Source organism: Ochlerotatus camptorhynchus, unplaced genomic scaffold (assembly GCF_037179485.1).
Source record: "Ochlerotatus camptorhynchus isolate MF236.1 unplaced genomic scaffold, CSIRO-AGI_Acam_v1.1 ptg000403l, whole genome shotgun sequence".
Classification (NCBI taxonomy): Eukaryota; Metazoa; Arthropoda; class Insecta; order Diptera; family Culicidae; genus Ochlerotatus; species Ochlerotatus camptorhynchus.
In genome coordinates, this window is record NW_027040889.1 from 882260 (window position 1) to 1125855 (window position 243596).

The 243596-nt window shown below is 39.7% G+C and overlaps 3 protein-coding genes across 3 annotated transcripts; 2 read left to right on the top strand and 1 right to left on the bottom strand.

The window, feature by feature from the left end:
• Window positions 1-27844: 27844 nt before the first annotated feature.
• LOC135710824 (uncharacterized) lies at window positions 27845-191984 on the bottom strand. The gene is made up of 4 exons (XM_065233518.1): window positions 191515-191984; window positions 68833-69161; window positions 47805-47953; window positions 27845-32977 (listed from the first exon to the last, which is right to left on the bottom strand). Exons 1-4 carry the CDS (start codon window positions 191854-191856, stop codon window positions 32277-32279), a joined length of 1521 nt encoding a protein of 506 aa, XP_065089590.1. The 5' UTR covers window positions 191857-191984; the 3' UTR covers window positions 27845-32276.
• Window positions 191985-206605: 14621 nt separating this feature from the next.
• On the top strand, window positions 206606-212203 carry LOC135710815 (uncharacterized). The gene is made up of 2 exons (XM_065233502.1): window positions 206606-206667; window positions 211282-212203. Exons 1-2 carry the CDS (start codon window positions 206606-206608, stop codon window positions 212201-212203), a joined length of 984 nt encoding a protein of 327 aa, XP_065089574.1.
• Window positions 212204-212298: 95 nt separating this feature from the next.
• LOC135710816 (circumsporozoite protein-like) lies at window positions 212299-212874 on the top strand. Its single transcript, XM_065233503.1, has one exon. It carries the CDS (start codon window positions 212299-212301, stop codon window positions 212872-212874), a length of 576 nt encoding a protein of 191 aa, XP_065089575.1.
• The last annotated feature ends 30722 nt before the right edge of the window (window positions 212875-243596 follow it).

The following is a 243596-nucleotide window of genomic DNA, read 5'->3' on the forward strand; positions in this document are numbered from 1 at the left end:
CAGCCTGCACATATTTTGGAGCTAGCTTAGAGCAGACTCCTTTCCCTTTGTCCGATAGTTCCATGTTTTTCTTAAGGACTTTTTCTCCAACTGAATATGTTGGACAGTTGGAATTTGATCGCAGATTGTAGTATGTCGCATGCTTTTTATAAGCCGCTTCTAGATTGCATCTGACTTCTTCGTACAGTTGCTTCCTTTTTTCGTCGCTAAGGGTACCATTCGTCGTGCCTGGAGAATCCCTTAAGTGACGATATTCCGCACCATCTGAGACCATATTTCTCCCGAACATCAAAAAGTACGGTGTGTATCGGGTGGCCTCGTGTACTGAATTCCTTACAGCACATGCTATTTGTTGTAATGAATTGGACCATTCTTTGTGTTCCTTCTTTATGGTAGCTCGGATGGCCGTGGTTATCACACGATTTACTCGTTCTGAGTCATTGACTTGAGGATGATAGTTGGGAGTTCTCCAATGCGTTACCTTGTACCTCTCCAACAGGTTTTGGAACAATGAGGAAGTGAACTGAGTTCCGTTATCCGACAGAATCACTTCAGGGACACCAAAAAGCAGGAAGATAATGTTTTCCACAAATTGGACTAAGGATTCCGCTGTGGCCTGCCGGAAAGGTTGTACCAGTACAAATTTGCTGAACAGGTCTGTAACTACAAGTAAACACGTACTGCGGTTCCTTCCGGATGCTGGAAGCGGACCAACGTAATCCATGGCCAAAAATTGCCATGGATACTGTGCTATCTTTTTCTGTTCTGCCATAGGAGGTGTCGTGTTCTGGTTTGTGGCCTTGCTGGTCTGACACGTGAGGCACTTTTGGCAAAATTTCTTTACCTCGCTGCTCATCTGTGGCCAAAAATAGCGCTCCTTAACCGCCGCTAGAGTCTTTTCTGGTCCCAAATGTGCCTGACTGTGGATTCCATCGATTATACCATTTCGTTCAGCCTTTGGAGGGTATCTTTTCCAGTTGAACCGGGAGTCTTCAACTTTTCCCTCGACCTTCACGTACTTCAAAATTTGTCCATCGACCACCCGGAAATCCGGATACCGAGCTGGACTTTTTCGAATCGTTGCTGCCAACTCTTGGTAGTCGTCGTCCACGGAAATGGCGTAAAGCGTTTCCACCGATCTCGACAGACAATCGGCTACGATATTATTCCGTCCCTTTCTGTATTCTAGTTCGATATCATACGATTGTATCTTCAAAGCCCACCGTAATAGCTTCGCATTACCTGACTCTACACCAATGGTAAAGAGCCACAATAGACTACGGGCATCGGTTACCACTTTAAACCGCGTTCCTTCAACGTAGTGTCGGAAATTCTGTATTGCCAACAAGACTCCCAGGCATTCTTTCTCTACGCTGGCATATTTGCGTTGGGTACTACTTAGTTTCTTACTAAAATATGCTATCACCTTTGATTGACCTTCGACATGTTGGATTAGGGCTGCTCCCACTGCGTTGTCCGATGCATCCGACTCTATCGTAAACGGCTGGCTGAAGTCCGGATTCCCAAGAATCGGTGCCGATACGAGCGCAGCCTTCAGGTCTCCGAAGGCCTTCTCCGCTTCCTCATTCCAGCTAAACTTCTTTTTCGCCTTCTTCAGTAAATCCGAGATCGGAGCGACAATTCGGCTATACTCTCGTATAAAACGTTGATAAAAACCGCCTAAGCCAAGCAGCCGTCGGATGTCTTTTACGTTCTTTGGCCGTGCGTAGTTCAGGATTGGTTCAATCCGGGAGTTATCTATCGATACCCCGTCTTCCGTTAACAAATACCCTAGGTACGAGACTCGCTTTCTACAAAACCTACTTTTGTCCAGGGAAATAGTTAAATTCGCGTTCGCTAACCGCTGTGCTACGATCTTCAGCAGCCGTACATGCTCGCTGAACGTCCGGGTCGCAATAACTATATCGTCTAAATAGACGAACACGTTCGGTTCTAAATCGAAACCGATTACACGATCCATTAGCCGACACATGGTGAACGGTGCGTTAGTTAGACCGAAGGGGCAGACTTTGAACCGAAACAAACCCTGGGGTGTTCGAAATGCCGTATAATCCCTGGATTCCTCTTTCAGAGGAATCTGAAAATACGCATCCTTTAAATCCACCACCGAATAGAATTTCGCCTTCCCCAAGCGATGAAAGATCTCCCCCATGTTCCTCATCGGGTAGGAGTCCTTTTTGGTCCAGGCGTTGATCTTGCGAGAGTCTAGGCAAACACGTAGCTTTCCGTTAGATTTCCTAACTGGAACAAGTGCGCTAGCCCACTCGCTCGAACATTCCTCGATAGCGTCCATCTGCTTGTACCGCTCAATCTCAGCTTCCATTTCTGCTTGTATAGCTGGAGAGCATCTATACAATGGTTGCCTTCTCGGTTTGGCTTCCTCATTCAACACTATTTCATGCTCAATTAACGTGGTCCTGCCCAAACGGTTTTCCGTAATACATGGAAACATTTTGACTGCTGCCACTAGCTCTACACGCTCTTCAGGTAATAATTCATGCTCCGTCTCTACCGTTTCGGGGGTCGTCTTGGATGGTTCTGGCAATTCGAGTGCTGGAATATCCAAAGTGTCGTCCGGTTCTGTTCTTTTGATTTCTGGTAGCGTCTGTATTGGTAGTAATGCAAAGTCGATGATTTCTACCTCTGCATGCTCGACATTCACCATGGCTACCTGCTCGAAGCCATTCTCCCCTAGCATCATTGGCTGGATTCCAAACGCCTTCCAGAAGTTGTACCCCAGAATCATTTTCCGACAAATCTGTGGAACAACTAAAACCGGAATAACTTTCGTGATCCCGTTAAACTCGATCGGTAGCTGAACGAATCCCAGACACTCATGGACCGTCTTGTCCGCAGTAACTATTCGAAGTGGACTCTTTCGCATAGTCAGACCGTTCTTCGTAGCTATGTCGCTGATGCTGGTTACGCTGACACTTGCTCCGGAATCCAGTAAAGCGTCGTAGTCCGTTTCAAAGATGCGAACCATCACGTGAGGACACCTCTCCGTGTTCACGCTTATCTCGCAAATTCTCTCATCAGAATTTTCATGTTGATTGGGACTGGGAACCTCCTTCTCTTGTGGAATGTTGTTGTTCCCTTCCCCACATTCCACGTCTAGTTTTCCGATGTGCCCTGACGATCTGCCCTGGGGTGATTTTGGCACGTTACGGATGTTTTTCCCGGTGAGCCACACAAGTAACAGAACAGCTTTTTGGGTTCCCTACAATCCCTCCACAAGTGCCCCGTTTTATTACAGTTCCAGCAAAGAGATGTAAAACTGTTCCTAGGGTCTTTTTGGTCAGTGTTAATCTGCCTTGAAGGTGGTTTCTGGCCATCTCTAGACCTTCTGTCCCTACCGAACTTATTGTCAACCGCATTCACCTCTTCTGAGTCCGAATACGAAGACAACGATCCCTGATTATCGTCGTCTGCCTCGATGTTGAGTATATTCGTCGATTTCGCCGTACCTTCTCTATGGTGTCTCAATGTCGGATCATTCGCATCTATACGATAAGCGTAATACTCGAGCATGCGTAGGTTCTCTACATCTCTGCACGCCAGCCTAGACCTGTAATGAGGCCGCATATTGTCCCACACTATCTCAAATAGTCTCTCTTGATCCAGAGGACAGCTTAGCAGCTTATTCAGACGCTCTACTTCCATCTTAAACGTTAAGAACGTCTCATTTCTGAGTTGTTTCCTCTCATAGATTTTCTGCCTGTTTCCTTGGTGTTTGTTGGAATTCCCGTACATATATCGGATTTTTCGCTCAAAATCCGCCCAACACGAGAACTCATCCGCATAACATAGGTACCAATCGTACGCCTCACCACGCAAGATGGTATGGATTCGTTGAAGAAGGATGTCGCCCGAAATTCGATCCATCGTAGCTAACCTGCGAATTTTATGTAGGAAATCTTCCAACGACCTCTGACGTGAATCTCCACTGAACGTTAAGTGCCATTTTTCCATTCGTCTATCTGCATTTATAATGTCCGTTTCGGCTATCCGATGTGGAGGTCGATCTGGCTGATAACCTCGCCTGTTTCTGCCTCCGTAGTCGTCTAACCTATCGATTGGATCAGGCCGATGACCCGGCGGTGGGTAATCTTCTCGGTTCCTGTCTCTGCCATCGTCTAATCGATTACTCGATCTGTTGCCAAAGCTGTCCAATCTATCGAACGAGTCAAGTTGATAGTCAGCTGGTGGATACATTTCTTCCTGCCTGTCTCCGCTATCTCTTAATTTATTATAAGGACGATGGGATGCCTGGTTAACGTGATCTCTGAACCTACTACCCCTTTGTTCACGTTGTCGATAATCAGTCTGGTACATTTCGTCTACTTTACAACCTCTGTCCTCTAACTGTTTCCATAAGTGTTTTCTCGAGTCTGGAGAACGATCGTCATGCCATCTGTTGCCTTCGTCATAACCGCTTCCCGCCTTGTCAACCCAGCAGTGTTTGTAGCTCCCTGGACCTGGGCCGATCATGCATTTTGTTTCCTTGGGCTGCCTCAGTGGCTCCGAACGACGGTTGTCTTTCATCGGTTGTTGAAAAGCGGCTAACCCTTTTGGAGTGGCTTCTACCCTATTTTGCTGACAACCACCCCTGGGATCCATTGATTGCTCTCGCTGATTTTCGAGTTTCTTGTCCAAATTTTCTTCTGCTATCTTACAGACACGATACAACTCTCTCTCCAGCTGAACGATTCTCTTCCTCAGTTTTTCTGTTTCCTCCTCTTTTTCGGTCAGCGTGGTCTTTGGGATAACTCCTAAATTCTTCTTCACTTGTTTTTGCTGTTTTTCATGTTCCTCTTCTTGTGAACTCTCCCCTCCTACTGCTCCAGTTTCATCTTCTACCTCATTTTCTTGTTCTTCATGTTCCTTCTCATTTTCATCATCTGTCTTTGTCTGTCTTTCCTCTGATCCTCGCTTACTACCAAATCTGTTCAATAACTTCCTTATTTCTCCTCCAAGTCTATTACGCAATTGCTCTCCCCGTGGGTTTCGAGAAATACTGCGCTCGACCCTAAGAGCGTAATGCTTTAACCGTGACATGCATCTCTCATCATGTCCGCCTTCCAATTGCTCCGCTATATTCTCAATTTTGTTTGTAATATAATCAAATTCTTGATCGATTGTGCATTTTCCTCTATAAGTTTTCTCCTCCCTTACATATTCATAAAAAAGTTTCCTCAGCAACCTCTGCTTTACATCCAAACCATCCTTAATATCTTCTTCCCTGCCCCTAATCATCAGCTCGTAATCAACCTCCTCATTTGTCAGGTAATCAGGACGCGGAAATTTGTAAGCCATCTCTAATAAAGTTATCTCACACTCTAAGTAACAAATACCAATAAATAGATTCTGAATTATCTGCAGAAAAGTTGAATATTTTTAATCAATCCGAAACCACAGCACCTCAAAAACGTAACACCACAAAACCTCAAAACTTCATCAAGAAACGGACTCCAAAGAACACATTAATCATTAACAATTTCCAGATCGATTTTTTTTTTTTACATTCAGCTACACGACAAATAAGAACACAATTTTAAATATTTGCTCCATACATAACTAAATCTACATAAGACCTTTTAGTTGGGCGCCAATTTGTAGCCGACACTGGCCGATCTAGGTTAAGCCTGCGGCTTAAGCGCCACTCCGGTAAAGGAGACCGCAGGCCACGTTGAGTTTGCCCGGATGAGACTGCCTCAGGGCGAGTCCAATTGAAAATCTTCATAGAAAGAAGAGATCGAGCCAGCTTGACTACTACCGAATTTGATCGAGTAGAAACCCCTATTGCGATACAGCATAATCTCTCACAACATCGAAATACTTCTAAAAAGCACCCGGTAAGAGAATACACAAACCCTAAACGACGTTCCACGTCAAGTTCTCCTCATCGGTAGCTTCACTTAAATTCCGCCAGAGGCGCAGCCGCAGCAAAAGAGGTACGCAACATAAAAGTCAAATTCCGACCACGCGGAAGACAACAACATAATTATACGGGCCCGAAACAACGTAAAAATACTTTCTTCCTCTCATTCTAATATTTGATAGGACTGATCAACAACATAACATCGATTTCAAATCAAAACATTTATTTACAACGGAAAACGGTAAGTTGATTTTTATTGTATTTAAACTAAAGCATGCTTTTGCGGATTTGTTGTGATTGTTTGTATTTCTACTCCTCTTTATTCTACTTCTCTATACTTCTAGCCCTATACTTGTGTGCGTTCGGTACAACTACCTCCTATCTGTGCTGTGCTCTTTTCTGTCTTCTCAGTTAATCCCACGACGATGCAGCAAGCGGGAAACGACGAAGCTTGGCACCCGGGTGTCTATTATTAATGGGTTGGGTGGGCGTCCATATCTGACGATACGTGCGCACGATTTATTTGCCTACACCCAACCATTAAATCATTGGACTTGTCCACATATTAGCAAAATATGCTCTTCGACCTTATGGTCGGCAAAAAAGGTCCTCCGTGGCGCCCTCGCCGGACGCCACACTCAACAAAGAAATTGGAACGGACTCACCAGTTGGTTTTCGCTGCTGTTGTTTGCTGCGCTGCTGTTATCGGCAGCGACGATGATGTTCGACCGTTGGACGGCCAACGTTTTCCACGTGGGTGGACGGTGATCTCACCAACAATGGCAGTTGGTATCCACCAAGCCCCGATACGCGATGAGAAATTTGATCGCTTTCCACCGGACAAGGTGACGGTTGCCGGGATCTTTCGCCCCGGGAAAGCAGGTGATGTCGTCGGAAGTTGGATGTAGTCGTCGGCTGTTGAAATTAATATTAAGCACAAAGCACAAATGTTGTTCGACGAGCACATTACCTGGCCTAGTTTGTTTTTCAATGCACACAAAATCTAACCTATGCCGCACACTACATTTAGTTTGATTTGCTATAACTAAACAATCAACGATAAATTAGAATTTTAAGTACAAGTAAAACCACGTTGTTTTCACTCACTGTACAAAACTATACATTAACGCGAACAAAACGACACACTTCCACTGTAAACTGCGGTTCGGACGAAAGTGAAGCGAAACCGTGACCCTCAGATTAGGGAAGGTGACCTCGGCCGAACTTAACGGAAGTTCGATTTTCCCGCGAACTTCTTCGAATGAGATCGGTAATGCGAGAGATTATTCTGATCGTTGGCCACTCGTTCAAAGTCGGGTGTAGCCACACTCTCTCTTTCCCCAACTTTCCCGAAGGTTTCCCTGGACTCGGCCTTGGGAGAAACTACACAAGGTCGAGTGGTGTTACTCGCGAGGCATTCCAATTTTAACGTAAATCAGCTAGTGTCGTTTCGCTACTGGCATAGATTTTGGCGTATGGATTTGATATATTTCGTGCTAATTTTATTCATGTCTAATTAAATATTTACAGCATGGAGCAAAGGCTACAATTTTCAGGCGCAAAGGAGCAACAGGATCGAGCTGATAACGTTTTCTTAATTCCAAAATCTGAAGACTATTTTGAAAAACATGTTTAGATAATGAGCAGCAACAACGGACAGATAAACTACTTACCGTATGCGTGATAATGTTTTCACCATTGAGCAATGTCAAAATTAAAAAAATTCTCAAAAATTTCGTTTGCGAGTTTTTTTTTATTTATTCAAAGGGGGATGTTTCTCAAAATCTTAAACTATGTTAATTATCGATCGAGTTTACACTTGCTGCAATTACGACCTCCACACGCTTCCGGAATGTACGGCAGGTTCTACTTATGTAGTCTGGATCCATTTCTCTCCAGGTACGGGTCAACTCGGGTGGCGTTTAGAACAGGCCTTGGCCTTTATGACGCGCCATATTGAGTAAGCCAGCGGATTAAAATCGGGGCTGGATGGCGGCCACATATCCTTCGCCCAGAACGGAAGATGTTCCTGCAACCACTTCTGAGTGCGGTTCGAGGTGTGGCACGGAGACCCATCTAGTTGAAATACAACATTTGGCTTCGGACCGTACTGTTCTTTGATCCACGGAAGAACATACTTACTTAAAATCCCGATGTAGACCTCCGTGTTGACCTTGTCGCCTTCTGGAATGAACACCAGGTCCATTTTTTTTGCCATCGGAAGCCACCAATCAAAACACCATAACGCTAGCAGGATGCTTGGTCAGATACACTTTCTTGTGCTCGTCGGCCACGTCTTTTACAGGAAGAGAACTAATATACCGGTCGGTTCAAGAATTTGATACGGGATCGACGGTAAACATGCTCTCGTCGGTGAACAGGATTACCGGATTTTTCCGCTTAAAGAAGTTCAAGATTTTCTTGCATCGTTCGACTCGTTGCTCCCGGATGCGATTGGTAATCATGTGAGTTTTTTTTTTCGTGCCCTCGACTTCGCCCCGCAATCTTCCTTTACGATCTTCCGTGCCATAAAGTCACTGATCCTATGTCCCTTTGCCATTTTCCTTATTGAACGCACTGGATCCACCCGAATCTTCCTTTTGATAGCAGCGATAACCCTCGGAACCCGAGCTGATCTCGGACGACCTGTGGCCACCTTCCCGGATAGTTGTCCTTTCTTTTCTCGGTCTAAAACCCTTTTGACGGATGCTTTTTTCTAGCGTCCTGCAGGAAACCTTACCTTAATTCGAAGTGTTTTTGGTGTTTCGGTCATAGCGAGAATCTGTATCTACAACTTCAATACTTTTTCATATTTTACCACAAACGTTTGGTTGCTGGTAACATTACCAAAGAGCTTTGGGGGTGATGTAGCTGGCAGCAAGGCGAGGAAACGTTCAATGAAAATTTACTCTTAAACAACAATAGTTTATGGTGGTCCTGAAAAGAACAGATTTGTCGTGATGGTTAAGTAATTTTTTTTTATTTTATTTGTTTTGGACTTAACGTGTCTAAATGAAGCCTGATAGGGAAAAGCCTAGAAAAGGCGTAAAAACCCCATATCTTTTCGAAATACATGAATCACAATAATACAATACAATTACAACGAACATTAATCAAGTCTATAGCATAAAAAAAGTTATCCTCCTATGGCATAGAGTTGTCCGTGAATCAGGTAGAAGTCCTCGTCATGCAGTTGAACCGGAAACAAAAAATAAACAGGTAGCACAATCCTTCACGTGTACATTAAATGGACAGCTACTCACCTTCTCAGGAGTCTGCGTTGAATACGGTGACGAAAGGTTTCCGCTGCGCAGTTAAAGTCGAAAAACTCGTAAAACTCGTTGAAACGCCCAGACATGAACCGTATTGGGTCATGCAAGCTGTAGTTCGCAGCATGAGGTCCAAGATGCAGGAAACTCCTCGACCGAAGAACTCGTTCTGGTGCGTGGATTTCGAATTCAGCCAAGATTCCTGGAGAGTCGATATCACCAATAAGTACTTTCGCTGCGAACACGGCCTGACAAATCGTCCGACTATGTTCTAGTGTTTCAAGACCCAGGAGTTGACAACGATCTTCGTACGGCGGAAGGTTCACAGGGTCATTCCAAGGAAGGTGACGAAAGGCATACCGAACAAATTTCCTTTGAACAGATTCAATCCTCGCTATCCAAACTGCTTGATACGGGTACCATACTACCGAGCTGAATTCCAAGATCGATCGCACTAGAGAGCAGTATAGAGCTTTTAGACAGGCAGGATCGCAAAACTCGTCAGCGATCTTGAAAATGAAACCGAGTTGCCTGTTAGCTTTCGCAACGATGCCCAAGTAATGAAGCTTGAATGTTAAGGCGCAGTTCAGCGTGCTTCCTAGGTCACGAACATTATCCACACGTTGCAAAAGTTGGTGATTTATCGTATTGTTGAATGCCACTGGTTTCAGCTTGCGATGAAATGAGATAATATTACATTTTTGTACATTCAACGTGAGATAGTTTCTTGAGCACCACTCTTCGAAAGTATAGTTTAGGTGCTGAAGCCGCAAGCAATCGGCGAAGCTACGAATAATCACATAGATCTTCACATCATCCGCGTAGAACGATCGGCAACAAGTTGGGAGGATCAGTCCGGCCTCATTCACAAAAATCGAGAATAGCAATGGTTCCAAGTTGCTGCCTTGAGGAAAACCGGAGCTGTTTGTAAAATATGTAGTCCGATTGCTCTGATCCAATTCTAACACAAAGTTCCCGATTGGTCAGATAGGACTTGAACCAACGAGTTAAACCCGAGGATACACCGAGTTTTTCAACTTTAGCTAGCAGTATGGAGTGGTCAACCCGGTCGAATGCAGTCTTAAGATCTGTATATACAACGTCCACCTGCGCTCCAGCTTCCATACTCCCAAGACATAAAGAAATGAACGGAGCTAGATTTGTTGAAACTGATCTCTTGGGATAAAAACCGTGTTGGTCAGGAGAAATGTAATTTCTGCAGCTAGAGAATCATGCGTCGTTGATGATGATTTCGAAAACTTTAGAGAAGGCACTGAGTGATGTGATCCCTCGGTAATTTTCGACGTTTCTCTTGTCTCCTTTCTTGTAGATCGGGAACATGAATGACGATTTCCAACGCGTAGGGAACTCCCCCTGCTGTAATGAAATATTGAACAGCTTCGAAAGCGGTGTTGTAAGCTCTGAACAGCATCGCTTCAGGATGCTTGAGGGGATCCCGTCAGGGCCAGCAGCATTAGAAAATTTCAGCTTCTTGATGGCGGATTCGACGAGGTCTACTGTAACCGAGGTAATCGAAAAATTGAAAGCATCACTGGGAGTGTCCCTAACCGCTTCAGCAACTTGGGACAACGAAGCCGTAGTGTCATTGAAAATGATTTTGAAATGTTCTGCCAGAAGATTACTTTTCTCAAGGGAATTGCTGGCGATTCTATCACCCAGGTGAATTTCGACTGGTAGCCCCTCCTCGTTTCGTTTGGTATTCACGAATGACCAGAACTGCTTTGGATTAAGCCGTAAATTAGCCTGCACACGCCTTGTGTAGCTCTTGTAAAGAATGCGGCTATATGTGCGATATTCATTGCTCGCTGTTGAAAATAATCGTTTGGTGAATGGGTTACGAGTACGACAGTATTTACGGAGGGCCTTCGATCTCAGACGCTTCAAATTTCGTAGTCGAGCATTGGACCATGCAGGTTTGGGAGAGGGACTCCTCAATGGGACAGAATCAGTTATTGCCCGGCCAACGACCTCAGCGAAGTAGTTGACGGCTTCATCAATAGATGAACACGTTTCAAGGAACTGCCAATCTGCCTGGGCAAGCGAGTGACTCAGCACGACGAAATCTGCTCTACGAAAGTCGAGCTCATGTACATCAACAGGGGGTTATCGTAGCGAACAGGAACAGATAGGTTGATGGAAACTTCCAACGTAGGATGATTGGTGTCGATGCCAATCAAAGGCTCCGGGGCTTCTAGGATAGAACATTTCAATCCTGCAGCTTCGTTCGCCAGAACGAAATCAAGCAGCCGAGAGTTGCTATTCATTATCGAGTTGATTTGCGTTGAGCCATGCAGGTTGAAACCATCAAGGAGATCACAGCAGTATGCGGGCATGTTAGAGCGAAGAACATCAATGCTAGGAAGATCGTTTGCAGGAACGTTCCATGAGAGCCCAGACTGATTGTAGTCACCAAATACCAGAGCTAGGTCGTTTTGTTCTAGTCGAGAGAACGCGGTACCAATCGAACTGATGTGGATTGCAATGCTGCTCGAATCAGATTTCCGGTCTGGAGGTAGATACATAGCGCCAATACTTATTGATCTACGAGGCGTCGTTATTTTGACCCACAGCTGCTCTAGAGAAGTGCAAACTGGAGCAGGATCAATGCAGGAGCTTAGGCGTTTGGATACCGCAATCAAGACGTACCCACGCGTACTATTCTGGTGGTTGCGGTCGTTTTGAAATACCGTGAATAGACTGCCAAATAATTGAGATGAATTAATGCGGTCATCGAGCCAGGTTTCCGTAAGAACTATGACATCGTAGTCAGAGTCAACGGCAGTCAGGAAAAAATCATCAATCTTTGTTCGCAGGCCACGAACGTTCTGGTAATACACCAACAGGCGGTCGAACGAAGTCGGTTGGAGGTCTGCAGAATGATCGATCAGCCGAAACGAGCATGGTGGTACTCTGGAACACAGAGACGGATCAGGAGAAGAACTGTTTTCAACAAACGCAAACTTGTCTGATGTAGAAGGTTGGAAGACCCCTTCACCATTCTCAACCACAGAAGTAAGGACTATCCAACGCTTATGTAATCACAAAAGCACAAGAATGAGGGTCGGCTTATCTTTTTTTTTTTTACTTTAAATGATCTTTATTTTTTCTTGAATTTGTGTGGTTTGCATGTACAACTTATCAAGTGACACAGATGCGTCTTTTCAACTTAAGTTCTTTTGAATTTCAATTATTATTAATTACAGTTCCTAGTCCTATCAGGCCTGTTGGTGGGATTGGTTTGTTTAAAATTTGAAAAAGGAGACTACTTATAACTACTATTTACAACTACAACTAACCTACATATACTATATACACCTAATCTACTGAGCATGAGAATGAGCATGATTGACCGCCCACGGTTGCTACTCTGTTATTGCCAGACCAGCTTTAATTACACAGAGAACCAATAGATAATGCTTGGGACTAGCAATCATCCTCAATGTGTAAAAACTAGTGATCTCGAATTAGGCAATACCAGCGCCAGCCGCGCCTGAACGCAGGTCAAGAAAGGAATGGGTAGGAATGTGTTGACGTGTCACTCGCTTTGATGGAAGCCGAGAACACCTCTGCACTTCCACGAGGAATCACAGGGATGTTGAGTCAGAGGGTTGGGTTTGCTGCAGGGTTCGTTTTGGTAAACGATAAGCTGAATTGATGTCCTAACGATCGTATAACGCGAAGGAGCTTGGGATTGAACCCACGGTCTTCTGCTCAGTAAGCAAAAACTTTGCCACTAGGTAGATGAGCTCCTGTTTAATCATCGAGTTGCTGTTATTACCATGTAGTCATGTTAACAAATAAAACGATTGACGAATCTTGAATGTGGATGGGCTTGAAATTAGACTCATGATGTTCTGCTCAGTAAGCAAAACCGGTTGCTCTAAGGCCACCGAGCCCCTCATATCACATTATAGCGCTACTCAAGTTTTTATAACTATTCAAATCCGGCACCGACGACAACGAAAAGTTTTACAACATACACGATAAACAAGCGATCTTACCATACATTTTTAATATGAAAGGACCTGGGAACGCGTTTTTCTGCTCAGTAAGTAAGCCACTGCAACCGACGATCTTTGAAATCCTAAAACTAAAAGCTACGAAAGAGTACGTAGGCCTTCATTAAGATCCACTTTCACGCGACGTTCAATGTTTCGATTTTCTCTTTACACATGGTTCAGGCAATCATAACAAGCTATGACCGATGTGACGATTGTTTAGGACCTGCTTGAACAAGCTATTCAAATGAAATTACGTTCTCGAATTTCACTTGGCATGTAATGAACAACAGAAATACGCGATAATTTATATTTTCAGCGGTTGATGGTTAATTTTAAATATACTAACGGTACTGCCTACGACTACGACGGCGATTTCGACAGCGACTACGACGGCGCCTACGACAACGACAACAGCGAATTTGTAACTTACCATTTGTCTAGGATAAACACCTTTGCCCGGCACCTCCACTGGTCCTTCATGTCCGCTATCTGTCACTGTTTGCAAAATATCTAATAGCAATTACCTTTGTTGTAATACTTCCTGTATTGCCATGTTCATCTGGGAGGAGGGTCGCATCTAGTGCTTTCCCCAGGAACCGTTCACGGCCACCAGTTTCTGCCCGTCCAGTCTTGGGCGTATCCAGCGAGACATCCTTCAGCTTACTCACAATCTCCGACACTCAATGCGAATTGCAGGCACACTTACGCTAGTTATAAAAAATTAAAAAATTAACACACACACCCGTGCAAAGAAATGGATCCAATAAACGTCACTCTCGTGAAATCACACCCGTCGTCATTGTTTACAACTTGCTCGGTTGCGTGGAATGATATATTAGTTTACGTGAATGAATGTTTACATCACTATTAAAATTCAGAATTTTTATCTGTGTACGCATCGTCGTCTGTCGAGTGGAAAGCAAATAACCCGGCTGTTTGCCGATGAACAACACGCACTATATCGTGACGCCACTTATTACAGGTTCGTATTCTACTGTACGCGGCAGGTTTGATGCACATTACCGGGTTATTCGATCTTTGTCGTGGTTGGAGAATTCTGAGACCTCCACGGACACGGTGAGCTAGTTTGAACTTGGGTGAGCTACGACATGACTATAACGTGCTTGATGACGGTGGCCCACAATGCTTTCTCGCGATGAGCAACTGTACCAAAACAGTGACAGTGTGGCTTCATCACTGTTAGCTTTGGCAGCAAGCAGCTTGTGGAGCCTTTCGAACACGTCTGAAGTTCGAAAGGAAATGCGGCAACGGCTTGATTCGTTTGGGACCAACTATTTGATGTTTTTGTTAGGAAATACACCTTATGGTGTAAGCAAATGTATGGGAAATTTTGATGCTACAAATTAAAGTTAAATTTTTAAGTTGTTTAACAATTTGCACTATTTGTACTATATGCCACAACATTGCTGGAATAAGCCCCTGTCGAATGGCATATTGCATGACATATTTTACACTAATGCTTTGGAGATATATGCGTTCAAAACCTGACCCTTTCGTTACATGCTCATTTTTCGTACTCGCAAAGTGTACTCTCATATAGAAAACAAAGACGTAGTCCTACGTCAAAAAATCTTATTAGTACTAAACGGAAAATGGGCACGGACCAATTATTTCACTTCGGAAGAAATTCACGGATGTCATAATAATATCGGGAATTTTAAATAACGTTCGTTCAAAATAGTTAACATATGTGAGCGTAGTCCTACGTCAACTGTTCGTACAACCCCTTTGGGCTGTCCCTTGTATTTTTTCCCACCTTAATAAATATGTGCAAGACAACAACGCAAATTTCATCACAATAACAACAGACTTGTTGACCATTGTCATGACAACCACGTAATGATTTGTTTCAACGTAGGGAACATTTTCAATCAAAGAAAAAGCAATGTAATTAAAAACCAATAATTTCTCATACGAATTCTTCGAAATTTCCATACAACATTCAAATCGTTGGCGTGACCTCTATACTATCATGAATCTTCACAATTTTTGCACAGGCTCATATTTTGGTATTATGAATCGAACTGGAGGGTAGCCTATCAGAAGTTCATCTTTTTTTTTTTACTTAGCACCCAACTAAACACGTTTGAATTTTGTGTAAAGCCCCCATTTTTAATTGAATTTTATATTGCCATTAAAACTACTTCGGTCGGTATTCCACTCAAAGCGCTTCACTAGATTTTTAAGCAATGCTAAAACATGTACTCTGGAAGAGTGATCGGTGACTGCAATCATACATGTACAAGAGACGTGAATATAAGTACAACGGTACAGCCAAACAAAACCATCCAAATCGCAGCAAAACACTCTCACCCGTTAGTCAACTCCAACTGCGAATCCCGCAAGCATCACAAAGCAGTCCGAGCAACAACACATGCGGAAAAACCGGACGCCCCTCAGTATCATTTTCCTGGCAAAGTGAAACATAAAATCCAGCAAAAAACCAACAAACAAAGCCGCTCAGTTTCGGATATTTACATCTAGGGTAAACGCTCCTATAGTCGCGGTACGTTATAAGCGTTAGGTTCCTATAGTTGTGTATTGAGTTTCCATACACAACTATAGGAACCTAACGCTTCTAACGTACCGCGACTATAGGAGCGTTTCCCCTACTGCTTTCGTTTTTCCCTGCCCCGATGAATCATTCCAATCTCCCTGTGAAGTTCTCTTGTTTCTCTAGCAATAATAAACAAATCGTTATTATTTTTCTCTCATGTTATTCTCTTTAATCATAGTTTTTTCACTTCACTTCCACTGTTTCACTGTTTTTTTTTTTCTTACTGTTGGTTGGCATTGTTGTTGATTACCTTCCTAAATATGAACAGCATTGTTTAAAAGTATACAGAAGCGGTGAAATTATATACAAATTAGCCTCAATTCGACGAAAAAACAAAGATCTTACTTTTTATTTCTTCATCCTCTGTGTCGTGTTTTTTCTTCATCTTCTTACTCTTCTTTTGTTTCATTTAGTTTCTCATTAGGTGTTTGATCTTCTTGTTCCTTACTCCTTTTTGGGGTGGATCGGTCTCTCTAACAGTAGTTCGTATTTTCATTCCTCTCCATATTTTTCTTCTTCCTGCCACCGTCACATTTGTTTCTTCCGTTTCTCTTCTATTTACTTGTTAAATTTCCTAGTTTTTTTTTTCTTCTGCCAGATTAATGCTTAGATATAGATTTTTTTCTTGTTTTTTTTTTTATTCTTTTAAGTATGTGTGGGTGAGTTTCTCTCATTTTATTTTGTTTCCTATTTGTTTAATATTAATCTACTCTTCCGTGGATCCGATTTGCAACAATTTTCAATCAGAGTAAATTCCTACTAATACATCGTATATATACTTTTTTTTATTTTCTTCCTCTTATTCACTGAAACATAGGTAACAAACAGTTCTACAAACTAAAAAGTTCAGGACTTACTGTGATTTTCTTCATGTTTTTTTTTGCTCTTGAACTCGATTATTTATTTTTTCACTTTTTTGTTGTTTTTTGCTGTTAAATGGTAATTCGTTTCGCCTTAACATTCTACGTTGTTATTAAATGTGTAGTACTGGTTACCAACTTAGGTTGCTGTTGATTTGTTGTTGTTGTTGTTTTTGTTGTTGTTGTTGTTAATGATTCGGCTTACGAGAACGTCTGTGTTTGCGTGTGTTCGAATGTATAACTGTACGGTGTGTTTGTGTGTGTGTGTGTGTGTGATTATGTCAGTGTTAGTGTGTTTGTGTGTGAGAGTGTGTTTTCCTTTTACATTGTTTTCTTATTATTTTAGTTGTAATGTGCGTGCCTGTCGATAGGCTTCGAGATTTTTCTGCACCCTCTGTACGATCGGTTGATTCCAGTTGTATTTTTTTTTTTTACATTCGCGACAGCCGGAACTCACTTCACGAAAGTGGGTGCTCTGCTTGAACTATTTTTTCTTACTATTTTATTCTGTAATTTTCGTTACATATTTTTTTTTTTCTTATTCGATTCTGTGGCGGGGGCGATTGCTATTAAATGTTCATCCATTTTTGTTTGTTTCCTATAATTCTCTCGACTTGTTTTTTTACTTCTCTTAGGTGTGTAAGTATGTGTTTGACGCTTAATCATGTATGTCTGTTTTCTTTTTCTCTTATTACCCTCGTTTTCTGGTTAACGCTTAGTAAAACCCAGTGAAAACTCAACGGAAAGTCAACTAAATACACCCATACTTGGTGATTCGGTGAACTCTGTTCATGCCTAGCCTTCTTTTATTATTATTTTTTAATGCTTTGCTGTAGAATTAGATAACTGTACTTAACAATTTTTTCTCATTTTTTTCATTTTTTATAACTTTTTTTTTTTGGTTTCAGCTACGATACGATTTCCAGTTTTTTTGTTTTAGTTTTTGGCTTTTCTTGTGTTTTTTTATTTTATGTAAATTTTTTATCTATTTTCACTTTCTTCTATAAAACACATTTAAGTTTCTTTTTTCTGGTTTTGTTCTTTTTATTTATCTAATATATTTTTTTCTGTTATCTTGTTATGTTTCTTTCACTATTTTTGGTTTTCTAATTTCCGTTTGCTCATTCCGTCGTCTGTTGGAGGTTCTACTTAGGAGAAGTCAGTTCCTCCGTGTCGGTCGTCAGTTGTAAAGTTGAACGGTTTTATTGAGTTTTGGGACGGTGCTCACCAGGTTAGCTGGATGTTCAAAAGTGTCAGGATTGTTTGTTGGTCGGATTTGGGATAATTAATTGAAAGCTTGTATATAATAATATTGACATTCATCGTTTGCAAAATACGATATAAATTGCACTACCAAAGTTCAGTTAATCTGCAAAGTTCTGCAAAGTAAATAAGGATGCTATGTAAAACTTGTTTGACAGAAACTTTTTAGACCAAAATTGGCTTAACTAAGGATCTCTGCTAACATTTGCAAAAAAGTTCACCAGGGCTTTTTTTTTGAGTGTCTAGTTGGCTAATGAGCTATGGAGCAGAAGCTTATGATATGAAATAAACTATATCAATGGTTTCTTATTTTGGGAAAGGTTGTCAGATCAACGTGACAAATGATGCTTGTCAAAATGAATACTATTTTTCAATGATTTCCTATTTAATGCAACTTCCCAATGTGTCCCTTTCAGTTCAATAATGACTCACTAGTATTGCTAGTACAAAGATCATCATTGTTGTGCGTTATATATTGGGAAGCTGACCATAAAAAAATCTACTTATTCAGCTTATTTTGATTTGTACAGCTAATCACTAGAGTAAAGCTTGTCTTATAATAGCCAACTCACTCACCTAGAAGATTTTCAGCTCTGTAAAAAAAAATCCCGAAGAGATTATTTTAGTTCATCAGTGTGCCTAATTCAGGTCAATCATTACAATTTTGCAATTAATTTGTTTGTTTATTATTTCGGGATATTTTTAAAGTTGCAGAGTAGTAGAGTGCTAAACTAACGAAAAAAAGAATGAAAGTCTAATATGTTTAGATTTTTATATAAGCTTCAAGATCATTAAATTTGGTCCATATTTGGGATTTATTAAGCCTTTTCTGAGACCACGTTCTCAAGATACTTTAAAGTCAAGTGAAAATATCAACAATGTCCCAGAATATTCGAAAAATTCCCATCTTAAAATGTGGAAAATATTGCAAAGTTTCAGATTTTTTAAAGTTCTCCACTAAAACAAATATATCGTTTTAAAATTTCACTGCTCAAGAATATGATAAATTGCTAAGATGTCCAATCACAGATCACGCTCAAAGCTCCTCAATTATCCGGCATGGATTGGAAAAAATATGTTTCCATTTTCCGACCATTTCGGACGACTCGGGAATCGGAAAACAGCTGATGGCTCTTTCCGGGGATTCCTCAGAATCTGAAAATTTGTTTAATCAATGACTTGGCATAATTTTTCATAATTATTTATTAGAATTGGAATGCCTGCCGGTCGAATAATTACGCATAAAACATACTTCATAATATTTTAAAATTTTGATTGCACCCGGAAGACTTGCACTTAACCTCCACGGATGTTCTTTCCTGTGCAGTAATTACAGTAATTTTGGATAATATAAACATCCAGTGTTGCCAGATTGATTTGTTTTTAGCAGAATCAAATGTTTAATAAAAAATAATCAATATTTCTTCGGTATGTACTATTATAATTAATTTAATATTTTTGTCGTTTTTGAAAATTCAAGCTTTTGTTGACAAAGAACAGAAAACTCACTTTCCAGGAGAAGTCGGAAGAAATGTTTGGATTAATTTCTGAAGGAAAACGGAAAAACTTCCAGAGAAAGAGAATCAATAAGCTCTTCTGGAAGAAGTTTGAAGAACATTCTAAGAAAAGTCCGAAAAACATCCGAGGAACTTAAAAAATATATATTGAGGAACCTCTAGTGACAATTTTTAGAAACTTAAAAAAAAAATTAGGCAATACTGAGGAAGCCAGAAAAGTTTCGGAAATTGTAAGCAAGTTCCAGGAGCAGCCATTTCCAAGAGAAGTTTGTAGAAATCTTTCCAATATAAGTCGAAAAAAAACCAGAATTTAGAGAATGGCCGGTAGAAGTTTAATGGAGCTTCCTGGATAAGATGGAAAAAACATCCTGGAGACACTGGAAGAAATTTTCTAAGATAGATTGGAATAAAAAATGCTGGAGAAAATCGGATCTTCCTTGAGAAGACGGTATTAACTTTCTAGAGACCGAACGCTATTCATCCCCAGGCTGAAAGCCTCCCTTTTTAAAACAATCCTAACCTAACCTTTTTGGAGACGCTGGAAGAAACTTCTGGAGAAAGCCAGAAGCCAAAAGTCTTCTGGAACCGTCGAAAGAAACTCCAATGAGAAGTTGAACATAGGGGAAATGGATGTAAATTCGGCCTAAATGCCCCTTATTTGGGCCCATACATAAATTCAGCAATATACTAAATTTTCAATAGCGATTAAAAATATCCATAAGTACCGTCCCAATGACGCGTTCATCTAGACAAAATGGAGCAGCACATTTTTAGCGATGGGCCCAATCTTAGATCCATGGGCCAACATTAGAGCAATTTCCCCTACATTCCGCAAGAAAGAGATTTCTGGAGGATGTTAAAACAATGTTCCCTGAAGATCCTTACCTGTATTGATCCAATTTTTGCTGATATTCATTAAACATCCCTAAAGTCCCCGCAATGTATCTGAAGTTTTGAGAACATTTCTGAAATGCACTTCTGAATATCCCATAATCCCTCTACCGAGAATAGATCCGACCGCCTTCTTCTTCTTCTTCTTCTTCTTCTTCTTCTTCTTCTTTGCATTTCAAGCTTATTGCATATTGCATATTAGCTTATTGCGTACTCTCAACTTAGTGTTCTAGATGCACTTCCACAGTTATTAATTGAGAGCTTTCGATGCCTGTACCATTTTTGCATTGGTATAATTGTGTTGCAAGTCCAATCATACTTCTATGCCCAGGGAAATCGAGAAATTTTCCAACCCGAAAAATTCGTAGACCGGACCGGGAATTGAACCCAGCCACCTCCAGCACGGTCTTGCTTTGTAGCTGTGCCTTTACCGACTGAGCTAAGGGAGGCCCCGGCCGCCTCTGGCATGCTAATCCAAAGCAAAATTATCGGAGGCCCCAAAAATGTCTTCATAACGACGACATATATTCAATTACGGTATAACGTTTTTTTATGATTTATTTCTGTAGCTTGGAACTCCTTTACAAATGGGGGTGCAACAATCTCCAAGAAAAAGTTCCAATGCGATCGACAATTTATTCCGTATGCGACACAAACTCCTTTACGTGTGATAACCGTTTTCGAAGCGTAGAACACGGTCAACGATACCAAACCGAAATACTATGCGGATTTTGCTGTTGTTGAAGGTGCCAAAAAATCATTGTTGAGCAAAGTGACTGCAGAGTATTTAAAAATACTCAAAGTTGGGCTTGATGTCCAAAACATTGAAATGGCAAAGGATCCGTTTCCAAAATTTCCAAGCATACAGGTAAAGCTTTCGATTGATAAATCAGTACCTCCGAGAACGATAGTGTAATGGCGTGTTCCGGATCCGATGAAAGAAAAGGTTGATGAGAAAATTCTTGAAATGTTGAGAACGGACGCAAATGGACCGGCGGAGTGTATATCACCTATGGTTGTCGTACCAAAAGAGAAAGGCAATATTCGACTTTGTATAAACATGCGCTATCCAAATCAAGCTATCCATCGTGAGCATTATCCCCTTCCAGTTATTGAAACTTTGTTGAACAAGTTGAGAGGTGCAACCTATTTTTCAAAACTGGATATCACTTCAGCCTATCATCACATTGAACTGCATCCGGATTCTCGCAGCATAACTACTTTTATGACTGAAAGAGGATTGATGCGTTTCAAACGGTTGATGTTTGGAATCAACTGTGCGCCGAAAATCTTCCAGCGAGTCATGACTGAGGTACTTGCTGGAGTGGATGGTGTCATTGTTTAAATTGATGACATCGTTATCGCAGCGAGGAATCTTGATGATCAACGATAGAAAATGTCTCTACGGAGTGAGGGAGCTCGAGATTCTGGGATTTAAGATCAGTGCCCTTCAGACGACAAAGTGGCAGCAGTAGAAAACTTCAAAGTCCCGGAAAGTAAAGAAGAAGTCCGAAGTTTCTTGGGTGCGTTGTGAATTTTGTAGGGCATTTTATTCCACGTTTGTCGATGAGATCTGAACCTCTTCAACAGTACCTTCGTGGAGATGTCCTTGATTTTGGAAACAAACAGAAGGAAGCATTCGATGATTTGTGGAATGAATTGTCGGACCGTGTGCGAAAACTAGGATATTTTGACTCAAAGGATGTCACGGAGCTCTACATTGATGCTTCTTCGGTGGGCTTAGAAGCTGTCCTTGTACAACGAAACCAATTCAATGTACCAAGAATCATTTGTTTTGCATCGAAAGGATTAACTCCGACAGAGCGTGAAGCCCTTGCTGTAGTTTGGGCAGTTGAAAAGTTTTATTTATACTTATTTGGGCTTCACTTCACGATTTTTACCGGAATACATCTTTGGAGGTTAGCACCAAGAAGGACGTCAAGTAACTACCAGGGCAGAAGGATGGGCGCTACGGCTTCAGCCGTATGATTTCGATATAAAGCATATAGCTGGAGCTTCCAATATTTCGAACATATTATCACGGCTGAACTCAAATTCTGACCCACCGTTTGATGACAATGCGGAGCACTACCTTTGTTCGATTCGTGAGGGAGCATCTGCTATAACCCTGGATGACATCAGAGATGAAATAGTGAGAGATGAAATATTGACTGCTTGACACAACACCTCATCCGATATCAAGCCTTTGCGAAAGAGTTAGGTGTCACCAGTAGTATTCTAGTACGAGATGAAAGGATTGTTTTGCCGTCTAAATTGAGGACAAACCCGAGTAGCACACTTTCATCACAATAAGTTACAGCAACTTGTTTATGACTGAAATAAGTCGTATATAAGTTTCTACGCGTGCTACTAGAGAAGGCATTAGATGTTGTACATTGGGGTCACCCTGGTGTTGTCACTATGCGAAGAGCACTTCGAGAGAAAGTTTGGTGGCCCGGCATGGATGACGACGTGGTCGAGAGAATTCAGGAATGTGCCGGTTGTTTATGTCAGCGTTGTTGGATCGCCAGAACCACTTCATAGAAAGGAGATGCCTGAGCGTGCCCCAAGTAACCAAAAGTTCTGATAAAAGGCTATTTGTGGCGTAAGCAGCTTGGTTGAAGGTGGTCTATAGAATTCTAAGCAGCCTCATTTTTAAGTCGTTATAAGAACTTGAAAGTTCCGGTACCCTAATTGAAGAGCATTCTAAGCAGCTTCTGGCGGAACTTGAACGGAACTTCTAGAAAATAAATAAAAAAAGGTTTTTGTCCTCTATACCAATTATATAATTAGTTTGCACTTTTATGAAAGTTATTTCTAAATGAAAGTATTAATGTGTATTGACAATGCTGATATTAGCAGTAGAATTGGAGCTGTTTGAAGAACTTTATTCGATTTTTATGGAACTTGAAAGTTCTGCCGGGACTTTATTTGTACTTTATGGAACTTGAAGGTTCGGTCGGAACTTTATCTGAACTTTACTATTGAACTATTCGCAGGGACAATGGGCCAGTGAAGAGTTTGCGATATTTTGTTCTAGTAAGAATGTCCGGTTGATTAGGACTATTCCGTACTGGCCCCAGATGAATGGGCTGTTAGAGCGTCAGAACCAGGGAATACTGCGAACACTAAAAATAGCAAAAGCAACCAAGTCTGACTGGCGAAAGGCAATTAAGGAATATGTTTATACGCATAATACGACGCCTCACACGGTGACCAGAACAGCGCCCATGGAGTTACTAACTGGGCGATCAGTGAAAGATTTTTTGCCGTCATTGCGAACTGATCCTCAATGGCATCGGAAATAAGGAGTACGGGAAAGAGATGTGATTGAGAAGCTAACAGGCCTACGCCAACATGCAAAGCCCTCAGAAATAAGTGAAGTAGATGCAGTTGTTCTTAAAAGCTATGAACACGGTAAGCCTGAACCGAAATTTAAGCTGGAGACGTTCAAAGTTATAAGTCGTTCAGGTAATAATCGTCAGGAAGAATGAAGGAGTAACATTACGACGATGTGTCACACATCTAAAAAAATGGCCGGGATCAAGCAAATCAGTCAACAACCAACTTGAATCTCAATAACCAGGATCAGCATCATCCCCATCATCATTGCCTAAAGTAACAGGGGGAAGTAACTCTAGTACGCAGCAGTACTCGCTAAAGAGAACCAGAGAGAATTCACCGGAGTCAATTTCAGATCGTCCAGTTATAAATAGAAAAGTTCCTCGACGATGCGTACAATCTGTAATTAAATTGAAGTTATGTTCGGACTAGGGGAAAGATGTAGAGATGAGCTCAAGAGTATAACGATACGTAGGATACGGGAAAGAGTGAGGCCGAGCGAGATTGCATACTGTGAGTCAGAGGCCAGTTGATTGTGAGTGACGCTGCGAAGCAGATGGATAAGTCGTGCGGTTTAAGTAAATAAATGGAGTGAAATATAAGTGCTTTGAGTATTCATCAGTAATAATAAAAAGTAAGATTTAACAGAAATCTTCTGAAGTTCTCTGATGTGTACCACATAATCCAACCATCTCAATCAACTTTATTTGATTTTATCCGAAGACAACCTACCAAGGAGACTGGCAACTCTTCCATTTTCTCATACGACCGCTATGTGACAGGCACAATCGTGTTTTCTGCCGCTCAAAGGTAAATGTTTCGATTGAATTTGATAGCAAAGATTACAATCTCAGAAGAAAGGTTTTGTATTTGCTCCTATTTCTATGCCCTGTTTCCATCATCACCCAAGTGCAGCGCTACTTTATCCAGTGATGCAAAATCTCTATAATACAGAACGAAATCCAAAATCGTCACTCATTTGAGCTAACAGCAGTGCTGAGATTTATCATTGTCATTGACAGACTTTCGCGCGATATTGACAAAATTGTTCGTCACATAGTCACTGACAGACTTGATCCTCAAAAAAACCTTCGTCAAAATCTCATTCATTTTTTCGTCAATGACAAAGATTCACCTGGTAACAAAAAGTGTAATTTAGTTCATTCTGTGTCGCATTATTGTTATCCAAGTAGCTCAGAACGTAGATACTTGTTCCTTAAAATGGATCCATGTAATTGTTTTGGTCAAGTCATTTAATTTCGTTACAAATTTAGCTAATAAACAAATCTGCACATGTTCGTCACTGACACCATTGTCATTGACAATTGACATGGTTTGCCTTGACTATGACTGTTAGCTGGCTAACAGTCATCGTCAAGGCAAACCATGTCAATTTTCAGTTACAATGCTGTCAGTGACGAACATGTGCAGATTGTTTCACTAGCTAGATTTGTAGCGACATTAAATGACTTGAGCAAAGCAATTACAAGGAGCCGTTAAAGTGAACAATCATCTTCGTTCTGAACTGCTTGTTAAACAATAATGTGACACAAAATGCACGAAATTAAACATTTTGTTGCCAGGTGAACCTTTGTCATTGATGATAAATTGAATGAGTATTTGTCAATGTTTTTTTTTTGAGGATCAAGTTCATCAGTGACTACGTGATAAACAATTTTGTCAATATCGCACGAAAGTCTGTCAATGATAATGGCAAATCTCAGCACTGACTGTATTTGTAGCTTGGATTCTGACACTGTTGACAGTATTTTTGATATGATGTCTTCGTTTTAAAGCAAGGGGTAGAGCAATAATGTTTCGCTTCGAGAGCGTCGAATGAAAATGTGCATCCAAAAATTCCTTTATGCCTTTGGAAAGTAAGATACCTGTCTTCACAGGAACACATGAGCAGTCGTAAGTTGACCCAAATAAAATCAAACTATTTACTATTTTTTGCCTGATGGGCACCCGATATCTATTTTAAATTAGATGAATGCAGAACATTGATAAAGCACATTTGAAAGTGAAATATTTTTCAAACGTATTTCTTGAATTGGTAAAATTTTAATTCCACATTAAAGAGCGCTGATTCGACATGGATGAAGACAAAATAAATATTTGCAGTGCAATTTCACCCACAGTTTTTTTTTTATATTATCACTCACAGGTTTTATAAGGAAAGCGCATGAAGATCGTGATTTCTGCGCCCTGTGAGTTTTGATTACATAAACAAACAAATCAGGTTTCGGAGCTGGATAATCATGAAGCACCCATGAGTAACCATCGTGACAGGCCTGGATATACCTATGGCTTGGTGAGATGAACCGTCACATGAAGTCAAAAAATAACTACACCGAAAACGAACCTTTCTCAGAGAGAGAGAATCACTTTCAACACTTACTCATGTGACCTACGCTTTTAGAAATTTGTCCATACGAATGAGTAAAAGTTACTCTCAACTGTGTAAAAAATTACTCATTAGAATCATGCAATTTGAATTGATCCTACATGACCGTTGAGTCTGATTCATATTTGAGTTACATCAAATATATCATATTAACAATATGATCCATTCATGCCTTTTCCAAATATTGCAATGGTGACCCGCAAAATATTGCTTCACGCACCATCTATCGTTGAAAAAGGTCAACAACAATCATTCAATTACAATCGAGGGGTGCGAATATAGCACTTATTACAAAAGTAAGAGCTACATTGCTTTCATTAATTACATTGTGTATTTTACTTTAAAATTTGTCTGACATGTCACTGTTGTCATCAAATAAAATAAAATGCTGAAATACATTCATTTGAAATATTAAACTAATTTTCATTTGGTTTACCCCTCGTGACGATAAACAAATACATTGGTAGCCTTTTTGGCCACAGAGGTGCTTTCATCGCTGAAAATTTGGTTCGCCAGCTAAGCGAAAGAGTGGATCATATTGTTAATATAATATATTTGGTTACATTCACTCAATTCGAAAAACATGTAGCTAACTCATAGACTACTCAAATGTAAGTAAATGTCACTCACATTTGGCATCGCATTTACTCAGTCTTTGAGTGACCTAATTTTTGGCGAATTTGAGTAAATGAAACTTAAACATAAGTCAGATTCAACAGCCGTGTAGTATTTGAATTGTGAAAATTCGACAGAGAGCATGCATAAGGGTGTAACAGCGATGATCGATTCTCTTCGTCAATTTTCTCTTTTTTTTAATAACTCGCTTGGATTAACATTTCTCGGTGTGTTTGTTGCTGCTTTTGATAGCCAATACAAACTGTTACAGCACTGTATTGGAAAAAATTCAGAAAATTGCTTTCCTTAGCTGTAGCAATTTAAGGAGAATATCGATGAAGAGAATCAATCATTACAGTTAGGCCCTTAGGCATGCTCGCTGTCGAATTGTTGTTGTTTATTTACTTCTAAATTTGAAGGATTTATGTTAACTATCTCTATCAGATGCCTTCTTTCGCTCAGTCGGTAAAGGAACAGCTATAAAGCAAGACCATGCTGGAGTCGACTGGGTTCCATCCCCGGTCTGCACTAGGATTTTTACGGAATGGAAAATTTCTCGGCTTCCGTTGGCATAGATTATGACCTATGACTAAGACTATGACCCAATGTCACAATAGGGGAAATGGCACTAATGTTTGCCTATGGATCAACTAAGCACTTAAATTTTTCTAAGAGCAATGCGTCTTCTGGACAATACAAATGGATATTTTTGGATGCTGGTGAAAATTTCAAAAAAATATTCGTTCCATGATGAAATGAAAATTGGTAGAGGCTTAAAAAGCTCTCAACTGTGGAAGTGCATACGTTAACGAAAATTCGATCATGATCGCAGAGATAATCTACAGGCGCATTAAAATACTTTTACGAACTTTTGCGTGCCCTATGTACTGTTTACACTAATGCTAGTTAACTAGCTCCACCATATCAACTAACTAGCACTAATTTCCGTTGCTCCTGAAATCTCATGCTGGTAGATGCTGACGCCCTGTTTACATTATGCTGACTGCTTTTTAGTACAATTCTACCCAACAAACATTGAAAGCTGAATAAGAGCTTATTCAGGCAAAAATATGCTTCTTCAGCTAAAAACTAGCTTATTCAACTATTAATCAACTCAAATTGTTTGTTGGGTAGTACACTAGCGCTAGCAAACCAGCACAGATGTAAACACCACATTAAGGTGACACGGTCTGCATACCACTCCGTATCTTCTGAAGTATAAATATCAGCTAAAGAAAACATACAATAGGAAAACTGCTTCCCTATGTTTGCTGCGATGAAGTAAATATGGAGAAGCAACTTTCTTGCTTGAATTCGCATTATCGTCCGATGCTTACTCCATAGAAAATTTGAAGTGGCAGCCAGCCATCCTGCATTGCATCACCTTAAAATCATCCAACCTTCCCGTGAACACAGCGTCCTTTGTCCTTTGTCCCACTAGTTACGTTCCGAAAATTGCCCTGTAAAACTTGCCTTCTGCATTCCGACAATGCCCGATCGAACAACGGTCCTGTTCGTGTGTTGATTTGGTGTGTACATTTATTCGTAGTCGTCATCGTCCAGTCAGTCCCCTATCCAAGTTCATTTACGCTTACGGGTTTAACAATTGTTCGCTTGTTCTTCTCCATTTTAATTGTTTTTTTTTTGTTTGTTTCCTGCACTAACTGCACCTAACTGTTGTTTAGAGTACGGTAGAAAAGAACTAACCGAATGTGAATTGCGATTTTGTTTCTGTGTTGTCGTTTGCTTTGTCTTCTCAGAATAGGAAAGTAACCAACAAATGGGAAAGAACGGAAAATTGCAGTAGAAGTAAGTGAACAGTATACAGTTAGTAATGTGACGGTTTTACACGAAAGCGGTAAAAGATTTGTGCTGTCTGGTTTCTCGAGTTTTGCTTCGGTCTATGGTTCAAAAGCTATTTAACATCTGATTTGTGTGTGTGAGTGTGTTTGTGTTCGAGTGTTTGAGTGTGAGTTTTCTGCGAAGCTACATGCGTCTTTTTTTCCGTTTCCATTTCTTCTTTTCACAGCGTATCAAGTGTTTATGTGTTTGTGTGTGTGTGTGTGTTTTTTTTATCTCGTCTTCTTAGTGATTAGTTATAGAGTGTGTTCTTAGATAGAGATATACTTGTTTTTTTTTTGCTTCTTTATAATTAATAGATTTGATTTCCTTTTTTTGCGTTTTTCGTCTCTTGCGTAAGTGTGTTGCACCATTCCTTCTTTGTTCTTTGTTTTTGTTTGTTTATCGTCTCTAGTGGAATAATTGCAATCAATTATTTTGTTTTGTTTTGCTTAATGAGTTATAACTTTCGCGCTGTGGAAGAACGATTTCCATGGCTTTCCTCCAATTTATTATTTAGTTCTAAGTAGTAGTTGTTGTCTGTTTCGTGTGTATTTGTTTCGGGGGCAAAAACTGAAACAGCGGGCGAGCTCGAAACAGTTGACAGTTTCTTTTTAATATCTTCTACTGTACAAATATGGCGAATCGACTTCGAACATGCTCTCGTGTTCGCTACTTGCTTCTGGCATCGATTTGCTGTACGTGTGTCTGTGTGTGATAAGAGAAAGAGATAGATAGTGTCGGTTGTTTTGTGTTTCTGTGTGTATGTCTGTGCTGTTGTTTTTTTTTATTGTTTACTCCTAAAAATTAGTACAAATTCAATCTATACACTCTACGTTTTCTTGTTTTGTTTTAGTGTGGACTTAATCCTCCTGTGTGTGTGTGTTTTTTTTTTGTTTCACTAGTAGTTCTTATATTAACATTTTTTTTTCCTTTTGTTTATACCCCTCTTTCTCCTTGTGCCGATTCGTTTCGGTTTTCAGATGGATATTTTTAATTTTTCTCTGATGTCAAGACTTCGTTCTACTAATTATACCACTGTTGTGTTTCTTTTTTTGCAATCTCTATAAAAATAAATTTTCGAAAATATATCTGATAAATAGATAAAAATTAAAACTCAACATCACCACGCTTCCGGCACTACCAGTGTGAACTAAGGGTTTTTCGAAAAAACTTTGGGTGGGTTCTCTCTGCTTCACTTGTGTTTTTATTTGTTTACCATTTTTGACCTACACGATTAACATTACAACTTGATGACGTCTCTAGGATTATTTTTCACTGTGTGTGTGTTTTTTTTTTTGTTAAGTTTTTTATCTACTCGTTTCGATCGTAGATTAAAGTTAAACGATTTCTTTTATTGTTTGTTTTTGCCTCTTGCTCTTCCTTGCTTTCCTTTAGTTCAATAAACCTTTGTGTCTGTATTTGTGTTTTCCCTTCTCCTCTTCTGCCTCCGCATTTAAATCTCACATTTATGTAACAAATATTGATTATAATTTCATTTGTTTTTAATTACTATTTAAATGCTAAAAATATGGCTTTTCGAACGTTAACAATTTTGTTTTATTATTATTCTTTTAGGTTTATTCTGGTTTTCATTTGTGCTTCGGCCAAGGTTCGCAGCCGTTGCCGGGTTTTGCTGTTGTTGTTGTTCTGTTATGTCGGGTTGTCTGTGTTTGAAGGTCGTCGAACCGAATGTTGTTGTTTTGTACACTGGTTTCGACCATTGGCAATAGCGTTCGTGTTTGTGTTTGTTTGTTTTCAGCGGATAGTGAGGAACCAATCGAAGGTCCCATCCCTACCGTTAGTAGACCTCCCGCACCCGGCTTGATTACCAGTGGAGCCGGTCCATGCTCAGGACTCAAACGCGACAATTTACGATACAGTTTTCTTCAAACATGATGACCGATTACTCTAATTTCACTTTGGTTGATCTAAGTTTTACAATTTTACGATAGGGTTCTAGGGGTGTGTGTGTGTGTGTGTTTGTATTAGAGTTGTTTGCAATAGTTTCTTCTTGTTCGGTTTCACCCCAAAGCCTTTGGTACTCGCTCACGTAAGCACCGGATGAACGGATACGTGTACGCGTGAGGGGGGCATTCGTGTACGGGAACGTGTAAGTGTTTGTGTCTGCTGCGAAAAACAAAAACAATCCTATCGTCTTGATTTTGCCTTGCTCTTCAACAACGAGTATAAAAGTTAAGAAACTGTATTCATTATTTTTTGTTTATTTTCGCTAATAATTCCCACTAGTGCATTTACCTTTGACGATTAAATAAGTAGAGTTTGTTGGTGGTTTTTGCTTGATTTGTTCACTAGGCTTCCCAAGTCCTTCGCGAGAGGATCCGTTCCTCTCTCTCTCTCTCAGCTATCGATTTATGTTGCCTTGTTAAGAGCTCTTTCCCCATAAAGTGCACACACACATGTTCCTGGTATGATCAGCTAACAACGATTGTTGTGAAAATTGACGGACTAATTATAATAGTAGCGACTTAGGCGTACTCAAGAACCGTGTGTCTGCTCCACCATCTTCTGAACCCACAATCAACACCGTCTCGCTTTTGTTCCTGTGAATCTATGTATCTTTTCCTATCTCTCTGCTGGCCAAATCCTAATCCTTCATCATCGTGTTCTCCGAACGGCAGCGATAGAATTACCAAGAAAATGTCCAAACCCGAACCAGCCCTCCGGATTCATCGTCTACTTTTGGTTTCGGTCTGGCTGTTTGCTCCACTAAAACGCTCGAAAATAGCTTGAAACTTAACAACGGAAAAAATCGAACTCGAAAAATACTTGCTTGCTTACACGTGTTGGTTTTTCTTTGCATCTTGTAAAAACTGTTTAATGTTTGTTTATCTGTTGAACCTTTTCTTGCCTTATCTTCTTCTACTGTTAGCTTTCGTTTACGTCTATTAGTTTTCTCACTTTACTTAACAATTAATAATTTCTTTATTATTTCACCTAAAATTGTCCATTTCCCATTTATTATTCGCTCGCTCCCCCCTCCTTTCCACTTGTATCGGCACCGCGATCGATCGCCCTCCATCGGCAACCCACTTTCCCAAACACAGCCAATTCCCTTCGAAAAAAAAAGAAGAAGAAGAAAGTAATGAAAACACATCACTCGCACTCGCGATAGCACGCACACGTCAACCGTATTTTGCACCGAGATTTTCTCCCCATATTTGTTTATTTTCCATCCCGTAAGCGTAGCGGCAGATGCCAGATCACTGGTCCGGGTTGATCCACTACTGGCCCTGGGGCCTGACCGGTGGAGGAACGATCGACGGGTGGCACCCGCGAAGCCCGGCCGAGGAGAGGAGGAGCTCAGTATTAAATTTTTGTGCTTCAATCTGTTAATCATCGGCTGTTGTTTGTTGTTGCTGTTGTTGCTATTTTCCGCAAATTGAAATACCTCACGGAGCTGTTTCGGTCGGATTCGCACTGCGAATCGGACGTTCGGCCGTCTTCTTCTTCTTGCTCAATCACTGGTTTGTTCTTGATACATTCCATTTGTTTGCGTTTATTTGTTTGTTTGATGTTACAATTCGGGGTTTTCTGTTGTTTTCGTTTTACACTGACTTGATTTTTGTTTGTTTTGCTTTGTTTGTCGAGTAGTTTCCTTTGTTGGGCGAACTTCGGTTGACGCATAAGCACGTCTGGCGTCTTTTGTGTATGCATTTGTGTGTGTGTATCCGAGTGTGTTATGTATGAGTGTGTGTGTGTATTGTTTTCATTCGACCTAACCGGTTAGCGCCCAATGTTTCTCCTTAACTATAACCCGACTAGTTGGAGCAGGATTTTCGTCCATGCGACAAATTCGTCTAGACACCGCAACCTCATCGACCACGAGTTATTAAAGTAAACGTTATAAATCGACTTTATACTAGTTAGTTTAATAATTGATGACGATGATGCTAGCGATGGGGCTGATGATGATGCCGCCGTCGCCGCGGTCGTCGTCACTGCGGTCGCCGTCAATGCCGATGACGACGACCTCGATGGAAGGGTATCAGTACTGAGGGTGTTTTTGGTGGTGATCGTTCTGGATTGTTGGCGTTGAAGTAAAAGCTGCTGCGATGATTTGCAATGTTCCGATGGTGATGACGGGGTTGTTGCGCTTGTTATGCTCGGACACGTGGCTAATCGGGGCGGCAGCTCGCTACTAAACCGTAGCTCAGCGAGGAGGTTCCGTCTACTGCTACTGCTGCTGGGAGTGCTGATGGTATTACTGATGCTACTGCTGTTGCTGGCATGCGTGCTATTTGCGAATCCACTTTTCCCGGTATTGGGACTTTCCTTTCGCATGTTTGTCTCCGCCTGAACCTCCTCGGGGTCGTCGTCCTCGTACAGCAGTGGGTCACACCTCGAGCAGACACCAGCTTGAGGATTTGACCCACAGTAGTCGTAGCAGCACTCAGCCGGACCACTGTTGGACTTTAGCAATTGTTCGTACGTTTCTTCGATGTTCAGATCTGGAACGAAGGAAATAAATGTTGTAGGTAAGTCTAACTTTACATTTTGTGTTACAGAATTAGCAGCTGAGCTGCATACAAATTCAAATTAATTCGGAATTCAGTAAGCGATATTTCGAGGAAAGGAAAGTGAGACAACTAGGATAGGATTTTGAAGGCAAACATACTTTTGAATATAAAAACCAATAAATGATCCATAAAATATTGGAAAACGTTCCATAAAAAAACATCAGAGAAAATCCTTAAAAAAGTGTGAATGATCCATAAAAAATATCAATATGATCCATATTTTATGTGAAATTTAGCAACACAATTTTAAAACTGTACCGCTAAATTTCTAAAAACTGAGCATTGAAATTGTACAAATTACTCATAAACATATTGCAATTGATCCATAACACATTCAGCAGTGAACCTTAAACTAAAGAAAGTGATCCATAGAAAATCAAATTTTCGCACTTAAAAATATAGTCATGTTCGGATTAATAAAAGCAACTTCCTCAGAGCAGCCTCGTTTTGGACAGCTTGAAACTGAAATAGGTTTATTAAACTAATATAAAATCCATACCAATCTTAATGCTTATAATAAAACCTATTTCAGCTTCAAGCTGTCCAAAACGAGACTGCTCTGAGGAAGTTGCTCTCATTAATCCGAACATTCTTGGAGAACAACATCGGATATAACCTCAAAATGTCAAAGGGATCAACACCACCGTTGAGTGAAGAACAGAACAGCGATCGAAACTGTACGTTTTGTGAAGGCCATGACCACGTAGATAATATAATTATGCTGGTAAAACAACAGCGGTAAAGGAGGTTCCGTAGACGTGCTCGAAGTGCACAAATATCCTGAAGGTGCCAAAAGGAACCAAAGAAACCAGCTAGTAGAAAGATTAGTGCAAGGAGTGCTGGATCCGAATCTGGAAAAGGAATTACCAATGAGGTCAGCCTGGTGGAATCCCTAGACCAGTTGCAGAAAGAAAAGCGATAGGAGGCTGAGCAGGAGATTTTACAAACCAAGAGTTATCTTCCGTCACTCTTTCAACAAAGATTTTGCTAGATTTAGGATTTAGGGATTCAATTATTATTTAAGTTAGGAACGCCAATGATGTAGAATGAGCTCCATACTAGTTACTTAGCGTAAATCAAGAATATAGCGTTTAGGAACAAATTGTAGGTTACCAGATTGTAGGATCAATGTGTAGTATCTAGATTAAGCAAATATAGGGTTATTAAATTCAATATTTTCACGAATTTCACCTCCAACTAACCTACTTCAGTAGCTAGTTCACTACAATTTAATTAAACGATAGGTATAGTAACAAATTTAGGCAATTAACTTTATTTAGCTGTAAAACTTGTGCTAGATGGTACTACCTTCTTTTCCTCTTTTTTTTCTCGTTCTTACTCTGACCTATCTAAACTCACAGTTCCGTTAAAGCAAGCCCGACGTCTGTCATTTCTGACAGCGACTGTTTCCATAGCTCTCCGAATCTCCCACAGGGTTGTCGCTGGGCTTGGCGGTACAGGGTTATCCCAATATCCCGAAAAGGCATGATCCATAAATTAGACGTATATTATTCATGTTTTGGGCACTTTATTATTAATTTTGATCCATAAATCGTGAAAAATTGCTCCATTACTGCGTAGCTACTTAGATTTAATGTCCTGTCGTGTTTTTTTAAGTAGAGGTGCAGAGCGATGGTCAAGCGCCTAGAATTAGCTTCCAAAACAAGCTTCGATAATAATCTTCTTAAGAAAATGTGGAAAATAAATGTTAATTTTATGGATCATACCTAGGGTAGGTGTTACAGTTATTGGTAAACGTTCCTATAATTTTGTGTTCCAATTATAGTCTATAGGATATACGTATGTGTTTCATGTTTTGGACCTTTTTTTTTAATTTGATCCATAAACCTTGGAAAATTACTACATTACTGCGTAGCTACTCAGGTTTACTGTTCTGCCCGTGTTTTTTTTTTTTTTTTGTCAGAAGAGCAGAACGATGAGCGACCGTCTAGAATAAGCTTTTTAAAGAAGTTTCTAAATGAAGCTTCCATAGGAAGCTTCTTAAGAATATTATTATAGAATCTTCTTTTGGAAGCTAATTCTAGACGCTTGCCCGTCGCTTCGCACCTCTACCTAAAATACACGGGCAGGGCAGCAAAACTAAGTAGATATGCAGTGGAGCAATTTTCCATAACTAATGGATCAAAATTTAAAAAAAAATAGTGTCCTAAACATGAATAATATGCGACTAATTTGTGGATTATGCCTATAGTTTTATGCGCGCAAACATGATTTTTTATGGATCACTTTCTTTTGTTTAAGGTTCATTGCTGAATGTTTTATAGACCAATTGCAATATGTTTATGGGTAATTCGTACAAATTCAATGTTCTTTCTCTAGAAATTTAGCGGTACATTTTTATAATTGTTTTGCTAAATTTTACATAAAATGTTGATAAAAATTATATTTTTTATGGATCATCCACACTTTTCTAGTGATTTTCTCGGATGTTTTATGGATCATTTGGATGTTTTTTTGGGAACGTTTTTCAATATGTTATGGATCGTTTTATCAATACTAAAGGTGCATACTTAGGGCTGCCGATTTTGGAGATGGGCAAATCAGATCACTTAGGTGAACGACTTTGAACTCCATTCATTCATATAGGTGATCCGGATCTTTTCAACGGTTCATCGAATCACTTTAACTTCGAACAGTTTGGAAATTTGCGAAGGTTCTCTCTTCAGCGCAGAACAATTTATAAGCAACCTATTCTCATCAAATATGTATTGACAAGGACAAGGGTTCTGACACCGTGAAACTAATAGTTCTTTTCGGCATCGTAGTGAAGGGTGGTGAAAACGGCCTCGACCAACGGCAACAAGTCATTTTTAATAATTTGTTCGGATACCTGAATGTTTTCGATCTGAGCACTCCAAGAAAATGTTATTGATTTGATTTTTATAAAAAATGAGCCATGGATTATTTACTCTCCATACTAATCCGGACCTTTTGAACTGGTACGGATCTGATTGCCCATATCTAGTACTAAAGATGAGAGTCCTTTACATTATCTGAGCTTGTTCAGCTTTTGAAAATAATTAATTAGATGAAACGGATGTCACAGAGATCTACAGGTGTTTTTGTCAATATCAGCATCAAAGAGTTCTAATCGGCAGCCCCTATTTTTCACTAATATATACAAATAAATGCACCCTAAACTATCAATAATTGACCCATTAAAAACAGACAGATGTGCTAATATCTGCTAACCTGCAAGATACACCCCCCCCTAAATATAGTGTTGAAAGTTCTAAATATGGATGTATTAGAAAGTGATTTGATTTTTGCAGCAAAAATGTGCATTTTTAGAGTATTTAAAACTTTCTACAACATTATTCTTCTAAATGCATTAGGGTCTTTTTGGACCCGGCGTCACTTTCATGGTTCCCGCAGGGTTCAATCCACAGCTGAAAAATTTGAAGAATAAAAAACAGAAAGCTCATAAACTATACAAAAACGAAAAAAAACTGAAACCAATTTGCGAAACTATCACAACTCATGCAACCAATTCAATACAGCCATCAACTCTGCATTTGAGGACTTTAACCGCAAAGTCGAAAATGAAATCAAGTCATGTCCTAAGAACTTTTTTAATTATTTAAACACGAAATTAAAAAGTAGCAATTTTCCATCTCGAATGAATTTGGATGCAAATGTAGGTGAGAAGTCTTCTGAAATTTGCAAACTCTTTGCAAATTTTTTCCAAGAAGTATACACCACATTTTCCCAAGAAGATCGTGACCACGATTTCTTTGCATTCATTCCTGAAATTTCTAAAAACATCTCTGTCAACCAACTTTCTCAACATGAAGTCCTCAATGCACTAAAAAACTTAAACGCGTCGAAAGGGTCTGGACCTGACGGCATCGCACCCATATTTATGAAAAACCTTTCTGAAGAACTCGCATTTCCTCTAGAGCGTCTTTTCAACATGTCTCTGAAAAATGGAAAATTCCCTGAAATTTGGAAATCATCTTATTTGGTACCTATTTTCAAATCAGGTGCAAAATCAGACATTCGAAATTATCGTGGAATTGCTATTATTTCTTGCATTCCAAAACTTTTTGAATCAATCGTAAACGGCAATATTTTTCAGCAGGTGAAAAATCTAATTACAAGTAAACAGCACGGCTTTTTTAAAGGTCGCTCAACTACCTCTAATCTTCTAGAATATGTATCTTTCATTATTAAAGCGTTGGACAGTGGCAAGCACGTTGAAGCGCTATACACCGACTTCAGTAAAGCATTTGACCGCATCGACATACCATTTAGGCCCACTTATTTTTATTTTGTACATAAACGACATCTCCTACATACTTGAAAAAATAAATAAAACTGCTTGTATATGCAGACGACATGAAGCTCTTTATGGGAATAAGTAATTCTAGCGATGCAGAAAAATTCTAGAATGAAATCAATATATTCCACACCTGGTGTGGTAAAAGTCTACTTCAACTGAACGTAAAAAATGTACCGCAATAGCATTTAGCAGAAAAATTGAAATACCGCATATTGCAATATCATTAGGCAACCAAATAGTAGAAAAAAGCAAAATTGTAAGAGATCTAGGTGTAATCCTAGACTCCAAACTAACTTTTATAGAACATTATTATACTATCATTAGTAAAGCAAACAGAATGCTAGGCTTCATTAAAAGGTTCAGTCATAATTTCGAAGACCCGTACACTATTAAGCTATTATATACCAAATATGTAAGGCCAATTCTGGAATACTGCCACCTATTATGGAATCCATACATTTCCATACACGAAGAACGCATAGAATCTGTCCAAAAACAATTCCTTTTATATGCTTTGCGTAATTTTTTTTTTCCTTTGGTTTGTTTTTTCCGTCAATCTTGTTTTCCGTGCTGAGCACCAATGCTACCGACATGCCAGGAAGGCAGCTCCCACACCTCCCTACCTATCGACCCATCAACTCATGAACTGGGGACCAATGGCTTTACTTCCCATCCGAAGGAAGGCGTGATCAGAGATGTTATACCTCAGAACATCCCGGCGGCGTCGACTGGTACTGAACCCAGGCCTGCTGGGGTGAGAGGTAATCACGCTTACCACTACACCACCGGCGCCGTTGATACGTAAATTTAATTGGACTGCATTTCCATTACCATCTTATGAAGCGCGCTGCATGCTCATCAGTAAACAAACACTTAAGGAGCGCCGCCAATTTTCAATGCTTTTCTTCATCAACGACATTATTTCAATGCGCATAGACTCGGCAGAAATTCTCGCACAATTACATTTTTACACACCTTGTTATAAAACAGTAGCTAAAACAGTAGCTAAAACAGAATAGAATTAATGCATAGTATGTAAGTAAAAATTGTAATAATCATTGAATGTAGTCAACACTGGCTTGACGAAATAAATAAATAAAATTATTTAGGAAAAAAAAGCTGTAGCTACGTAACAAAATATGATAGAGACCTAAAATTTCCTGACATTTCCTAACTTTCGGAAACCAAATTTTTGCTGTGAAAGAAGCTTTCAGCGACCTTTAGAAGTGGCGCTACAAAAAAGTAACACATTGTGCAACAGACTGGAACTCGCTCCCAAAAATGCATTTTTGAATCGATTCTTGATCTAGCAATTATTATACCAATCCGCAAACCCGGTAAAGATCCAATATTTTCTTCAACCTACGGACCAATTAGCCTTCTTTCAGCGCTGAGCAAATTGTTCGAGAAACTCATTCTCAATCGTTTGTCCAAGTTTGTCGAGGAAACAGTTCGGTTTCAGGATGGGGCACTCGACCAATCACCAGCCTAGTACGGGTATTGAATAACATCCGAAGTAACAAAGCTGTATACAAGCTTTGTAACTTCAACTTTCCTTTACATCTTGTTAAAATCTCCCGTAACTACCTCCAGCAAAGGTCGTTTAAGGTATCATTGAATGGTTGTCTTTCAGACACGTTTTCCATCTCAGCAGGAGTCCCGCAAGGTAGTCTGCTAGGCCCTTTGCTTTACAGCATCTACACTTCCGACATTACTTCCCTCGGAGACAGTTGCGTGATTTTCCTGTTCGCAGATGATACGGTCAAATTCATCATCGGAGATCTTAACACTCAGGTCGGCCAGGGGGAGGAATTCAGACCGGTTATAGGAAAGTTCAGCGCTCACCAGCTAACGAACGCCAACGGCCTTAGACTCATCGATTTCGCCGCCTCTAAGAACATGGCCATACGTAGTACCTACTTTCAACATAGCCTCCCATCTCGGTACACCTGGAGATCACCGCAGCAGACAGAATCGCAAATCAACCACGTTTTGATCGACGGAAGGCACTTCCCGGACATTATCGACGTCAGGACCTATCGCGGCGCAAATATCAATTCGGACCACTACCTTCTAATTGCCAAGGTGCGCCAAAAACTTTCCGTTGCCAACAACATTCGGTACCGACACCCACCACGGTACAATCTGGAGCGACTGAAGCTGCTCGAAGTCGCAACTGAGTACGTGCAATGCCTCGACGCAGCGTTGCCGGATGAAGGAGAGCTCACCGAAGCCTCTCTTGAGGACTGCTGTAGCAACGTGAAAGCAGCCATTAACAGTGCTGCTGAAGGCTCCGTTGGGTTCATGGATCGGAATCGACGGAACGATTGGTTCGATGAAGAGTGTCAGACGTGGGCGGCGATGCTGCAGCAAGGAACCCGTCATAATGTGGAGCGATATAAACGGAAGCGAAGACAGCAAACCCATCTTTTCCGGGATAAGAAGCGCCGCCTGGAAGAGCTGGAGTGCGAAGAAATGGAGCAGCTGTATCGTTTGTGCCGCGAGCCGAAATGTGTCGGGATAAGGAAGAAGGTATCTTAACGGACGAACGTGAGGTGATTGAAAGGTGGAAGCAGCACTACGATGAACATCTGAACGGCACAGAGGCGGATGACCAAGGCGGCAGAAGGAATGGCTTCGTCGGTATAGTGGATGAGGGGGACATGCCAGCTCCCACGATAGGTGAAGTTAAGGATGTTATCAGCTTAAGAACAACAAAGCAGCTGGGAAAGATGGTATCGGAGCGGAACTTATCAAAATGGGCCCGGATAAGTTGGTCACTTGTCTGCACCGACTGATAGTCAGGACCAGGGATACACATCAGCTACCCGAGGAGTGGAAAGAGGGAGTATATAAAAAAGGCGACAAACTAGAATTTGAGAACTATCGAGCGATCACTATTCTTAACGCGGCCTACAAAGTGCTTCCCCAGATCATCTTTCGCCGTTTATCGCCACTAGCAAGCAGATTTGTGGGAAGTTATCAAGCCAGTTTTGTGGACGGGCGATCAACAACAAGAGGCTCCGGATGACTTTTTTGTTCTAGGCATGAAGCTCAGAGTGAGAGTAAAGCTGGGTTTCGACAGGGCAAGTCAATTGATCAAGTCAGTCTAAACCCAGCTTAAGAGCGTGTGAAAGAAAACATAAAAATGAATGGCAAAGAACTTCACTCTCGTTTTATCCCCTTTCGCTTACAAACTGTGAGGCTCGGTAGAATGACTTGTGAGTAGCAATTCTACTCCTCATAAAAAGGCTTCCCTTGGCTCATTTCAGACTCGCGAGTGAGGCTCCATCAAGCCTGCGTGCGCGACAGTATGTTTGTATTTGTACTCTCATACTCTACCACCATCTCTCTTATTCAACACAAACGATAGAACAACGTTCGAGCAAAAAGAAAATTATCAAATAACTATCATGTGCGATTTCATTCTAATTCCTCAATTTGGTGAAAATTAAACCATTTCTGATCAGAAATGTTATTACTAGGACACCGTTGCTTGCTGTTTTCAGAATTCTCACAAATACAACATCAGCAGCTCTTGTTGGGAAAATCGGCTGGAGTTGTTAATGATTTTTTTTCTCTGTTCGGGACCAGTAATTTGATCTATTGTAGTATATCCCGTGTCCTTAGCTTAGTGCATGTCGTATTACTCCATCACTATTGAGAAATGATGAAGTATTTTTTTTACAGTTGTCATTCTTGCATTTATCGCAAGGATCCGACTCTAATTGAAAGGTCAGGTGGTGGAGTTCTTATAGCTCTTTCGGCCAATTTTAACTCAGAAATTATCTTTACACCAAAATTTACAGAATTTGAGCATATTTGGGTGAAATCACACATAGCCGGTGAAACGCACGTGTTCGCCTCAGTGTATTTTCCACCAGACCATGCTCATAAAAGCACTTATGAAGCCTTCTTCCAAAGTGCTGAACAAATTCTATCTGACCTTCCTCCTGAGGTTAAAGTTCACATCTATGGAGACTTTAATCAACGCCATGCTGACTTCATTCTGGACTCTGAAAATGAATGTATCTTACTCCCAGTCGTTGGGGATAATGAAACATTGCAGTTCATTTTTGACAAAACTGCTAATTTAGGACTGAACCAAATTAACCACATCAAAAACCAACAAAATTGCTATTTGGACTTTTTACTAACGAATATTTATGAAGATTTCTGTGTGACCGAATCATTAAATCCACTGTGGAAAAATGAAGCGTTTCACACAGCAATCGAATATTCTTTATTTATGCATGAAAACCAAAGACCCAACGACTGCGAATACAAAGTAGTCTTTGAATACAAATTAGCAGACTACGAAAAAATAAAATTTAAATTAAACAGTGTCAATTGGCAATTAATTTTAAGGAATGTAGGAAATGTCGAAATTGGTATAGACGTGTTCTACACAATTTTAACAGAAATAATTTCGGAAGAAATACCTTTGAAGAAAAAAAGACGTAACAGAAACACACAAAATCCAGTCTGGTTTAACAGACAAATAAAAAACTTGAAAAATCGGAAGCAAAAAGCACATAAAATTTATAAAAAACACAATAGTAGTAATAATTTATTAATTTATTTGGATCTATGCGATCAACTGAATTTAGCTATCAGTACTGCATTTGAAGAATATAATGCAAGAACTGAACGTGAAATAAAGTCCTGTCCGAAGAACTTCTTCAATTACGTAAAAACGAAATTAAAATCTGACAATTTTCCTTCAATAATGCATCTAGACGAAAATGTCGGTGATAGTTCGGAAAAAAAACTGGAATCTATTCGCAAAATTTTTTCAAGAAATTTATACGACATATTCTGAAGAAGATCGTGACCGCGATTATTTTGCATTTTATCCAGAATTTTCAAGGGACATTGGCCTCAATCAACTTCAAGTGCAGGACATTTTGCAGGCTTTAAAAAATTTAGATGCCTCAAAAGGTCCTGGACCTGACGGAATTCCTCCAGTATTTATTAAATGTCTAGCAATGGAACTCACTGCTCCATTGTTTTGGCTTTTTAATATGTCCCTGGAATCCGGAACCTTCCCTAAAATTTGGAAAAGCTCATTTCTAGTACCTATCTTTAAATCTGGTCGAAAATCTGACGTACGTAATTATCGTGGTATAGCCATTATCTCTTGCATTCCTAAGCTTTTCGAGTCAATTATCAACGAAAAATTATTTCTCCAAATCAAAAATAGAATTACTGACATGCAACACGGCTTTTTCAAGGGTCGTTCGACCTCGACCAACTTACTTGAATTTATAGACTATTCATTGAATGCAATGGATAATGGAAACCACGTAGAAGCTCTCTATACAGACTTTAGCAAGGCATTTGACCGCATTGACATACCAATGTTACTCTTTAAACTGCAAAAAATTGGAATTAAGTCAGGGCTCCTGAAATGGCTTGAATCATATTTAACTAACCGCCAACAAATAATTAAATTCAACGGAAAGAAATCGAGCCCAATTCAAGTCACTTCAGGCGTCCCCCAAGGCTCTCATTTAGGACCTCTTCTTTTTATTCTATACGTAAACGACATTTCTTTCATTCTCAAAAAACTTAAATTGCTTATTTATGCCGACGACATGAAGCTCTTTTTGGAAATAAGAAATGAAGAAGACATCAATATATTCCGGAATGAAATACACATATTCTACATATGGTGCAAAAAAAGTCTACTAGAATTGAATGTAAAAAAATGTAACTTAATATCATTTAGTAGAAAAAGAACAACTTCAAATATTTCAATTGCATTACCCAAGCAACACACTTCCATCAAAATAGGTTGCTGCAACTTGATTGTGACTGGAATAAGTTGCAATCAAGTTGCCACGACTTTTAAGTGACAAGTGTGCTGCTAGGGTAGGAAATCAAACTGTAGACAAATGTGAAAGAGTTAGGGATTTAGGAATTATCTTAGACTCTAAGCTATCTTTCATAGACCATTACAATACAATTATTCACAGGGCAAATAACATGCTGGGCTTTATCAAGCGCTTTTGCTATAACTTTCAGGACCCTTACACAATTAAAACACTATATATTGCCTATGTGAGGTCAATACTGGAATATTGCAGTATTGTATGGTCTCCATTTTCAATCACGCACGAAGAAAGATTAGAATCAGTACAAAAACAATTTCTATTATACGCTCTTCGTAAATTAGGTTGGACTTCATTTCCTCTTCCATCATATGAAGCACGCTGCATGCTTATAAACATGCAAACATTAAAAGAGCGTCGTGAATATGCAATGGTTTCATTTGTAAATGATATCGTTTCGCAGCGAATTGACTCAACAGAACTTTTATCAAAATTAAATTTCCATGCACCCACTCGGCAACTCCGAAATCTAAATTTATTTGCCATAAAACATCATCGCACAAATTATGCAAAATATGGGCCATTAAACCGCATGATGGCCTCTTACAATAAACACTGCGAAACCATTGACTTCACAATGTCTCGGCATAAACTAAAGCAATATTTTTATTCCATAAGAAATCACAACTCATAAAAGAAAAGACAAGAAAGCTGACACTACTTTTTTTATATAAATATATATTTAAGAAAACAAAACTGTATTAATTGTACTAGTCTACGTTGGTTGACGAAATAAATAAATAAATAAATAAATAAATAAATAAATAAATAAATAAATAAATAATTTATACCCTTCGGAGTGTTGAAACACCTTCCAAAGGCACGCCCCTTTGTCAGTCAAAATTGGATTCCTTAGCAACAAAATTAAGGAATGACACCGATAATGACCATGCATCAGAACCCTAGTTTTAACCACTTCAAACTAGGGAACAACGAATGGAAGATTAGGAGTCACATAGATGAAGACTAACTAACTCCTTTTTTCCTTGTTTCAAGATCATCCTCGGTGGACAAAGCCGAGTCTTGTTACTATCCACAAGGCATAAAAAGTAACAAGAACTAAGATGTGTTCCTTTGATTACTGAAAAATCCTGTTTTCCTAGTTTGAAGTAGTCAAGACTAGGAATCGTTGGTAGATCTTAAACCCCGTAACGTACCGCGAAAAGGTGATCTACCCACTAGAGTGATGCAAAATTTGAAATTTTCGCTCCACAATACTTAAACGATTCCAAATCGGATCCTGACTAACCTATCAAAATTTGTACCCATTTGGTGAGAAACTGAGATGGCACAAACCATTTGAGGTTTGTATGGGAATTACTATGGTAAAACCAAGATTTTTGTTCATATCTATCTAATATTTCACCATATCAGTCTGCTTCAAAAGCTTTCAATTGTACGTGTAGGAAATTTTTCCAGCTACTGCTTTGCTCAAAACCACTTTTTGATTAAATGCAAGGATCGAAAGTTATCAATGGTTCAATGCGCTGATGTCTTATGATCATGCTCAATCAACTGCTCAGCAGGCAACATTGGTGTTTCTGGGGCGTTGAATAGGACATAAAAATTATGGCTACTATGTCACACTGCAAAATACAGTGTTGCCTACATAGCAGCTGCTTGATCATGTCATAAGTTTACCAATCTCTTAAATAATTAATAACTTTTTCCTGTCTCGTTTTACATAGAAACAATCTTGAGAAAAGTTGTAGCTGAGACAATTTTCTATAAGAATGGCTATCGAACTGTTTCGCAGTTCAATATGGAAAAAGACTAGAAGGCAATGAACAAAAAGTTAAGATTTCCCATAGTAATTTACATGTAAACTTCAAATGGCTTGTGCGAAGTCTGTTTCTTACCAAATGAGTTGTAACTTTGGGAGGCTAATCAGGACCCGATTTGAAACCATTTAAGCACTGTGGAGCGAAAAAGTCAAATTTTGCATCAGTCTACTACCCACGTTACGGGGTATAACGTTGATAATGTTAATGCTAGAGTTATTCAAGATTGCTTTCATGTCATTGGCCACATCTTGTTGGACCTTCTTAATGAATTATTGCAAACTGGACATGTGCCACAAATTTGGAAGGATGCCTTAGTGGTCCCTATTCAAAAAGTTGCTGGAACGATTAAAACCGAAGAGTTTCGTTCCATCAACATGTTGCACACATTAGAGAAAATTTTAGAACTTGTTGTTAAATGCCAGCTGTTGGAGTATTTAAATAGTAACAGTTGGTTGATACCAGAACAATCGGGATATCGGGAAGGTCATTCTTGTGAAACCGTAATAACAATTTGTAGGCCCTTATTGTTAAGATCAATCAAGCGCTTTGGAATTACGCGTACTGCATATAAATGGTTTGAAAGCTATTTGTCTGACAGAACTCAAAGGACTGTTTTTAATGATTCTGTTTCCAGTACCGTGGGGAATAAGCTTGAAGTGCCCCAGAGAAGTGTATTAGGGCCCCTGTTATTTATTATGCATATTAATGACTCGCGACGTGTTTAACGATTTTGCGACATTAATCTTTTTGCAGATGATACTGTGTTATTCATTGCAGCTATGGATTTAGATGATGCCGTTTTACATTTGATATGAAGATAATGATAATGATAATGAAGATATGCGTTCTTTAAGTAGATGGTTGAAGCATAAGCAGTTGAAATTGAATACAAGTAAAACTAAATTTATGGTAATTTCGTGGAATCGAGTAATTGAGAACATCTCTGTTGTAATTGATGATGGCTCTATAGATCACGTTCGGGAGATTAAATATCTTGGCGTGATTATTGATGAGAAACTTAAGTTCAACTCTCATATTGACAATGTCATCAAGAAAATTGCCATGAAGTATGGAATTCTATGTCGACTGAAGAACGATTTAACTATTGCCAGTAAAATACAGCTTTACAAATGAATGATCTTTCCTCATCTAGACTTTTGCCCTTCCATTTTATTTCTGGCCAATGCAACACAAATATCGACATTACAGCGCTTGCAGAATAAAATAATGCGTTTGATATTAAGATGTAATAGATTCACTTCCTCAACTTTGATGCTAGACGCCTTACAATGGTTGTTAGTGAAGCAAAGAATTGCATATTTGACTATTTATGGTGTTTATTTTAAGGTAGTTAAAGATTTGCTGCCACGATATTTGTGTGATAGAATTGAAAGAGGAAGTGACTTTCTTAGATATATTACTAGAAACGCGGTTGAAATAAGAGCACCACACTTCTTGACTTGTGCTTCACAAAATTCATTTTATTTTAAAGGAATAAATTATTTTAATTAGATGCCTAGACATATCAAACGTTCAGCAACACTTACAGAATTTAAAACAAACTGCATTTCTCACGTTAAAACTGTCTTTTGAACAGTTATCCAGTGATTTTTTTTATGACTTGGCAAATAATGTATCTTGACGAAGTTATCTCTAACGGATTATTTTATATGGATAGCTGTCATAACGACTTTTTAATAATTATTGTAGCACTGCAAAAACTATTTCTGTTCGCCACGATGGTGATGATGGATTTTTAATATTTGATTTAATAGTAGATTAATTTAAAAAAAAGTAGTCTACACAGATTTGAGCCTCGCATGCGTATTACGGAGCTAGAGGACTGAATTTAACATTTGATAAAGAAAAGCAATTTTGAAGCTTATTTGGAAGATACCATGAGTTAGTAGTAAGTTTTCTCTTAAATGTGGGGGGTTTTCATGAGCATTCCTGGCATTGTTGAAAATTATGATAGCATCAGATTGCGGCGTTGCTAGTGTAATAGGATGCTTTGTTGATTTTTCATTAACTCTTGATTGCTTGTAATACTTATGAATATTTTAGGTGGACAAAAAGGCGAACCAAGAGTTGGACGCCTGAGCTTTTCCACATTTATATCGCTGTGAAGCAATTGTAAATTCTAGAGGGAATTTATATCTGTAACTGTAACCAGTTCGATTTTGTTTGCTAACCTGGTTAAATTGTCATATTTAATTATCTTAAAGGTAAATCGTCCAGCTCAAACCTTTGTAGGGGTATCATCATCATCATTTATTATGAGAAAAACTAAAATACATACATTCGTGACGGTCTTCGGTGACAATGTCGTATGACAGAGCCTGTCATATGACATTTTAGTTTTAAACTGTAATTTGATAGCTTATTTTGTGTCGAGAGCAAAGGAAGTCGATTATTACAGAAAATGGTCGAATACGGTGATCGCTTAAAAGACTGGCCGCAATAACCATCAACGGAAGGATGCCTCGCAAAATAACGAACAAACCGCAAAAATGTCTTAACGTCTTTTCTGATTATACAAACACATGAAAAATGAAAATCAATGCCTCCAAAACTCAAGCAATCAGGGCTGAGTGATCTGCCGAAGTATCCAATCTCGGGATATTGTTGGACCAAAAGCTTCTTTCTGTTCGCATGTAGAGAAACCCATAGTCAAGTGTTCTGCCTTAGTTAGGTGACTGTATCGCTGATTTTCCGCAGATCCAGTTATAAAGCAGTAATTTTCGGATAAATAGCTATTCACCAACATTTGTACTCACCTCGACAAAGAAACGTCGGCTCACCGGCGTACTGCGTGGGTAACGCAGGTGCCCGGTCACCCGGCAGCATGTACGGACATTTTTGCTCTACGGTTTGACATACATCTAGACACGGTCGTATTCGTACTCGTTGCGTTTTTCGGCGTGAACTGGAATGAATCAAGTAAAAAAAAGGTTAACCTCTGTGAACTTGGTTAGTAGCGGTTGCAGGAAATACTACAAAACTGTTCAATTGGCTGCCATACAGTCATTTACTACGTAGGGTAAACGCTCCTATAGTTGCGGTACGTTAAAAGCGTTAAATTCCCGATGGAGTCTCCTTCCGCAACTACAGGAGTTTTCACCCTACTATGCAAACGATAAGAGGACATGATTACGAATGATAATGACTACCAGTAAAACTTGGCCCATTCGAAAGCTTGCCTTTCCCTCATTCTCGACTGGAAGTATTATGTCTTGATAATGTGTCCCAAGCAGCTGAAAGGAAATTTAATTCGACGCCGTAAAAAAAAAAGCGGCAGATCATTATTCAGTTTTATTGCGAAACTTGCTCTTGGCTCTTTTGGGCACCCGCCACTACCGGTTGATGGCAGCTTCCGTTCGCTGCAGCACATACAGCCGTATTTCTTTCAAGAAAGCTTCACTTGACAAAACTAGTGAAACGTTCTACATATCTTTTGAATAATTTATTGTTCGCCAACCAGGGAAAGTAGCCATCCCCAAGCTTAGTGGTAAATTGACGAGCCTCAGTCTTTCCTTTATTCTAATTGATTCGTTAGAAAAGCCAGGCATACCACTCAATAAACACTCCATTTGTTCCACAATGTGCAACAACCAAAGGGCTGCGTCCTTCTGGGCTGTTGACTGGGTAGAAACGGACCTGTCGGTGGGCGTAGTAAGAAGCTTCATTTATTAGCCAGTTCAAATCAGCTTTACTGGCAACGTCTATGCCACCATGAGAACACACAATCAGAAACTATACAAGAACCGGTTGTGGACAACGCTCTAATTTATTCATTCGTGTGAAATTGACAGGAAAAATGACTCGATCCACATACCACAGCCAGTAGGTTCAAGAGCCCATAACCAAGACATCATCCAATAGGGGAGGGTGGTGATCTGTTTGTTAGCAAATCCAGAAGTCCAATTCGGTTTCGGTCGGCTTCGTCTTGAGGGAGCTTCGACTTGAGTGCTTATTAATTTGCCCTGATCTATTATTTATCAGTCTCAGTCTGTGTGTATTGGTACGTAGTTCGTCTGTCCAGAACGGGTGATGTGTTTGCATAGGGACAAACCGGGAGTGCTCACAGAGCCACAAACACATATCCATTTATCTAATCAATTAGGCTTCCAGTTTCTTGAGTAATTTTGCAAGTCTGGAAAGCGATAACAACGGACAACAATGATGATGGAGCAAGGATGAGACCAAGGAGGGGGGTTGCTTGGCCTAGCACCGTGGGGAAGGGAACAGCATAACGCACAAAGTTGATGGTGCGATAAGGGAAAGATTTCTGGAACTGAGGGCTAAATGGGCTACGGTGGAAGCTAGTTGGTCCCAGGAGACTCACAATGGTGCTTTAAATGATGCTACTTCGAAAATGAACAAAGCATGAGGAGAATCTTCTATAAAGTTAGTGATGTGGTTCAGTTTAAATGTTTGCATGAACACGAGTCAAACTTTTGACAATGTAACAACTTCTGTTCTCAACAATATTATAATAACTTAACAACAATAACAATATTATTCTGTTCAATATTAAAACAATTTTACGAAACGCATGAACATTTTCAGTGGTCTTGTTGCACCAAAGTATGGAATTTGGGTTATGTAAACTTATTGAAAAATCAAAGAGAGAATAAATGCTTATGTAAGTGAGTAATATAATTTTGAATTAGTAAAATGTTGTTGTTTCATGCAGTTTACAACGTACTTGAACATTGTAGGATTGCGATGTTACTTCGATGAGCCAAAAACAAACGGATCCGATAGTGTCATTTTGACTGAAACGCATCTGACACCAGATTGCAACCTTGATCAAATTGAGAATCCGAATCACAAATACTCAGCATTTTTTGTCAAAATTGGCTCATTACAGGGATAAAGCCTAATGGGTAACAACACTACAGTTGGCGATAACTGCCTCCTGGCAGTTGAGGGGAAAAGTTCGTTTTTTGAAAGGAATTTATGAAGATGTTTATCATTGACCTACTTGCAGCCATATAGGTAGGTTTTAACGAAAGTTTCGATGACATGTACATATGTTTATGGATGAACGAATGTTATTGTTGGCAATTCCAACATGAGATGGAACGAGCTTGGGTATGCACGTGAGCTCAAAAACGTGGTGGAGGCGCTAGGAATGAAATAACATGTTTTTGAACCAACACGTGTTGGGCATAGTAGCAGCACTATCATTGATCTAGTATTGTCTAGCTTGGAGGGCTATGATGCTAGTATAATCGTGGAGGAGATGAACATTTATGAGCATCTGTATTCAGGATGAAGGCATCTGTCAGAACGAAAAAAAATCAAATGTAGCCCTTTACTCTTGTCTACAGAAGACCAAATTACCTTAAAATTAAAATACCAATCTATGAAAAGGGGTATTTCCATGCACAAAAAAAAACACATTTTGTCGAAATTATTTTCAAAACATCCTGAAACAGCTACATTTTGGAAGTTGCTCACCAAGAACATTTTCATTCCTGTACCCTACTTAACCATTTCGAGCGAGTAAAATCGGCAGATAGCGAGAGCGAGGAATAGGGTATATGTGTATTCATTAAATACAGTCAACTCTCCACAATTCTACATTCTATAACCCGATATTTTCTAAAACTAGATGGATTCTGCAGTCCCTTCATATTCATATTTATCGTACTACTCTTCATAAGTCGATGCATCTTTTGATCGAAGTTCCATGTAGTGTTATTTTGATAGCATAACTCGATATATCAAAGGTAGAACTTCGGAGACCATATTCAGTACCCAGAACCATGAGATATATCAAACAGGTTGTATTGAATGCTGGGTTATTATACTGAATGTAAGTAGGACAAACGGTTATTAGAACGAATTCCAGAAAATTAGTACTAAACACTTGCGAAGAAAATTTGAAAAAGAAAATAACCAGAATAGAAGGATAAATAAGACTATTCCATATATAAGACTATTCCATATAGGACAATTATTCCGTTTCATATCAGGAAGCAGAAGAAACAGCTATAGCAATTCAAGGTGTTTACTACCGTAAAAAAAAAACCTGTAAAACCGGGAATCATTAGCGACTTTTTTCCTGGAAAAATCTGGAATTTAAAAATTTTCTAACTAATTTTGACGTAGGACTACGTCTTTGATTTCTGTGTGAAAACCGAACATAGAACATGTAACACATTAAAAAAGATTTTGAACGTTAATAACTCAGCTGCCCCTGGTCCAATTTCAATAATTTTATCACCAATCGATGAGAAATATGGCTACGCATCGATAACAATGCTTCCGAATGTTGATTTTCAACAAGAAACTATTGAAAAACTGGTTAATGTCCAGCATGGTCCAAAAGCGTCGAATTAACTAACAAATCCACCAATTACCTACATGTATATGCTGCTTCCCCAGCACAGTCGTCAGAGAGTAGTAAGTAGACGAAACAAGTCGAAGTGGCATTCGCCTCCGATCCTCGGGCGCGTGCGAATAGGGAGGATGGAATTGCGTAATATTTTGCACACTCATCGCCATATTCAGAACCAAACGCAAATTCTTCGAGATAACGACCGTCGTCTGGCTCGCCGTGGCGGTGTCTGACGTATTTCCGGTCTGATTTACGAGGTTTGCTGAAGGTGTTCCTGAAAAATGAGATCCGTGATGCTGTTACCTACACTAAACACGGCAAGCTTAAGCGGCCATGGATGTCATCTACGTTTTGAAGTGACAGAGACGCACTCTGTTTGGTTTCAGAGGTTAAATCATCACCAACTTTGGCAACAAAACGGCTCTTTTCAGGGCCACCAAGCTTATTACAGTAAAGAGTAGGAATAGAATTCATCTGCCTGTTTGTCCATATTCAGAACCAACGACCATACAAAATGCTCATGTAATCAAACTGGAAGCAGGGATACAAATTATTTTGATCAACCTTGATCAACTTTGAATCGCCACGGCCGGATATTTTCGATGGAAGAAGCAACAATCTAGCATCCGATTCGACGAAGATGGCAGGAAACATTTGTGAAGCCGAGTTTTTTTACGAAAGAGAGTGTCGATGAAGAGAATCGATCAATGTAGATAGGACCTATTGAAAAGTGACGCGAGATTTGTTTTCCGTACTGAGTTCCAATGCTACCGACGCCACACCTGGACCCTACCAATCGACCCATCAACTCAACCGGGGACCAACGGCTTTACTTCCCGAAGGAAGGCGTGATCAGAGATGTTATGCCTTAGAACATGCCGGTGGCGCCGACTGAGATTGGACCCAGGCCTGCAGGGGTGAGAGGTAATCACGCTAACCACCGGCGCCGATATCTTTCAAGGTGATATCACGGCGAATGAGAACGACCCAAATTTGAGTTTAGTTATCTCAGAAATAAGAAATAAAGTGCAGGAACTCAGCGATGAGTAAATTTGCCTCATGTTTTCCCAGGATTTTCCAGGGAAAAATTTCCGAATTTGAGAAAAGTAAAGATTTGATTCACTCAGTCTATTGGTACTACTCTGAGACTGAATAATTTTTTTGTCAATTTCCTCATTTTCTGGCAGATTTTTTAGATTTTCCACAGGAAACCATGAGACAAATTTACTCATCACTGAGTTCCTGCACTTTTGGCAATTATGAGTGAACTAAACTCAAATTTGGGTCGTTCTCATTCGCCGTGTACGCAAAAGGAAAAGAGCCAGTGTCGCTACTTGATAGCAAACTACTCATAATGGGAGGAGTCTTTGTAGCTTTTATACCACTTGGTTGCACATCATTCTACTTTAACCTGAAAAGATATAAAATAGCGCTGCTGTATGGCATTAGCTCATTTCCGCTTCGGACGGCGTGGTGAACAGCAATAGCAGCAGTAGGAAGCTGGTGGCTAGTCCACTCCTTCACACCTAACATTTGACTGGTCGTGGCAAAGGAAGAAAAGGTCTGATAAAGGAGGCGCCAAGCGTCATCGCCAAGTTCTTCGAGATAACCGCCATCGGTCGTCTAGCTCGCCGTGGTGGTGTCAAACGTATCTCCGATCTGATATACGAGGTGTGCTGAAGGTGTTCCTGGAAAATGAGGTCCGTGATGCTGTCACCTACACTAAACACGCCAAGCGTAAGTGGCCATGGATTCCTCTTCAATAAAACGGCCCTTTTCAGGGCCATCAAGCTTAGCTAATAAAGAGTTGGAATAGAATTTATCTGTGCTTGTTTGTCCATATACAGAACCACAAGCCCCCAATGTCCACACAAAATGCTCTCCAGAGTTGTAATCTTTTAACTAACCTTGGAAGCAGGGGTGCAAGTGATTTTGATAGATTCTCTTAATAAACTTTCTCTTTTAAAAAAAAATATTACAAATTTGGTACGCCTACAATTCAAAAACGGAAAGAGTTTAGATAATAGATAATTGATCAATTAAAAGAACTAAATGCTCTTCACATTTATTCAGTCCACTAGCGGTCCTACGTCAAGCTTCCGTTCGTGCCCCTAGGCACAGACCCTTCTACTTTTTTTAAGATTCATGCAAACCAAAATTTTTTTACAGTGAATGTTAGCTACGTTTTCTATCATCCTCTGATCACGAACATCACAGTGAATGTGAGAAGTTGACCTTGAAGACGATGCAGTGGTTTTAACACTCCGAATACGATGCCTCTGAAAAATGTGTAACGGCAAGTTTGCAATGGCATAGCTTAGTCATTTCTCGATAAATTTCAAAAATTAAGGCATTTCAAAAATTCCTAAGGTCTGCAGATTATTTTGATTGTAGAAACATTGCAAATAGAGTCGTCTTCTTTTTCCAAATGCGAAAAGAGTCGTTACACTTTTTTAAAGTGTGTTTATGGGTTTTGCAAATGGCTTAATGGGTTCAAATGTCCATAATTAGTTAGAATAACCTCATGGTTCCTATACAAGGATCCTGGAGACACAGGAATGGTCCTCTGACAGATCCGGAACATCTGTAAAAGTGGTCAATCCCTGAATCTGTGCCTAGAGTTCCGCATTTTTTTAACATTAGGAACTGTGATATAAGAAAGAATTTGTGGTCGTGACAAAAAACATGGACCTGGATGGCCATAGGACTGTCCTCTGGGAGATACGGAAAATCCGTAAAAGGGGTCCAGTGGTTTCTTATATTACAGTTTCAAGTGTTAAAAAAAAAACTGCAGAGCTCTAAGATCTGTTTCACAGATTGACAAATTTACGGATGTTCCGGATCTTTTGGAGGACAGTCCCATGGCCGTCCGGATCCATGTTTATGTCACGACCCTAAATCCTATCTTAAATCAAAATTCCAAGAGTCTTCGAAAAAAACCTCGGTTTTTTCACAGTTTCATGGATTGACCACTTTTACGGATGTTCGGGATCTTCTGGAGGACGGTCCCATGGACATCCACGTCCATGTTTATGTCACAACTCCAAATTATTTCTATCATCACAGTTCCTAATGTTTAAAAAAAAAACGCGGAGCTCTAAGATCAGGATCATGAATTTACCACTTTTACGGATGTTCTACAAGTCTGAATCGTGGTCTACAGTTCCCTCATAAAACCAAAATTGTTACTTGGGCTAGGATCAGTTTTGTGGATTGTCCACTTTTACCGATGTTCCGAATCTTCCGGAGGACAGTCCCATGGCCATTAGAGTGATTTTTGTGAGTGAGTGAAATTTTCGCTCCACAATACTTAAACGATTCGAAATCGGATCCTGACTAACCTCTCAAAATTTTAACCCATTTGGTGAGAAACTGAGATGGCACAAACCATTTGAAGTTTGTATGGGAATTACTATGGTAAAACCAAGATTTTTGTTCATGTCTATCTAATAATTCACCATATTGGTCTGCTTCAAAAACTTTCAACTGTACTTGTACTCCCAGCTACAACTTTGCTGAAGACCACATTTTGATTAAATGCAAGGATCGAAAGTTATCAATGGTTCAATGTGCTGATGTCTTATGATCATGCTCAATCAACTGCTCAGCAGGCAACATTGGTGTTTGTGGGGCGTTGAATAGGACACAAAAATCATGTCTACTATGTCACACTGCAAAATACAGTGTTGCCTACAGAGCAGCTGCTTGATCATTTCATAAGTTTACCAATCTCTTAAATAATTAATAACTTTTTCCTGTCGCGTTTTACATAGAAACGATTTTGAGCAAAGTTTTAGCTGAGAAAATTTTCCATAAGAATGGCTATCAAACTGTTTCGCAGCTCAATATGGAAAAAAGACTAAATGACAATGAACAAAAAGTTGAGATTTCCCATAGTAATCTACACGCAAACTTCAAATGGCTTGTGCGAAGTCTGTTTCTAACCAAATGAGTTGTAACTTTGGGAGGCTAATCAGGACCCGATTTTAAACCATTTAAGCACTGTGGAGCGAAAAAGTCAAAATTTGCATCAGTCTAATGGCCATCCAGGTTCATGTGTATGTCACGATCCCAAATACTTTCTAATATCACAGTTCTTTATGTTTTGATTTTTATGATAACATAGTAGAACGACGCTCACACTCGCCTCTATTCTCTCCAGCAGAAAAAGCAAACGGAAGCAAGGGAATGAGCGCTTCTTGTTTGCTTTGATCCTATCAAGCATGGAGAGAGCAGTAGAAAAAGCACAGGTCTAATTGTCGGCATGTTCGTGGTTTTAGTCCTCCAGTCGGCAACCTTTTTTTATCTTCTGTAACTAAATATATTTCAAAATGCAAGGCTCGATTGAACTTTTGAAAAAAAAAATCTGAAATTCTGGACTCTTAAAAATAAATTTACTTGGAGAAGGACATTGAGTGTTTTCCTTTTTATGATTCAGGTTCACAGGTTTTTAAAACATCAAGATTAAGGTAGGATGAAATTTTTTCTTGATTTTTTTCCCGTCGATCTTGTTTTCCGTGTTGAATACCAATGCTACCGACGCCAGGGCGGCAGCTCCCACACTTGGAACTTACATATCGACCCATCAAACTCATGAACCGGAAACCAACGGCTTTACTTATGCTTCAGAAAATCCCTGCGGCGCCGACTGGGATTGAACACAGGCCTTTTGGGGTGAGAGGTAATCACACTTACCACTACACCACCAGCGCCACTAAGGTGGTATGGATGACCGTTAGAACGATTAATATACCAAAAACAACAAAATAGATCTAGATAAGAACTTTTTATCATTTTCAAGGCTCATGAAATTTAATGATAATTTCAAAGCGATAAAATTGAACTACGAGGAAAACATAAAGTACAATATGCTTTCAAGGTAGTCCTGAGGAGCTCCAGATTCTGTGTGAATAGAATTCCAAGTAAAGCCTGAACTGGACTCGATAGAAATTGTAAACAAAGTCCATTGGGATTTCTGAAGCTAATTCCTAAGGAATTCTGAAGCGGTCTTCAAGGAATTTCAAAGAAGAATTCCAATTCTGGGGTAAATTTTAGGACGTTTCAGAAATAAAAATAATATGGAGCTTAGAAAAAGAATTCTAGAAGGGTTCTGACCTGAATGCCAAATAATTTTTAATGAGAAATATATTGAGTTTGCTTCAAAATGAGTAGATTTCTAAGGGAAGGTGTAATATTCTAAGGGCATCTGAAATGAATTCATTGGAAATTTTAAGAAGTAGGAAGTGAGGAGTATTTCAAGGCAATTCCGTGGAAAATTCCAAGGGAATTGAATTACGGAGGATGATTCCAATGAGATTTAAAGGGAATAATTTTGAGAAAACTCAAAGCCAAGGTTGCAAAGACTCATTTCAGCTAAAATAATGTTTTTCGTAATAATAAAACCAAAAGATGGTATGAGGTTACAAAGTATGCGTTGGAAACATAAAACCTGTAAATTTTGCTTTCTATGAGTCACAATCAGCGATTTGCTGATCGCTGAGTGAGTGAGTGAGTGAGTGAGTGAGTTTGTGAAAAATCGCTGATTGTGACTCTCATGAAGTGAAATAAACAGGTTTAATATGTCAAACACATTCTTTGCAACCTCTTCTTGTATCCTACCAATTCAAAATTTGATCATGGCATCTAATTATTTCATAATTTAGAAAAACATTGTTTTAGCTGAAATGAGTCTTTGCAACCTTGCTCAAAGCAAAGTTCCAAGGGAATTCTGAGGAGCATTAAAAAAAATGTATGGAAGTCCTGAGCAGGAGTTCCAAAAGGAATTCCAAGAATAAATCCATAGGAATTTCTGGATAGTGGTGTAGAGGTGTGGCATGGTGTTCCGTCTTGCTGAAAGAACACATTCGGCTCCGGTCTATATTGCTCAGTAATCCACGGAAGGACACAGAGTAAACTACCCCCGGCCTATTAAGCACAACCCGCACTTAGTCTTTCTTAATCTAGCGCAGTTTAGCACCAAACGGAATGTTATTATCACGGATGGCTTCCAAACTTATTTACCTTTCCGTACGTACCGTAAGATTAAATAAAGAGAAACCAATCGTTGAGATATTGTAAAAAGTCTAACACTGCTTCTTGACGCCAAACTTGGCCTACGGATTCTAAACTCGGCCTAACGCATTGAAACGCCATTGAAACGCCAAAGAATTTACTTCGGCCTATCAGATGAAGATAAAAATTGATTCGGTCGGAGCGCTTCTTTTGTTGTTGGGAATAATGGTTGCAAACTTTCATAACACGCGTTCTCATTGAGTTCGTCCGGCAGCATTTGAACTAAAGTATCATACCAAACGCATAATTGACTTGTTAACTCTGAAATCATGGATTTATTTGAAGTTTTCTGCTCGATAGGCCTAAAATGGGCGATTAGGCCGAAGTAGTTCTCTACCCTACTTACTAGGAATGCCAATATACACCTCCGTGTTTACTTTATCCCATTCAGGAATGATGCAAACATTACCACGCATAAGGTAGTTGGTCGAGCACTTGAGATTGAATTTATTGTGAAGTGTTCGGTTGACTTTCAAGACTATTATGTGGCAAATTACAAGAAAATTCCAGAAAGAGGTCTAGAATACTGATTAAATTCTGTTGATTTAAATAGGTATCAGGATGATTCCAACATAGATTTTTTTCGGGACATTGGATCCAGGCTTTGTTAAATTTTAATAAATGAAAAAAATTAAGGATTTAATGTTTATAAAATGTTATGAGCCTTAACGGCGTGAAGTTGGTATGTCTTTAAAAAGTTTTCGGCAATCAAGTTACTGTTTTACCAAAAATTACTTATGTTTTAAGAAATTAAAAAAAAAAGAGATTTCTCATAAACCTGACAATTTTCCGTAAAAGTTATGGTTATGTTAACCCTGGAAAACCAAGGGAACTTTATTTAGCCAAATGAGTTGAAAGCCTGAAATTTAAAGCCAAATTTAACTATCAGTCAGTCAAATACCCAAGTAACAATTTTGATTTTATATGGGTTCTGCATACCATGATTTAAACATTTAGAATGCTTGAAATCCTCGGAATCCATCTTTGACATAAAGGATGAGAGGTAAACAAACATTTCAACATTCAAGTGCTCCGAGACAGAAAATTTCGAACCTACGTTTGATTGAACTGAATTTCGCGTATTTCTTCTTTTTTTTGTAATTACTTTATTTGTACAGGCTGAATCGAATAAACTTTACAGAGCCTAGTTACCCTTTTGCGTTATACATTATTAGTGTCTTATATTTAAAGTTAAAGGAACTGGACCGAGTACTCGCGGTCGTCTCGAGGTTAGTGGAGATTTACAATTTTTTGGATGGGAAAAGGGAAGAAGAAGGTTTTAAATGTGGTTTACGATACAACTATTTAATTAATCCTAACGCATGAAATTATTTCTATTCATCTTGAAAACAAACATTGAAAAAAAAAACCCCAGACGTACAAAACACCTTAATTTCACGTATATTATGATTCAATTTTATGTCAAAATAGAAGCTCGTATATATCACTCTCAAAGCACCTAAATTTACATCAATTTTTCTAAGTGTGAAGGAAAAATCTTTAAAAATGAAACATTTTGATTTCTTACCAAATTTCCAGTGACCAATATAAAATTTTAATTCTTAAAAGACCTAATTAGGGTGAGAAAACAATCAGCAGCTTTTAAAAGAAGGAAAATAAATGTGATGGTATATTTTAGTTGCTATGCCAAAATTTCAGGGGATACTTGAAATTTCATCCAGTGTTGGGAAAATATCAATCAATCAAATCTCACCAATGTCCAAGATCATGGTTGATCTGAAATCAACAATCAAGCAACTGCAGATGATACGGATATCAAGCTAACAAAAGTCTAACCAAACCGTGCTTAGTTTCAATTTAATGATTTCTGCTTTACATCCGAACGCGACCCGAAACTACCGTCACTGCAGTGTCGGCTAATTTTTCACCTCCATTACATGTTGTGAACAATCTCGCAATATCAAAGGGGCTTGTAAAATCAATATCGAGCATGATGTTTTGTTGCAATATCACGCGTGTATTGAGAGGAAAATATCATTTGATTGATGACTTTACCAACACTGATTTCTTCTATTCCGGAAAAGAAACCAAAATTAGCAGTCAGAGATATCTTTAAAAAATATACAAGTTCAAATAGTCTGAACAAATATCTAATTGTTTAAAATCTTAAAATCAGAACTGTGTAAGGAAGCTCGTCAAAATGTATATATGTCTAGGATAATGGTCCTCAGGGCGATAGTGTCACATCCAGAAATCACCAGAACATTTGATATCTTAACAAATTAAATTTCATGAACTGGCAGCCCTATTGCGTGTTTCATGCATATTGGCTCAATACTATAAATTAACTACTCGGATCTTCTATAATAGGATCCTTTAACCATTTCTCAAATTCATATGATTATTTACTCATTCCTGGCGAGATATTACAGCAAATAGAGTATTTCGGCATTATTTTTAAAATAATAGACAATCACAAACAATATTGTATCCATTCTATAAGTCGATAATTCTAAAACTCGATGGTCCCTTCAATATCAACTTATGGAGAGGACTGTTTATAGTATATAATGAAAACCCGCTCTCACACCAGCTTATTGTAGCCCAATCCCACCAACAACGCATGAAGTTGGGCGTTCGAAACAGAAGCAAAATGTGAACAAGGGGTTGGTGGAAATGAGCGTAGGTCAAGTGGGGAGCTACCGTGCCAGCACCATATTTGACGCGTCCCTAATGATGACGCACTCGTCTATTTTTTATCGCATCTCGATTTTGACAAGATATGTTTTAAAACTTTGTTACACCATCATCTCTAGAGCACACGAACTAATATTTGCAGAAGTAACGTTTCAATGATTGAAAATAGTCGAACATTATTGAGTGCGTCGATTTAGGAACCGCTTGGTCCTGGGTTTGACTGAATATAAGCTTCTTTTTTACTTCAGTATCTCGCCCAATACGATGTTATAAACGAGTTCTAGAACTTTGGTCATTATATCAGTTGTAGTTAAATGAAAATACCCAACAAATACCGGAAAATACCGCCAAATGCGGAGTCAGATAGGACCCAATTAAACCAAGTAGTGAAATTCCCAGCCGTAATACCATTACGGACTAAAAAGTCATTGATAACGTACTGAAGACCGGTGTGACATCCGGCGTGCCACGCCGCGACAACCGTCGATCACCGGCATTCACTGAGAACCTATCATTCATCCACCACCGAGAAACCCCACTCGCTGCAGAAAACCGTCATCGCAGAAACCCGTGTGTAAAATAATAAACGTGAATTTAAGGTGCCCGAGCTAGCCAACAAAAGAGGACAATCTCCATAGCTAGACTAGAGATTAGGGGAATCCTTTTAGACAAACCTATCTGGCTAACCAAAAAGACCATGGATTAGGGAATTGAATTGCACAGAGAACCACATAGAAGTTACTTGGGATTAGCTTAGCCATCTTCTCCATTATCTCCTGAACATACAATACCGAACATAATTCGGGGAAATGGCTCTAATGTTAGCCTTTGGATCTAAGATTGAGCCCAACACTAAAAATCTGCTATTTATCAATTTTATCTAGACGAACGCGTCATTGGGACGGTACTAATAGATAGTTTTGGTCACTATTGAAAATTTAGTCGATTTCTGAATTTATGTATGGGACCAAATTAGGGGCATTTAGGCCGACATAACATCCATTTACCCTGTATAGCATTGTGTGACATGTGCGTACCACATGTCATTGCTATTTTTCTATCATGCACTTTTAGCAGACCACAATTGTGGGAATATGCTGCGTAGCTAAATCACACCCAGCATTGAACCTTCAGTTCAATGCTTGTTCAAACCTACTCAGCATTTATGACGACAAATAAAGGTGTCGTATGATATAGCATTATATACTCGGTGCATCAAGTGTCTCCAACTTAGAACCTATATGAAAAATAGGAATCAGAATAAATTAATTACATTTCAACGTGACGTGTCGTGGTTAGTAAAAGATATCACGGTCATGAGTCCGGGGACCAGGAGCCAACAATTGGGATTTTTTTTCCATGATTTGTTTTCCGTTGACCTTGTTTTCCGTGCTGAGTACCAATGCTACCGACGCCAGGGAGGCAGCTCCCACACCTGGACCCTACCTATCGACCCATCAACTCATGAACCGGGGACCAACGGCTTTACTTCCCTTCCGAAGGAAGGCGTGATCAAAGATGATATGCCTCAGAACATCCCGGCGGCGCCAACTGGGATTGAACCCAGGCCTGCTGGGGTGAGAGGCAATCACGCTTACCACTACACCACTAGCGCTGCTTATGAGCAAAATTTGATTCATTGAACTCCAGGAAATTGCATATTTAAATATATTACTCCGAAAAGAAGCATTTTGCTGGAAACTCTCAAAACTCTAACAGATTCCACCGATTACACTAAATATTGTACCGATACTTGTATAGCGAGGAAACAATATTTCAGAATATTTCATAGACATTCAAAAAAGCTATAGCTCTTTCAACTTTTTCATCTCGATTTAATAAACTGTATTACGTTTACCATCGGGGAATTGGTCAAAATCATATTAAATCAAAATCACATGGGAATTCTAAAACATTGTCATTGGTGGACCATACGGATATTTCTTGAAGCAAAAATAAAATTAATTTTTTCGCCGGTATATAAATTGGTAAGAACGGGCACGTTTCACGATAGATGAATAAATTAGGATTTTTATTCTTAATTATAGCAAAGAAAAATAAAAATCACTTAAAACTTGGTATAAACTATTCAATATTCAAATAGCCCAATATGCTTTTCTTCAGCAAGAAATCCCTCAACTATTGATTTGGTCTTAGCTGATTCAAGTCAATTTTGTAGCCAATTGGTTACCCATGCTGACTTCGGTTCAGTAACTTTTGAAATATTCCAAGAAGTAATTGCTAATCCCACGAGCTCTACTTTCAATTACCATAGAGCAGATCTTAGACGATCTTCAGCTCAAAGTTATCTGGCGGGATTTGCAAAAAAAAAAGCAAATTAAAAATCGATTCTCTGCCCTGAGGAACAAAACTGTTGTAAATAATGTTTCGAAATTAGACCCGAGTTCTAAACACTTTTGGAAGCTCACATTTTTTTTTGGAAAAATCATCTTAAGCCTATTGTTCAGAAACTTGCTAAGCAATTTGAGAATTCCCATAATTTCAGTTTTGGTCTAACTAGTCCAATTTAGAACCTGATTCTTTCGGGATTATTTATCGGAATATTTTCTCTCGGGAAAATATTTTTGATGATTCCTGGATGCTTTGAACGAATTAAGATCTATAACTAAAAAAATTCAAAATATGAAAGCTCCAGGTGATGATGGAATTTTCTATATCCTCATCAAAAAACTCCCAGAGAGTACCTTGTTGTTCTTGGTAAAAGTATTTAACACATGTTTCCATTTGGCATACTTTCCTGATAAATGGAAAAATGCAAAAGTTGTTCCAATTTTTGAAGCCGGGGAAAAATCCAGCTGAAGCTTCTAGCTACCGCCCAATAAGTTTGCTTTCTTCAATAAGAAAACTTTTGAAAAGATAATTTTGAATAGAATGATGCTTCACATCAATACGAACTCAATTTTTGCAGATGAGCAGTTTGAATTTCGCCATGGGCATTCAACTACTCATCAACTCTTAAGAGCTACCAATTTAATTCGTTCAAACAAATCTGAAGGCCACTCAACTGGAGTTGCTCTTCTAGACATAGAAAAAGCATTCGACACTGTTTGGCATGAAGCATGGTTTCCAAATTGAAAAAGTTTAATTTTCCACTCTATGTTATGAAATAAGTTCAAAATTATTAACCTGACAGAACTCTGCAGGAAAATTATCAAATTTCCAAACCTGTTAGAGCAGAAGTTTCTCAGGGTAAGATTCTTGGGCCTGTATAGTATAACATTTCCACTTTGGACGTCCTTGATTTTCCACACATAAAATGTTTGTAACATATGATAAACAGGAAAACCAAACTTTGTCCTATGAATAAACTTCTAATATTTAAACAAGTTTTTAGACTGGCCATGCTTTAAGCTGTGCTAATATGGTTTAGTTGTTGCACTACCAGGAAAAAAGCACAACAAAGTTCTGAAAATTATTTTTAAGTTGCCTTCCTGGTACAGTACTACCGAGGTACATAGAATTTCGAATATTCAAACATTTGAACAAATGTCCAACAAAAACCGTTGAAGTCCTCCGATAAATTTCCTTTATATTAAGATAAGATTTAGTTTTAGTTTTTAGTTTTAAGATGACAATTGTTATACTGACATGATGGTTTACCAAGGGCTACAAAATGGGTGAGTGACAATCTGGAAGGAGCGATATACCTAGCTCCGATCCTCACAAGTTCCTACCTCACGCCTCCACGAGTCATATGATCACAAAAGACTGCCAGCTGAAACATGGACACAGTTGGTTGGCGTAGCCTGGGCAATGTTGTCAATCCGACAATAGCAGAATGAGGAGGTGCGACGCGAACACTGGCGCGGTAACCATAGCACGGTGATAGAGGAAAAGCTTCGCCAACCCGAGCGTCTGTTCACCATGGAGGTGCGGCTCAAACAGCGTCTGACTGGCATCCAGCGGCTGAATTAGAAATGCTCTTCTCCGGAAGCTACACCTAAGATGGCAGCCCCATCACGGCGGATAGGAGACCTTAGGCCAACCACCTACTGTCTCTGAAACCTTCACAATTGTTACAGAAACCAACAGAGAAAGACATCGAACTGATTTAACGGCAATGACTTTTAGCGCAAAACAACGGACACGAATTGGATCATGGAATTTATTGACGTTAGCCCAACAGGGTAAACTGGCACAATTCGCCAACGAGGCGCGACGCATGAAGCTAGAAATCCTGGGACTGAGTGAAGTTCATTGGCCAAACTTTGGAGAACACAAACTGCCGTCGGGACAGGTACTGCTATACTCTGGTATTCGAGGTGAAAACGCTCCCCGCCATCGTGGAGTTGGTCTCCTACTTAGCGTCCAGGCAAGTGCTGCGCTCATCAAGTGGGAGCCTGTTAATGAGAGGATAATCGTTGCCAGATTTAGAACACGGGTTCGCAACCTTACCATAATCCAATGTTATGCGCCAACCGATGCTGCCGAGCTACAGGACAAGGAGAATTTTTACAGTCAACTGAATGCCGTCGTGGATAAAGTTCCAAAGGGTGACATCAAGATCTACACTGGCGACTTCAATGCGAAGATCGGCTCCGACAACACGGACTATGAGCGTGTCATGGGACGCCATGGTCTCGGCGAAATGAGCGAGAACGGTGAGCTGTTTGCAGAATTTTGCGGCAATAACGACATGGTGATCGGGGGCTCGCTCTTCCCCCATCGGCCAGTGCACAAAGTCACGTGGGTTTCCCGTGATGGACATACCGAGAATCAGATCGACCACATCTGCATCAGCCGAAAATGGAGACGGAGCCTTCTTGATGTCCGGAATAAACGCACCGCCGACATCACGTCTGACCATCACCTTCTAATCGGTGAAATCCGCCTACGCATGGTGCGGATTCAGCGGCGGGAGGAGGGACTCGGGCGGCGGTTCAACACACGCCGAATTGAAGATCCAGCGGTAAAAAGGTCTTTCGTTGAAGAATTTGAGATTCGAGCTGCGGACGTTCCAGAAGGTGGCAGCGTAGAAGTACAATGGACGGCCATCAAGAATGCCTTTATAGAAACAAGCGAGAACAACTTGGGTGAGCTGCGCACCCAGAGGAAAGAGTGGATCACAGATGAAACCTGGCGGAAGATTGAGGAGCGTAGAGAAGCAAAAGCCGCGATAGAGCAGGCGAGAACCAGAGGAGCCAAGAACGAAGCCCGAAGGACAATTGCTTACCGACCCCACTGACCAGCTGAAACGCTGGTTTGAGCACTTCGAACAACTTCTTCAAGTTTCGACGGCCAACCAGCCATCAACATCTCGGCATGATCCACCTAGGGTGCGGCGCATCACTCGCGTCAATTCCGAGGCCCCATCACTGCAGGAGATTGAAGCAGCTATCCGAAGCATGAAATCCAACAAGGCTCCTGGGGTCGATCGCATATCAGCAGAGATGCCCAAAGCTGACCCCATGCTATCCGCACAAATGTTGCATCAACTATTCTGTAATATCTGGGACACCAAGACTTTTCCGGCCGACTGGATGCAGGGCATCTTAGTGAAGGTCCCAAAGAAGGGGGATCTGACTGTGTGCGACAATTGTGTATTGTTCTCAAAGTTCTGTGCAAAGTTATCCTGAATCGGATACAGGAGAAGATCGACGCAACTCTCCGACGGCAGCAGGCAGGATTCCGTGCCGGAAGATCTTGTGTGGACCATATTGTCACGCTCCGCATCATCCTGGAGCAGGTCAATGAATTCCAAGAGTCCCTTTATTTGGTATTCATTGACTACGAAAAAGCTTTCGACCGTCTCAATCACGAGAATCTGTGGGGCGCCCTGAGACGCAAGGGAGTTCTGCATAACGGAGCCTTGTCCGACCCTATCCGGGTAGTCGCTGGTGTGAGACAAGGATGTATACTATCACCGCTACTGTTTCTCATCGTAATCGACGAGATCATGGTAGGTGCAATTGACCGTGTACCGAACCGTGGGCTGCTTTGACAGCCTATCACCATGGAGCATCTCAATGACTTCGATTTGGCTGATGATGTTGCTCTACTAGTACAACGGCGCTCTGATATCCAGAGTAAGCTCAATGACCTAGCCGAACGCTTCTCTGCGGCGGGTCTCACCATCAACGTCATCAAGACCAAATCGTTGGATATCAACACGGGCAACCCTTCCAACTTTACGGTAGCGGGGCAAGCAGTGGAGAAGGTCGAAAGTTTCCAATATCTTGGCAGCCAAATAGCGTCGGACGGCGGGACCAAGAGCGACATAGGTGCACGAATCAAGAAGGCTAGGGCTGCCTTTGCGAGTTTACGAAACGTATGGAGATCTAACCAGATAAGTCAACGCACCAAAATCCGAATTTTCAACTCGAACGCGAAATCTGTGTTATTATACGCCAGCGAGACGTGGTGTGTATCAGCGGAGAACGCTCAAAAGCTGCAGGTCTTCATCAACCGATGCCTGCGGTATATAATTCGTGCCTGGTGGCCTGACAACTGGATCTCGAATGCCGAGCTCCATCGTCGATGTCATCAGAAGCCGATAGCAACAGAAATTCGAGAGAGAGAAAGTGGAGGTGGGCCGGCCACACACTTCGACGGGGCGGAAACGAAATCTGCAAGCAAGCGCTGGATTGGAATCCGGCAGGACATCGCAGTAGAGGCAGACCCAGGGGCTCATAGCGGCGGAGCCTCAATAAGGAAATTAAGCAAGTCGATAGAAATCTGACCTGGGCCCAGGTCAAGGCAAAAGCGAGCAGCCGCCCAGGATGGAAGTCTTTCACGTTGGCCCTTTGCACCGCTGGTGGTGCACAGGAACCTTAAGTTAAGTAAGATGGTTTACCAAACCTGTATATAAATGACCATTTTAAGTCTGTTATCTGACGCTTAGCATCTTCAACTATTTATTTGATATTTTATTAAATATGATGATAGCTGAATAATATCTAAAGAAAGTTACAAAATAAGATATCATACCACATTAATATATTATATGATATCGGTCAGTTATCAGTTCTTGCTCGGGGTCAGTTATTATAATAACATAATTATTTATTGGTTCGTTATTCAGAGAACATTTCTGGGTCATTCTAGCTCAAGTGGGTTCAGAATTTAAAAAAGTTGTGGTCGATGCATCATGAGAAAAATAGTATAAAAATATTATTGTTCCATCGTCGTGAAGGAATTCAAGAAAGAAAAAAAATCTTAAATAGCATTGATTTTCCACCAGTAAAACTCAAAACTACCACACACTCATCTGTTCATATCTCAAAAACTATTTGTCCAAATCATTTGCCCTTGGAAACACATCAATTGGAAGAGTTTTTCTTAGTGTGGTGAAAATATTAATTATTATCTATTAAATATTATTATTATTTTTTGACAATTTGGTAACTGCTGGTCATCAGTCTGTTTACTTTAGTTACTATAGCAAAAACAAAATGTGGGTACACTTATGTAAATCTACATTAAAAACATTTAAATTTACGTTCTAATATCACGAAAAGATCATTTGGTTCCCAAGTAACCAACAAGCCCGCTAATTCGCCTTTTTGCAATAGAAGGCTAATATGCGGCTAATATAAAGCTTTGCATGCCCTATGTCAGCCGTGTATCAGCCTTATATTGCAAAAAGGCGAATTAGCGGGCTTGTTGGTTACTTGGGTAATCTCTTCTGAAAGATAAATTTTTAAAAAATCTCGAAAATCCAGGGTTGTAGCCGAGAAGGATCTAGGCACTTCAGAACAAAATCAAAAAGTGTTTCGGCCAAGTTTTGCTCAAATCGGTGACATCGACCTTAAGTGGTGTACCCACTTGAGCTGGAATGACCCTTATAAGGTATTATTTTTGGTATGTCAAACTCGTCAATAACATAATTAGGTTGCCAGTTATGCTATTTTCATACCTGAATTTGAAGTTTTTTTTTGCTCCCGCTCAGGAATCTTTAGGTACCAACATACCACTACTAGCAAAAAGGGTAGGACAACCCTACTTGGGCGGCACTATTCGAACCTTTCCCCCGGTGCTGCCTTGAACTTTTCCCTCTTCTACAGGCAATTCAACCATCCTGACAACATCTCAAAAGTCGGATACTACTAAAACCATCTTCAAAAGAAACGGAATCATGTCCAGAAATAATATTATGCCTCCACAGTTCATCAACAAACACCAGGCATGGACATGACTTGTATTGCAATGTACTCCAAACCAACAAGACCAATCATATTGGGCTTCCACCTCGTAAGAGCTTGTAAGCCTCTGCATCTGCTTGATTGTTCCGGGAAATGCCAGTGATGATGAATTATTTATGTTGTGTTTCGTTCTAGAACCATTGCACATCAATGCACCGAAATTGCATCGGACGAGTTCCATATGTTTTCCATTCTTGCTGGGATGTGAAATGACTATCAAGAGAGGCATCTTTTATGCAAAATGTTTTCTTTTTCACAATCAATGTCCTTCGATATATCTATGGGGTGGTAGATTGGCCAACGATTGTGGGTTTGAGGGAAACGTGTATCAATCGATTGGAACCCGTATTGTTTTTGCTGTACAGCAAAAACGAGGATCTAAGCTAAGAAATTGATGTAGGTAGGTGCCGCAATTTTGTTTAGATAGTATGACAAGATAATGCTATAAAAATTAAAGGCTTTCGACTCAAACAATTCGAAAGAGCGCCTTGTTGCTACCTCATTCTCAATTCCCCATAAAACAGAGCAGTATAAAACATCCCGTAAGAAGCTTGGACCACCTACCTTTTCGGAGTGATTGATATATTTTTTGCTGCTAGTTGTTGCTTACTCGCATCGTTCAAATTCGGTTCAGTCTGCTTGGTTGGTACGTCCCCACGGTAGTTGGCGTTCGATTTACCCTGGGTCGCCCTTCGATCACCGTCGTTTCCGGTTTTATTGTTAACACTTTTGTTGCTGGTGCTGGAACTGCTTCCTCGGGAGGAACTTCCACTTCCACTGCTGCTGTCTCTACTGCTGCTGCTGCTGCTGCTCATGCTACTCATGTCCGCTACCTCCTCCGTCGTCGCAAAGTATGGCAGTAAAATGGTACAACCCCACCTTCGATATGCCTCCTGGAATGGTAGATGGAAAGAAACGGACAATCGTGGATTAAACATTTATTCTCCGACAGGTTGGGAAGTTGATTTTTATTACAGCCAAGAGTTATTGTCCTGCTGGGGTGCTTAAAACTTGTGGGAAATCTTGCTACATCAAACTTGAATGCTGAAAAACCATCAAAACAGAGAGAAGAATTGAATGACAATCGCCCCAAACAGGTGTTCAAACTGAATTAACTATTTGTTTGCATGTTCACTGCCAAATAACATGACACGGTTGTCACCGAATGCTTGCATAGCAAACACAACCGACCAACAGTCATCCATCGTGTCTCACAAGGAGTCAAGGAAGTGCATGAAAAAGGAGCTAGTAGCGCTTGGTTGAGTCTTTGACACACTCTCGGTGCTCGAGGCCAAACCCCATTCTTCTTCGACAATTTTCCTCTCGAAGTTGTGCAGCAAGGTGATGTGCAATGCCATACCACCGCATCATCACCATCATCATCATCATCAAACTACACGCCACCTAAATTGCACCGGAATGATGCTGCAGCATGTCTTGCGAAACCACCAGCTAGCTCCATATATTCGGGAAGACGGAGAAGACCGTCCAGGCCGAGAAAGAAAAATGCTCGTTGCAAATGGTGGCTGGTGGCAACCGCAATCGTTATGTTTAACCTCCAGTTGACCTATTTTTCGGCGCTGGGTAGTGAAAATGATAATGCATTCATTTAAATATTTAGCTTCCATGATTGTATCAACACTGGAAACTGTGTACTTGCACACAGGCTCTGGTCCGTGTGCTGGCTATATAGGCTAGGAAGGTATGAAGCAGAGTTGTAAGACAATGTCGAGTTGATGGCCAGTTGTGTGTTCAGGTTCGCAGGATCCAGCATAGGGTAGAGCGCCACTTCGTCGTAATCATCCATTTCCAATCAATAATACGTTTGTTCCGTTGCGTTAGTTCAAGCCTATCAAAGCGCATTGTATGAATATTTACACTCATTGTTCTCAAAAACAAAAGAACGGCTCGTAGGGAATAATTTTTTTTTTCTGCATTCATTGGACGCTGAAAATCAAAGGAAAGGAATTAAATCTAGCAGGAAAAAAATAATAACGCTGTCGGATTGCATCCAATTGAGTTGACGTCTTGAGTGAAGTTTTTAGGATAAATGAGGGCTACAATTTGGTGGAGAAAAATAGTTCAAGTTTTAGCCACAAAGATGACGCAGTGATACACCCTGCCCTTTGGTTCAGTGAGGGTTAAATAGGACGCGTTTTGCCTCGTTGGTCGTGGTAGATTTCAAGAGTGAGTAAGTGATGACACTGGAGTTCCAACCCAAGCCACAATTTTTGTTTTATTTAAGTTTTATAGCAGTTGATATAACCAAATTATAAAACCTTCACTGACGACCACATTGCTTTAACAATCTCCTGAGAACCGCAATACAGCCATGTCATGGCCAATTGGCCCAGTTTTAATGCAGTCATTAAAACTTGATATGCGAACTACTTTAGGAGCATAGGATTTATGTCAGTTTTATCACACTCTAGACGTGATTGTTAAAAATGAAAACATAAAACCTCCTCCAGGTCAGAAAGTTTTAACAGCCTTCTAATGACTACCATAAAACTATATTACATCCGCATAAATCGCTCCTGAAGAAGTTGATAAAACATGATACGCAAAACATTTTGACAACTTTGAAGGTTTTAAGTTGGGGTTTTTGGATGATAGTTAATATTGAGAAATATTTTATTGTGGTTTTATTCTTTCGATGTTTGATGTGAAATCATGATCCTTGTCAGTTGGTAATAATGGCTGATATTATTGTACATTGAAAATAAGACGACTTTATTATAATTTTAAACCAATCTGTATATGCTTCACAGCATGCCGTGCAATATTTATGGTGATTATTATACCAAATAGGAGCATAAATTTAGTGCGCCATATGAATACTAAAATATAGGGATATTTTTAATTTGTCTGCATTAGCACCATGCATTAAAGAGTCATTCAAAGATTATCTATTTAGTACAAAACTGTTACTACTGTTGAGCAATAACCAGTCACATATTATTTAATTATACATAGATGTATGAAAGTGTTTTATTGCCTATCAATTAAAGCGTAATTATTCATACTGTGTGAAATTTGTTCATACGGCGACATTTTTTTTCGTTATAACTTGCTACTCCTTAAAAATACCTCAATATAACTTATTCTCCTAGATTGGAATTCTATAGCATAACATAAACCTAATGGTTGTATCTTAGCATTTCGTAGTCCAAATTGAGAGCGTTAAGTTATATTCAAGCTATATAACTAGCTTGCTGGTTTTATTCGGTACAGCGAATCAAAACAAAACAAAAACCATGACCACCTGTCAAAAAGTCAACATTCCAAGCGATCCTCCTATTTTCGCTTGTAATCAAGATGTAAGAAATGCTTATTGGATCCACTAAAAGCTTTTTCAATACAAGGTTTAAAGCCGTGATGTCAATACTGGCCATCTCCAAACGGATTTAGTGAAACTGTCGGCGTTGCTTTAAGAAGGGTTCGTGGATCTTTTCGGAAGTGTATTGGAAAGCCGCTTGTTCAATATTTTTAAGAGCTCCTTCACCGCACTGTGCCTTATGTAGGGATCGTATAACTGTAGTTCCTCCAGGAGTTTCATATTGTCGATCGTCTCATCTTCATCGTGTTCAGAAGCACTGAAGGGGTTTTCATTTCATATATCTGAATAGATTTGTTTTTTATAATGACAAAAAATTTCAAAGTATTTTTTGTTGTAGCAGTATATTTCTTATCTGTGAATCTTAGGCCTATGATAAAGATGATAGTTGTAATGAAGCTTTAATGAAGGTCTAAGACTGCTTCAAGTTTTATATCGGTCATAAAAAGTGTACCATAAAACATAATTGTATGTTTTGTTTTGGTTTTATTCTTCAGTTATAAGTAGTGATGCAGAACCACCTTACAGCTACCGTTAAAACTATGAAGTCTGAGTTTTAATTTAGTAGTCATAAAACAGTTTTATAGACGACTTGACGGCCTGATTTTATGACAAGCACACAAAACCGTAATACAACCACAGGCAGGAAGGGATGCTATGATAAAACAATGATAAAATAAGAATAAATCTTCCAAGCATTTAGACTGTTACTTGGGAAAGAGCCTGAACGAAATGTGGCGCTTGCGATGATCACTTGAAGATACGATATGACGGAACATTGATAGTAATTGAATAAAGTACAAGTAAATGCTTCTAGAAATTAGTTAAGATCACATATTGAAAAATGTGTTAATTGTTATTCAACAAATTCAATGTTGCATTGAAATACTTTCAATCGTTTAAATATTCCCTCATTACACAACCGTTGAACCGTTCTGAACGGCCATCCCGTTGTGGTCATATCACATCATTACTAATAATGTACATATGGGAAATGGCTCTAATGTTGGCCTGGTGGGACCATGGTCGTATGCTGACAGGGAAGGGAGGGGGGAGTCCTCTCTCCGGAGAGTGCCGTATTCGAGCGTCTGTTCACCATAGAGGTGCGGCTCAAAACGGCGTCTGTTCTCCATGTTAGGAGCGGCTGATCTACGTCCTGGTGCCAGCGTGGGACTCTAAACAGTGCTGTGCACGGTGGTCCCCCGGCGAGACAATGGGGGTTGGTGCAGGCCCTACAAGCCAGCCGCAAAAAAACAAAAGTACTGGAAGCAAGCAATGTAAGTACGGACCGGAACAATCGGCATAGACCCAAGCAACGGAAATGGACTAACGATTGGAACCTCGGAACATGGAACTGCAAGTCTCTCAATTTCTTGGGAAGGAATTGTTGACGATCAAAGGCCGTTTCTTCAATGTCAGCATAATCAACGTGCACAGCCCTCACTTAGCAAGTGACGATGACGATAAAGACGCTTTTTACGCGCAGGTCAAGGGAAAACGCGTGTAAATCGGTGAAATCGTTTATTTAAAAAATCAAATTAAATTTCTTTTTCAAGTTCAATTAGTATAAAATTCAGGAAAAATATTCAGTTAGGCTTCCACTTTTCCAAATCCGAATTGCCGGGCCTTACGCTTGACCCCTGCCATCAGATTTTGTACAGCCACCTTGTCCACCTTCTTCGCCGCAGAAAGCCAGTTTGCCTTGAACTGCTGCTCGCCCTTAGCAGTTTTTTTGGTCTTCTTTAGGTTCCGCTTGACAATAGCCCAGTATTTCTCAATTGGGCGGAGCTCTGGCGTGTTGGGAGGGTTCTTGTCCTTGGGAACCACCTGCACGTTGTTGGCGGCGTACCACTCCATGGCCTTTTTACCGTAATGGCAAGATGCCAAATCCGGCCAAAACAGTACGGAACAACCGTGTTTCTTCAGGAAAGGCAGCAGACGTTTATTCAAACACTCTTTCACGTATATTTCTTGGTTGACAGTCCCGGAAGCTATGAAAATGCTGCTTTTCAAGCCACAGGTACAGATGGCTTGCCAAACCAGATATTTCTTTGCGAACTTTGACAGTTTCATGTGCTTGAAAACATCTGCTACCTTTCCCCTTCCTTTTGCCGTATAAAACTCCTGTCCCGGAAGCTGCTTGTAGTCGGCTTTGACGTAGGTTTCGTCGTCCATTACCACGCAGTCAAACTTCGTCAGCATCGTCGTGTACAGCCTCCGGGATCGCGCTTTGGCCGTCGTATTTTGTTTATCATCGCGATTTGGAGTCACTACCTTCTTGTAAGTCGATAGTCCGGCTCGTTTTTTGGCTCGATGCACGGTTGTAGACGATACACCCAGCTTATTTGCGGCATCTCGGAGAGAGAGGTTAGGGTTTCGCTTGAAACTACCGGCAACTCTCTTTGTCGTCTCAGCGGCTTCCGGTTTTCGATTTCCCCCCGATCCAGACTTCCTGGCTGTCGACAAACGTTCCCCAAACACTTTAATTACATTTGTAACGGTTGATTTGGCAACTTTTAGCGATTTTGCCAACTTTGCGTGCGAGTAGCTCGGATTTTCGCGATGCGCGAGCAAAATTTTGATACGCTGCTCTTCTTGCTTGGACGGCATTTTGACAACTGAAGAGTGAATTCCAAAATCAAAATAGGAGCAACATTCTACACACACACACCTTCAAAATGAGGGGTGTTCAGGTTTTTTAAATGCAACATTGAAAGAAATACGTCAAGTTGATATTGACCAAATTTTGACCGTATCACCCTTTAGTACCTACTTCCAGCATAGTCTCCTCCCATATCGGTACACCTGGAGATCACCGCAGCAGACAGAATCGCAAATCGACCACGTTTTGATCGGCGGAAGGCACTTCTCGGACATTATCGACGTCAGGACCTATCGCGGTGCAAATATCGATTCGGACCACAAGCTTCTAATGGTCAAGGTGCGCCAAAAACTTTCCGTTGCCAACAACATTCGGTACCGATGCCCGCCACGGTACAATCTGGAGCGACTGAAGCTGCCCAAAGTCGCAACTGAGTACGTGCAATGCCTCGACGCAGCGTTGCCGGATGAGGGAGAGCTCACCGAAGCCCCTCTTAAGGACTGCTGGAGCAACGTGATAGCAGCCATTAACCCCGTTGGGTTCGTGTAGCGGAATCGACGGAACGATTGGTTCGACGAAGAGTGTCAGACGGTTTTGCACGAGAAGAACGCAGCGTGGGCGGCGATGCTGCAGCAAGGAACCCGTCATAATGTGGAGCGATATAAACAGAAGCGAAGACAGCAAACCCATCTTTTCTGGGATAAGAAGCGCCGCCTGGAAGAGCTGAAGTGCGAAGAAATGGAGCAGCTGTATCGTTCTCAAGAAACTCAACGCATCCCGCCAAGGCTTTGTGCCGCGAGCCGAAATGTGTCGGTGTAAGGAAGGAGGTATCTTGACGGACCAACGTTTGGTGATTGAAAGGTGGAAGCAGCACTACGATTAACATCTGAACGGCGCAGAAGTGGACGGCAGAAGGAATGGCTTCGTCGGTACAGCGGATGAGGGGGACATGCCAGCTCCCACGATAGGTGAAGTTAAGGATGCCATCAGCTTAGGAACAACAAAGCAGCTGGGAAAGATGGTATCGGAGCGGAACTTATCAAAATGGGCCCGGATAAGTTGGCCACTTGTCTGCACCGACTGATAGTCAGGATCTGGGATACAGCTACCGGAGGAGTGGAAAGAGGGAGTTATATGTCCAGTATAAAAAAGGCGACAATCTAGAATGTAAGAACTATCGAGCGATCACTATTCTTAACGAGGCCTACAAAGTGATCATCTTTCGCCGTTTATTGCCGCTAGCCAGTAGATTTGTGGGATGCTACCAAGCCGATTTATTGGACGGGCAATCGAAAACGGACCAAATATTTACGTTGCGACAGATCCTCCAAAAGTGTCGTGAATATCAAGTCCCTACGCACCACCTATTCATCGATGTTAAGGCCGCTTATGATACTATTGACCGTGAAGAGCTATGGAAGATTATGGACGAGAACGAATTTCCCGGGAAGCTGACCAGACTGATCAGGGCTACGATGGATGGTATACAATGCTGCGTGAAGATATTAACAAAGTTAACAAAGTTACATCATGTTGACCATTTTGTATAAAAATCGGCATGCGCTACTATTTTATCGAACATAGCTGTATATAGTGCATTTTGTGAACACGGTTTGCCAGGAACGTGTAACACTTGTAGCGATCATTATCCACTGCATTATGAAATCATGGATTTCCATGATAAAATTGTCAATTATTGTAATGATTTAATGTTTTTTTTTATTATTAATTTATTTGATAAGGCTCAACCGAATTACAGAGCCGAGGATTCTTGTTCACTATACAATACATCTTAAAACTATAGTCAATAGGTACAACACAATAAACATTTCATCTCCCGCTATCCAATAAGCCTCCTCTACCAGAACGGGAGCCGCTTCCAGTGGTTTACTTGTATGGCAGATTCGCCAACGAGGGTCAGAGCGCTTCCATTGTAGCAATGCACAGTGGTCCAGAATGCAGATTTAGGTGGAATGATATGTTTTGAGCCTGAAATTGAAACTTTAGACTAAAAGTTTCTTCTACAAAGTTGTTCCTTATAGTTATGCCCTCATTTTTATGACAATGAATTCTAGGGTGGTTCCTATTATCATTAAAATCAAAAATCTAACTTATTTGTTTGAATAAATTAAGGTATACATTCTTCGGCAAAGTTATAGCTGAGCTAATTTGAAGTAACTTTGTAGAAATTAACTTTTTTTATCTCTGATTGGCTGATTTAGAGCTATTTTCTTGAATTGAGTTAGGGTGGCTCTAAAAAAAAAACAGTTGTTTTGCTCTAGTTTTCTTATTTCGAATTTCTCAGCAAAGGTGTTTTCAAAAATAACATACCTCCAATTTTTTCAGATTATTGAGAATAATATACGCCTTTTCAGATGCCGTAGAAAAACTTTTTTTTTGTTTGCCCCAACCAGAGATATTAACATTTGAAAAAAAAAACATATTTTTAGTATAAAAACGTCAATAACTCTTCATCGGTGAAAGATATTGACAAGCTTTGGCAAAAATGTGCGTCTTCTTAAGATCTAAAAGTTATTTGAAGACACCTTTGCTGAGAAATTCGAAATAAGAAAACTAGAGCAAAACAACTGTTTTTTTTTAAGAACCACCCTAGCTCAATTCAAGAAAATAGCTCTAAATCACCCAATTTAAGAGATACAAAAAAGTTGTTTTGTACAAAATAGCTTGAAATTAGCCCAGCTATAACTTTGCCCAAGAATGTATACCTTAATTTATTCAAACAAATAAGTTAGATTTGTTATTTTAATGATTATAGGAACCACCCCAGGAATTCATTGTCATAAAAATGAGAGCATAACTATAAGGAACAACTTTGTAGAAGAAACTTTTAGTCTACAGTTTCAATTTCAGGCTCAAAACATATTATTCCACCTAAATCTGCATTCTGGACCACTGTGCAGTGGACGCAATGCGTGGTCAGCACTCACACATTCATCACGAAACGGAACTGCTGATGAAGAACAATGAGGAGGACCACACAATGGTTCCTGCCGAGTAAACAAACGATCGTGTGACACACATTGAGAGTGGTCTGCTTCTGTCGACAGCCGAGTGAACACTCTTATGATTTAATGGCTTGGAATGTTTTTTCATTTCATGATTTTTGATTCATGAAAATGGAATTGGATTTCTTCCCGTGCAGGAGCTTAAGCTTAACGATCATAGACAGCGCCGTGTGTTCACTGATTGGGTTTTGGAGCAGTTGGAAACAGACACCGATTTTGCCCGAAAAATATTCTTCAGCGTTGAGGCCCATACCTGGATAAACGGGTATGTGAACAAGCAGAACTGTCGAATTTGGGACAAGGCCAATCCACACGAGGTCCACCAAGTGGCAATGCATCCCCAGAAAGTCACTGTTTGGTGTGCATTTTGGGCCGGAGGCGTCATCGGTCCGTACTTCTTCGAAAACGACGCTGGCGAGGCCATCACCGTCAACGGAGAGCGCTACAGGTCGATGATTACCGACTTCTTCTGACCAAAAGTGGACGATATGGATGTGAACGATATGTAGTTCCAACAGGACGGCGCAACGTGCCATACCTTCTTGGTTCCAGAAAGGTATGGAAAGCTGACTGGATAGAATACGATAATCGTAAACTGTATAGATTAAATCAGCAAAAACAAGCTGAAAAAGCACGAAAGCGAAAAAAGCAGGCACGCAATAATATCAACAACCATGCTCACTCCACTGCCACTCACCAGAACAGAAGGAATGATTACGGCAACAATAACAATCACAGCAATAATAACTGCAACAATGACGGAGGTCGCAACCGCCTTCTCCCACCGGACAGGATTCTGCTAGCGGCAGCAAAAGAGTGATTCTCTAAGCCACCACAGTCAACGTTCGATGCATCAAACAGCCTCCGGCCCATACAGTTTCAGCGAGGAGACATTTTGAATCCATACCCTGACGAATTTCAACCTAATCACGGCAATCAACCCAACTGGACGAAACCTGGATGTGCTTCTACTTCATCATGTGAGGCATGCTATGCGCAACACTCGTGTTTTCGGCGCCATTGACGCACTTCGTAGAGGAAGCAATCAACCATAGCACTACCGAACCCGAGGAACAATACATTTTATCCAATTTGACGAATTCCGAACAGCTTGAAGGAATGGTTAATAGTTTTTATACTAATAGCTATAACGATACGTTAGTTCAAAGCCAACCAAATTTTACAACTGAGGCAGTTCTTACAGCCTCCTCTCAACTAGAGTCAAGTGAAATTATAGTATATTGGCAAAACTTCAATCGCATGAGAAGTGCATTGAAAATGAACGAAATCCATAAAAAAAACTGTAGGTTGCTCCTTTGCAATAATTTTGGGTACTGAAACTAGTTGGGACGAATGTGTTAGAAGTGAGGAAGTATTCGGAAACAATGGATCACATCATTCGAGCAGTTTAAAATGACGTTTCCTACCACTCGAACTTTAACGTGGAACAATATTTTAATATCTTTTCTTCTACAACCTCGAGAAAATAGGGTCTTATTTGTAAAATGCTTGAAAAATCAGGAATTGATTGTTTCATTTCCGTAAAATCGCTGGTAGAAGGTCGTCCCAGAACTGCTCGACAATATGATTAATTACAATGTTTTCAGGGATGACCGTGATTTGCATTCGTCGGAAAAGAAGTCAGGAGGTGGAGTTCTTATAGCTATTTCTACAAAATTTAATGTTGAAATCATCGCAGCTACAAAGTTTAGAGAATTTGAACATGTATGGGTGAAAGTGCATATGGCTGGTGGAACACACATATTTGGCTCGGTGTATTTCCCCCCCAACAATGCCCGTAAAGAAACATATGAAAAGTTTTTTAATATTGAGGCTGAAGAAATTACAGCTAGTCTTCGGCCTGAAGTAAAAATTCATATTTATGGAGACTTCAACCAACGTACTATTGACTTCATTCCAGACTCTGAAAATGATACTATTTTACTTCCAATCGTTGGGGAAAATGAAACACTTCAGTTTATTTTTGACAAAACTGCTTGTTTAGGTCTTAACCAGATAAATCATGTAAAAAATCAGCAAAATTGCTATTTAGATCTGTTTTTGACGAATATTCAGGAAGATTTCTGTGTAACCGATTCACTTCATCCATTATGGAAAAACGAAGCGTTTCACACAGCAATCGAATGTTCTTTATTTGTGCATGAATATAAAAGACCCTACGATTGTGAGTATGAAAAGGTTTTTAATTATCATTCTGCAAATTACGAAAATATTAAATTCAGATTAAGTAACATAAATTGACAAACGATTTTTAGGAATGAAGAAAATGTTGAAACTGCTGTTGACGTCTTCTACAAAATAATATTTGAAATAATATTTGAAGAAGTTCCATTAAAAAGAAGAAAACGTCAAAGTAACTCAAAACATCCTGTTTGGTATAACAGTCGAATTATAAGCTTAAAAAATCGAAAGCAAAAGGCACATAAGGCTTATAAAAAGCAAGGCATCAATGAAAATTTGGCAAACTATTTGCGTATTTGCGATGAATTAAATATAACAATTGATATTACATTTGAGGAGTACAATTCAAGAACCGAACTCGAAATAAAATCTAGTCCAAACAAATTCTTCAATTACGTTAAAACTAAATTAAAATCAGACAATTTTCCATCAAAAATGCATTTTAATGAAACGGTTGGTGACATGTGCAGGATATTATGGCAACTTTGAACAATTTGGATGCTTCCAAAGGCTCTGGACCAGACGGAATTCCACCAGTATTTATGAAGAGCCTGGCACTGAAACTTACAGCTTCATTATTCTGGCTTTTCAATATGTCACTAGATTCAAGAATCTTCCCAAAAACATGGAAAAGCTCTTTTCTAGTGCCTATTTTCAAAAGTACAACATTACCGAGGAATTGCTATTATTTTCTGTATCCCAAAGCTTTTCGAAGCAATCGTCAATGAAAAACTATTCAATCAGATCATAAACAGAATCACTAACATGCAACATGGTTTTTTCAAAGGACGATCAACTAATACAAATTTACTTGAATTCGTCAACTATTCTTTGGTTGCAATGGATAATGGAAACCAAGTAGAAGCACTCTACACCGATTTTAGCAAAGCTTTTGATCGTATTGATATACCCATGCTTCTTTTCAAATTACAAAAATAGGAATTGAACCTGGACTTCTCAAATGGCTTGAGTCATATTAAACTAATCGCCAACAAATAGTTAGATTCAAAGGTGAAAAATCAAACCCTATTACTGTTACTTCTGGAATCCCCCAAGGCTCGCATCTAGGCTCTCTTTTGTTTATTTTATTTGTAAACGACATCTCCTTTATTCTTAAAAACCTAAAAGTTTTAATCCATGCGGATGACATGAAGCTCTTTCTAGTAATAAGAAATAAAGAAGATATACAGACATACCAGATTGAAATAAACTTATTCTATGTTTGGTGTAACAAAAGCCTCCTGCAACTAAACGTTCAAAAATGTAAATCAATAGCTATTAGTAGAAAAAAAAAAACAAACCAGAAAATACAATTGTATTAGGAAATCAGGCAGTAAAAAAGTGTGAACGAGTTAGGGATTTATGAGTTATAATTGATTCAAAACTAGCATTCACTGATCATTATAATACAATTATCAACAAAGCAAATAATATGCTTGGCTTTATCAAACGGTTCAGTTACAATTTTCATGACCCGTATACAATAAAATCACTGTACATTTCATATGTAAGATCAATACTTGAATATTGGAGCATAGTTTGGTCACCTTTTTCATTCACGCATGAGGAACGATTAGAATCAGTGCAAAAGCAATTCTTACTATTTTTTCTTCGTAAATTAGGTTGGACAAGATTTCCTCTTCCATCTTATGAAGCACGCTGCATGCTCATCAACATTCAAACATTGAAAGCGCGTCGTGAATTTGCAATGGTTTCGTTTGTGAACGATATAGTATCACGACGAATTGACTCAGTAGAACTGTTATCAAAGCTTAATTTTTACATACCTTCTCGGCAACTGCGAACTCGAAATATATTTACTACAAATCACTATCGCACAAATTATGCCAAATTTGGTACACTAAATCAAATTATGACTGCTTACAATGAACATAGTGAAGCTATTGATTTTATAATGACAAAAACCAGATTAAAGCAGTACTTTAATTTTATTCGTAATTTTAACACATGACTTGTAACTTGTAAAAAATGGTCTACATCTGATTGACGACAAATAAATAAATAAATACACCGCACGAAAAAATCGATATTCTGCATGAGGGATTTACGGTTATTTCGCGCGGAGCCGATGTCAACTGGCCACCAAGATCGTGTGATTTAACCCTGCTACACCCAACCGAGGGATGTAAGATTCGCTTACAATTATGTGGGATTCATCATCAGAGGATGCTAGTGGAGACTGCATGAACCGAGGATGCGATATACCTAGCTGCGGTCCAAAAAATAGACAAAAAACCATTACATCACTTGCATGGTCAATCTCTAACATTCGTTGCGATGTTCATGAACAGAGGATGATAGAAAACGGAACTATCATTCATTGTAATAGATTTTTGGTTTGCGTGTAGACTTTTAATTGTGGGGTTATGTTAAGTCCTAGGTCTATGCCAACATCACTCAAGCCATCAACGAGATTCAGCCCGATTTGTGCGCCGGAGGAAAATTGCTCACCACCAAGCAAAGCCGAGGCGGCCATTTGAACGATGTCATATATAATGGTATTGATAGGCCTTTCAATCGAAAAATAAATCTTGTCAATCTCACACACAGTTTGTTTTATTCAACTTTAAAGATAGGGAATGCTTAATGGAAAACCCTTTATGTATAACAGCTATAGCACTAGTTAAAAATGAAACCTGTTATGGCCTAGGGGATTTAAATGAGGTAAGGCCTAAACTGGTGCCACTGCATATAAGGGATTTTGCCATAACTGAATCACTTACCCTATGTTATATTTTGGTTGAAAAATTGATTGTTATCATAACCTTGATCACATTGCATCACGTAAAAAAATGGGAATGGAGTCTTTTGCCTACTGTGGAAGGTTGAGGTTCGTTTTGAGTCGCTTATGATAAATTAACCTCACCTCGACGCGAGAGCACCGACAAGGGCCAAAACATGACCATTGCTTCAGATTCAGCTTCCGGAATCCTCCCCGTAACCGATCCCGAACCATCCACAGGAAAGACGAAATTATTCGTGCCTGTTATTTTTTCTCCAAAAACTTCTCTGTGTGTGCACTTGCGGTTGATTTAATAATGCAGAACAAAAAGCAACGGGGGTTTGGTACTTTTCAGGAGTGATTGCAACTGGTTATTTCTTGGAGAAAGAAGAAAAAGATGGTCCTGAGTTTAATTAATTTCGTATGAATTCATCTCGGACGACGATGATTCAAATTTGAGATATGCATATCAAAACCAGGGGCTTCGTGGGCTAGTCATTTAAGGTGGTGGGTTCATTTCTTGGTCTAGTTTGAAACATCTTTCAGGTTGGATATTTTGTCGACTTCCCTGGGCAAAAGTATAATTTTGCTTGCCACACAACATACATATTCATGTATTCAAAAAACAGGAAGTGAAAGCAGGCAAAACGCTCGCATAAGAAGCGCAAAATGCCAGGAAAAAGAAGAATAGCAAAACCATAACTCCTTACCACGTGGCATACATTTCTGTAGGGACTCGAAATGGAATCCAACTTTCCACTCTCGGCTGGTTATGTAATAATGTTACAAATGATTCACTTCCTAGTAAAAGCGCAGAACCCCAGAACCAAGCTATCGCACTGCTATAGGCAAAGCAGCCGAAAATGAAAACGAATAAAATGAGCACAGAACCAACCGAGGAAAAGCAAATCCTCATAATCACTTTTATGCTTTTGGCCAACTTGCACTTGGGTATACCCAAATCATGCCATTTTCCGCTGCTATGGCTGGCCAGTTCCTTTTCGACAAGTCAACACAGTCAACACGATACTTTCGAATAATTGAAGCAGGGATACAAAGTTTAATGCTGCCAGCAGTAGTTCGGTGCTGGCTGGCTTCCAAGACTCTGTAGTAAACGATCGTTTTCTGACTGGGAGAAGAAACAAAGGAACGGTTCTGATGCTGATGGATTCTTCAAGGTGCAGATGATAGTAGAGTGAGGTAAGCAATGTAGATCTTGTGTGCCAAATGGGCAACGACAGGGTTGGATGAAGTTTCAAGTATCTTCAATTAGCAAAAATAGCTTAAATTATTAAAATCATTATTCGTTATTGTCTGTTGTCCAACCCTGCTGGAACGAAAGAATACACTCATCAGAAACAACACAATCGACCACGAATAGCATCCCCTCCTCCCTCAATCTACCCCACCACCCACGTCAACCCTTTAAGCTTGAAGATGGCAGAAGCAATGTGCTGAGGCCAGTCGAAAAAGTCAGCCCGAGCAGCAGTCGGTACGAAAAAAGAGAGTCATAAACGTGCCTAATCACGTGAAAGCTGTTTCTCTTTTGCGTGCATTATTATTCAAGCGATACCAGGCTTCCTTAGGAGGGATTCAGCACGATCCTAGACACTCACACCCACGCAGACCGATTTTGTGAACGACGGTGAGGGCGAGGGCGAGGGGAGATTTTCCAGTTTCTTCTTGTTTTTTTTTTCTCCTCTCGGAGGCCGACGTCGATACACGAGGTTAGGTGGGAAATTTCACCAGCAACGGCCCCTTCGCTACCGACCTTCCTGGTCCCGGTCCCGTGCAAAATCGTAGTAGAAAAGAAAAACTTGTGGAAATTCTCTTTTCATTAACTTTGCTAAGTTCAGTTGATTATGTGCCGAGCCAAGAAGATCCGCTTGCTGTGCAGCTGGTCTCTCCTGTAGAGTACGGCTCTGGATGTGGCGAAAATCTTATCCGATAGACACGTGCAGACCAAAGCAGAATCGGGTCGATGCGTGGGATGAGAATTGTGAGAAGGAGAAAAACAGCTTCAAGAAGGGCCGCCTTTTAGCCAGGAGTGGGCACGAAATGAATAGACGTTTAACTTGTACAACAACAGTGCAGTGCACTGACTGGCATGGAGGACACAGCCGTCGGTATAGGTATACAGAAGGTCTGGATCCGGCTGGAGGAAGCCATTGCTATGAGCAGTAATTTAGTCATTTCCGTTGCATGGCACAATGCGTTCGTGCTGTCACGGCAGAGAGGAATTCTTTATAGTGATAACAGTTAATGAATCTGTTTCAACTTTTATTCCTTTCTTAGTGAGAGGGGTTGGGAATGAATGGTGGGGCAGGGCATTGGCCAGAGCTTTGTTGATGGGCTTACAATATTCGATGAGATTTGGCCTGCTGCACAATCCAGAGGCGCTAGAAGTGGGTGGTACAGGTAGGACATGTCCTATGCACAAAAATACCCGGGTGGGACAGTCAAAGTAATGTCCCATCCATGATTTTTAGGAGAATCAAGGAATATGTTTATAAATTCATATTCATGGTTTCAGATTAGCTGTTAGCGCTGAAGGAATTTGATCAAAAATAGCTATTCTTACATCTATTACATTTCCTATTATTCACCGCAGCGAATGATATAACTAGATGGAGATGTTATTATCCATCCCTATCTTTTGAGAGAACGTTCGTGATATTATCATTATCAATTAAACGGCGTATCTTATCTCCATCAAATTTTTGGAGACCTGTTTCACCTCTATCATTTTATATTATCCTGCATACCGTAAAACCTGGCATAGTGGGAAAAATGGTTTGTATCAGAAAAGAATCTGCCGAAATTGTTCAACAAACTTTAAAAACAAATGGGTATGTTTGAAATCGTCGTGACCTTTAGAGAACGGAAATAGATATCCGACGCTATTTTGAAACCCAAGACGACGGCTGCTGGTTATAATAAAATCTGGAAATATTATCAAATACCCTTATATATGGGTATTTTTCGAATCACAGTGACGTCTAGAGATCGGAAATCGATTCCCGACGCCATTTTGAAATCCAATATGGCGGCTGCTGGTTGTATTAAAGTCTGAGAAACATTACAATCACTTTTAGATATGGGTATGTTTGGAATCGTGATGACGTCTAGAGACCGGAAATCGATGCCCGACGCTATGCTTGGTATTCACAGTTGTACACACCAACTGCTCATTTGTAAATAACTTTTCACTCAGTTGTTGAAATTTGTTTTTCTTTAAAGTAATTGATATATTAAGATCATAGTTTACTATAAATATGCAAATAGTAGGTAAATATCAACATTTGAATCAATACCAATAAGTTTTTACACTTACAGATGTGCAGCGAGCATTTCTCACTTCATTTTTACAATAAATACAGTTTATTACTAGAATTAAAATCTACTTTTTTTACGTATCTATAACAAGCTTAAACTCTATTCTATCTATTACTTCAAAAAGAACTACGTTTCGTCAACTGTGTGCAAAGTTATTAGCAAATGAGCAGTTCGTGGCCAAAACTGTGTATGCCAAGGATGCCCGACACCATTTTGAAATTCAAGATGGCGGGATGGGGGCTTTCGGTTATACAAAATCTAGAGATCATGGTCAAATACCCTTCAATGTGGATATTTTTTGAATCGTGGTGACGTCTAGAGACCGGAAATCGATGTCCGACGCCATTTTGAAATCCAAGAAGGGCAGAAGGACAGAAAACCACTAGCGTGCACAGGAATCTTGTTAAGGAGGGGCAATTTTTTTTTCTATGGTGCATTTAATCTGGGGATGGGGAGTACTCCAAAGTGCGTGGTGGATGCTGCTGTCCACCCACCACTGTTTTCCTAGTGTTCAATTTAGCTAATTTTATTTATTTTTTGCTCCGGTGGTGGTTCATCCTCTGCAATGGAAACTGTTTTCAGACAGCCAATGGAATTGGCAATTTAATTTCATCGACGATGTCGATGATGATCGGTTCGTCACATGGTTGTAATAGTAGGGCTTTAATCGAAATGATACTTAGATGAATTCTCAGTAAGACAACAATAGACCAAAGTTCAATGGCAAACTAATACCCACTTTTCAATTAGGAAATTCAAAACCTGTCTTTAAATTTTGTACAGTTGCGAAAAAGTCCATCCTCATAATTCCTTGAGGTTTCTTTCGAAATTTTTAGAACTCTATGAACTGTTTTAAAATTCTTCTCAGAAGTCCTCTGGAGTTATTTTTAGAACTCTTCTTGACTTTTACTCAGAATATCTTGGAAATGAAATTCCCTTAAAGTTTCAAAAGAACTTCCTCAGTATTATCCAGAAATTATTCCCGGAATGAGCTAGAACTTATCGGTACTCGCTTGAAATTTTCCTCAAAATCCCTTCGGAATTTCACTCAAAAATTAATTTTCTCGGTATTCTTATCGGCATTATCTTGAAACTATCTGCAGGATTCACTAGGAATTATTCGCAGAATTTTCTTGGAATACTCCCCACAAATCCTTTGGAACTGTCCTCAGAATTCAATATCCTTGACGTTCTTCTCGGATATTTTTAGAATTATTTTAAGAGCTGAGAAGTCCACTGGAACTCCATTCCATGGAACTGAAATTCCTTTAGAGTATCAGAAATTTTTCCCGGAATGAGCTAGAAATTATCCGCGGAATTCGCTTGAAATTTTGCTTAAAAATCCCTTTGAAATTTCACTCAAAATTTGATTTTCTCGGTATTCTAGAAATTATCCGCAGAATTTTCTTTGAATTCTCCCTAGAAATATTTTGGAACTGTCCTAAAAATTCAATATCCTTGAGGTTCTTCTCGGAATATTTCTGGACTTTTTTTCTCAGACCACCTTGGAACTAAAATTCCTCTAAAGTTTCAGAAGAATTTCCTCTGTATTCTCCAGAAATTATTTCCTGAATGAGCTTGAAATTATCCTCGGAATTCCCTTGAAATTTTCCTCAACATCCCTTTGGAATTTCATTCAAAATTTGATTCTCTCGGTATTATTTTCTTAATTATCTTGAACCTATCTGCAGGATTGACTAGAAATTATTCGCAGAATTTTCATGAAATCAATCTCAGATTTTTTTCTTTTGGAACTGTTCTCAGAATTCAATACCCTTGAGGTTCTTCTCGGAAGTCAAGTTTAAGTTGTCTGTCCATTCACCAAAACGTTGTAGTTTTTCTACCAGAAATGTTCAATAAAACTTGCCCCTCCATTCACCAGAACTGTGCAATTTTTACATCAGGAATTTTCAAATCAGCGCCCCTCCATGCAGCAGATTGTTGCAAATCTTACATCATAAATTTTCAATACAAACTTGCCCCCAGGTAATTCTACAGCAGAAAATTTCAATTGACCAGAACGATGCAAATTTTCCACCGTTAATGTTCAATAAAAATTGCCTTTCCAATGTTCTGATTGGCGCACAATTCCTTTTTTTTTTACATTTTCCATCAGACATTTTCAATATAGACTGCTTCTCCTATCATCAGAATGTTGCAGGTTTGCCACCAAATAAAGCTTGCACCTATTTTCAGATTTTTCATAAATTTTCAGTAAAGCAGCTTCCCTCCAATCATCAGAATGGTGCAGATTTTCCACCAGAAATTATTATTGAAATTTGTTTCTCTATTCAGCAGAAGGGAGCAAATGAAACACCAAAAATTTTCAGAAAAGCTTTCCCATCCGATCACCAGACCATTTTCTGTTTCATTTCATTTATTAGAGCGATTCAAATTTTGCATCATAAATTTTGAGTAAGGATGCTCCTCCATTCACCACAACGCACAGTGTAACGAATTAAAAAAAAAGTGGGACATGGCTATTTGCGACGAAACTATTGAGTATAGCTTGTTGTTGTCTTGTAGAATGTTTCTTTATTTTTTAAGTACTTTATTTAAGTAGTTAAAATTTTTGGTTAAGGAGGGTATACACTCAGATAAAAAAAAATAAGTTTTTTATGTCTAGTTAAATTTGATGTACACCTTTGGAAACATTCAAGATGAAGTCTTTTTCAGAAACTTTGTCCAAGGTGTAAACTTTCTATCTATCAAGTGGAAGAAGTTATAGGGTGAAAATGGACTACAAACGGTAGTACCCCATTTAAAAACGTTTTTTCACCATAACTTTTTTCTTTGAATTTTCTCGTTTATTAAATATTCTACAAAGTTGTAAGTGCTTAGTAAATGCACATTTTTGCACAAGACAGTAAATCGCTATCTCTTTGTTTAAAGGATTTACGCCAGTTTTTACAATTTTTTTACACTATCTTTAGGGGGTGTACCTTGCAGGTTAGCAGGTATTAGCAGCTAATGACAACATCATTTCATTCAGCAACTTATACCTTACTGTTTCATATACAATTCATAGGCGGATCCAAGGGGATGCTTAATAAATTTTCAAAAAATGTACCTCAATGTTTTGTTACGTTTTGCTGTTTTTATGAAGATTTTTCCAAGTATGTACATATATGAAGGCAAAAAACGTGTTGCTTACTGTTAATTATAACAAAAGAAATCATTATGGTGAACATTTGCACTAGCTATCAATATTAAATGACAATACAGCAGGTGGTAACACATTTATTTGAACTTATTTGCGTTTAATCCCGTAATTGATGTTGACACTAACGAATTCTGGAATTTTCTTGATTCACGGCGCAGACATTATAAAAGCTTCTATTCTTCCTGTTGATACTCTATCAGAAGAACCTTAATAATGCCGAAATAAGAACATCAAAAACTATCGAGAACATCGGGCAAGGAAATGTTCACGGTACAAATATGTGCTTTTTTATATTTTCTAATCATAATTAAGCTTTATGTTTTGTTGTTGTATTCAACAGTGTAGCCACAAATCAAGACATTTTAAACCGACTGATGATGTCTTCAGACCCATTGATTTCATCAATGCGAAAGATTCCAAGAAGGAAAAGCATTCCATGCAGAGGAGATGCATTGAAGTTTTTGAACGAACCGAGTATTTTAAAGAACGAGATGCCATGTTCATCCAGCGATGAAGATTGGGAAGATAATTATCAACTATAATAAAAATTGTAACCAAACAAGAATCAAAAGAGTTTGAATAAATGTTTTATCACCTGCTGTATTGTCATTTAATATTGATAGCTAGTGCAAATGTTCACCATAATGATTTTTTTTGTTATAATTAACAGTAAGCAACACGTTTTTTGCCTTCATATATGTACATACTTGGAAAAATCTTCATGAAAACAGCAAAACGTAACAAAACATTGAGGTACATTTTTTGAAAATTTATTAAGCATCCCCTTGGATCCGCCTATGAATTGTCTATGAAACAGTAAGGTATAAGTTGCTGAATGAAATGATGTTGTCATTAGCTGCTAATACCTGCTAACCTGCAAGGTACACCCCCTTAAAGATAGTGTAAAAAAATTGTAAAAACTGGCGTAAATCCTTTAAACAAAGAGGTAGCGATTTACTGTCTCCTGCAAAAATGTGCATTTACTAAGCACTTACAACTTTGTAGAATATTTAATAAACGAGAAAATTCAAAGAAAAAAGTTATGGTGAAAAAACGTTTTTTAATGGGGTACTACCGTTTGTGGTCCATTTTCACCCTATATCTTCGTCCACTTGAGAGATAGAAAGTTTACACCTTGGACAAAGTTTCTTAAAAAGGCTTCATCTTCAATGTTTCCAAAGGTGTTCATCAAATTTAACTAGACATAAAAAAGTTATTTTTTTTATCTGAGTGTATACCCTCCTTAACCAAAAATTTTTACTACTTAAATAAAGTACTTAAAAAATAAAGAAAAATTCTAGAAGACAACAAAAAGCTATACTCAATAGTTTCGTCGCAAATAGCCATGTCCCACTTTTTTTGAATTCGTCCCACTGTGCAACGGTGCACCAAAAATTGTCAGTGAAGTTTGTTTCACCATGCACCTTTGTGGTGCAATTTTCAGACTTTGCCTTTACATGAACCAGTATGGTGCAAATTTTCCACCATAAATTGTCAATGAAGCTTGCATTCATCAAAACGATGCAAATTATGCACCAGAAAAATGAATAAACCTTGTTTTTACATTTACCACAGTTATGTGAACTTTCCACCAGAAATTTTCAGTTAAATGTGAACCTCAAAATTTTTGGCGTGATTCAATTTTTCCACCAGAGTTATTCATTATGATTAGTTCCTCCACCTTGATGATATTTTTACACCAGAAATATTCAATAAAAAGCTATTTCTTCGATATACCATCATGAAGGTGATTTTTTTTTCAACCTTAAATTTACCCTCTTCTTTAAACCCTCCATGAACCACCATGAAAAAAAAAATACACCAGAAATTTGTTGTATGCGCAACACCACTGTGGTGCAATTTTTTGACCAAAAAATTTCATTGAAGTTTCTCCCTTCATGCACCTTTGTGGTGCTATTTTCAGGCACCATCTCAAAGGTTTTCAGTGCTCTTATATTATGAAATGAAGTTATTTTACCTTCATATCAATTTATCAAGAAATCAAGTTATGTTTTATAATTTTGTAAATGTGGAAATAAAATTCTTATTTATAAAAGGTGAGGCAAATGCCCCACCCTATGCACGCCAGTGCAGAAAACCGTGAGATTTGGCAACTGGCAAAAATAGTTAACGCTACTTCCGCAAGCCAGTGCTCTGTAGAGCGCGATTTCAGTTTGTTCAACGCACTTTACCCTTACTCCAGAACTAACTTAGCCGAGAATAATTTGAATAATACAGCTATTCCCCGAATAACGCGTTACCCACTGAGTTGCACCCACCACTTTTCTCGGCGGGGTTTCAACCAGTCGGTCTGATTTTTTGCATGTGAGTAGTGTCAATGGAGAACTAGCCACTCGCAGAAAATCAGAGCGCTTGGTTGAAAACCCACCGAGACTGTACCTTATTCGTAGCGCTGAACTCTGGCTTTATCGATCAAGTTCCACACCATGATTAATAATTTACGCCACTCCTGCGCGTAAGAGTGCGATTTCAGTTAATTCGATTCACTTTACACTTACTTACTCACTTAGCTGAGAATAATTTGATTAACACTAACTATGAACGCTGAACTCTGATACGATCGACAAAGTTACACAACATGATAAAAAATATAGTTCAATATAAATGGTAATGGTAATCGTAAATGTAACATCAATTAACTAAGCAAAAATATATATACATAATTATAAGATACTAAGCTGCTTCCTTAAAACCAAACGCTACTATCTTGGATTGGTTTTCGATTTCTAACCTCTTGACAAAGTTTTCCAATTTGTCTGTAACTAGAAGCCGCCATCATCGGTTGCGATTTTCCAAATATCCATATTGAATGGATTTTGTCAATTTCAACCAAATTCCAAAATACCCACATTGAAGGGTGTACATATGTTAATGTTTTCTAGATTTTTTAAAATTGGAAGCCGCCATCTTGGATTACAAAATGGCGTCGGCCATCGATTTTCAGTCTCTCGACGTCACCATGATTCCAAACATACCGATATTGAAGAAATACATGATTTGGCAAGAGATCTGCTCATGTGGCAAACGGAGTGCGCCGTTCGTGACTACCGGGACTGTAAACGGGGAGATCTACCTCAATGAGTGTCTACAGAAGTGTCTGCTTCCTCTGTTGAAGAAACACGAGGTCCCTACGATCTTCTGGCCGGAACTAGCTTCGTGCCACTATTCAAATGTTGTCCTCGAGTGATACGAAGCCAACGAGGTCACTTTCGTACCAAAGGACATGAACGCACCGGAACTAAAGACCATCAAAATATACGGGGCACTACGGAAGCATCCCAAGGAGGTCAAAGCTGTGCAGGACATGAAGAAAAAATAGGTTTCTTTACAGAAGAAACTGAAGCCAGATGTTGTAGAGAACCTAATGAGTGGAGTTAAGGTGAAAGTTAATGCTTTTCCGATGATACTGAATCCACACCCGAATTCGAAATGCACCAATACCAACAAGCATTGCAAATTAGAAAAATGGGAAGTATTGAAATTTTGAACATATGCGTAAACACAATATTATTGTATAATTATAATAATTCTACCACTGAAATGACAACTTCAATTCCAAGATTCCAAGTTCAGGGTAGTCCTACTAATGCTCAGGGAAGTCTTTCCATAGTTCAGGGAAGGCCTGTCAAACTTCAGCGAAGTCCTGATGAAGTTCAGGGAAGCCCTGCCGAAGTTCAGGAAAGTCCTTCCGAATGCTTGCCGAAGTTCAGGAAAGTCCTTCCCAAGTTCAGGAAATCCTGCTGAAATTCAGGCAAGTTCTGCGAAAATTCAGAGAAGTTCTGTTCATGGAAGTTCTGCCGATGTTCAGGGAAGTTTTTACGAACTATAGAGAAGTCCTACCAATGTTCAGGGAAGCCCTGCCAAAATTCAACAACTTGTTAAATTTGAAGATCAAATTGGTTTAAAAAATATTTTATTGATCAATGGCAGAGGTGGATGATTTCTACAATATTTGAAGATTTACTTCAATTTATCTAATTATCTTTAAAAATATCAAGACATATCTGAATACCTTCATCAAATAGGCTGAAATATTCGCAGAATGTCTCAAATACTTGTGAAACAACATATGCAAATTGAGGAACCTTTTGATTTGGAAAATATTTCATTTAGCAAATGGCAAAGGTGGGTGATTTCTAAAATAGTTCAATTAATCTTTAAGAATATCCAGATATATCAGAAAACCTCCATCAAATAGGCTGAAACTTTCGCAGAGTATCCTTAAATTAGCTTACGCATAGACACACTTTAATTGTTTTTATTATTTGATAAAAAAAGAACGCGTTTCTATCTCCCGTGACATTTATGAGAGGTCGTAGAGTTCTCTGCATCTTTATTAAGTAAATGTCGGACTAACGTTCCTTTCCCATCCCTACTGGTTGCAAGAACATGGCCAGGGCAGTTTGTAACTGTTGGAAAAAGACACATCCTCTTTCTTAGGGGTATTGGTTAATTCCAAATTACTATACACAAATTACTACTGACAACAACAAATGGAGTTGGGTCTGCTTATTCACAACAGTTTGAATTAGTACCACCTACGCTATCGTGCAACTTGAACTATGCTATTCTATGCTAAATATTTGTTTTGCACCCCCTACATTTAATTTAAAAAATCCAAATGTTATATTAGGAAGCTTGTAATGTTTACTTACTCATTGATAAAATGTTGAAGGTCTTATCATTTTCGAATTATGTTTGTGGTGGCGGGGGGGGGGGCACCCCTCACCATCCCTCTCCAAAGGGGGAGTTTGGTAAAGAGAGATGAAAAAACTGATTTGTACCTCTCTTAAAAGTTGTCCTAGATCGCTATCTACTATCTATATGCAATTTTCACACTGCCGTACTCTAACGGAACTATCAACTTTAGACTTTCATCTCCTCTATCTATCGCATTGTAAAAAAATTACCACTTTAGTCTGTTGTTTGAAACTAGCATTTTTAACTATATATTTTTATGTTTAACAATTTAAAAATAAAATCAGTGTTTTGACTGCGATGACTGATCATGAACAATTTGGACTATGTCATCGTCAGTCAAAAGTTCTTCTTCATAAAGGCCGTCGTCAAAAGTCACGTAGCCTGGAATACAAAAATTTCATAAATAATATTATTGAAACATTACATATATGTTTATACCTCCAAATGAATCAAAACCTTTCTCAGTGAGCATTTCAAATTTTGATTGAAATAAACCTTCTTCAGTAGCCATGCATCAGCTATCATGTTAATGCACTGTAGTCAATCAATTTTCAGTGATTCACCATTTTCAATAGAAGTCAGTTGATATTTCAATAGCTTGTTGCGGTAGTGCACTTTCAAAGACTTGATTATGCCAAGATCAAGTGATTGGAGCACAGAGGTCATAGTTGGAAGAAAATATGCCAGTTTGATGTTGCTCAACTTTTGCTGAATGTTTAGATGGCTGGGACAATTATCGATAAACAAAATTATTCGCCTTCCTTCAATAATCATTCTTTCATCAAGTTTAAGCACCCATTCTTCAAACATGAAGCTTACCATCCATGCTTTTTTGTTGCTTCTATAGATGACTGGCAGGCTCTTGATATGTTTAAAGCAACTAGGTTTAGCACTTTTACCAATGATCAGAAGCTCCAACTTTTCTGATCCGCTTGCTTTTTGGCCTCTTCTTGTGTCTAACATGTGCAGATTGATTTTGAGATTCCTGGTTGCGTGAAATATATTTGTGAGAATATATTTTTGAGATTTTAGTAGTCTCGTTTTGTTTGTAGTTTATATTTTATTTCTTTCATGTAACTATCGTAAATAATAGTTATTCAATAAAAGATAGTTCTTCCATATATTCGTACTTTGACGCGAAGCGCTGTGGATTATGAGATGCTCGATGACCCTGCAGGGATCGTTTTTGCTTACAATGTAGAAAACCATGGGTTTAATCCCAAGCTCTCCGTCATTACTCTTAAAAATTCATGATCACTAAACAAAATTAATATGTTCTTTCGATAGCCGGCTATCGAGAGATTAAATAAACTACAATTAAACAATACACGATTTTGGTTACATCGCCAACGTGAGGTGAATCCTAATCGAATACCCTACCCAACCCTCCAACTCCGTAGCACTTATGAGGGTATCGCTAAGTCGGTGGCCTCTCGTTAAGTAAGTACTAGATCAACATTTCATTCCCTATCCGTAAGGTAAAGATGGGCGTGGCCGGGAATAGCGACAGTCATGCTTCTGTTCCTCTTGTTTAGATTTAAACCAATGTTTACTCCCCAGCAGTGTTGGCAAAATCAAGATCAAAAAATAAAATATCACGTATCATCGCAGCAAAAAATCATCATTGATATTCTGTTCCAATATCACACTGGAATATCAAAGAGCAAGCACCCTTGATATTGCTGAGAGGCGATTTCCGAGTTCTCTCAAGTGTGATTTTATTTTCTCAATATCAACCTCCCTCATTGCTTGCCTTACGCTGCGTAAGTGAGGTTCAATGCAAGATTCTTCAGCACTTTTTCCTTTCCTTTTTGTTCTCTGTTTGGGTTCTTGTATAGGGGAAGTAAGAGTAAAATGAACATAGTGGGGTAAATTGAACAATTAATTCATGCTTTAAAATACTTTCTTTATATCATTCAATTCAGCATAAATTTGAAATGATTTCAGATTTAGGTGCATCTGCTATTGTAAACAATGGCGTCAATTTTCGATTTCTCGCGAATAAAAGCAAAATCTGGGTAACTACCCTAGTATAATTGTTATGGTTATTTTGCTTAACGACGTGTTCGAGGTACCATCCAAACAATTTGTGAAATCGTTCTATTATGAGGGTTATCGTCCGTTTATGGTAATTCTTTTATTAAGGTACCTCATTAAGGCTCAAAACACAGTCAATCAATTAGGATTCTTCTTGTTTTTGAAATATTCTTCAATCATCATCATTAGTTTACACATACATTCACACACAAGCTATTCGAAAATTTAAAGCAAGTATTTCATGATTTTACATCGTATATTTTCTGAGTAAAACACTATCACTGCATTTACTTACTTGTGTTCTTCGTAGAATTCAACAATTTCACGTAATCGAATACACAAAATGAATAAAAACTGGAGGTCAAATCTCTTGGTGAACAAAATAAAACACCAAGAAAATCACTCTGACTCCACTTCTTTGCTAGGGAACGTAAAAGAATCATTGAACAAGCGTTGCCAGATGTATTACGTCTAGCAGTCAACATAAGTTTATTAAAACATGCAAATATTAAGTTTCAACCAATAACATAGATGAGTGGATGATTTTAATGGTGAATGAATATCAAACACTGAATAAATAAAACTAAAAGGACCTTTTTTGGAACATAAACGTTCGAATTGCAAAGGTTAAAAAAGATTGAATTAAACACAAAAAGGGAAGATGGCAGCATTGCATGTAGCCTTTTATTGGCTTTCCCGCTCAGGGGTGTAAACAAAATGCCGTACAGCGTTGTCTGGCAGCGTGAATGTTTTGTCTACGACATTCTTATACGCTTGCATGTGTGACGCCACATTTGCTGTTGCATTGAAAAGTAAAAGAATAAAAGAGATGGTAGATTTTGGTCACCATACCAGTTGATATTTATGATTCATTGACTGTTTTGGCACGGCGACGCACACTACCAATGAATTTTACCAATACTTTTAGAAAGTGATGATTTAGGAATACAAGAAGAAGAAGCAAAAGCAAATCGAGTGATGGTTAGTTGCCTCTTAAGTTACCTTTTTGTGTTGTTAGTTTGCGAGGGTGAGCTTTTATTCGCGAGAAATCGGCAATTGAATCCATTGTTTACAAAAGCAGATTGGATCAAACTTCCAATCACTTCGGACAGGTCTTTCATTCGATGCGTATTCTGCACCTACAATAGTATACATTTACAGAATTGTGATGATCTCACTTCTACAAATGCCAGTGGATCATTTTACCCCCTATTTTAGTACATATTTTCTATCCTACACCGTCGATAAATCGTCTCTTCTAGCAAAGATTGACAGTTTCTTATAGGATTTTTTTGTCGAGTGAAAGGATAGTACAAAGTTCGGCATGTTTCACGCACCGTCTGACGTTTGCTTATGGATTTTGGCATAGGAGTAAAGAGCTACAGAGTCACCATCAACACCAATTGATAGAGAAATCGAACTACAGTATTTCTTATATTTTCGCGGCAAGGATTGCTCTTCGCTATATCTTCAGATGCATTCATCTGATCTTGCCAATCAGGCATAACATTTGATAACGGCACAAAAGCATTTGTAAACAAACGTTCTAAGGGGCAACTATCACCTTTCCGAAAGTGGTATTGGTTTGCGTGGGCGTACTTTGGTTCGCGTATAAAGGGCCTTAGAAAGTTTGTTTACAAATGCTTTTGTGCCGTTATCAAATGTTAGTAGCGTGTGTGTGTGTAGTTAAATAGAAATAAAATACATTCCCTAATAAAAATAACCATAAAAAGGAGCTTAACGTATTCGGGGTACCATCCAAACCATTTGTGGAATAGTTTACGCATCCGGGTTATCATTCGTTTATAGTATTAGTTTATTAGGATTGTTATTTCTGAATAAAATCTCCCTACAGCTAGGGTTACCATATCAAAAAATAGAAAAGGAGGACATTTCATTTGAGGTTTGGAGACTAAGGAGGACAATGAATCCTTTTCTTAACATTGAATGAGGACAATGAGTTTTTATCAAACGTTTTAATAATATGTGCGCTATCACATAATTCATAATTTGCAAAGGTTCAATTGAGATTGTTCATAATTTGTAGTCGTTACCAATTCAATTCATCTTCTCGTTATACTTCTGAAAAATGCATGAAACTAGCCTTCATAATTCATCGATGATTGAAACCAACATGGAACATCTAAGCAACCTGTTAATTTTACCATTGATTCAGCATAGGCCGCTGCCATAGTGGGAGCGAAGAGGCGTGATTAGCGTACTATGTATGCGTGCCTCTTCGGTCTCAGTATGGCAGTGGCCTAAAAAAAAATACTCAAAATCCCATAGAACCAGAAAGTCAAAATCGAACACATGTTAGATTCAATATGTGTGGCTGTATTCCACTTGGTGAATTTTAACTTAAATTTGACCGATATGAAATTTTCGAATAAACCTGCTATTGTACCAGACTTATTTCTGGCATACCAGGAATCAAATTTGACAAACACCTTCTCAAAAATCACACGATCAACAACAGAGAGATTTTCGAACATTATAATTTATTTTTGAAATGTCAAATTTTAGTAAAATAAATTATAATGTTCGTAAATCCATCTGTTGTTGTCCGATTTTCAAGAAATTATTTTTCAAAATTGATTCCTGGTTTGTCTGAAATAAGTCTGGTACAATAGCAGGTTTATTTGAAAATTTTCCATCTGTCAAATATAAGTTGAAATTCACCAAATGAACCGCACCCAAAATGCAGGGGGGTTTACAGCTGTAGTTGCTTCTAGTCCCACCTTCGAATGGCATTTGCTAGATAAGATTAGGTTGTGACATAATTAAACAAATAAGCTCTGCAAACACCGCTCTTTGAAAACAATTTTATGAATATGTTACTGGATAAAATTAAAGTACTAAAAAGGAGGACATTTTCAGGCAAAAGGAGGATGTAGAAACATTATTGAAAAAGGAGGACATGTCCTCCTTTAGGATACTATATGGTAACCCTACCTACAGCAGAACATTTTCACAAAGTAAAAGCCTTCATCTATCTACTAGTTCTACTGTGGACGAATTTGGTTGATGAATAATCGGTTTTCAATGCTTAGTTTATTTTGGCTGATTTACAAATTTACAATAGTGGTAAGGCCCTTTGGATTTGCTCATCAATAAATAAATTGCGGCTGCTTTGCTAGTCTTGCGTCAATGTTTTAGGAGCCCCAGAATGTTGGTATATAGATAGAGACACAGAGACTCTAAAAAATGGAAACACCGATCGTTGGTGAGATTGATATTTTGAAGTAGATGATAGAGCGAATACGTACAAAACAGGAGAACTAGAGGTTAGTGATATTGGTTGAGGTGAAATCATTTTCTTGCTGCCTGTGGTGGTGAAAATCAGTCTTGATTTTGTGTTACGTGATATTGATATCTCAATATCATTAATGAATTTCGGCCGTTCTGATTTTTGATTTTTTGAAATTTTCCCAACACTGCTCCCCAGTATTATTCCTGAAAGTAGTCTAACTGAGAATTTCAGAAGAAACGTGAGTGTCGCTAGAATCCAATCTAAGAAGTATATCATAACAACGCTAACGCTATTTTTGACTGTGTACTGTAAGCGTAAGCAATGCACTTTTACTTGACACGAACTTTAATGCATCTATTTTTTTTAAACAAAAACACGTAAGTTAACCACTACACGAAAATCTCGTTCAGGTGGTCAAAATTCACGTCAAAGAAAACTAAGACAAAAAAAAACATCCTTTACTAAACCTTCAAACTCTAGCGACGCCGGTGGTGTAGTGGTAAGCGTGATTACCGTTCACCCCAGCAGGCCTGGGTTCAATCCCAGTCGGCGCCCCGCCGGGATGTTCTGAGGCATAACATCTCTGATCACGCCTTCCTTCGGGAAGTAAAGCCGTTGGTCCCCGGTTGAGTCGATGGGTCGATTAGTAGGGTCCAGGTGTGGGAACTGCCTCCCTGGCGTCGGTAGTATTGGAGCTCAGTACGGAAAACAAATCTGATCGATTCTCTTCATCGACACTCTCTTTCGTAAATAACTCGGCTTCACAAATGTTTCCTGCCGTCTTCGTCGAATTAGATGCTATATTGTTGCTTCTTCCATCGAAAATATCCGGCCGTGGCGATTCAAAGTTGATCAAGGTTGATCAAAATAATGTGTACCCCTGCTTCCAGTTTGATTACATGAGCATTTTGTGTGATCGTTTCATTTCAACAAACAGGCATATGAATTCTATTCCTACTCTTTACTGTGATAAGCTTGGTGGCCCTGAAAAGAGCCGTTTTGTTACCAAAGTTGGTGATGATTTAACCTCCGAAACCAAACAGAGTGCGTCTCCGTCACTTCAAAAACGTAGCTGACATCCATGGCCGCTTACGCTTGGCGTGTTTAGTGTAGGTGACAGCATCACGGATCTCATTTTTCAGGAACACCTTCAGAACATCTCGTAAATCAGACCGGAGATACGTCAGACACCGCCACGGCGAGCCAGACGACGGATGGTAGTTATCTCGAAGAATTTGCGTTTGGTTCTGAATATGGCGATGAGTGTGCAAAATATTACGCAATTCCATCTTCCCTATTCGCACTTCGACTTGTTTCGTCTACTTACTACTCTCTGACGACTGTGCTGAGGAAGCAGCATATCCATGTAGGTAATTGGTGGATTTGTTAGTCAATTCGACGCTTTTGGACAATGCTGGACATTTACCAGTTTTCAATAGTTTCTTGTTGAAAAATCAACATTCGGAAGCATTGTTATCGATGCGTAGCCATATTTCTGATCGATTTGTGATAAAATTATTGAAATTGGATCAGGGGCAGCTGAGTTATTAACGTTCAAAATCTTTCTTAATTTGTTACATGTTCCATTTTCGGTTTTCACAAAGTGTACCCCCATATAGAAATCAAAGACGTAGTCCTACGCCAAAAAAAAAAATAAACCTTCAAATTTAATATTGTCTACGGCTATATAACCACTGTGAGATGCAAATAGTACTTTCGTGATACTGAAAAATGTACCAATAGAGAATGACAAGTATGGGTAAAAAACAACGATGGTGTGTCGTTATGGATAAAGGTCGTTATAGCGAAATGTCACAATACAGAAGAGGATTCCTTTGAGAATTTGAAGGGACCTGTGGAAATGTCGTTGTAGAGAGATTTGTCGCTATACAGATGGTCGTTATAAGGAGCTTCTACTGTATATAGAATTATATTTTTTATGTTTAATCAAGGGGTTTGACTAGTCTCCACTCCACTTTCCCCACAAGTAAAGCCTATGCAACTTGAATTATATTTATCATGAGCATTTTATATTCGTTTTGACTTTTCATCACTTTACTGGGTGCAACAGCAAACGAAGTTAGTTTGTTATTTGAACCACGATAAATTAAACAATTAACTCTTAATTACAGTTAACTATTCAATCGTTGGTATTTATTTCGCAAAATTTTCTCCCACACGTCTTTCGTCGATGATATGTGCTTACCTCTCAGTATCTTCTAACTTTCTTAAACAATTAACCATATTGTCGAGCAGTTTTGGAACTACCTTCTATTTATCAGAGATTTTAAGAAAATGAAGCAATACATTCAAGCTTAGCATAATTTTCACGAGGTGCTGAAAGCAACAATATCAAAATACGGTTCTACGACAAAGTTCGAGTGCACAGAGGAGTATTTGGGCAAGAAAGATGGCCAAAATGGCAAATCTCAAAAAGCTGCCTAGCACATCATTTTGCACGCCACTGTATTACTAACTCTCCAGTACACTATGTGACAGCCATTTGGGTTCGTTTGTTTTGTTTTCACCCCGTTGTCAGTTGCCAAATTTGTGCTGTTAGTTGAATGTCAATATTTCGTTTGAAAAAGAAGGAAAGTTCTCTCAACAGTGTTTCGAATGTTAAGTTAAGGATCAACCTGAATTAAAATGGATCTTCAAGATAATGTAGAACATGTTGATCCCAAGAAGCAATGAATTTCAAAGCGCAAACATAGTAACTATCAAGGTAGAAGCAAGTCACAATTTTTGCTTACGTGTTTATGTTTGAAAGGTATTTTTATTAATGTTCCGGGCATTTCTGGGCAGAATGTTTGATACTACTGGGTAGATTAAGGTTCTAACAAATGATCGACGGCAGAAGATTTTGCAAACTTTTGCGAATTTACTATATATTAGTATTTTTTATTGCCATGGTAGATATTTCTGTCCATTGCATTCATTTTTTTTTTGGAGTCTAGAACGTCGTATTTGAGTATATAACTTCACATGAAAACACTTTACTAGCAAACATTGAATCGATTTCAACAAAAAATCATCGATTTGTAGATTTGGCCAAATTTTTGGGTCAAATACTCCTAGAGTGGTCGTCATTTTAAACTAGTCGAATGATATGATCCATTCGATTCACAAGTTTCTGAATGTTGAAAACGACGAAATAAGATTGGCATGTCTCTATACTTAATAAAATCATCGCCTTTCTTCAGTACTATGCAAGCTAGCAAACCATGTAAAACAGTGCTGTCAAACGTGTGGCCCGCTGGATGATCTCTGGATCTCACCAAGGATCAATGAGCAAATGATCATTCTAGTCTAGTTTTATGAGAAATAATCAAACTGCTGCATGAAACATGTTCATCGAACATAGCTACAGCCATTACAAAAGCTAGTTTAGAAAGGTTGGGCAGACCTGATGCAAAATTTACTCTATTTCCATGATTTGCTAAAACGCTTGTAAACAAATTAATTTTGAACCATAATTAAGACTCGGAATCAACTGCCTGTCAGCAGCAAGCCAGCATAAGCTGATTTGCCAAACTCGCACAGGACTTTGCTGGTCCCACATGTGAGTCGTGTGGCCTCGTTCTACCACGCTTTTCCTCCCATCCAATCATGTCCGTAGTCCGAGAGAAGAAAAAAAAAACAAAACTGTGAAAACGTGACCTCGGAGAGAGTGAGTTCCAGATCCGGACCACAAATACAGGACACTCAACCTGAACACACCACTCACCAACTCGAGAGGGTTTTGAGAGTCATGTGGGAAAAACCAGCTGTGAGAGCACTAGAGAGTGAGGCTTTCGTTGTCAGAGTCGGGGCCGGAGTTACGTGAATGTGGGTGGTTTGATTCGTTTCCATCCACTTGTTTGGCGAGAATGGAAAACATGTGTTCGTGTGCGTGAAGCAAGGATCGTCGCAGCAGCAGCAGCAGCAGCAGCAGCAGCTTTCAATTTATTCCAGCACTTTCGCAGAGAATGAGCAGGGCCACCAGGGGAGCAAATTGACTGACTGCGGAGCCGGAGAGATGTATGTATATGGCGAACGTTTTGTCTGCTGACAAACAGCCTACGAATGGGCTTGAATGGATGGGATCTGGTGACTGAAGGATTGAGAGAATATGGAACGAGAATAGAGCTACGGAGAACGATGTGCGCAGATCGGAATTAGAGCTAATAGCGATATTTATCCTTTCGATGTCTCCAGCACAGAGAATTTTGTCACACGTTCTTCGATGGGTCTTTAAAGGGATCCATGTGGATGGATGGTGTTTTGCTTACTGTGATTAGCAGATGGATGCTGAAAGCAGATGATTCAGGGATTTGTATGATAGAAGTATTTTCATCTTATAGGTGTTTATCCTTATACACAGCAATAACCAATCAATAGAAAATACTAAATTTAATTCCTAACGCTAGTGTATAATGAGAAAAAATATGCCTTGAAGAAAATTCGATAAACTTCGACAAAATCATAACTAGAAAAATATTGGTAAACAAATGTATGATACACAGCGCAATCGAAATCGATCGCTCCGGGCTATCTTTAAAGCATCCAACTGCAGGTCCTATTGAGTAGGATTGCTCAAATTATCCACTTTGCTCCACACAGCGCAATCGATTCCTAATCTGACCTACACAGTTTTCAACAAAATGAACTCAGTTTAAACTGGCCGTGTGAAATTATCTGTGATCGAAATATAAGTACTAAATATTCTTATTTAGGTCTAGTCGGTAAAGGCACGGTATTACCAACGCGTCAACCTCCCTAGGCATAGTGTTTGACACAGCTTTCAATTAATCACTGTGGAAGTGCATTCAGAACACTAAGTTGAAAGCCGGCAAAACGCTCGCTACAGAAGCGTTGAAAACCTAAAAGAACAAGATGATTAGAACCTGAATAGGAATCGATTGCGCTGAGTGGACCAACATGAAAAATGTTAGGCACCCTAATAAATAGTGATCTCCCTACTCATTCAGTTCCCAACCAGTCGATATGGAAAATCCTCGTGTAAAATTTTCATCATCTCTCCCTGTAACCGGCTGATCTCTCACAAATGCCTCATTCCCCCATCATCCATCACTCTCCCTCCTTCATTGTAAAACTCAACAAGCTAACTCGCTCTTGCTCACTGTTCACAGACTAGTCCAGCACATTGTGTGATACGGGTGCAGCACACACACACACACATACACACACCCTGACCATCAAACTTCCTCCCGGTTCATTGATGATGAGGATCCTAAAGTGGAGGGAGGGGGGGACAGTTTTTTCCTGCTTTTCTCCCATTTTGCATCACGGCTTCAGTTTTATGAAGTGTTGTTCAGAAGATTGATTTCTTTACGTTCGGCCTTCTTCAGTATTATACTGCCATTTTTTTTTGCCCTATTCTAAAATGTGCGGTGAGTTGACTGATTTAGTGAATACATCGATAGGGAGAATATTAATACAGTGATAAACATACAAACTTTATGAGCTACGAGGCTTCCGAAGTCGGTAACTAGTGTCCTTCAAAATGAACTTCAAATGGAAAACCGAATCAAACATTCACTAGTATAAAGTTTATCTGACCCCTTTTTTTGTTTTGCCTCAGTGGTATAACTGGCTTAGTTGGACATCGATATGGAAAATAAAATTTTCGTAATATCGACACTGAGCATTCATAAAGACCAATGTCGAAAACATAAATAATGGCTTCTTTGGTAAATGTCTCGTCAAAGCAGAGATGCCGGATTTCTTTTTCAGAAGTCTGCGAAAATTGTTTGTGAATTTCGAAAATGTCTGTTATTGGGCTGCATCAAATTAGCAGAAGTATTGCGTGTAATGGGGGCCCTCCCAGACTATAAATAAAGCAACTATAATGACCCGCCCCGGTCATTATAGTTGCTTTATTTATAGTCTGGCGGCTAGACTTTTGGGAACCCCAATTGAGCTGTCAAATCAGGCATAACATTTGATAACGGCACAAAAGCATTTGTAAACAAACTTTCTAAGGCCCTTTACACGCGAACCAAAGTACGCTTACGGAAATCAACAACATCATCAGATAGGGGCAACTATCACCTTTCCGAAAGTGGTATTGGTTTGCGTGAGCGTACTTTGGTTCGCGTGTAAAGGGCCTTAGAAAGTTTGTTTACAAATGCTTTTGTGCCGTTATCAAATGTTATGCCTGAAATAGCCGAACCAATCGAGCATATCACGACCAACAACAGAAAAGAGTACATTAGCTTTTGCGAACAAACCTTCGTCCTTTTCTCGTGACTTTAGGTTCGTCTACACAGCAAAAAAATAATTTTGATATCACAGCACTACAATCATGTCGAAAATTTCATGTAGTTTTTATGACCACATAAATAAACAAATGCAGTGAAAGCAGCGTAATGTCAGTTCATGCATTGTATTAATGATAATTTTGTCCTTTTTAGCAAGTAATATTACACCATATTTTCGACATGATTGTAGTGCATCCACTTTGACGTGATATCAAAATTATTTTTCTTGCTGTGTACGCTAAACAACACCATCATCAAATTAGGGAAAGTTTCACCTACCCGATGATGCTATTCATTAGCATTGGGTTGGCTAAGAAAGAACTATAACAGTTTTGTTTTTAAAAGTTGATAGTACCTTTTTCAGTTGTTGGTGTACAATATGTTGCATTCGTTCTGCTTTTTGATAAATCGAATTTCTAGTCGCAAGACTATAAATATAACGACTATAGGGGTCATGAAATAGATGCAAAATTTGAAATGTCAGCAAAAGTCATGCTCGAGCAAAAAAGACCTGCTTTTAACGAATTGAAGTTAATTGGAGTTGGGAATGCATTCATTTACGTCGTATACGTTAAAAGCAATTAATAAAATGATAAATTTCGACAAATGAGGTCGACTCAAAGTTGAGATTAGCTCACTCATATTCTTGAAAATGTAGTTTACTCATAGACTGAGTAAAACTTTCCAACCTTTAACAGGAATTTGTTTTGTAATATGAGCAACATTTCGATGTACATATGAAATTAGTACACGGAAAAAGTATTCATGTAGTCTCCATTCGGAATGCATAAAATAATTTTCCATTAACAAAATTAAAGATATCTATTTGAATTTCACATAACATTTATGTGATAACATAATCACATAATCACATATCTATGATAAATCACTTAAATGTCATTTGACACATAAGGTTCATGTGATTTTGTGGTGCAATTCCCAATTCTGATATCACATAAAAGTTATGTGAAATTCTAATGAATATTTTCCATTGGATATGTTATTTATTAATTGAGTGCATACTTCTACAATGAGTAAATTTTTCGACGATTTTTGTCATATTCGAAAGTTTTACTCAGTCTACAAGTAAACTACGTTTTCTAAAGTTTGAGTAATTTAATCTTAAATTTGAGTCGATGTTATATGCCATGTAGTGTGGAACGCCGTTAATTACTTAGTACTGGTCCTTTTGCACGCCAGAAACGGGGGAACGAGCACATCTTAGAGAGAGATTCAACTTTCCACAACCTAAATATGAAGAAATCGACAATCAAAAGAGCAATTTATAAGCTTTTTTAATGCGATTCTAAACACCTCGTGCTAAAAAAGCGTTGTTGAATCAGGATCAGGGTTGCTGAAACAATTCAGAAAGGAAGGAATATCGAAATAAAAGTCATCGAGAAATGGAAAGTACTGTACAACGAAGCCAAGTACGATGAATAGGCGCTAATCACAAACACTGTTGTAACGATTTTACAAATACAGTTTTAAAATAAGATATATCAAGCAACATATTCTTTACATTTTGCAAGATAATGACACACCCGGGGGAGAAAAACTTCCCTAAATATAACACAAATTAGCTCCAGAGAAATCAGGCTTCACTCGAGTTGTTCGCAGCAGAGACAAAACAGCAGCACGATTTTTGAGAGATCTTTTGGCAATGTCACTGGCAACCATGTTTCTTCGAGTGGCTTCAAATGTCTTTCATACAGCGCCGCAATAAAAAAAATAATTAACAGATATCGTGAAAATAATTAAACACTTTTTTCATAATTGAGAACAATAGTCCTTTCTGGTGAATTGAGCAAACAGTAATGTTTATTGACTTAGCTCGTTTGGTTCAGCGTTTGACGGTTCGTTTGTTTCTTCTTGCTTCAGTCTATGCGTGTCTCTATTCAACGTCTCTGGTTCGCAGATGACAGACGATGCAGTCCTGTGATGGAAACACACTGTCCGTTTCATTTACTTTTTCAGTGACAGTGACTATTTACAGTCAAGTTATAGACCGGTCAACGTGAGTTGGCGTATCCAAACAAACCGCCAAATCGTATGGAAAATGTTCGTTTTGGATACAACATGGCAGCACATTGACAGGTCTATTACTTTAATCGCTAGTATGACCCTGGGACGGGACTTGACAATCGGGTAGCGATTTCGAGCCAATTTGCTGTCAAATCCGAGCCAGTAGCTGATTGGTCGATTTGACAGTAGCAATCGTGGAATAAAAAGGACAGAGGGATCATATCACTCTGACTGGCAGTGTTGCCGGAATCGATGTTGAAGTCAATGGCGTTGTTAATTGTTTAAATTTGCAAAATTAAAGTTGGAAAATAGGGTCCACGGCGTGCTGATGGATATTCTTGTTTTTTTGTGTTAAGCAAAAATGATGTACAAGATGCTAAACTGCGGTAGAAACTCCGAATCAAATTAAAATCAAAACAGAAGAATCATTCTGCAATCCTGGCATCATTGGTCTACTCCGTCAAACACCATGCACTAATTTTCGACGGGTATTCATTAAAAAGTGAGAAGCTGGATTGTCAAGTCCCGTCCGGGGTATGACCGTCTGTAACAGTGACAGCTCATTCGTGAGGTGGATTTGAAAACGCGCGAATTTCTAATGCGTGTTGCAAAATGCACCGCACGTGTAATTTGACTTAAGATGTAAAACAGTGCTCCCAAATAAATTTTAAAATTTTCCCTAGAGTACAAAAGTCTTTAAACATCTGTGAAAAAACTAAAAAGTCTGTAAATGTCTGTAACGAAAAAAATGTCTGTGAAAACAAATTAAAGTCTGTAAATTCACAGACATGTCTGTAAATTCACAGACATGTCTGTAAATCTGGCATCTATGCGTCAAAGTCAATCCATGTAAGCCACTAATTTTATCGAATAGGAGGACTCTTTCTTTACACAATCATGGTGTTGGTTTTCTTAAAGGAGTTTTCATTTTTGAGAAATTCACAAAAAAAGTTATTCTTTACGATTGCAGCATTGGCCATTACGAAAGTAAACATTGGCGTTGACGGCGATTCTGCAACTTTTTACTCCTGGTAAAATCCCATTAGCATCAGACAATCTGTGCATGTAATCTAGCGGACTTTGTCTTATCTCTTCATTCCTCCAGCAAGCCGCCATTTATTCACCCAAAGATTGACAGAATCATATGGGATTTTCATAGGAGTGAAAGGGTAAGGAAATGTTCACCAAGTTTCACGCACAGAGTGATGTTTGCTAATGGGATTTTACTATAGGAGTGAAGAGTTACAAAGTGACCGAAGAGGCGAATTGTCAATAGTCATGGTAATGCGTAATGAGATGGTGTTCGTCCGCTGTTTAAAGGCTTGACGGAGTTTTACGTGTGGGCATTCTTTGTTCGACTAGCTCGACATGGGGCTTTTCAACGGATTTTTAGCTAGTATTTTCAAGTCGGTCAGAAACCAATCAAGAGAATTGTTATTCAGTAATATTGCTTATTAGCAGATGCATTATTTCTTCGTCTTATTAGTTTGCATTGGATTCATGACGGAAATTATGTTAATTGAATATAATTAAATGCAAACAATTCGAAGATTTGAGGATAACGTTGAATCGGTGTAAAACCATCATTTTGTCCGTGGTATGATGAAATACGTATTGTTAACTGTGCTTTTAGTGAGTCAACTTATGATTACATCACGAAATATAGGATTATTTTCGTTAGTAAATAGCGCCTAACTTTGATACCGCTAGCTAGGAGTCCCACCCTGGGACCTTAGCCATAGTGGTCGAAAAAAAGTGTGTTATGATTGTGTATAGCTCAAAAAGGATCAACCTTACCATATTTTTTTTTGTTAAAAAGTAATTGGAGTAGTTCTTTGTGTTGGGATCTTTGAGGAAATTTTCATTTGACGGCAATTGAGAAACAAAGGGGAAATCTTGGATATTGCAGGTATCGATAAGCACTCGATTTCATTTATCGTTCTGCTTACAAAATTCTTGCGAATGGAACGATGCAAAGTCAGCTCTAAACACTGAATATTTTTCAAATGGTACTTCTGACTCTTGTTTCAAATGTTGCTGCTTCTCTCAAGACTTCAATAAAATAAAATAAAATACCTCTTGAAATCACTGAAATGGGGTCGATTTTTGATGATCGAGTTCCACATATGCTATGTGCCGAAGTCCACAGCGACTCACGAAGAGCAACTGAATCCGATCAGTAGCGGTGCGGCTTCTTCCTCCTCCATTTGGTGAATGGACGCGCATGTGGGCTGCAGCTCGCTGCTTGCGGGCAGCCTTTCGATGTGTACTGAAGAACAATGTTCAACGCCACGCGCTGAAAACACTGCTGCTGCTGCTGATGATGACAACCAACTGGACGACACCTCACACGGTGATTGAATAAGCATTGTCGGCAAGACCGGATGGAATTCTATGTTGAAATCTGTGTTAGGGAAACCATTTTTTTTCAGGCGATCTGTGATAATTTTGATCACAATTTGCACAGTTGGACATTTTTGTTAGTATTTGTGGCCTTTTGAAAATTGATAAAGTTTTTATTTTTCGTAGAAAAATGTCCAATCGATTAGTTTGTTTAGAATTAAAATCCATCCGCTATTGACAGAGTTATGAGTGATCAAAACCTGACCACTTTTTGTAAAGCCGTCGATTTTGGTTTTTATAAATTGCACTCAAAATATTTTGACGAAATCCTACGTCAAAAAATTGCAACTCGCTGTCTTTAAATGAGTCACAGAAGTTCAGACAAATTAGTTAAAAATATATATAAATTAACCGTTCATAAATTTAAATGCCATTTTCATTACATAATTACATGTAATTACTCTATGTAACTTAATGGTTTTCTATGGTCATCATAAATATAAGACTTCAAGTACTTTATAAAACCGATAAATGGCTGCCAAAATATACCTCAGGAGGATCTATAGTTTTAACGGTAACCTGCTTAAAACTAAAGAAAAGAAATAAAACATTCAATTGCAATTAATGAAACTTTATAATATTGCTTTCAACTCACATCGTTCCTATCAGAACCCCTTGATGCAAACAGGCAACACATAAAAGATGTGTGAAGGAGAATTTCTGCCTGAAATTCCGGTTATTCAGTGTGAGGTAATGTAAAGCTTGAAAAACTCGCTACCGTCAGGAATGATGCTGGCACTGATGTGATCGCACGTAACCAAATTGGTTCAGATGAAAAAAATTAAAACCCTCTCGGTGCTGCTCAGCATGATCAAGATAAGATAATCTCAAACATCACCAAATTCTATGGGGTCTACAGTTGTAGATTCTCTCATACAACATGAGGCATTGGAGCTCTTAAAAATATTGAATAAGCCATTTTCCGACACACTCCCGCAAGGATCACAAACTGTTTTTCACACGAAGCAGGCAGTTTTGCTCCTTTCTATTGGGTCTGTACATTGAGATTAGCAGATTTCTAAAAATTTGATACATCGTTTTTGCGTTGTTTTTTAGCAGGAAAGCGCTCCGCTCTATTTGAGCTAAAGTTCTACCTCCAGGCTTGTGCGGGACTCTCACTTCCTGGTTGACTCCATCTGTTGGCAATTCTGATGTGAAAGCGCATCGTATTTTCTTGGTTTTGTATTTGTTTTGAAATGATTTTGTTGTATAACCTAAAAAAGCCAGCAAGTAGGCAACAAAGCCACAATATAGCTTAAATTTCTCATAACATACTCGGAAATGCTTAGATAAAACCACTAGTATTATGTTATAATAGGAGAAACGGCTCTAATTGTGACCTATGAGATTGGGCCAATCAATAGAAATCTCCTGTTCTTATTTTTTTAGATCTTCTGAAAGGGTCTTCTGAATAATTCTAATGGATATTTTTTGATGGTAGTGAAAAATTGTCAAAAAAATGCTTTCTTTAGAAATTTATGTATGGGTCCAATATAAGGGACACTTATATCCTGAACAGGCTATGGCTTATATCATGTAATATAAGCTATCTTGCAATGAGCACTCATACATCGAGTTTTCAGTGGAAATCCTATGTATGAGTGCTCATTGCAAGACAGCCTATATTACATGATATAAGCCTTAGTCTGTACGGGGTATTAGCCTGACATAAGGGATATTAACCCTTTAGAATTCTAATCAAGTAAGATGTTTCTTACTAAGCCATTTTTGAGGAGCAGCAACTAATATTGATGCATAAAATTGCGTCCTAGGAGACAATTTAACAAAACCTAAATAAACATTCCTTAGTTCATTGGTAAACAAAAAAACACATACAACTTTTCATAATGAAAAAATATGTGTCTGAGAATTGTCCAACGGTAGAAACAGTTTCTCCAGAATAGATTTAATTTAATAGATTTTTCAAAATATGGTCATAATATACGTCTGGCGAAAACGTAACCCAAGTAACAATTCAAGCTGAACAGTAAGAACAGAAGCTGATTATTGGTTGATAAAAAAATAACATTTTGCAAGAAAGCATGAAATTCTGGAAAAAAAATCACAGTGTTGCCAAACTTAAGTTTAATTTTCCAACTAGAAAAATTATTGGAAATTTTAGAAAATAAATTTGAATAAAATATTTATTTTTAAACGACAATCGTGATACTTAGCCTTTTTAAAAAGATAAATTAGCAACAAAAGATCAATCAATTATTGCTGTGAATGAGAATATCGGAGGGAAAAGATAAAACATTTCAAGAAGGTGATTTTTTGAGGCATTGTCCAAAGCAGGTGGAATACCTCTTCAGACTTATTAATTTGAAAGTTTTCAGAAGTTAACTGCCCAATCCATCTAGAAATCATTCGAGTGATCGGGTTACGGTTGTATATCAACACGCGCGAGTTGCTCTAATTGGAATTGATCTTTTTGCTTAGTAGCACTGACTAATAATACGACGGTCAGTGGTCATATGATTGTATTCGGTGGTGCTTTCTCAGCTAAAGTGAATTTTTCGTGAGATTCCAAACGAAAGTGTTGCAAAGTGATAAACATTTAGTGCGAATATCACGCGGTGGCTGCAGCTGATAACGACACCAATACACACATCGTTGTGATAGTGCCCATTGAGGAACGAACTGAACAGTGTGTCCCGAGCGGCAGTGTGAACTGAAAAGTGTCGAAAATCGGTTCCCGTTTGTTGGTCGCGAAAAATCGTCAAAGTGAAGTGAATTTGGAAAAGTGTCACTGAGCTCCGGTCAAACGACCGGCAGCTCCTCCACCCCACCCGGGGTCCCCCCAGACCCAGGTGATGGAAGAATTCCTGAATGGATGCGGGGTGAAGATGAGATGGGCCAAACTATGGTTCTAGTGTTGCAGCGGAAAATTAACGATCCTGAGCAGAATCAGGAATCTCGTCTCCCTGATCCCTTCATCGTAGGAGCATCAGTTGAAGTGGCAATCGGTGTAAAGGAAGCCAAAACCGTGAAAGCTACCCGTGAAGGACGTGGATCACGATATCTTCTCCGCACTAATTCGAGAACGATCGTCGAAAAGCTGACCAAAATGACTGAACTCACCGATGGGTCAAAAATTGAAATTATCTCTCATCCTACGCTCAACACAATACAGGGAACCGTCTATGATCCGGACTGCACCAATACCGATGAGAAAAAAATTGAGGAAAATTTGAGGTCGCAGGTGTACACGCAGTTCGACGTATTAAGAAGCGAGTTAACGGCAAACTACAGAATACTCCTCTACTGGTTATTTCATTCTATAGGTCGGTCTTACCAAAATATGTGTACTTCAGTATGGTGCGAATCGCAGTACGCCCATATTATCCATCACCTATGATCTGCTTTAACTGCGGCGCTTACGGCCATCCTCGCAAATTTTGCAAACAAACCAGCGTCTGCATGCAATGCTCTCAACCTCTTCACTTGGCCGACGGTGAGCAGTGTGATAATCCACCTCACTGTTTCCATTGCAGAAACGGGCATTCAGTCACGTCACGTGACTGCCCAAAATACAAGGAGGAGGACAAAATTGTCCACATAAAAGTCAATCAGTGTATTTCGTTTGCTGAAGCAAGACGCATATACGCTGAAGAAAATAAAAAGGAATCATTTTCTCGTATTGTCCAAGACCAACTGAAGCAAGAACTAGCTGCCAAGGACCAACTGATAGCCAACCTACAGAAGCAAGTGAACGATTTAGCAAAGCAGGTTGCTTCATTAACTTCTGTGTTAAGATCTCGCACCCATAGCCATTCCCCAGCCCCACAACCACCACGCACAACCATCCAACCCAAATCATCAACACAGAACCCATCTTCCACACCAATTCAGTTAGCTGCGTCATCACAAAAAAACGATTCACGTCTGTCTAGGAAAGAGAAAGCCTCCATCCCGCCACCAGCTAACTGGAAAGATAACCGGAGTTATGATCGTGACCAAGGAATTCGAACTCGGAGCAGAAGCGGAAAACGCCCTATTGAGATATCTCCAACCGACACAAGCAACAATCGGGGTAAGCGTCCATCAACCCAGCCTGACACACTGAGCAGTACGATTAGTATGGACGAATGATGGACCAAGTACCTACCAAAAAAATCAACATTGACCCTCCTTATGATTGACCCCGCGACAAAAATGGACATGAGAACGGACGAACAACACCCATCAATCAGCACACGCATAGACCCCGGCAATATCGACATGGAATATAACTCAGGACAACGTTTGAATACAACGCTCGATTCCAACATTCAACGAGAAATCCGGTTCGAAGGCGGGGAAAGTGTAGTACCCCCTTCACTTCCAAAAAAGGAAGCGAAGCTGGCAAGAGAGGGGATCTGGGACGACTTCCTCCAACCCGTTGATACCCAAACTTCCAGCTCGGCCGCCGTCGATTTGAAGCTGCAGCCTCTGCCATCCTCAACAGTCTCCAACTCCGTCGCCTACGATAATTTCCGCAAAATCAACAGTGAACCATCATCCAACAGGACAACAGCAACTAGAACTCTCGATTCGCCAAGCGCGAGGCCTTCCATGTCGACCCTGACCAGGGATGTTCCGGATTTCTCCGATGAGCCTCTGGCGGCAGTCGATGTGGATTGCTCCCATCTCCGGGCAAGTATCCCTACGTATGATTCATCCAAAAAGCAGTCAAATCCCAAACCCTTCTCCAACAACTCAGGTCACAACGGAAATTCCAAGCCACCTAAGCTTTTCCGCAAATACAATAGTACATCGTCATCCAGCAGGACATCAACTAGAACTCTCGATTCGCCAAGCGCGAGGCCTTCCATGTCGACCCCGACCAGGGATGTTCCGGATTCTTCCGATGAGCCTCTGGCGGCAGTTGACGTGGACTGCTCGCATCTCCGGGCAAGTACCATTACATATGGCTCACCTAAAAAGCAGTCAAATCCCAATTTCTTCTCCACCAATCCAGGTCCCAGTGAAAATGCCGTGCCACCTAAGCAAAACGGAGACATCTTTATCGAAAACGACGAAGCCTGTTCAAGCTCTTTCAGTCCATCCTACGGACACCCTCGACGAGAGGAGGATGATCGTGTAGTAACGTCCCCCCTCCCAAAACTGGGAGTGGATGTTCGGGGAGACAGGAATGGAGTAAGCCACGAGTGCCTTGCATCTCTTCAATCCGCCCGGAAACCAGTCGAATTGAACTACAACAGCAGCAACGCCCGGAAAGAAAAACAACGCAAGCCATCAAGCAGTCCAGTTCGACCAAAGTCACCGGCTGCAACACTTCTATCACCGCAATCTTTACCTCAAAAAGAGAACGCACGGTCGTCTTCCCAGTCTTCTGACGACACTGTGGTTTCCAACAACAAAGGACACAATATTCCACCCTCCTTTGCAATGCAGTGGAACATATGTGGCCTTCGTTCACACCAAAGTGAGCTGCAGATCCTGACCACGAAACATGAACCTATCGTTATCTGCCTGCAAGAAACGAACGCTGATCATCACAGACTATCCACTGGATTCTTGGGAAATAGGTACCAGCTTCTATTGAGTCAATGCTCAGTCCATGGCAGACAAGGCGCTGGTTTGGCTATCAAGAGCGGAACTCCTTTTCATCAGCTTCCAATACAAACCAACATCCAGGCAATTGCCGTTCAACTATACGCTCCGACTAAGATAACAGTCGTATCGGTCTATCTGCCACCTAAAGACAAAAACTCTGCAAGATTATTTCGTGAATTGCTGGTCGAACTCCCGAAACCTGTACTGCTATTGGGTGATCTAAACGCACACCACACAGCTTGGGGTAGTAGGTTATGCCCATCAGCTTCAGAGGCGAGAAGAAGAGGTGAACAAATTTTAGATCTAGTGGTACAACACGACATGCTCGTGCTCAACGATGGTTCTCATACTCGGATAGATCCCACCACCGGGACCTCTCAAGCTCTCGACGTCTCCGTTTGTTACACATCGATAGCTGCCAAATTCAACTGGAGGATCCTACCGGACTGCTCCGATAGTGACCATCTCCCAATTTTAATTGACATCTACGGTGTCTCAGATGAACCGAAGCATCGAGCAAGGTGGATCTACGATAAAGCTGACTGGGACCTGTATGAAAATCTCACTAGCAGAACTCTGCGTCCAGGACAACCTATGACAGTGGAGGAATTCTCAACCAGGATCATTTCGGCGGCAGAAGCTAGCATCCCACAAACTACTGGGAAGAACGGACCGAAGGCTGTAGTATGGTGGAATACAGAGGTCAAAGCAGCAATAAAGGAAAGGCGTAAACGACTTCGTGCTCTTCTTCGGCTGAGCCCTGATGATCCACGAAAAATTACTGCATTGAAGCAATTTCAGGAAGCTCGATCAACATGCCGTAAAACCATCAGCGAAGCGAAACAAAAAAGTTGGGAGAACTTTGTTGAAAGCATAAATCCAAACAGCTCAGCTAGCCAAGTTTGGAGCAACATTAATAGACTTAATGGTAAAAGAAAAAACAACACAATCACACTGAATCTTCCAACGGGCACGACCAACGACGGCCAAAAAGTAGCGGACGCACTGGCCGATGAATACCAAAGGAAATCATCTGATGCCAACTACCCTGAAAAATTCAAGAAGAAGCATAAAGCAGACGCTCGTACTTTCGTCAAAACCCAGCGTCCAAACCTACACAAACCCTACAACGTAGATTTTTCGATGGAAGAACTGATGTGGGCTCTTGATCGTAAGCAAACCCCACACGCATCAATATATTGACGCGAAGGGGAATTATTGACAATAATATTGATGATGTGAATTCAGAAATATTGTCAATCTCGATGTATTGACGTCAATATAGAATGTATTGACAATACGATTATTGTCAATAAAAGCAATCGTGTAGGGTCCACTGTAAAGCAGGCTCCTCAACTGGTGCTGACAACATAAGCTACCTTCTGCTACAACGGATACCATTCTCTGCCAAAACTGCCCTGTTAGAGCTCCTAAATAAGGTTTGGGACAATGGCACGTTCCCGAAGCAGTGGAAGCTAGGTACAGTAATACCCATACCAACGCCTGATGCGGACCGTAGCAAAACAGAGGGCTACAGACCGATAACTCTTCTAAGCTGTTTCGGTAAACTGTTTGAAAGAATGGTGAACCGCCGCCTGATCACTGAACTGGAAGCTACGAAAAAACTGGATCCACGCCAACACGCATTCCGTGCTGGAAAAGGTGTCGACACTCATCTAGCCAAGCTAGAAACTCTCATCAGTCTCGGTAACGATGAACACGTGGAAATAGTTTCCCTAGACATATCGAAAGCCTACGACACGACATGGAGATCCGGTATTCTTCGCACCCTAGCAGATTGGAAAATATCTGGACGAATGATAAACATTATTTCTAGCTTCCTTTCTGATAGGTACTTCCAAGTGGCTGCTAACGGAACCACTTCAAGCCTCAGAAAAGCGGAAAATGGGGTTCCGCAAGGATCCATACTGTCCGTGACCTTGTTCCTGGTCGCCATGCAACCAATTTTCAATAAAATGCCACCTGACGTCGATATTCTGCTGTATGCCGACGATGTCATTCTTATAGTGAAGGGAAAAAATCACGGAACAATTCGTCAATCCCTGAGGAAAGGTGTCAACGCCGCTACGGATTGGGCTTTCAGCGTTGGTTTCTCTATCGCCCCAACCAAATCCAAGCTGTTACACGCCTGTCACCTACAGCATCGAAAACGAGGTCGGGCCATCAATATAAATAGCACCCCAATTCCACGGGTGAGAAAAATGAAAATTCTTGGAGTCCTGGTGGACGCAAAGTTCAACTTCATACAACACCTGAACTCTGTCAAAAGAAGTTGCAGCAGAAGGATTCATATCCTGCGAATCCTTGGGCACCGGTTGAAGCGAAGCAGTCGAACCACCCTGCTAAAGGTTGGCTCAGCGTTGGTTGTGTCCAAACTGTTCTTTGGCTTAGGGCTCACTAGTATTAACATTGAAGATACGGTACGAATCCTTGGACCCACATATAATGATGTAGTGCGCCAAGCATCTGGTGCGTTTACAACCAGCCCAATCATCTCTATCATGGCTGAGGCCGGATGTCTTCCCTTCCGACTAGCACTCATACAACGTCTTTCGCAATTAGCAGTACGACTCGTTGAAAAAAACCCAAGTACAATCGACTATCCAGTTGTAAAACGAGCTAAAGAACTTCTGCAAGAATCTGCAGGATTCTCCCTTCCGAAGGTAAGCAGCATTCTAAGAGTCACTGATAGACATTGGCACACACCAACTCCACAAATCGACAATCATCTGAGAAGCACTATCAGAGCGGGAACAAACAAGGAAATCGTAATACCAAAGTTCTTAGAGTTCATCGCTGATCGCTACCACTCACACACACAAGTTTTCACTGATGGCTCTAAAGATGGAAACTCCACTGGTGCTGGAGTGGTTATAAGTAGCGATCAATTCAGTTACTGTTTACCAGGTATTTGCAGCGTCTTCTCTGCAGAAGCCTTTGCCCTTAACGCTGCTGTATAAAAGTTGCATAATCAGCAAAACACAATCGTACTGACGGATTCTGCTAGTTGTCTCGATGCCCTACGGAGTGGTCGATCTAAACATCCATGGATCCAATCTGTCGATGAATCCGTAGAAGGCCGAAACGTCACATTCAGTTGGATTCCAGGGCACTCCGACATTACCGGAAACGAAGAAGCAGACAACCTTGCTAAACAAGGACGAAATGAAGCTGAACTCGACATCCCAATACCATCTCAAGACGTCATACATGCTATCAAAAGGAACATTTGGGCTGCCTGGGAATCCGAATGGTACCACAGCCAAGCTCAACTGAGGCAAATCAAACACACATCAGGGAAGTATCCGGATCGCAAATGTGCTTCCGAACAACGCATCTTAACACGGACTCGAATAGGACACACTCGACTCACCCACTCGCATTTGCTGAACAAGAACCCTCCACCAATATGCTGATGTTGCGGAGTGCAACTATCAATACAGCATATATTAGTCGACTGCAGGGAATATGCTCAAACACGAATCGCTTGCGGGATCAATGGATCATTAGCTGAAATATTGGCATACAACTCACGGAAAGAGGCAGCAGTTCTACAATTTTTCAAAGATAGCAACCTATATAATGAAATCTAATCTTATTAATTGCCATGAGGAATTTGTTATGTAATATCTTTTTACCCGACACGAATGCCACGATGATGGTAAAGTGTCGTTAATAAATAATAATAATAATAATCTAGAAATAGAGTTTTGGTACAGTGTTGCCAAACCCTTAGTTTGAAAACCATCAATATGTTTTTTTACTGTTCAAAATGAAGGGGATATGTAATGGGGCCTAAATGGCCCTTATTTGAGGCCACACATACATTCAGCAATCGATTAAATTTTCAATAGCGACCAAAAATATCAATTAGTACCGTCCCAATGGCACGTTCATCTAGATAAAATTAGATTTTTAGCGATGGGCCCAATCTTAGAGCCATATGCCAACGTTAGAGCCATTTCTAATTTTCAGTTGCCTATGCCATGCACCAATCATTATTGTAAATCGTTCCGTTTTCCCACAACACATCGACAACTGTTTTCAATCGTTCAATTTGTCACGGAGTCATTACGACCTGCGGTCCATTTCGCAGTCATTATTTTCCTCAAACGCGAACACCAAACTGGCAAACAGTAATAAGTCAAGCCCATTATTTACTTGAACCGACAACTCTAGCCAACTCTCCCACACGCAACGACGCAGTTCAGAAGAAGGAACCGGAAGCTAACAGCGACAGGGTTGGGAGGGGGTAGATGAAAACTGCACTCTCAGCATCAGCATGACTACCACACAGAAAGCACTTTATTCTGCATCACCCCCACCATCGCTCATCTCGCCGGGATGAAGTGAAACGAAAAAGTCAAACCAGCCAAGTTCATAAATCATTTCGAGCGGAGCAGATCAAGCACCAGCCAACGCAGCAACGAAGGTACGTACGTTCGTGTGCGAGCGCGAAAAGTGGCAAATTGGAGCATGATATACAAACATGTGAAGTGATTCTTTTTCCCGGCCCTGTATGCTTTTTCCCTGGAAGCGTTTTCGGATGATGTGTGGGAGGGAGGGGGTGAGTTGAACTTGCCATCAACATTCATTACGCTTGCAGCGCAGTGTGAATAATTTTAGAACATGAACGATAGGTGTTTCAAATGAATGACGGACGGATCGGCGGCCACAAATAGATTGACGGTGGCAGACTACGCCGAGTTTCATTGGTCATTTTTCACGGTCAACCGGAATCGTACACAGTTTTGAGCAGGAAGCACAAATGGTTACTCAAGTGGTGTTTGATTGCTGATGCATGCAGTTCGTTGCATTTTTAACGTCGGGTTCGTGCCACATGCCTGGAATGGAGACGCACTGGAGTGTGTTTTATGATGGTGACCGACCACCATCGAACCAGATTACAACGATGGATAGGAAAGGAGGATCCCTCATCCCTCCATCGAGCAGTGCGGAAAGGGAAAGCTAATTGATTCTCTCGTCGAAACAAATTCGACATTCTGTGCTGCTTCTCCACGCCTGACTGTTGGCTTGTTTTGCCCATGACTGGCCGAAAATTTGGCCGCGGGATAAAAATAGAATCTCCAGAGTATCGAACAGCAGCAGTAGCGTGCCCGTTCCGTTGTTGGTTCAATGACTCGGACATTCAAATCTATCGAAAGCAACGATAATGACCAGTCCTCAAGCGTGGAATCCCACCCCTTGCGCGGAAGGCCGAGGGGAGTGGGAAAATCCATCGTTCGATGTTGTATCATCATCATCATCATCATCATATTGGATTTCGATGGAATAATTTATCTTCGCTAAGCACAGAGGAAAAGAATAAATTTACTGATCCACTTGATGTAGCGACCGAATTTCATTCTTCACTGATAGGCTGCCCATTGCCCAGAAAATAGGGAATACTTTTTTTTTTGCTAAGGCTGATTTGTTCCTGCAGCGGACTCCTTCGCCAAGACGACTACTGAGAACTACACGTATCGGTTGAGCAGTTTTCTGACGTAAGATTTCTAGGTGTGCATGTTTTGTTTTTTTCAGGAAGCATCTACATCACTTTTGATGTAACAAGGCTTCAGAACCTAAGCCATTTGAGAATACTTCAACTCCTCAGCTAAGCGGCCTTCAATTACAAACACGTGTCCTCGGATTCACTCCCGATTCCGTCTTCTAAGTTCTCGTTCTCGCTGCTGGTGCTGCTATTTTCCAATAGTTTTCGCCGTCGTCTTCATGCTTTCTTCGACAGTATTAGTGCACCTACAATGCAACCATTAACGTCCCAACTCTCGATTGTGTGCCACACGCGCAGTTTGTGTGTATGTGGGCGTGCTCGATTTGACCTACATATTTAGCCTTGTATGAAGGAACATGTTGAAGACGGTCGTGTGGGTTCGGAGCGACGGGAATTGTTATCAAAAATATTTATTCAATGCACACAAGAAGGTCCCACGATCGCTCCTTCTTGAGAGAAAATAAAAGGGTGTTCTACCACCAGTGTGAGCTGCAAAAAACCGAGAACATTCTGTGGTGAAAAGCTTTTCGCAGCTTAAACCAAAGTGCATATCCCATTCTTCGAGTGTGCCATTCGGGACCAACGTATTTGTTCATCCTTCCACCTCCCACCGACATCAAAATTGTCCTGATGTTCTCATCTTCGTCATTGTAGTCGTCGCCAGTGCCATCATCGCTCTGCTCGACACGACACAGCTGTGCATGTACAAATCTTTGCACAAAATTTGTGCACCCATAATGGGTTTCCAATATTTTCATTATTTATAACAATGGAAGTCCTTTGTCGTCGTTTCCCCACTTGGCGACAAAACGACACGACCACCTCCCCGCCCGAAAGAGGGTGACAAAAAGGCAAACGGGTCAACGCAGCACCAGCAGCAAACACGGCAGGGCAAGTTTGTAGAAGCCCTCTCCAACATCCGGCTTGACGGTCCCAAGACGGCGATTAAGGCTGCATTAAATATGTATTCGCCGGTGGAGGCCGGAGGCGGGTTTGCCACCTGTAATTTAATATTGATAAATGCTTTGGGTTCGGGAGGCGCTGGTATTGTCGGTTCTGTGCAAAAAAGAGAAAGCTTATCAGACGCACTGCACTGCATAAATCAGTAAGGCGTGAAAAAGGCGTGAAAAAGGCGTTTAAAGATTGGTTCGTATTCACTTTGGTTCCTATGCTGTAGGACCCTACTGATTGAAGAATGAATAATCCCACTACACTCATTTAGGAAATGTAAGATTCTATAACAGATTTGCATGAAAAGTATGCAGAACTTGCAATGTATCGCGAAGTGAAATTTGTAGTTAGCTTATTTTTCGGACAAAGCCTGTTTCCCCAAGTACAATGCGTCTAGAAAAACATCTCGTGAAGGTTTTATACAAAAATATGCACTGCCCTGCAGTCCATTACGTTTGCTGTATAAAACAAATGTATAGGTACAGGGTTTGAAACAGTTGACGTTTTTTACTACACTCGCTCCGTTGTCGCGCGCGACAGTCTGTTTGTATTCGAACAATCATGCTCTACCGTCGTCTCTCTCACACAACACGAGCGGGGTAGAATAACATTCGAGCTAAAAGAAAATTATCAAAATAGCTATCATATGACATGTGTGATTTCGTTGTAATTCCTCAATTTGGTGTAAATCAAACCATTTCTGATCAGAAATATTATTACTAGGACATCATTGCTTGCTATTTTCAGAATTCACACAAGCACACCATCAGCAGCTCTTATTATGAGAAAAACTAAAATACATACATTCGTGACGGTCTTCGGCGACGGTGTCGTATGACAGAGCCTGTCATACGAGATTTTAGTTTGGTACTGTACTATGATAGCTTGTTTTGCAAAAGTCGGAGGCAAAGGCAGTCAATTATCACAAAAAATGTGTCGACTACCGTAACCGCTTACAAGACTGCCAAAGGATGTAATAAATCTAACCTTACATTGGCTATAATATACATTAATTTTGCGTGTAGGTTCTCAGTGCCAAATGTGTTAAAGTTATTAGTTTTATGCAGTACCTAGGTTATCCAAGCTAGTTTGTTTACTAACTAAATGAACTTTGACGGTTGTATATGGCAAGTTTTGCTATAATCTACCCTCCTCGAAATTCACATCAAAGATTGATGATTTGCGTAGGAAGTCGATTTGACAAGGCATTTGTGACCAACATACACCTTCCAGTCGTATGAAACAGGTCCAAATCTATCCTAATCCACCAATATATTTTTTACGTTGTTTATGGCAATGTAGTGGCCTTTTCATGTACATTAACGGCAAATAACTCACCAACACTAGCGAACTGTTAGTATTGTGCCACCTATACTAATCAATCTTGATCCAAATCGAGCAATAACGAAGTGTCCAATTATCATTTTTTGCTTTATAAGCCAACTTTTCCAGCGTTGTGCTGTATAGTAGCTGAATAAAAGCTGCAGATAAATTCTATGTATATGTTTATAAAACATTTGCGTTTACTCAACCTTTTCCCAACCATTATTCAATATTTTAGTCGTACTGAATAACAGCAGCCAATTACACGCTACTGTCACTTCAACTTGTAGCTGCAAACAAAGCTAACAAAGTGACATATGATGGCTTGTACACAGCCAACCACTCTAGCTGAATAACATAAACGTCAAAAGTGATTTTTCAACAACGAAACAACCTGTACTCAGCTAATAAACTATACCAGCACAACTTTGGAAGCATTCTTACAGTCAACTGGGATTATTTTAAGACGTGTGCAGTTTTACAGCTTTTACTATGCTCCTTTACAAAGCTGAATAAACTAGTCGAGAAAAGTGATTTATGTGCACTATTATAAAGCCTGTACTCAGCGGGACCTCCCTTAGCTCAGTCGGTAAAGGCACAGCTACAAAGCGAGACCATGCTGAAGGTGGCTGGGTTCGATTCCGGGTCCGGTCTAAGAATTTTTCGAGTTGGAAAATTTCTCGACTTCTCTGGGCATAGAGTATGATCACATAACATATATGGAACTCGATTATCAAAAATCGAAATCATTTCAATGATTTCAAGTGGTATAGTAGGACATCAATCTGTCAAACTGATTATATCAGCTGTAAAATGAGAAAGGAGATCAAGGGGATAGTCAATATTATTAAAATAATTCTAACGAGGTTCATGATTCTATGTCTTCTTATCACTCTTGAACTCTTTGCATTGCCTTAGTCATTTCAGTTCTTTATTTATAATTATAAAACTAGCTATAACATATGCATCATCTTGCCTCACACAGCATGACATAAATTAACGTTTGCATAAAAAAGTGGACATTTTTGCCGTTTTTTTAAGCGATGACCTGCCACATATGAAATTTAATTTTAAGCTGCGATGTGTTAACTGTTTACAATTAATTTTCGAAAGCGATACGTACTACTTTTTTGTAATTATGACCAGAACTGGAGAAACTCCAAGCGAATACTAGTTTGTTTCTTTAAATTTTGGAGGGTAATTTTTTTTTTTCAATATTCTTGCTTTATGATAAACTTAGATAACAAATCAAGACCAACCATTGAAATGGCCTTAACTCTATTTTGTAAACAAACCTTGTAAGGCCATTTTCTTGCGAACCGAAACCTTCATTCGCAAACCTAAACCACAATCGGGTAGAGTAGAATTTTCCCTACCTGTTAATTATGTTGGTTTGCCTATGCGGACTTCGGTTCGTTTACAAAATGGAATTAAGGCTATTTCAATTGTCGGTTTTGAAATGTGGAACTTCTTCATCTTGGAATTAATTTGTAAAACAGACATAAATCTCTGGATATTGTGTTTTGAGCTAACTTTGCATCTTTCCATTCGCAAGAATTTTGCCAGAAGGACAAATGAAATCGAGTGCCTATCGATACCTGTAACATCCAAGGTTTCAACCCCCTCTATGTTTCTCAATTGTGTACAATTGAATGTTTCTGCTCAAATCTCTACACAAAGATTTACTGACTGGTTATCTACAAAATGACTGGTTTACAACGTGATTGATGACTTCTGACCGACTTGAAATCACGCGTCCTTTGATAAGCCCCCTGTGCCCTAAAGCTAGTCTAAACAAGAATGGCCGCATTACCTTGACAAGTCACCTTTTCGGTCACTCTGTAACTCTTTACTCCTATAGTAAAATGCGAACGTCAGTCTGTGCGTGAAACATATTAGACTTTTCTTTATTCTTTCACTCCAGTGAAAAATCCCATCTTAATCTTTGCATGAAGAATTAGCGGCGCTGGTGGAGTGAAGAGATAAGGCAAATCCTCTAGATTTAAAGCACATATTGACATATGTGATTTTATCATAGGAGTAAAGAGTTACAGAGCCACCGTCAACGTCAATACTTACACGTTATTTCAAACTTTCTCAAATTTGGGTAGAATCCTCTCAGATCGGTCACAACTGAACCTACCCAAAAATAGGTTAACTATGTTGGGAGTAACATGTTGACAAATGGACAACATTGACATAGATCCGACCGACGTTGTTCAATTGTTAACCTGTCACTCCTAACATAGTTTACCAATTTTTTGATAGTTTCAGTTTTGACCGATCAGGGTGGATTTTACTCAAATTTGGGTAGTTTTCAAATAGCTTGTACTGAGAATGCAACCAAATATCTGCTTTTCTTTCATAAGGGCCAATGTCATAAACGTAAACACTGACTCTTGCACGAATTTCTTGAGAAGGAAAACTCGCTCAAGTAAGCCACCACGATGGTTGTGTATAAGGATAGTCCCCATAGCTGATAGAATTGCTGGGTTACAAGGATTGGCTTTGAATTACAAGATATTTACGAAAGAAGCCATTGCTAACGTTTACGACATTGCCTCACATGAACGCTCACGAAAATTTAATCTTGACAGATCGATGTCTGACTATACCAGTTATACTACTGAGGCAACACAAAAAAAGAGGTCAACTTTTAGTCAGCAGTTTTTCATGAAGTTCCACATATGTTATGAGGTATGATTGTACTTGCCACACAATTATACCAATGCAAAAATGGTACAGGCATCGAAAGCTCTCAATTAATAACTGTGGAAGTGCATCTAGAACACTAAGTTGAGAGCACGCAATACGCTAATATGCCATACGCAATAAGCTTGAAATGCGAGGAAGAAGAAGATGTTATCGGTTGACGTTAACCATAGCATTTTCAGATTCAACATGTGATAAATTTGGTTAAATTGACCACAGTTTGAATATTCGAAAGGCATCAAAGTTACGACTACTACTTTGAAATAGTATTCTCAAACTTTTGTCTCAATGCCCAAGAATTAGTGCAGAACTTTGAGACAGTAACCTCATAGTTCTGCACTAATACTTGGGCATTCAGAGAAGTATAGAAAAACAAGACATAAGCATTTCTAATTGCCAATAGGTTCGACCCGAGATTAGTTGAAAACAATACATTGTCATCGTATAGCCATATTCAAAATTTTAAGTGTCCATAAAACCAAATAGAGCTTACATCCATCTTGAATTCTCAACTTATTCATTCCTTTTGAGATGATGCTATTTGCAATTGTAGACGTGCCGAACCTCTGATTTGCCAAGCACATAAAGGCCTCATAAATTACGTCTAGCTGGGTGATACGGAACATTTTTCATGTAAGGCCATCTTTGGATATGGCATTTTTTACCTTATTTCCCTTAAAAGCAAAATTCTTAGATTTCATGCTGTGAATGAATTCAATTGATTAAATAAGGATTTGTAACAAGAATATAATAAAATAAATGTGATTCTCGTCCTCCTCTGACACATAATGTTTATTCACACTGTGGTTTGTATTTGTTGATGAATAAGGCCAGACTACTTTGATCATTCTTGAGCAATTATGAGTTACTCAAATTTACTCGGAACAAAAATATTAACTTTGAGTTCAGCTGGCTTGCCCCTAGCTTTTTTGTTTATGATTTTACCATTACTAATTTTTGTCAACAAGTTTCAAACATTATGAACTTCACTGCTACAAAAAAAACTTAATTTAAAAAAAAATGCATTTGTGAGAATTATTTTTTTGACGTAAGACTTCATCTTTCGGGAAGGGTGGCAATCCAGGGAAATGCAACGAAAATTGGTCAGACTTTCAATGCCAATAACTTGGCCATTAATCAATGGATTTTGATGATTTGCACGTCGATCGATTCAGCAGTCTATGAGATTTGTGAGGTATGTCGCACTTTATAAATGTTCAATACTAAAACATTCAAATTTCTCATACATTTTCTTCGACCTTGAGGTGCTCTCCCCTAGCACAGCCCTAACCAAGTTGGTCCCTAATAACGCAATCATTCAGCGTTACACGTTGGACGGATCGACCTCGACCTTGTTTGCTGCAGCGTGGACATCGTAGCATTTTTTTCTATTAATTCACCTACATCAGCTAAATATCGGGCCTTATTACGGGTGTCACTACACGGTGATAAGGAAGTGATACTCATAATAAGAGCCGTGATTGCCGTACAAATTAAATGGGAATCACTTCACCGTGACGACAAGTGACAAGTTTTCACCGTGAAGTGACATCCGTAATAAGCCCCATCAGCTAAAAAATTCCATACGAATGAGTAAAAGAGACTCATTATCCGAGTAATTTTCATTTTCAATGTATTTAGCTGGCCATCTCGGCTAAAAATTCAATATTGGATAGTCAAGCTAGGTGTGCACTAGACTGATGCAAAATTTGACTTTTTAGCTCCACAGTGCTTAAATGGTTTCAAATCGGGTCCTGATTAGCCTCTCAAAGTTACAACTCATTTGGTTAGAAACAGACTTTTGAAGCCATTTGAAGTTTACATGTAAATTACTATGGGAAATCTCAACTTTTTGTTCATTGCCTTCTAGTCTTTTTCCATATATAGCTGCGAAACCGTTCGATAGCCATACTTATAGAAAATTTTATCATCTACAACTTTGCTCAAGATCGTTTCTATGTGAAACGAGACAGGAAAAAGTTATTAATTATTTAAGAGATTGATAAACTTATGACATGATCAAGCAGCTGCTCTGTAGGCAACACTGTATTTTGCAGTGTGACATAGTAGCCATGATTTTTGTGTCTTATTCAACGCCCCAGAAACACCAATGTTGCCTGCTGAGCAGTAGATTGAGCATGATCATAAGACATCAGCGTATTGACCCATTGATAACTTTCGATCCTTGCATTTAATCAAAAAGTGGTCTTGGGCAAAGTTGTTGCTGGGAATATTTCCTACAAGTACAGTTGAAAGCTTTTGAAGCAGACCGATATGGTGAATTATTAGATAGATATGAACAAAAATACTGGTTTTACCATAGTAATTCCCATACAAACTTCAAATGGTTTGTGCCATCTCAGTTTCTCACCAAATGGGTTCAAATTTTGAGAGGTTAGTCAAGATCCGATTTGGAATCGTTTAAGTATTGTGGAGCGAGAATTTCAAATTTTGCATCACTTTAGTGTGCACTTTGCATCAAATTCCATGTTTTAACTTGAAAGCACGGTTAGAAATCAGGTTTCTGTATTCAGTGAAGATAGTCGGATGAATAACACTTATCGCAAGATTGACCTCTTAGTTCAGAATTCACTCACCACACACTAAGGTTATTTTACCGAAATCTGTGAAATTTAACCGAAATCTCAACAGCCGAACGGTAAACATTTCGGTGATTTTTGACAGATTTTCTGCGATTTTTCACAGATATTCGTTGAAAATTACAGGAAATCTGTGAAAAATCACCGAACTGTTTACCGAACGTTCAGCTGTTGAGATTTCGGTAAAATGTCACAGATTTCGGTAAAATAATCTTAAGCAGTCTACATTCATTGAAAACGAATCTTATTCAGAGAGTGAGTTTCTTTCACGTAGGTGATGCGCTTCCGCTGAGTGATCAACGCTTTTAGATATGTATGTTTACGAATGAGAAAAAGTTACCATAAAACGGGGTATCTTTGATAATGCGGGTAAGTTTGATAGTATAATGTAAAGATTAAATTAGAAACATTGGTTCCATATTGTAGCTTATACCCTGTACAGACTATGGCCTATATCATGTAATATAGGCTGTCTTGCAATGAGCATTCATACATCTAATTTTTACTGGAAATCCCATGTATGAGTGCTCATTGCAAGACAGTCTATATTACATGATATAACCCATAGTCTGTCCGGGGTATTAGGGTGTTTCCGTTGATATCGTATATAGTTTTTATATAGTTGGGAAATTTACGTATTCTCGGCAACCTAAGCAGCGACCTTCTTTCTATAGCCTTTTTCTCTAACGAACGCACACATATGCAGTATTGGTTTGTTTACAATCTTTTGCTGCCAGCTGCTCTAACAATTTCAGTCGAAAGAATTGTCAAAAACTGTTTTGAAACGCTTTTACAAACCTCCAATCTTCTCTAGTGAGAGCGAGTATTTTCGGCAACCAGGTTTTCTTCGGCAACCGTTCCATTTGAACTGCATGTAAATCTGCTGTTCTATTATCGGCAACTCGAAATCAGCTACAATTTGTAGTGCGTGTGTTTCATTTCAAGAAAACCCTGCTAGATTGCTTTTTCTCAGTGGTAAAAATATAGTCAAATTGAAGCTGAAAGCATAAAGAATCGTTTGCATGCATTCAGCGAAGTGTTTTCGTAAGAAAATCCAGTGAAAATAGTGTTTCAATTTGGGTTGCCGAAAATAGTCTGTCATGCCGAAGCCGTCATTTCCCCTATGTATTAAATATTTTACAAACATATTAAAAAACAATTTTCGTATTTTTCGTCTGTATGAAAAGCACTCAAACCATCACGTATGAAATGAATTTCCGATATAGCCATCACAAATTCAATGTTGTAATTATATTGCCTGCGATGTTTTCTGATTATTCAAAGTTTCATATTTAAAGAACTAAAATGTTTGAGTTTCACGCATTTTTTCTACATTCATCGAGCATCAACCCCAAATCAAAATACTGATGTACAAACAATAACATGAACATTGATGATCTCTTCATCGATGGATAGTTTTCCATTTAAAGAGAAATTATAACTTAGTTAAATACTTCACTTAACTTGAAACGCATTGTGAAAAATTATCTGAGTGACACACATTTTTGCTACTGCAAATCTCTCCCACCCCTCACTCATTAACAAAATAGGTGTTCAGAGATCTCAACCCCCTGGACATAGTGTATCACAAATGTAAGAAATTAAACATGGAACAAGCTTTGAAAGCTCTGAATTCACTAAACTAAAAAAAAAATACCTAGTTGAGGACAGGCGAATTGATCCAGTTCGACCGTAGTTCCCACAAATAAAAAGAAGGGGAACAATATCATAACTCCACTCTGGAGAGCCATTACCATCCTGTAAATAAACAATTTGCAACAGATTTCATTCACTGCAACCAAACATGTAGAAATATTAACAAACTCACACAAAGCTACCACTCACCGAGTTGCACGGAAATCTCAAACCTCAAACAGCAGTGCTTCAACCTCGAAACAAACCACACACAAAATAGAAAATGTGCGGGCTCTTCAAAGCGACTGGAGATGTATGATTAACATTTAAATTTAATATGTTTTCATATCATAATGGAAATTAACATTGGTGAGTCAAATATTATTTAAATCCTAAATAAATATGTGCGGAAATTGACATTTTTTAACGAAGAGACACTCTGAACCGGGCCTGCGATGCTGTGTGTACCGAGCATGTAAAGCATGTTGTACGTCGAAGCGAGCGAGTCAGTTGTGAACCGAGGACGTATGTTAACGTGTGTGAATGAGTTTGAATCGAGCCGAGCGAGGCATGCCTTTCAGCGAAGGGGCGAAATTTTAATGAGAAAACTGAGAAGGTTCCTCCTTTGACGCGGGATGGGTCGCTTCTTCTCCTTCGTGGAAAACCTACAAACAGAGGTTGGTTCGAGTGGTGTGTTTGACGGATGTGGGAATATGTTGGCGAACCAGCCTTTTGCCTTTTCCCACCCTGTGCTGGCGGAGAGCAGAGTCGCTAATGGTGAGGGATTTTTGGCCCGGTTTGGAATCACTTTCAATGCCTGAATCCTACACTGGTGATGTGTCTGGAGTGTTTTCCTATGATCTCATTCCAGGCGGAAATACTGATGTGAACTTAAATATATCAGCCTTGGGTAAATATGGACGGAATCATTCAAGCAACTAATTACCGTAGACCCCCGCTAATCTGAACGGCAATGCGGGCATATTAACAGTTTTTTTTAACTCTTTATTTGTTCCAAATTCAAAATAAATTACATTTAAGTTTACCCTAGGTTCTCCAGTTACTACAGTAACTTACCAGCCTTAATTGTAACGATAAATATCTAGGTATAAAGGGAATTAATCGTTGCAATTGAGGATTGCAACGATTTTTGCCTGAAATTATTAATTATTTTGTTGGACATTTCTTCTAAAGTCTCAACATTCGAAATTCTATGTACTTCGGTAGTGCTTTACCAGGGAGGCAACTTCAAAATCATCGTCAGAACTTTGTTCTGAATCCTTTCAAGTGCTTTTTTCCTGGCAGTGCAACAACTAGACCATATTGGCACAGCGTAAAGCATGGCCGGTTTGAAAACTTTTTTAAATATTAGAATTTTATTCGTCAGGCAAAGTTTGGATTTCCTCTTTATAAGAGGATGCAAACATTTTATATATTTGTTACATTTGGCTTGAATGCCAAATGTGATCAATGTGATCTTTAAAAGTTAATTTTTGGTCAAGTATTAATCCAAGATATTTCACTTGGTTTGACCAGGAAATTGGAACTCCGTTCATAGTGACTATGGGACTACTACTAGGTTTCAAAAAGGAAGCTCTAGGCTTATGTGGAAATATTATAAGTTGAGTTTTGGAAGCGTTGGGAGAAATCTTCCATTTTTGTAAATAAGAAGAGAAAATATCTAAACTTTTCTGCAGTCTGCTGCAAATGACACGAAGACCTCTTCCTTTAGCGGAAATGCCTGTGTCATCAAAGGCGAACACAGATTTGTGGCAACCCTGAGGCAAATCAGGTAGGTCCGAAGTGAAAATGTTATACAATATAGGCCCAAGAATGCTACCCTGAGGAACTCCTGCTCTAACAGGTAGTCGATTAGATTTGGAATATTGATAATTTACCTGCAGTGTTCTGTCAGTTAAATAATTTTGAACTAATGTCGTAACGTAAAGTGGAAAATTAAACTTTTTCAATTTAGCAATCAAACCTTTATGCCAAACACTGTCGAATGCTTTTTCTATGTCTAGAAGAGCAACTCCAGTTGAGTGGCCTTCAGATTTGTTTGAACGAATTAAATTGGTAACTCTTAAGAGTTGATGAGTAGTTGAATGCCCATGGCGAAATCCAAACTGCTCATCTGCAAAAATTGAGTTCATATTGATGTAAGGCATCATTCTATTTAAAATTATCTTTTCAAAAAGTTTCCTTATTGAAGAAAGCAAACTTATTGGACGGTAGCTAGAAGCTTCAGCTGGATTTTTATCCGGCTTCAAAATTGGAACAACTTTTCCATTTTTCCATTTATCAGGAAAGTATGCCAAATGGAAACATCTGTTAAATAATTTTACCAAGAAAGATAAGGTACTCTCTGGGAGTTTTTTGATGAGGATATAGAAAATTCCATCATCACCTGGAGCTTTCATATTATAAAACTTTATAGTTATAGACCTTACTTCGTCCAAATCAGTCCCCCAGGAATCATCAAAAATATTTTCCCGAGAGAAAATATTCAGATAATCCCGAGTAACCTGATTCTCAATAGGACTAGTAAGACTCAAACTGAAATTATGGGAACTCTCGAATTACTTAGCAAGCTTCTGAGCTTTTTCCAAATTTGTGATCAAAATTTTACCACCTTCTTTAAGTGCTGGAATAGGCTTTTGAGGTTTTTTTCAAAATTTTTGTGAATTTCCAAAAGGGTTTGGAACTCGGATCTTATTTAGAAACATTATTTTCCAAAGTTTTGTTCCTCAGGGCAGAAAATCGCTTTTAAATTTGAACTTCTAGTTACGTCTAGTCTAGCGGCTTCCATTCCATTGATATAATTTTTTGTTTGTACTATTTAATGAACTTATTATTAATTGTTATACTCAGGCTTGCAATTGCTCATTACAGCTAAAATGCTATTTTTCGTTATTATGAAACAATGGGATACTATAATGATAATTTTTATTTGTAAGATGCAAGAAAAGGTGGTAAAGATTGTATATGACATATAAAATTTGTCAATTTTGCTTTCTGAAGGTCACAACTAGCTTTTTGCTGTAACGATGAGCAACGCGATGAGCGAGCAATCAGCGATCATAAAATCGCTAGTTGTGACTTTCTGAAAGCAAAATTGACAAATTTTATATGTCATATACAATTTTTACCACCTCTTCTTGCATCTTACAAATAAAAATTATCATTATAGTATCCCATTGCTTCATAATAACGAAAAATAGCATTTTAGCTGTAATGAGCAATTGCAAGCCTGGTAATAATGATAGTTTGTGCTTGTAAGTTACAAAAAGAGGTTGTAAAGTATGTGTTTGACTCTTAAACCCTGTCAATTTAGCTTCCAGAGCGTTTATTAATATTGAGCGTTCACTCAGGAACCGCTGATTGAAACCAGGTGGACTGGAACTCGCGGTTCACTAGTGTTTGTCAGTTTTTACCGTTAATGTTCATGAAATGCTTCCCTATTTTAAGCACAAACCGCTCTTAGTCTTTCTTAATCTTGCGCAGTTTAACACCAAACGGAATGTTATTATTACTGATGGCTTTCAAAGTTATTTACCTTTCCGTACGAACCGTAAGATTTGATATAGAGAAGCAAATTTTTGAGATATTGTTAAAAGTCTAAAATTGCTTCTTGACGCCGAACTCGGCCTACGGATTCTAAACTCGGCCTAACGCATTGAAACGCCAATGAATTCACTTCGGCCCATGGGATGAAGATAAAGATTGATTTGGTCGGAGCGCTTCATTTATATTTGACAATATTGGGTGCAAACATGCATATCACGCGTTCTTATTGACTTCGTTCGGTAGTATTTGAACTAAAGTATCGTACCAAAAGCATAATTTACCTGTTAAATCATGGATTTATTTGATGTTTTCTGCTTGATAGGCCCAAAATGAGCGCTTAGGCCAAAGTAGTTCCCTGCCCTTTTGGACAGATTTGAACCTGTTTTATACGACGGTGTATGATGGTCACAAATACCTTGCTAAATTAATCATTTTGCCAAGCTTCTGCATTAATGTTCCATCAGATGTCACTGCTGTTGTTTGCGTTGACATCTATCAGAAAACACACACAATCTGTTTTCCTATAATTGTTCACAGAGGACACTGCAGTGCAAAACATGTCTTGCACCTCTATCAGCGGTGCCAGATATGTCTGTATTTAAACAGATTTTTGAAGTCTCGTACTGACCCAATACAGACTACATACATTATACAGATATTTGAAACTTAATGCAGATTTAGCACATATTTTTACAAATTGGTTCTTGAAAATTAACATAAAATAAACAAGTTTTACTGATTACGAACCTGACCCTTTTGACGTTTAATCATCTTCTTTTTGTAGCATATAACGACGACGAAGAAAGATTTGTTCATCACTATAATCTATTTCCCTTTTGCTCGTGCATCTTAGATTTAGATTGTGCGCACCGAAAATTCAAAAAGTCGTTTTAAATCTCTTGAATTTAAACATCAAAATGCTTTTTAATAAAGAGAGAGAGAAAGATAAGTAATTTCCATTTAAAGTGATACTCCAAGGAAGCCTTAGCGTGAAACTTTAAAGGCACAAATGTCAGTTTCCATAAAACATACAAATTTGAAATTGCTACTCCTTGTTTGCTGTGCTACTACTTGAAATTTTCAACAGTGTGCCGCCAGCAGTGGACTAGCGGCTAAATTTAAGAAGGACCTGTCCACCATCACCCGTACCGGTTCCCGTTTCGTAGTTGGAAGAGATCTAAATGCTCGCCATGAGGCCTGGCGGAACTACCAGCAGAACCAGAACGGTCGTCTGCTGTTCGACCACTCACAGCATGGGCTGTACTCCGTTTGGTTTTCGGATGAACCAACATTCATCTCACCGGCGGGCAACCCATCGACGCTAGACCTGTTCCTGACAAATATAGGCTTGTCCAAGCCGGTAGCCTTGAACGAACTCAGCTCCGACCACCAACCGGTGGTGGCTGAACTGGGCTGCAACGTGGCTCCTGCTTAAAGCCTGCGCAAGGACTACCATCGCGTAAACTGGGCCCAGTTTGGACGCGTGGTAGACAGGCACATCATCGACAACCCGCCGCTTGATACCGTGGAGGACATCGACCGAGCGTTGGAGGGACTCCACCAAGCCATAACCGTGGCTGACGAGGCGTGCGTCTGACGAGTTCCTGCGAGGGGTAAGTTTATTGCCATTGATTCCCACACCCAACTTTTGATTCGCCTGAGAAATGTTCGTAGACGCCAGTTTCAGTGGACTGGAGATCTGGGCAAAAAACGTGAAATGGCTAATCTGAACAGACAGATTGCTTCCAGAATGGACTCACTCCGAAATAAAAGTTTCGGGCGTGTTGTCCAGAATCTGAACGACCGCTCCAGACCATTCTGGAAGGTAGCCAAGGTCCTCATCCCAAACCCATTCCACCTCTCAGAGTCAAAAATGATGACGATCGGCTTTTAATCACCCCACAGGAGAAAGCAAATGCGATCGGCGAGCATGTCGCTTCATCGCATTTGCTTGGCTCGAATATCTAAAGTCCGCTCGAAGATCAGGTTGCGCAATGCGTTCAAAACATAGATGCTCCCCTTGTGTCGTGCCTCCGGCGGATATGATTACAGTACAACAAATTTGCTCAGCGCTGAAATGCACCAAGAACATAAAGGCTCCCGGGTTTGACGGTATATTCAACTTGATCTTGAAGAGACTCAGCCTGAAAGTGCAGTCTCTTCTAACCGCTATCTTCAACAGATGCTTGGAACTGCTTCGAACTTGTTCGAGAAACTCATTCTCAATCGTTTGCTCAAGTTTGTCGAGGAAAACAACATTCTTCTTCCGGAACAGTTTGGATTCAGAAAGGGGCACTCCACCAATCACCAGCTAGTACGGGTGATGAATAACATCCGAATTCACAAAGCTGTATCCAAGTCCACAGCCATGGCCTTGTTAGACGTTGAGAAGGCGTTTGACAATGTTTGGCATGACGGACTTGTGTACAAGCTTTGTAACTTCAACTTTCCTTTACATCGGGTTAAAATCACCCGTAACTACCTCCAGCAAAGGTCGTTTAAGGTATCGTTGAATGGTTGTCTTTCAGACACGTTTTCCATCCCAGCAGGAGTCTGCTGGGCCCCTTGCTTTACGGCATTTACATTTCCGACATTCCTCCCCTCGGGACGGTTGCGTGTTTTTCCTGTTCGCAGATGATACCGCAATAGCCGTCAAAGAAAGGATGCCTCGCGAAATAACGAACAAACTTCAACGATGCCTTAACGCCTTTGCTGACTAAGCCACCACGTGGAAAATTAAAATCAATCCCTCCAAAACACATGCGATCATGTTCATCCATCGGCAATCTCCCAAACTGAAACCGGCTCCATCTTGTATGTACTGTAATCATGGATGGCACAAGGGTTGAGTGGTCTGCCGAAGTAACCTATCTCGGGATGTTGTTCGATGAAAAGCTCCTCTTCCGTTTGCATGTAGAGAAAACTGTAGTAAAGTGTTCTACCTTGGTTAGGTGTCTGTATCCGCTGATTTGCCGCAGATCCCGCCTCGCAAGGGTGAACAAACTGGCTGTCTGCAAACAAATCATAGCACCTGCGATCCTCTACGCAGCTCCGGTGTGGGAATCATGTGCAAAGACTCACAGGAACAAAATTCAGGTCGCTCAGAATAGAGTGCTGAGGATGGTTCTTGATTGTCCTTTCGACACTAGAATAACTAATTTACACGAAGAGGCAGGCATTCCCAAAATATAAATTTAGAAAAAAATGTATTTTTTTAGAACATACTTTGATGAGCAATTTGTATATAGTAAATTAGGTGTATAACGGGTATTCAATTAAAAATGAGAATGATTTCAGTGCCGTCCAGCGTTATTGTGAGAGCATCGCAACTAAGTCACGTCGTACGGCTGACCAGGGCCCCTTCTTTAATATTCATTGACGTTTTTTTGAAGAATAAACATTATGTTTTTAATAAAAAATACTGAATTCGTTGAATTTTTTTTGCTAGCTACGTGACTGAAAAAAAATCTCATTTTTTATTGAACACCTGTTTTAGTAGTTGTAGCTTAGTTGTAGTTGTAAATAGTAGTTATAAGTAGTTTTCTTTTTCAATTTAAAACACACCAATCCCACCAAGGTGGTCATTCTGTAAAACAGGCCTGATAGGACTAGGAACTGTAATTAATATTAATTGAAATTCAAAAGAATTAAAGTTGAAAAGAGAAGTAAAGCCGTTGGTCCCCAGTTCACGAGTTGATGAGTCGATAGGTAGGGTCCAGGTGTGGGAGCTGCCTCCCTGGCGTCGGTAGCATTGGTGCTCAGCACGGGAAACAAGATCGACGGAAAACAAATCAAGGGAAACAAAAGTTGAAAAGACGCATCTATGTCACTTGATAAGTTACACATGTAAACCACACAAATTCAAGAAATAAATATCATTTAAAGTCAAAAGGTACTCTATTTTGTAATCTGTGAAAGGGAAATCACAAATCAAGTGTCATCAAAATACATGGCATGTTGAGAGATTGAGCTCCTTAGAGCAAATTTTCTCTCTCGAATTTAATTTTTTTGGCTCTCTGGGGACTGGTAGTAAAGCAGGTAAAACTGTACGGGGAAAACTATTTTTTTTTAATTGTAGCTTGTTTAATAATGAGAATAAACTGAACGACAAAGTCCCTAACTAATTTCTTTAGGGTGTTTGTTCACTTTTTTGACCTGAATATGCACCGAAAGCGAATTATTCCCACTTCTCTCAAATTCTATAAATCTCTATATTTTTATCACTTCCTACCAGCGCAACAGCGCCATCTCTGTGCAAAATGGCCAGACGATATGATTAATTGATTTCCTGCGAAAGTGATGTGAATTTCACGAATATACACGAGAAGGGTTGATTATAGCAAAACTTGTTATAAACAATCGTCTTAGATAATGTAAGTAAAAAAAACAAACATTTCTTCCTTCTGTGGCACCGCGTTGGATTGAGACGCACTGAAAGCAATATTGACAGGTTTCATGTGCCAAACACATGCTTTAGAACCTCTTCTTGTGACTTACAAGCAACCCTGCTAGTAACCCTACGAGCATGGCCCCGTAACGTGGGTAGATCACCTTTTCGTGGTACGTTACGGGATGTAAGATCTACCACCGATTCCTAGTCCTGACTACTTCAAACTAGGGGAACAGGATTTTTTAGTAATCCAAGGAACACATCTTAGTCCTTGTTACTTTTTATGCCTTGTTTGATAGTGACAAGACTTGGCTTTGTCTACCGAGGATGATCTTGAAACAAGGAAAAAAAATGAGTTAGTTGTCTTCATCTATGTGATTCCTAATCTTCTATTCGTTGTTCCCTAGTTTGAAGTGGTTAAGACTAGGGTTCTGATGCATGGTCATTATCGGTGTCATACCTTAATTTTGTTGCTAAGGAATCCAATTTTGACTGACAAAGGGGCGCGCCTTTGGAGGGTGTTTCAACACTCCGAAGGGTATAAATAGCGGGACCTTTCAATTAGAGTCGGATCCTTGCGATAAATGCAAGAGTGGCAACTGTAAAAAAATCGAATACTTCATCATTTCTCAATAGTGATGGAGTAATACGACATGCACTAAACTAAGGACACGGGATATACTACAATAGATCAATTTACTGGTCGCAGTAGTGTTAGGTCCCGAACAAAGGAAAAAAAAAAAAAAAAAAAAAACCCTATGAGCATAAAAAGTGTGTTTCTGATAGCTTTATTTGCTGTTCTATTTCAATTCTGTGTCCCGTTTAACATCGTTCAATTTCTCTCAAATCCATTCCATGTGTTACATGAAGTTTGAGCAGTGCCGTGCTGATTAGCGGCGTTCAAATAAAAATAATTCAAATTAAGAACAGTCAAATTACCGAGGGTCCACGGTACGTATTCGACATTGGTCAAAGTTTTCTTTCGCCAGGTTAATGTAATAATTTAAAAAGGAATCCTCCAACGTAAAAGAGCAACAATCACGTCAACCGTGCCATTTCCATCCAAATAAAAAAAAACGCACGGCAATTTTCCTAATTAACACCAGATTATTAAACGCCATCCCATCCTCACGCTCAAGTTCCATGGCAGCAGGGAACCCACTTCCGTCTATTTGATTTCACTTTGCACTAATTAAAATTGTTGAAATCGATACCTCTTCTCAGGTAGTTGGAACGTAGCCTGCATAATTCTTGTCGATAATATAAAAAAAAGCGGACAACGCGATTATCCAAACTGCTGCTGCTGCTGCCGAACCGCAACAGCAACGATACGACCTCATGGTGTCGTGATGGATGGGACGGGAGGAGATTGGCGATGGTGCCGGTGATGAACGAATTAAGCAAAAACTTTATTTCCCTCCCATAATGCCTAAACTGGCCCTCTGTGTAGTTTAGCGTGGAATTTTACCCCCGCATGGCCCATCATCAGCAACAGCAGCAGCAGCAGCACCGACAAGGCAACGATGGTGGTCGTCATCGTCGTCATCATTATCATTATCGCAATCTTCCGGTCAGAGGGATAAAGGGAATGGGGGTGTAAGGGCGTCGTCGGTGGCATTAGGCTATACGAGGCCATCGAGCCATCCGGTCGGCTCGGAGAACATTTGAAGCAGCGCTTTTTAGCTCGATGGATGGGGATGGTCAATTTGTTATTCCGCTGTTGGGCTGATAACTTCACCGAAATGGAATTTGTTTAAAAATTTGAAAATAAACTGTGAAGAGTTCAGGTTTATCTAGTGGATCGAATGATTCTTAGCTACAGCATTAGTGCAAGAATTTAGAACAGATTTCATCTTATTCAAGAGTTTAGAACAGATTTCATCTTACGAAGGATGCATCCTCATGGACGACGAAACGTGCGTGAAGGTAGATTATCGGCAGCTTAAGGACAAAAGTTCCATAGAGCCACTGGTCGAGGTGGTGTTCTTAGCAAGATCAAATTAGTTTTTGCCGATAAATTTGCAAGAATGTTTACGATCTGCCAAGGTATTTGCAGCTGCGGACGAAAAATCCAGGTTTTCGTGACAAACAAAGCTATGGATTCCAAAATGTACAAGCTGGAGTGCCTGAAAATACATATTCTTACGTACATTAAGGCTCACAATGGATCAGTAAAGTTTTGGCCTGATTTGGCAAGCTGCCATTACAGCGGAGAAGTTCTACAGTGGTACTGAGACAACGGGGTAGATTTCTTCGAAAAGGACATCAATCCACCCAACTGCCCTTAATTACGCCCAATTGAGAAATATTGAGCAATCGTCAAACAGAAGTTGAAGAAAAGCGAAAAGGTGACTCGGGATGTGACTATGCTTGGCATACACAGTTTTGGTCACGAACTACTCATTTGCTAATAACTTTGCACAAAGTTAACGGAACATAGTTCTTTTTGAAGCATTAGACAGAATAGAGTGTAAGCTTGTTATAGATATGTAAACGAAAGAATATTTTAATGCTAGTAGTAAACTGTATTTGTTTTTGCGTTGTAAAAATGAGGTGATAATTGCTCACTACACATCTCGGAATTTAAGTGTTAAATTGACTAGTGTTGATTCAAATGTATAGCTTTACCTAATCTTCGCATATCTATAGTAAACTATGAGGCTAATCTATTAATTACTTTAAAGAAAAATAAATTTCAACATCTGAGTGAAAAGTTATTACCAAATGAGCAGTTGTTGTGTATAACTGTGCATGCCAAGCATGGATGTGACAGAGATGAAGGGATGGGGGAACAAAACGGCTGTAAACAAATCGAGCTAAGCGATACAAATAAGAGAGGGTCTAATTTAATAGAGCAGCGGATTCAAAACAAACTGCCTTGGCAACTTATGCCTGGGTGGTTTCTAGCAAACAAGATAGGCGCTGCTTGATTTGCTCTGGCTTTGACAGTTCATTTGGCTCAAAAACAGCCAGTTCGCTCTTCTCTTATATTAGAACCTTTCTAATACAAACTATTGCTCTTCTATCATTGTATGTGATGCAAAAACATCCATCCAAACTTACTTTAATTTATTTAAGATAATCATAGGTCAAAAATTGTCCAATGTACAGCTTGAAATGATGGGTTTATGATTGTTACTTCGGTCATTCGGACTGCCTAAAACAACTGGGGCTCATTTTCTAAAGGCGGAGTCAATCTAAAGTTAGGTACTCTACTCTGAAATCTGTGAAAGGGAATCTAGTATCATGTAGAACAAAACGTCCAATGTAACACTCATTGATTATGTCATTGAGAAAAACCGTCCAATTTAACATGTCCGAGGTACAAATTGAATAGTCAAAATGTCCTATGTATTATTTTTTCTATATTGTAGCATGAAATTCAATGCAAAATTGTGATTTTACCGTTTATACTGAATTTTCAACGTTATTATTGACTGACTGCATTAAAAATAGTATTGCAAAATGTATTGTTTCTAAATAGTTAAAATAATAATCTGTTGAACTTCATGTCCGATTTTCACAAAATGGTGGAAAGTGACGCGAAAATTCCCTTATAAAAATTACCATGAACGAACGATAACCCAAACGGTTGAACTATTCCACAAATGGCTTGGATGATACCCCGAACACGTCGTTAAGCAAATTAACCATAACATTTTTATTAGGGATGTTTAAACATGTGGTTTGCAAAACGAAAATGCACACTATGAATTTTTACAGTATTCTGTATTTTTTTACCGAATATATAACGGTAATCTATTCGGTAATTTTATTATTACAATTTTTTTAGTTAATTTTCCCCACTCTCAATCTGTTAAAATTTACTGACCTGGATTGTAAATTTTACAGAATATTTGGCTAAGTTTACTATAGCATTCAGTATCATTTTTACCGAAATAACTGTAATTAATGATTTTTCTGAATGAGCCATAGTTATGATTTGTTATTGATTTATTGATTATTTCTTTCATGTGCTTCCATCAAATTATAATGATAACAAAGAAAACAATTCGTTTGACTCAAAAAATGTTATTTTTTGTATATTATCATCGTACGTTCGAACAAAAATAATATTCAACAGAGAAGGACGATGTTACTGACTCCGTAACAAACTAATTATAAGCTACTAGTACTGAAAAATGTACAATTTGAGGTACTACAAAAATTAGTACAAGTACAATATTTGAACAATATTGTTCTTTGTACATATTTCGAAGGTCGTGATTGCAAATGCAAAGTATTTGTAATGCCATTTTATTATATAAAAAAAAGAACCACCATCAATCGGTTTCAATTCGCTTGGATTTATTTCATTTCACCTCGAAAATCGTAAATTCGCTCTTTTCAAATGGCATTCTTGCATGTTGTGTGACATCGACACATGGTGAAACAAAATGTTGGCTTCACATAAAGAAATACCGTTGCGGCAGAGAAGGACAATCCCTTTGTTTACGTAGTGTAGCGACATCTACTATTTGCAAGTGGGTACGTGAAACAAAGGTTATCTGTCACCTTGCTGGGGGCTTGGTGGTGTTCCAAGAAAAGATCTAGATTTCATCAAACCCCAATCGGAATAATTTTTTCGCTATTTTTCTTTTCAAGTGCAATAAATGACCTTCATTTTGAGAACTCATCATTTTAATTTCTTTAAGATGACTCAAGTTTTATTATATAGTTTGTATAACTGGAGTCGCTGTTTGGGTAGTGTTCTTTGAGTACTTCCACAGTTGTTAATTGAGAGCTTTCAAATCCTACTCCATTTTTAGAATTAAAATTATTGTGTGGCAAGCAGAGATACCAGGTGTATTCTGAAAAAAAAAATCATCAAGATGGACGAAATGTATTCATATGTCTTCACCACAACTTTCCAAAAATGTTGAGGTATTCATATTTATAATAAAGAAGTGCTTGTAAGCGAAGAAAACTTCATTTGTTTTCAGGGGACTTCTCATAAGTTCCGGAAGTTATCTAGAAGTTTATGAAACTTTCTAGAATTGCAGCCCAGTTTTTAAAAGTTCATCTTACTATGTAGAAGCTTAGCGATCTTCATAGAACTGAAGGAAATTCTGCATAAGTTTAGCGAATTTTGAACAAATTCTTCAAAATTTGCAGAAGTTTAGTAAACTTTTTAAAACTAAATTGAATTTTAGAGAAATTCTTGAACTTGAAGGTGAACCTGATCGAAGTACAGTCAGGAATCCTTATTACCGGGGTTACGGGGGCGTGAATAAGGAAACCCACATCTAATGGGATTTTCACTAATAGGAGCTGTCATTGGACTCAGGTTTATTTGGGAACTACGCCGCTAGAGGTGCTTATCTTTTATGTTACTTATGACGGGCACCATAATACATGGATCTTGAGTCCAACTCAGAATATTTCATTATCCTGACCAAACAGAAAGTTGCTGTCTTGAGCAAAGTTGTTCAGGTGACCACACTCTCACGTTGTGGTGCCAGTGTGCAAGTGAACTTTCTGTATAAACTGTATCTGGAGAACCTGGCCATACAGAAAGTTGCTGTATTGAGCAAAGTTGTTCAGGTGACCAATTCCTTACGGATAGTGATCATATAATTTCAGAACTCTCTCACGACGCAACGCTAGTGTGCTCATGAACTTCTTTAATATGGTATGTCACGAAAGCTTGTCCATATAAGCTGTTGCTGTGCAATGTGAGAACAGGAACCAGAAAAGGGATGAAGGGTAGAGGCCACAATTTTTTATCCGAAAAAAACACTGCTTCAGGGAGCACCAGAAAACTTCTTAAAAATTAACCACAGGCCACTTTGAAAGGCTGTAACTTTTCTATTTGTCAATGGATTTTACTAATTCTTTCGTGACGAGTTGTGTCCACCGGAACTCTGTAATATTAGATACAATATGCTTCAAAAATCACGAAAAATATATATTGCAAACATTTTATTGAAATACTTACGATATCTGGGATCAACAACGAGTGTCCTACATCAAATTACATCACATAAAAAAACGCGGTAGAAAATTACCCATTGGGTATTTTCTCTTGAAAATTTGAATAGAAGCAGTTTAGAGTGTATTGTTTACACTGTATTTTAATCGCTGTCAGTTTTTCGAAAGTTGGAAAAAATGGCGTCCACCGAAAAGCAACGTCGCGAATTGATTTTACGCAAGCACCTGGAAAACCCTCAACTCTCTCAACGGGACATCGGAAAACAACTCAGAATCGTGCAGTCAACGGTGAGTCGTGTGATTAAACGTTACTACGAAGCTCTGAGCATCGAACGGAAGCAGGAATGCGGTCAGAATGGATGTTCTATTAGGGATCAGGATCACAAGCGTGTCGTGAAAGCATTTAAGCGGAGCCTCAATGCTTCGGTCAGGGATGTGGCCAAAAAGTTGAATCTGTCCAAGTATTTTGTTCAGAGAGCCAAGGGCCGGGAGGGACTGCAAACGTTCTAAGTGCAGAAGGCTCCAAATCGTGACGAACGGGAAAATACGGTGGGAAAGTCACGGGCCCGGAAACTGTACACCCAGATGCTGGATGATGAGACTTACGTCAAGTCAGACTTCCGGCAGCATCCGGGGCTACTGTTCTTTACCGCCCAGCATAAGTTTGATGTTCCGGAGGAAGTAAGGAAGCAGAAACTTTCAAAGTTTACCAAGAAATACATGATTTGGCAAGCGGTCTGCTCATGTGGCAAACGGAGTGCGCCGTTCGTGACTACCGGGACTGTAAACGAGGAGATCTACCTCAAGGAGTGTCTACAGAAGCGCCTGCTTCATCTGTTGAAGCAACACGAGGGCCCTACGATCTTCTGGCCTGAACTAACTTCGTGCCACTATTCAAATGTTGTCCTGGAGAGGTACGAAGTCAAAGAACATGAGCCCATCGAAAAATACTGGGCTATTATGAAGCAGGCACTCCGGAAGCATCCCAAGGAGGTCAACTCTGAGGAAGGCATGAAGAAAAAGTGGGTTCCCGTACAGAAGAAGCTGCAGCCAGATGTTGTACAGAACCTAATGAGGAGTTAAGGCCCAAGCGCATTGTGGGCGGAAGAGGAACGGAAAACGGAAGTTTGACAGTTGTCACAAATGGCATCAAGATGCCTATCCGCAGTCGATTTGATTCTAACTAGTTTTCAATCTGACAAGTAGGCTTACTCAGATTGGGCTTTTCCGCTGCCGTTGCCGTTCCGCTTCCGCTGTCATTGCGCTTGGGCCTTAAAGGAGTTAAGCGTAAGGTGCAAGCCTACGGTTAGCATATTGAAGTTGAATAAAATAAATATGCCAAAAGCTTACTAATGGGTTATATTTTATTGTTTGAAAGTTTGAAAAGGATCGGTCAACTAGGCAATTTTCTACAGCGTTTTTTCCGTGATGTAATTTGATGTGGGACACCCTTTATCAAGAGATCCCAACAATATAGGATGTTGCTTTTGGGGCCTCCCTTAGCTCAGTCGGTAAAGGCGCAGCTACAAAGCAAGACCATGCTGGAGGTGACTGGGTTCAATTCCCGGTTCGGTCTATGAAATTTTTCGGATTGGAAAATTTCTCGACTTCCCTGGGCATAGAAGTATGATTGGACTTGCCACACAATTATACCAATGCAAAAATGGTACAGGCATCGAAAACTCTCAATTAATAGCTGTGGAATTGCATCTAGAACACTAAGTTGAGAGGACGCAATAAGCTAATATGCGATATGCAATAAGCTTGAAATGCAAAGAAGAAGAAGAAGAAGGAGGTTGCTTCCTTCTGCAAAGATATTTAAGAAAAGAAGGTATTCGAAGCTATGGATAGTTTATGACAAAATATACTCACTAGATGGCGCTAAGACTAAAGTGATCAACTTGTGTCTTCTTTAAAACACATTATGTAACGATATCTACAGATTCTGTTCATATAAACGGTTCCCGTTTTGAGCATAGTTGATCAGATAGACAATACCTATCCTGAGGTTAAGAGTTTAGTTCTGAATTCACTCACAAGACAGCACTAGTGTGACATTCATATCGAGCTCTTTGCCCTAACCTAACATATGTATTAGATAAAAGGGTACCATCTTCGGTAAAGTTGTTCAGATGGACAAGACCTATCCTAAGGTAATAGGTTTAGTTCATAATTCACACATCAGGTGGCGCTAGGGGGAGATTCATTTTGAATTGTTTGCCCTTACTTTACTTCTTGACTAGATAGAAGGTTCCCGTCTTTGGCAAAGTTTTTCATATGAACAAAAACCTATTTTATGGTAAATAAATCAGCTCAGAATTAATAAAACTCTTGCGGCGCGAGTGTGACATTAATTTTCATTGTTTGCTCTAACTTAACATCCCAAGTAACATTGCAAGCTTTATTGAGGTTTTATAGCATTCTACAAATCTAAATCATGGTCTTAAAAAGCCTCATAAAACCAAAATTGTTACTTGGGATATGTACTAGATAGAAGGTGTCCGTCTTCGGTAAAGTGTTTCAGATGGACTTGATATATCCTAAAATAAAAAGTTTAGCTCAGAATTCACTCACCAGGAAGCGCTAAACGGCGCCGGTGGTGTAGTGGTAAGCGTGATTACCTCTCACCCCAGCATGCCTGGGTTCAATACCAGTCGGCGCCGCCGGGATGTTCTGAGGCATAACATCTCTGATCACGCCTTCCTTCGGATGGGAAGTAAAGCCGTTGGTCCCCGGTTCATGAATTGATGGGTCGATAGGTAGGGTCCAGGTGTGGGAGCTGCCTTCCTTGCACGTCGGTAGCATTGGTGCTCAGCACGGAAAACAAGATCGACGGAAAAAACAAACCAAAAGGAGGAAGCGCTAGTGTGATGTTATTTAAAAAAAAAAAATCCCAAACTGAATACATGGGCTAGATAGTAGGTTCCCGTCTAGGATAAAGATGTTCAGATGGGCAAGACTTGTTCTAAGGTAAAGAGTTCAGCTCAGAATTCACTCACCAAGGCATTTATTTTGAATAGTCCATAGGTTAGGGTAAACAATACAATTTGATTGTCACACTAGCGTCACCTGGTGAGTTCATTTTGAGCTAAACTCTTTACCATAAAATAGCTCTTGTTCATCTGAAAAACTTTGCCAAGGACAGCAACCTTCTATCTAGTCAGGAAGTTAATTAAGGGCGAGCAATTCAAAATGAATATTACACTAGCGCCACCTGATATGTGTATTCTGAACTTTGGTTAGCGTGTAAAGGGCCTTAGAAAGTTTGTTTAATAATGCTTTTGTGCCGTTATCAAATGTTATGCCTGATTTGACTACGCCGGTGAAAACAAACGCAAACGGGAGTAGCCGAAGCTGAATGATGACGATGAGTGATGACACTTCGCTTCGTGTTTTGTTTTGCGCTGTATCGTCCGCTCAGTTGTGTGGGTTCGTACATGTATAGATGTTGGTGTGCGTGTTTTCTTCCAACGCAGCAGTTCAACGTTGTCTCGTCACAAACCGTTTGGCGCTATTATCTGTCTCTGTAAATTCCATAGAGTGAAGGGGGTCTGGTCCAATTGACTCCAAGGTACAGACAACGTATGTTTTTTTGTGGCACAGACGAAGGGGTAAAGAAACATCTTAAACATTCTGGGAATATTACAGAGCTTCAGAGAACTTCGTAAAAATTTAGTACATTATATAAAATCAGGAAGCTTCTTGAGACTTCGTAGATTTTCAGGAAACTTCTTAGATATTCAAGAAAATGCGTAGAAGTTCGGGAATTTTTCTAGAAGTGCAGCAATTTTTTTAGAGAAGATCGCAACATTTCAGGGTCTTCTAAGAAGATCAAAGAGTATCGTAGAAATTCAGGAAACTTCGTAAGTTGGATGGTTATCTTTATAAATGAGACTTTCGTCCATAGGCCGGTTCTCCTCGGATGGAACTTTGTTAACACTCCGTTACTTTGTTAAAGCGGGAGCTTTGTACAACTTAATAATTTTAGGGAATCTGATGAATGATACCTTCTTTTTAATTTCAAGGAATTCCAGACAGGTGCTTTCCAACTTTGTGCAACTAGGTGGGAAATCTAACTAAATCTAAGAAATTAGAAGATAGGACGATTGTCCACGAGGGAGAACGAGAGGTCTGAATCCCCTCAAAATCTGTGTACGTAGTTCATGAACAGCCTCATATTTCACAAGAGCTCAATGAACTTCCCGGAATTAGGTCAGTTTAGGTCAATACTTTTCAAATTACCTATAATGAACGAAAATAAGACGTAAATGGCAGATATACAATAAGAGATACGAGATAGGGACTGTCGAATCGATTCCGTTGACTACATTCAACTCTAGATAGAGCTGGGCGGAACAACTTTTGTAAACAATGACTTCTCACGATGATTTCTCGAAAGCTATGGCTCTACCTGGCTTATCGACATTACCATCGAGTAGGGGAAAACTTCCCCTTCTCGATGAATATTTTTCTTTATGTAGGCGTGCCTTGAATTCCTATAAATCATCGAGAGAAGTCATTGTTTACAAAGGCTGTTACGCCCTAATTTCAGCTTTATCTAGAACTAAGAAAAAATTATAAATTAGAAGTACAAAGTGATTATGTTATTGATAACATTTAATACCACTAATTTGCTGCTTATGTTTTTAAATTTCATAAAATCATTTAATTTACAAGATTTTACGTTCCCTTATACACTAATGCTCTGAATACCAAACGGTTAGTTCATCCAGGTATTTCCTTTTAAATCAATTCCTTATTCTACTTTGCAGCATGATAAACATGTGTGATAATTCTGAACGATGCCCTGAGGCCATGTTAAAACGTACGTGGTATTTAGAGCATGGTAGGCATCGACAATCAAAAGTCCAGAAGCGTCCGGATTTCGATGCATTACGCTATCCATTGCAGAAGCTTGCGCACTCATTTGTTGGAAATCTTGCGCATCCCTGAACTCTCAGCAGCCGCCCCCTCTCATCGGAACGTGCTGCGGTGGGCACACAAAGTTGCTATCTTGTGCCCAGCCGGAAACAATTACCATTGGCCAAGTCAAAAAGCATTTCCCATCCCACCTACCACCACCGCACCTCGCTAAAGTTCCAACAACTGATATGGCCCTGCCTGCGTATCCTGCGGGCCCTCTCGCCGTCGTCGTCGTCGTCGTCATCGTCCATATGCACACACTCGTTATGTACCTTACCTACAATGTTGGTGATAGGTACGTTCGTGTCTGCCACCCACTCATTTCTTCGATTGGACGGTTTTGCTCATTTCGTTGTGTAAGCGAGTGCTGGTATAAACGCTTCGGTGCGTATGCCCATTCACCACCACCGGAGCACCCCGGTCGGTCCTGCGTGCAGGAATGGCCATGTATTGGTGAGCGATTTTTCCCTCTTGGTCGTGGAGCGCAGGGAATCCCAGCACTATGTGCTGATGGTAATGATGATGACGATGCTGATGGGTAATGAGAGTTCTACCTCTTCGAAGTTGGACCCATGTGGAAAAACTAGCACTGCGTTCCTTCCCAACCGTATCGTATGGCCTGAGCCGAGCTGAAGAGAAACTTGGGAATAACCATTCGAATTAACAGCGATTATGCGGGGTAGAAGTTAGGAGCGGGTGTGTGCGCCGAAAATGCTCTGCCATTCGTACCGCACAAGTTTTCACAACTTCACACCGAGAAATTAGCGCAATGCAGATGAAATGAAAAATCGTGTTAAACCGTCACATTGCTGGGGAGGATGGAACTTTTTTTTTTTATTTGGTTTGGTTGGGATGAGCTCGTTGTGCAGCTCTCGCCGGAATGAGAGATGATTATGCTTCAGGGATGATGGAACGGAGAAGGATGTCTAGCGCTGACCGCAAGTTGAAGTGGTCTTTCGTCAAGCAATTGAAACTTTTCCCTTGGGTCCTCGAGGAAAATTTGAACTTTTGCGGAAAATAAGGATTCACCCGATAAATGTTCGGGTTATGAAACACACAGTCCTGTTCACGTTGCTACATGGGTTTACGTCTGGAAACGGATGGATCGGTTTAACTACTTCATACAACAGAATTTAGCGATAAGTCTGTGACTGTGTGGATGATTTAATTTTCTCTTGAGTTTTCACCAACCTCACGTAATCAAATTACCGAACTGGTCTGTTTATGTAGCAGGGGAATGAGACAAGTGAAGTATAAGAGTATGCAATGCCTTGGTAGACGAGACTATTAAATCAATAGCAATATTATTTAAACTGGAGTACAGAACAACAAAAATTGCTAATAGGTTGATTGATATAAGAGGCTTATATCAAAAATGACATACACAAATCTATGGAATCAATACCTAGTAAATAACGGCGCCGGTTGCGGAAGATAAAGTGTTTATTGTGTTGTACCTTTTGACTATAGTTTTAAGATGTATTGTATAGTGACCAAGAATCCTCGGCTCTGTAAAGTTAATTCGGTTGAGCCTTATCAAATAAATTAATAAACAAAAAAACGGCGCCGGTGGTGTAGTGGTAAGCGTGATTACCTCTCACTCCAGCAGGCCTGGGTTCAATCCCAGTCGGCGCCGCCGGGATGTTCTGAGGCATAACATCTTAGATCACGCCTTCCTTCGGATGGTAAGTAAAGCCGTTGGTCCCCGGTTCATGAGTTGATGGGTCGATAGGTAGGGTCCAGGTGTAGGAGCTGCCTTCCTGGCACGTCGGTAGCATTGGTGCTCAGCACGGAAAACAAGATCGACGGAAAAAACAAACCAAGGGAAAAAATACCTAGTAAAAGCAAAGTCAGTTGTTGCCTTATCTACAGAATAGCAAAATCACATTTTGCTATTATATCTCATCAAATAATTGGTGTGTTGTTTAAATTATTCAAATTTATGCTTGGAAATTTTCTTATTAAAAATATGCTTTGATTGCAGAATAACCTTTTAACTTGATATAGTGCACAGCTTCGCAATAACATAATATATTGACAGTAAAATTTTAATTTTTTTCGCTTGTGTTTTGCTATTCCTCTCTACTCAGGTACATCGATGAATTCCGTTTATTTCGCCTCGAAACGGAATTCCGCGAAGTTTCTCAAATAATGTTGAAGTTGTTTCACTTATTTTTCATTTCGTTTCGTTTCGCTTCGAGTATTTTTTTAGGCTTTATTAAAGAGATTTTTAGCCTTAGGCTAGTTCATCTCTAGTTCGCTTCGAGCAGAAAACGTCGTGTTGAATTATTATAAAATTTTAGAATTGTAACGGAATTCTGTATATTTACAACAAAATTAAAAACCTTGTTTCATACATTTTCAAAATAGCCAACAATCTGTCTCATCAATGGAAAAAAATCGTAGTAGATCTTATATTATATCACTGGGAGCTCTCACTATGTAACGTTTTTGTTTGCCAAGCATGGTTGAGTTGATTAAACTCAAAAATTATCATCAACTTTTCGATTTGCCTAAAACCAGTTACAATATGTTTCAGCAAATCACGTGATTTTTTTTTTCATTTCTACTCTAATCCTGCTGCTGGTTTAATCATACTCAAGAGTAAAGTTAAGGTAATCAATGATACAAATTGAAATTACAAAGCACAGAAGAACTACAAAACATCAAATTAATTAATACAATTATGCCTACTGCACTCCTCGAAACAAAATGCCAATAGTACATGAGTAACTGGATTCATAGCAAGTCCGATGTGGCATTAATGAAAATACGTAAATTAAATACCACTCTGATTGTTAAAATTTTTGAATAGTGTAATTCACAAAATGTCCATTTTTGAATAAAACGTAGCTTCCAGCAAGTCCTTGAGAAGACCCACTTCTTTTTTTTTATTGATTTGTTTTCCGTGGATCTTGTTTTCTATACGGAGTACTACCGACGCCAGGGAGGCACAGCTCCCACTCCTGAACCCAACCTATTGATTCATCAGCTCGTGGACCGTGGACCAACGGCTTTAATTCCCTTCTGAAGGAAAGCGTGCTCAGAGATGTTACCCAGGCCCTTTGGGGTGAGAGGCAATCACGCTTACCACTACACCACCAACACAACGTCCTTCATAGTTGCCAATTCTGAAAGCTGATTCTACAATATCACGTTCTTTGAGGAAAAAAAAAATATGTTGAATCTTGAGCATGAGCATGAACATGATCGACCGCCCGAGGATGCAACTCCGTTATTGCCAGATTACACAGAGCACCAATAGACGTTGCTTGGGATTAGCAATCATCCTCAATGTGTAAAAACTGGTGATCTAAAACTGGGCTATGCCAGCGCCGGCCACGTCCGAATGCTGGTCAAGAAAGGCATGGGTAAGAATATGTTTTCGTGACACTCGCTTTGATGGAAGCCAAGAGATCTTTTGCACTTCCACGAGGAATCACTGGGATGTTCGATAAAAGGGTTGGGATTGCAGCAGGATTCGTTCTGGCAAACGATATGCTGTATTGATGTCCTAACGATTTAATAGTGTGAAGGAGCTTGGGTTAAACCCATGGCCTTCTGAACAGTGAGCAAAATCGGTCGCCACTAGGCCACCGAGCTCCTTGTATCAGAAACAATTACGATCAAGTTTTAGATACCGGCGGCGGCCTTACCGACGACGGTAACAATTGTTATTGGCAAGGATTTGTTATGGATTTCCGATCAATACGTCTTTCCAAAAACTTGAATATTATATATTTTACGTACTCGTTCCTCCAACCAAATTTCTTAACGTATTATTTCACATTAAGAAAAAAATCTATTTATGCTATTACTCTACAATTTGAGGGAGCTTGATATTGAACCCATGATTTACTGCTTAGTAAGGAAAATCAGTCGCCAAAAGGTCACCGAGCTCCTTATTTGTCATAAAAATTACGGATAAATTCCAGTGAATCTTGATGTTACTAGATTTAGATCCCAGCGGAAAAAAAACATAACAAAAAATGTTTTCAATTTAATAATTACATTGCAATTCATTATTGACGGGATTCATTGCAACATATTTAAATATGAGCTAATAAATCAACAAAGCGTGCGAAATTTAAATAATGTACAATGTACCACAGTAAACTCTCCCCTTGGTCCAGTTTTCTCCGGGTGTCGAACATATTTTTCCCGGTTTCATGAACATGCTTAAACTGAAATACTGACTTGATTGTTGTCAGCAATTGATGTAACTGAATAAAAAGTAACTGTTTTTTTAATGCAGAAAACGGGGAAAACTCCCATTCACAAAACACAAAATAAATTATCAGATTTTTTTAATTAGTAGGTTTTAAGATCACCAAACATTATCAAAATATTAGCCCTTTGTTTCTCCATGAGTAATCCTTTCCGTATACTGTATTGATTTTTTTTTTAATAAAAACTAACTGGGCGCAAAAATATCGAGCCAGTATGTACCAAGAATTTGAGAGAATAACCAAAATAGTCAAATAAGATCCGAAAACTTCAGGGAAATTCTGAGAACTACATGTAAGTCCTGAACATTGGGAAGTTTTAAGATCTTTAGAAGCAAGTTTTGATAAATTCATAGCAGTTCCATGAGCTTCATAAAAAATCGTGAACTAGATAAAAATCAGAGAACTTCATGACAGTTGCAGCAAATTCAAAAACTCTACAAGAGCTTCTAGGAATCTTCTGGTAAGATTAAAAATCTATGAAAACTGGTCATCGAGCTGCGGAAAAGTTTTGATAAATTCGGAGCAGTTCCATGAACATACGAATATTTTTGCAAATATTTGGAAAGATCTTAAAACTTAAAAAAAGAGATGCTCAGTGCCATTCGATTAGTTAAAAAAAAATGTAACTTTTTCGTCGATGTTTCCTTTTGATTCTACTTCTTTTATATCACTTTCACTTTCACTAATTCACTTTGAACTAAAAGAGATCCGTATTTCGTTTACTACTTGCAAACTTCTTCAGTGTCTAGTCATAGTCTATATTTGCAAATTTCTTCAGTGTCTAGAATTAGTGAAAGTTAAAGTGATACAAAAGTAGTCGAATAAGAAGGAAACATCGACAACAAAGGTATACAATTATTCTACAAAAACTCTCATCGCTGAATCAATTAAGATTCAAAAAAAGATGCAGAAACTTTACACATACTCCAAAAACAATGTTCATAAAACGTAATTGAATTTAGGTGTGTCATGAACATCAGAAATAATGCGGGATCTTTAATGAAGTGCGGACTGGGATTGAACCCAGGCCTGCTGGGGTGAGAGATAATCACGCTTACCACTACACCACCGGCGCCCCTTATTACAATGTTATTCCTTTTAATTCTACTACTACTGTTTCAACTTCACTTTCACTAATTTACTATTTACTTTCACTATAACGTACGTGTCTGTTATATATTTGTTAAAAGACATACCTAGTGAAATTAGATAGGGAATTAGTGAAATTTAAGGGAATTAGTTAAAGTGATATAATAGTAGTAGAATTAAAAGGAAAAACAACACAATAAGAATAAAATTAATTCAATATTGATACAAATTTGATAAAAGGAAGTTAACTGCCAAAAGAAGCTCGTTTTTTTTCTGGCACGTTTTGATTTTCCTAAAATTATTGGAAAAAAATAATCAAAATCCAAGAAAATCAGTTTTTTCCTTAGATTCCTGAAAAAATTACACGTAAATATATTTTTTCTAAATCATAATGAAAAAAAGATGAACTCTAAAGGCAATCAACTTGTTGATTTTTGCGGTTTGTTTAATTCAGAGTGGTTCCATATTAATTCGCTAATCCATTTATTCTTGTATTTTTTTATTCGGATGAAAATTTGCAGAAACGTCCCTTTTGTCCAAAAATCAATTTTCCATCTTCAAATAGCAATATATAATCAAGCCTTATTTTTGAAAAGGGCCTATAAAAATACTACGCTCATCTTTAGAAAACTGTTGCACGAACATGGTTTGTAGGCTGTAAAAATGTCTGGAAGTATTTGAAAAAAAATATGCACATTAAAAACATATATCCCCATATAAAAATAAACGCTTAGCTATAATTTTTCTCATAAACGGATTTTTTTTTTTTTTTGACTTGTTTTAAGGGATTAAAAGTGCCATCTATGCACTATAGATCATGATGGAATTTCTGTTTTTCCTTGATTTTTTATCCGTCAATCTTGTTTTCCGTAATAGGTACCAATGCTACCTATGCCAGGGAGGCAGCTCCCACCCTGGACCATACCTATCGACCCACCAACTCATGGAACGGGGACCAACGACTGATGGAAAAATGATGGACATCAAAGTTATGATATTTTGAAAAACAGAATTCGGCTAAGCCGGGTTTTACTGATGAGAATCAACTTAACAGCCAGTTAAAAATTTGTGATTCTTGTCGTATACAGCTTTCCAATTGTACTGAATTATCAAGTAGTGATGAATCTTCTTGGAACTTGAGAATCGCGAAATATAATTTCAACATTTCACTTCTAACCATCAAGCCCATTCCATAGATACCCATATTGCATGGGTTTAGATGCATATATCTTGCTCGGAGGCCAGCATATTGGATTTTGGTCCAACATCTTGGATTCCAAAATGGCGGTGAATGTCGACTTTCCACTTCCACTCATCAAACCCATACCATAGATACCCATATTGCATGGGCTTAGATGCATATATTCTGTCCGGAAGCCTCCATATTGTAAATGGTGGCGGATGTCAATTTTTCACTTCATTGCATGGGTTTAGATGCATATACGCTGTCTGGAGGCCACCATATTGGATTTTGATCCGCCACATTGGATTCCAAAATGGCGGCGGATATCGAAATATTTTGAGAAATTAAAGTCTACTTCTACTCATCGAGCCCATTCCATAGATACCCATATTGCATGGGTTTAGATTGATATACGATGTTCGGAGACCGTCATATTGGATTTTAGTCAGCCATTTTGGATTCTACAATTTCAGCGGATGTCGATTTTCCACTTCCACTCATCGAGCCTATTTCATAGATACCCATATTGTATGGGTTAAGATGCATATTCGCTGTCTTGAGGCCGCCATATTGGATGGTCCGCCATCTTGGATTCCAAATTGGCGGTGGATGTCAATTTTCCACTTCTTATCATCGAGCCTCCATAGATACCCATATTGCATGGGGTTAGATGCATATACGCTGTCCGGAAGTCGTCATATTGGATTTTGGTCCGCCATCTTGAATTCCAAATTGGCGGTGGATGTTGATTTCCACTTCTAATCATCGAGCCTCCATAGATACCCATATTGCATGGGTTTCGATGCATATACGCTGTTCTGAGGCCACCATATTGGATTTTGATCCGCCATCTTGGATTTTGAAAAGGCGACGGATGTCGGTTTCTTACTTTGATGCTAATAGGGTTAACTACCCCATTTCCGGCCTATTAAGCACAACCTGCACTTAATCTTTCTTAATCTAGCGCAGTTTAGCACCAAACGGAATGTTATTATTATTGATGGCTTCCAAATTTATTTACCTTTCCGTACATACCGTAAGATTTGAAAAGGAGAGAAAGAATATTGGCAAAAGTCTAACACTGCTTCTTGACGCCAAACTCGGCCTACGGATTCTAAACTCGGCCTAACGCATTGAAACGCAAGTGAAACGCCAAAGAATTCACTTCGGCCTATCGGATGAAGATAAAAATTGATTCAGTTTTCTTTTGTTTTTGGGACCTTCATACCACGCATTCTCAGTGACTTCGTTCGGAAGCTTATTAACAGTTTTCTGCTCGATAGGCCCGAAATGGGCGATTACGTCGAAGTAGTTCTCTACCCTAGCAAGGTATTGATTTTCCGTTTGGTGATTTTGCTTTTTCAAAATCAGCTGTGGCAGCAGCTTTGATTTTCTGCTTTGTGATGTTGCTACTCTCAAGAACAGGTAAAATAAGATCAGCTTTAGCGATTTTCGGACATTCCTGATTTTTTGGATGCATCGGTTCTAGACCCGAATCACCTTGAAGTTTAAATACGAAAATTTACATTCTAGAAAAAAAAATTCCTTGTCCGCTGCAGTCCATTGCAAGAACTGCCATTACATTTGTTGCATAAAACATTGGCAGGAGTTATAAGAAATTCAACTTTACATTTCACAATGGATCAGGAATTAAATCTATCAGGAAAAACATAATAACGCCCTGGTATTGCTTCCAATTGAGTTGACGTCTGGAGTGAGGTTTATTGGATTAATTAGGACTTCAATTTGGAGGTTATAAATAGTTCATGTTGTAACCGCAAAGATGGCGCAGCGATACAAACTTCTTTTTTTTTTTCACAAAATAGAGGTTTGCTGTCTACGGCGAAGTTGGGCAACGTAAATTTTTATGAAAAATTGCCCAGGACATAAAAGCTATTCGTCTCAAAACAACTGAGATGAGGGAAATGGATGTAATTTCGGCTTAAATTCCTCCAATTTGGGCCCGTACATACATTCACCAATCGACTAAATTTTCAAATGCGACCAAAAAACATTCATTAGTACCGTCCCAATGACGCGTTCATCTAGATAAAATTGATAAATAGCAGATTTTTAGCGATGGGCCCAATCTTGGATCCATGGGCCAACATTAGAGTCATTTCCCCTATCACACGAAATTTGTAAATAGGAGAAATAACTCCAATGTTGGCCTATGGATCTAAGATTGGACTCATCGCTAAAAATCTGCTATTTATCAATTTTATTTAGATGAACGCGTCATTGGGACAGTACAAATGGATAGTTTTGTTTGCTATTGAAAATTTAGTTGATTAGTGAATGTATGTATTGGTCCAAATAAGAGGCATTTAGGCTATATGTACATGATTCTCTGAATGAATGTTCTAAAACAAGCGCAAGTAAACGTAAAACATCAACAATTATGAAAAATGCGGCTTTAACTCCTCAACATTGTTCAGATGTATATTTAGATACATTTGAGATGTTTGGAATTAAATCAAACAATACATTTTATTTAAACAAGAGCAGCTCATTTAATTCTATTACGTACATTTAAATGGGCCAAGTTTGAATAGTTCTTTGATCTGTATTGAGATCCCCAACAAACTGTGTCAAATATGAATGCAGTGATGCAAAATATCATGACACTCACTCGACACTCGTCAACGCATCAACCGACTATCGCTGACAGAACGTTTTGTCACGCAGTGAGAGGTAGAGCCATGGCAAACAACAATCACCAGTAATGGTCGCTGCTCACAGGCAAAACGTAACACTCGCTGCTGATGATTGAAAGCACAACGACGACAGTGAACTCACCAACACACTAACATAAGCAAGCAAAGCAGCAACTGCTTCAAAACGAGTACAGTTGAGTGTCGTGATTATCGGGAATGACCAAATCGGTGATGGATCAATACCGAAGACGACATTCACCAGTTGCTTTTTACTTCTTTCGTTACATTAATAGGAATGTATTAAGCGTTACTACCATCAGCTGTTTGACGATCGTGACTGTGATAGGTCGCAACTCTGTTTGAATGCATTTGGTTATGATCTGCATTTGTGAGAGATCTTTAAAATGTGTATTACTATGCTTCAAAAATTCATACAATTTTGACTAAACCTAAAATTTATATTGGGAAGGCTATGCAGAACAACTTTGTAGACATTCGCCAACCATCGACATTTGTGCAATTTTTTATTAATGTTTAACTTCAGGCCAAGTGCGCAGCGCATTCCTATGATCTTATACACAGGCCTGTAGGCATGCGTACTGTACGGTCAAAAGTAAATGGTTGATAACCTTTTGCACAGAAGTCTAATTAAAATGCGGTTTTCAACAACATTGTTGTGCATAGTTTCCCCAATCGAAATCAAAATTTTGATCAAAATTGAGCATTTGTTTGTTCTGAAAAGCAACAGAATAGATTTACTGTATTTTAAACAAATAAAATATATTGTCTGAGTCAAATTCAAATATCTCAAATAAGTCTCAATATACTTCTGAGATTTTTTGAGGAATTAAAGTCACTGTGTTGTACATTTTGAATAATTGATGACATTTTGCGTTCACTTGCGCAATTTGTAGAAAATTCATTAGAAAATCTTTTTTATTTTTTATTCGTGTGATTTAAATTTTAAGTACACTAACATTGCTCTGCAAAAATTTGGATTGACCAGTACCCACCAAAGAAAAGTGGTAAAAGCATTCTTCTGAACGATTGTTCAGAATATAATACTAAAAACGAGAATTTCAGGTAAATTTGATAAATCTCCGTATCAGTGCTGGTAAAAATCATTTCTTCTTCACTAAACATGGCTGAAAATGAAGACAACCTAAACAGATAGACCAACTACCTGCATGAATTTGAATTTTGACATAACAGCATTCTCTTGATCAAGCCAACCTCTGAGCAGTGTTGGCAAAATCAGAAATCAATTGATATTTTTCCGCTCTCAGGTGCACGCAATATCACGCGTGATATTGGAACAAAATATCATGCTTGATATTGATTTTAAAAGCTCCTTTGATATTGCGAGACTATTCACAACGTGCAAAAATCAAGCTGAGAGTTGACTCGACTCAAATGATTCCGTTGCACACCGTTTACTTAGAAAGAGAAAGTATAGTATGCTATCTCTTTTTACTCTTCACCGATGGCAGACACGAAGCGACTGCTGCCAGCCGTTATGGAAGTTTCAGTTGCATTCGGGTGTGAAGCAAAAATTATGAAACACAATCTCACCACAGTTTGCTGAGATTTGCAGCTGGTGAGTTTTGTTAGCTTGATATTCCGAGCTGCGATATCACAGCTTGCAAAATCAACCGCAGTTGTTTGCTTGTTGATTTTTGTCCACGATAATCAAGCGTGATTTTTTATATTTTTCCAACACTGCCTCTGAGTATCGAAGTCAACATTTGTTTTTCTTCATTCGTGGCTGGATGTTCATTATCGCCTCTGTGTTGTTAATATTAATATTCGTGATGATATTATATTCGTAAAATGATTATTTTCATTTGTCAAAAAATATAGCGCTCAAGAACGTGTCGTGTTGGTTTTTACGTATAGATCGATGGCAAATTATTACCTCATGCTGAATTGATATTAATATTTAGGTTTTAGGCTCTGGGGTCGACAATATTCAAAATCATCATTTAGCTCAGCCAAAACTTGAACTGTTTCTAACCACCAAATTGTAGTCCTAATTAATCAATTTCTAGCTAGATTTAATTCATGGCCCACTGTGCATTGGATGTAAGAGAAATATGTTTTGCGTGTATCGTTAGTTGGCAGGAGTGAGCTTCTTTTTACGAGAAATCATCAGTTGAAGTCACCCAGGCAACCGCAAGTCGTATAATAATTTTCAAATAGTATCGTGTTCGAAAATAACTACAATCAAGTTTCGTTTTGCTTGAATTACTATCGATTCGTTTGCGCAACCACTAAATTTTCTACAAATATTTAACAGATTTGTGATTTTCTCCCATTGTTTTGAACCATATTTTCATGTTTCTGTATTTTAAGGAGAAAAATGAAAACACACTCAACCCAGTTCAAACAGAAAATCTCATATTAAATGTTGCAGAATGCCGAAACAAAGAAACGCGAACATTTTTCCCGCCAAACACCAACTTCACGGCTTAAGATTCAATAATCATTCAATCGATGAAACCCAAAACATCACCCTCAAAATGCAGTGAGCTCGTTTTTGCTGTGCACAACTTCAAATCTCAGAGCAGCTGTCGAACCTCCTCTGCCCCCACTTCCCCACAAACCATCCCCGTAGGATCCCGGTCCATCGCAGCCCTGGCCATCCGGTCTCCACGTCGTCTCGCTATTAATTAAGAGTAAGTGTTAACATCGCTTTGTGTGTTGTTTGCAATCTTCTTTACGACTATTTGTGCAGTGGGGTCGATTTTTATTGAAACACGCTCAAATATTATAAAATAACGTCACACATACACACACACACACACACACACACGCGCGCGCTCTCGTTGCACGGAGCATGGCTGAACGGCGGACCAATAAGGGGACGTTTGTTGTTGTTGTTGTTGTTGTTGGGCGGTTGGTCACTGTACCTATATATTGATTACCTCCCGATACCGTGGTGTACAACCAGCGACCTGCACAACAACGACGGGTTCGCATCGTCCGCGTGGTCAGGATTTTTCCATCCCTCCCTCATAGCAACGGGGAATGGGCCAATCAAGCCCTGGTAGGTATCATCACGTGATATCGTTTCGCTTGTCTCAATTTGTGTGGAATTGAACTGCATCGGTTTAATTCTTTTTTTCCGGAAAACAATTTTCCCGGATTAGCCTGTTTGTTGTTTCCATTTTCCGACGGGTATGATTGCGAATGTTGTTGAGACCGGGAAACACACACACGGTGGTGGTACAGTGCGGTCATGGCGATCGTGCTAATATGCGAACGCATTCGGTCGGCATGATTGATGACTCGAAAATTATTGCATTTCGCAATCGAGTGCAACGGGATCATTTCGCCGCGTAAATCAAGGGCTCGGTAAAAATTACAGGTTCATCGAGGTTGTCAATCAACCCCATTCAACGACTCATTAAATCGTTTTGAAAGCAATTGGGTGCGTCCCGGGAAACGCAGGGAAGGGGGAAAGTGACAGTTTTGCCTGAATTCGTACGGTGTCGGCGGCGTGTCAGTCGCTAATGACAGCGTTTTATATTTTCCACGAAGGGGTGGGTGGGGTGAGGGGCTGGCGATGGTTCGAGGCTGAAGCGCGAAATTAGTGACATTTTCATCAATCTGGCCGCGAAATTTTGATGGCCTTTTTTACGTGACTTGGCGAGAATGAGCTAGTTGCTGAGCGTTGTTGAGTCACCTTTTCAGCGAAACGAATTCCTGGAATATATGAACCGTGGACGTGGAATTTGTAAATGACACATCATGCCGTTATGTGCATGTGTCGATTGAGGCTGCCATTGAGTTCTGTGCGAACGTATATCGATATTGGTTTCGATTAGATGGATGATTTATACTTGCGAGAAAATGGCATTTAGCACGAGGCGCCTCACTGACGTGTGAATTGAACGGGAACGATTTGTTCATTATATTCGACCGATGATGGGAAGAGATAGCCAACCGGTTCTAATTTGACCCAACTGCTGATGAGTCAATGCACCAAAATAATAATTTTCAATTAAAATCATCAGCTAAACGTAATACTGGATCATCTGGACACACATCTGGATCTCGAATGCTGTGCTCCATCGTCAAGGCAAGGTTTGGTCGGTCACACACTTTGAAAGGTTGGAAACGAGATTTGCGAGTAAGTGCTGTATTGAAATTCGGAAGGACATCGCAGCAGAGGCTCGTGAGCAATGAGCTCGTGAGAATTTCTTTCCAACAACAGGATCATAGATCCGATAAAAAAAAACAGGCCATGCAACAGGAGAATGTCCCAATGAGTGGGGAGAAGATACCGCCCTCTATTCACGAAATGTTAAAATCAGGGAGTTGGAAGTCTCCCCATCCATTTCACTTCAATTGGGGTGGAACCTCCCGTACATGCATTTAATGTTCCATATAATAATGGAATTAAAGTTAAGAGAAAAATAAGGAAATCTATGACATCACGATGCTTTCGAAGGGCTCCCATAGATATGCTGCTGCTGATTCTTCAACCAGCTCTCGCCTTTCCTTCGCCACACATCAGACCAAGGAGCTCGTAGTAGTGAAGCCTAAACAGGTCTGCAAACTCTCAGATCAAAATGAAATATTCAAGTCTTCTTCAGTGGAAGTAAATTTTTATGTTTTTCAATAAGAGATGAACTAGCCATGGCTAAAAATCACTTAAATAAAGATTTAAAAAAAAAATGTTTTTCAAATGCTCCTGTTTCCAAACGACAACTCGTGAAAACCAACCAACAAGGTTAACCCAATTTTTATCGAGTGTAATATCATCAGTTCCATAAAACAGAGGGCACGAACTGCCCCAGCGAATAATTTCATCCATTCATTTATTAAACATTCAACAGCAGCTCCAACTGTCCTGTGTATTTTTCGCTGCCGTTCCATCAAATTCTTAATTAATTCCACTTAACCCGCTTGTTCCCACCCCAATCCTCAAATTCCCCCCGTCCGTTAACCACTGCCTAAACATTGTCACTCAATTAGCTCCAAATTCATCCAATTTATTTACTCGGATCCTCCCTGCACAACGAACGAACGGCAACGCACGAGGGGCAAGGCACGTTTGCATCGAAAGTGGTCCAGTTCACGAATAATGCACTTTATGGGGTAATTAAATTAAGTGACCTCATTTCAAGGTCCCCAAATCCCTTTGCTCATCTCTCGCATTCGGAGTTGCTGTCGTTTCTTTTCCCACGTATTGGAGCAAAAGTCCTTCAAGGATCGACCAAACCCCTTGCCACTTACTCGTCGAAACACAAACACACATACGCAACATTGCCATACCCCCCACCCGTTCCCCTCTTCCATCATCCCTCGAAACGGACCAGTTCGTTTAATGTAGAAATTAACTTCCTGCCGGTTTTGGATGGTGGCGATGGTGACAACGGCCGACGAGGGAGACGCAGGCTGGCAGCAACAAACCAGCTAAAACAACAAAAAGAACATCAATAAGAAAAGCATGGCAACGGAACAAAAGCTCTGCATTTCTTCATCAGACTTGGGAAGCATTTTTTTTTCCTTCCGTGGTGCGTCCTCTGTCATATTATCGCTCAGCAATGTCCTGCGGCCTCTCTATCTCTCACGGCCTGTCACGAAGCTTCCTGTTATGTTTGTGGGTGGGTGGCCGACAGGGGCGTCGCCGGGCAATCCGTGTCCCCTTCTGACGCTGCAAAAAGTCTCGATACCGGATTGGCACGCTTCCCTCCTCGTAGCAGCCTTGTCATATATCAAAACAGTCATGTTGTTTTGCCAGGTATTATGAATTTGTGAACAGGCTCGACGAGTAGAGGCCGCTTATTGGATGAGCAATAGAATGCTGAATTCCAATATGGCGACTTTCCCGCAATGAGTAAAGGCTGTACTCGAAAAACTTTTTAGCGTGTGGGTGAAAATTGATTAAATATTGACTGAAACTAGCTAAGAGTGTAATTTTTACGCTGGCAAGAGCAGATCCGCCAAAAAGTCTTGTGTGCCGTCGTGGAAAATCTGATTGAGTCCCACAGATGGATCGGGAAACACATGGGAATCCATTATTCGACGAATTGCCGGGTGGTGAAGTCATTCAAGGAGACCCGGTGAAGGCCAGGAAGGTGTTGAGTTTGTTCAAGCGCCGGCCGAATCTGTCGATCCGCGATGCGGCGAAGAAGCCGAAGCTGGCATCCACGTCTACAAGGTCCGGAAGGCACCGAACCGGAACGACAAACAAAACACGGTGGCCAAAATCCACTGTACCGGGAATGGCTGACGAAACCGAGGTGCGTCGTGATGGACGACGAGACTTACATCAAGGTGGACACAAGGCAGTTGCTGGGGTAGTAGTTTTACGTTTCCACACACGGTTGGCCGTTCCTGAGGAGGTAAGGAAGAAGAAAGTGGACAAATTCGTCATAAAGTTTCTGGTTTGGCAGGCCATCTGTGGGTGCGGCAAGATAAGCTATCCGTACATCACGACGGGTACCATGAACGGGCAAATCTACCGAGACGGGTGCCTCCAGAAGCGCCTCCTGTGGTCTTACGGAAGCGAGACGCTGTTTTTACCGGATTTGGTACCGTGCCACTACGCTCGGCCGGTGTTAGACTGGTACAGAGACAACAATGTTGATGTTGTACCAAAAGACGTCAACCCACCGAACTTCGGCCTATTGAGAAGTTTTGGGCCATCATGAAGGCCAAACATTGTAAAACACCAAAAAGTGTTGGAGAACGATCTGGATTTGAAGAAACAGTGGGTAAAAGTATCAAAAGAAGTTCTAAAACTTTATGAAAGGTGCCAAGGGCAAGATGCGGGCATTCAGTTATGGAGCGAAGATCCAATAAAGCAATGAAGCAAAAACCTAAACATAATGTTGTTGTTTATTCCCTGAAAGTTTGATGGAAATCCGACTTAAAATCAATTTTTGGCAACCATTTTTATGTGTCTTACTTCTTACGTCGATCATAAATTTGTGACCATATCAGTTACCAAAAGCTTAGTTGGAGATCCTTCTAACTCCACTCTACTCCACTCCAAGCATTTCCAGTCGATGGTGTGTTATAATTACAGTGAGCATGTATAAGGGCGTAAACGCGATGATCGATTATCTTCGTCGATTTTCTCTTTTGTTGATAACTCGCTTGGATTTACGTTTCTCGGTGCGTTTGCTGGAGCTTTTGGCAGCCAATACAACCTGTTACAGCACTGCATTGAACAAATTCTAGAAAATTGTTTCGCTTAGCTGTTGCAATGCCAAGGGAAAACCGATGAAGAGAATCGATCATCGCGTATACGCCCTTATGCATGCTCACTGTCGAATTCATCACACTTAGAAATAACTAATTTTGCACGTGACGGAATCCATCTTTGACATAATGGATTAGACGGTAACAAACATGTCATGTAGTAGTTTAGTTTAGTTTTCTTTATTAATGAGACTTTCAGCCTTGGGCTGGTTCATCTCGTTAAAACATGTCATGTAAAATTAGGTGCTCCGAGACTGCAAAGTTCGTTACTCGACGAAAAGTACGTTTGATTGAGCTGAATTTTGCGACTATTACCCAAGCTGAACAGTAAGAACAGAATCTGATTATTTACTGATTTAAGGTGTACAAAGCTGATTACCAGCAGGTTGAATAAAAAGTTGATTAGTAAAGGGTGATACGGTCAAAATTTGGTCAAGGGAAAACGCGTGTAAATCGGTGAAATCGTTTATTTAAAAAATCAAATTAAATTTCTTTTTCAAGTTCAATTAGTATAAAATTCAGGAAAAATATTCAGTTAGGCTTCCGCTTTTCCAAATCCGAATTGCCGGGCCTTACGCTTGACCCCTGCCATCAGATTTTGTACAGCCACCTTGTCCACCTTCTTCGCCGCAGAAAGCCAGTTTGCCTTGAACTGCTGCTCGCCCTTAGCAGTTTTTTTGGTCTTCTTTAGGTTCCGCTTGACAATAGCCCAGTATTTCTCAATTGGGCGGAGCTCTGGCGTGTTGGGAGGGTTCTTGTCCTTGGGAACCACCTGCACGTTGTTGGCGGCGTACCACTCCATGGCCTTTTTACCGTAATGGCAAGATGCCAAATCCGGCCAAAACAGTACGGAACAACCGTGTTTCTTCAGGAAAGGCAGCAGACGTTTATTCAAACACTCTTTCACGTAAATTTCTTGGTTGACAGTCCCGGAAGCTATGAAAATGCTGCTTTTCAAGCCACAGGTACAGATGGCTTGCCAAACCAGATATTTCTTTGCGAACTTTGACAGTTTCATGTGCTTGAAAACATCTGCTACCTTTCCCCTTCCTTTTGCCGTATAAAACTCCTGTCCCGGAAGCTGCTTGTAGTCGGCTTTGACGTAGGTTTCGTCGTCCATTACCACGCAGTCAAACTTCGTCAGCATCGTCGTGTACAGCCTCCGGGATCGCGCTTTGGCCGTCGTATTTTGTTTATCATCGCGATTTGGAGTCACTACCTTCTTGTAAGTCGATAGTCCGGCTCGTTTTTTGGCTCGATGCACGGTTGTAGACGATACACCCAGCTTATTTGCGGCATCTCGGAGAGAGAGGTTAGGGTTTCGCTTGAAACTACCGGCAACTCTCTTTGTCGTCTCAGCGGCTTCCGGTTTTCGATTTCCCCCCGATCCAGACTTCCTGGCTGTCGACAAACGTTCCCCAAACACTTTAATTACATTTGTAACGGTTGATTTGGCAACTTTTAGCGATTTTGCCAACTTTGCGTGCGAGTAGCTCGGATTTTCGCGATGCGCGAGCAAAATTTTGATACGCTGCTCTTCTTGCTTGGACGGCATTTTGACAACTGAAGAGTGAATTCCAAAATCAAAATAGGAGCAACATTCTACACACACACACCTTCAAAATGAGGGGTGTTCAGGTTTTTTAAATGCAAAATTGAAAGAAATACGTCAAGTTGATATTGACCAAATTTTGACCGTATAACCCTTTAGTGCGCAAAGCTAATTGTATCCTCATAATTCAACCTCAATAAGTTGGCTGATCTACGGACTGAACAAGCCTTATTTTAGCTTAACACTACTTCACAAATCAACAATGCACTAAAAATATTTAGATAGCCTGATTTGTTAAATGTAGTCAGTGTCACTCGTTGCATTTCCGGCATTTTAGTTCATCTAAATTCACTGCCTACCTTTCTAATCCCAATCAGCGGCAGCAGTAGAGACAAGGGAGAGGAGGTTTTTTGGAACAGTCCCAGGTAGAAGTGGGTTGCGACAACGTCGGAAGCATTAACATTTGTATTTCTGTGTTTTGACTGCTATATTGCACTGAAATTGCAAAAACATAACTCAATTATGGCACTAAAACAGCTTCCACATGATGATCGAAATAAATCACCCACTTATGTCCACATTGTGTTAACTACACTTGGAAATGAAAGGAATGTGTTACTGTCACCAGTTGTTGTTTACAATTCTGCATTGCTGTATAATACTCTTCCGGTTTCGTAACTTGGAGGCGAACCAGCCCCAGGCTGAAAGCCTCCCTAATAAAGATAAATTAATTAATTAATCTTCCGGTTTCTGCTATTCAACTTAAATTTGACGTGTTTCAAGTTCATGATCATATATTTTGCCACATGGTTTTGATTGATGCCTGTGAATCGTGACTGCCGGTTCGAATGCCGAAATGCAAAGGTAATTTTTAGACTTATAATAGCAATATAAATTTGTAAATCCCAGAGATAGAAATTCTCACTCAGCTGCACGATAAGCATTTCCTCACTCAAGCTACTTTTCGGTGAGTTGAGAACCGTTCACATTTTCATCTCTCCTTTTTCACCGATAATTCATTATCCTCTCTCATACATAATCCGAAAATATCTCTCTTCAAAAACCAACGAAAATACTTTTTCATCACCCATTTGGCTCTGAAAACTATCAAGAGCGAAAAAAATACCACCCCAAATTGTTCGGTTCCAATCCAATGTTATGTTAACAGTTGAGGCTTGGAAATTCGCCGTCTCGTTTGTTCTTCCGCTGATTAAATGGTTGACGGAGTGTGCCGTCATCCTGTGTTATCCATTTAAACAGCGGCAGAAGAAAAGGGACACCGATTTCACATAACCTCACCTATTTGCATTTCGTTCGTTTCAACCAGTCCAGCAGATTTTTTTTATTTCCATTTTATACCTTCTGTCATATCATAAGGGTCATCCATAAATGACGATGCAATTTTCTTACCAATTTTAGACCTTCCCCTCCCCCTTCGTGGCGTTTTTTCTATACCTTATGCATGGTCCGTTACAAATGTTGAAACCCCCTCTCCATTACTCCTCACATTCTACTTAACTTATGGATGTTCCCTAACTTTTGTTTTGGTTCTTAATTTCGGATCGTCGTTGGCGTGCGGAAAGTGAATTTTCAGGTGTATGAAAGAAGTGAAAAATCATTATCGGCATCAAGAATTCACTGAAAAAGAAACGATTTATCTGCCGCTTATGCTCTCCGAAAAAAATAAATCGCTGTTGCTTTTCTCGCGAAAACTGCTGTGAGCGTATAATATTCTCTCGCTTCTCACATTCTCTTCTATTTCTCCTAGCAGGTGAAAAATGACGTTTCTCTTCTCAAGTAGGCGAAAATTTCGATCTCTGGTAAATCCAATTAGTTAATTAGCACCTTGTTGCAGTTCCATAAAATATATAAGATATGAATCAGTCTTCATTTTTTTTTCTAAATAAAACTAGAAGACTGAAAAAGGGTTGGAAAAGACAGCTTTTAATGCCTTAGAAAGCTTATAATTTACATAACCAGATTTAGATGATTAAAAGCTGAACAAAGGCTAACGTGGTCTATGTACAATAATTATTAAAATTAAGGCTGGATTAAATTCGATTTAATAAGACTTGTTGAGCTTCAAATTCCATACCGGGGTATGACTCAATTTTATGTGAAAATTGACGCTCTTATATGTCAGTCTCAGAGCACCTAAATTAACAAGAATGTTTCCAACTATTGTGTTGCTCCTCTCGTCATGACCAACTTAGTAATCTCAGAGAGAAAGCAGTAAGGTGGTTGTTGCGTGCTGTACTATCATCAGCATTGTTGACGGCTATTCCCGCCTTGAGTTGTTACATTCAAAGTGTTTGTATGTTACTTCATACGCGAACATATTGTGTGAACGGAAAGTTTGAAGAATCTCCCGTTGAACTAGAACTTTCCGGAGAAACTTGGAATAAACTTTTGGAGAAAGATGAAAGATTCTACTACGGAAAGTTTAAAAAAAAAAAATTCCAAGAGATGTTGCAAGATACTTCCGTGCAAAGTTGGACGTAACTGTCGAGAGAAATCATACGAGTATGTGGAGCTTCAAATATGACTCCAATAGAGAATCACCCAGGATACGGACATGAAGCTACTGCGGAATAAGTGCAGCGTGAATAAGAAAACAATCTCCCTCTCTTCTTTCTTTCGGGTGCAGAGGAGTTCGCGCTGAATGAATATACCTTTTTTAGCGACGCCAGTGGTGTAGTGATTGGCGTGTTTGCCTCTCTCCCCAGCAGGCCTGGGATCAATCCCAGTCGGTGCCGCCGGGATGTTCTGAGGCATAACATCTCTCATTACGACATACTTCGGAAGGGAAGTAAAGCCGTTGGGCCCCGGTTCATGAGTTGATGGGTCGATAGGCAGGGTCCAGGTGTGGAAACTGCCTCCCTGGCGACGGTAGCATTGGTGCTCAGTACGGAAAACAAGATCAACGGAAAAAATCAAGGAAGAAAAGGGTACCTTTAGGTACAAAGTCATATTAAGATGACAGTTAATGTTTTCCGTTATTTTGTCGCCACAACCTTTCAAACCACACCCAAATCCAAATTGCATCAATACCTCTAGGCATTGCAAATTAGCCAAAAAGGGGAGTAATGAAATTTTGACCAATATTCCTAAATGCAATATTTTGGAAAAGTTATGATAATTAAACACAAATCTTATGATAATTATAATAATATAAACACACAAATCTGGAGAATTTATTCAACCACAACATTGAACTACTTGGTGTTGTATTAAGGTATGTCGAGAAGCTTTTATTCGACTTATATGTTACAAACAGAGTTCATACGATACATTTTTTGATTACTCAGCGTTTATTAGACATCACTGCTTCCTTAAAACAGTGATGCTCTGTATAACGCTTGATTCTCATGTGAAATAACGTTTAATTAGACATTATTATACATTTATTGAACGATTATTCAACTGTGGGAAAATTAATCCGAAAATAAGAGGGACGGGGACAGGGAAGGGTGTGTCTCTTAAGTGTTGTTTATCCATTATTTCTGACGTGGCTCGCACCACACAGAATTAGAAAATTAATTAGATACTTATACATGTCGTTGTATGGGATTCGAACCATGTACCTTCCGATCACCTGCCGCTTGCCTTGTCATCTGAGCTATCCTAGAATTCATCATATGGGCAATTCAATAATCAATAAAAGCATGCATGAAAGAAAATACCTATCAGCACTAACGATCGCAACTCTAGGTCCTTCAAGGCCCTGTGGGAATGATTAATTCATTCATCGTTGTTTAACATGAGACCAATGTTACCTCTTCACCACTCCAATCTCAAGGATGGAATGCTCGGTTATTTTTTGAACTAGATAAATACATTCATTATCGTGAGTCATGTGATCGATGATTACTACTTTACTTTAACTTTAAATTAATTAGATGTAGAACACAAATAAAAAAAAGGGTTAAGCTTGGGATTGAACTCACGACCTTCTAATTGGAAAGCGGAAACGCGTACCACTACTCTACTGATTTCGCCTAGTTGTTAGACTGAATCAGTGCTGTCGAATAATGAATCTAATACGTCATGTGTTTACAACATGGACGCATAGTGGTATAATAGCTATTATGCTGACTGTATTCACCTTTATTCAGCAATATTGTAAAGTAATGCAATGAAATCTAATAAAGGAGCTGGAGAACATTTATTAGACGTCTAATAAAGCATGTTATTAAATCAATTGAAAACAGTCGAATTAAAGAGTCAATGCATGTACAAATTACACTTATTCAGTTTGTTATTAGATCAAACTTCTGGCGTTGAATTGGGAAGACATTTAACACTTTTACAGCTTTTAATAAGTAAATTAATCAGATCAGAGCAAACAGTGGAATAAATGTGCATCTATCGATCTCAATGAGCTTTTTCAGCACATAATTCGACAACTCTTTTTATTCAGCTTTGTACACTGTTATACAGCATTTATTCAATTTATATGCTTATTTGTCACTCTGAATTGTTTGTTGGGTGGTATAAGAGCTATTTTGCTGAGTGTATTCACCTTTATACAGCAATATGGTAAAGCAATGCAGTGAAATCTAATAATGGAGCTAGAAAACATTTATAAGACGTTTAATAAAGCATTTTATTCAATCAGCTGAAAACAGTCGAATTAAAGCGACAATGTATGTGCAAATTACGCTTATTCAGTTTGTTATTAGATCAAACTTCTGTTTCTGAATAAGGAAGACAGTCAACGTTTATAAAGCTTTTAATAAGGAAATTAATCATATCAGAGCAAACGGCGGAATAAAGGCCCATCTATCGATCTCAATGAGTTTTATTCAGCACATAATTTTACATCCTGTTTTATTCAGCGTTGTACACTGTTATACAGCATTTATTCAATGTGTATGCTTATTTGTGACTTTGAATTGTTTGTTGGGTGCTAACTATACATTTCATTAAACCTCTATGGTTCTTCTTTTTACGGGTAGGCAGTGATCCATGTCAAGGACTTCGCCCTCCACTTCAGTATAGTTAACTTCGATTATGATTTTAAGATAGCACTGGTTGATTAACACGGCGAAAAACAAGCTTCACAAACGGTGTAGTTTATGGCAACGCTCCGTAGAATATATAAACCGATATGATAAATTTGATTTCTTTTAGAGTTGTGAAAAAATGCATTGTCCAAAACATCCTCCGGGTATTCCACAGTGATCAGGTGGTCATCACTCACAACTTGCTTTTGATGATCATTACTTACTAAAGCCGTCTCCTGGCGTATGTATGTTTGAAGTCCATCAGTCATAGTCTATCATCGTATTCGTACGATGTGTTTGGAATTTCTAACATGAATTGGGAAACTGATAGCAGTTTTTAAGTTAGAGCTGTTGGTCTTTTTTTGCTTAAACCTAAGCAAAGAAAATATATTTTCGACAAATCTTGTGTGAACCTGGCTGTTAAGACGTACTCGTAGTGTCTAATAGCGCACTTCATTTTTATTCAGTTCCGGTCGAACGTTCAAATTTCTCAACAGCATTGCGGCACAGTATGAAAGTCATTTGAAGCCACTCAAAGAAACATGGTTGCCAGTGACATTACCAAAAGATCGCTCAAAAACCGTGCTGCTGTTTTGACAGAAATTTTCTTTCCGCGTCTCTATCAACGTCTCTGGTATCGTCAAAAGTGATTTATCAAGGTTTGTATGTAAGTAATAAAAAAAAAATACGCCATCCTTAGAGCTGCATGCACTGTAAAAAATTTACCGTAGGCGTGGAAAATCGTAGACCGGCGGAGTGACGAATTCTGAACAATCGGCGTGCCGATAAAATTGTGTCGGCGGCAGCGTGGCCCAAAAAGTGCCGGCGGTGTCGACGTGGCGGCGCACACCACTAACTGAGGGCTAAAACACAATTTTTAATTCTATGCGGTGCGATAAATGGGAGCAGGAATCCAGCTTTAAATCTTCATAATTGAGGGGGCTAGAAAAAAAGGGGTGCATATAAAAAACCTTAAATATAATGAAAATGGGACTTTCTGATACTTCAAGCTAAATTTTACCAACGCCTTTCACGTTAAGGGCTGTCCATAAACAGCGATGTTTCAATCTGTGAGTACGGTTCATATTATATTATAATAGTGCTCGTTTCAGTTTGTCACTTGCACTTCATTCCTTCTAACCCCGTCAATTAATATTGAACTATAATTCACTATATTATCTCCAGACTACTAAAAATCACAACATAAGTTTACAAGGTGAAATTATTTTTATCATTATGTTCATTGAAAATTATGATCCATAAGCGAATCGCTAATTTATGAGACAAATTCAGTACATTTCCTGTTTTTTATTCGATTTTAAAACTGATATGCGTGAAATCCGATATTAAATCAATTATTAGAAAATTTCTCCAGTGAGTAAGTTTATTGGTTATTTATCTTGCCAAATGCTAATAAAATGCTAAGCATATATCAGCATTACTGTTGGCAGTGAAATATCGTTTGCTGATATATTATTTAAAACCATCAATTGATTTTTTAATCACATGACCAAACATTTTATTGATGACTGCTTATGTGACCCAATTTAGGGACACCATATTTCGATTATTTCGTTTAAAACGGAAATTTTAGCTAGTAAAGTGTTTGCATTTTTCTTAAAATAAAACCAATTATGGTTTCAATAAAGATTTTTAATAATGCCAAGTCGATACCAAAACACGAATTTCGACTCGTTTAAATAAAAACAAAATGTTGGGTTTGTGTACAAGACTCGACCGCATGGTTGATATTGACTACGTTAAGCTGTTTAGTGAAATTCTCGTGCATTTTTTCTAGATATTGATTTAAAATACAGTAGAAGTAACCTATGATTTCGATCCTATGTATATATTTTGGATTTCCCCCTCAGTAAACTTGGTAAAATGCAGGACCTCATCAAATGCGAATACATATTCTATTACATTTGGTTGCTAAATTACAATCAGATATGAGTAAGGTTTTCTTCAGGTGATTCATTGAAGCGTCCAACAATGACCGTCATGATGGCTGATATTCCCTATCGCTTCAAGATTTCTAGGACACAAATCTTGGACGGTTGTGACATCACTCATGAAATTGAAACTCCTTGTGTACTGGACTGCAACAAACGTGAAGTTCCAGTTTCTTTGTTATAAGTTTTGTGAGAGCTGATATATGTTTGAAATTGTTATGTGGTAATGAGATTGATCAGAAATAAGGTTTCCTCAGCGATTCAACTTCAAAACGCTAAAAATAAATGCACACACAAAAACGGAGTGCACAATTTTGCACCAATGTTATGCAACATTTTATAGTTGATCGGGATGATATCAATTAGCCATGAATCTCTCCAATGAGTTCTCGGTACATCTTTTAACTACCTATTGAACAAATAAATAAAAATACTCCATTTGGAAAATTTTCCCTTAGATTTGACACTTCGAAAATAAATTAAGATGTTCGAAAATCCCTCTGTTGTTGATCGGCCGATTTTCGAGAAAGCGTCTGTCAAAACTGATTCCTTGTCTGTCAGAAATAAGTCTGCTGGAATAGCAAGTTTATTTGAAAATTTTCCATCTGTCAAATTTAAATAAAAATTCACCAAATGGAACACATCGTTTCGGTTCGATTCGTTTCATCGAATCGTTTCTTGTTGTGTTTGTCGTATTAGATGCTAGATAAAAACTTCTTTTATCGATATGTGTGCTGAAAATACCTGGGACGAGTGGATTCAAGGGGAAAGTCGACGAAGAGAATCTTGTCAGTGTTACTTAGGACCTAATGCAATGTTCAGCTTGAATTGTTTCGCTTAGCTGTAGCAATGTAAACAGAAAATCGATGAAGAGAATCGAACATTACAAGTAGGCTCTTTTGAACGCTCACTGTCGAATTTCAGAAACTCCTTTTTATCTCCACAAAAACACCCCGTTCCCGTCTTCTTATGCAAAAAATAAAATCTTTAAAAACCACATTAAGATTTTTTTTTAATTCAATCATTAGATTAAAGATGTACCGAGAATAAAATGGAGGGATTTCAAGCTAAAATGTTCTGATCGCGAGATATCGACGATCATACCGAAATTTTTCCTAAATTTCCAACCCGTTTTTGGTGGTGTGTGCTGCTGATTTTCACTGTTGTCCAATGATTAGGGAAATTTCATAAACAACGTAGTAGTTGAGGGAGGAGGAGGCTTTCAGAACTTGGGACTGGCTATGCATTAGGTATATTGCAAAACGTAATTTATGGATGGCCCTAATTTTACTTCCAAGGCTGTGTTGCAATGGGCGAGTTAAATTTAACTCGTGGTTAAAAGTGACAAATGAGTAATTAAATATGTTATTTAGGTGGTTATTTAGGACCAACTAGAAGTTAAATTTTGGTAACCGTGAATGAGTTCTGTTTGAAAACTGATCAATTCCCGGCATTTTCGAACATTGAAAATAACTTTCGAAATGTCCCGTTTAACCACGAGTTAAATTTAACTCGGCAATTGGTACACAGCTCAAGAAGTATCTCTCGATTACTTTTTCGAAGGGACGTATCAGCTTTTGTAAACAACGTATTTGGTCGTCGATTTGGCGTAACTAGTAGCTCACCCACGCATGCTAACACTACCATCGGATAGAGGAAATTTTCCCCTACCTGATATAGTGGTGTTAGTATGTGGGGTGAGCTATCAGTTATGCCAAACCGACGATAAAATGTGTTGTTTACAAAAGCTGATATGTCCTTTCGAAAAAGTAATCGAGATTTGTAGTTATCATTCAGCCAAGGAGTAGAGGCGACCGCGCAACCAGCAGCAAGTGATCTCGACGGGAACAATGCGCTAAGTTCGAGGTGCAAAACTCGAACGCTGCGCGCTTGACAGGAACCGCCTTCCTACTGCTGCTGTTGCTACCTGCTCACCACGCCGTCCGAAGCGAACATGAGTTGAGGCCAGTCTTGTAAGCGGTCACGGTAGTCGACACATTTTCTGTGATAATCGACTGCCTTTGCCTCCGACACTTGCAAAACAAGCTATCATAGTACAGTACCAAACTCAAATGTCATTTGACAGGCTCTGTCATACGACACTGTCGCCGAAGACCGTCACGAATGTATGTATTTTAGTTTCTCTCATTATAAGAGCTGCTGATGTTGTGCTTGTGTGAATTCTGAAAAAATCAAGCAATGATGTCCTAGAAATAACATTTCTGATCAGAAATGGTTTAATTTACACCAAACTGAGGAATTAGAACAAAATCACTCATATCATATGATAGTTATTTGATCATTTTCTTTTTGCTCGAATGTAATTCTACCGGTTGTGTTGTGTGAGAGAGACGACGGTAGAGCATGAGAGTACGAATAAAAACAGACTGTCGCGCATGACAACGAAGCGAGTGTCGTAAAAAACGTCAACAGTTTCAACCTCTGGTTGAGGCACGTTAGCAGCGATGTTTTGTAACTTTTCAGATTCAAGCAGCACGATGTGCATCCAAATGGTACTCGATTATCACGACTGGGTTTGGGGAGAAGGTTTATTTCATGAAAACAGTGATACCATTATAACTTTTTATTTGTACATTTTTAAAACAGTATTTTATGAAAATTTGAAAAAGCGTTTATTTTAACAATTATTTTGTTATTTTCTATCGTTAGGTGTATTTGGATTTTAATTTCATCCGTAAATGACATAGTTATGAGCGTTCAATACTTTGCACCTTTTCGTGACGGTCGTAATATTCGATTTTCGATTTACCCCTAGTACCTTCCCGTAAGACGTAGTCTACGTCAAAAATAATATCAAAACATGATTTTAGCATGTTTTCAAGAGCATAATTTAACATAGTTTTGATAATATTTTAATGTCCAGCTTAGGCTGAGTAGCCCGGTGCTATTAATTTTCAGCTATGCTGATGGAAAGGCAGTATAAGCCAAGTTACAACCAAGCCCAATAATCACCTTTTTGCGATATAATGTTAATATATAGGGTTCCCGGAATTGATATTGGTTGAACATCAGCCTTATGTTTCCAACAGGGTGATTATCAGACTTGACGGTTACTAGAGATACCATCATACGATCTACTACCATGTTTCCCGGATTACGATCCTGCGTTGGTGCTAGGGAAATAAGAAAAGGCGAATCGTGTCACCCGAAAGAAGATTCCTGCTGAGCTGGGCCTCGACATGCATGGACACAGGAGTGCAAGGTGTGTATATGGACGAGAAGGAAATTCCATCGACACTTCATTTCCTCAAAAGAAAAGGGAAAATTTTCTACGACGGTATCATAAGCAATTGTTTCTTTATTCAAGATGGAGAAACATCCAACGAATTCCTGTCCCAAGTGGATGATTCAGAAGCGAATAATGACAACAAGTGCATTGTAGCACAACAATGACAAGATGACGGGGGAAAGAAGCAGTGCAAATTAATGTGACTACCCTGAAGGCCTAGGAAAACTGAGAAGCGAAAGCAAGCGATGTCCAGAAACAGGAGGAGTACACGGTTCTTCAACGACTTTGGTGAAGACGTGATGTGGACGGAGACCAAAAAGCAACAACAGTTCAGTGAATTGAAGGAGTTGCGGTAATACCAGTACCTACGTAACGCACACGATAAGTCATTAGTCAGAAAACATCGGAAAAACTCATCACGGCTCCCCTCCGTCACTGCTTTAAAATAGCATTTGTTTTGTTAATTGTAATTGTACTCTGTAAAGTTTCGTTGAGAAGGGGGCTTAAATCCGATGATTTCGCTACTGTTCGTATATTTATTTTAAAATCAAATCTAAAAAGCCATCCAAATGTGCTTTCAAGTGAGTGATGGGATCGATAAAATAAGCTGTTTCGGCAATCGAAAAAAAAAATTTGGTAATTGCAAAATGTATCCAATTAACATAGCTTACTCCCACTCACTTAAAACCACATTTAGATGTTTAAGGCTTTTTAAACTTAAGGTTATTTTCAATGCAAACTGCCCATCGAATTCATATCGCACCCGTTTTCATATTCCATTTAAAATATGTGAACAATTTCTATCTAACAATCCTGAGCACTCGTAGTGGTACAAAGGGACAACGTTAAGCATTAAAAATAGACCTCACACTCCGCACAAAGCAGCCCAGCCATCCCTCGCTACGCCACTGCCCATGAGTTCCTCACTCTCAGAGAGGACTCTCACGCAGACTTCTCATTCGATGAAAGCTTCTCTCACTCTCGCACTCTCCCATTTCTCGCGTGTTCTCATTTCGCCAGAGAGAAGATATCTCCTGTCCTGTCTTCCGACGGGCACATAAAATCAATAAGTCGGTTTCCTTCAAATCCTGGCACCCACACCCAGCGCCAACACCAACATACCAGCCAGCCAGCAGCTTCTTTGTAGGAGTACTGGACCACCGAGAAGGATGTCTTTTTGCTGCTTCTGCTCTGATTTCGGGCTGGATGGGGGCTTTTGTTTCCAAGAGCATCACGCGAGAAAAAGTCACGCATGTGAGTCATGTAATGAATGTTTTAATACACACCACACATGGATTCTGGGAGGGTTGTTAGTCCCATCCAATGCGGTTCCGCATGATGCTGTTTTAATTAGAGAATCAAAGCGTAATTATCTCGAAAGAATTACGGCTTTCGAAAATGAGTTTCCTTAGATTGAGGTTAGGTTAGAAATTTCGCTCAGTCAGTGTCCGTAATGATACTGGTATGATTTAATTTAAGCGTGAATGAAAGGAACTGGAGCAAAGTTTCCCTGGAAAACCGTCCATTTATTCCGGAACAGAACATGTCCATTTTGGAGCGTGTTGGCAAATAGTTGGTAGTCCATTTCCTTTGGCCTGTCACTCACTGAGCTGAGTTTGTGTGTATGTATGCGTTTGCCGATATCGAAAGAAAAGGTTATCTCTCTCTCCTTTTCTTCAGCAGCAACAACAACAACAACAACAACAACAACAAAACCGAACGCAATGGGTCGAAATCAGCCAGCCATCGGAGCCCTAAGAACAGAAGCTCCCACAGTGGGGTGGTAAATTTCGAGAGGAAGGAAGTGTTTTGTGACATCACGTCACGAATGAATTTTTATGGGAATGTTTTCTGGCTGCTGTTCTTATTCCTCTTACCTTTTTCCGGTGTTCTTATGCTCCGTCAATGGGAACGTGTAGGCTGTGGCTTTTATTCTTTTTCATTTATGTATGCTTCAGGCGTACGGTTGTGGTGGCGGCTAAAGTCAATGGAGATCTACTTTTATAGGTTTGCTGCTAATTGAGAAATTACTGAATGTTTGATGATCGCAGGATGGTTCGCTTAAAACATGTTGGAATGAAGTAGATATTAATTGTATTGAAAAACGTCCCTATAGGTGACATTTTGAACTCGATCTAGGATGTTTCGACGCAAGTTTCAAGAAGGATTAGTGCTGAATAATTTTTCTCAAAATAATTTGCTCAAAATATTAAGGTTTGTGTGAAGGTGTGTGGATGAACTTTATGAAAAAAAAAGTTTATTTTGGGCACAATTTCAGAATAAAAAAGTTGAAAATAAGAGGTTGGTTGATAATTTATACACTGACCCTAGCTGAAACTAAAAAAGGTTGTTTGCTTTGAGCAAACAAAGTTTAAAATTTTCAAATCTTGAAATTCAGTGAATATTGAGACATATTTTTTTTTATTTGGGAGGAGAGAATGATCTGTAAGGAAAGCCTATCATAAAACTTAAAGAACACACGTATTACATGCTACCGCCCATAAAACAAACAATAATTAAACTGTAATTCCACGAAAATTTCTTGACTTCCCTTGGCATATCGAGTATGATTCTACTTGCCACACAATTATTCTAATGCAAAAATGGTACAGGCATCGAAAGCTAAAGCAGAAGGTATTTTAAATTGATATAACTAAAGAGTGCCGGGTAGTACAAATTATTCAATACGACCTCTATATTGGTTTCGTTTTACTATATTGTTGTTCTACTCAGAGCTGTGAAGTCGAAGTCAGAGTTGGAATTGGAAGGAATTTAGAGATCTGAAGAACTCGAGTCGAAGTTGATGTAATTATGCTGACTTTGACTCTGATTTATACGTTACAAAATTCAATTTTGAATTATTCGAAATTTTATTTGATAAATAAAGCTGATGCAAATGATATTTATATTTTATGTCTGACATCACTCATATAGGTCGAGTGGGGTGGAGGGGAGGGGAGAAAATAAATTGATGGATAGACAACTAATTTAATGATAAGGTAATAAATAAAACATAAAAAAATGTAGTTGAAGATGCTAATTTCAAATAACAGACTGTAGTGGTAATTTTTATACGATAGATGGAGTAGATGAAAGCATAGAGTTGATAGTTCCGTTAGAGTACGGCAGTGTGAAGATTGCATATAGATATTAGAATAGCGAGCTAGAACAACTTTTAAGGAAGGTACAAATCGGTTTTTTCATCTCTCTTTACCAAACTCCCCCTTTGGAGAGGGATGGTGAGGGGTGTCCCCCCCCCCGCCACCACTGGCAAAAATAGATGAAAACCAACCCGCTCAAGTACCAACTGTGTGTTTGAAACAGTTCTACCGATTTTTACCGCACTTCAGTTGTTATTTGAAGGAAGGCATCCAGTCGTAGGTTTGGAAATTGCAACTATTGTTTTTTACCCCTACCACGATATGTGCTCCTGTCATCGTCGACTTGACGATCTCGAGGGGACACGGGTGGGGTAGGTGCTGCTACTGTACCTTTCGACCATTGACAGTAATTGATGATATGCTCCCATCCAGAGTTATGTACTTTGACTATATGTTTTAGTATTACTTCTACGTGAAGTCAACGATTTACATAGTTGAAGATGCTAAAAAAATGTTCAGTTTTAAGAGCGCAGAGCGAATCATGATTTTGAATAGACTATTTTATTTTTGCCCCTTCAATATTTTGAAATTTTTGACAGTAATTAGTAATAAATTCAGCCTAATGTTAAACTATTAATAGCTATTTTAGTTTCTTTTAATGAATTTAATAAATAATCGTGTAATTCAATTCAAGACATGACAACCCACAATGTGTTGTACAACTGCACAGTCGTCCAGGATAGGAATTTTACAGGAAAGTAATCCAAGAACTTTTGTTTTAATATTTAGACGTTTAGGGCCTTCGGTGAAGTTTATGTACTTAAAAAGTCCCTTCTCTTGATCGTTGTTAACAAAAAGCTGGTCCCAAAATAAATTGAGTTTCGTAAACTAGTGGTAAGCGTGATTACCTCTAACCGTAGCAGGCCTGGGTTCAATCCCAGGTGCGGGCTTTCAGCGATGGAAAGGAAATTGAATAAAGTTATTATGCCGAACCATAATCCATATGTATTAGTTCATTCCCTGAAAGTTTCAAGAAAATCCGTCTTAAAATAAATTTTGGCGAGCACTTTTGTCTGGTGCATTTTTTTTTTCGAGTAATTTCTACGAATTTCGGGTATACAATGTGGCGAGTTCAAACGATAGGTTTTTATCTACCCAACGTTTTGGATGTTGTTGGCAGCCTTCTTCAAGGGAAATACGCTCTATCATTTACGTTCAGCAAACTGTCGAAATCGACAGAACTAATATCGCCTAAAGAAGGCAGCCAAAAACAGCCAAAACGTTGGACAGTTAACAACTTATCGTTTGAACTCGCCAGACTGTGTAGACGAAACTTATAAAAATTATTTACAATTTGCGTTATATATTTTTTTAGAATCACCTTAAAAGATGAGGTTGATTAATACACCATTTAGATTGCAAAATGTGGATTCAGGAGCTTCAAATTACTTATAACTTAAATTACCACCGGTTTTGTATGGGCCACCCCACTGTGCGCCAGTGGTTGAGCGATGATCGCGACTGCTTTCTCACCCCAGTCGGTTTCGGATCAACCACAGCCGTGGTTTTTAAGATTTCCCGAGCCCAAAAATCTCAGGTCACGTGTCGGAGATGGAAGTGTGAATCGGGATTAATATTTAGTGCATAGAGCAGGGGACTACTCTTCCTCTGTCATGGCCAGCACTGGTTCATTATCTACAGGTGCTATGGACAGTGCTATAAAGTATCAATATCAATACCAACAAAATGCTGATTATCACTAGTCACCTGATGTCAGTATCAGTTCATATAGTGTCAATATGCATATCACTCGCCAAAATCTCAGTGCGCAAGTGACATTTAAACCGAATTAATCATTTTGTTCGATCATTTTCCACAGAGATGGCGCTGTTCCGCTGGTAGGAAGTGATAAAAATCCCCATATAGAAATTAAGAGAAGTGAGAATAATTCGCTTTCGGTGCATATTCAGGTCAGAAAAAGTGAACGACAAACTAAAGAATTTAATCAGGGACTTTGTCGTTCAGTTTTTCTTCCCGGAAATTATTGTTAAACAAGCTACAATTAATTAAAAATGATTTCCCCCCGTACAATTTTACCTGCTTTACAACCAGTTCCCAGAGAGCCAAAAAATTCAAAATTAAAAGAGAGAGAATTTGCTCTCACGACCCCAATTTCTCAACATGCCATGTATTTTTTGACACTCGATTTGTGATTTCCCTTTCACGGATTATAAAATAGAGTACTTGTCACTACAAAACATGTCTGGTACCTCTATATATGCATTTGCTTTAACATTTGAAATCCCTCCTTTTTTACATATTCTGCGCAAAAGATAAATTATGCCCTGCCCCATACATAAAAAAACGGCGGGAAATTCTGTGAGGGGTGAGCTATTTTGTCAGTGTCCTCTGTGAAAACAGATTGTGTGTAGTTTCCGATAGATGTCACCGCAAACAACAGCAGTGACATCTGATGGAACATGAATGCAGAAGCTTGATAAAACGATTAATTGAACTTACTGAAATTCAGTGCTAAAATATTGCAAATATCTTCCACTTACGTCTGCTAAACGGGTGCTGATGTTTAGAAAACTCATCGGTTCTATTAAAGCAATGCAATGGTCGTACAAAATAGATGGTTTATTGTGATAAAAGTTAGATTATCAGCTATTCCCTGGTGATATTCATATGGATAGCAATGTCAAATCCGTACCGTCTGATATCATACTTGCAAGGAATATCAATGTTGTGAAATTCAGTGCTGGTGCAACATCTAATATCAATTGACATTGTTAACAGCGCGCAGCACTGGCTATGGAGAGGTATGTTACACAATAACATTTATGGTTTGTGGTTTTTTTATTTAAAAATTTTCAATTATATTTAAAAAGTTAATAAAGCCAAATTGATTTGATATGAGTTAATCAAAAAAAAATCCAGTTATTTCATTAATGTACTCCCAGATGTGCCAACAAGTGTTCAAGTTTGTATTTACTCCACGCTGAGTAGTTGACATTTGAAAAAGATGTATTTTATACAGTATATCGTTGATATCACGGGATTTTTAAGAGATTTCGCTTAACTTTATTCGGAAAAACTTGAATTAATCCACCTATGGTGTGACCTGACCCTTACTTACATAAATTACAACAAAGTGTTCATACAATGTGATATAGTGAATTAATTCTCATTTGTGGCATCGCATGATGGATTTTGACACTGGTCATAAGTTGACCACTTTCCCGAAAGTATCTGAAACATATCTGGATGTTTCCTATGTGGTCTAGGGCACTCAAAATGACTTCCATCGAGCTGGTGGTCCTATATACTTCAAATGACTACCATTGATCTAGTTTTTGAATTTGAATGCGATTTGAGATGTCAGGTGACAGATTTTTATTGGTTTCTAGTCAGATTTAGTCTTATGTTCAACACAATCCGGAACATGTTCCAGCCGTTTCTCCGGAACCAGTTGACCGATTATAAAATATTATTAAGAATTCTTTGGGACTATAGCACCTTTCATTTGACTATTGTTGCGTGAAATTTGGTTCAATCAATCATTGTTTGTCGAGAAATTTTACATAGTTCGCCACTTCCATGTTTTTCGGACCTTGTTCTGGGCTCATCTCTGGAACCAGATGACCAATTCCAAAAATATTCATTAACGTTCTATGAGGCTATGACGTTTTACCCTTCTTACAAAGAAGGGTATAGATATCACTTGAAAAACCGACTATCGATCCGAGGCCCGGAGGGCCGAGTGTCATATACCATTCGACTCAGCTCGACGAGATCGGAACATGTCTGTGTGTGTGTGTGTGTGTGTGTGTGTGTGTGTGTGTGTGTGTGTGTGTGTGTGTGTGTGTGTGTGTGTGTGTGTGTGTGTGTGTGTGTGTGTGTGTGTGTGTGTGTGTGTGTGTGTGTGTGTGTGTGTGTGTGTGTGTGTGTGTGTGTGTGTGTGTGTGTGTGTGTGTGTGTGTGTGTGTGTGTGTGGTGTGTGTGTGTGTGTGTGTGAGTGTGTGTGTGTGTGTGTGTGTGTGTGTGTGTGTGTGTGTGTGTGTGTGTGTGTGTGTGTGTGTGTGTGTGTGTGTGTGTGTGTGGTCTGTGTGTGTGTGTGTGTGTGTGTGTGTGTGTGTGTGTGTGTGTGTGTGTGTGTGTGTGTGTGTGTGTGTGTGTGTGTGTGTGTGTGTGTGTGAGTGTGTGTGTGTGTGTGTGTGTGTGTGTGTGTGTGTGTGTGTGTGTGTGTGTGTGTGTGTGTGTGTGTGTGTGTGTGTGTGTGTGTGTGTGCGTGTGTGTGTGTGTGTGTGTGTGTGTGTGTGTGTGTGTGTGTGTGTGTGTGTGTGTGTGTGTGTGTGTGTATGTGTGTGTGTGTGTGTGTGTGTGTGTGTGTGTGTGTGTGTGTGTATGTGTGTATGTGTGTATGTGTGTATGTGTGTATGTGTGTATGTGTGTGTGTGTATGTAACGAAATGAATGCGCTCACGTTTCTCAGCAACCGCTCAACCGATTTCGACAAACTCGGCGCCAAATGATAGGTCTTGGAGTCCCATTGAACGCTATTGAACGGTTTTGGAATCGGTGAACCAGTTCCGGAGATATGGCCGGAATAAGATCCGGTGAATATGGGCCTTCACGCTGGATTTAACGGAAAACGTATCAAAATCATCATGCGACACATCAAATTACTACAGAATTCAAAAATAAGATCAATGCAAGTCGTGTTAAGTGTTCCAGACCACATTGGACACACTTGGACATGTTCCGGGTACCCCGGGGAAGTTGCTTGAATATGAATTGAATTAAAACCCATTAAATCACATTAAAATACGATGATAAGGTGATTGGTAGCCTCACCAAATAGACTACACCCGGATATATTCCGAGTACCCCCAGGCAGTGGCGTAGCGTCACTGGATGACACGGGGGTGGGGGGCTTGGTCACTGATAATGACAATAAAATAAATAAACTTGAATAAGTAAGAAGGGTCTGATCACACCATAGGTGGATAAATTCGGGTTTTTAATTTGGTGGGTGCTGCGTCCAATTAGTGGTTGCCAAGAAACACGAGTCACAATATTTTGATACACACACATAGACATATCCCGATCACGTTGTGCTGAGTCGAATGGTGTACACACTTGAATTTTTCGCCGAGATTCCAACAGCCGAGTAGTTCTGCAATTTATTTTGCTGAGATTCAGTAAAACAGTTGCCGAGACTCAGCTAACAAATATCATTTTGCTGAGATATCAGCCAACAAACAGATATTTTGCAGATATATCAGCAAAAGTAAATGCCGAGGTAATCGCCAAAAAAAGAACATCACAAGGTAGGTTTCCTCTCTACCCATGATCCTGTGGTATAACATTGTTGAAAAACTGAATTTTTAGGGTGTGGATTCAATAATTATAGTGTATTATATGCCATATAAATGAAGAATTGTCTAATACCCACTATTTGGTAGAAATTGGTTCGAAATTGTAATCACAACGGAATGGCTCTTCCAATGATATTTTTATCATTTATTATAGCTTTATACAAGATATGTTTATGATTTCATTAATTTATCGTTACACAAATATAACCCCTTTTTAACTCACAATTGAGTGTTGGGCACATTAGCCATATCTTCATTTATACGGCTGAGAAGCGGGTGGAGAAGAAAATTGGTGGGTGTTTGCGGACGTTCCGATTAACCGTGAAAATCCTTATCAAACGAGATCGAATCCGGTCGAAACCGGTGCGAAGGTGAAGTGCTACTGACGGGGGAGTGGAATGTGTTGAAATTCGCCCGATCAGGGACGAAAATTAAGATTGAATCCTTCTGGAGAGGTCATTTCACTTTGATGTCGTTTTCCCGTTGATGTTTCCTTTTAGCACGACCGTCGTTGGCGGCTAGTAGCCACCAATACCATCGTGTCGGGTCGGTTCAGGATGACACCAACACCACGATCGTCTGCAGGAGCGTTTTATTATGAAAACCAATAACCTCTCCCAGTTGATAATCAGAAAGTTCTATAAACATGCAATGAAAAAGTACAGTCTGAGGTCTGAGAAGCAGTGTTCTTATCTTATCGTATGTTTTTTTTTTCGGATGAAGAAATGCAAGGTGTTCACTCAGAAGTAAAAGCAATGATGTGCGGCGCAGTTGGTAACATACTGTAGAAAATACGCTAGATTTGAGTGGAAAAAAAGTGCGATTATTCTGAGTGGGAGACAGGCTTATTGCAGATGATTTTGGTAAGATGTTTCCTTTTGTATTTATTTAATTGTATTTCCAAAAAAGAAATTCAAAATAAGGCTGCCAAAAACAACCAAAACGTTGGGCAGTTATAAACCATTGTTTGAACCCGCCACATTGTATAGCCGAAACTCGTAGAAATTACCATTCACTTGTCGGAAAAACCAAGTATAAGTTGAAAATAATAACGGCATCTTTTCTGGGTCGTTGTCACATTTGTGGTCCAGCTATTTAGACAGGTTTTGAAAACCCGCTTCAGACAGTTATTCTTCTTCTTCTCTATTTCAATTTTATAGAGCTGACGTTAATTAGCATACAATATCAACATTCAAACAAACAATCATAGTACTGCAACGATTGATGTTATTCAAGTATCATGTTTTACTAAACTAAGTGTCAATGAATCCGAATTGTTTAATAAAATGCGGTAGCAGGCTTGCAATTACTCATTACAGCTAAAATGCTATTTTTCGTAATTATGAAACAATGAGGTACTATAATTATATTTTTTATTTGTAAGATGCAAAGCAAATTTGACAAATTTTATATGTCATATTCAAGCTTTACCACCTCTTCTTGCATCTTACAAATAAAAATTATCATTATAGCATCTCATTGTTTCATAATTACGAAAAATAGCATTTTAGCTGTAATGAGAAATTGCAAGCCTGTGCAGTAGAATGTTTCAAATATCAAGAAATCCAGGGTTTTTCGCAAAATTACCAATGATTTTGAATAAAGTTGCCTACATTTAGGCGCAACTGTGCATTTAAGACATCTTTTTTGACGTTTCTGCTGGAAACACTTTTCGCACAAGGGTTTAAACATCTGGATCGGTTTTAGGGAACCCACTTTTAATAAGAACAATAACTGGAAATGCACTGTGAAGCCATTTGAGGGGTTGATCAATTTCACCCCAAATCGATATTTTCAAATTTAAGATTTCAAAAATTTACTAAAAATTAACAAACCATCCAATATTGTAACAAAATCATGCAGAGAGAAGGAGCATTCATAGCTACTGATTTAAATACCATTTTTTTTTTTCAATTTAGTTTATTATAGAAATTTATTTATTTACGTTAAAGTTTTCCAGCTAATTGAATCTGATGGAATCTTGAATGATAAATCTACATTTTATGGACATGTTTGTACATTCTCTATAGGGAAGACACTCCAACAGCTGAATTTCTGGCATAAATTTGCCCGGGAAATGGCTCTAATGTTGACCTATGGATCTAAGATTGGGCTAATCGCAAAAAAAACTGCTATTTATCAATTTTATCTAGATAAACGCGTTACAGGGACGGTATTAATGTATATGTTTGGTCGCTATTACAAATTAAGTCGATTGCTGAATTTACGTATGTGCCCAAATTAGGGGCATTTAGGCCGACATTACATTTATTTCCCCTATATCTAATATGTAAAAATTTATTTCTTATCGATGAAATTTATACCCGTAATTCAGCTGCAGAATAGTTTGAATACCTTAGCACATAAAAGTCCCGTGCTTTTTGTGTGTATTTTTTTTTTATTAAATAAATCAAGAACACTAAAAAAAGTTCGTTTAAATAACTAATTGGTTCCAAATGGGTATAACCAAAACAAACTTAATTTAAAATAAAAAATCCCAAAGCCTTTGAAAAAAAAATCATTTAGGGGAAATGACGGCTTCGGCATGACAGACTATTTTCGGCAACACAAATTGAAACACTATTTTCACTGGATTTTCTTACGAAAACACTTCGCTGAATGCATGCAAATGATTCTTTATGCTTTCAGCTTCAATTTGACTATATTTTTACCACTGAGAAAAAGCAATCTAGCAAGGTTTTCTTGAAATGCAACACACGTACTACAAATTGTAGCTGATTTCGAGTTGCCGATAATAGAACAGCAGATTTACATGCAGTTCAAATGGAACGGTTGCCGAAGAAAAACTGGTTGCCGACAATACTCGCTCTCACTAGAGGAGATTGGAGCTTTGTAAAAGCGTTTCAAAACAGTTTTTGACAATTCTTTCGACTGAAATTGTTAGAGCAGCTGGCAGCAAAAGATTGTAAACAAACCAATACTGCATATGTGTGCGTTTCTTAGAGAAAAAGGCTATAGAAAGAAGGTCGCTGCTTAGGTTGCCGAGAATACGTAAATTCCCCTATCTAGTTACAAAGAGTTCCTTTGGATAAGAATTAAAGTTAAATCTTGATTGACTCCGGGTTAGTTAGTGCAATAAATTGCACTGAATAAAAAAAATCTGATTAAATGCTTTATTTCTTTCTTTTCTTAAATATCAGTGTTGCCGCTGGGTGCACTGCTTCAGGTTCCGCGTTATCGCCCCAGCTGAACTCCGATTACGGCTGTCAATGGTCAGCTGAACGTATGACAGGTGACAGTAGGGAAAGAAGGGGACAAACTACTTCCGACGAGGAACAACAGAACGGATAGCGAAGCAACAAGCGAACATTTGTTATTCTAAAATTTATTAATACCTAAACGATTCAATTTGTTGCAAGTAGTGAAGTTTGCCTAATTAAAACACGTACAGAAACAGTAAGTTGTACACTTAAAACCTATTTACACATAATTGTAATACACTAAAATTTGTTGCAGTTCCTAAAAAAGTAACAAACAGAGATTTCAAGCATATCATTTGCACACGTAGAACACCGTAAGTGTAAGTAAACTAACCTTTTTTGTTAATCTATTCCTAATACACTGAATTACACTTGCAGTTTAAAGCTGCACTAAATCGAAAAGATTTGTTTATGTGCTGCTCAAAGCCCGGTGTCCAAAACGTATAATTTTTCATTCTGCCTGCCGAAGCAATCAGAATCATGACAAATTATAACCAGTTTTTTCAATATTTTTCGAAATTTTCAAATCTTAATCTTGAACATAATTAAGTGCTAAATGCATGAAATTTATTCTGTGTGCATTTTATCATGTTTCAAATTCAAACTCCTAGACGGATGCAAATTTTGTTCATTTAAATAAAAAATATAAATATTCATCCTCTAAATTGATAAACATTTCTCTTGTTTGCTGAGATTCAGCTTAGCATTATCCGAGACTCAGCAATCCAATGTCACTTTTGCTGAGATCTCAGCGAAACTTATTTGATTATTAAGTCAAAAATTTCTATTTTTGTTTCAACAGAAAATATGTTTGAATCGAAAATATTCGCATTGATTTTTACTAACACTATTTTAAGACTACCCGTGGTAATTCGTTGTGATACACGCTCAGAACAACAAACCTAAATAAAAGTAAAGTTTTCCAATAATCGCACAAACGCAAAAACTCATAATATGAGTGACTGCGTGTATCAAATATAAATTTTAGGTTTTTGTTAATTAATTTGGCTTATTGTCATGTTTTTTCTTTATAAGAGTGACTTTTGGTCTATAACAGTGACTGGTTTGTCACTTCTAGTTCAGGTTAAATTAACCTGTAATTCCTACTAAAAAAATATAAACCTACACCTAAATTCGGGTCAACAATTCTTAGAGTGTCCTGCATTTTTCTTCCTCCTTGTTTATATTAGGCAGAATTTAGTTCCAGCTGCTATGGTGCAGTGGTGACATCGAAGTCAATCAGGATCCGAAAACCCATGAAGTGTCCAAAAGTTGCAGTATCAACTTGCTCGACTACCATCAAGATGGATTCCTTCAACCGATCCGAATCAATGAATGATTGATCACTGGTTGGGAAAACCTTACCTGACCAATTTATTTGTGCACCAATCGATCAGATAGGAATATTCAACATGTCAATATATCGTTCCAAGATCAGCCTATTTTCGCCCCCGATACGAAGAAACCGATCATGTTTGGTCATTCCAGCTAGCGATCAATCGTTCATTAATACGGATCGGTTAAAGGAATTCATCTCGCACACTTTTATTTGCTTTATCGTACAAACTAAAATCATTTTTAAATATGTACGTTTACAATAAACTCGACGATGTTGTTGACAAAAAGGAAAAGCATGTTTAAAATAATCATATTTATTTATGTTTACAAAACTGTCAAACTCATGACTTCTTACATGGAATACGTTTGAAATCAACGTAGTTTATTTTTGTGGCCAGAACAAACTGAGGTTAACTTTAAATTTACCTTAAATATGTTTGTTTCGATGATATTTTTCTCTGCGTGTAGAATTTTTGATTCCTACATACCGTGCCGATTCAAATTTCGGACACTTAAACTCGAATTTCGGACACTTTTAAAAGTTGATTATCTCGGTCGAATATGATCCACATGTCTTGTAAATTTTAAATTTTTTTGACTAGTGCCCTCCACGATCATCTAACATTATTACTTTGTTTCTAACTGGATGTAATATTTAATTAAAAATGAAAGTGTCCGAAATTTGAATCGTCCGAAATTTGAATCGGAACGGTATGTCTGGTTCACCTTCATGATGATGAAATATTCAGAATTAAAAAAAATCTTGTTACAAAATTCGTGGAATTACCTTACTTTGAGCATTTTCTTAAGTTTGAGATGTTTAATTTTATGACATCCGGACTCCCCAAATCTAAGTCCCAATCATTGCTACGAAATAAATATGATCAAATTTATTGTTTAACCATTAAAATAAAAGTAAGCCACAATGTCATATTATTGGGACATAAAAAATGTATCCAAAAACAAGCATCTTTGCGATTTTTTTATTTAAAAAAATAACAAGAGGGGGGCTCCAGATAAATTTTCTAAGAACGCCAATGTCTAAATGGGCAACACCTTATTCCAAGCAGATTTGAAATCATTCATTATTCATTTTTAAATCAAATCATAATTTGAGGCAACCAAATTAAACAAATCTTGTGATTTCGGTAAAGTTGTTGTCTTTCTTGGTAGATGATTGTTTAAATGAAGAAAATGTTATCATTATTAAGATTTTTAAGAGTTCAAATATTGCCGTAAAATTTCAAATGTTTCACATTTCTCGTCCGCGAAATTTGGCTCTTTTGATGAACATTTCCATTGTCCCTAATCAAAACGAATAAAATGAACAATTGAATTTTAAATCTTATGGTGAAATAGAATATGCATCGATTGAATGGCCTATGAGCAACACACTGATTCATTTATATTTAGATGCTCGGAGACTGACATATACGAGCGTCAATTTTTATATAAAATTGAGTCATAATAGACGTGAAATTCAGCTCAATCTCCCGTTCTTTTCTTCGAGTAACGAACTTTTCAGCCTCACAGCACTTAATTTTACATGACATGTTTGTTTACGTCTCTTCCTTTATTTCACAGATGGATTCCATCCTGTGTAAAATGAGTTATTTCTAAGTGTGTATATTGATTTATATTTTGTTGAATAATCGCTTAAAGATAAATGTTGGTTGTACCCCCCTTAACATCTTCCCTTTAATGAATAATATTTTTAATTCAGATTTTTCGTTGTCAAAAGTGCCTGTTGATCGGAACCGCGCTCTACCGGGAAGGACGCGAAAGTATTTGTGGATTCCGGTGGCAATTGGCATTCCGTTGAATGGATGGCACTTACCTTGCAGTCATCGCAACGGTGGATAATCGAGTACTTCTGTCCGCAGTCGTACCGCACCAGCACCTCGGTGAACTCGCAGGTGAGCCTGGCGGCCAGCGCGTCTGTCTCCAGCAGGTCACTCAGCATCCTAACACATTCTGAACCACCGCGCAAAACTCTGGCGTACGCCTCGTTGTGCAGCGCGCTGCCAACAGTACGTTCACAACAATGTCTTAAACGTAACGTTTTCAACTTGGTCTCAATACTTTGTGACGATTTTTTACAAATTTGTGCTGGACTTAACTCTTCATTATCGCCCAAATAGTCAAGGCACTGTTGTTTATCATTTAACCGGTTCTCCATGTTATATTTAGTATTATCAGTATTGTTTGCCTTAGTATTACTATTTTTATTATTAGACTTAGCCGAGCATGGCGGTGGACACCGCGGTGGACCAGGACCTTCGTTTATCCAGGCCACAGGCAGTGTACCGGCTGAACATTGACCCTAGAACGAGAGATAAACAAATTCCAGACATTAGTGGGAAAGCATTCTTCGGGAAAAAAATATGTAAATGGCGAATAACAGGGCTGTTTTTCAGTGAACTTTTGACTGCATGCCATGGAGCTCCGGAAAGCTCTCCGAATTCCGATCCAAATCCATCCCTGTCCGAATCCAGTCAACAATGTAATTTTTCCGTGTGCTGCGGCGGTCGGTGGAAAACATTTCGAATTCAGAAGTTTACTGTGACACTCAGCGATAAGTAGGCACTCACACACACACACACACACACACACACACACACACACACACACACACACACACACACACACACACACACACACACACATACACACACACACACACACACACACACACACACACACACACACACACGCATACACACAGCTTGCGATGCCATTTGCCTGTGGCTGATGGAAACATGTGTCAGTAAACGAAAAGGGAAGAGCGATTTATGTGGGTTAGTTCAAAGCACATAATGACGTAATTGACTTGTTTGCCACCGCACCTCCGTCAGACCCCCCCCTCTCCCCATCAGTCACTCCTTAATCATTTCAGTTCTTTTCCCGGACTGTGCCATCGCACGGTTAGTCTTTTTCCACATCCCCACAGACGGGCTCATCCTCACTCGCGGAGGGTGTGGGCGTACCACCCCCACCCAAATGACGTCGTTTCACGATCGCTTTCCAACTCCGGCTCGAATCGGCCTAAACGACTGACGACGATGACGAAGACGACGATGGCTGCCTCCTACGCTTTTCCACCCAGCTGCTAAGCATTTGCCGAAAGCTTGATGCTGCAGCACTGTTTGATCTGGGCTTCATATTTCATGGATGTATATTTTTTCGCTCACTCCCGTTCGTTTCCCAGTACGGCCTGAAGGCATTTAAAATTCAAAATTAAAATATTCCCTAAGCGGCGCTGGCTGCCGGATTTGCGATGGATACGATTTCATTTCATGCAAGCCAGCAAAAGTATCCAAAGGGGATTCGAAAGCGTGTTTTTTTTTGTTGCGAAATGGAATGACTCCGAAAAGCCCAAATTGGTGGCTGGTGCTAATTCCACTGCCTGCTCCGGCTCACTAATCTGATTAGCCTAATTTTATTGTCGAATTAAGAGTGATGTCCGCCGAGAGGCAAAACAGCAATCGTAATAATTGATAGCGGCTGAGCGTGAGAGCCGGATTTATGCTGCCGTGTGGGGGTTTGAGGATTTGGCTACATTTTAACAAGTGGCTATTGAGTGATAAGACAGACGAAATCGTTTCGAATGGTGGGAATTTTGAAATTTAAAGTTTCCATTTATTGTGAACTAGGCACAGATTTCAATTTAGAAATTTAGGCTGATTAGGATATCATACAACATACATTCACGAACACCTTGATATTTGCCCAAGTGCAAGAGGGTTTCTAATGACTCAGCTCCAGAATAATTTTGAAATGTTGCAGTCTGAGAAATTAATGAAATCATTGCCTGAAAGTTCTGATTAATTCCCAAATCCACAAAAATTCTCATACTTTTCATAGTCGGGAAAGATTTATCAAGTTCGATAAGCCGAATTACCATAGATTGCTGCTACATGAAGAGCTAGAAATTGCAATCGAACATAGCATACAATTCATTCACCTTCCAGTTATTGGTCAACTGAAAATTAGCTGTTACAACGGCCATAAAAGTGACCCAGTAGCAATGAGAATTTAAACATGTTGTCGTTGACCAGTCCAAATGTGCCAAGAAAATTCAGGTCAGAAAACAATCATCTTTGGTGAACTTGCTATGGTATGAGGTTATTTGGTGCTGATTGAACGGTGGGTTGGATCGTTGAAAAAGTTTAAAATATCAAACAAAATCGATGTTTTAAATTCGTTTTTATTTTAGTTATTATTTAGCGTTGGACTCTGCTCCACAATACACTGCCAATCATCGACGAATGTCAATTGCCAATTAATGAATAATCACTGACGGCAATCAAGTGCCAGGAACTTTCACTCCATGAATACCTATCGAACTCATCAACACATGGGCCAGGATCAACGGCTTTACCTTCCTTACGAAGGAAGACATGACTAGAGATTTTTTCGCCTCAGAATAATCGCCACGACCTCGGTTGAGATTGAACCCAATGACACACTGGGAAGATATAGCAGTCACGCTTACCACCTAATCGCCCGATTTAAACAGGTCCGATATGTTATGAATCATCTTGCCCCTTAAACACCACATAGTAGGCATGGCCGTTTTGGTATGTGTTACGCATCTTCGATGTAAAACATGTTTCAAATGGACAAGAAAAATGATGAAGGTATACAAATCATTTTCAAGGATGCATTCAACAACTGGCTGTATTGGTGTTAGATTAGATTAATGCCCGATTTGTCAGCCCTTCCGGACATCAGACTTTTATTTTTCAAAAAATGTATATACCTGTAATTCCATTTTTTTCTTATTCATAGTCAAGATGGATGCTTATGGTGAATGGCTGTGGAAATTTTATTTCACCTCGAAAGTTCAATACCACAAATATCGAAATTTCAAGACCGCAATTACCACGCTCTCTCAAGACAGACAAAAATGAAACTAGAACTCAACGTTTGCTGTAGTGCAGCAAACAAATAGTTCCAATGTCATGAGCAATCACAACAGTGCTGAGATTCGTGCTCTAGAAAACATGATGTGATAGGGTCTATCAGCCATCATGATGGCCTTTTTTGGACACTTCAAGGAATCGCCTAATGATATACTGTGGTGCAATAAGACCTCTAAAGCTATGCTCAAGTGTTGTTAGCAATGTCCCCAGCTACATCCTCTCCTTCTCACGTCAAGTCCACGCCTTTATCAAAGTCAGTCACCCTTCCTGTTACGTCAAATCCTATAACGTCAGATAACTCTGGTTCGATGTGACAATCTACTGAGAAGTGGTGGTGTCCTTATTGCTATAAAAACTAGTCTACGATGTACTGCGGACTCATTGGACAGCTTTGGACAACTCGAACAAGTTTTTCAATCTTTGAGGCATATATATCGATCGATACGGACTACAAAATGGTGAGTTGACAACCTAGAAAGAGTGGAATACCTAGCTCTGGTGATCACAAGTTCCTACCTCACGTCTCCCCGAGTCATATGATAACAAAAGACTACCAGCTGAAACATGGACACAGCTGGGTGGTGTAGCCAGTTGCCAGTCCGGCAATAGCACAGTCAAGAGGTGCGACGCGAACACTGGCGTCTGTTATCCATGTTAGGATCGGCTGATCACCATCCTAGTGCCAGCGTGGGACTCTAAACAGAACTGTGTACGATGGTTCCCCGGCGAGACTAGGGGTTGGGGCAGGCCCAACAAGCTACCCTGGAAAAATATAAAGTGGCAAATACCGAAAACAGAAATACGGATCGGAACAAACACATACACAGACCTACGGGACCAAATAAGGACTACGATTGGAAACTCGGAACATGGAACTGCAAATCGCTCGGCTTCCCGGGCTGCGATAGGTTAATCTATGACGAATTTCAACAACGCAACTTCGAAGTCGTAGCACTGCAGGAACTTTGCTGGACGGGACAGAAGGTATGGAAAAGCGGGCATCGTGCGGCTATCCTCTACCAGAGCTGTATCACCACCAACGAGCTGGGAACCGGCTTTGTAGTGCTGGGTAAGATGCGCTAGCGCGTGAATTTTTTTTTAAGCACGTTTATTTGAAGCTTAGACCATTAACAAATTACACATTTTACACGAGTAAACAGTTTAAAACAAAATCGAATGCTTCTACACATAGTTGGTTATTGGCATCTAAAATGAAATTTACATAACTAATAAACAGCTTTAGAGCCTGATATCTTTCGATATCCATGGTGATGTCAAAAACAACAAAACATGATTAATTGGAAAACTTGTGCTCTAGATGCACATAGGACTATCGATTCGGTTCTGTCGATGTAGTAGCGCACCATGTGGAATCTTTCCATTTACTAACAGGATAGTATGTAGATTTCTCTTTTGACGAAAGACCTTTAATTCTTATGTTGCTCCACACTCTGGTCCATTCTGGCATTCTCTTCCATGATTTTTGGTTTCTTCAGCTTCTCACGATTGACATTATGAAGGAATGTTGCCTATGTTGCCCGGGAATATAGGGCAATATTTTGGCAAGGCTCTTCATGCAGTGGTAAAGAGCTGGAATGACAGCTAAATTTGGCGGGTTCTGTAAATGTTGGATAAACGAGCTTGCGAATGGCGTATGTACAATTTCTTTCAGGAATCTGTTGGTTAGAAGTGCTTTGCACTTATGCATAGGAAGATGTAGATTTAGTCCACCCATGTTCTTTGGCAACATCTGATAACATCGCACCAGTTGAAGTCAATTGTTTGCTTTTGGGAGTTGAAGAATGTAATCCCCAAAATTTTAATCGACTCTCGAACACTTGGCCAAACAGTATCGTCTCCTGTACGTTGGAACCCAATGTTGACCGCGAACGTTTTTTTGAAATTCAAAAGAGATCCCGAAACTCGACCAAAATCCAGTAAACCTTGCTTGATGATATGCAGCTTGCGGTCGTCAGTTATGATTATCGATATGTCATCTGCATTTTTCTAGGAGGGGGTGAAGATATAGGACGAATAGGTGCATGCTTAAGGGATCGCCCTGTCTAACAGAGCGTTGGATTGGGAATTTTGGTGTGAGATTTCCATTTATAAGTAAACTAGAACTAGAAGCGGACATAATCTTCCCTAAGCGATGCACAAAATTTTGGTTTAATTGGATATTCTGCATCACAGCCATTAAATAGTTTTTACTAACTCGATGGAAAGCGTGATTGAAGTCGAAGGCTTTGTAGTGCTGGGTAAGATGCGCTAACGCGTGAATGGTAGGCAGCCGATCAACGCGAGGATGTGCAAGTTGAGGATTAAGGGCCGTTTATTTCAACTACAGCAACATCAACGTGCACTGCCCACACGAAGGGAGAGCCGACGACGAGAAAGAAGCGTTCTATGCGCAGCTGGAGCAGGTGTACAACAGCTGTTCGCAACGGGACGTCAAAATCGTCATCGGCGACATGAACGCTCAGGTAGCACTGGAGGTAATGCACTGACCGGCAATCAGGCCAAACAGCCTGCAACCAACCGACAACGGCCAACGATGCGTGAACTTTGCAGCCTCTCGGGGTATGGTAGTTCGAAGTATTTTTCCCCCGCAAGGATATCCACAAAGCCACCTGGAGATTACCTGACCATCACACAGAAAACCAAATCGATCACGTTCTAATCGACGGGAAATTCTCCTCCGACGTACCGTAGTGCGAACATAGATTCGGACCACTACCCAGTTGCAGTAACTCTTGACGGTGCATAACACCCGTCGAAGTCGAAAGTCGCGGCCCAACATTGAGCATTTACGGGACGCCGGAGTTTCCCAGGACTACGTGCAGCACCTGGAAGCTGCACTACCCACGGAAGAGCAGCTTGGCGAAGCTACTCTTGAAGATGGCTGTAGGGACATCCGTTTCGCCATAGGTAGTACTGCTGCAGCGGCACTAGGTACTGCGATCCCGGACCGAAGGAATGACTGATTTGACGGCGAATGCAAACTGTTAGTAGAGGAGAAGAATGCAGCACGGACGAGAATGCTGCAACACCGCACGAGATTGCAGCTGGAGCGATACAGACAAGCGCGGAACAGACAAAACTCGGTTTTCCGAAGGAAGAAGCGTCAGCAGGAAGACCGAGATCGCGAGGCGATGGAAAATCTGTACCGCGTAAACAACACACGGAAGTTCTACGAGAAGCTTAATAGTTCGCGCAAAAGCTACGTGCCGCAAGCCGATATGTGCAAGGACTTGGACGGCAACCTTCTCACACGAACGAGTGTGAGGTGATTGAAAGGTGGAAGCAGTACTATGACGAGCACTTCAACGATGAAGCAGCAGAAAACGAAGGTGACACGGCAACAGACCTTGGAGCACGCGCAGTAGGCTACCAACCCCTGATCTTCAAGAAGTTGAGGAGGAGATCGGTCGGCTGAAGACCAACATAGCAACTGGTGTAGATCAACTACCAAGTGAGCTATTAAAATACGGTGGTGAAGCACTGGGTAATCGCCAAGATTTGGGAGGAGTGTATGGAAGGTGTCGTATGCCCAATCTACAAAAAGGGCGACAAGTTGGATTGCTGCAACTATCGCGCAACTACTCTCCCAAATTCTATGCCGCCGCCTGTCACCATTTGCAAGAGAGTTCATGGGGCAATACCAGCTGGGATTCATGGATGCCACGCTACCACGGACCAAATTTTCGCGATTCTGCAGGTGCTGCAGAAATGCCACAAATACAACGTGCCCACACATCATTTGTTCATCGATTTCAAATCCGCATACGACACAATCGATCGAGATCAGCTATGGCAGATTACGTACGAGTACGGATTTCCGGATAAACTGACGCGATTGGTGCGTTGATCGAGTATCGGAAAACTCTCGAGACCCTTTGAATCTCGAAGGGGATTAAGGCAAGGTGATGGACTTTTGTGTCTGCTATTCAACACCGCGTTAGAAGGTGTGATCAGAAGAGCTGGGATAGACACGAGGGGCCTAAGCTTTAGGAAGTCCATCCAGCTTCTTGACTTAACCGATGACATCGACATCATGGCACGGAACTTTGAGACGATGGTGGTACATCAGACTGAAGGCTGAAGCTAGTCGAATTGGACTTGCCATCAACGCATCGAAGACAAAATACACGAGAGGAAGGGGTTCTAGGAACGAAAATGTTAGCCTCCCGATGATGATGAAATCGAGGTGGTCGTGATACCAGTAGAGAAATTCAAAGACGCATTATGAGAGGGAATCGTGCCTACTTTGGACTCCGGAGGACGCTCCGGTCCAATAAAATTCGCCACCGCACGAAGTTGACTATCTACAAGACGCTGATTAGACCGGTGGTCCTTTACGGCCACGAGACCTGGACTATGTTCTTGGAGGACCAAAGCGCCTTTGGTGTTGCGTACCATCTACGGTGGAGTACAGATGGATAACGGAGAACCATCTATCGTCCACATTGCAAAAATTGAGCGAATACGGTGGGCTGGGCACATCGTTAGAATGTTGGGCGACGATCCAGTCAAAATGGTTCTCGAAAGCGACCCAACAGGAACAAGAAGAAGTGGCACGCAACGTGGGTAGATCACCTTTTCGTGGTACGTTACGGGATGTAAGATCTACCACCGATTCCTAGTCTTGACTACTTCAAACTAGGGGAACAGGATTTTACAGTAATCAAAGGAACACATCTTAGTCCTTGTTACTTTTTATGCCTTGTTGATAGTGATAAGTCCTCGGGTTGCGTGGACCGAGGATGATCTTGAAACAAGGAAAAAATGAGTTAGTTAGTCTTCACCTATGTGATTCCTAATCTTCTATTCGTTGTTTCATAGTTTGAAGTGGTTAAGACTAGGTTTCTGATGCATGGTCATTATCGGTGTCATGTCTTGTTTTTTTTTGCTAAGGAATCCAATTTTGACTGACAAAGGGGCGCGCCTTTGGAGGGTGTTTCAACACTCCGAAGGGTATAAATAGCGGGACCTTTCAATTAGAATCGATTCCTTGCGATAAAGGCAAGAATGACAACTGTATCAAAACCTAATACTTCATCATTTCTCAATAGTGATGGAGTAATACGACATGCACTAAACTAAGGACACGGGATATACTACAATAGATCAAATTACTGGTCGCAGTGGTTTTATGTCCCGAACAGAGGAAAAAAAAAAGTGGCACGCAGCGGGTAGGGTGGATCGACTAAGTGGAAGGCAACCAGTAGACCTTTTATCAGCGCGCCTTCCCTCCACTGGTAACGTTACCCCACGCACACCGACAGACACGAGTGACCGTACCTCGATCCCCGTTAATACGTTGCAAAGGCAAGTTGACAGCAGACAGCGAATAGATAGATATATGAAACAAAAGAAAGGGCTTGGGGCGATAGAAAGGCAATAGTAAAGGGAAATTGAAGGTGTATAACTAATTAGATAAAGAGATTGTTACTTTATGAGTACCTACTTAAATCTACCCCTTATATAATAAGTTATATCGTATTCTGAATTCCGCTTACATTTTCACACTACAACGGTAAGATTTATATTAGAAATAATCATGCAATCTATCTAAATTGTATTTCTTAAACTAGCTTAACCTAAACGTTCTGGTTTATAACTACGGCACGGCAAAAGATTAATCTTACACCCTTATATATAGTTGGTAAGTCGCATTTCATATTTGAAACCCAAACAAGAACAAGCATTGAATTTACTAAATCAAATATAAAACTCCGACAGGCATTCCAAGTTAAACCTACCGTAAGGTTCGCAATTACTGCCAAGCCTACCGGTAATCAGTAAACGTAAGTAAATATTAGTAACACACAAAATGTATGTATTGGCTCATGCGTTTGCAAATATTATTAAAATAAGAATTTTATAATCCTCTCGTGAGTGCCTCATCTAAGAATACACCTGGATTATAAACACGGAAATTGAGTCTTTTTTTTTTCTTCGGAGTGCCAACAGGACCCTTTGCAGACTACGAGGCTGTCGAAGTGTGGTCATGGATCAAGTGGAGACGACTTCTTCGGACAGCAGAGAACAACAAGATCTTAGCCTGATTGGTAAGGTATGTATATCGATCGATATACATCTTTGGTATCTACATCCGACCGAATGCTGAACTCCTCACCTGCATTGAAACTTTGACGAAGTGTAGTGTGGTACAAATGAACTCCATCGCAAACTGCAATGATAGGCAGCTCATTTTGGTGTTCGTGGATTCTCCGCAGGGTTATGAAATTATTCAATCTCCGCTTCCACATCGATATTCATCACAAACCATTTGTTATACTTGTAAACACCCATAGCAGCAATACACGATCAAGTTGATTCCCAATTCGTAGTCTTGGTTTTGGGTTTTCAGTTCTGCGATTTGGTTTCTCTAGATTTAGAGGTCTCGTCAGTCGTCAGTAGATTGGGAAAACTATCTTCAAGGTGGCACTGTTGATTCCAACGTACTCCTGTTTTACGATAAATTATCAAGGTTACAAATACTCATTTCAGCTAAAACAACATTTTTTTTAATTATGAAATAATTAGATGCTATTGATTATATTTTGAATTGGTAACATACAAGAAGAGGTTGCAGAGAATGTGTTTGACATATTAAACCTGTCTATTTCACTTCATGAGAGTCACAATCAGCGATTTTTCACATACTCACTCACTCACTCACTCAGCGATCAGAAAATCACTGATTGTGACTCATGGAATTAAAATTTACAAGTTTTATGTTTCAAACGCATTCTTTGTAACCTCTTCTTGTAAGTTACAAGTAAAACATGTCATCATACCATCTTTTGGTTTTATTATTCCGAAAAACATTATTTTAGCTGAAATGAGTATTTGCAACCTTGTAAGTTATAAGTCACAATAACCACTGCTCCCTCAAGAGTGCTCTGCTCATACTGTCGTCGATTGCCAGTACGCTGCCCCAGTTCTCAATCGACGATCGTCCATGGTCGATTTCGCACACTGAGGCAAATAAACTTATGGAAGACACATACGAATTTCATAAGCGTGGCTTATGAATGATTTTCGTCTAAAATGAGGTAGTTCTTATATGACTTTAACCATTTCATTTTCCCAAGCACTGAAAAATTAGTGGTCAACACACGCAATCTCAACGTCCATGGTTCGGTTCCAGTCTGGTCCGTTTTACAATTTGTTTTGTCAACAGTATTTTTCATAAGTCAAATTAATGAAATTCGTACGGATTACTTGTGGCTAAAATTCATAAGTAGTTCTTATAAAATGTTTACGTTCTTTTGCCTCAGTGTAGGCACCACACACTTTTTTCCGTTTTCGAATATTTTTCGGCATCGATCTTCTTCTGCTCCAAGTACACAGCATTCGGTTGGGTCGTACCAGGAGAATGTACGCTGGAAAACCATGACCAACCAAGATCCACGAAGCTATCAGTTCTACACGATCGATGAGATGCTCCAGCGTTTCTGGCAGTTGGCATGATTCTGGCAGCAGAAGACTGAGAAGAATACACGCAATACTAATTTCTCTTACCTCCAATGTAAAGATGAATCTATTACATCCTCTGCATATGTTTCACGCAACAAATGTAATGGCAGCGCTTGCAATCAGAGATGCCAGATTTACAGACTTTTATTTTTTTCACGGACATTTTTTTTCGTTACAGACATTTACAGACTTTTAAGTTTTTTTCACAGATATTTACTGACTTTTATAATCAAGGGAAAATTTCAAAACTATTTGGTTACAATGTTTTACATCTAAGGTGATACTCTAAGGAAGCCTTAACGTGAAGCTTTAAAGGCACAAATGTCAGCTTCCACAAAACATACAAATTTGAAATTGCTACTCCTTGTTTGCTGTGCTACTACAAACAGAGAGTAGCAATTTCAAATTTGTATGTTTTGTTGAAGCTGACATTTGTGCCTTTGCAGTTTCACGCTAAGGTTTCCTTAGAGTATCACCTTACATTAATTAATTACACGTGCGATGCATTTTGCCACACGCATTATAATTTCGCGCGTTTTCAAATCCACCACGTGAACGAACTGTCACTGTTATAGACGGTCATAGTTGTAGACCTGTCAATGTGCTGCCATGTTGTATCCAAAACGAACATTTTCCACGTTTGAAAGTTCTATAACTTGACTGTCTATACCCAAGTAACAATTTTGGTTTTATGAGGGTTCTGTAGACCATGATTTAGACTTTTAGAATGCTTTAAAACCGCGATAAAACCTGCAATGTTACTTGGGTAGTCACTGTCTCTGAAAAAGTGGAAGTCCCAAATTTATTCAAATTTTGCCAAAAATTACTCTAAAGTTTGATTTATGGATTTGTAGGGTCACATCATCTTCTTCTTTTCCTTTATTTAACGTCGGTCTCTGTTCTGCAATCTAGTGCCAATCACCGACGGACATCGATTGCCATCCATTGACATCTCTATAAGTATCATGACAGGTAACGATGACAGCCGTTTGTTTATAGGAAAAGAACGTCGTGATATATCAACTCTGCGGATCAGCTTTTGTAATCAAATCTTGTAATGCTCTTTTCTCGCAAATCGAAGCTCGCCTTGCCAAATTAACAACACCTTCGGCTAGGACTCTCCTATTCGATCGTGGGATTGGTTTGCGTAGATAAGGTCATTACAATTTTGCTGATCCTTTAGTATAGTTGGTTGATAAATCTGTTCAAAATAGATTATGTTGATTCCTTGAAGAGTCCACAAATTTCCTGATGATGGCTGAGATGCCCCATCGCTTCAAGTGTTTTAGAGCACAAACTTCAGACACAGTTGTGACATCACTCAAAAAATTGGAGCTCCTGGTTTGCTGCATCAAATGTGAAGTTCCAGTTTCATTGTTATATGTTTTATGGTAGCTGTGCACTTGAAACTTTGAGGGGATAGTTATAGCGCATTACACACATTATAGGAAGTGCGGAAACGCATATGTCACGAATGGAATTCTCGGATATTTCCAAGGTCATTACTGATTTCCATCACTACCTCAACAGACTTCCCCAATCTAAGGCATCCGGTGAAGGTCAGCATGATGGCACCTATCGTTTGGTCTTGGCTTTGGTCACGTTTGGCCATCAATTCTGTTGTCAAATCTCCGGGCAAATATCGTTGATTCAAGAGTTTGAACATGTAATAATCACAAAAGCAGGTGCCCATGAAAGTGACAGATCACATCACAAAACACACTTAAAACAACATCAGCATAATGCTCGAGAATTCTACCACATCCAAAATTGTCGATGAATAGTGTATGAAATCCGATTATATCGGCAGGTGCTTGTTATTATTCATAACGACTCGAATTTATATTCAATAATGGAAATTTTGAAGCAAATTTTATAGAAATCCGTCAAATGAAATGTAAAGCCGATAACTTTCGTCCCGCTTGAATGCAACGGACAGTGTGTTTCCATCCTATTCCATCTTTTTATTCGAACACGGATGCTGTTTTAGTGCTGAAAGAAGCAGCCATTTTCGCCACGTTGTACCTGTATAAGAGTCGTAAAATGGTGGAAAAAAAAGGAAACCCCATAACAAACTTTTTCAAAGGATCCCGTTGAGATGAGTCTATTGCTATAAACCATTCGTCTCTCCGGGTCTTGGGACGAAATTGTGTTTTTCAAGTGATATCATAGCCTTTCGGTACTTTTTGGTGTACGAGAAAGGTAAAAAAAGTTGGTATCAACAAATTGTATTATATTTAGCCAAGTTTTTCTCTATCAGGTGTGTAAATATTTTGCGAAATGTAATGTATATGTTGATTGATATATCTTATTATCAACTGTATTTGTAAAATCGTTACAACAGTGTTAGTGTTTAGCGCCAATTCGTCGTACTTGGATTCGTTGTGCAGTACTCTCCATTTCTCTATGATATTTATTTATATATTCCTATCTTAACCCTGATCCTGATTCATCAACACTTTTTGAGCACGAAGTGCTTAGAATCGTATTAATAAGCTTATAAATTGCTCTTTTGATTGTCGATTGCTCCATATTTTGGTGGTGGAGTTTGCATCACTCACTTAAATAAGATTGTCTCAAATTTAAGTTTAAATTAATCAAACTCTAGAAAACGTAGTTTACTTGAAGACTGAGTAAAATTTTCCGAGCCTCATAAATCTTTTCGAAAATGACAAAAATTGACGAAAAATTAACTCATTTAAGAAGTATACAAATTTGATATGTACTTCGAGATGTTGCTTATATTAGAAAACAAATTCCTGTAAAAGCTTGGGAAGTTTTATTCAGTCTGTTAACTAAGTGAGTTAACTAAGTTTTGAAGAATATGACTGAACTAATCTCAACTTTGAGTCAACCTCATTTGTCGTGCAATCGTAATTTATCTTTTTATTAATTTATTTTAACGTATACGGAGTAAATCGATACATTCCCAACTCAAATGAGGTTCAATTCGATAAAAGCAGGTTTGTTTTGCTCGAACATGACTTTTACAGACATTTCTGAAATTCACTGCCATTTTTCGAAGACCTCTCTAAAAAAATCTGACATCTCTGCTTGCAATAGAGCGCGTACAAGCCATTTTTTCAAAAATGCATGTTTTTGTATAAAACCTTCACGAGATGAATTTCTAGACGCAATATATTTGGGAAAACAAGCATTGTTCGAAAAATAAGCTCATATAAAAATTTCAAAATTATAATAAAAACCTTCCGGCGACCACATTACAGAATCTGGTCATGAAGCAAAACATTGAGAATTCAACATACTTTACATGTTAATCTGTAATAGAATCTTAAATGTCCCTGCTGGGTGAACTTGTAGAGAAATTATTCATATTGACGAGCAGTTTTAGGAAGACCTTTTACCAGTGATTTTAAAAAATAAAAAAACAATTCCTGATTGTTCAAATTAAGCATAAATAGTACACTTTTTTTTCTAAACATTATTTCACGGCGAAATTCAAGTGGTAGGGGAAATGGCTCTAATGTTGGTCTATGCACAGTCTGAATTTTAACAGTGATGTAAACGTCCATTCACGTAAACTTGTATTTTATTTCACGCAACCGAGCACCTTGTAAACAATGTTGTTTACAACAATGGGCTTTTGTATACAATATTTGCTACATTACATGAAATTTCTCAGAACTTTACATGATATACAATCTAAACTTATTTATGTGCATCATATTAAACAGAAATTTACACTACTTTTTCGAACTGTGCGGATCTAAGATTATGCCCATCGCTAAAAATCTGCTATTTATCAATTTTACCTAGATGAACGCGTCATTTTGACGGTACTAATGAATATTTTTGGTCACTATTATAAATTTAGTCGATTGTTGAAGCTATGTATGGGCCCAAATTAGGGGCATTTAGGCCGAAATTACATCCATTTCCCCTAAGAAATTTATTTTCAAACTGCTCGAATGATGCAATCCATTGCTGCTGTAACAGAAAACTGGCTTCACATATCAGCATTACGGGCAAATTGCATTAGCAAAATGGAACATTTAAGTCTCAATTATATAATTCAGTCCCACAAATACATTATATTGCCACCAATCCATGTAATTCACTCTCAAAAGCTAAACTATTCCATCCGAATCGAACCCAAGCCCAGTGTCAAAAGGCTAACGATAATGGTACCTAAAATTCCAACAAGATTCTACAATCAATTTGATAAAATGTTATCTTCTCTGACACCATGTCACTTTGCTAGTTGATGATGATGCTGGTTGTAGTTTGACAAACCACACACTCACACTCACACACATACATGGAATACATTCAGTCCTGGACCTGGGTCTGGTTTATGGGGCTGTTGCTGGTTACGGTCACTGCGGTACATGGTATGCGGTTAGCGCTTTATTACATTTCCAGCCCTCCCTTTCCTTCTGCACAGCTATCGATCCACTTGCATATTGTGTCCCCTTGCCCATCACGGAGCCATCCCGGACAATGGAACGCCCGACACTATAAATTTCTTCACAGTAAAAATGAAGGTCAATTAGAGCGATGTCGGTGGAGCTCGGCAATGGGAAAGGCGAAGATGGCGCTTGTTGGTTGACTGCAGATAGGTGAGCAAGGTTTCTCTTTGTCTCTGCTGCAGCTCGCCTACGACAATAACACCCACCCACGATGGATGAGATGGCACACGGACGGGGCAAACACTCAGCGCTGGAGGAGCGTCGGTCGTCACCGTCGTCGTCGTCGCTCCAAATATTTCCCGTTCATTCTTTTATCCTCATCAGCTCCAATGTATCGCCACTGCTCACCGCAGCCATCTCTGTGTGGTACACCGGTCAAGTTAAGTGTTGAATGACACATGATTCACCCTCCGTGCTGCCTCTAGCAAGGATCAGTGAATATAAAGAAAATGAATAACGAAACCTAACGGATCGGAACGTGCAGTATACTTCCGCTGTCCGACCGTGTCTATATCCACTTGATTCAGAGAAATCAATAAGCGAATCATGGTGTTCTGCACGGAAAGATCGACTTTGGCGAATGCTTATTGCTTTATGAATTATCGTGACAGAGCTGTACGTGGCTGGATGCATTTAAATTGAATTTTAATTTTAAAATGAATTCTAATAATTTAATTCAAGAATTGATGAAACTCTTGTGTCTATGCAATTCAAACCATTGAGCAACACTGGTTTGAACTTTTCATTTTTTTAAATATTTTTTTTTATAATACGTGTACTTTGTAACATAATGAATACAGTAGGTACGAGTCAGAATACTTGAACTAGCTAAATTGTACCATCACTAGAACCGTTGTATCTCTTTTGTTTACCAATCAAATTCTAATAAATTTTCAAGGCTTTTGGAAAAAAATTGTTCCATACTTCCACAAAATTTCAAAATAATTTTAATGACAAACTTCTGATGAGTGATCATGTAATATTGGACAATTTTCACCCATTTGGCTGTCTTTATATTTGCAACATAAAAATATCATGCAGTACCTACACATTGGTATAAAGGGTGATACGGTCAAAATTTGGTCAATATCAACTTGACGTATTTCTTTCAATTTTGCATTTAAAAAACCTGAACACCTCTCATTTTGAAGGTGTGTGTGTGTAGAATGTTGCTCCTATTTTGATTTTGGAATTCACTCTTCAGTTGTCAAAATGCCGTCCAAGCAAGAAGAGCAGCGTATCAAAATTTTGCTCGCGCATCGCGAAAATCCGAGCTACTCGCACGCAAAGTTGGCAAAATCGCTAAAAGTTGCCAAATCAACCGTTACAAATGTAATTAAAGTGTTTGGGGAACGTTTGTCGACAGACAGGAAGTCTGGATCGGGGGGAAATCGAAAACCGGAAGCCGCTGAGACGACAAAGAGAGTTGCCGGTAGTTTCAAGCGAAACCCTAACCTCTCTCTCCGAGATGCCGCAAATAAGCTGGGTGTATCGTCTACAACCGTGCATCGAGCCAAAAAAAGGGGCGGACTATCGACTTACAAGAAGGTAGTGACTCCAAATCGCGATGATAAACAAAATACGACGGCCAAAGCGCGATCCCGGAGGCTGTACACGACGATGCTGACCAAGTTTGACTGCGTGGTAATGGACGATGAAACCTACGTCAAAGCCGACTACAAGCAGCTTCCGGGACAGGAGTTTTATACGGCAAAAGGAAGGGGAAAGGTAGCAGATGTTTTCAAGCACATGAAACTGTCAAAGTTCGCAAAGAAATATCTGGTTTGGCAAGCCATCTGTACCTGTGGTTTGAAAAGCAGCATTTTCATAGCTTCCGGGACTGTCAACCAAGAAATTTACGTGAAAGAGTGTTTGAATAAACGTCTGCTGCCTTTCCTGAAGAAACACGGTTGTTCCGTACTGTTTTGGCCGGATTTGGCATCTTGCCATTACGTTAAAAAGGCCATGGAGTGGTACGCCGCCAACAACGTGCAGGTGGTTCCCAAGGACAAGAACCCTTCCAACACGCCAGAGCTCCGCCCAATTGAGAAATACTGGGCTATTGTCAAGCGGAACCTAAAGAAGACCAAAAAAACTGCTAAGGGCGAGCAGCAGTTCAAGGCAAACTGGCTTTCTGCAGCGAAGAAGGTGGACAAGGTGGCTGTACAAAATCTGATGGCAGGGGTCAAGTGTAAGGCCCGGCAATTCGGATTTGGAAAAGCGGAAGCCTAACTGAATATTTTTCCTGAATTTTATACTAATTGAACTTGAAAAAGAAATTTAATTTGATTTTTTAAATAAACGATTTCACCGATTTACACGCGTTTTCCCTTGACCAAATTTTGACCGTATCACCCTTTATTTAATCTCGAAATACAACGTTTATTAATTCACACAAATATTTTGTTTAACTAGGGGGAAATGGATGAAATGTCGGCCCCTAATTTGGGCCCATACATCAGCAATCCACTAAATTTTCAATAGCGCCTAAAAATATCCATTAATACCGTCCCAATGACGCGTTCATCTAGATAAATTGATAAATAGCAGATTTTTAGATGGGCCCAATCTTAGATCCAATGGCCAACATTAGAGCCATTTCACCTACGTCTTTCTTTTACTTTACATTACGAAATTGAAAATAAGGAATGTAATGAAAATGTGGAAGTGTCCAAATGCATATATCTCAATACCATTTATGAGAAATATGTCATTCGTTGGAAAATTTATCAAGTGATTTTTTGGTGCATAGTAAAAATAGTAAAAAAAAAATTAAACTATTAAGAATTTGAACAAACAAAATAGGTACATTTCTCTAACTTATCAGAAGAGCGAACGGAAGAGAAAATCTATATTCTTTGGCATGGATATCACTTTCTAGCTCATGCGAAAATTTGTCTGGCATAGCGTATCAGCCAAGACGATCGATCTGATCGGAGCTCGGTGACAACTTCAGAATAAAGGAAGAGTATGAGCAGAGCAAATGTTTGTCCAAAAAAGGGTCTGCCATTTCACTTCCACCATCAGTTACAGAGGGACAGGAAGAGTAACGGAAATCTACATATGTACACCACGTCTGCCAAATCACTTCCGCCATCACTTGCTACCAGACAGTCGAGCTAGTCGAAGCTACGAGGCATCACTACAATTTGAAAAAGAATCCTGAAAACCAGGGCTGTCATCTTCTCACTCAATGCGCGCAATGTGCTGATTTTCTGAAATAAACAAAGTGAGAATCAAGCAAACACACAGTTTGCTTGTCTTTCACCCTGCACAAGTGTAAAGCAGCGAAGACAGACAAACGCCCAGAAATAACGAAAGCTCAATGTGTAGCCATCGCTCCGACGGCTCCGACGTAAAGAACGCCACTCAGTGTAGGGTTGCAAATTGGAAACCCAGCAAAAAGACAACATTCTTCTTCGTTGTGCCCTTCTTCATCTCCTATGCATGCAGTCGTGGTAAGCAAAGTCTGCAAAGAATTCAAAGAAGACATTAGCGCTTGTTGTATTATATTCGCTCCCTGCGCCGCACAGAGTGTACCGCTCTTGGTATGGATCGCTTTCTCACAGATTAGGTGGAAAAGAGTGTGCGAAGTAAATGAGAGAACCACACACTATTTGTCGAGTGTTGTGAGATCCATGCACAAAGTTGCTTTGCTAACGTTCTGAGGTGCTTTCCAGCCCTGCTGGAAACAATGACCAAACTCTTAAGTCATGCAATTTGCTCAGTTTGTGGACAAAATCAGTGCGAATAAGAAGAAGGTGGATTTATATGAAACTTTTCGTAATTGTTTGTTGATGGTAATGATTCACATTTTGCTTAAATTTTGATCTTGTAAAATTTCCAAAATGGCATTCATGAAATTTGAAAGAAAAAACAAATGGTAGCATGAAATTTGAAAAAAAAAACAAATGTTAGCATTGAAGTGGCATTTCTGATCGAAATGGAATCTGAGATAAAGCTGTGGAGATAAAAATGCCTTTCTGGGAAAAATTAACTTAATATATTTCAAATTATTTTAAATAAAAATATAAAGAAGCCAAATATTTTAAAATGTCTTATCCCAATTTGAGAAAAATTGTTTTCATTAAAAAATCTTTTGAAAAAATGCAATCTTTTAGAACGTTCAAAACTGTAGATACTTGAAAACTGGCAAAAATAGTAGACCAATTTTAATTAAATTTGTAAACTTTTTGTTAGTATACTAATATGTGATTTTTATTATACAGACAATGATTTAAAATATCTCAAACATTGTTTTCTGAGTATAAATTACACCCTTTAACAAAAGTTAAAATATTTATCCAAAAGTCGTTGTTCTACAGTTTTTGACCATTTTTAGTGCTCATAAAAACACTCTAAAAGATTACATTATTCATGAGCATTAAAAAAATAAAATTAGAAAATCCACAAAAAAATATGGGATATTTAGCTTTTCTTAATATTTTTACCAGCGAAACATTGATTTTCTGTACATAATTTCTATCAAAAGTGCTGTTTCCATCCTACTTTTTTTTTATTTCAAAAACGCCGTTTTGAAAATTTTACAAGATCCGAAATGGCAGAATTTTAGAATGGCATAATAAACGTGAATTTGCCTTCCATAATTTTGTCACGTTTGAAAATTGGAGAAGGTCGAGTTTTTCCATGCGTCTTTTGGCATGGAACTGCTTAGTTGCAAAGAAAAATAAAAAAAAACCATCCGAAAATTTCCAGAATCCAGAAAATAAATTAACTGACTCTGACTCCGGCTCCAAATCTGAGTCCGAATCCGGCTCCAAATCTGGCTCCGACTCCGGCTCTAAATCCGGCTCTAAATCCGGCTCCGAATCCGGCTGCGAATCCGGCTCCGAATCCGGCTCAAAATCCGGCTCAAAATCCGGCTCCGAATCCAGCTCCGAATCCAGCTCCGAATCTAGCTCCGAATCCGGCTCCGAGTCCGGCTCCGAATCCGGCTCCGAATCCGGCTCCGAATCCAGCTCCGAATCCGGCTCCGAATCCGGCTCCGAATCCGGCTCCGAATCCGGCTCCGAATCTGGCTCCGAATCCGGCTCCGAATCCGGCTCCGAATCCGGCTCCGAATCCGGCTCCGAATCCGGCTCCGAATCCGGCTCCGAATCCGGCTCCGAATCCGGCTCCGAATCCGGCTCCGAATCCGGCTCCGAATCCGGCTCCGAATCCGGCTCCGAATCCGGCTCCGAATCCGGCTCCGAATCCGGCTCCGAATCCGGCTCCGAATCCGGCTCCAAATCCGGCTCCGAATCTGGCTCCGAATCCGGCTCCGAATCCGGCTCCAAATCCGGCTCCGAATCCGGCTCTGAATCCGGCTCCGAATCCGGCTCCGAATCCGGCTCCGAATCCGGCTCCGAATCCGGCTCCGAATCCGGCTCCGAATCTGGCTCAGAATCCGGCTCAGAATCCGGCTCAGAATCCGGCTCAGAATCCGGCTCAGAATCCGGCTCAGAATCCGGCTCAGAATCCGGCTCAGAATCCGGCTCAGAATCCGGCTCAGAATCCGGCTCAGAATCCGGCTCAGAATCCGGCTCAGAATCCGGCTCAGAATCCGGCTCAGAATCCGGCTCCGAATTCGGCTCTGAATCCGGCTCCAAATCCAGCTCCAAATCGTGCTTCGAATCCAGCTCCGAATCCAGCTTCGAATCCGGCTCCAACTCTAAAGAAAATTTGAATAGAATATTTATTACTTAGCGCGAGGCGGACAACTCTATTTATTTTTTTCCTTGACTTGTTTTCCGTCGATCTTGTTTTCCGTGCTGAGCACCAATGCTACCGGCTCCGAATCCGGCTCCGAATCTGGCTCTGAATCCGGCTCCGAATCCGGTTCCGAATCCGGCTCCGAATCCGGTTCCGAATCCGGCTCCGAATCCGGCTCCGAATCCGGCTCCGAATCCGGCTCCGAATCCGGCTCCGAATCCGGCTCCGAATCCGGCTCCGAATCCGGCTCCAAATCCGGCTCCGAATCCGGCTCCAAATCCGGCTCCGAATCCGGCTCCGAATCCGGCTTCGAATCCGGCTCCGAATCCAGCTTCGAATCCGGCTCAGAATCCGGCTCAGAATCCGGCTCAGAATCCGGCTCTGAATCCGGCTTCGAATCCGGCTTCGAATCCGGCTCCGAATCCGGCTCTGAATCCAGCTCCGAATCCGGCTCCGAATTCTCTGAATCTGAATCCAGCTCCGGATCCGGCTCCGAATTCGGCTTCGAATCCAACTCCAAATCCAACTCCAAATCCGACTCTGAATTCTACTCCGAATCTGGCTCTGAATCCAGCTCCGAATCCAGCTCTGAGTCCGGCTCCGAATCCAGCTTCGAATCCGGCTCCAACTCTTAAGAAAATTTGAATAGAATATTTATTACTTAGCGCGATGGGGACGACTCTATTTTTTTCCCTTGACTTGTTTTCCGTCGATCTTGTTTTCCGTGCTGAGCACCAATGCTACCGACGCCAGGGAGGCAGCTCCCACACCTGGACCTTACCTATCGACCCATCAAGTCATGCACCGGAGACCAACGGCTTTACTTCCCTTCCGAAGGAAGGCGTGATCAGAGATGCTATGCCTCAGAACATCCCGGCGGCGCCGACTGGGATTGAACCAAGGCCTGCTGGAATGAGAACTAATCACGCTACTGCTACACCACCGGTGCGGCTAGAGGGACGTCTCTATCTACAATGCAGGAAATTGTGTGTTTTACTGTGGTTAGCTCCGCGCATGTTGAGTAGATAGAAAGAAGATTGATGATGATTCTGAAGATTTTCTGCCAAAAGATGATGCGCGATGCAAATAGATGCAAGTAGATGCGAGAAATGAAAAAAGATTTTTCAAGGTTTGATTCACTAGTGCGAGATTTTTTGAGCATCGAGAATTGATATTTAGATGTGTTGCCCCCCTCGACTTAGCGTATGCAAAATGATAGCTTCAAACAATTTAAAGATCCTGGTTTTGAAAAAAAAAATCAAATTTCTGAGCTTTTGCAAACTTTTAGTTCTTTTTTTTTAATTTTAGTGGTTTAATATTGATGATGATTTCGATCATAACTTTGATTAAAACGCCAAACATAAAAAAATCAGAGCCCTGTAGAGAAAACAATTTTAAAAGTTAAAAAAAAATAATCCAGCGGTGCCGGTGGTGTAGTGGTAAGCGTGATTACCTCTCACCCCAGCAGGTCTGGGTTCAATCCCAGTCGGCGCTGCCGGGATTTTCCGAGGCATAACATCTCTGATCACGCCTTCCTTCGGAAAGGAAGTAAAGCCGTTGGTCCCCGGTTCATGAGTTGATGGGTCGATAGCCAGGTGTGAGAGCTGCCTCTCTGGCGTCAGTAGCATTGGTGCTCAGCACGGAAAACAAGATCGATGGATAACATATCATGGAAAAAAGGGTTTAAAAATTTATTCAGCTTGGAAAGTATAAGTAAGCTTCTTTGTTGATAACCAAACCCATAGGCTCTAACCATGGCTTAGAAATTCCTCGCTCCGATATGGCGATATACAGCATCACATTCTGTTCAAACTTGTTTTTTAACTTGAATATTACATTTGGAGATGTTGTACAACTATTATCTGAATAATATCGATCATTTCCAGGAATGTGAGATTTTGAGAGAGGAAAGTAACTTTCATCATCAAAAACGAGACATTTTCCTGAGTAATTTCTTGGGTTTTCACGTTCGAAATTTGTTGATCGGTGTATTCTGGAGCTCTTGATTTATTTTGACAAACTATTCCTATCCTTTTCAACGTCGGGTTAGCGATCGAAATCCTGTTTCTTCCCCTCTTCCGAACTGTTGCCAGAAAACGATAAACAGTAGAAATTGGTACATTCTATGATCTTAATGATACACCGAAATTTTTTTTCTTGATTTTCGTGTGTTTTGTCTAATGATAATACGGAAAATTTAGCTGATTGATTATTAAACTTATAATAACTGTGCTTAAAGTATGTAGAGCCCAAAAAACAGATTAAGTATAAAGTAATAAAGCTCCAGTTGTAAGCCAAGAAGAAGACAGTAATTTATATACACTTCGCACTACGTAAAACTCATATCAGCTCAACATAGATCCACAATTATTTCTTAAATTTAATGTCATGTTAGGAAATAAACGTGAAGACATAAATCAATTGATTGTTGCATTATGATTTGGATTCCAATTAAAACTAGCAATTGCTGTTCAATTGAGCAGTGCAGAAACTGAGACCAATAAAAATAAAAAATATCCATTAAGGCCTCGTCTATATACGGATAATATCAAAAATGAGATTATCAGGTTCTATTCACCTGCCCGGTGGATCAATATGGGTTTTCACAGTGCAATCGAACAATTTTAGTAATTGACCTGCTATGTTCCTGCAAAAACATCCATCATTCAATCCATCAACCTGTTTCAAATTTGTTCTTCACCAACCACTAGAATCGAGCACCAAGTACCCGTCAGGCAGCCAGCCTCTCCGGGAAAATTAAACTACGGCACGAGATCAAGAGGAAGAGATAATGTCGCATGTCGGGACGTCAAAGCTTTTCCAATTTTCCCTCCAATAAATTATACCCGCTTCATTGGGAGGGGTTGAGCCGTACTCGAGCAGCAACAACAACAAGAACCACGAACAACGGCCTCTCCCGGTCGTCAACGATGGGAAGCGAATGAAAAAAGCAATGATTTTCCGTCCCGCCTTCCACGACAGAGATGGAGGTCTTTGTGTGAAGGATACCCATTGCAGTACAGCAAACGAGGTAAACCTGGGAAAACTGGGGCTTTTTCATCGTATACTTCAGCATCATCATCATCATCATCATCATCATCAACAGCAACGGCAGCATCCAACCGTGATACCTTTGCCCTAGTTTTCAATCAAGATTTGGGTTTTCATACCAATCCACCGCCAATTTTCATTTCAGTTGGAGAAAACGACGACGATGACGACGACGAGCATTGAAGGTATTTTGCTCACGCTATTTGTTTGTGTGTTATAATAAATCTCCGGCCGAAATAATAAACCATGCCATGCAACTCGAGCAGGACCGGCGGGACCGACAGTTATGGAACTAAAAATATCGGAAAGCTGTCAGAAATGTGGATTCGCTCATAAGGAGGGTGAAGAGCTCGGTAAATGATTCTTAAAAATCGGAACCGGGTAGAAGGAATGGAACGAGTATGAGATGTTCGAGTAGGGTTGTCGTGGAGCATAGGTAGTACTTTTTTGATGAAAAAAAAATTTCATAAAATTTCGATTGCATATCACTGGCACGAATCAGCCTCGTCCGGAAAGCACCAGAAATCAAGATTGATCTATTTCGCCCCAGTTGTATCGTTCTTCAGCAGCAGTCGGAGCGTTCGTGTACTGCACCGTCAGTAGTAGTAGCTTCCTTCCGCTCATCAATTTTCCGACTGCCTGATGTCTGCTGCTGCTGGATCTGATGAAAAATTAAAAGAAACCAGGGCACGATCCATAGCCGTGTTTTTCCTCTCTCCATCGACCATCGACACACCTCCCCATGAGTCCCCTTTCTACGATCGTGTCTGGCTGTCAGTCCCGAGTGAGTGATTGATATCATCTCGAAGTGCTGTTGGTTGTGGTACTTTCTGATGTCGGTCTGATGCTAGCTGACTTTCCCAGAGACTAACCAGCCATACTCGAATCTTGGTGGTTAAGACCGCTTGCTGATCCAAGTACATACACTCCAAAAAAGTATGTTGTATCGTAAACGGAAGCAAAAGAGAAGGAAGATTTGAAATAGGGTGGCATCACGCGAATATGATTCTGGATGGAAGCGTTCTTTTTGAATGTGAAAGTCTCTAAAATAAAGCTGAGCTAACTATCTTTTTGTGGACTTGCACGTCCATTCTGAATTTGGTGTCCTTTGAGTACGTCCAAAGATTTTTTCCTTGATTTGTTTTCCGTGCTGAGCACCAATTCTACCGACGCCAGGGAGGCAGCTCCCACACCTGGACCAACGGCTGTACGTCCTTTCGAAGGAAGGCTTGATCAGAGATGTTATGCCTCAGAACATCCCGGCGGTGCCGACTGGGATTGAACCCAGGCCTGCTGGGGTGAGAGGTAATCACGCTTACCACTACACCACCAGCGCCACTATCACAGATTTTAGTTGAGAGCATTACCATTTTGCTTTCAAATATTAAGTCGCGTCGACTCGAAAGTTTGAAATGATTAAAGGTTTTTTTTTTCGCTCACTTAAAACTACTTTCAAAAATCAGCATGAAGTGCATATTTACGTATTCAAGGTTGAACACGAAAAAATCCCGACACATTACAAACACTGCCATTTAGGCATTTTTTGAATAAAATTTTCACTGAAAGAAGCTATGAGTGCATAGAATCATGGTAGGCATTGGTTGTCAGGATAAGCTCATTTGTTTACATCATGGCTTCACCGGAGCAAACACTTCGCAATGCGATCCTGCACGCTCGAAACGAAAATCCCTGTCTATCCACTCCTGGCAGTTTTTGATCAAATTCCTGTGCCGGAGTTTTATACCCCGGTTGACCGGAAGAGTGCCCGGAAGAATGTTAAATAAAAAAAAGTCGAAATTCCCCAAAAAGTTCCTTGTCTGGCAAGCGAAACTTTCGTTACTTCTGGAACCATGAACCAGTAAATTTACCAGGAGAAGATCCTACGGAACAGACTACTGTCTTTTCTGGAGCAGCACGTGGTGTATGCCTATTCTAGCCGGACTTGGCAAGCTGCCACTTCTCAAATTCCACCATACAGTGGTACAGCGAAAATGGCCTCACAGTGGTTCCCAAGGAGATGAATCGGGCCAATACTCCGGAACTAAGGCCAATCGAAGAATACTGTACTATACAGATTCTTAAGAAAAAGGGTGGAGCTGCAATTGACCTGAAGGATTTCAAGCGGAAATGGAATTTGGCAGCCAAACAAGTGGGAACAAGGCTCGTGTAAAAGAAGATGGGCCGTGTACGAAGAAAAGTTTGAGCAATGGCCTATGGTAAGAAAGAAAACTGAAACAATTGTCTTACAATAAGCATAATACCTACTAATGTATAGCTGTTACATTGAACTATAACTACTAAATCGCATTTTAAAATCCCAATCAGATTTTCGGGTCCAGATTTTTCCGTGGCTACTATTGAAATATGTTTTTCAATTCTCGTGTGATTTGAGGTCAGAAAGTCAAGTCAAGTCAGAAACTGACCACTTCCCCGGAGGTATCTAAAACATGTCCGGAACATGCCCGGACGTGGCCAATGTGGCACTCAATATGCACACTAAAAAAATCTGAATTTTACTGGTGATGTAAACATCCTTGCATGCAAACATTCATGCATGTAAACTTCCTTTTCACGTAAACTAGCAGCTTGCAAGAAATGTTGCAGACAAAGGTGGAAAGTTGCATACAATATATGGAATATTGCATGACGTGTCTCATAAATTTACACGATTTATAATGTAAATTTGTATGATTTATGACGCTCCATTTATGTGCATCATAGTAACGGAAATTTACACTACTTTTTTTTAGCTGTGTGGTTACAATTGACCTTGTTTACGAGTTTTCATGTGGTTTGAGGTGTCACGTGGTGGGTTTGGAAATTTGAACGCTTCTAGTCTCAAGAACCACACTCACCGAAACATGTTCCGGTGATATCTCCGGAACCAGGTGTCCGATTCTAAAAATATTAAATACCGGCCCTTATTACCGATGTCACTTCATGTGAGTGCCAACTTATCACTCACGGTGAAGAGATTCCCATTTGATTTACACGGCATTCACTTCACCGTGAGTGACAACTAGTCACTTCAATTCGTTTTTACCGTGAAGTGTCACCCGTAATAAGGGCCACCATTTATTGGGACCATGGTGTCATTCATTTGGCAGATGTTGCTTCACATAGTAACTCCGGTTGTATTTTCCATAGTAATTCAAACGGTTTTGCAAAGTCAGATTCTAACCGAATGAATTGAAATTTCGAGCAGTTTATCAGGAACCATTTTGGAAACTTTTGAGCAAAAATTTGAAATTGTGAGGGTAAAAACCTCTGAATTACCTATGAAATCTTGAAGATTTGGAATGGTACTTCTGAGGGATTTTGAATTGTAAATTGGATTAGTACTTTGGGATTTACAGTCAAATTCAAAATAAATATGAAGTTGCTTATTCGAGCGAAAGTTCAGACAACTTCCTGATTGATGAAAATTTCGAGAATACTGAAGAAAATTCGTTAAAATCCCGAAATCGTGATGGGAATGTTCAGTAATAACTTTGAAAGTTTTAAGGGGTTACGCCTACCTGCAAACTTTCAAAAAATCGATTTTTTTTATTGTCCTAATCGAAAGTATATAAAGTCAAGAATATTTCCTCAAAAGATCAAGTTGATCCGATGAAAATTGTGAAAGTTATGCGACGTACAAAAATATTCACTTATAGTGGACTAAACCCAACTTGAAACTTTAAACGCGATTATTTCGGAATCATATTTTCAAAACCGGTGCCAAAAATTTCTCGAAATGTATACATTCGATTTGTCCGATGCGTTTTGATTTCTGTTCAGTGCTATTTTGTGCAGTCCACGATCGTTCGGATTTCGTCTATCATTTAATTTCGATTTTTTACAGCCGATCAAAGACAAATTTTAAGGATCAAAAATCGGCACTTCAACTTTGCAAGGCCGCCATTTTGTCAAAAAAATTAAAAAAAAAAACCAAACGATCATGGACTAGTTTAACACATGCTTAACGATTTGGCATGGTTTTTTTTTTATTTCAGATGATTACATCACAAACCGCAGTTGGCACCGCAAAAAGCGTTTATTAGAACATCGTCCACGGGGAGCAGCCGTGCGGGGCACCAGGACCTCGTTTTTACAGCATCGACTGATAAATGTACCATTTAATGTGTGTTCAATAAACGGCAGAAAACCGATTTTCAATATGTTGCGTCATTTTCGAGAAAAAAAAAATCCAAACTTTCGCTTTTTTTCGGTCTTGCAGGTAGGCGTAACCCCTTAAGCAAGTTCTAAGAGTTCCAATGGAACTAAAATGAGAAACTCCGAAGGAACTTCAAGGGCGATTCGAAGGAATTTCCGGGGAACCTCTAGAAGCTTCCAGGGGAATATAAGGGAAATTCATGAGGGCTTCATAGATTTCGTTCGTAACTGAAGGGTTGCCGGATCTTATTTGTAGTACCCTTGGAACTTATCAGAAGTTCCCTTGGAGCTTATCTGAAGTTCCCTTGGAACTTGTCTGCAGTTTCGTTGGTACTTATCTGGAGTTCCCTCGGAACTTATATGGAGCTCCCTTGGAACTTATCTGAAGTTACCTTGGAACTTATCTGAAGTTCCCTTGGAACTTATCTGAAGTTCCCTTGGAGCTTATCTGAAGTTCCCATGGAACTTTTCTGCAGTTTCGTTGGAACTTATCTGGAGTTCCCTCGGAACTTATATGGAGCTCCCTTGGAACTTATCTGAAGTTCCCTTGGAACTTATCTGAATTTCCCTAGGAACTTATCTGGAGCTCCCTCGGAGCTTATCCAAAGTACCCTTGGAACTTAGCTGAAGTTTCCTTGGAACTTATCTGCAGTTCCGTTGGAACTTATCTGGAGTTCCCATGGAACTTATCTGCCGCTCCCTCGGAACTTGTCTGAAGTTCCCTTGAAACTTATCTAAAGTACCCTTGGAACTTATCTGAAGTACCCTTGGAACTTATCTGAAGTTCCCTTGGAACTTATCTGAAGTTCCCTAGAAACTTATATGAAGTTCCCTCGGAACTTATCTAAAGTTGCATTAGAACTTATCTGAAGCTCTTTTGGAACTTATCTGAAGTTCCCTTAGAACTTATCTGAAGTTGCCTTGGGACTTATCTGAAGTTCCCTTGGAACTTATTTGATTTTCTCTGGGAACTTATCTGTAGTTCCCAGGGAACTTATCTGAAGTTCCATTGGAACTTTTTTGAAGTTCCATTGGAACTTTTTTGAAGTTCCATTGGAACTTTTTTGTAGTTTCATCAGAACTTTCTTGAAGCTCCTCTAAAGCTTTTTTGAAGTTCCCTTGGAACTTTCGTGATGTACTCTTGGAACTTACTTGAACCTTCCTCGGAACTTATCTGAAGCTCCACAGACACTTATGAATTTAACTTAAGTGATGTTCCCTTGAGCCTTCTGTTAAGTTTCATCGATACTTCTCTGAAGTTACCTCGGGCTTACTCTCAAGTTCCTTGAGAACATTTCAATAGTTTCCTCGAGAAATCTCTGGCTAAAAGTTTCTTCGAAACCTCCCAGAAGCTCCCTTGAAACTTCTCAGAAGCTCCGTCGGAACATCACTTGAGTTCTTTTGGGAGTTTCCTGTAGTTCTCTCGTAACTTTCTTCGGAATGTACATAACTATGCATGTTCTAAGAAGTTCAACAACTTCTAATAAATGCAGGAACCTTCATAAAAGTCCAAGAAACTTCGTAGAACTTTGAGCAAAAACAAGAATTTTCAAATAAATTCATCGAACTTCAGAGAAGATCACGGAATTTACAACAAGTTCACGGAATTTCAGTCCTTAAGGTGAATCGATGTGGAAACCTTATTTCTGATAAATCTCATTTTCACCTCGAAATTTCAAGAACACCCATATCAGCTCTCCCAAAATATACAACAAGGAAACTGTAACTTCACGTTTGCTAAAGTGTACAAAACAGGGAGTTCCAATTTGCATGATGTCGCGACAGTGTCTGACATTTGCGCTCTAGAAAACTTGAAGTGATAGGGCATATCAGTAATCATGATGGCCATCTTTGGACTCTGCAAGAAAACACCTTAAAATATCACAAAAAATCATGGAACTTCCAGCCCAAGTAACATTACAGGTTTTATCACGGTTTTATAGCATTCTACAAGCCTAAATCATGATCTAAAGAACCCCCATAAAACCAAAATTGTTACTTGGGAGAAGCTCTATGAATTTCAGAAAAATGTATGAAGCTACACAGCTAGATGATATTTTTTTTTCCCAAAAATGTAACTTGAAAAACTTATGGGGGGACAATGTCGTGACATTGTTTCTCCCATATAATTTCTATGACATTTACCAGCTCTTCCAAATACTTCACAAAACTGCGAAGAAGGTTACGAAATTTCCAACAAGTTCCAGAACTTCCGAAAAGTTCTCGAAACTTCCGACTCAACCATGATACTTTAAAAAAAATCATTGAAAATTCGAATAGTTCTCCAAACTTGCAAGAACGGAACATCCAACAAGTTCATGCAAATTTGGACACGTTTACGAAATTTCCAACAGGTTCACTGAATTTCCGTCAAGTTTGTGAACCATCTGACAAGTTCGTGGAATTTCCGACAACTTCACAAAATTCACGGAACTTCCAACAAGATCGTGGAACTTTCGACTCAATCCGACAAGTTCATTGAACTTCCAAATAGTTCATCCGACAACATTGTGGAGCCTCCAACTCTATCCAGGTACTTCCGAAAAGTTCAAGGAATTTCCGACAAGTTTTTTTTTCCTTGGTTTGTTTTCCATCGATCTTGTTTTCCGTGCTGAGCACCAATGCTACTGACGCCAGGGAAGCAGCACCAAACCTTGACCCTACCTATCGACCCATCAACTCATGAACCGGGGATCAACGGCTTTACTTCCATTCCGAAGAAACGCGTGATCAGAGATGTTATGCCTCAGAACATCCCGGCGGCGCCAACTAGGATTAAACCCAGGCCGGCTGGGGTGAGAGGTAATCACGCTTACCACTACACCACCGGCGCCGCTATTTCTGACAAGTTAACGAATCTTCCAAAAAAAATCACGGAACTTCCCAAAGTTCACGAAACTTTTGACAAGTTCACAGCACCCCTATTGAGTTCACGTAGCTTCCGACAAGATCTTGGAAATTCCGACTCAATCATGGTACTTTCGACAAATTAATTGAAAATCCTTCGAGTTCAAGAAGGTTATAGCAAGCTCATGGAGTTTTTGAAATGTCTAACAAGTTTACGCTACTTCCAACAGGTTCACTGATCTTCTGACATGTTCATGAACCTTCTGACTAGTTTGAGGAATTTCCGACAACTTCACAAAATTCCTGACAAGTTCATGGAACTTCCGACAAGATCGTGGAGCTTCCGACTCAATCGTGGTACTTCCGACATATTTATTGAACTTGCAAGTAGTTCACGGAACTTCCAAGAAGGTTACATAACTTCCGACAAGTTCGTGGAATTTCCAAAAAGTTCACGAAACTTCCAATAAATTCACGGAGTTTCCGCCAGATTCACAGAACTTCCTACAAACTCATGGAATTTACGAATAGTTCAAGAAACTTCCGACAAGATCATGGAACTTTCAGCTCAATCGTGGTACTTCTGACAAGTTCTTGGAACTTTTGACTCAATCATGGTGCTTTCGACAATTCATTGAAAATCCTAAGAAATCACTGAAATTTCCAAAAAGTTCTACAACCGTCTCATCCAACTAGTGAATGAATCTCCGACAAGTTTTCGAAATTTCCAACAAGTTCACGGAACTTCCAACCAACTCATTCGCGGTACTTTCGATAAGTTCATTGAACTTCCAACTAGTTCGCGAAACTTCCAAGAAGGTTACAGGACTTCCAACAAGTGCATGGAATTCCCAACAAGTTTACGAAACTTTCAACAGATTCAAGGGGCTTCCGACATATTCACGGAACTTCCAGCTCAATCAGGGTACTTCTGACAAGTTCATGGAACTTCTGACTAGTTTGAGGAATTTGCAACAACTTTACAGAGAGTTAGTTGGAAATACTATCTAACATGAAGCTTTAGTGTCGTATTTGGATTTAATGTATTAGCTAGAGAATGATCTTAGAAGAAAGTAGATAGATAGTTCCGTTAGAGTACAGCAGTATGAAAATTGAATAGAAGTTGAAAATGAGCGAAGGGGCTTTTATGCGACAGTACAAAGTCAAACGCACTCTGAAAATCGCAAACTTCGCGTATGAAGTAACATAAAAACACTTTGAACTGTACAGAACTCCTGACAAGTTACTGGAACTTCCAACAAAATCGTGAAACTTTCGACTCAATCGCGGAATTTCCAAAAAGCTCTATGAACTTCCAACTAGCTCACAAAAGTTCCATCAAGTTCAGGAAACTTCCGCACCGGCGCCGGTGGTTTAGTGGTAAGCGTGATTGCCTCTCACCCCAGCAGGCCTGGGTTCAATCCCAGTCGGCGCCGCCGGGATGTTCTGAGGCATAACATCTCTGATCACGCCTTCCTTCGGATGGGAAGTAAAGCCGTTGGTCCCCGGTTCATGAGTTGATGGGTCGATAGGTAGGGTCCAGGTGTGGGAGCTGCCTTCCTGGCACGTCGGTAGCATTGGTGCTCAGCACGGAAAACAAGATCGACGGAAAAAACAAACCAAAGGAAAAAAAAGGAAACTTCCGAAAAGCTTATGGACTTTCCGACAAGTTCACGAAACTTCTAAAAAGTTCACAGAAGTTGCGACAATATCGTGGAACTTCCGGCTGAATCAAAATACTTTCTACAAGCTCATGGATCTTCTGACTAGTTCGAGGGATTTCTGATAATTTCACAGAACTCCTGACAACCTCAAGGAGCTTCTGACAACCTCAAGGAGCTTCTGACAAGCTCGTGGATCTTCCGACTCAATCGTGGAACTTCCGACTCAGTCGCGAAACTTCCGACTCAATCGCGGAACTTCCGACTCAATCGCGGAACTTTCAACTCAATCGCGGAACTTCCGACTCAATCGTGGAACTTCCGACTCAATCGCGGAACTTCCGACTCAATCGCGGAGCTTCCAACTCAATCGTGAAACTTCTAACTAGTTCTTGAAATTCCCAAGAAGGTTACAGAACTTCCAACAAGTGCATGGAATTTCCTTACACGTTTACAAATCTTCCACAGATTCTCGGAACTTCCGACAAACTCACGGTCATTCTGACTAGTTGACGAAGCTTCCGACAGGTTCATAGATCTTCCGACAAGATCGTGGAGGTTCTAGCTCAATCAAGGTACTTCCTACAAGCTCATGGACCTGCTGACTAGTTCGAGGAACTTCCGGGAACTTCACAGAACTCATGACAAGTTCAAGAAACTTCCAACAAGATCGTGGAACTTTTGACTCAATTGCGGATTTTCCAACAAGTTCATTGGACTTCCAACTAGTTCGCGAAACTTCCAAGAAGGTTACAGAACTTCTGACAAGTTAATGGAAATCTCAACAAATTTACGAAACATCCAACAAGTTTTCACAGTTCCGACAGATTCACGGAAATTCCGAAAAACTCATGAAATATCTGACTAGTTCACAAAACTTCCGATACGTTCACAGATCTTCCGACAAGATCATGGAACTTCCAACCAGGGTTGCTTCCACTCACTTGCTATAAAAACATATTTTTCGGAATTATGCAATCATTAGATGATATAATGATATGTTGTACTTGTAAGTAACGAGAAGAGGGTGTTAAGTATGTGTTTGACTCATAAAACCTGTCAATTTCGCTTTCAGAGCGTCACACTAAGCGATCTTATGATTCGTGAGCGTTCACTCAGAGTGAGCACTCACGAGTCGTAAAACCGCTGATTGTGACGCACTGAAAGCAATATTGACGGATTTTATGTGTCAAACACACACTTCGTGGCATTTTTGCAGAACCTGTCGAATTGCGAAAATTTGGTCCGTGGTAGCGCGGGCACCCATGAATCCCGCCTCTCTAACAAATGCTGACAGTCGGCGGCATATAATTTGGGAGAGTACCTAGTAGGTGGCGCTCAGCAGTGTGATCGTGCAGTAGTTGCAGCAATCCAACTTGTCGCCCTTTTTGTAGATTGGGAATACCACACCTTCCATCCACTCCTCCCAAATCTTGGAAATTACCCAGTGCTTCACCACCGTATTTTAATAGCTCACTTGGTAGTTGATCTACACCAGTTGGTTTGTTGTTCTTCAGCCGACCGATCTCCTCCTCAACTTCTTGAAGATCAGGTGTTGGTAGCCTGTCGTCTTCTGCGCGTGCTCCAAGGTCTGTTGCGGTGTCACCTTTGTTTTCTGCTGCTTCACCGTTAAGGTGCTCGTCATAGTACTGCTTCCACCTCTCAATCACCTCACACTCGTTCGTGAGAAGGTTACCGTCCAAGTCCTTGCACATATCGGCTTGCGGCACGTAGCCTTTGCGCGAACTATTTAGCTTTTCGTAGAACTTCCGAGGGTCGTTTACGCGGTACAGAATGTCCATCGCCTCGCGATCTCGGTCTTCCTGCTGACGCTTCTTCCTTCGGAAAACCGAGTTTTGTGTGTTCCGCGCTTGTCTGTATCGCTCCACATGCAATCCCGTGCGGAATTGCAGCATTCTCTCCCGTGTTGCATTCTTCTCCTCTACTAACACTTTGCATTCGCCGTCAAACCAGTCATTTCTTCGGGTGGGGATCGCAGTACTTAGTACCGCTGCAGCAGTACTACCTATGGCGGAACGGATTTCCTTACAGCCATCTTCAAGAGGAGCTGCTCTTCCATAGGTAGTGCAACTTCCAGGTGCTGCATGTAATCCTGGGAAACTCCGACGTCCCGTAATTGCTCAATGTTGGGTCGCGACGTTCGACTTCGACGGGTGGTATGCACCGTCGAGAGTTTTTAGCGCATGCATACTGCAACTAGGTAGTGGTCCAAATCTATGTTCGGACTGCGGTACGTGCGGACGTTGATAATGTCGGGAAAGAATTTCCCGTCGATTAGAACGTGATCGATTTGGTTTTCTGTGCGTTGGTCAGGTGATCTCTAGGTGGCTTTGTGGATATCCTTGCGAGGGGAAAAGATACTTTGGACTACCATACCACGGGAGGCTGTAAGTTCACGCACGTTGGCCGTTGTCGTTCGATACGGCATGCAGGCTGGCCCGATTGCTGGTCTTTACATTGCCTGCCGTCCTAGCTGAGCGTTCATGTCACCAAAACGCATGATAGATTAATTCACGTCTAAATCATTGACATGTTTCAATTTTCTGTCTAATATGCCAAAAATAGGCGCTTGTACCCTATACCTGAGTGATTTTTTTTTACTTGGGTTGCCCACTAATTCCTAAATCTTCAAATCTCTGCCATGGTCAGAAAATCAAAATTTTTGAATAAAGGTCTTAATTCTTAATCTTTTATTTAATTTGTTCAATAATTAAGGCACAAATGTCTTAAATACTCTACGGAGCCAAGCAATGTTCAATGTTCCTGTAATTTTTATATTTTTCCAGGTATGCGATTTAGCTTTTGCTTCTGCTTTCTACCACTGTCAAAAATATCTCAAATCTTCCATCCAATTTTGCCTTACAAGTACCGGCTACTTTTCCCCCTTTTCGTAATTTATCTAATTTCTAATTCATCTGATGCCACGATGACCCTTTGGCATTATTTGTATCTCTGAAGAAACATACGATTCTAACAATCGTTAGGAGATAAAATTTCTGAGCTAAGCGGCGACATTTAAAAATTAAAACAAAAAACACAAGCGCCTCAAATGCTTTCGAATTTCTCAATACAGAAAACTTGAATATCGGGACGAAAAACAAACGTTTCGTTATAAATCAGAGTACTAGACTGATAAGCCGTACTCAGACATAGTTTTAAATTCTACAGTCGACCTCTACTACACTAATTATAAATCTGAAAAGCGTTATCAACAATCGAGATGGTAAATGAATATTATCCTTCAAATTTGATAGTTTAAGCTTCTTCCTTGTTGCATACATTGGAATAAAAAATCGCATTCAATAATTAAAACTGTACGAAGCAAACCGAAATCAACCTCCTGGCGAAACAGACAGACGGTCGACTATTTATTAAGCAAGTGTCATATCCATCACTTGCAATGCACACCGGATAGAGCGAAAACGCTCGACGTTCCAAAAGGCATTGCAAAATAGCTCCAATTTCTCACCTTTCACCATTTTGTTTTACCATCCACCTTCGTCCCCGAGCTTCCCTCCAAACCTGGTGCAGTGCCATCTGACAGCTAATTAAATGAATTATCAAGGTTGTGGAGCGAATCGCCCTAAATAATTTAGTATTTCCGATTCTCGACTACTGCTGCTACTAGGTAGGGTTGCTTCGACTCACTTCGCTATAAACATAAGTTTATACGAAAAATCATCAGATGATACTTTAAGTTTGAAAAGTTTTTGTTAGACGTATAAAAGCTGTAAATTTTGTTACAATCAGCGATTTTATGATTCGTGAGCGTTCACTCAAAGTGATCGCTCACGAATCATAAAATCGCTGATTGTGACTCTCACTTAGCTCAGTCGGTAAAGGTGCAGCTACAAAGCAAACCCATGATGGAGGTGGCTGGGCTCGATGCCCGGTCCAGTCTAGGATTTTTTCGGGTTGGAAAACTTCTCGCCTTCCCTGGACATAGAGTATGGTTGAACTTGCCACACAATTCTAGATAGAGCTGGAATCAGGGCCAAACAGCTTTTGTAAACTATGACATATCTCGATGATTTCTCAAAAGTCATGACTGTTCCTGGAAAATCGATATCACTATCGAGTAGGGGAAGACTTCCCCTACTCGATGTTGGTTTGGTTTGTGTAGGCGTGCCTTGAATTACTAGAAATCAATGAGAGAAATCATTGTTTACAAACGCTGTTACGCCCTAATTCCAGCTTTATCTAGAATTATACTATTGATGATGTCGATGCCTGGAAAGCTCTCAATTAATAACTATGGAAGTGCATCTAGAACACTAAGTTGAGAGCACGCAATAATCTAATATGCGATTAGCAATAAGCTTAAAATGCGAGGAAGAACATATTCTTATAAATTACAAGAGCAAAATATCGTTATAGCAATATAATATATTTTTCCATAATTCCAAAAAACACTTTTCTTTCACAGCGAAGTGAGTGGAAGCAACCTTGGCTGCTACTGCTGCTGCTGCCGCCGCCGGTGTCTGGTGCTTTTGGTGCATGATGTAGGCTAAAATTAGACAAAAATTTCGCCACCACTTCACAATCAGCTTCCCTTTTGACAGTGATCCCCACCAAACGCCGGTACCCGTCCGAAGCCACGTTCCCTTGGCGGCGGCTTTTCCGGATAAAATTTTCCGAACCACGGTTGGAATGAATCTTTCATGGATCCGTCCGACGGTTGAGCTGCTGCTGTTCGCTTTTAGTCCGTTTTTCCTGCCCTGGTTTTACAATGACGAAACGCGGTGCAAGAAGTCAAGTGGCTATGCCAGCCGCCCTCAGTGTGAATACATTTTTTTTCCACATTAATGTAATCCACTTGAACCGTGGGTTTGCCGAATATTTCCGAGGGAACATCAATGGGTGTTTTGTTTTAAAAGTTTAAACTTTTGAATTTTGCATTAGGGAGACTCATGTAAGGCATCTGATAAATAATAAGGTCTTGGATAGCCTAGTCAGTAAAGATACGGTATTATCGAAGTGGAGGTGTCGGGTTCGATTCCAGGTCCAATTGAAGAAATCTTTCTATCATAGAGGCTCAGCTCTGGTACTCTCTACGGTCCCAAGCCAATCGATGCACCCCTCGAAACATGGGAAAATCTACGAACCCCTCATTTTATCTGTCTAACTTTCATAGCTAATCAAAACAAACAAAGTGTAGTACTAGAATTTTGACTAGAATGAAGTACCCTTATAGATTTACTTGGGACCAATAGGCTAGTCAAGTAGTGAGTAAATTTTAAATCGTTAGTTTCAACCGGTTGGTATTATTGTGTTTTTCACATAAAATACAAATTCATGCATTGGTTGGAATAGAATGCTCTCAATTAATAACTGTGGAAATCTAAGAACAATAAGTTAAGAGCTGGCAAATGGTTCTGTACAGAAGCGTAAAAAGCCTATTATAAGAAGAAGATCTGAGTACTAACAGAAATGGCTCTGGAAAAGTCATTTTTTGAATTCGATTTGATCAAGATTCCAATGCCTAGAAGATTGGTTAACGAATCCTCAATGAATTCAATTCCTATCACAAGTTTTAACCATTATACACTAGTCGGACCGGCTGTGGTTAGGTGCATTTGTGGGTGACGATTTTGAAACCACTTCTCTGGACAGGAGCACAAAATGACTAGAAATCTCCTCTAGGCACACCATCAAGTGTGTAACTAGATATATGCTACAAACAGCCTAGAATGACCCACACACACACACGCGCGCGCAGAGAAGACCCAAAACCAAATGGCAGCAAATGGTGCGAGTGCGTCCCATAAGTCCTTGCGGTTAGTTTCCACCGACCTAGTTCAACGCAGCTGCTAATGCTTTCCGGCTCATTGGGATTTTGGAATTCGTTCTTCACCGAAACTTCCCGGGAAAATATTTCGCACTCCAACATCCCCGCCCAACCCCCCCGGGGACTGGTGAATGATCGATTTCAAAACAGCTTTGACAAAACCCAGTGGGATTTATTTGCACAATCACACAGGCTCTGACGAAAACCTTATTTTGAGCCCCGTCAGTCACCGCAAGCGCGCAGTCATACCAATTCCACATTTGGCCGACGTACCGGGGGCTAATATCACATAATTCATCTGTCATGTTTCTCGACAGTGTTTTTGCTTTCAATCGCCTTTCATCCGCCGCCGCCGCCACGGCTCTTTTCACAAGTTCCGCGAAATAGAACGAAAGAAAAAAAATCGATCAGACCAACGAGGCTGTATATCACTGATGGGATGGAAAACTGCGCCAATAAACTCTCCGCATCTTTTGAGATTCTTGGATAAATAAACATTAACACTTGACGAGGCGAACTGCTCCAGCATCCCCTCCAAATATCCGATCCTCATCTGAATCTCCCCCTTTGGATGGTCATCCATTCACAGTCATTCGGGCGAGAATTTTAATAGCCTCTCGGAAAACCTTTCAAACAACAACCTCCACCAACATCGCCGATCCTACACAAATTCGCCCAACCGTTGATGGTTTATGCTAAAAACTATCGCTCACTTAAGGCGAGGGCTGACACGCTAGCACTGACTGACCGACTACCCCTGTAGACCACATAGTAGCCACAACGTCGCTCGGTCCGCATCGATTTCGGTTTGTTTAGATCTGGACACCGAGTGTCTTTTAAGGCAGGGCAATAGCTCAAATAAATACTCCGTCAAAGTGGCGAAGACAAACACATGTGTGAGGTTCAGGGAAAACAGGGGGTTGGAATTTGATGTAAAATAAATCACCGAAGGTGGTGATTGGCGGGCGAATTCCATCGACGATGCTGCTTTGATATTTGATTGAAATTGGAAATTTGGTCGGATCTAAGACACTACCCAACAAACAATTTTAGCTGCAGCAAAAATTAGCTGCATAAGGCAAATTTTGGCTGTATAAGCTAATCTGCAGCTAAAATAGTATCAGTAGTAATAGTATTAGTATCAGTGCAAAATGGATTCGAACGCCAAAATTCCGTGTCATACTTTTGTTAAGACTTCTTGGCACATTGGTCATACAAAAACCACTTAAACCATGGTCATTGTTCCTGAATGAATACAGATTGTACTAGAAAAAATGCAACACTTTCTTTTATGTCCTTTTTACCCACGCAAAATTGATGAAATTTTGAGTAAAACTAGTTTAGAGTGTAATGTTTACAGGTGCAAAAACTCGTCACAATTTGTCAAGTGGTTATGGAGATGGATTCCAAGCAAGAAGTGCTTCGACAAAAAATTATGGGAGTGGTGGTGGAAAATCCAGGCCTGTTCCACAGGTGGATCACGAAACAGTTTGGAATCGACAATTCTATTGTGTCCAGTGTGGTAAAATCGTTCAAGGGGACCCAGACAACCCAGCGGCGACCTGGCAGTGGAAGAAAAGTGAAGACGTGAACGCAAGGAAGGTGAGGGATTACTTCAAGCGCAATCCGAACCTTTCGATTCGGGACGTGGCCAAGAAGGTCGATTCTTCCGTCTGGTTCTTCCAGTAGCCAATGAAGCGGGCCGGACTTCATGTCTTCAAGGCAAGGAAGGTGCCTAACCGAACTGATAAACAGAATACGGTGGTCAAATCTCGCGCCAGGAAGCTGTACCACGAGTGGTTGGTGCAGCCGAAATGCATCGTAATGGACGACGCCTGGATATTCCGGAGAAGTTCTGGAAGAAAAAGGTCGACACATTCTCCAAGAAGTACTTAGTGTGGCAGGCGATCTGTGGGTGCGGCAAATTTGGCAAGCCGTACATAACGACGGGCACCATCAACGGCCAAATATATAAAGAAGAATGCCTCCAGAAGCGCCTGCTGCCCTTCCTCCGGTCCCACGAAGGTGACGCTCTGTTTTGGCCGGATCTGGCATCGTGCCATTAAGCGAAACCGGTGATGGAGCGGTACAAAGTTAACGATGTTGTTTTTGTGCGGAAGGAACCAAACTCGCCGGAACTTCGCCCAATATAAAAACTCTTGGCGATTATGAAGGGAAAGCTCTAGAAAACAGAGAAGGTCTTCAAAAACGACAAGAATGAATAAAGAGTGGATGAAAGTGTGTAATAAAGATGGTGCAAGTGTTGTACAGGATTTGATGGGTAGCGTTAAGTCCAAGATGCAGGCATTTAGCCTAGGAAAAGAGGTTGACTAATCCAACTCTGCAGAAACATAACTAATATATGCTTATTTATTCCCTGAGGGTTACAACAATATTCGACTTAAAATGAATTTTTGGTGATCGTTTTTTTTTTTCGAGTACAGCCTTTAGATATGAAATCATACAACACAAACTTCGGAATATAATTGAATAACTTTTAAGTTCTATGTTCAGCAAACAAGGTCGCAAATATTTAGTTGTTATATAAGAGGAACCTTTTCTTTCTTTTCTTCTTGAGCCTCCGAGCCTTCCATAAAAAAGAAGTTAGTCTGACTCAAAAGTTCTTCGTCCGAGACGCGATTGTTATGAGCTAATATCTCAACTCAATTTAGGAATTGAGTGACAGTCGGTCCTTTGAAATCTCCACTGAAGTTAATCCACCACTTACTAACAGGGTCCTGCCAACGGTTTCGTGAATCATACGGGGGTCGAATATACAGAACTGAGGTCCCCCGCTGAAGACAGATGTGATGCTTGAGAATTAGGATATCGATCGTTTCTTGGATTCGGTTGGCGAATCCGAGGCGGCTGCTGTGGTACCGGTACTGGTACAGGTGGAGTTGCTGGTGCCGGTGGTGATGGTTGTGAGTGTTGACGACCGGTTGTTCAACATCGGGGTCAATCTGTCCAGGGCAGGGTGGCATCTCTGCTGTGCTAATGCCTGCTGTTTATGTTGGTTGATGGGGCCTCCCTTAGGTCTGTCGGTAAAGACTCAGCTACAAAGCAAGACCATGCTGAAGGTGGCTGGGTTTGATTCTCGGTCCGGTCTAGGAATTTTTCGAGTTGACAAATTTCTTGATTTCCCTGGACATAGAGTATGGTTGTACTTGCCACACAATTATTCTAATGCAAAAATGGTACAGGCATCGAAAGCTCTCGATTAATAACTGTGGAAGTGCATCTAGAACACTAAGTTGAGGAGCACGCAATAAGCTAAAATTCGATAAGCATTAAGCTTGAAATGCGAAGATTAAGAAGAAGAAGAAGATATGTTTGTTGCTCCCTTCCTTCAAGTGGTCCATCTGTACTGCGGGAATATTGGACGAATTTCGTGGTGTGTCATGCCTCCTCCTATTGGGTAACAGCGGTTCCTGTTTCTCAGGCTCCTGCCTTTGAGAACGGCTGCGAATGTCTTCCCACAGACGGTCTAACCCTTCGTTAAATCCGTTACTCAGCGGCAACGGTGGTGTAGTGGTGAGCGTGATTACTTCTCACCCCAGCAGGCCTGGGTTCGACCCCAGTCGGCGCCGCCTGGATGTTCTGATCCATAATATCTCTGAGCACGCCTGCCTTTGGAAGGGAAGTAAAGCCGTTGGTCCCCGGTTCATGAGTTGATGGATCGATAGGTAGCGTCCAGGTGTGGGAGCTGCCTCCCTGGCGTCGGTAGCATTGGTGCTCAGCACGAAAAACAAGATCGACGGAAAACAAATCAAGGAAAAAAAATCCGCTACTCATCTGTGACCCCTCACCAGCAATTGCCTCACCCAACAAATCTTCTTATTCTTCTGGGTAACACTGAATGGCATGTTTGATGTCCTGAACTTTTGCCTTCACCGTTCCATATTCTTCCGAAATTGATTTTTTTACTCTCATCATTTTTGGTCTTCGAATTTCCTTCAACTGCGCTTGTCTCAATCGCTGGCATCTGACGTAAAGCGTCCCATCTATAGGCAAGCATCTCAATTTCAATTCATAGTCAACTTCATCAGTCAGTAAATCACCTAAAATAATGTAACAATCCAGTCGAGTAGCAAATTGAGCATTCAAGTTTTAATATTTCCCTCTATTTCAACGTAAATCTTCAATCAAAGGACTTTCGTAGATCGACAATTGGAACGTAATTTCAACGATAAGCTATATTCAATGGATATATGGATATAATGTAATACAGTATCATGCAGCAAATAAAAGTCTACTCAAAAAAAATTCTAAACACCTTTTGACGAGTGCTGCATGGTTTCATCTAAAAATTCACTATTAAGCAACTACTCAATTAATATTTACACATATTTACACAACCAAACCGTTAGTTGGGCACCAAATGTAACGGGGCTTAGGAGGGTTAAATTTCGGATGCAATACAACCTCTGCTTAAGCGCCAGGAAAGCTTTATCTTGCCGCGAAGGAGCACGTTTCTCAACAAAGAATCCCGTATCCGAGGCTTAAACTTAAGGAAGAAGCATTGAGTACACGTTTTGACTAGTCAAGTTGTACATCGGACATGTTACATTGGATGATTTTTCTCAATGACATAATCAATGAGTGTTACATTGGACGTTTTGTTCTTCTTGATACTAGATTCCCTTTCACAGATTTCAGAGTAGAGTACCTTACTTTAGATTGGCCCCACCTTTATAAAATGAGTACTAATCATGTTAGGCAGTCCAAATGTCAAAAGTAACAATTACGTACCTATCATTTCAAATTGTACATTGGACAATTTTTTACCTATGATTATCATAAATAAATAAAAGTAAATTTGGATGGGTGTTTTTGTATGACATACAATGATAGAAGAGCAATAGTTTACATTTGTAACTTCGGACCTTTTGAAAAGTGACGCGATAAATGTTGACTTTGATACTCAGAGTTTGCATTGATCAAAAGAATGTTGTTTTGTCTTAATTCAAATTCATGCAGGTAGCTGGTCAGTTGTCTTCATTTTCAGCTAAGTTGAGTGTTTCCAACCAGTAGCACCAACTTGGCTCAAACATTGGGGGGCATAACGACTTTTTGCATATAGCTTACATGGAAATCCGAAAATTTGACCCCTTTGTTTTCAGCACATATTCCACAACGAAGTATGTTGCCACAATAGCATGACGCAGAGGTTACAAACAATCCGGTTCGGAGAAAAAAAACTGCCAATTTTAAAAAATTATCAATAACTACCCAAGCAACACACATTTTCTATAAAAATTTATACTTTTTTTTTTGGTTTTACAGAAGTTTGCTCAACATAATTCAACGAATTTGTGTTACTAGGGTATTACCCAAGTAACATTTTAAGTTTTATGAAATACTACAAATCTACTATAAAATAACATCCATAAAACCTTGCTCAAGGCTGCTTTGCCATTGATGCATCCACCAAAACCTCATTAAGACTAGAGTCTGTTTAGTAGGCTCACCCTGGAGAAGGTTCTGAAGGGTGTATTCTCAAAGCTCATCGAGATTGATTTACTGAAAAAAGGTTGCCTTTTTCGAGCCATTTTCCCTAGCCACTTGCTAAATCCACCAGTTTTTCATCAATTAAGATAGAAAAGGATTCATAAATACCATCCAAAAATTATGGAGTGTTTCGAGAATTTCAGGATTGTTTTAAACATTTTGAACCCGAAAAAATCCCGACACAATAAAAACACTGCCATAAAGGCATTTTTTGAGAGAAATTGTTTTCCGTCGATCTTGTTTTTCGTGCTGAGCATCAATGCTACCGACGCCAGGGAGACATCTCCCACACCTGGACCCTACCTATCGACCCATCAACTCATGAACCGAGAATCAACGGCTTTTACTTCTCTTCCGAAGGAAGGCGTGATCCAAGGGGTAAGTCACTTAGCACAGTGTGCCGAAAGTTGATTTGGCACAGCTTGGGCACATCCATCGGCACACCTTTGGCATATTCTCGTAGGCATTGGATTGTTCATTAAATAAAATGGTAGCACTGCTGGACAGCTGTCATTGAAGTTGTTCACAACATTACGTGCTGTTTGACTGTGTCTTCCAGAAACATACTCTAAATGAATATATTAGAGGAACTCAGACCAGACATTCACTTCTCGGATCACATTTAAATTCTAAATGTAGTCTTCCGATGGCTGTCGAATGCTATCGATGCTGGTCACAAGTCTCTCAGCTACTACGCAAATGGAGTGTACTACGAACCGCAATGCAAGAACAATTTGGATAGATTGGATCATGCAGTGGTGGCGGTTGGATACGGAAAACTCAAAAGAGAATCATGGCTAATCATGAACTCCTGGGGCAACGATGGATATGCTTTGATGGCGGTAATAGGTAACAACTGTGGCCGTACCACCGATGCGACGTATGTTAATTTGATGCAAGATTCCAGTTTAAATTAGAATTAAGTAAAATAGTAGTTTTATTTTTGGATGTGTGTCATCGATTTTTGTTGCTCAAAAATAAGTAAGTTAATTAGGTGGAGTTGAAGCATTAACAATGCACTGTGGTTATGCCGTGAAAAGTAGTTCGGTTTTTTTCAAGTGAGTTTTGTTTGGTAGATGACCAATTGACCGAGAGCGTCTTGCCCGGAATCATCACCTTCAGCAGTTCCTCTTACAAATTGAGCAGAAAGGTGTAGTACTACTGAATCGTTTCCGTTGGATTGACCAGCAACGTTTGGATGACATTGGAACAGTAGGACTTGTAACGCACACCCAGAGAACAGATGATCGATCCGAAGTGCAGTTAGTTCGTGTCGCTAAACGCAATGAACTTCAAGCTGTAATTGCCACGCGATTGGATAATCGCCGGGTAGCACATGTCCAACTAGTTGGTATCTACACCGGAGACATACTTTTTACACAGTTTGACATGTTTTACTTTCTTATCAGCATCGATAATCTCCATGATGTGATCCTTGAGGTACTTGTTGAATATGTCTACCGTCACCAGGTAGGCCTTATTGATGGTGATAATATAGGGGTCCTCCCTTGGAGCACATGATGTACCCGATTGGGACGCTGATGTCCACCGTGTCAAAGCTCTTGTCCTTGACGGAGGATCGCCAAGATTCACAGAATTCACCTGGGAAGTTGTACTTGGAGAAAACGCCCAACGTTTTGCCGTCATTGGATCCCTTGATCGCCTTCACCGGCTTTTCAAAATTGGCCTTGCCTTTGTTGATTGAACTCCTAAAATCATTCAGTAAGAAAAATTGGTCGCCACAAGCCCACAGAGCTCCTTATTTTACAAAACAATTTCGACCAAGTTCCTGTTTCACTTTTTGTTACTAGATTTCGATCCCGGTGGTATCAGAAGGATTTGTTTTAAATTTCCGATCAATACGTCTTTCCTTTAACTTGAATATTATTTCTTTTACGTACCGTAAAACTGGGTAACATGGAAAGTTTTTTGAAGTATATTCTAAATATTTTTTACATCAATTAATGTTTCTCAAATTTTATTTTTTTAAACTAGTACTGAGGATCTTAGAGTCAATTCATTAGTAATATATTTAACGAAACTTATTACATTTGCACTATTTTTTTAGTCTTGTGGCCGAACATCAGTATTTTGATTTGGGGTTACTTTAATAATGCTCGATGAATGTAGAAAAACATGCGTGAATCTCAAACAATTTAGATAAATAAATATGAAACATGGAATGAGTATATAATCAGAAACACCATAAGCAATAATAAGACAACATTGCATTTGCGATGGCTGTATCAGAAATACAGGCAAAAAGCAAGAAAATTGTTTTTAATATGTTTGGCAAACATGTAACACAAACTATGTAAAAATTATATGCGATATCAAGCTTAGGGCATAGCTACAATATGGAACCAATGTTTTTAATTCGGAAAAAGGTAGATAGTAAATTAAATCATTATATTCTACTATCAAAGTTACCCGCATTAGCAAAGATACCCCGTTTTACGGTACTCGTTCCTCCAACCGAATTTCGCTTTAGCTCATATCAACCATCCGTTACTCGCGCCAACACGGGTACTCGCGCGTTTACTGTGAATAACAGTGTAGATTTTCCATTGCCATTTTGTTGCCGAACTACCAATCGCTCTGAAACCAACGGGTATTTCTCAAAAAACTTGTTTTGAACTTACCATGCTAAATTTTAATTACAGTAAACGGCACTAGTACACACATGAGATTCTCGCATATAAAATATATCGAGATCCTGACCAGATAAAAAATTACTGTATTCGGCAAAGTTGTTCAGAAGGTGAAAGCTGATTGCTTGGTACACAACAGTTAAGCATTTCCTCACTACGCGGTGCTAGTATACACGTGAAATTCTCGGATATAAAATATCTCGAGATCCTGATCAGATAGAAAGTTACTGTCTTCGACAAAGTTGTTCAGGAAGTCAAGGCCTTTTTGCTGGTGGAGAAGTAGTTCAGTAGTTCAGAGCTTTCTTACGTCGCGGCACGCTTTTGGAGTGCAGACTCTTACCCTGATCTCTCGTGAATAAAGAATCTTCTTCTCAATAGGGACATTGAACAGATCGTGTAGCATATTGATGTTAGATCACCTGTTATCATATATACATCTGGTCAATACCGAAAAATTCTCATTAGGGGAGGCGATGCGTAACTATCAGGTATGAAGAGGATTCTTATGTACCTATCGGACAAGTGAGGTGCAGTTACTACAATCTGGTGAGGAGGACAATTCGAATCACAGAAGCGGCGGAATACAGTCAAAAATAAAGGTAAGGGACTGTTCATAAACTACGTAAATTGTTTTTTTTTTTTAAATCTTGCCCCCCCTCCCCCTGCGTAGACAATTGTCCATACACAATTTTTAAAATTTGTATGGGCCGTGGATAATTGTCACCCCCCCCTCTAAACTGTCTACATAGTTTATGAACAGCCCCTAAGTAAAAAAAAACTGCGGAAATCATTAGGATTTCATGAACGCATTGCGAGGATTTTCAGTATCCTCCAGTGGAATCGTGTCGATTCCAACAGAATCAAGCGGAAATCATTGGATTTCGAAGAACGCATTTGAAAGAAACCTCTGGTTGAATCATGTTGATCTTAATGGTTAGCGGAAATCAATTGGATTTTCTGAGTGTGGGCGGAAATCTGAGGGACTTCACATGCGCTCAAAGCACAACAAGTGTAAAGAAATTTTTGAGAAAAAAAAAGTAGAAATCCGACGAGAAAAAAGAAAAGAACTTTCTTTGCGTGTCACCATGGAAACCATTTGTTATATACAGTGGTAATAAGATCAGTACGAAGATTTTTGTTGACTCACTGTAAATAAGAGGCACGGTGAAAGGGCTGCTATGGGCAACCGTTTTTTGTTTTGATTATTCATGCAAACGGTGATAGCAGCTGGTGATGGAGAATTTTTTTTGTGTTTCAGATGGACAATTCTCGGTCAATAGCACCGTTCCGGTGCAACCAAATGGAATCCAATAAGCTAGCTAAGAAATGGAGAGTATGGAAGTCATCGCAGGAGTGTTACTTTGAGGCATATGGCATCACGGATAAAAAAAAGTCATGCGAGCTAAGCTACTCCATCTAGGTGGCCCTGCTCTCCGAACAGTCTTCAAGAATCTCAAAGATCATGACCACGTTCCCATTGTGGCTCTATTACCAAAGCACTACGATGTTGCTATCGCGAAGCTGGACGAGTTTTTCCAACCGCGTCACCAAAGTACTTCGGAGCGCCGGAAGCTACGACAACTGAAGCAGAAAACTGGTGAGCGGTGTTTGCTGATTTCATCATTCAGCTACGACAGCAAGTATCCGAATGCGGATTTGAGAAATACGGAACCGAAGTGGCACAAGTCTTGAGCGCAATCTATCTGATTGATACCGTTGTCGAAGGATGCCTATCTACGGAAGTGCGCAGAAGTATTTTATTGAAAAATCTACCGTTTTCTGACATCGACGCTTTAGGAATGTCCCACGAAGGAGTTGAGCAGCAAATGGAGGCAATTACGTCAAACCAGCAGCTGGAAAAGGTGTACAAAATTCTTTCTGGCTGCTCTGGAACCTACTGGTATTTGAACGATATTATAATCGAGGAAGAAAATCTAGAACAACATGACATACGACTGGAAGAGGTATTGTAATCCTGTTTATTTTTCTCTGAATAAATTTTGAATGCATTCTTGAATTCAAGGCATTATTTCATTCCATGGAATAAGAATTTAACTAGAATCATATTGTTACAGGTCCTGTCCCGCTTGAAGAATAGAAATGTAGACCTCAATTGGAGCAAATGTGTGTTCAGAGTATCTTAACTTGAATTTCTTGGCCACAAAATCTCTCCAAATGGAATAAGTCCTTCTGATACCAAAGCTCAAGCTATTTTATCGTTCCGTGAACCTCAGAACGAAGGAGAATTTCGCAGTTTTCTGGATTTGGCTAACTATATGAACAAGTTCATCCCAAACCTAACAACTATTGATGAGCCCTTACGTAAACTCTTGCTAAAATAAATCAAATTTGATTGTTAAGTGACATCAAGAAGCTGGGATTCTACCGGTTAGAAGATCGCACTGCGGTAATATCTGACGCCAGTGCAGTAGGACTGGGAACGTTGCTGGTGCAATTTGATTTGAATGGCGTTCATCGTGTAGTCAGTTTTGCTTCTAAATCCTTACCCGAAACAGAACGTCGATATTGTCAGACAGAAAAGGAGGCGCTTGGTATTGTCTGGAGCGTTGAGCGATTCCGGTACTACCTTCTCGGAAAGTCTTTTGAAATTTATACTGACTGCAAAGCTCATAGCTTTCTTTTCTCAAAACGATCAAAACCATGCGCACGCATAGAACGATGGGTTTTGAGGCTGCAGTTTTTTGACTACTATGTTATCTTTTTGTCTGGCAAGGAAAATGTGGCTGACAGACGGCTTGCTGTTCAAGAACGAAAACCTTTCGATCAGATCGAACAGAAGAAATCTTTGTCCGAGAAATTGCTGGATATGCTGCAAGGTCGTCTGCTTTAAAATGGATCGATATTGAGCATGCTTCAAATTCAGATCCTGAAATTCAAGAAACTATCAAGATTTTGAATAGCGACGAAAATTACAACTGTCCCATTGAATTTGGCCTGGAGCTTTGCGAAATACAAGGTGTTTTATTGAGAGGCGATCGAATAATTATTCCAAAGAGTCTTAGGGACAGTATGCTAGCAGCAGCTCATGATGGCCATCCAGGCATAACTATGATGAAAATTTGAGGCGATGATTTGAGATCGAATGTTTGGTGGCCAAAATTAGATTCCAATGCGGAGACACTCGTGAAGAATTGCAGAGGTCATACGCTTGTTGTTGCACCAGAGAAACCTGAACCATTAAAGCGCAGTCAACTTCCTTCAAACCCATGGCAGGTCCTAGCACTGGATTTCTTGGGTTCGCTTCCTGAGGGACAATATCTGTTAGTGGTAATAGATTGCTATTGTCAGTTTATGGAAGTGTGCGAAATGACAAGTATTACTGCTGGAGATGTGAGAAGAGAGCTGTCTATCATGTTTGGTAGATACGGTCTTCCTTTTTAAATAAAAAGTAGAAGGGTCTGTGCCTAGGGGCACGAACGGAAGCTTGACGTAGGACCGCTAGTGGACGGAATAAATGTGAAGAGCATTTAGTTCTTTTAATTGATCAATTATCTATTATCTCAACTCTTTCCGTTTTTGAATTGTAGGCGTATCAAGTTTGTAGCAATCTTTTTCAAAGAGAAAGTTGATTAAGAATATGTGAAGAATCAATCAAAATCACTTGCACCCCTGCTTCCAAGTTTGGTTACAAGATTACAACTCTGGAGAGCATTTTGTGGGGTCGTTGGGGGCTTGTGGTTCTGAATATGGACAAACAAGCACAGGTAAATTATATTCCAATTTTTTACTGATGTAACCTTGATGGCCCTGAAAAGGGCCGTTTTATTGAAGAGGACATCCATGGCAACTTACGCTTGGCGTGTTTAGTGTAGGTGACAGCATCACGGACCTCATTTTCCAGGAACACTTTCAGCACACCTCGTAGATCAGACCGGAGATACGTTTGACCCCACCACGGTGAGCCAGCCGACCGATGGCGGATATCTCGAAGAACTTTGCGATGACGCTTGGCACCTCCTTTACCAGACCTTTTCCACGACCAGTCAATTGTTGCTTGTTAGGTGTGAAGGAGTGGACTAGCCACCACCTTCCTACTACTGCTATTGCTGTTCACCACGCCGTCCGAAGCGAAAATGAGCTAATGCCATTCAGCAGCGCTCTTTTATATCTTTTCAGGTTAAAGCAGAATGATGTGTAACCAAGTGGTATAAAAGCTACAAAGACTCCTCCCATTATAAGTAGTTTGCTATCAAGTAGCGACACTGGCTCTTTTTTTTTGCGTACACGGCGAATGAGAACGACCCAAATTTGAGTTTAGTTCACTCATAATCGCCAAAAGTGCAGGAACTCAGCGATGAGTAAATTTGTCTCATGGTTTCCTGTGGAAAAACTAAAAAATCTGCCAGAAAATGAGGAGGTTGACGAAAATTTTAATCAGTCTCGGAGTGTTACCAATAGACTGAGTGAATCCACACACTAATCGAGTCAGTACGGTTTTACCGAGTTTTTGAATTGCGGAACTGTTCGGTAAAAGTTTAAAAATCTGTGGAAAATTTATTAATGAGAAAATTTGTTTTGAACTTGTACATACTTACCCTAGTAGCACGCTTGTCACGAATCAATTGTAGAAACTTATATACGACTTATTTCAGTCATAAACAAGTTGCTGTCACTTATTGTGATGAAAATGTGCTACTCGGGTAGTTCTGTTAACCCCATTTAATGATAGAAAATAAAATTGATCGATTTCATTGATTCCTTACGGATAACGGTCATATGAATTTTTACCGACTTTTGACGTAGGACTACGTCTTTGATTTCTATATGGGGGTACACTTTGTGAAAACCGAAAATGGAACATGTAACAAATTAAGAAAGATTTTGAACGTTAATAACTCAGCTGCCCCTGGTCTAATTTCAATAATTTTATCACCAATCGATCAGAAATATGGCTACGCATCGATAGCAATGCTGATGCTGATTTTCAACAAAAAAAACTATTGAAAAACTAGTAAATGGCCAGCATTGTCGAAAAGCGTCGAATTAACTACCAAATCCATCAATTACCTACATGCATATGATGCTTCCCCAGCACAGTCGTCAGAGAGTAGTAAGTAGACGAAACAAGTTGAAGTGGCATTCGCCTCCGATCCTCGAGTGCGTGCGAATAGGGAGGATGGAATTGCGTAATATTTTGCACACTCATCGCCATATTCAGAACCAAACGCAAATTCTTCAAGATAACCACCATCCGTCGTCTGGCTCGCCGTGACGGTGTCTGACGTATCTCAGGTCTAATTTACGAGGTGTGCTGAAGTTGTTTCTGAAACATGAGATCCGTGATGCTGTTACCTACACTAAACATGCCAAGCGTAAGCGACCATGGATGTCATCTACGTTTTTGAAGTGACAGGGACGCACTCTGTTTGGTTTCGGAGGTTAAATTGAGTGATTATGGCTTTAGCAACAAAACGGCTCTTTTCAGGGCCACCAAGCTTATTACAGTAAAGAGTAGGAATAGAATTCATCTGCCTGTTTGTCCATATTCAGAACCAACGACCACACAAAATGCTCATGTAATCAAACTGGAAGCAGGGGTACAAATTATTTTGATCAACCTTGATCAACTTTGAATCGCCACGGCCGGATATTTTCGATGGAAGAAGCAACAATCTAGCATCTAATTCGACGAAGACAGCAGGAAACATTTGTGAAGCCGAT

What these genes read in the sequence shown, in the direction of transcription:
- LOC135710824 (XM_065233518.1), bottom strand. Translation starts at nt 191,856, where the DNA reads ATGGAGAACCGGTTAAATGATAAACAACAGTGCCTTGACTATTTGGGC. An exon ending in ACCGTTGCGATGACTGCAAG is followed by an intron (nt 69,162 to 191,514) that starts GTAAGTGCCATC and finishes CTACCATTCCAG; the next exon opens with GAGGCATATCGAAGGTGGGG. An exon ending in ATATCAATCACTCCGAAAAG is followed by an intron (nt 47,954 to 68,832) that starts GTAGGTGGTCCA and finishes GATTCATTCCAG; the next exon opens with TTCACGCCGAAAAACGCAAC.
- LOC135710815 (XM_065233502.1), top strand. Translation starts at nt 206,606, where the DNA reads ATGTCGGTGGAGCTCGGCAATGGGAAAGGCGAAGATGGCGCTTGTTGG. An exon ending in TGTTGGTTGACTGCAGATAG is followed by an intron (nt 206,668 to 211,281) that starts GTGAGCAAGGTT and finishes TCCAAATCTGAG; the next exon opens with TCCGAATCCGGCTCCAAATC.
- LOC135710816 (XM_065233503.1), top strand. Translation starts at nt 212,299, where the DNA reads ATGCTACCGGCTCCGAATCCGGCTCCGAATCTGGCTCTGAATCCGGCT.